Source organism: Chiloscyllium punctatum, chromosome 13 (assembly GCF_047496795.1).
Source record: "Chiloscyllium punctatum isolate Juve2018m chromosome 13, sChiPun1.3, whole genome shotgun sequence".
In the NCBI taxonomy this organism is placed as follows: Eukaryota; Metazoa; Chordata; class Chondrichthyes; order Orectolobiformes; family Hemiscylliidae; genus Chiloscyllium; species Chiloscyllium punctatum.
The window spans coordinates 97,458,429-97,746,786 of NC_092751.1; the positions used below are offsets into that span (position 1 = coordinate 97,458,429).

At 39.9% G+C, this 288,358-nt stretch overlaps 2 protein-coding genes across 6 annotated transcripts; one reads left to right on the forward strand and one right to left on the reverse strand.

Moving 5' to 3' along the window:
• Positions 1-15,580: 15,580 nt before the first annotated feature.
• parga (poly (ADP-ribose) glycohydrolase a) lies at positions 15,581-220,706 on the reverse strand. Of its 4 annotated transcripts, none has more exons than XM_072583394.1 (18): positions 220,586-220,706; positions 210,857-210,923; positions 208,917-209,954; positions 193,423-193,585; positions 192,754-192,876; positions 183,518-183,601; positions 180,770-180,844; positions 143,604-143,696; positions 133,194-133,351; positions 113,499-113,578; positions 102,310-102,370; positions 93,140-93,215; positions 84,483-84,630; positions 59,937-60,015; positions 54,379-54,487; positions 21,364-21,469; positions 19,898-20,026; positions 15,581-16,493 (listed from the first exon to the last, which is right to left on the reverse strand). In XM_072583394.1, the coding sequence occupies exons 2-18, from the start codon at positions 210,868-210,870 to the stop codon at positions 16,351-16,353; spliced, it is 2,679 nt and encodes an 892-aa protein (XP_072439495.1). In that variant the 5' UTR covers positions 210,871-210,923; positions 220,586-220,706; the 3' UTR covers positions 15,581-16,350. The 4 variants fall into 4 exon arrangements, with proteins under 4 accessions (XP_072439495.1, XP_072439496.1, XP_072439497.1 ...); XM_072583395.1 differs by lacking the exon at positions 220,586-220,706 and adding an exon at positions 220,008-220,080; XM_072583396.1 differs by lacking the exon at positions 210,857-210,923 and having other exon boundaries at positions 220,586-220,696.
• An 8,490-nt stretch (positions 220,707-229,196) lies between these two features.
• On the forward strand, positions 229,197-238,652 carry rps24 (ribosomal protein S24). Of its 2 annotated transcripts, XM_072583399.1 has the most exons (7): positions 229,197-229,276; positions 232,482-232,547; positions 234,921-235,130; positions 235,216-235,326; positions 236,194-236,213; positions 238,328-238,361; positions 238,587-238,652. In XM_072583399.1, the coding sequence occupies exons 1-5, from the start codon at positions 229,274-229,276 to the stop codon at positions 236,197-236,199; spliced, it is 396 nt and encodes a 131-aa protein (XP_072439500.1). In that variant the 5' UTR covers positions 229,197-229,273; the 3' UTR covers positions 236,200-236,213; positions 238,328-238,361; positions 238,587-238,652. The 2 variants fall into 2 exon arrangements, with proteins under 2 accessions (XP_072439500.1, XP_072439501.1); XM_072583400.1 differs by lacking the exon at positions 236,194-236,213.
• Positions 238,653-288,358: the final 49,706 nt, after the last annotated feature.

A 288,358-nucleotide genomic window follows, 5' to 3' on the forward strand; every position in this document is an offset into this window, starting at 1 on the left:
ATCTACCTGCGATTCTACTTTCAAGGAGCTATGAACCTGTACTTCAAGGTCTTTTTGTTCAGCAACACTCCCTAGGACCTTACCATTAAGTGTATAAGTCCTGCTAAGATTCGCTTTGTAATTTATTATTAACACTGCTCAACCACTCCCAAAATGGCATTGTATTTAAATGGGATACACATTCTGAAATAAATTATTACAAGTATTTATAGAAAGGAAACAAGATGAACACTTACAGACAGCTCCACATGAGGTCACACACTATCCTGACTTTGAACTATACCCCTGTTCCTTCATCAAGTCTGATTCAAAATCCAACAATGTCTTTTGTCGTGTGATTTTACGTTCATGTCTATGAGTTTGAGTTCAAGACAGACTGGTCAAGGAGAAGGTAGGTTCAAGAACTGTCTTCAGGCTTGGGATTCTTTATGACACTCTTTAATACATATTGACTAAATATCCCAATACATTTACAAGGATGTTACTGAGACTGGAGGATTTGAGTTATAAGGAGAGTCTGGATAGGCAGGTACCTTTTTCACTGAAGCGTAGGAGACTGTGGGGAAACCTTATAGGGGTTTATAAAATCATAAGGAGCATAGATAAGGTAAATATCCAAAGTCTTTTTTCCTAGGGTAGGGGAGTCCAAATCTAGAGGACATGGGTTTAAGGTGAGAAGGGAAAGATTTAAAAGTGACCAGAGGGGCAACTTTTTCACACAGAGGGTGATGCATATATGAAACAAGCTGCCAGAGGAAGTGGGAGAGGCAGGTACAGTTGTTAGCTTTTAAAAAAGTTTTTGGACAGGTAGATGGAAAAGAAAGGTTTAGAACGATAAGGGCCAAACACAGGTAAATGGGACTAATTCAGTTTAGGAAACATGGTCAGCACAGATGAGTTCAGCTAAACGGTCTGTTTCCATGTTATGGGAATCTATGTACTTGGAGATACACCAGGCTCTGATCTCACTGTTACATTATTGAAAGAGTTTTCATAAACACTGCTGCTCAATGCGACCTGCAGAAGTTTGCTTTGTGTGTTTGTCTCTTCCTCTTCCTTTTTAACTGTGCCCACACTTAATTCGAAGATGAGGGGCTTGTCTTACAAGGAGAGATTGGACATATTAGGCCTATAGTTCTCTGGAGTTTGGGAAAATGACAAGAGGTCTAATTGAGGTGTACTAGCTGCTAAAAGGGATTGAGAAAGTAGATGTAGAGAGGATGGTCCTCATGTGGCAATCTAGAACAAAACAGATCATTGTTTAGGATAATGGGTTTGAAATTTAAAGATTTAAAACAGGGAGGGGAGAAATTACTTCTCTCAAAAGGCCATGAATTTGTGGAATTCACTAACCCAGGCCGTGATGGTTGCTGGAACATTGAGTAAATTTAAAGAGGGGAGGTAGACAGATCTTTAATTAATAATGGCTTGAAGGATTATGGAGAGAAGGCAGAAAAGTGGCATTCTGATGCTATCGTTTATGGAGAAGCTCCATAATATCATCACAAGTTTGTTCCAGGGTCTCAAATTCCTTACACAACAGTACACCCTCTCTAACACCACTGCAAATATACCTTCATTACAAGCAGTTGATCCTTACCCATTGGCTGCAACATGGGGTGACCAATGCACCAAGAATGGACTGAACCCTCCAGGAATTGTAGATTAATAAAAACATAGAAAACAGGAGCAGGAGGAGGCCATTCAGCCCTTCGAGCCAGCTCCACCATTCAGTACGATCATGGTTGACCATCCAACTCAATGACCTGTTCTGCTTTCTCCCTGCATTCTTTGATCCCTTTAGCCCGAAGAACTATACTTCTTTAAGAAGGAGTTAGATATAACCGTTGGGATCCTGTCATGGAAAAGAGAATCATGGAATCCATGAAAAGGCACATTTTTCTTTTCTTTGAACACTGTGGAAGAGCAAAATATGGTGCTTATAATGATTGTCAAAAATATTCTAATTGGTGAAATGATTTGGAGAGGTTGTGATGATGAATATGTTGGGTGACCAATGGAAGAGCACGGAGAATACATGTGATGAAAGATCCAACCAACCAAAGTTGGCACCTGCAACTTTAGTCCACCTCACATCTTGCTTTCCATTCCACCAAGAGTTGGTCGCTCAGCTGTCCCTGCCCCTTCTCTTAATCCCTCCAGCCTCAGGTACTAATGCCCTTTGAACCTTTGCACTGCCTGAAATACACATCCATGGCCTAATGTTGGCTCCAAAGGTCCCATTTCACTCACTAGCAAATGGATGTCTGCTTCATCCAATTCTTTGAACGATCAACATTAATGCTGTTTGTATCAACCCCATTGCTGCTGCTAAGTGGGGTAGCATTGCCATTTATTGTGATTTAGCCATCATGATACTATTTGCAGGCTGGAGGTACAAAGTACCTGCTAGAAACCAGACTCAGTGGAGCCTGGGGGTGAGTTACTCAGCCTCCAATGTATAATTATGAACACAAAATGATATTTCTACTTCTACTTTCTACATAGTTCCAAAACCCATAAATATTTATCATGATGTTCAATAGGTTGGATGAGGGGATATCATTCTCACAGCTTCATTTTGTGGACCCACAGTAATTTCAGAAAGTAAAAGGTAATTCTTTCCTTTCAGTGAGTAATGGTCACAGCTGGCAATCTCTGTCTTGCCCTGTGTTACTATCACTTGGCTTTGGGTTCACTGGGTAATTGGCTTATCTGGAAACTGACAAGCATACTTAATATTGTGAAAAATCAAGCATGAGAAATTCAAAGCTACTTGCAGAGTTTCTCCCCTGATGCTTTCTGGTCTGCCCCAGACAGCTATACTTTAAGATTTCATTACCAGTAGGGAACACACCCTCTTCTGCTGCAGCAACGTATCTCACTCAGTATCTCACTCAGGCTTAAGCACAGCAAGTCACAGGAATTCTCAAATGCACTTGGGGCATTGCTGAAGTTTAACCAGAATAGGCCATATGGTTTCCCATTCTTCTGCTATGCACCCTGGACCACCCGACCTTTGGGCTCTTGTGGTGCAGAGGGGCTTGTCCCTACCTCGGTCTACCTTCCCAGATGCATCACAATGTATCTGAACAGGTTGATTAAAATATCAACACGTCCTTTGTCTCTTGTGTCAGAGCAGCAGTCTCCCTACCTTTGGGCTAGAAGGCCAGAGTTCACATCCCCCCTGTTCCAGAGAGCTGCCATAGCACATCTGAACCGGCCGATTAAAATTGTCCAGATAACCCAATCTTTGAGGCCCAGACTGACACAAACGGAGATGAGAAGGTATCTCGTGTCAAGTTAAAGCACTGGAAATTCTCCAGGGTTGTACTCTAGAGAGCTTGCCCAGATAATCCTGGTGCAGTAGAAACCTTTGTTCGACTTGCCACTATCCAGGCAAAAGCAGCTCACTTGGTTGACACCCCAACAGGCTCCTTCCATATTCATGCCCTACACAGCCAATGCATAGTAACAACAGTGTGAATGATCTACAAGACACGCTGCAGCAACGCACTAAGGATCCTTTGACAGCACCTTCCAAACCTGTCCCCATTACCATCGAGAAGGGTAAGGGAAGCAGGTTCATTGGAACACAATTGCCTGAAAGTTCTCTTTGAGGAAGTAACAAGCAGGTTAAACCAAGGAGAGCCAATGGATGTTATTTACCTGGACTTCAAGAAGACCTTTGACAAGGTGCTGCACAGGAAGCTACTGAGTAAGATAAGGGCCCATGGTGTCAGAGGCAAGGTGCTAGCATGGATAGAAGCTTGGCTACCTGGCAGGAAGCAGAGAGTGGGGATAAAAGGGTCCATCGCAGGATGGCAGCCGGTGACCACTGGTGTTCCGCAAGGCTCAGTGTTGGGGCCACAACCTTTCACTTTATACATTAATGATCTCGATGGAGGAATGGTGAGTAGTCTAATAAGCTACAAAGTTCGATATCACCATACAAAGATAGGTAGCATTGAGGAGGTGGGGATACTGCAGAAGAATTTGGACAGGTTAGGGGAGTGGACAAAGAAGTGGCAGATGGAGTACAATGTGGGAAAGTGGGAGGTCATGCACTTTGCTAAGAATAGAGGCATGGACGTGTGCAGTTTTGGGCCTCATATCTCAGGAAGGATGTATTTGTCCTGGAGCGTTTTCAGAGGAGGTTCACAAGAATAGTCCCAGGAATGAAAAGCTTAATATCTGAGGAACATTTGAGAACTCTGGGTTTATATTCAATGGAATTTAGAGGGATAGGGAATGGAATCTAATCAAAACATACAGAATACTGAATGGCCTGGACAAAGTGGATAGTGGGAAGTTTTTCCATTGGTCGAAGAGGCAGGGACCTGAGGGCACAGCCTTAGAATAAAGTGAAGACCTTTTATAACAGAGATAAAAAGAAACTTCTTCAGCCAGAGAGCCGTGAATCTATGGAATTCATTGTCACAGAAGGCTGTGGAGACTAGGTTATTAAGACTGCGATAGATAGATTCTTGAGTATCAAAGGGATCAAGGGTTACGGGAAGAAAATTGGAGAATGGGGTTGAGAAACTTATCAGCCATGATTGAATGGCAGAGCAGACTTGATGGGCTGAATGGCCTAATTTCTGCCCCTATGTTTTATGGTCTCAAAACTACACACCATCCTGATTTCACTGTCATTAGGTAAAATTCCTGGAAACCCCTCCCTATCAGGACTGTAGGTGTACTGACACTTCAAGCACTACAGTGGATCAAGAAAGCACAACCTTCTTGAGGGTTATTTGGGAAGGGTAATAAATACTGGCCTAGTCAGTGATACCTATACTCCAGGAACAAATAAAAAAAGCACAAGTCCCATCACCCACCAGCTCCATGCTCAGTTGTTATCCCACAATACCCTAAAGGTGGTTGTGGTAAAGAAAGAGCCTTTCATCAGGAATGAGGGCTTATGTCCGAAACATCGATTCTCCTGCTCCTCGGATGCTGCCTGACCTGCTGTGCTTTTCCAGCACCACACTTTCGACTCTGATCTCCAGCATCTGCAGTCCTCACCTTCTCCTATGCTGAAGAAAGGACTATTATGCATCTCCTTCTGAATACCTTTGCAAAGCAGATCTGGAAAGAGATGTGGGTGTCTCCAGAATTCAAGTCTCATCGCTCTGTGGGTTGGTCCTAGGGATGCACACTGAGGCGCTACTGGAGGACCATCAATTGAATGAAAGACCTTGATTGATTCACGTGGAACTTGCTGAACTTGCAGTACAAGGGGACACTCATGGTGGGGAATTGCAGATTTGTCCATCTCAGGGCTTAGGTCTATATTCTGTTGGGTGCACTTGAGTTTGGAGGAGCTGGCAGAGAGGTACAGTGGAGATAGGCCATTATCAAAGACTGTAATCAAGAATGTAAGAATTAGGGGGAGCAAGTAGGCCTACGTCCGACCTTTCACCTTCTCTCCCACCTTCCCCTCAGCCACAACCCCCCCGCCATCCCATTTATCTCTCAGCTCCCTCCGGCCCACAAGCCTCATTCCTGATGAAGGGCTTATACCCAAAATGTTGATTCTCCTGCTCCTCGGATGCTGCCTGACTGGCTGTGCTTTTCCAGCATCACACTCTTGACTCTGATCTCCAGCATCTGCTGTCCTCACTTTCTCCTCATTTGGCCTATCTAGTTGCCTCACATTCAACAAGATCATGACTGATCTGCCTCCAAATTCAGCTCTTCTCTGCTGCCAGATCATAGTCCTCAACTCCGTTCAAAACTCTACCTACCTCCCCTTTAAATACTTCTAGTGATCAAGCCTCACAACTCTCTTGGGTAAAGAATTCCAGACATTCACTATCCTTCAGGAGAAGAAATTCCTTTGCATCTCAGTTTTAAATGTGTCCCCTAATTCTAATTGTAATTCCAATGTAGATCTAGCAAAGTGCCACATTCTGTACTGAAAGAAACTTAACTGCTTTACATTTCATATAATATAAATTCTGAGCTGTTACCTGATGCACTTTTATCAAAGTTATGAACAAAATATATTTTGGGAAATAAAATCTGGCCATGCATCAGTTAACAATTCTCATCCTTCATTACAAACGCAACTACTCCAAACCACATTCCTTCTTCTTCCTGTAATCTCCTTCAGCCCTATGCATTCCTCTAATTCTATTCTTTTTTCTAATTTTCTAATTTTTACCCTCTACCATTTGCAGCTTGTCTTCAGTTGTCAATATGATCTGAACTCCTTTCTATAAAACTCAGCAACTTTTCCTTCCATTGTTAGGTCACGTTTTTTTGGAATCTACCTCCCATCAACTCTCCTCACAGCTACTGTGACTTGATGTGAAAACGTATTTGATAGGCAATTCTGAAGTGCCTTCAGATGTTTTACTAAAAGGCACTACTGAATATAAAAGCTATTCAAAGATTGACAGACGTCTATCAGGAAAGGATGCTACCATTGAGTAAGAGGTAGCTCCTTGATGAAACTAAACATGAGACTGAGTTAGTGAATGGGGTGTGGTAGGGACGGGGGTCACTCAGAGATAATGAAATTTTAATTTCAGCTGTGGAATGAAGTGGCATATTTTTATCGCTCATTGAGTTCAAGGCTTTTATTCCCCTTAATATCCTGAAGTTCTCTTACACACAACTCAACATTCTTTCCCAACATCAAATCACCAGGGCAAGGTGTAGAATCTATTGATGAATCCTGTTCAGTATTCACTGGGGAATTTTCTTTGCTACATCTTTCAATCAAATTGTGGAATTCCACATTTTGATCAGGGTTTGATACTGGCCTTATAAATGGATATGGGTAGAGAAAATGTGCTTCAAAAATATTCTACACGGAGCATTCAAAATGTTTCCTCTGATTACAAAATTTATTTTACTGACTTTCTAATTCAATTCACTGAACTGTTTACAATCCCCATGTGGGCGGCACGGTGGCACGGTGGTTAGCACTGCTGCCTCACAGCGCCAGAGACCTGGGTTCAATTCCCGCCTCAGGCGACTGACTGTGTGGAGTTTGCACGTTCTCCCCGTGTCTGCGTGGGTTTCCTCCGGGTGCTCCGGTTTCCTCCCACAGTCCAAAGATGTGCAGGTCAGGTGAATTGGCTATGCTAAATTGACCATAGTGTTAGGTAAGGGGTAGATGTAGGGGTATGGGTGGGTTACGCTTCGGCGGGGCGGTGTGGACTTGTTGGGCCGAAGGGCCTGTTTCCACACTGTAAGTAATCTAATCTAATCTAATCACTGTTTGAGTCCCTTTCACTGCCCTGATTACGCTTCCATGCCATTGCAGTCCTGGTTTCCGCCCTGATTACAGCCCTTGTCGATGCCTTGATGACAATCTGCTACAACCATTGACTTCCACACCAACGAACGATCTGTCCTGCGAGGAGAGAAATGACAAAGTACAGGAAGTATTGAAGAGTAAAACATCGAAACATGGAATTTATAGAAAATGAAATACTTGCCAATAGTACAATAAATGAATAGAACTTTTTTTTTGATAAAATTGGCAGATGTTTTATTCCCAGAAATATGGTTTTGCCTGCCCTCTGGCAGCAATCTGTCACATCATTAGTAGATCCCATTTTATTTCACCTGCAGCCAAACGCCGTTTATTATGGGCATGTCAGGAGTTCAAGTAATATCTGAAGACCGAACAGGCAACTCAATTAACTCAAAATCGCCAGCGAGCTAAAGTGATGAAGCAATCTGAAACAGTGTCTTGTCAACAGGCATTCTGTTATTCCCTAATGGTCCTTGCATTCTCTCATTCCAATATTATACACTTTACTGATTTGTTGCCCTGTACACCCTGAGCATTGAGTTTTCGACATACCATTCTGCCTGATACAACGTTGATTCCAGTTCAATGTTCAAAGGTGATTTTTCTCCCAGAAATCAATACCTCTCCAACATGCTTTTCATTCACATTTACAAGTAAAGGAATATTGAGCAATATCCTTAAATATTAATTGTACAGGGTGATTTATGTGATTGAAAATGAATCTATTTAGATCTGTCACTACATCTTCAATTGAAGTGGGCATGTTGTACTTAAATGAAACATACACTTTATCTGTAAAAGCATAAGAATGGAATTTTTTGCACAACTTTGGGTTTCTAGATTGAAACAGTATATATAAAACATTCTTCCATCTTCTTAATGCCTCAAAACACTTTGCATCTAATTAAGTATCTTTGAAATGTAGCTGCCCCTGCTGTGTGGGTAAACATGATGCTATTTATGTCACACAATGAGATAAATGACCGTTTAATTATTTTAATAGCATTATGTATGAGGCAGTACACTCATGGAAATTCTCTGTTCCTTCTCAAACAGTGTCTGATATTTTAGCCCCCCTGTACCAGCTATTCTGTTAAATATTTGAAGGCCAGAACACTTCAGACAATGCAGCACGCCATCACTATTGTATTCAACAGTCCAGATCCTGACTCAGATTTCGTTGCAGTGAAAGCGAATGTTAACAATTATCCGACCAAAATTGACAGAATTCCTGGAGTTGCCACATGCACAGAATAGCAGAAATCGAGAAGATGCAGGAGTTATTCTAGGCTTTTCCAGAGGGTGTGCTGGTAAATTCCCTTAGCCTGTAATGTTTAAGTGGTTAGTGAATTGACAAGAACGCTCCCTTTATGCTCTCAGCTCAGTTTTATAAAAAAAATGTTCTAAAAGGGAACCCTGTCAAATTAAATGTTATTGGGTTTTTAAAAACAAATTAACTTCAGTTTTTCTTTTAAACACTCTTATTGTTCCTGAAAGTCAAATTTTATGTTTATGGAATATTAATTTATCCCATTATGATTAAAAAATGCACAATTTTAAACATATGTGTGATATTCTAGCTTTTGAACACAATAAATTCTTTACTTTAATATCTGAAGAAGTAATTAGTTAATAGGTTCTGAGGAAGGGTCTATCTGAAATGTTAACTCTGATTTCTCTCCACCAATGCTGCCAGACCTACTGAGTTTATTCAGTAATTTCTGTTTTGCTTCATGTTAACAGCAAAGTGTTTTTAACTTTCTGGTTTGCTGCCTGTGAGAGTATTACCATATGATTGTTTATCTGCTTGTTACTGGACACCTAGAGTTTATATAGACCTTCGATGTCAGTGGTAAACTCTACTAGTTTCCCCTTAGCAGCAAAATAGAGCCCAATTCACTTAAATCCTTGGAGTAAGCCTTTGATGCATGGTTTTCCTGACTGAGAGCTAAGAGTGTTCACTTGGAATCAAACTGACAAGTACAAAAGGATGTGGAATCAATAACCTTACCAATTCTGAAAACTTCTGAGTTCCATCAATATTATGGAATATGTCAGATGGGTTTGTTTTGTAAAACACAAAGAGTGAAGAGCCCGTGGGCAGAGACCAAGAGATTTTATCTGTTGTACTTTTCCATGCACCAGTTAGTTGATTATTTTTTGATGCCTCTTTTGAAACACACTTCTCACATGCACAAGTCAGCAGTCAGTATCTGTATTGCCAAATGGTATCCATGTCAACATCAAGCTGACAGACAGGCAGCTAATTCACGATGTGCCTGTCCCATACTTTTATTTCTGCTTTGTGAATAAATTGATAATTTCTTGGACAATACATGTGCATAGCAGATAAACATTCATACTGCAGAATGCATTAGAATTTGTCAGTACTGGTTATGAAAAGGACAACTTAAAAATAGATGCATTCCACACAGAAGTACTTCTTAAAAAACATTTTGCACAAGGGGCCAGACTCTGATTGCTATCAAATGTCCATTTTTATAAAGCACCTGCCTCTTGGGCTAATGAAAATCTTGATTGAAGTGCTCGCTTTAGACTTTGCTGTCAATTCACTGGCAGCACTCACACAACATTTATGCGCTTCAAAATAACCCTGAAGTGGTGAGGCGATTTCGAGAGAGAAATCACTGCATAAATGCAAGCCCTATTTGTCAATTGCCCATCAGATTTACTTCTGCACTGTTGTCATTAGTTGCTCCTTGATTTAAGGATGACAGGGTCAGAAATTTTATACGACTGGGCAAACAAATTCTCTGTCCCCAGATCTGGCAATGCATGGACAGAATGTTGTTGAACCTAAAGTGCCCATATGCTACTCCTCCCATCTTTATCATCTCTGTTTCTCTGACCCATCTCCACCTATCTGCTCACCTTATTTGCCCCCACACTTCTCCCCTCCATCCTATCTTCACCACATTTTCCTCGGGGCTATCAGTTCTGAGGAGTCAGCAGATGTTAACTCCCTCTCTCCACAGATGCTGCCTGACTTGCTTAGTTTTTGTTTCTGTTTCAGATCTTCAACATTCACAGCTCTTTGCTTTTTGATACTATTTGCTTTGGCAGTCCTGCCATTAAATTTGGAAATCGCAGAGGAGAAATTGTTGATGGAATTTCTTCAGTGCTCTCTTATTACTGATACACAGTTGAAATACCACTGCAACGCACGAGTGCGGTGATCACAACTGTTCTGTTCACTGGGGCATTCATTGACTTGCAGAGACCTTAGTTCTTAAATACCTGTTGCTATAGGTTATAGAAAACTGAGCTGGAACAATTAATCTAACATTGGATTTTTCATCAGCAGTGGCGTAGTGACTGCTGAGGTGTGGGAAGTTCTCAATTTACTCCACAGTCCCTCCTTCAATGGATATGGGACACGGAACCCCTGGCTAATCAGATATGAGTTGCCATTGACAAGTGTACATGTGATTTTTTATATGTGACTGTTTAGCTAACAAATTAAATACTCATCAGGAGGTGCTTTGTGAAAAAAACAACTGGAAGTTTCATATTTTTGTAGCATTTACTTCAGCTCAGTATTTCCTATAGTGAAGCCAATGTTCAACCTATTTAAATTGCTAGAGATCTTTCCAGTTGGTCGAGAAAAGTTGCAAGTTCATTTTTGTCTGATGTAAGGAACACATTCGCATGGCTAATGATCACAAAATTGAATATGGCTGATAAATGATGCATTTTGTGCCTTTTTCCAGTAATGCTCACATTCTACAAAATGGCAAATCACAAAATTATTCAAAGAAACTTCAGAAATTTGACTACAATGTCATACATTTGAATTCGAATTCAAAATGATACAAAGACAACGCATTTGGACTCAGTTGTACCATTTCATTATTTTTAAAAAAGACATGGCTAAGGGTAATTTCTGACTACTTCAGGTGGAATTACCTCTGAAAAATACTAGACTTACAGTTTGAACACAGAAAAGTGATTAAGAAGGCAGAGTGTAATCTAGAAATGGGATGCATGTTCAATTTAACATAGGTCATAGATTAAACATTTATAAACAGGTCAATACTGTCATGGACTGAGTTAGTGTGATGAATGGTGCTCGCTACATAAAGAACGGGATGTGGAGGACCTCACAGCAAAACACTGCTCAAGAAATGAATGTATTGGCAACATAGACCCCATTTTATTTTATTTTAAGAAAGCAATTACTTTCAATGTCCAAGAGCCAAACATAAAATTACTTTGATAAAATATGAATGAAGAAATGGAGTGTGATTTGGCATGTAATTTACCAGATTTACTATGGCAGGTTGCCTTCTCAAAAGGTCACAAGCAAGCATGGGGCTGTCCTATTGAGCTTTCATTATTGACCTCACGCTGCCGCACTCTGAACATAATTTATGGACTATTCTTTTGATGTCAGTTAACTTTAAAGAGTTGTGTTTATTTAGCTCTGTGGGAAGATTTGAATGCATCTATATAAACGAGGCTTTCAAGCGTTTTCTCCAGTTACTAGGCAAGAATAGAAATGAAGCAATTAGAGAAGAAAAACAATTTTTTGAGCTGCAGATTTTGCCTATTTATGCAGGACACAAAACGTATAACTAACACTGCAGACAAAAAAGGTCGGTTTTCAGTACAACCCATGCCTTAGAGACAGTTTCCGATTTGGGCACACGTGGTAAAACAGACAAACTGCACTCACTTTGAAAAGTGTTTTTTTATGTCTGAGTTTCCACTCCGGTCAGTTGAATATCAACAAAGGCAAAATCTGCAGGCTAATTGGGCAATTGTTTAAAACATCAAACTTGTGAAATATATATTTTTTTTATAAACTGGATTTGTATCATGAAGATTAACACAAATTGGTTGATTGCAAAATATAAGCACAAAAAATGCCTCGTCATTTATTAGACAACAGCAAGTCAATGTGCATGATTCAATTGTCACAATTCATGATTCTTTATTCTTAATTTTCGTATTGGGGGTTGGGAAGGTTGTTTGGCGGGAAAAGGTCATAGAAAATTCAGACAAGTGAAACATGATTCAATGCAAAATGGATGAGTAATTACCATGAAAGTTTGTCAGTTTACAATGTTAGCAAGACTCATGACATTAACATTTTGAAAATGACCGCTTATACTTGAAATTTAATTAAAACCCCTGTTTCTGCAGATAATTAAAGACAAAATCATTTTTTCCAATTAATAGAAACCCCACAAGTTGCAAGTATTCATATTAGCTTGACAGTTATGGTAGCTTCTATCTAAAGTAATATGAGGCAACACTTAGGTGAGATACATTATAAAAAATACTTGAAATTCTCAACAGATCACACTGGATCTGTGGAAAAATAAACAATTAACTTTTCAGGTTGTGACTCTGTTCTGACGAATGGTCATAACTTGAAAACTTATCCAGTTTGTACTCCACAGATCCTGCTAAGCCTAAGTATTTCTGGCATTTTCTGTTTTCATTTCAGATTTCTAACATCCACAGTATTTTGCTTCCACATAAGACCACAAGACATAGGATCTCAGTTAGGCCAGCCAGTCCACTAAATCTACTCTGCTATTCAATCGTGGCTGATATATTTCTCAACCCTGTGCTCCTCGACTCTCCCCAGAACTATTGATCTGCTTACCAATCAAGAACCTATTTAGCTCAGTCTTAAGTACACTCAATTATTTGGCCCTCTGCAGCAGTGGATTCCACAGGTAAACCACCCTCTGGTTGAAGAAATGCCTCCAAATCTCCACTCTAAAGAGCCGTCCCTTCACTGAGGGTGTGTCCCCGGATTCTAGTGTCTCCTAATAATGGAAGATCTTCTCCACATCCACTTTATTCATACCTTTCGGCATTCTAGGTTTCAATCAGATGCTCCCTCATTCTTCTGAACTGCATAGAGTAAAAACCTATAGTCCTCCACTGCTCCTCATACAACAAGCTCTTCATCCCTAAGGTCATTGTTGAGAACCTCCTCTGGATCCCTCCAATGGCAGCACATCCTTACTTAGATACAAGGCCTAAAACTGCTCACATTATTCCAAATGTGATCTGACCAGAGCCTCATACAGCCTCAGCAGTACATCTCTGCTCTTGTATTCTAACCTTCTTGAAATTAATTCTAAGTTGCATTTGCTTTTCTAACCGTCAACTGAACCTGCATGTTAACCTCAAAAGAATCCTGAACTTGGACTCTCAGGTTCCTCTGTGTTTCAGATTTCCAAAGCCTTTCCCAGTTGAGGCAACAGTCTGTGCGTCTAGTGTTCCTAAGATACATTACCTCACACTTTGCGACATGGTATTCCACTTGCCACTTGTGTGCCCACTCTCCTAGCCTGGACAAGTCCCTCTGCAGCCTTCCCGCTTTCTCATCACTGCCTGTTCCCCCACTTGTCTTTGTGTCTTCTGTAAACTTAATAATAATGCCCTCCATTTCTTCATCCAGATCATTAATGTATAACTTGAATAGTTGTGGTCCCAACACTGACAGCTTTAGAACTCCACTGGTCACTGTCTACCATCCTGAAAAAGGCACCTTTATCCTTACCCTCCGCCCGTCTGCCAATCCTCTATCCATGCCAGTACTTTGCCCCTAACACTATGGGCTCTTAGCTTAGTTAATAGTATCCTGTCAGAGGCTTTCTGGAAATCCAAATGGATCACATCCACTGGCTCTCCTTTGTTGAACTTGCTGATACCATCTCAAAGAATTCCAATAGATTTGTCAGGCATGGCCTCCTCTTAAAGAAATTCTGCACTTCCAAGTTCACTGCAATCTCATCCTTAACCACTGACTCTAAAATCGTACCAACAACCAAATTCAGGCTAACTGGCCTATACCTTACCTGCCTCCCTCCTTCTTAAACGAAAGTGATACATTAGCCATTTTCCAGTCCTCTGGAATCCTCCCTGACTTCAGTAATTCCTGATCTATCACCACGTCTACAATCTCCTCAATTATCTCCTTTAGAGCTCTGGGGTGTAGACCATCTGGTCCAGGTGATTTCTCCACCTTTAGACCTTTCAGCTTCCCCAGCACCTTCTCCTTAGTGATAGGCACTACACTCACCTCTGCCCACCCAACTCTCTAAGTTCTGTTATGGTGCTGGTGTCTTCTACTGTGAAAACAGATGCAAAGTAGCTATTTAGTTCCTTTGCCATTTCTTTGTTCCCCATTACTGCATCCAGCATGGAGTGATGCTGTCCCAGCATGTGCTTGGCAAATTGCCTTTTTGTCAATTGTCAATTAAATTGTAATTGGAAATATTTTTAACAAAAGTCCTTATACCTATTAAACAGTTTAACATTAGCTGAGAACAGGTAGGAATGCTTGCCGTTGTTATAATATTAGAAACTTTATTGATTGAAATGGTTTCAGCCTTGAAGAAATTCTTGACATTGAAGGTAACTTTTATTATAGAGAATATGTAGAATGCATCGATGACACACTATCAGTACTGAGCACCACAATCAGTCTGATTAAGGTGCTCTGTAACTGAGAATAGTATTGATGAAAAGTTGTGAAAATTTAATTATGCTAAAATGATATTTTACCTTAACCAACTGAAACTGACAGGTAACTTTTCATTTAACTATTGAAAATGCAATATTATTGGAAAGCAATGCAGTAGCTGAAATCGTTATCCCAACACACTTACAACAAGCTATGTTTCACTGTACTGTATAGATTGAGTGGGAAATAACCAAAATGGTTGCACATTAAGCTGAATATAAAAAAAAAAGTTTGGTGAAAGCCTGAAACTGAATTATGTGAATGCCAAATTGTAATCATAAATATTATTTTCTGTAGAGATAATCTAAAACCCTGGAAATAAAATGGCATAATTTTAAACTCTATTGCTTCAGAACATTTTAAGGTTTCTGTATCACATCAGAAATATTTCAGCTGGTCTGTATTTACCCGAAAATACTGTTTTCTTTCACTGTATAATTGTAAGATCATTTATGTCTTATGGTGCTGCGAATTTTTGAAATACATTCTCTTATGATACATTGATGAATGTTCTAGCTAGTCAATCATGTTTCCCAGATTTTTGAATCCGTTAATCAGACAGTCCCCAAAGGAATTTTTAATGTGGTTGACAGAACTTTCTAGTATTTGCTACCTGAACTCCACTGAATTCACAATGCACCAGATAGGGAATGATTACGAGCCTTTTCCAATCATGTTTTAAGGGCACTGTAACACCTCTCATTTCTAGTCTGTGGGGAATCAGCAGTTTTCATTCTATTATGATCAATCAGAAGATTCAATCCAAAGGACAACCATCAAAAATAACTTCATTAAGCTTTGTACTCAACACCAATCCTTTATTAAGACAGTCAAAAAAAAACTTCTTTACATGTTAGCAAAGAATTCCCCTCATATATGTTAATGACAGGAACTATTCAGCCAACAGCCTAAGGTCCTTACTTTTTGTAGGTATCAAGAACCACAAATAAAATAATTTCAAGTCCTTAAGTAACTTTAAAAACAAAAAAAAAAATCATAATTGTTTTCCCTTCCATCATAAGCTAAAGGTTTTTTTTGCTCCTCTAAATTAAAAGTGTTTAATTTTCATTGATGACACATTAATAAAACCATGCTCAGAGCATGCTGGGGTTTCAACGGTGATTGGATTCTATTAAACAGATTACTCAAAAATCAGAAAATAACATTGGTTTAATTCTTCTAAATAACTGCAATAAGTACATGAAGACAGACAGATTTATATTGGTAATTGCCCTATTTTGATTGCATAAAGTATGGAGGATATGTATTATATATAGAGTGAATATATATATTTTCTCTGTCAGTCCTTTGCCCAAAATGGTTTTTATACCTGAAATTTCAATTTGAACTAATTTAGGCTTGATTTCTAGTACAAGCAAACACTCCTACCAAAAATATTTCAGAAGTGATTCTGTCTGAATAATGGACAATGCTTTGGGATGACTTTTACTGAAGAATGGACCTATCAGCTCAGGATCTCTTGCAAGCTGAATTCTGATATTGAGCTATAAAGCTCAGTCTCCTCATTACTTCAAAGGAAAGTCTTTAAAGGGACCTTGAAAAGCTGTCATTCATCATCCTCATCTGTTGAATCTGTGTATAAGGCTACAGAATCATAAATGAAGTTGTAGAGTTTATTGCGTGGTTTCGAAAAAGGACAGGATCGGCACTCTTCACTGTAATATCGCTCCAAAAGCTTGTAGATATTGCCTGAAAAGAAAAAATGTACAGGTCAATGCTTCATTTTAAGATTTGGGGAGCAAACGTGCACATTATCAGAATTTATTCTGAATTCTGAAGTGCTCAAAAATTATACTCAATATGCAACAGTCCAAATAAAGAGCCAAAATGGATTGATTGGGATGTGTCATGGGTGATTTCTATATGCAGGTGGACTGGGAAAATCAGGTTGGTAAAGGATTGCAAGAAAAGGAATTTGTGGAATGTCTATGAGATGGCTTTTTGGAGGAGCTTATGATGGAGAGCACTAGGGAACAGGCAATACTGGATTTATTGTTGTGCAATGAGGCAGACTTGACAAGGGAGCTTAAGGTGAAGGAACCCTTAGGAGGCAGTGATCATAATATGATTCAAGTTCCAGAGTAAATTCAGAGGGAGAAGACACAATCAGAGGTAAGGGTATTACAGTTGAATAAAGATAACTACAGAGGCATAAGGGAGGAACTGGGAAGAATTGACTGGGAGATGAACCTAGCAGGAAAGACAGTGGAACTGCAATGGCAGGAGTTTCTGGGAGTAATTCAGAAACACATCAGAGATTCATCCCAAGGAAAAAGAAACATAGTACGGAAGGATGAGGCAATCATGGCTGACTCGGGAAGTCAGGGATAGCACAAATGTAAAGAGAAAGCATATAATGTGGCAAAGGGCAATTTGAAACCAGAGGATTGGGAAGTTTACAAGATCAACAGAGGGCAACAAAAAAAGGGAGAAGATTAAATTTGAAAGTAAGCTAGCCAGTAATATAAAAGGAAAGACTATAAGAGTTTCTTTAGATCAATTCCCTACAGCGTAGAAACAGGCCCTTCAGCCCAACAAGTCCACACCGACCCTCTGAAGAGTAACCCACCCAGACCCATTCCCTCTGACTAATGCACCTAACACTATGGACAATTTAGCATGGCCAATTCACCTGACCTGCACATCTTTGGACTGTGGGAGGAAACCGGAGCACCAAGAGGAAACCTACACAGACGCAGGGAGAATGTGCAAACTCCACACAGACAGTCACCTGAGACTAGAACCTGGGACCCTGGTGCTGTGAGGCAGCTGTGCTAACCACTGAGCCACCGTGCCGCCACAATATATAAATTTAGATATATAAAGGGCAAAGGAGAGTCAAAAGTGGACATTGAGCCACTGGAAAATGGCACAGGAGATATAGTAGTGCGGAACAAGGAAATGGCCGAGGAACTGAATAATTATTTCGCATCAGTCTTTTCAGTGGAAGATACGAGTAATATCCCAGAAATTCAAGAGAGTGAGGGAGCAGAACTGAGAATGGTGGCCATCACCAAGGAGAAGGTGCTCGAAAAACTGAATGACCTGAAGGCGGATAAATCACCTGGACCAGATGGATGACACCTCCGAGTTCTAAGGGAGATAGATGAACAGATAATGGAGGCATTAGTGGTGATCTTTCAGAAATTGCTAGAATCAGGGAGGGTCCCAGAGGACTGGAAAATTGCTAACGTGACATAAGGGAATAAGCCAAAAGACTGATTTGCCTGATCTCGGTCATATGTAAAAGCCTGGTATCCATTGTGAAGGATTAGATTTCTGAATATTTGAAAGCGTATGGTAAAATAGGGCAAAGTCACCATGGTTTCATCAAGGGGAGGTCATGTCTGACAAAACTATTAGAATTCTTTGAGGAAGTAACAAGCAGGTTAGACCAAGAACAGCCAGTGGATGTTATCTACCTGGATTTCAAGAAGGTCTTTGACAAGGTGCCTCACAGGAAGCAATAAGAGTTAAGATAAGGGCCAATGGTGACAGAGGCAAGGTGCTAGCATGGATAGATACTTGGCTGTCTGGCAGAAAGCTGAGAGTGGGGATAAAATGGTGGCACAGTGGTTAGCACTGCTGCCTCACAGCACCAGAGACCTGGGTTCAATTCCCGTCTCAGGCGACTGACTGTGTGGAGTTTGCACATTCTGCGTGGGTTTCCTCTGGGTGCTCCAGTTTCCTCCCACAGTCCAAAAATGTGCAGGTCAGGTGAATTGGCCATGCTAAATTGCCCGTAGTGTTAGGTGAAGGGGTAAACGTAGGGGAATGGGTCTGAGTGGGTTGTGCTTCGGTGGGTCGGTGTGGACTTGATGGGCTGAAGGGCCTGTTTCCACACTAAGTAATCTAAAAAAAAAGAGTCCTTCTCAGGATGGCAGCCAGTGACAAGTGGTATTTCGCAAGGCTGTGTTGGGACACAACTTTTCACTGTATACATTAATGATCTAGATGAAGGATTTGAAGGCATTCTGGCTGAGCTTGCAGATGACACAAAGGTAGGTAGAGGGATAAGTGGTATTAAGGAGGTGGGAAGGCTGCAGAAGAAATTTAACAGCTTGGGAGAGTGGGCAAGGAAGTAGCAGATGGGAGTACAATGTGGGAAGTATAAGGTCATGCACTTGGTAGTTTTAGTCCAGGATTCTCTCAAGGTAAACTTGCAGGTTGACTCAGTAAGTAGGAAGACAAATGTAACAATGGCATTTACTTTGAGAGGGCTTGAATATAAAATCAGGGAAGTACGTCTGAGGCTTGAGAAGGCACTGGTCAGACAACATTTGGAATATTGTGTGCAGTTTTGAAGCTCCATAACTCAGGAAGGACGTACTGGCCTTGGAGTGTGTTCAGAGGAAGTTCATGAGAATGGTCCCAAAAACGAAAAGCTTAACTTACGAGGAACGTTTGACGACTCTGGGTTTACTTGATGGGAGTTTAAAAGGATGAGGGGGTATGTAATTGAAACATACAGAATACTGAATGGTCTGGACACACTGGATGTTGGGAAGATGTTTCCATTGGGAGGAGAGACTAGGACCAGAGGGCACAGCCTTAGAGTAAAGGAAAGATCTATTAGAACGGAGATAAGGAGAAATATCTTCACCAGAGAGTGGTGAATCTATGGAATTGCCACAGAATGCTGTGAAGCCAGGCCATTGAGTATATTTAAGACAGAGATAGATAGCTTCTTGATTATCAAAGGGATCAACAGTTAGGAGGAGAAAGGAGGAAATTGGGGTTGAGAAACTTATCAGCCATGACTGAATGGTGGAGCAGACTCAATGGGCTGAATGGCCTAATTTCTGCTCTTATGTTTTTTGGTCATGGCATTTAACAGAAATTTTGCATTTTTAACTTTATACAGAATTTAAATACTTTGGATGCAATGGATCTTTTCCTTTAAAGGAAAGAAAACTTAAGGTCATTTAATTTCTGAAGAAATGTCACTTTGGACACAAAATGTTAACTCTGTTTTTCTCTCTCCACAGATGGTGCTGACCTACTCAGTTTCTCCAGCATTCTATTTGTGTTTGCTATCATTCAATTTATTTCTGATTCTAAATGCTAACAATTCTGTAGAAAGCTTGCCTTACCAATAGTTTGCTCTTTCTCGATGAGGAATTTGTGCATCTCGTATATCTCGATCATTAATTCTCGGTCTCCAAAGGTGGAATAAACCACATCTCGCCCTGCTTCTGCTGCTGCCATCAGCTGCAATAAGGCTGAAATATATTCACGTCAGTTTGTTAGTCTATCAGAAATACATCCTCTGAAGTACTGTGCTTAAACATAACCAAATTTCTCTCAAATGCCAAACAATATTTTGTGAATTTGCAACACTTTTCTTTTGCATTTTGAAACCATCTTCAACCTGGCGTTTAGTATTACTTCGTGGTGCTCAGACTAACTGTATATTTAACAAAAATAATTTTCAAAAAGACAATAGCTTAGCAGCTAATATATCAGAGCTCCTTCTATCCAGAAATATTAGTATTTGGATCACAAATGAGGAAAATATTCTCCAAGAAACAGTCATTATTAAGCAAAGCCTGGGGTAGTAATGAGCCCTTTGGGACCAGTGATGAACTCTAAAATGACATGACTACTGTCAAACCCCACATATAATGAATATTATTTTCCACTTTAACTACTTTTTAATTGCAGGCATTTGTTGATTTTGGGTTGACTTTTGCTTGACCTTTTGATCCAAAAACACATCATTTAGCAAAGCGAAATTACTGTAGTTATTTCATAACAGTCAATTAATCGAAAGTTAGCTTTCCTCTGCATGATTTTTTAAACTAGTATTGATCAGTATCACGATTTTCAGGCAATATGGCTCATACGTTGCCTATAGTTCTGGTGTCGGATGTGATATTTTCTGATTTTCTACATGTTAACTGATGTACTTGAAGAGCCATATACAGATAAATCTGTGCAAAACATTGAGAATGTGTATACTAATTCATATTCATTTAGAGAGAACATGAAAAACCTCTCCAAACAATTTCTGAATTGCTACAGGAACAGACTGCCTGTTATGCTAAAACATTTGGACGAAGTTGAACTGTTCTTTAAGCTCAGATCCAAAAGTTTGAATATTTAAACAGTGATGAACTCACCAATAAGATTAATAAATGGAATTCAGAAATTATTTAGTGAAGCCTCCTTCATAATTTATTAACTCCTGAAAAATCACTTGATTATATGAAAGAAAATAGATGAGCTTTTTTTTTTAAGGACAGCAATTATGTTTCAAACGTTATTGAGACAAATAGCTCTCTGTTATTTTAAATGTTAACTTCTTGCATGAGAGAAAGAATGCCTACAATATCATCTCTCACAAAGAACTTGCATCAATAGATTACTGTGTGAGATCTTCATGCTGCCCGAATTACACCATAACCGAAGAGATATTTTTGAAGTACAATCAGTATTGTTTTGTCGGCAAGTTCCCATGAATGACCAAACAAGCTTCACTTCATGGCACTGTCACATGGGTATATTCAGATAAAACTGGGTAACACTCGTTAAAGTTGTGTAACACATGTTTACTTACATTTTAACCTGGCATCACCACCAAAAGCTCCACACCCCCAGTTTCCTGTAGCCACAGCTGAAAGATTCTTGGGATCTATGCCTGGTCGGACAAAACCACAGTAAGCCTGGAAAAAGGGTAAATATAAACAAAAAGATTTAATGGAAAGTGGGCAAAGGAGACAAACTAATAGTTAATAGGTCTAATTTCTTTTTTGTTACAATGCTAATGTGGGTTTGATCCAGGTCACAGAGTGATTCCATAGTAAAAGCTAATTGATTTAAAAGAGGAATTCTGTTCATCCTCATTCAATGATTTGCTCATATACTACTATTAAGTCTACAGTAACCTTTTTTTGTATTATGGATATTAACAAGATTATCTTTCCTTCTGCTTGATGTTTGTAACTGAAGCATCACCACATCATTGTACCTAGTATGCTGACTGCATATGCAACTAAATTAATGGGATACAAAAGGGAAGCTTAGCTTTTTACTGACTATCCTAGAGTCATTTAATTTTGCATTTTGTACTTTCAGGAAAAGATATTAACTTTCTGATTCTGTTTACTGAAAACCTATTGAGATCATTGGGGATTAGCAGCAATCACCAAGCGAATATTTACACAGCAGCACAGCTGTACTTACAAGACTTGAACGCACACTGGCTTTGTGTACAGATCTTAAGCTGTCTCAATGGGTTTCAGCTCAGCAGAAGTCACACTTTTGAAATATGCTATGTTCCCTTACATATTATTAAATCCTCCTCTTGCTGTTTTTCTTTAGTTGCACCTTGGTGCTTTCCTATAGTGACATGACTGTAAGATTGGCAACTTGGTGTCTTGGGGAAAATTGTCTTGTGATTCCCAAATAAGGAGTGTTTTACAATTGGGTCCAAGTAAGCTACACTACTGAGTGGTCTTTACTATTTCAGGCTACTTTTAACATGAATCACTGGAAAAATTACTCTATCTTTAGATCCATATTAAGGACAAAAGAGTAATGAGAGAGAATAGGGACTCTTAAAAGTCTGCAAGGCTGCCTTTGTGGAACAGCAGGAGATGGGGGAAGATACTAAGTGAGTATTTAGCATCAGTGTTTCAGAAGAAAGATATGGAAGATGAAGAATTTGGGGAAATAGTGACATTTTGAAAAGAGGTGGTGGTGCTGACAGTCTTAAACCTCAAAAGGGGATAAATCCTTAGGACCTGATCAAATGCATCCTAGAACTCCGTGGGAAGCTAGGGAAATGATTGCCATGACCCTTGCTGAGATAGTTGTATCAGTGATAGCCACAGGTGAAGCGCCGGAAGACTGGAGGTTGGCTAATGTGATGCCACTATTTAAGAAAGGAGGTAAGATGAGCCTGACATCAGTGATGGGCAAGTTGTTGCAAGGGATCTTGAAGGACAGGAGTTACATGTATTTGGAAAGGCAAGGACTATTAGGGATAGTTGAGATGGCTTTGTGCATCTGAAATTGTGGCTTACTAATTTGATTTTTTTGAACAGTTAACAAAGAGGATTGATGAGGGCAGAGCAGTGGGCATGATTTATATGGATTTCACTAAGGCATTCAACAAGGTTCTGCTTGGTAGACTGGTCAGCAAGGTTAGATTACATGGAATACAGGGAGAACCCTTTTAAATCTTTCCCCTCACCTTAAAGCTATGCCCTCCAGCTATGACTCCCCTTCCCTGCAAAAAAGGATCTTGGTTATTCACCCTATCCATGCCCCTCATGATTTTATGAACTTCTATAAGGTCAGCCCTTCATTTCGAACACTCCAAAGAAAATAGTTCCAGCTATTCAGCCTCTCCCGATAGATCAAACCCTCCAACCCTGGCAATATCCTCATGCTTTCTTTAATGAAGGTTATGGTCTTTCACAAATTTTTGTTATCTATTTAAACACAGGCCTAGGATGCTGTCTTGTTAGGGTCTGTAACTTTGAAAATATGAATTTATTTTACTCATATTCTTCTTCAGCTCCAGTAGGTTATCTACATCATTAGCACTGCACAAGTCCTGGTTAAGTAGTGAAGCCGATAGAGATTGAGCCAGATAAGGAGAGCACACTTGCTTCCCTGGTTTACTTTTTGAAGCAGCTGGATCTTTATGACAATCTGGCAACTGGTAGAAGCTTTTTCTTATCTTTTAAATATTTTTAAAAATCAATTTCAGTTTTTGAAATGGTATGGTGGGATTTAAACTCATGACCTCCAGTTGTGAATTCAAGCTTCTGAATTTTTAGTCCATTAACATACCATAATGCTCTTTGAAACCCCTGTAGTTCAGTTAAAAGAAAATGAAAATGAGAAATAGAACGAAGTACATTCCAAATGAGAAAAAACTGGAAGGGAATACAGTCTAGAGAAGGTTCACTAAATTGATTATGGCAATGGAGAGATTTTGAGAGAATGAGTAGATTGGGCCTGTACACATTGAAGTTTGGGTGTACGAGTGGAGACCTTACTGAAATGTACAACATTCTTACTAGCCTTCATGGGGTAAATGTGGAGAAGTTGTTTCCTCTTATGGGAGGCTCTAAGAGCAGATAGCATAATCTTGCTCATTTAAGATAAAGATGAGCAGGACTTCTTTTTACGCTGTGGAAGTAATTTATCATTCAGTACTTTGGAGCATCCTGAAGATGTTAGTAGTGTTATTTTAATAAACTGTTTTTGTTTCTTTCTGAGTTTGTGAAAGAAAGATGGGAAAGAAACATCAATTTTGTGCTGGTGGTGAGGTGTGCCAAGAAGACATTTCAGGATCAGCCAAAGTAGATTAGCTGAAATAAACTTAAAATTTCAATTTACGCAGAGACAATTACGAAATAATTTATGAAAGCTGTGAAGAATGTTATTAAAAATTATGAATTTTAAACTGAAAAGCATTACTTACAAATAAAATGAACTCAAGAAACTACCAAAGTATACAGTGTTTGTTCCCAAGCTACAGATATATAATTTATTTTTGCAGGAAGTACATTTTAAATATATTCTAAACATATATATCTGAACATGACTTAATAAAGTCAAATGCTTTTAATGTAATGTGTTCAAGGAAAGTTTTGTAACCTCAGCAAGAATTTCAATTCTTGCATTTACTTATCTTATGTACTCAACAGAAACAATAGTTCTTAAAATAATGCATTTTGTGCAGTCAAGTAAATTTAGATTTTACTCTAAAGAGTATCAGAAATAAGGTGGGTGAACTTAAGGCATGGATGGGTACCTGGGACTACGATGTTGTGGCCATCACGGAAACGTGGATAGAAGAGGGACAGGAATGGTTGTTCCCGGTTACAGATGTTTCAGTAAGATGAGGGAGGGTGGTAAAAAAGGAGAGGGGATGGTGTTGCTAATTAGAAATGGTATAACGGCTGCAGAAAGGCAGTTCAAGGGGAATCTGCCTTTGGAGATAGTATGGGCTGAAGTCAGAAATAGGAAAGGTGCAGTCACCTTGTTGGGTGTTTACTATAGGCCCCCCAATAGCAGCAGAGATGTGGAGAAACAGATTGGGAAACAGATTTTGGAAAGGTGCAGAAGCCACAGGGTAGTAGTCATGGGCGATTTCAACTTCCCAAATATTGATTGGAAGCTCTTTAGATCAAGTAGATTAGATGGGCGGTGTTTGTGCAGTGTGTCCAGGAAGCTTTTTTAACTCAGTATGTAGATTGTCTGACCTAGGGGAGGCCATATTGGATTTGGTACTTGGTAACGAACCGGGACAAGTGATGGGCTTGTTAGTGGGTGAACATTTTGGTGATGGTGACCACAATTCTGTGACTTTCACAGTGAGAGAGATAGGTGCGTGCAACAGGGTAGGTTTTACAATGGGGGGGGGGGGGGGGGGGGGGGGGGGGGGAAGAAGGGTAAATACGATGCTGCAAGACAGGATCTGAGGAGCATAAGTTAAGAGCTTAAGCTGTCAGGGAAGGATGTCGTGGAAATGTGGAACTTTTTCAAGGAACAGATACGACGTGTCCTTGATATGTATGTACCTGTCAGGCAGGAAAGAGATGGTCGTGAGAGGGAACCTTGGTTGACGAGGGAGGTTGAATGTCTTGTAAAGAGGAAGAAGGAGGCTTTCATAAGGTTGAGGAAACAAGGTTCAGACAGAGCGTTGGAGGGATACAGGATAGCCAGAAGGGAGCTGAAGAAAGGGATTAGGAGAGCTAAGAGAGGGCATGAAAAGTCTTTGGTGGGTAGGATCAAGGATAACCCCAAGGCATTTTATGCGTATGTGAGAAACAGAATGACGAGAACGAGGGTAGGTCCGATCAAGGACAGTAGTGCGAGACTGTGTATTGAATCGGAAGAGACAGGAGATGTCTTGAATGAGTACTTTTCTTCAGTATTTACAAATGATAGGGAACGTATTGTTGAAGAGGAGCGTGTGAAACGGACTGGTAAGCTAGAAGAGATACTTGTTGTTAGGAAGGAAGATGTGTTGGGCATTTTGAAAAACTTGAGGATAGACAAGTTCCCCGGGCCTGACGGGATATATCCTAGGATTATGTGGGAAGCAAGAGAGGAAATTGCAGAGCTGTTGGCAATGATATTTTCGTCTTCACTGTCAACAGGGGTGGTACCAGGGGACTGGAGAGTGGCGAATGTTGTGCCCCTGTTCAAAAAAGGGAATAGGGATAACCCCGGGAATTACAGGCCAGTTAGTCTTACTTCGGTGGTAGGCAAAGTAATGGAAAGGGTACTGAGGGATAGGACTTATGAGTATCTGGAAAGACACTGCTTGATTAGGGACAGTCAGCACAGATTTGTGAGGGTAGGTCTTGCCTTACAAGTCTTATTGAATTCTTTGAGGAGGTGACCAAGCATGTGAATGAGGGTAGAGCAGTGGATGTAGTGTACATGGATTTTAGTAAGGCATTTGATAAGGTTCCCTATGGTAGGCTTATGCGGAAAATCAGGAAGCATGGGATAGAGGGAAATTTGGCCAGTTGGATAGAAAACTGGCTAACCGGTCGAAGTCAGAGAGCGGTGGAACATGGTAAATATTCAACCTGGAGCCCAGTTACAAGTGGAGTTCCCCAGGGATCAGTTCTGGGACCTCTGCTGTTTGTAATTTTTATTAATGGCTTGGAAGAGGGAGTCGAAGGGTGGGTCAGTAAATTTGCAGATGCTACGAAGATTGGTGGAGTTGTGGATAGTGAGGAGGGCTATTGTCAGCTGCAAAGGGACTTAGATATGATGCAGAGCTGGGCTGAGGAGTGGCAGATGGAGTTCAACCCTGTCAAGTGTGAGGTTGTCCATTTTGGAAGGACAAATAAGAATGCGGAATACAGGGTTAACGGTAGGGTTCTTAGTAAGGTGGAGGAGCAGAGGGATCTTGGGGTCTATGTTCATAGCTCTTTGTAAGTTGCCACTCAGGTGGAGAGAGCTTGTAAGAAGGCCTATGGTGTATTAGCATTCATTAGCAGAGGGATTGAATTCAAGAGTCGTGAAGTGATGTTGCAACTGTACAGGAGCTTGGTTAGGCCACATTTGGAGTACTGTGTGAAGTTCTGGTCACCTCACTTTAGGAAAGATGTGGAAGCTTTGGAGAGGGTGCAGAGAAGATTTACCAGGATGTTGCCTGGAATGGAGAATAGGTCGTACGAGGATAGGTTGAGAGTACTAGGCCTTTTCTCATTGGAACGGCGAAGGATAAGGGGTGACTTGATAGAGGTTTATAAGATGATCAGAGGAATAGATAGAGTAGACAGTCAGAAACTTTTTCCCCGGGTACAACAGAGTGTTGTAAGGGGACATAAATTTAAGGTGAAGGGTGGAAAGTAGAGAGGGGATGTCAGGGGTAGGTTCTTTACCCAGGAGAGTGGTGGGGGCATGGAATGCGCTGCCTGTGGGAGTGGCAGAGTCAGAATCATTGGTGACCTTTAAGCGGCAATTGGATAGGTACATGGATAGGTGCTTAAGCTAGGACAAATGTTCGGCACAACATCGTGGGCCGAAGGGCCTGTTCTGTGCTGTATTGTTCTATGTTCTATGTACTCATTCTATGTCATTTAATTTAAATATTATGCATTTTGCATTTAAACTAGGCTTCCAAAAAATTGCCAAGAAATGGCAGGCAATAAGCTACATTGCTGGATCATAGATCAGTGCTCATTATAAACATTGACATATGTAGGTATAATATAATTTATTTTTGGATAGGCTTATCTCTCACAAACATTGGCTGTCATATTTGTTCCATGGCAAATATACAATGTTGTAATAGATTAGTCTCAGTATATGTTTCAGTCTGATTCAATTGCCAAAGATATACGCGAGAGCTTAACAGCATCGGAATGGAGACAGGTTTCTTGTGCGTTTATACATTATTCCATAGAAGTAACTCAATCCAAGCAAAATAAATTGCTCTGTGCTAGAACAGCAGCAGTCATTAAATCACAAGAGAAATGGCTTCAGACCCTCATAAATCCAAAGGCACAAATTCAATGCTTTAGATTTTGGAGGTTTTGTAGCCAGTACTGGCATTAATCGTATCATTAATAGGGAGTTACATGGACTTCTTAAAAAAAGATTTCAGCAGCAACAAATACTGACAACTCGTAATTGTCTATCACCATTCAAGTAACAGAAATTCCATGGGCATATAATACAAAACAAACAAAAAAAAATTGAAAGGTGGTAAGAACAGACAAAATCTGAAAGTATTCCAGTATCATTTCAAAGGGGAGCGATCCCTGGGATCCGTACCAATATTCAACCCTCAATTAAGATTACCAATATAGCTGCCATGTTTCCTACAACAGTAGGAATTGCTACAGAAGTCGAGGGTCCCTGTACAATGGGTTTCAAGATGCCTTCGACATAGCCAGAGGTTCTCACATAGGGTTTCATTGCCTGATATGATGGTACAAGAAAAAAGAACTGGCCTATGCCCCCAGATTTAGAAGGGGAGGGATGAAGCGTTTGTAACAAGGTTATAGGTGGACCTCATAGATTATGAGTTCCCTAATTGAGGATGTTAATACGATGCTTCAAGCGCACACGTAAGTTATGGGGTGTATTTATTTTTGCAGAATTACATTTTATTTTGCTCAAAAGCAGCATGAATCTATGTAAAACTGTAAAACTATGCAAAGAGCTTGTCAGTCTGAATCAACATTGGGACACAGACAGACTTCACAACTGTTGCTAGAAACGCTGAGCTATCTTGAGAATGTAATTTAAAAGAAGTTCTAGGATTTATATATCAAAGAACAGAAACCAACATCTTCCATGCTAAAAGATGAAAGATTTAAACTAAAATTGTTTAATGTATCACAGCTCCATGACACTGGACTCCTTTGGCTATAAATTCTGTGATCATGATCTTATTCTCCACAACCAAGGAGTGGTGTTGCGAAAGCTAGTGCTTCCAAGTAAGCCTGTTGGACGATAACCTGGCGTGTGTGATTTTTAAACTTTGTCCACCCCAGTCCAACACCATCACCTCCAATTCAGATCTGAGCTTTGTACATCACAGGACCTGATCTGTGTTGACTATGTCTCTTACTCATGCAGGACCATTTCCACACTTCAGTGTCAAATGTCATACCCGAAAGTAAACTCTCTCGCTCAGAGTAGTCTTGTGTCCAGCACTGACGTTCCTGAAGCTGTTTCACCTCCCCCTCACTCTCGCAGGTCTGGGAAGATCAGATTGAACCTGGTGTGGAGTCTTTTCCCCATTAGCAACTCTGCTGGAGCTCTCCTTGTAGTTCCATGTAGGGTGGTCCAATAATCAAAGAGGAAACGGGACAGTTTGGTATCTAGTGAAGCTGTAGGCTGTTCCTTTAAGCCTGCCTTTAAAGTTTGGACTGCTCTTTCCACCAGACCATTGAATGATGGATACTATGGAGTCGTCCTAACATGCTGAATGCCATTCGGCTTCAGGAAATACTAGAATTCCCTGCTGGTCCATGATGGCCTATTGTCTGTGACCAACACTTCGGGAGTCTGTGCATTGAAAACTATGCTTACAATTTCTGTGTTTAACCAATGACCTCTATGCACATCAACCAATTTGTACGTCCACAATGAGTAAGAGCTTTGCGCTGTTATGGACTAGGCCAGATCACTCAAAACATTCTTAAGCAGGCAGCCTACACCATAACTTTGCAATTTGTTTCAATAAGTGTACAGTGAAAATTACTTGGGAGTTAAGTTATCCAAGTTGACTACTAGATTTTAAAAAAACAGTCAAAACTTTATTCACAAAATTACACAATGAAACACAAAGAACAGAATAAAGAACCCCTGCAGAATTCAGTCTATCCAAACTAGACTTAAGTATGCTGTTCTGAATATACACAACAGTCCCAATAAGTGAACTCCCTTTAAAAACCTATAGTTAGAACACATGCTTACAAGTTGAACGAAAGACAGAATGTGAGAGAGAGAGAGAGAGAGAGAGAGAGAGAGAGAGAGAGAGAGAGAGAGAGAGAGAGAGAGAGAGAGAGAGAGAGAGAGAGAGAGATTCCCTCACCAGTTCAAGACTGAACTAAACTGCTTAGCCAGATAGCTGACCACTCCCATTTCATTATACAGGTCACTTCTAAAACATGACCACTTTGGACTGAAGACTCATCTGTTTATATATAAACAAAAGGGCTCTCAAAATCCTTTTCATTTCTGTACCAAACCAGACAGATCGAAGCCCGGCCTGGTTTATTACCCCACTGAAAAAGATCAAGAGTCTCCTTGAACCAAGAAACAGCTTTTAGAATAAAAAGGGACTAGCTTTGTGACAGCACCCATGAAAATGCTGACATAGTTAATATGTAACAAAATCCATGATTTTCCCAGTCATTCCCACAAATGGGGTGGGGGGAAGCTGCTGCCAGTAATTTCTGTCCTTGTTGGCACCCTGGTTACTGCCACACCAATTTGGCTGCATCTGTATCCAATCCTAGTCACCAGACATAACATCTCGCGAACATCTTCATTTTGGACAGCTCTGGACAACCCATTGGAGTTTTAACAAGTATGTGGTGGCGACCTTTGCTCGGGAGAATCACTCTTGCTCCCCATAATAAAACGTCGTCCTCTGGTGATCTGGTGTCTCCAGGTCTAGAGAGGTTTCAATTCAGGTTGTGATGGCCCTTTTGTTTCCCTCATCACCAGCAACTGTTTTAATTTTGCCAGGACCAGATCATTTTGCGTCTACAATCTGATATTGTCAGTAGTGACCAGAAGGGTGTCCAGAAAGTTTAAAACTTGAATGGATTCCTCCAGCAGTCTCACCACTGCCACCATAAAGATATTGGTGGAACAGTCCCAAGCAAAGATGACTGCTGAACCTGTCTTCTCTATCTGGGCGTACTTGCACTGTGCATCTGCCAAAGTCTGTGAGGCATATGCCATTGGGCTCTCCTCTCCATTGGGCCATTGGTGAGGCAACACTAGCCCAATACTATATAAGGAGGCATTTCATGTCAAGTATGAGATCTTGTTTGGGACCAGTGTGCCAACACCCGAGACAATGACAGCTTCCTTAAATGCGCCATCTCAGCTACGAGACTATTTCCAAGGTCACTCCTTTTTCAACAGCAAATGTAAGGGTGCCAGGTTACAAATTAACTTTCTGTAATAATTCACCAATCCAAAGAAAGACTGAATCTCTGGTACAGAAGTGGGAACTGGGACACCTTTGATCAGTCTCACTTTATCCTCCATTGGGTGAAATGCGCTCTTGTTGACTCTGTAGCCCTAGCAGGTCACTTGGGGTGTCTGGAAGACACATTTTTCCCTTGTCAAACATCTTCCATCATCTGCTGGAAAATGGCTGAGTTGATACCCCAAATGGCAATCTTGCGAATTGGTACAAACTCTTATAGGTAATAATTGTGGCTCAGTTGTGGGGATCTTCATCAAACACAATTGCAGGCATGTGTGGCTCAAGTCCAACTTTGTGAAGGACACCCAACTGCCAGCTTTGCGTTTAAGTCCTCTATGCAAGAGATTGGGTATTTATCCAGGTGCAAGAAGCAGTTTACCATTTGTTACAAATCTCCACAAAGCTGAACTGACCTGTCAGGCTTCACAATTGGTATGACCAGTGCTGCCCATTCCACAATCTGGGCTGGTTTAATGATTCCTTTGCTTTCCAGTCTCCTGATTTCTGCCTCCACTTTTGCATGTTAGGCAAATGGCACTGGGTGGGCCTTGTAAATCATGGAATTCTTTCCTGGTTAACATGCGAGGTGGCCTCGACTCCCTTTATAATTCCTAGATCTTCCTGAAAATCTTCTAGGTATTTAATTAGGGCTTCACTCAGTCAGTTGCTTTCTAACTGAAAAACATTGAGTCATTCAAGGTGAATCTTTCTAAACTAATTTTGCCCCAACACGTTTGGACCCAAGCTTTTTACTACATTCAACTACATTGAACCAGCTGTTTCACATACGAGAATGGTGCTGATGTTCTATGCTTAATCTGCAAAGTTTCTCGGTCTAGCCAAGGTCTTCAACAAATTCCAAGGTTGGAGTCCAGAGCATATTTTGGTTGCTTTTCATCTGTCCCATTGTCATTTGCCTGGAAAAAGTAATGCATTCTTTTCATCTTTGATGGCAGGATCAAGTGAGTCAAGCTTACCAAATAATGGCATGATGCCAGAACTGCTTACCCCAAATCAAAGATGATTGTTGCAAGTGAATTTCTTCAGGAGCGTTTCTTTTTTCTTATAGCCACTGAAATAATGCCACAAAGTCACGTGGTCTGTCACGGAGTCACCTTGCATTCACATGCGCATAGTAGTTGACACTGGTCTGGATTCCTGAGCGCCAGCTCTCGGCCTGAAGAGAATCTCTGACACTTCTGTTTGGAGCCCTAATCAGGGAACGCATATTCTGACGTCCATCTAGTTTACATGTTACCATCACTACACTGGAGAACTTGAGAGAAGAGGTCGAATAAGCAAAGTGTGAATATTTGTTGAGGCAGTCCAAGTTGGAGGGTGCCTCAGCAAATGTTAGGCTCCTAATAACTGAAAGTGCTGTAGGTCCACAAGTTCTCAGGAGAGGTTTTGAGGGTGTTCCAAGTTTATGTCTTCTAAAATGACAAATTAGAATTCCTTTGTGAATTAGCATTTTAACGTCTTTCTTGACTACATCTATACCATAAAGCTCGCCCATTAACCCATATTTACCTCAGATTAATACTGAATAGTCAAAATTGTTGCTTCTTATAAATGGCTTAGAATCATCACCTTACCTGTCCAGTACACCTATTTAGCCATTACTACATATATTTTTGCTTATTCAAGTTTGTACAATTTTTCTTTTTTAAGTGTCTCAATTTAGCCATGGGATCCTGCCATTTAATTTAAAGGTTCATTAACCATCAAGTGTCAGAGCTTGTTTACCAGGGAAGATTATGAAGTGAATGGCATAAAAGGCAATTAAGGGTGTTTCTGGATAACAAAGAGATTGTCATACATGGCAAAGATATGTTCATGATTTCTAAAAGAACAGCAAGTTTATTAAATTGAAAAGTGCTTCTCTCTTCTAACAAAATTCTTAGACGCAACTAGTACTGCAGTCTTCTATAATTGTTGGTATACCTTCTTATACAAAACAATTCCTAAGGAAGTTTGGCATAAATGTCAAAACCATGTAGTTCTGATTTAATGAAGTCATGCTGTAAGGTAATTATTCTTCCTGGACAGAGGAATAAAGAACATAGACACTATGGTTGCCTGGCATGCATACAAACTCCTATGTACACAACAAGTCATCAAAATTAAAAATGCTTTATGCCCGCAACCTTTGTTTTGGCACATATTAATTTTTTTAAATTGCTATGTACTTGTTTATTCAGTTGATCCAAGAGGTAGATTATTTTAGTTTACACCTGTGTGAAGGGTAACATGTATAGTCATACTAGCACTACATAAAGTGTAAAATAAAAAAGCATTTTCACTGTTCCATTTTTTTTTGCTTATACAATAAGACTGTCTGGCAAAAACTGAATGTGGGAGACCAATTAATTTAAACAAAAATATTTAATTGCTACCAGTTTTAAAGCTCTAGCAAAATGACTTACTGACAGTTCTGTTTCTAATAGAAACAGATGAATTCTTTAATCTGCAAGAATCTCTTCCCAGCTTGAAGAATCTTCAAATTATCATCCCATGCTTGCCTCCAATTTCAGCTACATGCATTGAAGTGCTGTTTGATTTTTTCTGAATAATCAAATGCATAAAGGAAGCCTTGCATTTATATAAAAGCACTTTACTGCAATTTGCAAACACTTTAAAATGTTGCATGCACAATTAACTATTTGGACTTTAGTGGCAGAATTTTACCAGTTTTCAACAGAGTAATAACCAATCGGTTTCTATTAGGGATGAGTGATATATTTAGTCAACATGTTTGAAGAATCTCTGATCTTATAAGGCCTTAAAGTGTACCACAAGAACCAGAAGAGATGGAAGCTCATTTCAATGCTTCCTGAAATGGTTAAGGATAGGGATCTATTTTAAGTAGTAAAGAACAATTGAAATATTTTGATGTAATAGGTTCTGTGGAGTTGCTATCAAGCATTTGGGATCAAAACAGAAAATAAAAATCTGCACGTCATCTTTTAGTAACAATATTCAACTAATTTATACAGCAGCAATGTACACACTTCTTTAAAATTTAAATTGGGTTTTATTGAGCTAACTGACAGTTATTTGATCATCGAAACATTACAGCATTTCACTACAGAGGCAATTCTGGACATTTATGCAACATTTCCTTGCTAATTCAAATTAAGCTATTAACTGATGCATAAAATTGGGTAAGGTATTCCAAAGTACATTTCAAGAGCCGACTGCTCTGGAAAGTGACAACTAACTGGTGAAGATCCACAAGTAGTACAAATTCAGCATCTGGCTATCTGAATGTTATATGAATATGGACTTTCAACAGGACAAATAATAAAACTGACACACACAGTAACAAAGAGTATCAGAGATGGTAGTTTGGGGCTACTGGGGTCAGCACTGCCTTTTCTTTATTTGGAAGAGCCACAAGTGAAACAAATTAATGATCAGTCCTATTGACACTGCCAAAAATGCTTTGAAAATTGTTTTAATTTACTACAGTTTACTAATTTACTAGTTAGTGGCATGTGAAATCTATAGACACAGCACTTTCACTAACGCAATGTATCATCGATAAACAATTTGCAGAATCATGCTCAAATTTAGATAGGAGCGTTTATCTATTCACAAGTGAAACTTAGTGATTCATAATTCTAATCCAATACAGATGCAAATACTCTTAAATGTGACTGAACAATTTGTCACTACAAAATGTGTTTGGGATGATGATTTAGTTTATCAATTAAACGGCCACTAAAGTTTACAATATTCATTTATTGCGGTTTTGGACTACAGGAATTTTCATAGATAACTTTTTGTTAAACAACTTCTTTACATGTTATCACTTTGACAACTACCAATCATCAGAGAGAATAAACTGAAAATTCAAACTGTGTTATAAATCTTATAGACTTGAACTACTTTTATGGCCGGTGATGCAAAAGATCCTCTGTAACATTTAATTATCGACATAACTCTACTACATTTCAAATTTATAATATGCACTTGTGCTTCAGAGAACTAAACATATAATGCACACAATCTGTATAAACTAAAACTCAGCACTGCTTATTAAATTGTGCTACTTGAGTGCTGACCAAATTGTACATAGTAGCAATATGCATGCAATTGTAAGAAGTTAGCAGCCTTGATTTTGATTTTGCATGCGAGAACATATGACAAGAGTTTCCATAGATATTTTAAAGAGAACACATAATAAAGTGAATCTTGGTTCTACAGAAGGGGAGTGTGGGGAAAGAAAATGGCCAATAAATTGAACAGGTACTTTACATAGATCTTCACTACATCCCAGAAATAGCTGTAGAGTGGGGGGAGAAGAGGGAGAAACTCACAGGTAGTTCTTTCCTGAGCAAATATGCAAAGAAATATTCTAAAATAATCCTTGAGAAGTCATTAACAAATCATAACAAATAGGATGATCTCATGAATAATTGACATTGAAGAAAATGAAATAACTTGATGACCATCACCCTCAAAGCCAAAGGCTAAACACAGGTTATCGATTATCACTAGACTATTAATCCAGAAATTCAGGTAATGTTCTGGGGACCTGGGTTTGATGGTAGATGATTGAATTTGAATTGAATAAATATCTGAAATCAAGGATCTGATGTTGATCATGAAACTCCTGACTGTTGGAAAAACCCATCTGATATCCCTCAAGGATTGAAATCCACCTCCCTTACGTAATCTGGTCTACAAGTCACTCTAGACCCGTGGCAATGTAGTTAACTCTCAAGTGACCTCTTAAATGGCCTATCAACCTACTCAGTAGCAACTGCTAGAAAATCTCAAAAAAGGAATGAAACCAGATGAACAATCTGGCATCAACCAAGGCACTGGAAAAGACAACAGAAAACACAGCTCTATCGACTCTGTAAAACACCTGGGCCTAGTGCCAAAATTGGGAGAACTGTCTCACAGAATAGTCCCACACATGGAATCATATGTTACACCACCATCCTTGGATATGTTCTGTGCCACTGAAGGGACTGCAAAAGTGGCGGCACAGTGATGTGCAGGCAGGAGGGAGCTGCCATGGTAGTCCTTAACATTGACTCCAGGCATGATTAAGTCTCACATCATCAGATCAAAAGATGTACAAGGAAAGCACCTGCTGATTACAACATACCATCCTCCGTCAGTTGATGATTTTGTGCTCCTCCATACTGAACTACACTGAGGGTTGCAAGGGCACAGAAGATCATTACTGAGAGATTGGGTTTGCGGCAGGTAGTGAGGGACTCAAGAGGGAGAAACATACTTGACCTCATCCTCATTAATCCATCTGTTGCAGATGCATCTGTCCAAGTAGAAAGAGTGACCACTGCACAGTCCTCGAAGAGGCTTTGTCCTGCCTTCACATTGATAATAACTTACATTAAGTGGCACTATACCATGCTAAATGGGACAGTCTTTGATCAGATCTAGCAATTCAGGACTGGGCATCCATGAAATGCTGAGCCATCAACAGAGCAGAACTATACTCCAACACAATCTGCTACCTCCTGGCCCAGCCTATCCTCCACTGTATCATTACCATCAAGCCAAGGGATCAAGACTATGTTCAATGAAGAGTGCAGGAGGGCATGTCAGGAATAGCACAAGACATACCTAAAATTGAGGTGAAGCATCATGATTGAGTGCCAAACAACATAAGTGATAGACAGGGATAAGTGATCCCGCAAACAACAATCAGACTTCGCTCCACAGTCCGCCCACATCCAGTCGTGAATGGTAGTGAACAAACAACTCACTGGAGTAGTAGGCTACACAAATATCCCCATCCCAAATCCAGGTGATCCCAGTACATCAGAACAAAAGAAGGCTAAAGGATTCGTAACAATCTTCGACCAGAAGTGCCAAATGGATGATCCATCGCAGCCACCTCTAGAGTCCCCAGTAACACAGATGCTAGTCCTCAACCAATTCACTTCATGTGATATCAAGAAATGATTGGAGGCACTGGATACTGCAAAGGCTACAGGCACTGACAACATTACGGTAACAGTCCTGAAGACTTGCACTCTGGAACATGACACATTGCTACCACACTGCTCTGGTACTGCTAGAACACAGGCATCTATCTGATAACGTGGAAAACTGCCCAAGTATGTCCTTTATACAAAAAGGAGGACATATCCAACCAGCCAACTACAGTCCGAATAGTCCACTCTTGATCATTAGTAAAGTGACAGACAGTGTCATAAATAGAATTATGTGGCAGCAACTGCTCAACAATAACCTTCTCATGAACTCCTAGTTTGGATTCCACCAGATGCTCTCAATTCCTGATCTCATTACAACCTTGGTTCAAGCATAAGAGCTGAACTCCAGAGGTGAAATGGGAGTGATAGTCTTTGACAACATACTTGGCACATAGGCAGATGATTAGTCACCTTAATTCAGACACGAGGTCAGTTGTCTCAGCTCAAGTAGGGAGTTCTTTAAGCAAGTGTCCTAGGCTCAACCATCTTCAGCTGCTTAATCGATGACCTTCTGACCATTATAAAGGTCAGCGTGGGGATGTTCACCGACGATTGCACAATATTCAGCACCGTTTGTAACTCCTCAGACACTGAAGCATCCATTACCTGGACAATATCCAAATCTGGGCTAAAACATGGCAATTAAAATCCACACCAAATGCCAAGCAATGACTATCCCTAAGAACAGCCAATCTAAACATTGTCTCTTGACATTCGCTAGCATTAACATCACTAAATGTCCGACCACTGCTGAAACTGAACTGGACTCAACAAATAAATACAGCGGCGACAAAAATGGGTCAGAGGCAAGGAATCCTGCAGTGAATAAATCACCTCCAGTCTCTTGAAAGCCCAGAGACACATAAATGCAGCAGCTACAACAGAAAGTCAGAGGCTAGGAATATTGCAGCTAGCAACTCACCTGAAAGCCTGACGACCATCTACAAGGCACAAGTCAGGAGTGTGATGGAATGCTCCCCACTTGCCTTGGTGACTGCAGCCTCATTGACACTCAAGAAGATTGACACCATCCAGGACAAAGCAGCCCGCTTGGTTGGCACCACACCCACAAGCATCCACTCTCTCCAGCATCAACACTTAGTGGTAGCAGTGTGTACTATTTGTAAGATGCACTGCAGAAATTCACCAAAGATCCTCGGACAGCACCTTCCAAACCCATGACCACTTCCATCTAGAAGGACAAGGGCAACAGATACATGGGAACAACATGACCTACAAGTTCCTTTCCATGCAACTCACTATCCTGACTTGCAAATATGGCCCATGTCTGCTTACACAAAATGGCTGACAAAAAAGGATAGACTGGCAGAATAGTGAAACACAAAATGGCTGAAAGGAGATAAATGAAACTAACCATCTATCCCAGCCTTTAAGTAAAGAAACCTTTGAAGAAAACTACTCCAAAGCCAATGTAAAGGGGGCCTTGAACAGTAACCATCCTAGACAGTTATGATAAGAACATGCCTACGAGAAAAACAAGCAAATATTCTCAGTTCGTTAATGAAAGTGTGATTATGCTACCAAAGTAATCAATACCAGCTGCAAGATATAGCATAATAACTGTGTAAATAGCTTCCAGAACAACAGTTAGCTATTTCGTAGTGAACAGTTGTTTCTTAATTACTCTGCAGTATTAGACAATCGTTTCTAGGTATTCTTCAACAAAAATAGAAGTATATATAACTAAAACATTTACGCCAGTGTGTGAAAGATAATTAGCTTTAAGTAGTACCCTCATTTGCTTTGGACAAAATAGACTGTTCACAGCCATTAATCACAAAGTACTCAGTGTAGAAACAGCTATAGCTAACCTTTAACTGCAGAACAGAAATTATTGCAAATTTTGTAGCAGTTAGTTACAATTAACTGTCTTGTGTATTATTACATACATAATTAGAACATTGGGAAATATAAGGGCAGTAACTGAAATGGAATACAGTGAATAATAGAATTCAAGCTGTCCTTAGGAGATAAGCCTAAGGATAGCTGAGGGAGTACAGCCAGTGACTTTGGAATGCAAATGAATAGGATGCATAGAAAGATCTCAAGGACTTGAGATTATAGTGCCTGGTAAACACTTTGAAGTAATGGGAACCGGAGGCTGGCCACCTCATTGATTAGGTGTTTTATTAGATTGGGTATATGGATTAGGAGGGAAGGGCTGTAATTACATTGTATGTGGTCATTGTAATACAGACATGTATAAAAATACTGCTTTTTACTGTACAAGGGAGAGTGTGTCATTGATATACCCTCTGATCTGAGCTAAACATTAAGTGAATACCAGCTGCAAGATATAGCATAATAACTGCCTAAATAGCTTCCAGAACAACAGTTAGCTATTTCGTAGTGAACAGTTGTTTCTTAATTACTCTGCAGTATTAGACAATTGTTTCTAGGTATTCTTCAACAAAAATAGTATATATAACTAAAACATTTACGCCGTGTGTGAAAGATAATTAGCTTTAAGTACCCTCATTTGCTTTGGACAAAATAGACTGTTCAAGGCCAGATTCAGGGAATATCCTTTGGCAGTCTCCTTGTTTCAATTGGTTCCTGCATGAATAAACTTCCACTTGCCTGAGTTAAGTCTGCCTCCTGAGTTTTCACACACTGTCAGGGAAAAATGCTCCAACAGTGACAGCTTATGAACCAGCATAAATTATATACTTAAAATATTGCAAAATCTAATGTATTATTCTCTCCAATTAGTGTAATTTTTAAAGTTATTTACCTCAATGTAAATATACATGTTACTCAATTGAATGACCCCACAAAATATCAACAATTGATTCAATTTAGAGTCAATTTCTCCTCAAATACTGTAATCTATTATGATGTCCAAGTAATCAGTTGTGGGTGCAAGTGACAAGGCTCTCTACTGCAAAGTTTTATTTAAGGAAATGTTGTATTATTAGTTAACTGATTTATATTGGAAATAAAGTATAACAGTGATGTCTATAACCCCGTATTACATTTCTTTGACTTATTACGTGTTTTTGCATTGATTAAGACGACTCCTTATAATCTGGAATATTTGATCAAGCGGCACACTCCTTGCCTAGATGCTGGATAGTAAAAGGTCTACTGTACTTTATAATCACAGTAAAACTTCCTAGGTTACTTCAGCAGAATGTCACTTGTTGCCCGAATGGTTAAGTCTCAAAGACGAGATATTGAATTCTGAGTTTCTACTGCAACTGAAAACTTACGAGGGTAACTGAGATGGATAGGGGATCACCTAACTGACAGGAAACAAAGTAGCCATCAATAGGCCATTTTCTGGTTGGCAAGATGAAACTAGTGGGTGCCTCAATTTTATTTTATAATTTATATAAATGATATGGATGAAGGGGCCAAATATTTGGGTGTTACACTTGATAATGGAATAAATATGACAAGGACATAAAGGAGGCTACAGAGATTATGGAGGGGTCAAGTAAGGGCAAGACCTGGGAAATGGGAGTATTGCATGAAAAATTTTTTATCATTTTGGCAGAAGGAATTAAAGAAAAATAAATAATATCTAAATGATGACAGATTGCTGAGTTGAGATTCAGATAGATCTGGCATGAATCACAAATGGTTTATATGCAGGTATAGAAGAACCAGAAAAGATAACAGAATGTTATCGTTTATTGTGAGGGGAAGAGAATAAAAAAAGGAAGTGAATCTTCAATTCTAATGGACACTAGTGAGACACCGTCTGGAGTACTCCATACAGTACGAGTCTCCTTGTTCAAGGATGAATATAAATGTATTAGAAGCAGTTCAGAGATGTGTCTTATGAGGAAATGTTAGATAAGCTAGGCTTGTATCACCTGGAGCTAAGAAGAGTAAGAAGTGATTTGATTGACACACTCCGAGAAGTCTTGGCAGAGTGGCTGTGGAAGTGATAGTTCCTCTTTTGGAAGAACCTAGACCTGTTTAAAAATCTGGTTCACCCATTTATAACAGAAGTGATAACAATTCTTTTCTCAGAAGATTGTGGGTCCTTGAAACTCTAAGTAGTTTAAGTAGAATCCTTAAGTAGAGTCTTCAACGATCAAGTGTAGGTAGAAATGTGGAGTAACGTGGGGCTGCGTGGCTTACTTCTGTTCCTAATTCATACATTAATATGCACTTAAACTGCTCCATCCTGTTTACTGTATTGCTTTCTCTTCTAGTATCCCTCTCTTCTGGCACCATTTCTGTGTCATGCATTTTGAATGTAGATTTTTGAAAGTGCTATTTGAAAAGGATTACAAAGTCCATGCTTTCCAGTCTGATTCTCAACTATAAAGGATGATTTATTCCCCCAGCTCATTCATGGGATGTGCACTTTGCTGGCTGGACCAGCATGCATTGTCTATCTCGAATAGTCCTTGAGAACACGGTGGTGAGCTGCGTTCTTGAATTGTTGCAGGCTATTTGGAGTAGATATTTGGTGGTAGGAAGAGGTTTTCAGGATTTTGACACAACAACAATGGAGGATCTGTGCCTCAGGATTTGAGGAGTCAGGTGGTGAGCTGGGCACTGCTGGATTCTTAGCCTCTGACCTGTTCTTGTAGCTACTATAGTTATATGGTTAGATTAGAGCGGTGCTGGAAAAGCAGAGCCGGTCAGGCAGCATCCGAGAAGTAGGAAAATCGACATTTCAGGCAAAAGCCCTTCATCAGGACTGAAGGCAGGGAGCCTCCAGGGTGGAGAGATAAATGGCAGGGGGGTTGGGGCTGGGGAGAAGGTAGCAGAGAGTACAATAGGTGGATGGGGGTGGGGATGAAGGTGATATGTCAGAGAGGTGGGTGGGGGAAGGTAGCAAAGAGTACAATGGGTGGATGGGGGTGGGGATGAAGGTGCTAGGTCAGAGAGGTGGGTGGAGCGGATAGGTGGGAAGGAAGATTGGCAGGTAGGACGAGTTATGAGGATGGTGCTGAGCTGGAAGGTTGGAACTGGGATAAGGTGCTGGGAGGGGAAAAATCTAGACTCTGATTTCCAGCATCTGCAATCCTCACTTTTGCCTAGCTATATAGCTAGTTCAGTTCAGTTTCTGGTTGATGAGAAACACCAGGATGTTAGTTGTGAAGGATTCAGGCAATGGTAGTGCCACTGAATGTCAAAGGGCAATGCTTAGATTCTCTCTCAAAAAACAAAATGTTTGGATTTAAAATGGTGCGAAATTATTGAATATTATTGTCTGGAAGTTATGATGATCTTATACATAAATATCAGAAAGTTAACATGATGGTACAGCCAACAATTGGGAGGACAAATTCATTTGTAAGTAGAATGAGGAAGTGGTAGATGCAGGTACAATTATAACATTTAAAATACATTTTGACAGGTTCATGAACAGGAAAGGTTTAGAGGGACATGGGCCAAACGCAAACAAACGGGACTAATTTAGTTTGGAAAACTTGGTTGGCACGGACTGAAGCATCTGTTTCTATGCTGTGAGACTCTTTGAATCTCTGACAGTCAGAAACTAAATTGGAATTCTATAATCTGTTTAGCAGGGAAAGATGTAGCTGGCTAGGAAAGACAGGAGACAATTTCTTTTGAGGGATGCGAGGGAAGGCAGCCAAAGCACACTGAACCTGAATGGCCTCATTCTATATTGATGCTGACTGCTACCTTGTGCTAAATTTCCTCATACTCTTATGAGACCATTAAATTAGCTGACAGAAAATAATATCTGGATGGCAGAATTACTCTGAAAAATAATAGCTTGTATATCAACAACAGGGGGCAGAAAGAACAATTAAAATTCCAAATGAATATTTAGTTATTTAAAAAAAGCAATTGTTTGATAGCGAGGGCAAGTGACTAATCATTATTCAGAACAGCTCAGAAACCTAGTTTTCATCCCACAATGCATAATTGTGGTATTCCGCAGATACCTTAAAATACAAAGGAATCATGGAGAATTGTAGGTTGTAGTACCAAGCCAAATCACTCAGCCTAATCGCACCACGATTATTGGTTCAAGAGCAATCTCGAAGAGAGTAGTCAGTTGCATTTTAAATATGATATAACGTAGATCAGGTAGCAACATGTCAGAATTACACCCCATATGGAATATGATAATTTTCCATTAAACCCATGTAGGCAATTAACGACTCTTGACATCTATAAAGCTTTAGAAATCAAAAAACTAAAAGTTCATAATTTCATTGTGAATTTTGTTACAAGAAAAGTTACATCACATATTTCTAAAACATACATTTAAATTCAAACAGCAATTTTTGCATTGTTGTCAAGATTTTAGAAATAATCTTGGCTGTCTGAAAACTAGTCAATGAAGTTACACACAATGTTCTACCAAAATCTTTAGTTAATTGTGATTAAATGTCCTGCGTAATGCAAACTAATTACTTCAATCAAAATTCTGACATTCATATTCTTTTCATCTAAGTTAAATGTAAAATCTGTAGTTCTTAAACCTCCTACTGAGTAAAAGCATCAATAGAAAAATCAGGGAGGCCCAATATTTATTGCACTGATGCCACAATTGGTAACAGTGGATTAGAAGTCTGTATTCGTCAGTGGGAAGAGCACCATAGTGTCACAAAATTATGTTCTTCAGTGGCGCAGAAAATGGTTTTCCAACCTGAACACTGTCAGCAAAAAAAAAAGACATCACCACAGCCCTTCCCAATAGGATGAGCAAACCTCTTTATAGAGCTGTGCAGACAAACTGCATTTCTAGCCATAGAGTTACAGCTAGTTGAATGTCTAATTGTATTTTAATTCTTAGATTTCCCTGTCTGTTACATAAAACAAATGGCAATCCAAATTCTCTTGAATACTCAGTTGTGGAACCACTGCTCTCATAAAATCAAAAAGTTTTTGTTATTGCATTTGGCTAATTTAAAACTTGGCCAATTAGTGATTGCATGGCAGCCTATAATTTCCATGTCGGGAATATGTTAATTAAACTTTCCCCAATTATTGTAAGGAAAATTTCCATCTTTCCTCATCACTGTCTTACTGTATATTTCAATATGTTGACTGCAACGATGAAATCTCGGGAAAAAAGTGAAGGGTGAATTGGCCAGTGATAGTGAAATCCAATGCAGTGAAGTGCAGTGTTTTAATATTACTTCAAGAAAAGTGGAAATGATTTAATTACCTTTATATTATTCAGGTAACCTCTTCAGAGTTGCTGTTTTGTTTTATTATTTTATGGTAGCCATCTGCTGCTTATTTCTTTGGAGTGAGAACTGGAGATAGTTCTTTGCTAAAGGAAGCACTAACACCTTGAGATTTTGAACAGGTTTCAACTTTTGCATGTAAACTAAACACAGTTAGAGATAGTATATGGTATCTCCGCTACTTGAAGTTAAAACTTATAGGTATTTTTAAATCAACCTGTTTAGGAATGTTATCAGTAGGTGAGACTTCACAGAATCACAAAATCCTTAAAGTGTGGAAGTAGACCATTCAGCCCATCGGGTTCCCTGTGAATGTTCCAAAGAGTATCCCACCAGACCAACCCCTGCACCATATCCTTTTCCCTGTATTAGCATGGCTAATTCACCTTACCTGCACAATCCTGGACACTGTGGACAATTTCTTATTCACTTAACTTGCATGTCTTTGGACAGTGGGAGGGAACTGAAGATTACCTGGAGGAACCATGGGGAAAACGTGCAAACTTTACACAGACACAGCCCAAGGCTGGAATTGAACCTGGGTCCCTGGCACTGTAAGGCAGCAGTGCTAACCATTGATCCACCATGCTACTGCTTGAACCTGGACTTCCTGGGTCAGAGGTAGGAACATTTCCAGTGCACCACAAGAGCCCTAAAATTAAATTGAAACTGGTTCTCAACCTTTTTAACTCCACATAAAATGAATAGGAACTTATGGCATCATCAGTGGGATAATTATTAGAAGAAAATCTTTATGGATTTCAAATTGCTATTTGGTCAGTTTCAAAAATATTTCATAGTAATTTACATTAGAGTGGTAAATTACCATTGGTCAAGTGCTGTTCTAAACAAAATACTAGCTGTTTGAGAACTAAATTACAATGCCCTATCAGCCAACAGGGTGCCAAATCACACTCCAAAATGAAACGGAGGCAGTAAATTTAGTTAAATTTGATCGAGGTCACGAAACATACAGGAATTAATATTTTACAAAACTTCAGATGGTCTCAGAGAGCCTGGTGAAGGGAAGCTACAAGTGTTCCCCGACCGCTGGTATCATGGACCTCTGGCTGCTGTTAGATAATAGAAATTGTCCCAAAAACAAAAAGCCTTGGCTTGCATACTACATGGGTACAAATAGAGGAAAATAAAGCACAGAAGTCAGAAGCATTCTCAATTTCCTCCCATGGTTCGACTTAGAGAAATACAGGAAAAAGCTACCTTTCAACCAACATCTATATCAAATGATTTCATTATTTATTTAATTGCGGTTTGCAGGAATTTGCTGTGTGTAAATTGGCTGTCATGTTTCTATTAAATAGTTTTGAATTGCAAACTTCATAATAAGCTCCAAAATGTTTTGGCTTGACCAGCAATCATGAAAAACATAATACAAATGCACATTGTTCCATTTTTTAAATGACCTAATGTGTATCTACACTAAGCCTATATTTATTTCAGGGCATGCTTAGTCCTATCCAGTTTAAGAAATGCAGGAATGAAGAGCTAACACAACAGGCCATTCTCTTCACATTCCACAGGCAGAAATAGAAGAAAAAAGAACCCTATAACCTTCTTTAATCTCTTTTAATCTGTTTGATAACTTTATCTTTTTAGATTTATTTCTAGAAACTCAGACATTTTTGCATTTAGAGAATCATAATGGAATGATTTTCTGGGAGTGATACTGTACAACATTTTACAGTAAAGCAACATAGCATCAAATCAGTTAAGTTAACATCAAAGCTCAATTAACATGACCCTGACATTATTACAGTAGCTGTAATATATTTATCAGAATACTGCATCTTAAAATTCCATATTTTATGGCATAGACAATTAAATTGGACAGTATCAAAGGTTTAATTTTTAACCTTCATTGCATCAATAGAACCAAGCAGGGTAATGCTGACTTTATATATTAGATAGTTGCTTCAAACAATAGCAACATTTTTACCTTTGCAATCTCAAATTGCTATTTTGCTCCTCAGTGATGCCTGAACTACTGTACTAAATGTGTACAATACATTTCATTTGCTCTAGCTATGGTGAAAATTATTGAGAGAAACTCTGAAATTAGGCAATCAGCAACTCTTCAACTCCATAAGTTGCTGTAATGGTGTGACACCTGCACCTGAAAACCTTCAGCAACTCAGGATATAGTTCTACAATGGCCATACCCTTGTTAGAATATTGCTTCAAGAATAAATACTCAACTGGTGAGAAATTGATCTTTTTCTTTCCCAATGAAGAATCTAAAGCCAGCATTGGTTATTCAATTCCTAGCATACATAAAGCTGACTGGTAAGGCACAAATAACTTTAATATTAAAGCCCTAAACTCTTTATTTTGCTCAGATGTCATCTGACATTAACAAAATTTCTCACTAATTGTCAGTATTTGTACATCAATCACAACTGCACTGAACAAAGCTGTAGTCAGAAATAACAACATGGGTCAGTTTGACTGATCTCAGTAGTCAGGGCAAAAATGCCAATTGAATGGCTCTGAACAGAGAGATAAGAGTGCAGCAGGTAGCTATGACACTTTCAAAGGTCTTGGAAAGAAAAAGAACATTCAAATTTTGGACAGTGAAGTGGCTGTGGTTATTCTTGGTGTCTGCCTTATTCAATGTCAGCACTCAAAGTTAAGTCCTACTTTAGAAACTCGAGGTGGACACTTTAATTGATACGGAACTACAATGAGAGGGCTGCACCATCAGAGGTATCATCTTTTGGGTGAGACATTCAATAAGGTGTTTTCTTCCCCCTAAGGTGGGCTATTTTAAGAACTGCAGGGTGGTTTCATTAATGCCCTGGCCAACATATATCCCTTAACATCTGCTAATCTGGTATGTGTGGCACTTTGCAGTACAATTCAAGAGTATACACACTTCAAAATACTTCATTGCTGTGAAGAATTTTAGTTTTAGTTTCACACTGTACTAGCAAATCCAACACAGTCAATTTCCATCCAACAGTAAAGTGATAGAAAGGGTCAGCAATAGTGCTATCAAGCAACAATTGCTTAGCAATAACCTAGTCGCAGCAGAGAGCGGCGGGAGCTGGGCGGAAGTTCAGACGGAGCGCAAAGCCGGTCGGGAAGGTAAGTGATTGTTATTAGAGTGGGTGTGTTCTAAACCCCAGGTCCAACAAAGTAGGGTGTCCCTCCCTCCCTCCTCCTCTAACCTTAATTAAGAGTCCACAGACTTGCCATAGGAAGAGGGTCTAAGGAAGTTTAGATGGAAGAGTGAGGCTTCAGCTCAGGAATGTTGATAAGGAGGTTGAGTAAAGAGATTACGCCACAGTTGAAGAGGGTGAAGACATGACTGCTCAGCTGGTTCAGTGCGCTACGTGTTTGATGTGGCAGGTCAACGACTCTGGTGTGTCTGGCTCGTATATGTGTGGAAAGTGTGCGCACATTCAGCAATTGACCGAGCATATTGCAGCACTGACGAAAGAACTCGAAGACCTTAGGCTCATCCGAGAGAACGAGATCTTTGTGGACAAGACCTTCAGTGATGTTATTACACCAATCATGCCAGAAGAGAGCAGAAGAGTGCAGACGATGAGGAAAGCAGAGAGGAGACAGGTGCAAGAGACGCCGGGAGAAGTACCTGTCAGGAACAAGTTGAAGCTTTTGGAAACAGTAGAGTCTGATGACACTGCCAGTTCGCAAGGCGGCCATGTTTGTCAATCAAAAGTTGCCGCAGAAGCAGAGCGGAAGAGTCAGACATCGCACAGAGCCGTGGTAATAGGGGACTCCATCGTGAGAGGAACTGACCGGGGATTTTGTGGCAGCAGACGGGATTTAAGGATGGTGTGTTGCCTTCCTGGTGCTAGAGTGAAAGACATCGCGGACAGAGTGCAGGACATCCTCAAGGACGAGGGTGAAGAGCCCGAGGTGGTGGTACACGTCGGCACAAATGATGTCGGGAAGAAGAGGAGGACTTCGGAGAACTAGGAAGAAGGCTAAAAAGCAGGACGTCCAAGGTGGTTATCTCCAGTTTGCTTCCAGTTCCTCGGGCTAGTGTGGCCAGAAACCGGGAGATAATGGACTTGAATGTGTGGTTGGGGAACTGGTGCAGGAAGCAAGGTTTCAAGTTCTTGGATCACTGGGGTATATTTTATGGTAACCATAAATTCTACGAGAGAGACGGCTTGCACCTTAATAGATCAGGGATCAGCATTCTGGCAGGCAGGTTTTCTGCTGCAACACCGCTACATTTAAACTAAGTAGCGGGGGGGAGGGGACAAGCTGGATGTTTAAAAAGGAAATTGAAGGGGTAGTTAGAACAAGAGAAGTCAAGAAAGACAACTGTATCAAGGAGGCAGAAAACTGGAAAAGGCATCATGCTGTAAAGTTGAGTGAAATAAGGGTTGAGGGGAAGGGTGACAGCAGTAACAAATTAAAAATTCTATATATGAATGCACGAAGCATTAGACACAAGGTGGATGAGCTTGAGGCTCTTTTGGAAATTGGCAGATACGATATTGTGGGGATAACTGAGACGTGGCTTCATGGGGACAGGGCCTGGGAAATGAATATTCAAGGCTACACGTGTTATCGTAAGGATAGACTGACGGGCAGAGGGGGTGGGGTGGCCTTGTTGGTAAGGGAGGATATTCAGTCCCTTGCGCGGGGGGACCTAGAGTCAGGGGATGTAGAGTCAGTATGGATAGAGTTTCAAAACACTAAGGGTAAAAAGACCCTCATGGGAGTCATCTACAGGCCCCCAAACAGTAGTCTGGATGTCAGATGTAAGTTGAATCAGGAGCTGAAATTGGCTTGTCGCAAAGATGTTACTACAGTTGTTATGGGGGATTTTAACATGCAGGTAGACTGGGAGAATCAGGATGGTATCGGGCCTCAAGAAAGAGACTTTGTGGAGTGCCTCAGAGATGGATTTTTAGAGCAGCTGGTCCTGGAGCCGACCAGGGATAAGGCGATTCTGGATCTGGTATTGTGTAACGAACCAGAATTGGTCAGTGACCTCGAAGTGAAGGAGCCATTGGGAAGTAGTGATCATTAATACAATAAGCTTCAATCTGCAATTTGAGAGGGAGTGGGTACAATCGGAAGTGACAATATTTCAGTTGAATAAAGGGAAGTATGGAGCTATGAGGGAGCAACTGGCCAAAGTTCAATGGTGCAATACCTTAACAGGGAAGACCGTGGAGGAACAATGGCGGATATTTCTGTGTATAATGCAGAAGTTGCAGGATCAGTTCATTCCTAAAAGGAAGAAAGATCCCAGGAGGAGACATGGGCGGCCGTGGCTGACGAGGGAAGTAAAGAAACATATACAGTTAAAAGAGAAAAAGTATAACTTACCAAAGATAAGTGGGAAAACTGAGGACTGAGAAGCTTTTAAAGAACAACAGAGGATTAGTAAGAAGGAAATACGCAGAGAAAAAATGAGGTACGAAGGTAAACTGGCCAAGAATATAAAAGGAGGATAGTAAAAGCTTTTTTAGGTATGTCCAAGGCAAAAAAATGGTTAGGACAAAAATTGGGCCCTTGAAGACAGAAACAGGGGAATATATTACTGGGAACAAAGAAATGGCAGAGGAATTAAATGGGTACTTCAGATCTGTGTTTACTGGGGAAGACACAAGCAATCTCCCTGAGGTAACAGTGGCTGAAGGACCTGAACTTAAGGGAATTTATATTTGCCAGGATTTGGTGTTGGAGAGACTGTTAGGTCTGAAGGTTGATAAGTCTCCGGGACCTGATGGCCTGCATCCCAGGGTACTGAAGGAGGTGGCTCGGGAAATCGTGGATGCGCTGGTGATTATTTTCCAGAGTTCAATAGAACCAGGGTCGGTTCCTGAGGATTGGAGGGCGGCTAATGTTGTGCCATTTTTTAAGAAGGGTGGGCGGGAGAAAGCAGGAAATTATAGACCAGTTAGTCTGACCTCAGTGGTGGGAAAGACGCTGGAGTCTATTATAAAGGATGAAATTACAGCACACCTGGATAATAGTAACAGGATAGGACAGAGTCAGCATGGATTTATGAAGGGGAAATCATGCTTGACTAATCTTCTTGAATTTTTTGAGGATGTAACTCGGAAGATGGGCGAGGGAGATCCAGTGGATGTAGTGTACCTGGACGTTCAGAAAGCTTTTGATAAAGTCCCACACAAGAGGTTAGTGAGTAAAATTAGGGCGCACGGTATCGGGGGCAAAGTACTAGATTGGATAGAGAATTGGTTGGCTAATAGGAAACAAAGGGTAGTGATTAACGGCTCCATTTCGGAATGGCAGGCAGTGACCAGTGGGGTACCGCAGGGACCCGTGCTGGGACCGCAGCTTTTTACAATATATGTAAATGATATAGAAGATGGTATCAGCAATAACATTAGCAAATTTGCTGATGATACAAAGCTGGGTGGTAGGGTGAAATGCGATGAGGATGTTAGGAGATTACAGGGTGACCTGGACAAGTTAGGTGAGTGGGCAGATGCATGGCAGATGCAGTTTAATGTGGATAAATGTCTGGTTATCCACTTTGGTGGCAAGAACAGGAAGGCAGATTACTACCTCAATGGTATCAAATTAGGTAAAGGGGCTGTTCAGAGAGATCTGGGTGTTCTTGTCCACCAGTCAATGAAGGCAAGCATGCAGGTACAGCAGGTCGTGAAGAAGGCTAATAGCATGCTGGCCTTCATAACAAGAGGAATTGAGTATAGAAGCAAAGAGGTGCTTCTGCAGCTGTACAGGGCCCTGGTGAGACCACACCTGGAGTACTGTGTACAGTTCTGGTCTCCAAATTTGAGGAAAGACATTCTGGCTATTGAGGGAGTGCAGCATAGGTTCACGAGGTCAATTCCTGGAATGGCAGGATTGCCTTACACGGAAAGACTGAAGCGACTGGGCTTGTATACCCTTGAGTTTAGAAGATTGAGAGGGGATCTGATTGAAACGTATAGGATTATGAAAGGATTGGACACTCTGGCAGGAGGAAACATATTTCCGTTGATGGGGGAGTGCCGAACCAGAGGACACAACTTAAAAATACGGGGTAGACCATTTATGACAGAGATGAGGAGAAACTACTTCACCCAGAGAGTGGTGGCTGTGTGGAATGCTCTGCCCCAGAGGGCAGTGGAGGCCCAGTCTCTGGATTCATTTAAGAAAGAATTGGATAGAGCTCTTAAAGATAGTGGAGTCAAGGGTTATGGAGATAAGGCTGGAACAGGATACTGATTGGGAATGATCAGCCATGATCATATTGAATGGCGGTGCAGGCTCGAAGGGCTGAATGGCCTACTCCTGCATCTATTGTCTATTGTCTAGTCACTGCTGCTCAGTTTGGGTACTTCCAGAGCCACTCAACCTCTGAACTCATTACAGAATTGGTTCAAGAACAGACAAAAGAACTGAACTCCAGAGTTGAGAAGAGAGATTGTCCTTGCCATCAAGGCTGCATTTGACTGAGAGTAGGATCAAGATGTTCTAACAGAACTACAGTCAAAGGGAATCACAAGGAAAACTCTCCATTCGCTGGAGTTTTAAATTAGCACAATGAAAGATGGCTGCGGTTATTGGAGGTTTAGTGATCTCAGCTCAGGGACATCACCACAGGAATTCCTCAGGGTGGTGTCCAAGACTCAAATGTCTTCAACTGTTTCATCAATGACTTCATCTCCTTCATAAGAAGAGAAGTGAGGATGTACACTAATAAGTGCATAATACTCAGCATCATTCAAGACTGCTCAGATACTGATGTAATTTATGTCCAATGCAGCAAAACCTGGAAAATATCCAGACCTGGGCTGATAATTAGCAAGTAATATTCTTGCCACACAAGTACAGGTAGATGATCCTTTATCTGAAATGCTCGGGACCAGCTGTTTTTCGGAATTCAGAATTTTTCGGTTTTCAGAATAAGTGACAGTTTAATGGTGAAATTTTTAAAAATCTTACCGGAGGAACAGGCTTCTAAGTGAAAATGGGCCATAGGTGCTTGGACACGCCCCCCACCCACTCCCAAACATCGTATCTGAGTGGTACGTATTGAGTGGATGTCAACTTGGGGGTGTTCATGGAGAAACCCAAGGCCTGTTGGTGCTTGGCCACATCCCTCCCTCCATGGTGCATCTGAGTGGCGTGCCTGCATGCCAAATAACCTTGTTAATGAGAAAAAAACTCACAAAAAAAACCTTTGGATTTCAGAGCTTTTCGGATGTTCAGATAAAGGACCTTTTACCTGTACCAAACATTATCACCTCCTTAAAATAAAATCTATTCATCATAGTTTAACGTTCAATGGCATTACCATCACTGAATTCCCCACTATCAACATCGTGGAGGCTATCATTAACTAGAAATTGAATAGGACTAGCCATATCAATACAGCAAGAGGCTAGGAATCTTGCAGCAAATGACTCACCTTTCCAAAATCATTCCACAAGTCTCAGATCAGGAGTGGGATGGAACAGTCTACACTTCCCTGAAGTTACAACAATATTCAAGCTCAACACCATCCAGCATAAAGCATCTTGCTTGTTGAGAACCATATCCATGAACATTCACTCCTTCCACCATTGAAACATAATATCTACAAGATGCACTACAGAGATGCACAAATACTCCTTCAAACCCACGGCCACTACTTCTTGAAGAACTCTGTCTCCTGGTGATTCTCTACATTTTCTCCACAACACTATTCATTCTGTTGTAATGCAGGACACAGCAACAAACTGGGCTGCTATGTGTGTTCAGGCTAGCCGAGTCTGGTTTAGCAGTCTGCAGATAAAAGAATGGCCCTCCCCATCACCAGTTCATTCAACAGCACGTGCAGGCCCCTGTCTGCAAAGTGGGAGCCAAGTTTTCTTTATAAGCAATTTCCTCATTCACCACCAATGTGCAGTGAATAGTTTCAGGCTTGCATTATCTGATGTGGTGTGCAGCTGACCTCACAATCTGGCACCAGCATCATGAAAGTTAAAAGGTGTGGACAGTGACTAGCATTTCAACCTCTCCAGCTGAAGAGACCAGATGAATAATTAACAAGATGAAGAGTGGAAGATTGCTTCTAAAAACTAACGGAAATGAAGAAAATTCCATCCACAGATTAAGACAATAAAAGAATGAAGGAGATTAGAGATTGTCTTTACAGGATGACCATTTGCCTTACTAAGTAAGCTCAAATACAGGAAACATAGAAGCAGGCTGAATGGGTTGGGTGACACACACACACACATACACACACACACACACACACACACACACACACACACACACACAGTAGAATTGCGTGTGAGGTAATCCATTTTACTGAATTTGCTTTTGCCAGGGATGTGTTTATAGGATGTCACTACACTGGAACAGTTACTTAAATAATCTATTATTCTGTAAAGTTTTCCACAGCATTAAGATATTCCAATTTCTTTTTTCTTTTGCTGTATGTTAACTATCGTGTATGAATAAAATGTATTTAGCTTCAAGACTGGTAGTTCAACCAATCGAATTGCATCTAGAATACAACGTCTGGCTCTTTAAAAAAAGAAAACATTAGGGTCTAAGCTATCTTATTAATATATTTCGAGGGTTTGGTCTAGTCCATAACAGGATCTATCTAGTATCAGATTCCTTATACACTCATGTATAATTCCTCTATGTGAAATTGGGGAATAATCTAAAGATTTGCTTCTGTAATGGCATTTGTGTTTTGTTTTAACACAAAGGGAGACTGATATTTTGATTAACTATTTATATTGGTAAGCTTTGTTGGGTTTTTTGTTAAATTTATTGCTATTTTATATTAATATCATAAATTTAACTTCCCAACTTGAAGTTTTTTTTTAGAATTAGGCAATTAGGTTGATATAGCCACAGAGAAAACATTTCCATAGATGTATTTTTGTTCATTTCAAAATTTCATTTTAATTATACCAGTAGAAGGCGCTGTTCAAGAGTGGACAATGTTATGATTGCAGCTAAACTGAAAACCAAACCAATGGCCTTATATTTACTTTGTTTGTCAAAAACAACGCAGAATAAACATCTTTCCATTAATGTCACAGGGGTTTTCAGTCACCTGCTTTCTACAAAACACTACATTTAATCAGGTGTCCCAAAGGATTTGACTTTCTTTTTGAAAAGAAAACCCTTCACAGAAGTACCAACACTAATCTGCATCTATTTTGAAATCCAAATTCCAAAAGTGGTTTTGATATATCTAATTATACACCTTGTGATAACCATTGCAAGGTTAAACAGAAGTAACTTACTTCAGAATATCAGAATGCAGAAAATCAAGTCAAAACACTCACCTTATTAACTTCTCGTTTTAAACTGCATGGAGAAAACTGATCTAAGTAACGTCTGAAAGGTAATGCATCGATAGCTACAATTTCTGTGTTGCACCTCTGCCAAGCATCTCTGTATAAATTTAAGCAGGAGATCCTTCTTTAATACTTCTATTTACATAACATCTTTAACATTTTGAAACATCAAAAGAGACTTCACAATAGTATTATCAAATAAAATTTAATACTGAGCCATTTACGGAGATATCGGAGCAGACCAAAGTTTGGTCAAAGAGGCAGATTTCAGCAGTGTCTTAAAAGAGTCAAAAAAAAGGTAGAATTGCAGAGTTTGGGTAGGGAGTTCTAGAACCTGGCAGTTGAAGACACAATTACCAACGTTAGAAGGATTAAAATCGCAGATATTCTGGTGGCCAGAAATGGAGAGTAGGACTGGAGATGACAGAACAATCCAAGGTTAATTTTAAGTACAAGATAAATTTGAAGTGATGAATGATAATATTCCTGAATATAATAGGAATTAATAATTAGAAGTTGTGGCTATTTTCTTTAAAGCATTGACAATCTGCTAAAAATTGTAGTTGATGATCAGCAAAACAATGAAACTAATGAAAAAATCTTGTTTTTTTTTCAAAACGCCAATGACAAAGAATTCTATTTTACAAGTACAGTGATTAATTAATTTTCGTTCATTCAACCTTTGTGTTAAATGCAAGTATGAGAAAAAGACTTCATTAAATTTGAATGATTACATGGAACTACACCTACGTTGGAGTTTTAGATATTAAAAATAATTCCCATTTTCTCTTGATCAAAAAACTAAAACAGAACAAAGAAAATGTGTTATCATTTCAGTATAAATTAAACATAATCAGCAGGGTACTGAAAGACCTTGCTTCAATTGTACCATTATCTAAGCAGTCAAAGAGTGAAGGCAGCTTAGCAACAAATTTCACAATTTGAAATAACTCTTCAACTCAAGCCTTAAATTTTGACATAAATGAAGATTTGAGCTCACTGAACCACAACATTATTGTTAACATTTTTCATTACTTTAAAATTTTATAAAATACAGGAGTTATTCGCTTCTAAAATGCAGTTTCATCCAAGGGCAGACAGACAAGCTATTTCAGGCAACTTATTAATGGTTCTCAATGAGCATGATCTTCCTGAGCCTTTTCTTCTGGAAATGCTTATTTTCTTCCATCCAGTCCAAAGCCATTAAAAAGGGCAACAAGATAATCTTGTTGAATGTCCATCCCTTTTACATGGATTCACTCAGAAACAGCGACTGGACACATGCAGATGCACGAAGTCAAACCTACTAGACCATGGAAACAAACCCTTAGGCCCAACCAGTCATGTCAACCATAATCCCAAACTAAACCAGTCCCATGTGCCTGTGTTTGGCCCATATCCCTCCAAACATTTCTTATTCACGTACTTAGGCTTTTAAACACTGTAATTGTACGCACATCCACCACCTCTTCTGGTAGTTTATTCCAGACGTGAACCACTCTGTCTAAGAAAGTTGTTTCTCATGTCCTTTTTAAATCTTTTGCCTCTTGCCATAAAAATATGCCTGCTAGTCTTGAAATCTCCCATCCTAGGGAGATTTACATACCTGCTATTCACCCTAACTATACCCCTCGTGATTTTATAAACCTCCAAATGGTCACCCCTCAGCCTCCTATGCTCCAGTGAAAAAGGTCCCAGTCTACCCTGCCTCTCCTTACAACTCAAATCTTCCATTCCCAGTAACACCCTGGTAAATCTCTTCTGAACCCTTTACAGCTTAATAATATCCTTCCTAGAACAGGGTGATCAGAACTGGTTATAGTATTCCAGAAGAGGCTTCACGAGTACCCTCTACAACCTCAACGTGACACCCATTTCCGATGTCAAAGGTCTGAGCAATGAAGGCAAGCGTGCTAAATGCCTTCTTGACCACCCGTCTACATGAGACACAAACTTCAAAATATTATGTACCTGAATCCTTGGGTCTCCCTGTTCTATAACTTTGCCCAAAGCCCTACTTTTAAGTGTATAAGTCCTGCCCTTGTTTATTGTCAAAATGCCATAACTCACATTTATCCAAATAAATTCCATCCCCATTCCTCAGCCTACTGATCCAATTGATCAAGATCACTTTGTAATCTTAGATAACCTGTCTACGATACCGCCAATTTTGGTGTCATCCACGAACTTGCTAAGCATGTCTTCCATATTCTCATCTAAATCATTTACACAAGTGACAAACAACAGTGGACACAACACCTCGGTCACAGGCCTCCAGTCTGAAAAACGAACCTTCACCACCACACTCTCTCCTGCCCAACAAGCCATTTTGCATCCAACTGGCAAGACCACTGAATCCGGTGATCTATCTTTACTATTTAGTCTACCATGCAGAACCTTGTCAAAGGCTTTACTAAACTCCAAATAAACAATGTTTACCACTCTGCTCTCATCAATCTTCTTGGCTGCTTTCTCAAAAAATTCAACCAAATTTGAGAGAAATTATTTCTTGTACAAAATCATGTGGACTATCTCTAATCATTCCTTGCCTCTCCAAACACATATAAATTCTTTTTTTTTTTTTTTTTTTTTTTTTAGATTAGATTAGATTACTTACAGTGTGGAAACAGGCCCTCCGGCCCAACAAGTCCACACCGCCCCGCCGAAGCGTAACCCACCCATACCCCTACATCTACATCTACCCCTTACCTAACACTACGGGCAATTTAGCATGGCCAATTCACCTGACCTGCACATCTTTGGACTGTGGGAGGAAACCGGAGCACCCGGAGGAAACCCACGCAGACACGGGGAGAACGTGCAAACTCCACACAGTCGGTCGCCTGAGGCGGGAATTGAACCCGGGTCTCCGGCGCTGCGAGGCAGCAGTGCTAACCACTGTGCCACCGTGCCGCCCACTATCTTTCAGAATTACCTTCTTTACCCACCACTGAAGTCAGACGCACAGGTCTATAGTTCCCAGACTTTTCCTTACATCCCTTCTTAAACAACAGTACAACACGAGCAACTCTCCAGTCATCTGGCACCTCACCCTTGTTACAGATGATACAAATATTTCTGCAACGGTCCTTGCAATTTCCTTTCTAACTTCCCACAACATCCTGGGAGACATTAGATTAGGTCCAGGAGATTTAGCCACCTTCGTATTTTCTAAGACTTTCACCACTTTCTCTTCTATAATGTGACTGGTTTTCACAACATCAATATTTATTTCCCTGAGTTGTCTAGGCTCCATTGCTTTCTCCAAAGTAAAAATTGATGCGAAACAACTCTATCTTTGGTTGCTCTCTTGCTCTTAACATACTTGTAGAATCTCTTTGGATTATCATTAACCTTATGTGCCAACCTACGTTAATAGCCCTCTTTGCCTTCAGAATGCCCCTAAACCCCTAATACTATTCAATAGATTCATTAGAACTCAGTTGTCTGTATATAATATATGATTTTTCTTTCATTCTTGACTAGAACCTCAATATCTTAACTCATCTATTCTTCTCTTACCCTACCAGCCTTACCATTCATTCTAACAGAAACATAATGACTCTGAACTCTTGTTTTCACAATTTTGAACAATCTATTCCAATCAAACTTTTTAAAGTTCTTGTCTCATATCATATCATTAAAGTTATTAATTGGAGTGAGGCAAATTTTAACTTTAATGGAAGGTTTATCCTTTTCCAAAACTATTTTAAAATTAATAGAAGTATTATCACTAGACCTAAAGTGCTCCCCTACTACCACTTCAGTCAAAGAAGGTTAAGTTTTGCTCCTTCTCTCGGATGAACATTCACACATTGTTTAAAATAAATCTTGTACACATTTCACAAATTCTTCACCAAACTTTTGACTGCAACTACCGTAGCATTAATGTTTGGAAATTTAAAAATCACTTATTACAATCTTATTATTCTTACATACATCTGAGAACTCTCTGCATATTTGTTCCTTAATTCCCTCTTGACTATTGGGAGGCCTACAGTACAATCCTATCAAAGTGATCAGTCCTTTCTTATTTCTAATTTCAACCCATATATTTTCACGGGACAAATTTTTAGAAATATCTTCTCTATTTACCACAGTAATGTTTTCCTTAATCAAAAATGACACTCCCTAAAAGAAAACTGAATGAGAGGTTCTTGGGTTGCTGTTTCAATTTCTGGTGGGAAGGGATGTTGGCATCGCTGCAGAGGGACAGGGAGAAACTACTGTTTAATCCAAAATTACATGACTTGAAAAATTCTCCTGGAATTTTCAGATTTTCAATCTCCATCGGGGGACATGTGGCCTGATCTGCAAGACTGACATCGGATCTAAGACTGAGAAGCTTCCATCAGCACTAGGCCTGGTATTGTGAACACCTAAGTTGCATTTTCAAACCAAACAGCAATTATGAATTGAAAATGATTTTCAGCTGTTAAACTTACAAACTGCAAAAGCAACTTTATTGCTGACATGAGTTGCATGGCTTATTCCAGTAAACAATATTACAAACACATCACCTGAGGACATCCTGCTGGGTGATTAGTGCTTAACTCATGCTTATTTTGATCCTGTAAGTTTGTACTAGACAGACACTCAGAATTGGTGCTATTTCTACTGATAACTCACCTTGGTAGAATGTATCCTTGTCTCTCAAACTGATCTTTATGTAAAAACAATTCTGTCCCTCTGAAACAGGCTGAATGAATGTTGACTGGAGCCATCTAGTTGTGAAAATGACCTCTTCCATTTTTTCTTTAATTAGGATACATGATGGTGGTTACCCTGTGTCATTTTTGAGAAGCCCTAAATTCTAATCCTTCTTAATAGTATCAATCCTGCTGTAGACAGCACTGTGATTGTAATGTAATTTGAATGGTATACAAACTGCTTGAAACTATTGTTGGAGCAGGCTTCTGGTTTACCAGTAGAAATGGGCCTTCTCACAAGTGTAAACTAAAGGTTGTTTGAGATTTGAATGAAAGACTTGTGTTAAGTGTTGGTTTAAAATACTCCACAACACCCTTAATTGTTAACAGCCAGTGATGGAAGATCCTGGTGTTTCTCTCAAGCATAATTAAAGGGTACCTGAGATACCTGCCCTACAAATCTGGATGGCAGAGAAGAGAGTGTCTACTAATTTATTTCAGTCTTGAAGCAACACAATTATAATAAAGAACCTATCCAAAGTAGGAATCATAGATATGAATGCTAGTCTTGTCACTCCTTTACATTAGAACAGTGAGCTTATTTGTTGACTTAGGAAAAGTTTAATTGTTTAAGTAACAAATACGAACAGATTTTCGGACTCAAAGTTAATGAAAAATGAACAGTTAACTTGTAATTATAATGGTGTTCAAAAATGGCAAGTGTATTATATATATTTGCACTGATAAATAATACAGGTCCTTTAACATCATTCCGAGTATTTTTAGACCAGTGGGCTTTGTTAACCAGCTTCATAAAGCAAGAACACAACAAAGTTACTTTATAAGAAGCTGACATAATTTGCAAAATAAAATTAAGTTGCACATTTAAACCAATACCTTAGAGTCTTGTCATTGTAGCTCTCCACCCATTTGTACGTATCTGCATAGCCTTCATAGACAGAGTATTGCTCAGTACCTAAAATATACAGACAACATGTTGTAAAATTGCAGCTTTTACCAATTAAAAGGCTTCCTTCCCTACATCAGGCATTCTGGAGATGAGAACAATACTATGCTGAAAGAAAAATACATAAATCTGGAAATATCCAGTAGGCAAGGCAGTTGACTTGATTTTCAGTCTGATGACCTTTCATCAGAACTGAAAAAAGTTACTACTGCAATAGGTTTCAAGTGAAAGGGAAGAGGATGGGAGGAACAACAAAAAAAGGGAAGGTCTATGATAGGATGGAACGCAGAAGAGATTAAATGACAGCAGGGTTAGTGATGCAAGGCCAAAGAAAATGATTTGGAATAAGAAACAAAAACAAAAGTCCTTTTGCGTCATGTCTGCTCATTAGGAAATGACCATGGTGCAAACAAACAAATCTCTCCCAATACAGTCACTTTACCTGACAGAGGAGCAGCACTCTGAAAGCTTGTGATTTGAAATAAACCTGCTGGATTATAACATTGTGTCGTGAGACTTCAGACTTAGTTCACCCAGTCCCACACCGACACCTCCACATCATTATTCATACCTGATTAAGGAACCATCTTACATACCTATGGGTACCACAAAGGCTGTAATGATTCAATAAAGTGTCACACCACCACCACCACCTTTTTGGTGGCAACTTTGGATACTGAATAAACAATTGTCTCGCCAATGACACTTATATCCCCTCAATAAATAACTACACAATCACTTCCAAAACAAACCAACTAAAATCAGGTACATCCTGTTACAAATTTAGAGAAAAATCTGACACGATTTATTATCTGCAGTGTGCGCGCTTTGGATACATTTCAGTGATTGAATTTTTCTAAATAATTATGGATACTTACATGCTCAATAAAACACCTTTGGTTTCAACAATTCGTATTTTCTGATCACAATTTATTGTTTCTGATGCATTATCTGCTTGCCACACAATGTTGGCGATAATGTGACTTAGAAGTTCAATAAGCTTTAACAAAAGTAGCATATAAACAAAGAAATGACCATTTCAGAGTCAACAAAAAAGAACTAGCTGTTACATGGTACTGAGAGTTCGTACTTAGGTACACTTCACTTTGAAGCATTTACACTGGCCACCGTCTGAGAAAATTTGATACAAGATACTCTGAATAGACATGTAATTGGACATCATGAAGGAACAGCACCAGAGGCTGAACAACAGAGAGTAGGACCAAGTGGATAGTGAAAATGAATTGAATGGCCTCTAAGAGTCTACAAAAGCAGATGTAGCTGCAGTGCACATTGAGTGATAAGAGGCAAAAGCAAGAATTGGAATACCATTAAGTGGTTATTCACAGTACAGAAGAACAATGGTCACAGTTGGGCTCAGATGGAAAAGTCACAAGCAGAATCTATATTCTTTGCTTCAAATATTGTTCTGGAGGCCAGGTGCTACAGTGGCAACTCCATGTCTATTTAGTAATTCAGTAAGCTATATGAAGTGAAGAAGGCGTTTTGTATGCTTTCCTTTATTGGTCAGAGCATTGAGTACAGGAGTTGGGAGGTCATGTTGCGGCTGTACAGGACATCAGTTAGGCCACTGTTGGAATATTACGTGCATTTCTGGTCTCCTTCCTATCGGAAAGATGTTGTGAAACTTGAAAGGGTTCAGAAAAGATTTACAAGGATGTTGCCAGGGTTGGAGGATCTGAGCTATAGGGAGAGGCTGAACAGGCTGGGGCTGTTTTCCCTGGAGCGTCGGAGGCTGAGGCTTATAGAGATTTACAGAATTATGAGGGGCACAAATAGGGTAAATAGGCAAAGTCTTTTCCCTGGGGTTGGGGAGTCCAGAACTAGAGGGCATAGGTTTAGGGTGAGAGGGGAAAGATATAAAAGAGACCTAAGGGCCAATTTTTTCACGCAGAGGGTGGTATATGTATAGAATGAGCTACCATAGGAAGTGGTGGAGGCTGGTACAATTGCAACATTTAAGAGGCATTTGGATGGGTATATGACTAGGAAGGGTTTGGAGGGATATGGGCCAGGTGCTGACAGGACTAGATTGGGTTGGGATATCTGGACTGCATGGGCGGGTTGGACCAAAGGGTCTGTTTCCATGCTGTACATCTCTATGACTCTATAAAAGATGAAAAAATGATAGCAAACTGCAGCTTGAAATTCAGTTGATTTCTGCCCTCTCTTTCACCTCACCCTCTAACAACATTAGCATCAACTACAGCAGTTTCATCATCATTTGGACTCAAAGGCTGTCTCGGTATAATAATGATGTGGAAGAGCTGGTGTGGACTGGGGTGGACAAAGTTAAAGATCACACAACACCAGGTTATAATCCAACAGGTTTATTTAGAAGCACTAACATTCGGAGCGCTGCTCCTTCATCAGGCAGCTACCTGTCACCGTGATTTTTAACTCTGTATAATCACGTTACATATCTGACACCTTGCTGTATCAAACTTATAATTGATTCAATTGAATGTCGTAGACACACCAACAAAACTAATGTGCCTTTATTCTGGTACCGTTTCTTTGAAAATGTTTCTTTATTTAAACTATTCCATACCATAAGCAAGGACCTTTTTTCAGATGCAGCAAGAACAGCCAAGAGCATTTCAGAGTTAATGCTAAGAGTATTACAACTGAAACATTTATGCTACCAAGCTTCACCTCCACCCTTAGCACTTTCCTTCCTAGTCAGAGGAGTTGTGATGCGTCATCCCTCCTGCCCATTCTCTAACCGAGCTACCTGCCCTCCTTTCACTTTCTGTTTATATTTTTCTCAAATATACAATGAAATTAAAACATTTAATGACCCTCCAAACAACCTAATTGTTCTTAACTAGACTTTATGAATAACAGATCTTGGACATCAAGTTTATACCTTAACAGAAATTGCTAATTTATTGCTAATATTGTAACTTTAAGAATAACAAGGGAATCTACTTAATATCTAAGACTAAAGCCCAATTTTCTTTGATCATAACCCCTTCGCACTCTCAGACAGACCGACGCAGATAAGAACTAAATTTAAATTGCAAGTAAAATAATTGGAATTTGCCAGTTCACTAAATAGTTTCCAATGATTAGTATCAGATCTTCACAAAATCTTTGGAAAACGTGTTGTTCACAAACAAATAGAACTGCACATTTTGCTTGAATTCCAAAGTCATCAGTTAATGCAGTTTCAACAGACTTCTCGAAATATTTACTTACTGACTGGGATTCTTTCCTCAGAACTTTGAACAATTTGGTAACTGGAGAGAAACTATAGATGGAGCAAAACCAAGCAGCACTGTCTCTGAAAGTCTCCAAGAATCACACTGCCTCCTGTCAAATCCTGGTCAAAAGTAGTTCTCCCTTGATTGATTAATTCAACATCCAACCAGCTGCCAAGCTTTTCAGCACAGCAACAGGTTGGTGATGATTTGTCTACAGTGTCCTTCGGTCACTAACTAAATTGTATTATCTTTCCAGGCCAGTTTCCAGCAGAAAACATCTATTTTTTTCTCTTTTTTAAAATAGGCTTTGAAATCACAGTTACTAACAGAATAAAACAAGATGAAACCCTTTTTAAAAAAAGAATCAGAAGAACTATTTACTATGCACAAGCCAGCAAAGCAAGCTATGAACAATACTCTATACTCTAACGCCCGGAGATAATCATGATTAACAGGCGAAGTGTGGTTGAACACACCAAAAACTGTACCTAAAAATGGAAAATATAACAAAGACAGTTCCTGTGTATTTCTCAGCAATCAAACTGGATGGCTGTGAGCACAGAATCACAAAAATGCTTTGAAGTCCTGTCCCTCTCATGTGAGATTTGGCTCTTCTCTTTCAAACATCCAACCTCCAATTTTCCTCAAAAGCCACTCCAAATAATACTGCATCGAATTCTACTAGTTCCCAGTTGTTCCAACTCTTGGGAGACTGAGTTCGATGAGATTCACGAGATTATATTCCAACAGCTAATCACCAACACAATTTGAGCTTGTTAGTTGCTCTGAGCAGAACATCTCTACTCACAAGCATTCATTTGCATCAACTGTTGTCTTCAACAACAGACAACCGCTACTTACAAGCTTTTCATTTCCTAATTGCCAGCTTGCTACCTTACAGCTTCCTTTCAGCTCCATTGAGCTGATAAATGCTAAAGGCTTACTGAAGTCCCAAATGCACAGCAGCCTGGAACCAGTGACATTCTGTCACAATCTCGACTCCCTAAGTTCATAAAACCACTGCAAAACTTCTGGGGCTTCTCTGAGCACCACAGAACTATTAACAACACTTTAGTTATACAGAATTACCCACCCCCTTTGCCACTGCTCCTGGACAACTCTGATTAACTTGCTCATTGACCCTTAAATTGATCTGAATGATCTATCACACCCTCAAAACAGGGCCTTATCCATCAGCTTAGACATATGGGAATGCATACACTTTTGGAACATTCAATCCTTGCAAGGTTATGATCTGCAGTGAACTAATTGTTACTCTCCACTGGTGCTAGAGACAAAAACATTTCTGTCATATGGACAAAATTTTACATCAGCATTAAAGGACTGCAAGTTTCTATTGCAAATATTTTTCAAATTTGTTACTAAATCTTATAATTTGACTCTGGGCCAAAATCATTAAGTAGGTTCTAATTAGAAATCATACCTGACATGACAAAAATGCAAAATAATAAATCAACAACTTTTATTTATATGAAAATTGGACATTTGAGAAAATATTCAATTCAGAATTAAATTATAAGTTACAGGTTGCACAATTTAAGAGCAACTTAAAAAATAAGTTTCATTTCTCTTATTACTGCCCTTTGTCTTTGCCATTCTTAAGGTCTTGACTTTTTGCTTGGATTCTACCTGCTATGGACCAAGGGGTTGACCTCAGAAACATCCAAGAATATTGGCCATTATCTCAGGGTGCAACTCAAGAGTAAGATTCAGAAAGCTAAAAGCAGTAAAGCCACAAGACATTACAAAATCCTGACATCACCACCTCAGAAGTCAATATCTTGTCCATTTTCTCTCAATAAAGCACTGGAATTCAAAGGTATTCTCTCCTTTTCCTTCAAACGGATTTCTCTTACTTGCATCGTACATGATCACTCAAAAAATGATCACAGCATTATAAAGCTCAAAGATTTTTGTTAATTATTTAAAATCTATTACTAGAAATAGTATCATGATGAAAAAAAGATACTTTTTCCATTTACATATTCCATTTGCTACCTATGATCGTTCATTATTTTTGCTTTCACAACATGAGATGTCCTCTGCAGAACAGAATTTAGATGATGTGAAGAAATATAGTCTAATATAATACAAAGCACATTGTGTCAATGGCTCACAATACAATCTGGAAACAGAATTTCAAAAGTATTCATCTGCAAGTAATTTGTTCTCTGATAAAAGTGAAGCAAGGTTGTACAAATGTTAATCATGCTGAATGTCAGAACCAATGAAGAATATAACAACAGATAGTAAAACTGACATAAGGGATTTGTGTATTATCTGGAGGTTCTCTCTTCTTGCCATTTGTGATGTTGCACCAAATTTGAGATTAGATTATACTTTTGTAACTCCATTAGTTTTGAGTTTTGTTAAAAACAATTATACAAGTAAACAGCATCGGCCGATCCAATAATAAGCACTGTAGCTTTGAGATTTTGCAGTTGACATCAAATTTCACTTACTGATAATGGTATTGTTGACCAGTGATTCAGCTGCACACATCAGCAAAAAAAAAGCCTGATTTGAACTGGACAAAGTATTAAAAAAAACTTGAAATTATTTCTTACATGATGGATCTCTTTGAACCAAATGATATTTAGAAAAGATGATGACTTTTTTAAAAAAAAGTCAACAATGCTCCAAACCTCCTCAGGCACTTGGAACAAAAATCAAATTGTTCATTGCTAAAAATAAAATCCACTCTTCAACTTTGCGACTAGAAAGACATTTAAGACTTTCAGGATCAACAAATGTTTGATTTCTGACAGCCCACTGAAAATACCTCAAAGTATTTGATAACTAAATGTCATAACATATTTACATTTTAAATATGGCTTATTTACTTAAATATTAGCAGCTTGGTAAAGATTAAAACACTGATCATCACCATTAACAGAGCTGTCAACATCAGCTCCTTCTACTATCTACACACAGAATTTTACCATTCACTACTGATACCCCTCCAGTTTAAAACTGCTCAAAACAACTACCAACTTGTCTCAGATCACATTCGCCAGTTAAAGAGAATAAGTTTAATTGGAGCTGTGCATTTATTTTCAGTTTACTTCCTGTAGGTCCCAATGTTTTCAGAAAAAGGCGGAAAACAATTGTTTTCAATTTTACATCTTAATGTAAAATTTTTCAATGTCACTTTTGTTGGGGACATTATTTTCTGTGTTGTCAATTGACTAATACTGATCACTATTTGCATTAAACAGTATAAGAAAAGGTCCAGATACCAGAAAGGTAATTGCAAACCTGATCACAGGTTTGGAGCTCCTTGAATAACGAAAGATAGAATGTGCATTTAAATTGAACTTTTCACAATCTTAGTATATTACAAAGTGTTCCAATGAAATATAGTCACTGCAATAATGTGTGCAGCAAACACAAGAGCAGCAAGGTCCCACAAATACCACTGACATAAGGAACCAGATAACATGTTCTGGTGTCTGTAGAATAACTTTCCTGTTCTATTTTCAACAATGAGATAGGATCATTAACCTGAGAGATAAGATGGGCCAGGTTGAACAGCTCAGCTATAAGACACCAAGTCCAAAAGTGTAGCACTAGCTTGATTCAGAAGCAAGAGAGCTATGGCGAGCCAAGACTGACAGAATGCTTTCATACTTGAAAGGAAACAATGTAAAAACATCAAATGTTGATGAGTTACTACTGATGCAGTGACAGCATGAAACAGAACAGTTAGTTCTATTTTATTTTGATTTCTATTTGTTTTATATTGCAGGTTAAGATTTTCACCATTCTTTTCACAACCTGCACTTTGTGTAACTGAGTTGCTCAGAATATTGACATTCAGATTCCTTATGTTTACTGTAAAAAGAAACATTCACAGAAAAAAAGATTTAAATTCTATTATGAAGACGTACAAAAATAGTACATGAATTATGCATATAACAGATATGCAACAGACAAGTATAAAAAGTATAGCCTAGTTAATACAAGCAGTAGAGCTCATTTCCTGCCCATGTCATTATTCTATGTTGCAACTTCTGGAACATGCAAAATTTCCAGAACAGTTCTGTAGCACGGCAGATTTAAAGCGCTGTACAAATAAAGTAATAGATTTCTACTTTGCATAAATAAGAGGGTAGAAATTGTCTGTTCTTCAGAAATTGTATTTAATATCGATAACTTCCATTTTTGTCTCTCCTTTTCATCTTCCCATTCTAATATTTTAGGTCATGATACCACACAATTACACGATGAATTGTGAGATTAGCATTCATTTGGAGTTATAACAAAAAAAGGAAGTATTTTAATGGCATTAATGGTATCTGATATTTATTTTCAATATCCAAACATTAAATGTACTTATTTAATAGCTATCGTTGCATGGGGATAGGTTGCAATAAGCAATGTCTCCTAAGGTTTGAATCGGCTCTAAGATAATATGCCTGTAAATGGAAAGTCTGAGCTAACTTAGCCAATTAAACTTTTTTTAAAATTTATCCTGGTGCTGGTGGTGAAGGTCAGCATTTGTGCCCATCCCTAATTACCATTGAGAAGGTAGTTGCCAGCTTCCTACTTGGAAGCACTACAGACCTGCATACAGTGTATGCACCTACAAAGAGTTATTTGATAAAGAGTTTCAGGATGTTGATCCAGTGATGAAGGTGGAATGGAAATATGTTTCCAAGTCAAGATTAATTGCATGGGGTACCGGAGGGGGGGTGGAAAAGAGATGTGGTGGATCTTGCAGATGGTGGCCCTTTTTAAGTACCTGTTGCCCTCACCCTTCAAGGTGATCAAGACGACAGGTTTGGAAAGTGCTGTTGAGGGAGGTTTGACTGTTGTTCCAGCTTAGCTTTTAGATGTTTTGTGCTGTTTGTAGAGGGCGAATGAGATCCCAACGAACCTGCTGTTCCAACTGCTTTTATTTGTGGAAAGGACATGCTTAATCCAACCCTGATTCCGGAGTACAATAGTTCCACTTTACTGGTGTGTACTGGTCGAGATTGACTAGCTAGTTGAGAGGGGTGACTCAAAAGAATCAACCTATCACTGGACAGACAGCAAGAAGCTTAAGTGTTCCACAGTAGAACCTCGATTATTGTCCAAACAAGATCTCAAGGTCCCGTAAAAACGGCATTAGGCAACTCAGCATTCAGTTATCAGTTAAACAGCATTATGGCGTGTATTGCCGGATAACCTAGAAATGTTTGATAACCAACACTCAAATTACCGTTCGTTTACGAAACATCAGTTATGGATAAATTGCATTATGGCATGCATTGCCGGATAACCAAGAAATGTTCAGATAACCAGCACTCAAATTACTGCTTGCTTCCGGTTACCCAAATGATCAATTATCCGAACAAAATACTCCCCGCCCATCTCATTAGGATAATCGAGGTTCTGCTATATACTGGAAAATTAAGTTGTTTTAATTATCCATAGTACAGTATTACCAAAGGCTTTTAGGCCTTGGTTCTTAGAAACTGCATTTAAACTCTGAACTTATGCGATTGATGTTAGTCGAGAAATGGATGATAAGAGACAATGCATATTTCAAATGTGACTAATAGAAATTCTGCATGCCATTTATTCAGTAGTTTGATGTGGAGACTTAAACATACAGGTAGTTCTTCTCCTATAAACCATGTTTATTAAATGCAATTTGGTTGTAATGCGATTTGTGAATTGCAGACTTTTTTTTAAGTAAAGTAAACTCCACTTCACTGTTATGTGATTCCATCCCTGGCACTAGCAGAATAGCAAAATTCAGCCTTAGGATCCTCTGTCTACGAAATGCAAAATCAGTGTGTTCAGCTAAATCAGGAATGTGATCAGCTTTGCAGGCCTTGAAACTTAGACTATAATTGCCAGTTTCAAGCTATGTTAAGAAGAACTATTTCAAACCAGTGGAGAATCCCGAGGACTTCAGAGTTGTCATCACTTGGTCAGTTGGCTCACGCACTTTCTGGCGAAGAGTTTCGTGATAGGCACAGTGCTCTAGTCAGTGATTTTAGTGTTAATTTTACTGCATCATTTCATTAAAATATAGGATTTAAAGATTTACTTAGACTGTACTATTGTTTGTGTTACGTTAATTACTACTTTTGTTTCAATTTTTACTGATATTTTTGGTGGCTTGGCCCAACCCTGTTTTTCCCATAGGCCATATTATTTACATTGCATGATCTTGTATAACAGTTTTGTAAGGGAACGCAACTACCGCATTATAGGAGAACTACCCGTAACAATGGATTTTTATGCATCATCGAAATCTGGCTGACCAAATTATCACAGTTGCATGTGCTATGAAAGAGGTAAGAAACCTCATATTTGTTAAAAATAATGTTTTAACCTGAAAAGGATGGCAATGCAACAAAAATTTCATTCTATCATTTGATGAATAGGATTAATGTTTATGTGCAGGCAATTATATTGTTTACTGAATGACTGCATTTTTGTTACTAAACCACTAAACAAATATATCACCTATCTTCCCATACATAACACCCAAAATGAATAATATTTGTTTAGGCTAGTGCCTGTTAGCTGACAACAAAAATAAGCATTTAATCATGACAGAAAAACTTGATACCAGCTTCATGTTTATTTACTGCTTTGGGCAGTGAACTTCAAATATCAGTTGCTCTCTACTGCTTAAAATTCTGACAAATTGACAAGCTGGAAAGAAATGCCTTCATTAAGTGAACAGTAACAATAGCAAAAAAAAGGAAGTACTGGTGACCTTCTCTGCTCTCCAAGGACAACCTCTAAATTAAAGCATATGGAAACATAAAAGAATTTTGAAATACTTTTAAATAATGAAACAAATTATTTCAGAGTAATGCAAAAACCTCTAAAATACACGAACTGTTAAAACACACTGTTAATGTTTAGACTTGCTACATAGTAGGATTTGTGTCGATTGAAGTCTACAATCTGTCTTTCAAAATAAGTTCCTGGGAAATCCCAATTAATCAGATAAGTCTAACCTCCAAAATTCCATTAAAAACAAAATTTAAAAAAAAATCAGTCTCTTGCCATCTGCAGCTATGTCAATTAAACTGCAGTAATTCATTAAAATTCACCTATCTGGTGCTAGCACTTACATCAGCCTCCCTAAATCCGAATGTGCCCAGAAAATAATTTGCTTCTCACTGCTATGATGCAAATTTATAATTGGACAAAGAACTATTCCTGATCTTCTCCAAACACAGCATCAAAGAGAAATTTAATTATGCCTGTTTGAAATGTTCAGTCCTTCTTCAAATATATCAACTTAGTTAGATCCATTAAGCCTTTTGTCAGAATGCATCAAATCTAAACATAATGAATAGATCACACACACAGGGCATTAAGGAATATTTGCTGAAGTCAGATACAAAAATAAATATCTGAATTAGAGTGGTGCTGGAAAAGCACAGCAGTTCAGGCAGCATCCGAGGAGCAGGAAAATTGATATTTCGGGCAAAAGCCCTTCATCAGAAATTTATTCAGGAATAGATTCCTGATGAAGGGCTTTTGCCTTAAACGTTGATTTTCCTGCTCCTCGGATGCTGCCTGAACTGCTGTGCTTTTCTGGCACCACTCTAATCCGGAATCTAGTTTCCAGCATCTGCAGTCATGGTTTTTACCCACAAAAATAAATATGCTGAACTTTGAATAATAAGCGTGATGAAATATTCTTCTCCATTAAGGTACCACAGCTTCATCTGTGGTTATGAGTATCTTAGCTGCACAATAATATTAAGTCTGTATTAATTGTAAATCTCTGAAAATGATAATAAGTCACTTCACAGAAACTGAATGAGTATAACCAGTTAAGTGTTTGACTTAGAATACAAATTGTGCTTTGAGCTCGAAGGAAGATTTCTGTGACATTCACAGTTTTAAAAAATGGATGGAATAAAATTTTCTCTAGGGTGTAATCAGAACACCATGTATTAAATTTCAATTTTTTGTACACTCATTTACACCTTCTTTACTCATGCCACAGACATGCATACATAAATTTCAAGATATAACTTTTTTGAAAGATTTTTCATGGGATGTGGGCATCCCAGAAGGTCAACATTCATTGCCTACTCCAAATCATCTCAGAAAAGATGGCACCTTCCAGAGCTGTCGCAGTCTGCATGGGTACGAATACTATGGGAGGTGAGTTCCATGATTTGAACCAGAACAAGTGAGGATCAGTAATACGGTTACAGGCCAGGTTGGTGTGAGACTTTTCCTGGAACTCGCAAGTAGTGATATTGCCATTTATATGTCGTCTTTCTCTGCAGGTTGTGGCAATGGGAGTTTTTTTAGATTAGGTTTCCGACAGTATGGAAACAGGCCCTTCAGCCCAACAAGTCCACACTGACCCGCCGAACAGCAACCCACCCAGACCCATTCCCCTACATTTACCCCTTCACCTTACACTACAGGCAATTTAGCATGGCCAATTCACCTAACCTGCACATTTTTGGATTGTGGGAGAAAACCAGAGCACCCTGAGGAAACCCACGCAGAAATGGGGAGAACGTGCAAACTCCACACAGAGAGTCGCCCAAGGCCGGAATCAAACCTGGGTTCCTGGCACTGTGAGGCAGCAGTGCTAACCACTGAGCCACCGTGCGAGTTGCTGTTGATGAATCCTTGGCGTGCACATACAATATTTAGATGGCATACTTCAGCCACCCATGCACTCGTGATGAGGCAATGAATCAATTAAGTGCCTACTTTTCCCAGAAGCTATCAAGCTTCTTAAATACAGCTGGAGCAAGACAGCATTCCATCACATTTGTGACCTTTGCTTATTAGATAGTGGATAGACCTTAGGGAGTAAAGAGATCAAGTTGCAGTATTGTGTGGCTGACACAGATGAATTTAGGGTTAATAGCAAACTGCAGAAAGTTGATAGTGGGTGATTCAGCTACAGTAATGCCATTGAATGTCAGGAGAAGATGATACTATTTAATCTTGTTGGAGATAACAATTGACGAGCACTATATGGCACAAATGCTATTACAACTGCTCTATGTCCGATTCTTACTGCACACTGAATGCATAAAGTTCAAAATCACACAACACTAGGCTATAGTCCAACAGGTTTATTTGAAAGTACAAGCTTTCAGAGAACTGTTATTTTGTCAGGTAGCTAGTGGGGCAGGATCATAGGACTCAGAATTTAAAGTAAAAGATCAAAGTGTCGTACAATTGATGCGAATTATTAAATAAACCTAGATTGCTGTTAAGTCTTTCATCACTTATAAATGAATCAAAACTTTCAACCCATTCTATGTAAATCTCAGAACTTCTTTCAAGTTACATTCCTGAGATAACTTAAGGTTGTATAAACGAAAAAGGTGAAATCTCAGCTCAGACAATGCATTAAAAGTTAAGAGTCTGTCTGTATCCTGACCTTGAGTCAGACTGGTTCTATTTCCAGAGCAGGAATTGATAAAATGTCACATGGACAGACAGCCTTCAGACTGTATGGTTTTTGAACAAAATAGAATGTATCTGCAAACACAAATCCATTCCATAGACTATATGTGTGTCTGTGTATGTGTGTGTGTGTCTGGATGGCGGGGGGGGGGGGGGGCGGACAGTGGAAGAGTGTGAGTGAGTAAGAGTGCGTGTGTGTTTGATAGAGTGTGCACATGAGTATGATGAAGTATATGCCTGTGAGAGGGTGTGCACATGGGTATGGGTGTGTGTCTCTCTGAGAGCGCATGTGTATGAGAGGGTCTGTGTGAGTGCGTGCGAGAGTGTGTGAGGCATATAGTGCAGTGTGACGTGAACCCAAGGTCTCAGTTGAGGCCATCCTCATGGATACCGAACTTGGCTATTTGCCTCTGTTCGGCAACTCTGCACTGTTGCATATCCTGAAGTCCATCTTGGAGGACAGTCGCCCAAAGATCCGAGGCCAAAAGTCTTTGACCGTTGAAAAGCTCCCTGACCAAGAGGGAACATCCATCGTGATCGCTGCATGGTGTCCATTCATCCGTTGTCGCAGCGTCTGCTTGGTTTCGCCAATATACCAGTCCTTGTCACAATAGACATGTTGGCACTCTACACATGCATCCCCCACAATGACGGCATCACTGCAGCAGCCTCAGCACTCAATTGGTACCAATTACAACTACCAATCTTCAGCCACCATCCTGCAACTCATCCACTTCATCCTTGACCAAAACGTCTTCACCTTTGACAACCAGTTCTTCATTCAGACACATAGAACAACCATGGGGATCAAACCTGCACCCTAATATGCCAACATTTTCAAGCACAAGTTCAAATAAGACTTCTTTGCTACACAAGATCTCCAACCAGCACAATACACCAGATATACTGATGATATTTTCTTCCTCAGGACCCATGGTGAGGAGTCACTGAAACAACTACACAGTGATATCAACAAGTTTCATCCCACCATTAGACCTACCACGGACTACTCTTTAGAATCAGTCTCATTCTTGGACACATACATCTCCATCAAGGCGCCTCAGTATCTGACTCTACCACAGCCAACCTAATGATGCTGCACTTCTCTAGCTTCAACCCTAAACATATTAAAATAGCTATCCCCTATGGACAAGCCCTATGCAAATACAGGATCTGTTCAGATGAGAAGGAACGTTCAACTCATTGATCGCCAGTCCTGACTTACGGCAGCGAGAAACGCAATGACCCCCTCAGGAGACAGACACGGGAACCCTTTCATTGTCCAGTACTTCCCGGGAGTGGAGAAACTATGCCATGTTCTTGACAGACTGCAACACATTATCTATGAGGTTGAACACTTGGCCAATATCGTCCCTACGCCTCCACTTCTTACCTTGAAACCACCAAATCTTAGACAGATCATTGTTCACAGCAAACTACCCAGCCTTCAGGACGACATTGACCATAACACTATGCAACCCTGTTGTGGCAACCACTGCAAGACGTGTCAGAGTGTCGACATGGATGCCACCATTACATGTGGGGACACCACCCACCACGTGCATGGCAGGTACTAATGTAACTCAGTCAATGTTTTCTGTCTCATACGCTGCAGGCAAGAATGCCCTGAGGAATGGTTCATTGGTGAGACCAAGCAGATGCTACAATAAACGGATGAATGGACACCACGCAACAATCGTCATATGGGGAAGTTCCCACCCAGTCGGTGAACACTTCAGTGGTCAAGGACATTCAGCCTTGGATCTTTGGGTGATGTCCTGCAAGGTGGACTTCGGGATACGCAAAAACGCAGTCGCCCAGCAGAGGCTGATAGCCATGTTCTGTTTCCATGGGTTCATGTCATGCTACAGGCGACTCCACTACGCTATACATTTCACACACACAAGCACACATACTTACATGCTCTTACATACTCACACAGAGTCTCTAATGCACATGCTCTCTCTCTCAGACACATATACACACTTACATTCACGCATACACTTTCTCACAGGCATGTACTCCCTCACATTCATGCACACACGCGCGCACATACGCACACTCACTTCTTCACATGCGCGCACACAAATTTATGGGGTGAATTTGCATTTGCAGATACATTCTATTTTGTTTAAAAAGCACACAATCTGTAGGTGGTTAGTTCATGTGACGTTTTATCACTTTCTACTTTGGAAATAGAATCAGTCTACGCATTGTCTGAGCCGAGATTTCACTTTTTAAAAATAAAACTTTAAGTTATCGCGGCAATGTGACTTGAAAGAAGTTCTGTGATTACATATTAATGATCAAAGTTTGAGAGAAGATTTGAAGCTCGGGTGCTCGTTGTTGTGGTTCTATATGCCAAGTTGGGAATTTGTCTGCAACACAAATTCCCAGCTCGACGAACAGAACCACAACAACACATTAATGAATCAAAACCTGCAACCGCATTCTAAGTGATTAAAGACTTAACAGCAATCTAGGTTTATTCAATACATCGTGTCAGTTGTATGACACTTTGATCTTTCATTATAAATTCTGTGTCTTATGATCCTGCCCCACTAGCTACCTGACGAAGCAACTGTGCTCAAAAACCTTTACTTCCAAATAAACCTGTTGGACTATAACCTAGTGTTGTGAGATTTTTAACTCTGTCTACCCCAGCCCCACACCAGCACCTCCACATCATCACTAAATGCATGGCACTGCTTGCTTCATTGTAGTATCCAGTTCATTACATGCTTCCACAGACAATCATTTTTAACTTGATAAAGAAGCAAAAGCCATAGATAAAACAAATGATAGAGTCATAGAGTCTTGCAGGATGGAAACAGACCCTTCAGTTCAACTAGTCCACACTGACCATGTTCCAAAGCTAAGCTAGCCCCATTTGCCTGCATTTGGCCCAGATGTCTCCAAACTTATCCTATTCACGTACTTATTCAAACATCTTTTAAATGTTGTAACTGTATGAACGATTTAAAAGGGACACAAAGGGCCAACGTTTTCACAAGAGGGTAGTGCATATTGTGGAACGAGCTGCCAGAGGAAGTGGCATAGGCAAGTACAACTACATCTAAAAGACATTTGGATAGGTATGTGGACAGGAAAGGTTTACAGGGAACCTTTTTAAAGCTTACTCCTCTTAAAAATGTCTCCTAATATGAACTCCCCCCACCCAAGGGAAAATGCATTTTATAAATCTCTATAAAAACCTCAACCTCCCATGCTTCAGTGAAAGATGTCCCAGTCTATTTTTATAACTCAAGCCCCTCTCTTCCCAGCAACATCCTGGTAAACCTTCCTTTTCTGAACCTTCTCCAATTTAGTAATATTCTTCCTGTAGCCCAATTCCTGTAGTTAATAGCTTGGGCTGAGATGATTAAACTCAATAACCACAACATATTTCTTTGTTTGAAGTATGACTCCAGCCAGTTGAAGGTTCTCCGCTATTCCAACTGATTAGATTAGATTAGAATAGATTCCCTACAGTGTGGAAACAGGTCCTTTGGCCCAACAAGTCCACACCGAGCCTCCGAAGAGTAACCTACGCAGACCCACTCCCCTCTGAATGATGCACCTAACACGGCCAATTCACCTGACCTGCACATCTTTGGACTGTGGGAGGAAACCCACTTGACTTCAATTCTACAAGGGCTCCTTGATACTACATGCAGACAAATACTGGCTTGATGTCAAAGGCAGTCACTATGATCTCATCTCCTATGTTCAGCCCTTTTGATCAGGTTTAGACCAAGGCTATTCACTGATCGCTTTAAGGTATTTTCTGTTAAAAACTCAACTTTAAGTTGTACATCAAACTGAATAATAGAAACAAATACAAACAAAATAGAACTTGAAAGCTTGATGGGCGACAACGACAACAAAAAAAATGATTTTACTATTTGCATGTAACATTCAGACTCTGAACATTGATGGGAAATCACAGAAATCACGTGGATAAATCTTTCTGAAACAAAAAACACCTCCCACCCCCCCCCCAATAGTTCATAAAATATTACCAGCGAAAGGTGTGTAGATGTGGAATTGCTATATAGCAATAGATGGATCTTTAATGGTGCACAAAGGGCTGATGCAATTAACACATTTAACATTTCTCCTTTCTAAAATGCAGCAAGAAATAATAGCTTCCGCTGTTATGTTTCTAATGACTTTTGCTTTTTGCGTCAATTATTAAGACTGCAGTTGGCTATATAACTTGATTTTATTTTAAACTAGGTTTTCAAAATTATCTGCATTGTAATAAACAACATTCTGCTTGAATGAAACGTGCTAACAACAATTAAAGGTAAAATTACTAACTTAAAACCTAATGATCAAAATACATTTAATTAAAAACCGATGGTGCTTAATGTTAGCAGAACAAAAGTAAACAGATTTAATAATAAAATGATTAATCAACACTGCTCTAAGTAAAATACAATAACTGCCAGAGTCTTACATTTTGAGCAAAATATTTAAATTAAAGCTCTTCAGTGTCCTTTTAAGCGTTCACTGTTGTATGCACCCAATTTCTTTTGACAGTGGTAGCATAAATTTTTTTGTGCAAATTTAATACAGAAAACCTTCCAGTTGCTAAGCGACTGTTGTTTATGTATGCAGTTAGGTGTATGCAGTTTTAATGTTGCTAATTGGCGACATCACTCATAAGCATAGAGGGACCAGAAGCCTGAAGTGTTAAACAGCAAGGGCTTTATTTTGGAGATGGGAACAAATTACTGCAGATGCTGGAATCAATACTGAAAACAACAAATGCTGAAGATCACAGTGGGTCAGACAACATCTATGAAGAGAGAGCAAGCTATCGTTTTGAGTCTAGATGACTCTTCATCAGAGCTGAAGTGTGGAGGGGCAGCATTTATGCCATACAGATCGTTCAGCTATAACATGCATTTTGTCAGTGCGAATTGGCTATAATATGATTGACGAAACTCGGATATTGTTTTTATAATGCACACTTTCTACTGAATGGGTATAGTGATTTTCAATTAGCGACCTTCTACAGTGTGATTTTCTATAGCATGAGGATACAGAGGAACACAACTGTTGTGTTATAGCGGAACGACCCATAGTCTGGGAGGGTAGTAGGTGTGGGATGCTGATGGAGAAAAGATGTTGTTATTTCAGATTAAGTGATCGGAATGTGAGAATGGCAGAATGATGTGTCCCGTACCAAACGTGAAACAACAGCAGCTGGAATGGCTGGTGGGGGGTGGAGAAAAAGAGATGATTATAAGCTAAAAGAAAGGTAAGAAATGGGAGTTGGTTCACAATTTAAAGGTGTTGAACTCAATATTAAGTCTAGAAGTCTGAAGATGAGATGTTGTTCCTCCAGTTTGCGCTGTGACTCACTGGAACACTGCAGCGTGCTGAGAATAGAAATGTGGGCACGTAGGCAGGATGCGGTGTTAAAATGACCAGCTATGGTGAAGGTCGGGATCCTGCATGCGCATGGATTGCAGGTGTTCTCCAATGTAGATTGGCCACATTGGGTGCAGCAAATACAATACACAAGATTGGAGGAGGTACAATGGCTATTACAACATTACTTAACCTTCCAAAATTCAACATTTTAAAACAAAGGGAGGATTACACGAAACATGGAGGTCACAATGCTCTTTGAACTAGCGTTAACAATCTAACTGGCACCAAATACACTGAAAACCACAGGCTAATAAAAAGAATTTGAAAGAATGGTAAACTAATCTTCAGATGAGGGTGGACAAGGGGACAATGATCACTTGACTCATGAGCAGCTGTCCCATTGCCACTGGCCAAAAAAGGTTCAGATAGCTGACTGACACATCAAAAATACCTATACATATGATAATAAGTCCTTGCAGCAGAGGGAAGTTCTTGTCAAGCAGACCTTGTAGGCAGCAGTTCTCATCGGGCAGTCCCCACCAAGCAAAAGGAAGATGGAACAGAAAGAGAGGAGGAAGACTGAGGGAAGAGTTACCTAACATCTTGGCAACATAGCAAGATGCCACCTTCACCATTTTAATGAGACCGAAACATTCCACACCTTATTCGTCTTCTGGTATTATTGAACAATCCCCAATTGTCAGGGTTGTATACTTTCTTTATCTAATTAAATAATGTATCATACTAAACTGTTGCTTCTTCACAAACCAATAAGCTATCATTAAATTATTTACAAATCATTGCTTGTCTATATTAAGTAACTGTGAGCACAAACTCTAAAAATCAACACTTGCCCTCCACCTGGCAGGCAGCCAATGTTTTGCAAAGATTGTAAACCAAGCTTTTAGTTAATTCATAGTACAAATTAACAATCTCAATGAGCAGATGGGTTACAAGTGATCTACTTCCCTCTGGCATTGGTCACTCTATATCTAGCTGGAGAGATTATTCTTTTTAAATAATTTGATAAAACCATCTGATATATTTACTTTAATTCACAATGGATATGCTGCATAACCTTTGAGAGAACAAAAATATTATGGATAAAAATGTCAGAAAGTTATGAATTGGCTGATGTCATCCAATTGGTACTGCCTTCATTGATTTTTAATAAAATCTGCAACTTGCCAAATAGTATTTTAGGAGTATCTGCTTTGTTGGGATTGACATTTCTTGTTTTTAATGCTTATCCACAGAGCATATTATCACAGTTTTAAGTGTTTCATTCATTGAAATGCATGGTTTTAGGTATACAACAGGTACCTTACTGATGCTTATCACCCTATTCAGTTTCTACAAACTCCAACATCTAATTGGAGTCATGTTTGAATTAATCAGATTAAGTACCAAATAAGATTCTCTAATCACGAGGATATAGCTGACTACCAGAAGCTGTATGAAAACAAGCTTACAGAGGAAAAACTGGTCACTTAACGGTGACTGATTATAGCATCAACCTCAGATACATTGCTTCACTTAGCATTGAAAGTAACAGCCAATTTTGAAGCCCCAAGGCATAACCCATAACAAATGAGCTTTAGGTACCCATCTTGTCAGCCAATGTTGCAGTGATTTATTCACAAAAATCAACTCATTACCTGCTTACACAGATAAAAGACTGGAGAGTAATTCGGCAGGGAAAGAAATTGCCTCTTATTGAAACCAACCAATGTGCCAAAATACCTCTTTTTGGTTTTCTAAGAAGCTGCTTTGGATTTTAAGGATGTGCACTCAGTTATGTAATGCCTTTCTTGGCATTCATGTCTTGTGAAAATAATTGGGATTTTTTTTCAAGAACTGACATTTTCTCAGTGTGGATTATTTTTTAAACTTCTGGATTTATGACAACTTCCAATCTTTATGACAGGTATGCTAACGTGGAGTCATTTCATTCCTATTATTTTACATCTTCTCCAAGCTGTGGCGGAGAGGTAGTGTCTATTAGAAAGAAGGTTGTCAGTTGGCAGCCCATTAGATGCCTAACAATTTAAACACAAATGTAAATCAAAAAAAAAAGTCAAATAAATACACAAGTGAATCTATTACACATATTTTTCTAAAATATATACAACTTATAGATAAACATTAATCAGAAAACCACTTGTAAACATGTAGCAAAGACTCTTGAACACCACAGAAATGTAAGAGTTAAAAAAAAATAATGCAGTAAGTAATGTGCAATAGAAAATGCCATTTTCAACATTGTTAGTATTAACTTAGCACATTCTCCCCATGTCTGTGTGGGTTTCCTCTGGGTGCTCTGGTTTCCTCCCACAATCCAAAGATGTGCAGGTCAGGTGAACTGGTTATGCTAAATTGCCCACAGTATTAGATGCATTAGTCAGAGGGAAATGGGTCTGGGTGGGTTACTCTTACTGTACGGATGACAAAAAGGACTCTGGACAGGATGAGCCAGTTGACCACGGTACCACGGTGCAGAAGGCCATACAAATAGTTGTTATAGGGGATCCTATAATTAGGCCTTTGCAAGCTGGATTGGGAGTCTCGCATGGTGTGTTGCCGGCCCGGTGACAGGGTGCGGGACATCTCCGACCAGCTTGAAAGGATATTGGAGCGGGAGGGGGAGGATCCAGTTGTTGTGGTCCATGTTGGGACGAACAACATAGGCAAAGCTAGGGTGGAGGACCTGTTTGGGGATTATCAAGCACTAAGAAGGAAATTGAAGTACAGGCCCTCAAGGGTCATAATCTCCGGATTACTGCCCGAGCCATGTGCCAATTGGCATAGGGATAAGAAAATTAGGGAAGTAAACACGTGGCTAAGGGATTGGTGTGGGAAAGAGGGATTCCACTTCATGGGGCATTGGCATTAGTTTTGGAACCGAGGGGATCTGTACTGTTGGGATGGTCTCCACCTAAACCGATCAGCTACCAATCTTCTAGTGAAGAAGATAAATAGGGTGGTCATTAGGACTTTCAACTTCTGAGTTGGGGGGGGGGGGGGGGGGAAGAGAAAGTGAAAGCGACAGGGAGTATGGAGTTAAATGGAAAGAAAAGCAGCAGGATAAGCATGCATGCAGGCGGATTTAAACGTGAGGCAGATTGTGAATGCAGCAAAAAGGAAGGATAACTTAGAACATCCTATGACTTCCAATATCTCTAATGATAAGAAAGTTAGCATTAAGGCACTTTACCTGAATGCTCGTAGCATTCGTAACAAAGCAGATGAACTAATGGCACAGATCATCGTGAATGATTATGATGTGGTAGGCATCACAGAGACATGGTTGCGGGGGCTCAGGACTGGCAGTTAAACATCCAAGGATTTTCAACTTATCGAAAAGATAGGGAGGCGGGCAGAGGGGCGGGGTTGCCTTGTTAGTTAAGAACAACATTAAATCTATGGCACTGAATGACATAGTATCGGATGATGTGGAGTCTGTGTGGGTGGAATTGAGGAACCACAAAGGCAAAAAAACCATAATGGGAGTTATGTACAGACCTCCTAACAGTGGTCAGGACCAGGGGCGCAACATGTACCGGGAAATAGAGAAGGCATGTCAGAAAGGCAAGGTCACGGAGATCATGGGAGACTTCAGTATGCAGGTGAACTGGGTAAATAATGTTGCCAGTGGAGCCAAAGAAAGGGAATTCATGGAATGCTTACAGGATGGCTGTTTGCAACAGCTTGTCACGGAGCCCACAAGGGAGCAGGCTATTCTGGAACTAATGCTATGTAATGAACCAGACTTTATAAAAATTCTTAAAGTAAGGGAACACTTAGGAAGCAGCGATCATAATATGGTAGAGTCCAGTCTGCAGTTTGAAAGAGAGAAAGCAAAATCTGATGTAATGGTGTTACAGTTAAACAAAAGTAATTATGAGGGCACGAGAGAGGAACTGACGAAAATAGACTGGAAGCAGAGCCTAGCGGGGAAGACAGTAGAACAAAAATGGCAGGAGTTTGTGGGTATAATTGAGGACACAATACAGAGGTTCATCCCCAAGAAAAGAAAGATTATCCGGGGAGGGATTAGACAGCTATGGCTGACAAAGGAAGTCAGGAAATGTATCAAAGAAAAAGAGAGATCCTAGAAAGTGGCCAAGAGCACTGGGAAATCAGAAGATTGGGAAGGCTACAAAAACAAACAGGATAACAAAGAGAGAAATAAGGAAGGAGAGGATCAAATATGAAGGTAGGCTAGCCAGTAATATTAGAAATGATAGTAAAAGTCTCTTTCAATACATAAGAAACAAATGACGGGCAAAAGTAGACATTGGACCACTTCAAACTGATGCTGGAAGCCTAGTGATGGGAGATAAAGGAAATAGCTGGAGAACTTAATAAGTACTTTGCGTCAGTCTTCACAGTGGAAGACATGAGTAATATCCCAAAAATTAAAGGGAGTCAGGGGGCTGAGTTGAGTATGGTTGCCATTACAAAAGAGAAAAAGTGCTAGAAAAGCTAAAAGATCTTAAAATTGATAAATCTCCTGGTGCCAATGGGCTACATCCTAGAGTTCTGAGGGAGGTGGCTGAGGAAATAGCAGAGGCGTTGGTTGAGATCTTTCAAAAGTTACTGGAGTCAGGGAAAGTCCTGGATGATTGGAAGATCGCTGTTGTAACCCCCTTGCTCAAGAAAGGATCAAGACAAAGATGGAAAATTATAGGCCAATTAGCCTAACCTCAGTTGTTGGTAAAATTCTAGAATCCATTGTTAAGGATGAGGTTTCTAAATTCTTGGAAGAGCAGGGTCGGATTAGAACAAATCAACATGGATTTAGTAAGGGGAAGTCGTGCCTGACAAACCTGTTGGAATTCTTTGAAGAGGTGACATGTAGGTTAGACCAGGGAAACCCAGTGGATGTGGGTTTCTAGACTTCCAAAAGGCCTTTTGATAAGGTGCCACACGGGAGGCTGCTGAGTAAGGCCCATGGTGTTCGAGGTGAGCTACTGGCATGGATTGAGGATTGGCTGTCTGACAGAAGGCAGAGAGTTGGGATAAAAGGTTCTTTTTCAGAATGGCAGCCGGTGACAAGCGGTGTCCCACAGGGTTCAGTGTTGGGCCGCAGCTGTTCACGTTATATATTAATGATCTGGATGAAGGGACTGGGGGCATTCTAGCGAAGTTTGCCGATGATACAAAGTTAGGTGGACAGGCAGGTAGTACTGAGGAAGTGGGGAGGCTGCAGAAGGATCTAGACAGTTTGGGAGAGTGGTCCAGGAAATGGTTGATAGAATTCAATGTGAGCAAATGCGAGGTCTTGCACTTTGGAAAAAAGAATACAAGCATGGACTACTTTCTAAACGGTGAGAAAATTCATAAAGCCAAAGTATGAAGGGATCTGGGAATGCGAGTCGAGGATTCTCTAAAGATAAACATGCAAGTTGAGTCTGTGTTTAAGAAATCGAAAGTAATGTTGTCATTTATCTCAAGAGGATTGGAATATAAAAGAACCGTTGTGCTACTGAGACTTTATAAAGCTCTGGTTAGGCCCCATTTGGAGTACTGTGTCCAGTTTTGGGCCTCACACCTCAGGAAGGACATACTGGCACTGGAACGTGTCCAGCGGAGATTCACACGGATGATCCCTGGAATGGTAGGTCTAACATACGAGGAACGGCTGAGGATCCTGGGATTGTATACATTGGAGTTTAGAAGATTAAGGGGAGATCTAATAGAAACTTACAAGATAATACATGGCTTGGAAAGGGTGGACGCTAGGAAATTGTTTCCGTTAGGCGAGGAGACTAGGACCTGTAGACACAGCCTTAGAATTAGAGGGGGTAAATTCAGAACAGAAATGCGGAGACATTTCTTCAGCCAGAGAGTGGTGGGCCTGTGGAATTCATTGCCGCGGTGTGTAGTGGAGGCCAGGACGCTAAATGTCTTCAAGGCAGAGATTGATAAATTCTTGATGTCACAAGGAATTAAGGGCGACGGGGAGAATGCGGATAAGTGGAGTTGAAATGCCTATCAGCCATGATTGAATGGCGGAGTGGACTCGATGGGCCGAACGGCCTTACTTTTCCACTCCTATGTCTTATGGTCTTATGGTCTTCAGAGGGTCGGTGTGGACTGGTTGGGCCAAAGGGCCTGTTTCCACACTGTAGGAAATCTAATCTAATAGTGGTCCTTAAGAATGTCCTCAGCTGGGAAAATAATCAATTTCCTTAAATCTTTAACAGTGCACAACTTTACTCAAAAAACAATGTAAAATACATTCATAGATTCTTTTTCAATAATAGTTTTCTACAATCTGGGTTATATTCAACTATAATTAACCAGAAATGAAGAATTTTCAGTAGCTTACCACTGTACTTCATCAAATGCTAGAGAGATAATCAAGGGTTGCTCATACAGTTTTCAACCTTCAAAATGTTGGGTTAAGAAAAAGCAAGAAAGAAAACAAACCTGTAATAATGAGACACTCATTATAATCCAGAGCCTCTGTAAATAGCCGTGAAACAATGAGTTCAGGGTTTATCAAAAAACGGATTTCTTCCTGCACAAGGCCAGCACGTGTGACACCACCTCCAACATATTTGTTTGCAAAGTCAACCTGAAAGCACAGTTTTTGTTTAAACTTTAGGGATTAAAACCAAGTCATGACATTTGAACGGGCATCTTGCTCTTTTATTTTTAGGCCTTCACTAGATCTATATGACCACTATAGCAATCTCTCATTTCCTACAGACCTGAGCATACATTGACTGAGTTCATACCAAGAGTGGACTACAAGTGTTAGAAAAACACAGTCTTTTAATTGTGAGATGCTGCTTGGTAGACGGACTTTTGAAAGTGAAACCATTTTCTGGGCTGCGGTGAATGCAACGACAGGAAGCATGGGAATCATCACAATGACAATAGTGTCACACTGATTGGCAACGAAATTCTATTCTTAGTTTTAAGTTCAAAATAGCAAAATTCAATCAACATGATTTTTATTCTCTATGCTCAATATTTAATTTTACTTTCTCCTGGAGAAACACTGCCCTTGTGGTAACTGGAATGGCATAGGCTAATCGAAAGTGGTCCCACTTAGAATCACCTTGCCTTTACTCATCTGTTCATCAGATAGCAGAGTCTAGTTGAAAAGCAGTTAGCTGAAAATTTGATTAACTGTTACAAATTAAAAATAAATGGTACAGGTTAACCAACAGTAGGAAACACAAATCAGCACAAAATGACAGTTAATTAATGTTAATTATATACACTGCAATGTTGATTGATCTTAATTTACTTTTTGCCCTGCCGTGTTGAATTTCTAGTTTACTGGATCCCTTTACCTCAACCTGCAGCTAACTCCAATGGATAGTTGAAAATAATTTACTAAAATCCTTCCCAATCGCAGCCCTTTCAATGGATCTTAAGATTTCGATATAAAAATTAATTGCTTTAAGTAGTGCAACCATAAATTAACATACTTAATGTTTAGAAATATTTTGTAACATCATTAATTGCTCACACAACCTACAACTCAATTGTATTAATTTTGTTTTTCATAGTCTGAACGCACATAGCATAAAAATCTAAACAAAATGCCATAAACAAAATACCAAAACAGACTGTATTACATTTTTGCAGAAAATGAAATAATTTGCACTGGCAGAATTCACATGTACTGTCAGACAGGTGCAGAACTGTTGTCGAGAAATTTTTAAAATTTTTATTTAAGAATATTTACTAATATTTATATTAATTATTAAAAATAGATTTTACCCCGTTCCTTTGTCTGAAGAAAAAGACAAGTACCCTTGTTTCATAGAATATTTCCACTTTCATAGACACAATCCTACATTTCATGTAATATGCACATTAAAACACTAATTAATTTGGTTATTTGCATGTTAACTACTCAAGGCAGCATACGTCAATTAGGCGTATATATACAGATTACTATTTAAAAAGGCTATTAAGCACAATTTATATTCAATAGGTAAATTACTGGTTCCCTTCCCTGAAACACATCAGCTTAGTTATTGTAACAAGCCAGCTACACAAATAGTCACAATTTTCTGGAGTCACCGTGACCCATTAGTTTGTCCTTCCTAAGTTTTGGGGACGTAATGGCAGAGGTTTGGGGACTGATCCATCAACTAATTATACAGAGAATCAGTAAGTGGGAAAGTAGAAAAATACTTCATGATATAGTCAAATATTGTGGAAAGATTTCAAAACCAGTAAAATTGTTCCAAAATTTCAAACAAATTACCAGCATATCTACATTGCTCCTCCAAATAATCAAACAAGTGATAGAAGGTGGTGCGTGTATGGAATGAACAGCCAGAAGAAGTGGTGGAGGCTGGTACAATTACAACATTTAAAATGTATCTGGATGGGTAGATAAATAGGAAGGGTTTAGAGAGATATTGACCAGTGAGCCCGACATTGGTGGTGGGCAAGTTGTTGGAGGGAATCCTGAGGGACAGGATGTACATGTATTTGGAAAGGCAAGGACTGATTAGGGATAGTCAACATGGCTTTGTGTATGGGAAATCATGTCTCACAAACTTGATTGAGTTTTTTGAAGGAGTAACAAAGAGGATTGATGAGGACAGAGCGGTAGATGTGATCTATATGGACTTCAGTGAGGCATTCGACAAGATTCCCCATGGGAGACTGATTAGCAACGTTAGATATCAAAGAATACAGGGAGAACCAGCCATTTTGGATACAGAACTGGCTCAAAAGTAGAAGACAGAGGGTGGTGGTGGAGGGTTGTTTTTCAGACTGGAGGCCTGTGACCAGTGGAGTGCCACAAGGATCGGTGCTGGGTCCTGTACTTTTTGTCATTTACATAAAATGATTTGGATGTGAGCATAAGAGGTACGGTTAGTAAATTTGCAGATGACACCAAAATTGGAGGTGTAGTGGACAGTGAAGAGGATTACCTCAGATTACAACAGGATCTTGACCAGATGGGCCAATGGGTTAAGAAGTGGCAGATGGAGCTTAATTCAGATAAAACAGAGGTGCTGCATTTTGGGAAAACAAATATTAGCAGGACTTATACACTTAATGGTAAGGTCCTCGGGAGTGTTGCTGAACAAAGAGACCTTGGAGTGCAGGTTCATAGCTCCTTGCAAGTGGAGTCGCAGGTAGATAGGATAGTGAAGGCACCGTTTGGTATGCAGTGAAGGCAGCGTTTGGTATGCTTTCCTTTATTGGTCAGAGTATTGAGTACAGGAGTTGGGAGGTCATGTTGCCGCTGTACAGGACATTGGTTAGGCTACTGGTGCAATTCTGGTCTCCTCCCTATTGGAAAGATGTTGTGAAACTTGAAAGGGTTCGAAAAGATTTACAAGGATGTTGCCAGGGTTGAGGATTTGAGCTATAGAGAGAGGCTGAACAGGCTGGGGTGGTTTTCCCTGGAGCGTCTGAGGCTGAGGGGTGACCTTATAGAGATTTACAAAATTATGAGGGGCATGGATAGGGTAAATAGGCAAAGTCTTTTCCCTGGGGTCGGGGAGTCCAAAACTAGAGGGCAGAGGTTTAGGGTGAGAGGGGAAAGATATAAAAGAGACCTAAGGGGCAACCTTTTCACACAGAGAGTGGAATGTGTATGGAATGAGCTGCCAGAGGAAGTGGTGGAGGCTGGTACAATTGCAACATTTAAGAGGCATCTGGATGGGTATATGAATAGGAAGGGTTTGGAGGGATATGGGCCGGGTGCTGGCAGGTGGGACTAGATTGGGTTAGGATTGGACCAAAGGGTCTGTTTCCATGCTGTACATAACCCAGAGGTCAGTGGATTGAAACCATCCTCTGCTATTTCTGAATTCCTATTATAGCTGTGAGGGTGCACCTGTGGCTACTAGAGATGTCATTCAAATCTCCCCACTATTTTGGAGGGCCCCTTGTCGGTGCAGTTGTTGTATCTCTACCACTGACCAGGAGGATTACATTCTAGCTCCACCTGCTCCAGAGATGTGTATTACCATCTCTGAACATACTGATTAAAAAAAAGATTAAATAAAACATCTAAAACTGTTTTTTTACAATAAGTACTAAAAAAAGATTCTTATGCACAAACATTTGCTGTGAACAGCATTATATATTGAACAAGATTGAAGTGCATCAAAAAACAGCAGAATTTAACTTTGCTTCCAACAAAAACATTATTTGTCTTGTTTACTTCAGGCTCACCACATATCTCTAATGTGATACTCAATAGAACTTCAGCATTGTTTTGGAAGATCAGCAAGCAAACTTACATCCAGAACCTCAACCTGAGCTACAAATCTTCTCAAAACTCGCTGTTCTAGAAGATTTCCAATTTTCATTGTTAATGACAAATTCTTTTGGAGGACCTTTAAAAGGGCGACATGACAAACATGCTAGGAAGCATCATTGCCTTCAGGGGAGCAGGAGAAACAATTTCTCAAAATGCATTTAAAAAACTGCACCATTATATAATGCAATTCAATACAGCACAGGAACGGGCCCTTTGGTACACCAAGTATGCCCCAATTTTGATCCTATTTTGACTTGCTACCTATTGTTCATGCGCAGTTTCTATACCACTGCTCACCTCCCATTCATGTGTCTGTCAAGTTATGCCTTAATGTGCCTGCATCTACCAGCTCCACTGGCAGTGCATTGCAGGCACCCACCACCCTCTGAAAAACGTTCCCACACTTCCCCGCCAACCCCCCCCCCAAACTTTCTCCCTCTCCCTTGAACCTGTGCCATCTTATAGCTGATCTTTGTACCAGAGGAAAAAGCCTCTATCCACCTCATCTGTGCCTCTCAATTTTGTAGACCTGTCAGGTTACCCAGTCTTTCCGGTGAAAGCAATCTGAGTTTATCCAAGCTCTCCTCATAACTAAAACCTTCCAGATCTGGCAACATCCTGGTAAACCTGTGCACCCTCTCCAAAGCATCCATGTCCTTCTGGTAGTGTGGCGACCAGAACTGCATGCAAAATTACAAATATGGCCTAATTAAAAGTTCTATGCAGCTGTAACATAACTTGCTAAGTTCTACATTCGATGCCCTGGCTGAGGAAGGCAAGCATGCTGCATGCCTTCTTGACCACCTTATCCACCTATGTTGTTGATTTTAGGGAATTGAAGTTCTGTACGCCCAGATTCCTCTGTATGTCAATGCTCCGAAGGGTTCTGCCATTTTTTGTATAATTTGCACCTGAGTTTGATCCTCCAAAATGCATCACCTTACATCTGTCTGAAATTAGATATTATGTTCAATGGTCTGGAAATTAACTCTGGAATTTTGCTCATTTTATTTTGCATCCTGATGCATATTTTTCTGTCTTTTCAGGCTTGAAAATCCATGTGGCATAACTAAGCTTGGGAATTTGTGGGGGTAGGAAGGACCGCACATTAAGATCAAAACTGAAGGCATTGTGACACTGTTACTGTCGTGAACAGAAGTATACCATTCTGAATAAATAACTTCAAAAAGAAATGTCTCCTCATATTGAATACCAAATCAATAAGTCTGTAATTTTTAAATTGTTAGGGTTAATTGGCTAAATCACACTTCTGAAGTTCAGATCAAATCTGAACTTTTGCAAATCAATTCTTATGTTGTCATTTTGAAAGCCACGGAGTCTTTAAAAGCTCTTTACAAATTCAATAGAGAAAGAAATGAAAGAGCCGAGATGAGGCTGTGATCCCATCAGAGCTTTGCTCTAGTGTCCGACATGCCAGATGACAGCTGCCATTGCAGCTCCTTCAAGCATGTTAAAATGGAGTGGAGAAATGATAGGAGCTGCCTCAGGGTTAAGATTTTAAGTAGACTCTTTCAATGACCACCAGCATCTTCACATACCTGTAATTCATTTCAATTTGCAACATGCAGAATGCACTCTTAAAAAACATTGCATTATTCAGATGCTAATCTAATTGTGTCCCTCGGCAACTACAGAAGTGCTTATTTTCCATTTTTAATCACAATATTAAACCAGACAGGTCAAATAGTTATTTTAAATCTTTAATTTTGTTCTTATTTATTTCCTTCACCAATTTGCATGTGCTTTGAAATAACCGCTGTTCAAGGATGATGAATCTATAATTATAACCAAACATTAAAGTAATTTCTAAAGACTTTTAAGGTAATAACCATTAAAAGCTCATCCTTTTTAATGTTGTAGAAAAGCTGCTCGTCGGAGAACTACTTGATTTGTTTTAGAAGAAGCACGTCCCCAAGGAGTATTGAGATTGTACATTCTCCCCAGTAGGGCTTTATGGTTAAGCAACCTCTATACAGCGAAGTTAGTGAACTCACTAGTGTCACATGGCTGTGCATTTTCCAACTGTTTACATCTTCTTTGCTTGCTAGAATTAGACAGCAATTTTACCAGCATTGTCCTCGATTCCATTTCTCTCTGCACTGACCCCTCCTCCTAATAAAAACATTGAGCCTTGATATGTCAACCACTTGGTGGTGGAATGACATGACTTTTTAAAAAAAAATGTCATGTTGACAACAACCTTTGATTTTTGCCTCAGCAGATAACTTTGCAGGGTAGCTCAAACAGCACACTTAGTGCATTTGCTGGTAGACCTTTAAGTTGACCACAAGCCACAGGCAACTGGACAGCATTCAGGCTGTTCTAATAATCTATCCACATGCTCTTGGAAAAGGTTATCCTGTCAATTTAAAAATTAGTCTCTCAGTGCACTGTGTTGCTGCCATGTAATAACCAGAAAAGGGTTATGAAAAAGCATCTTGGGATCCAAAGCTCGGAATTGTTAATCAATTTCAAATTCAAGGTGCATTGCTTGATGCCTTCAATCAAAAATACTGTGGAGGAGACCTGTACATGATTATTAGTGGAGCAGCACCACAAAAATTGCTAAATTTTTGCAAAGATTTATCGCTCGGGTTGTGGATGTGGATGTTGGTTTACTTACCGAGCTGGAGGGTTGTCATGCAGATCTTTCATCATTATGCTAGGTAACATCATCAACATGACTTCCATGAAGTGTTGTTGTTCTACTCCACTTGACATTTATATGATCTGTTCTGTGAAAGTGGATGTTATCATTTCTGGTTTTTCTTTGCAGTGGTTTGTCTTTGGGTTGTTGATGGCATTACAGGTTGAAAACCAGACCTCTTGGAGTTCCCATGCATCTCTCTAGTTAGCTTGTCCTTAGATGGTTACATTATCCCAGTCAAATTGATGGCTCTCCTTGTCTGTGTATGCTGAGATGAGGGAGAGTTGGTCATGCCATTTTGCTGCTAGTTGGTGTTCATGTATCTGGATAGCTAGTTTTCTGCTGGTCTGTTCAACGCAGTGTTTATGGCAGTCGTTACACGGGGATCCCACAAGGACCAAATCCTTTATAACAGCAATCACCCCAATGTCTACAAAGAGAGCTGTATCAGGACACTATTTAAACAAGCTATAACACACTGAAAAACACAAGAGCTACTCAAAAATGAGGAAGAACACTTACACAAGGTCTTCAGAAATAATGGATAACTCAACAGCTTCGTCTGTTGGTGCCTATCGAACAGACAATGCCAAGAAGACACTATATGTCCTGATTTAGTGGTCACCCTACCCTATATCAAGAACATATCAGAAATGAGGAAATTACTCTCAACTCTGATCTTCAGCATCTACAGTCCTCTCTCTCTCCAGATCAGAAATGACAACCAGACTCCTAAGACCACTGGGAATCATGGTCGTACACCAACCCATAGCCACACCATGCCAACAACTCAAGGAGGAAATACCCACAATACATAGGACCAACGTAATATACAAAATCCCGTGTAATGATTGTCATAAACACTACATCAGACAGACCGGCACAAACTAGCTGTCCGGATACATGAGCACCAATTCGCAGCAAAACAGCACTCTCCCTCATCTCAATGCATGCAGACAAGGAGGGCCATCAATTTGACTGGGACAACATAGCCATCCTAAGAGAAGGTGAGGACTACAGAGGATAGAGTCAGGACAAGCTAACCAGAGACATACACAGGAATTCCTACAGGCTTGGTTTTCAACCTGGAATGCCATCAACAAGCATGTAGAAATAGACCCCATATACTGCAGAGAAAAAACAGAAATGACAACACCCACCTTCAGATCAGATAAATATCAAGCAGAGTAAAACAACAACACTTCACGGACGTCGCACTGATGATGTTACCTAGCATGGTGATGAAACATCTACATGACAACCCACAGCTCGGCAAGCAAACGAACAACCATAAGTTGCTAAATGTTTGAGACAAAGATGTGTATTCATGCCAGGCTCTTGACAGCTGGGACAGCTATTCCTCAAAGTTCTGTATCAATGCAAAAACGTTTCAGGCAATACTAATAAAGTCTTAATAATGTGTTGCTTAACTGTGGAATTTTATCTGTTGTCGTGGGTACTTCATGCATACACTTGAATGTAGTATTTCAGCATGTCAAAATGCAAAACACCTGGATATAATTTGACAACGTAATGACTTACTTGCATACAAGAAAAATTGATCCCAAACTAAAATGCTTAAATAATATGGTATCGCAAATCTTTCTAATTGTAATCATGTATTTTAAATATCCTCTAAATTTATTAAATTACGTTGAAGTGACAATTGAACGGCATATTCTTTAACTATTTTGTTTTACCGGAATCTTTTGTGTTTTAATGATTCATGGTCTGTGAATGTCACTGGATGGGCCAGCATTTATTGCCTATTCCTGATTGCCTTGGCTAGGTAATTTCATAGGACAGTTAAAAATCAATATTGCTGAGAGTTTGGAGTCACATGTATGGCTGACCAGGTAAGGATGACAGATTTCCTCCCCTAAAGTGAATTACCTGGGTATTTACACCAATCAACAATGGTTACATGGTTGCCTTTAGACCAGCTTTTAATTCCAGATCTTTTTTGTTGATTTGAATTTCACCATCTGCTATGGTAGAATTCAAACCCATAAGCCCAGGGCATTAGTTAGGGGGCTCTGGATTATTCATTCAACAGCCTTACCACTCCTCTACCAAATCTCCTTGGTTAGATAAAGAAATACAATAATCAATTTTGGTTATCAGCAAATTTTCATGGCTTTCTTCAATTTTTTGTTCCGTTTATACCTGAAGCATGCCATGCCCATTGTCTTCAATTGTTCCTTCACATGTAATGTGCAGTCGAGTCAGCTTCTTTGTGGACCTGAAACCAAAACATTACAATTAAATAAAACTAACTTATGTGAAAGCTTGAATGGAAATTAATGTATTTTATAAATTTATAATGGATGCAGGGGAGAGGGTAGCATTATGGTAATGCCACTGGTGTGGTATTCCTGAGCCCAAGATTAATGCTCTGGGAAAATGGGCTCGAATCCCACCACAGTGGGTGGTAAAACTAAACTCTAGCACTGCAGGGTTCAAGGAGAAAGCTCATCACCATTCTGTTCCAGGACAATTAGGGAAATAATTGGTGGATATTGAGAATTTAGTCAGCGACACAAAAATCCCAAGAACAAATCTCTTAAAAATTGATTTCAGCATTCTTCTAGAATATTCAATTAATTATTTTGATCTATATTAAAACTGTTATACATCCTTGCTCATTGCTTATTGATAGTACTGCATTTTTATTTAGCAAAGAATTAACTCCCAATGGAACTATCTTTCTTTTCCTAACTTCTTAACAAAGTGATATATTGTTTATCTATTTCAAATGATATCGTTCAAAATTCATGAAGGTTACCAGTCCACATTCATGAAATTAGAAATTACTTCTTCAAGAACCTGACAAATTATATAAATTCAAAATCCTTTCGAATGATTTAACTTAATCATTATTATTGTCAAAAATGCCAGGCTAATTATAGACAGCAAATGCATTTTTGAGTAAATATGTTTGAACATGTCATAACATGTCTCTGGGCAGGCTGAGGAAGGGTCACTGGACCCGAAAATGTTAACTATGATTTCTCTCCAGACACTGCCAGACTTGCTGAGCTTTTCCAGCAATTTCTACTTTTGTCTCTGATTTACAGCATTTGCAGTTCTCTTGGTTTTCATCTAGGGCAGCCTGAACTTGAACCTGGACATTCTGGTCCTGAGGCAGAGTCACTACTAATGTGCCACACCACTCCTCTCACAACTTTAGGCTGGTGTTCTTCATTATGAGTCCAGAGGCATTACTACCCATCATCACCTGCCTCCAGTGCTGAAGAGGTGACAAAAGCATTGCCCTTAAGTTAAACACACAGGAGATTGGAAGAACACAGCAAGCCAGGCAGCATCAGGAAGTGGAGAAGTCAATGTTTCAAGTATAACCCTGCTTCAGGACTGCTGTCTGAGGGAGGTAGAGAACTTCTTCAAAGTGGGCATCCTTGGAAGAGACTTCGCATTGGTACAAACTTGGTTAGAGACAAAAAAAAACTGCAGATGCTGGAATCCAAGGTAGACAAGCAGGAGGCTGGAAGAACACAGCGAGCCGGTCAGCATCAGGAGGTGCAGAAGTCAACATTTCGGGTTAAAAACACACCATTCAGTTAATACATGCAAATCAGTTTAATCAGATTAACATTTGTCTCCATTTTCTTTTTGATAGCAAAATTTGTAAAAAAAATTAATATAGGTAAGAAAGTTTAACTGTGTAAATCTAATACTCCAAGTCTTTATACTTTGTACATTTGTCAACTGAAATGCAGGCATGAAATTCTAACTATCGAGTCAGTTTAAATCAAACATGGATAAACTATCTACCTCAAAAAATAAGGAAGCTCGTCAGAATAAGAAAAACTGAGTCCTGCAGAACCTTGAAATTCCAACTTTGAATTGTAACACACTGTCAGAGCTGTGTTATCTTAATAAATTATTAGTAAAAGTTTACATCCTACATAACAATTACATTCATGGCAATGAGCATTCTTATTGTTCAAGGTATAAATTTTCAGAGGGCAATGACCTGCAATAAACTTACTGGTGAAAAATGTGTTGCTGGAAAAGCGCAGCAGGTCAGGCAGCATCAAAGGAACAGGAGAATCGACGTTTCGGGCATAAGCCCATCTTCAGGAAGGAGGAGGGTGTGCCAAGCAGGCTAAGATAAAAGATAGGGAGGAGGGACTTGGGGGAGGGGCGCTGGGAATGCGATAGGTGGAAGGAGGTTAAGGTGAGGGTGATAGGCCGGAGAGGTCAGGAAGAAGATTGCAGGTCAAGAAGACGATGCTGAGTCCGAGGTTGGGACTGAGAAAAGGTTGGGGGGGGGGGGGGAAATGAGGAGGCTGGAGAAATGTGCATTCATCCTGTGTGGTTGGAGGGTTCCTAGGCAGGAGATGAGGCACTCTTCCTCCAGGCGTCGTGTTGCCATGGTCTGGCGATGGCAACCCTCGGACTCAGCACCGCCTTCTTGACCTGCAATCTTCTTCCCGACCTCTTGCCCCCACCCCCTCTCCAGCCTATCACCCTCACCTTAACCTCCTTCCACCTATTGCATTCCCAACGCCCCTCCCCCAAGTCCCTCCTCCCTATCTTTTATCTTAGCCTGCTTGGCACACCCTCCTCCTTCCTGAAGATGGGCTTATGCCCGAAACATCGATTCTCCTGCTCCTTTGACGCTGCCTGACCTGCTGCGCTTTTCCAGCAACACATTTTTCAGCTCTGATCTCCAGTATCTGCAGTCCTCACTTTCTCCTAATAAACTTACTGGCCAGACCAATGAAAATAAATTTGTCCTTAGGTCCCAAATTGACAGTAGAGCCTCAGTGGTAGACGTTAACCCTGACAGGAGGACCAAATTATGACTATTTGTTTTACTTCTTTCAAATGAGATAAAGGAAAATATACTATTGACAAGTAAATTTGTTGGAAACTTAAATTATTCAAAAGCTAGAATAGTGGTCAACATATTTAATAATACTGTAAAATCAATAGGTTTTAAATCACAGAAGCTATTCAGTACAATTTATTTCCAAATAATTGCTTTAATTGTTAACACAATTTACATGATCACAGCAGAACTTCAACCACACATTTTCGTGGTATATTAGAAGAGGTTTTGGTAGAGTTCACTTGAGCTCACAGTTGTATAAATGAGGAAATACAGGTTCATGGCATGTGATACACACAATCAGCTGATTCAGAGATTTATAATGGTAGACAGCATGAAATTGAGTTTTTGGGCAACTTTCAACTCCTGTTTTGAAATAAATTTAACCAGTGTATTGATTTTACAATTAAATGGACACCAGTGGGCTTTATCATTATTTTAAGTTACAGTAGTTAATTAAGTATGTTCACAAACAGTGAAAGGAATGATACTAACATAATATAAAATACAAAATAAAGTATAATTCAAGATCTGTCCAAAGAAAGCTAATATCACTTTTCATGTTAATGATCAAACATCTGTCCATACCAGTAAATAACCAGTAAACGAATGAAGTCGAGCACCAGGTTTTAAAATAAACAGCTCTGTAATCACACACCATCTCCCAGACCATGAGTGTGTTTGCATATCGTTTTAATTAGGATATTTTTCTTCTTTGCATTGAAGAGGTCATGTTGATTAGTCAAAATGTTTGGAAACTCCAAGTTAATGCGCTTTCTAAGCAATAATATACAGCTTGGAAATTATCTGTTCGATAATTTCAAATTCTTGGATAATGTTGGGATGAAAGGTCCAGTATATGTGCACTAAAGCAAATCTCTGAAACATGTAAATTACTTTCACCACAAAAGCCAAAACCCAAATTAAACAAATAAGCTACGAATAAAGAAGCTAAAAATGGGTTCTGTCTTAGTAAAATTAATTAAACAAACAGTGATTGTCATTGATTGTTGAGAAGTAGCTGCTCAGGTTGATGATGAGTTAGAGGGTTTGTTTTCAAACATTTATTTTCAGACTTGCCCGAAGATGCGTGTGTTGTCACAAAGTGACATGTAGACAAAAAAGGACAACACACACATCCTAGAACAAGCAAAGCAAAGACACGCACGAGTGTTCCTACAGGCCTGACATTCTAACCAGAACTCCATCAATAAACACATCAATTTAGACCCTATCTACCTTTCCTTGAAAAAAAGAACTGGAAATGACATCACCCACCTTAAAAAAACCAAGATCTATAAACAGAGTGGCAGGTCATACCATCAACACTTCACCGGAGACACTCACTGATGATGTTACCTAGTCATGTGACGAATGTCTGAAAACAAACCTTCCCACTCAGTGAGCTAACATACACCCAGTGATTGCTATTTCATAAGCAAGAGGAGAACTGCACCAAGGTGGCTAACATTTCATCTTCAGTGTTTGAAGAAATTAAGCTAAAAATAAACTACTAAGCATCACAAAGCACTTGTTATTCCCTGCTCCTATTCTGTAAGCTCCTTGTTATTCTGTATGCATCAAATTGTATCAATTATTTAATCCTATGCCTTTATTAATGTCATACTTAACTTGAATGCTGTAAACAAAAGAATAATATAGGATGATGCACTGATCAATTTCCATTTCTCTATAATACTACTGTGTCAATGCTTGGATCAATTGTCTTCTATTCAGTGCTGAAATTTAGATCGCAGAATCAGAGTTTAATGGCATGAAAAGATTTAGCCCATCGCATCCGTGCTGATCATCGACTCTCTAATCTTATTTCCAATAGCTGGACCTCAACCTTGTATGTTTTATATTTCAAGTGCTCCTCTAAGTATTTAAAATTTGTCAATGTTCTGACCCTGACTCCCCTTTCAGGCAATGTGTTCCAGATACCCACTGTCTTCTGGGTGAATCCTCAATTAACCTCTAAACCTTCTACCCTTATCTAAGATCTACACCTCAGTTATTGATCCCTGTCCTATAAAGAAAGGCTTCATCCTACATAGACTATATATGCCCCTCAATTTTGTTCACTTTCAACAGGAACCCCCCACAATCTCTCTGCTCCAAGGAAAATAACTCCAGCCTGTTGAGCTTCTCTTCTTAGCTGAAACGATCTAGCCCAGGCAACATTTTGGTAAATCTCTACTAGACCTTCTCTAGTACACTCATATCCTTTCTATAGTGTAGCCAACAGAACTATACATTGCTAAAATCCACGTAGACTAAATCAGATGCACAACCCTCACCAACTCATCTGGTTATCTCTCCAAGTCCAGATACATTCAGTCCCTCAGAATTCTTCCTAATAACTCAGATTTTAGCTGGAGTATTACGTATAGTTCTTGACACTCCATTATAGGAAGGATGTGAATGCACTGGAGAGAATGCAGAAGTAAATTATAAAAATATTTACAGGAATGAGAAAATTCAATTATGACAATAGATTGAAGAAGTTGAGAATATTCTCCTTGGAGAGAAGGTGGCTGATCGATGATGTGATAGAGGTTTTCAAAATCATGAGCAAGCTGGATAGAACAGATAGAGAGAAACTGTTCTGCTTGTAAAAGGAATAACAACAAGAAGGCATCATATAAAGTGATGTACAAAGGTAGCAAGCATGCTATTGAGAAGAGTCATGCCACCCTGAAGTCATGTCTACAGCTACAAAAGTACCTATCTACTCCCTTCATAAATGAATCCTCAGCTGCTATTATCTATCCTGTACCTGCACTTCCTTACGTTGCAGGGTAACCACATCCTTAAATGTGTTATCCATGAACCTCTCTGCCTCACGAATATACCATACTGTCCCAGATTTGATCAAGCTCCTAAACCCAAAGCTTGAGTTGCTCCAGTCAGAGGTATCTCCTGCATACATGGTCACCCAGACCATCAGAAGCATTCAGGGTTTCCCACATAGTACAGAATGTGCAAATCATGGGCCTGACCTTGCCAGACATATAGTAACTGAATAGAACATGAACACTTGCTTTCATTTTTCCCTCATTCCTATAAAATCATAGAATAAAAACAGCTTATTCTTTTTTGTGTCAGACAACTAATACTCTAACTTTATCAAGTGAAGAAATTCAATTTTGAAGTTCTAAACTATTAATTATCTGTTTATGGTTTTGCAGCTGTACTCAAGGCCTTAATTTAAATCAATATCTAGAACAACAGACAGGAGAGAAAAGTACCCACCAATTACCACCTGTTGTCCTGTGATGTCTCATTTTGATTTTGTTCGAACACTTCCACCACTGGTCCATCTACCTGCGGGATGCCTCTGCTCTCACTGCTCTTTTAAGATTCCACACAAGTCTGCTGCCAGTTTATCCACTTCTGGGTCCTCACTCAGCACCTGCTCTCCTTAATGTAAGGACAAACAGCAAGGGACCCAGCATCGAATCGTGTGGTACCCCACTGGACACAAGCTTCCAGTCATAAAAGCAAACTTTGACCATTACTCTTACTCTCATAAGAATAATATTTGGCATACAATTTTCTGAATTGCCCTGAATGCCATGAGTTCTTAGCTTCTAACAAAAGACTCATCAGAAGCCTTGAAGTTCATGTCGACTACAGCAACCAAAAAAACTCTCAGATAAACTAGATGTTTTCTCAAAAAAAAACTCATGCAAATTTGATAGACATGATCGCCCTGCTACCTTGATTAATCCTTGCCTCTTTAAGTGGAAATTAATTATCTCCTTCAGAATTTTTTCCTATTGCTTCCTTGCCACTGATGTTAGACTCACTGGCCTGTAGTTTCCTAGCCTAACCCTGCCACCCTTCTTGAAAAATAGCCCAACATTAACTACCCTTCAGTTCTTTGCTTCTCGATTTTTGCTAGAGAGGATTTGAAAATTAATCAGAGCCTCTGCAATCTCTTCCTTGGCCTTCCGCAGCAACTTGGAACACATTTTATCTGCATCGGGGTATTTATTCAATTTTAAGTTCACTAAAGTAGATAGTACTTCCTCTATCTCAATGCTAACTTGTTCAAGCATATCACATTCCCTCTCCCTGATCTCTATACTTACATCGCCCATCTCTATGTGAACAGAAGAATATAGCTAGTGCAAAATATTCATTTAAAACCTCATCTACATCTTCTGTTTGCACATACACATTATCACTTTGGTCATTACTCTCTCCTTATTAAGCTTACTTATTAAAATGGATTTTCCTTTATTTTAACCATCAGTGTTTCTTTGTGAGACTTCTTTGCTCTCTCAACTTCATTTTTACATAATCCCCTGAACTTTCTATACTCCTCTGGGGTTTCTGATTGATGACACTGCCATAATATTCCCTTTTTCCTTTATCCAATCCTGTACATCTCTAGATTGATTGGTTTTACCTTTCACCTTAATGAGAATATGTTCGTCCTGCACATACTATGCATTACTTTGAATGCCTCCCATTGCTGTGGTGTAGACTTGCCTACAAGTCACTGCTTCTAGTCCACTATGGCCAGATTTTACATTAAAATCAGCCTTCCTTAAATTCATAAATGTAACTTCTGGTGCATCTTTGAACTTTCCCAGAACTGTTATGATAACTATCACAGAAATGTTCCCCTCTTTGACACTTCTATCACTTGCCTAGCTATGGTCTCTTAAATTAGGGAGACTTGCCTATATGTCTTACCTTCTTTGCTCCCTGACTTGTTGGGGAGCTATTACACACTTCTAGAAATGTGACTGCTCCTTTTTTTGCTTTTAAGTCTACCCATTTGAAGAATGGTCTAAGTTTTATTCCTCCTATTGCAGTAACTAATTTCTTAATCAACATTGCGACACCATCTCCTCCAATACAGCCACTCTCCCCTTTTTGTCTGAAGGTTCTGTACCACAAATATTGAATTATCAGTCCTGCAGCCTCTATGATAACAATGATATTATATTCCCATGTGCTAATACACTATCAACTCATCTGCAATAAAACAAAGAACTGCGGATGTTGGAAATCTGAAACAAAAACAAATTGCTTTTAGTAGTCTACAGGTCTGGCAGCATCTGTAGAGAGAAAGCAAAGGTATTGTTTCGGGTCCAGTGAATCTTCTTACGGCGAAACCAAAATATTACCTTTGCTTTCCCTTTACAGATACTGCTAGACATGCAGAATTTCTTCATAAATTTCTCATCTGCCTTACTCACAAGGTTCCTTGCATTAAATCAAATGTGATACAGCCTTGCCATGCTCCCCTATGCCTTAACATGGCAATATACATTCAGCTTCTAGACTGACTTGCTTTCTCCTCAAGACTTGTCTGTGCATCACTCCTATTGTACATCCCCTTGCCAAATTAGTTTAAATCTTTATGAGTAGCACTACCAACCACTCTCCTTGAAATCAAGCATTAGCAAGCTGCCTTCAAGCTAAAAGCAGAAAAATATTTTACCAAAAGCATTAATGTGATATAATGGAAAGTATTTCAATACACCCCATGAGTATTTCTCATCTGATGCACTACAGTAATTTATGGATTTCAACTGGCTTTCCTTGCTTATTTGTTTAGCAATCTGACTCTTTGTCTGATGTTTTTGTGAAGGCCTTTCAGCTGATGTGAGTGTTTGTACTTCATACCTCCTCACATTTGCAACATAACCTTGAAGGAATCTCTCTCCTATGGACTTTACTGATTCAAACTGCACTCTGATAGTACCGGAGGCCTGGAGTGTTGTCTCTTTGGTAGCTACTTAAAGTTACATTATTCTGCAATAAACTTCAAAAATACATGCTTAGGGCTATCCATTTATCAAGCACTAAAAAGAGTCACAATACTTTGGCGAAAAACAGTTTCTTGCATCACATTAAATCCACGTGCTTGCTTTTTGGGGATCTTCAATTCTGTATTTAGGTATAGCCATTCATATATAATGGATTTTTACCTGTAGAAGCAAGGAAAATTAACTATTTTGCAGTGAGATACAGTTAATGTTTTAGGTAGATAATCCATCATCAGACCAAAGGCAGTTTAACAGAATATTTTCAGTACTTTCGTTCACATTAGTTTTCCAGCAAACACAGTATTTGCTTTTGAAATCTGAACTATTTTATCAACATTAAAACTATATTGCTACAAAAACCTATTCAACGTAAAAAATTCAGATGGATCGTAACAACTGTCAAATCTGACTCAATTTAGTTGTATACAATGTAATAGACGGAGCTAACCTTCACCTGGACAATCTGAATGCAATTTTTGGCTGCAGCCAGAAAGTCTTCCTAGACTAGATGGCAGATACTAAGTGTACAAACATTGTACAAACGTTACATGCTATTCACAACCTCAATCATTTTCAACTGAGTCACATTAAACAAAACAATGCTCAAACACGATGTGATGACTGCATAGTGGTAGCTGCACTGAAGTTCCTGCTAAATTAAACCCAAATATGGGTCAGTAGTATCCTCTTACCTTTCCCATTCAGGGAAGTTAGGTATACACTGTCGCTGAAATGTTACTAAGCCAGTGGGTTCTAAGACAAAAAGAGAAAGAAATTAATAAAAGACAAAGGCATCCAAAATAATAGACACTTATCTAAAAACATCAAATTGTCATGTATGATAGTTCTACAAATTAAAATGCTACAATTATTACAATATTGACTTTACAATCAAAAGCTCATATTGATTGCACTGTTGGACAAATTCCACTTTTAAAAAAAATACTGAACATAGGTATTTAACCAAAAACCATTGTACAGTTACAACATAGAGAGAGGCTACTTGCCCCATTCTGTCCAAGTTGGCTCACTACATGATCACAGTTAGTGCTATTCGCCATAGCTATCCAATCCTTTTTTCTCTTGCCTGCACCGAATTAGGTAACCAGAAAAGCAACTTTCAGAAGGTGCAGGATGTGACAACGTGAGCACAGCTACATATAAAGAATCGCATATCACTCAAGTAGGAGCCAAAGCAGAATTCAGTACAGCTCGTCAAAGTGTACATCCTCCATAAATCTAAAAGTTATATTTTACCCCTTGTTTGTTTTTCACAGAAAGAATTTGTGAACAAGTTAGATTAAGGAGATTTTTATTAAGGAAACAAAAATTGCTGAAAAGGTGATATTTGGAGTGTATCTCAGAAAAGTATTCCATACAGTGATATCACTTTTCCCAGACATAATAAAAATGATAAGGAAAGTCCTCACTTAGTCACGCCTGGACACTATATGCATGTAACTGGCTTTGGTTCTACATGCATAATTGGAATTATGCAACTATTCTCCACTGAATGCACGAAAGTATTCAGAGAGTTTGCTGCAGCGTTTTATCCAATTTAGTGTTCTGCAGTTTGTAGAGATGTTTTTAAAAAAGTATATTACATTTTCTTTACTACAAGTCCTATTCATTGCCAAACACAGTGATATCAAATGACACTCAGGTTCCAGTAGTGCAGTAACAATGAAATCATGACAAATACAAGGAGGATCTCTCAGAGATGGACAATTTATGAGTGACTTCTGCTTATACAGGAGAACACTTCACACCTCAGTATTTCTACCTCTTTCTCACCATGGTAGCCACTGATAGAGGCTTGTACAAAATCCCAACAGCAACACTTATACGAGGATGAACAATCGAAGTTTGCAAAGGAAACAAGCCATGACGGGACAGGGACCAGAAAAACTGTGTTTTCTTTTAATTTTAATGACTCATGATAACATGCTAGTATTTATGTTCTTTGGTTTTGAAACAGTATATCAAATATATAGAATTACTTTTCATTGCTCTACTTTACCTACAATGGATAAAGCAGCTTACAACTCACATCAAATTTCTCAGTCTATTCAGAAGGAGTATCTAAAGCATCAATTCAGAACACAAGGTAATTTTGTTGCTATATCCTTGGCTCTTTGTAATAATCATACCTGTCGATAATCAGCTTCCATAATAAGTAGACAACCAGACTACACAAGAGTGGCTGACAACAACGAACTCAGGCAGATTAACTGTGGCAGTCCCTAAATTTAATAAAGTGAAGGTGACAATATCACATCCTAAATAATAGCTTGCATACCTTTTTGAATCTGAAGCACCTTACTTTCGATCAGCAAATTGCTATAGCACATGTGGGATGAATCCCAACTGTGTCAAAGTGAGGAATCTCAAGCAGCATCAGTAACTCTTAAGCAACAGGTTTATCTGGAGTTTAATTTCCATGAAATCAGTCTCCAAGACCACTTTGTGGTGCATTAATTACTAATCCCAATATTACAGGAGACTCCAAAGGGTTCACAGTACATTTGAAGCAAATGATAATGTTCTGTTTCATTGATGAGAAGTAATTTAATTAACATGAGAGGATGTTTGGAAGTAACTGCAAAAATCTCCTGTTCACATGCCTGATGAAACAATAGCATTGGCACCATTCTGTCTTTCAAAAAGATAGAACTTTCAAAAAGATAGCACAGAAGGGGGCCATTCAGTCCACCTTGTTTGTGCCGACCCAAAGACACCCAAATGCCCCTTCTAATCCTATCTTCCTCCTCACAGTCCATAACCCGCACTTTACAGCGAATCCCAGACACCCACCACCCTCTCCATAAAAACGTTTTCCTCACATCCCCTCTAATTCTCCTTCTGTCACTTAACTTGAATCTATGAGCACTGGCTTTTGAATTCTCTGACGAGGGGAAACAGGTTCTTTCGGTCTACTCTACCTCTACCCCTTATAATTTTGCACATGTCAATCATCTCAGCCTTCTCTGTTCAAGGAAAGCAACACCAACCTCTCCGATGTCTCCTCAAAGCTGCAATATGCCAGCCCTAGTAACATTCTAGTAAAACTTCTCTTCACTTTCTCCAGAGCAATTACATCCTTCTTGTAGTGCGCTGACTAGAACTGAACACCAGTGTCTTATTCAGTTCCATCATTAAATCTGTACTTTCTCAATCTCTGTCTCTGGCAACGAAAGATAGCAATCAATATGCCTTCTTTGCCACCTTATCTACTTGTGCAGCTACCTTTAACAACCCATGCACTTGCACGCCCAGATCTCTCACTTCATTTTGATCTCCTTAAATGCATGACCACAGACATCTCAGAGTTGAACTCCATCTGCCACTTTCCTGCCCACGTCAGGAACCTATCATTATCATTTCTGAGCTTACAGCTATTCTCCACATGGCCAATTTTTGAGTCGTCTGCAAATTTCCCAATTCTGTCCCCTATATTCAGGTACAAATCATTAACATATAAAACATACAGCAGGGATCCCAATACCAAGCCCTGCTGAACACCACTTGAAACTGCTTTCCATTTGCAAGGGTAGCCATTGACCATTACTCTCTCTTTCTTGTAACTAAGCCAATATTGGATCCAATTCAACACCTTACCTTGAATCCTATGGGCTGTTTCTTTTTTGACAAGTCTGCTATGTAGTACCTCGGCAGATGCCTTACTAAAATCCATGCAGACAACATCAATTGCACTACCCTCATTGATCCTCCTCATCACTTCCTCAAAGAATACTATTAAATTTGTAAGGCTTGACCTTCCCTTAACAAAGCCATGCTGACGACCTAACAATTTACCCACCACCGAAGAAAGACTAACTGCCCTATAATTATTCAACATTTGCTTTATACCATTTTTAAACAATGGAACCATATTTGCATTCTTCCAGTACTTCACCTATATCTAGAGAAGATTGGAATATAATCCTCAGTGCATCTGCAATTTCCTCCTTGACCTCTTAACATCCTTGGTAACAATCTACCTGGCACTGGCAACTTATCCACTTTCAAGGATTCCAACTCCCCTATCACTCCCTATCTCCTTATGATTATTTTGTCACATATTTCACATTGCTGGTCTTGGATTACTGTATCCACATTTTGTGAATATGGAGACAAAAAAAAATTTAGAACTCATCCCATATCTGCTGTTTAACACAAATTCCCATCTTCATCTCGACAAATCCTACTGTTTCTTCATCTATCTTTTTGTTCCTGACATGTTTTCCTTTATCTTGCTTGCTAATATTTTTTCATGGCCTCACTTTGATTTCATTATTTCTTTCTTGAACTTGATCCTTGTACTTTCTATGTCCCTCTCGGCAATTTGCAGTGTTGAGGTTTTTGTGACTTTCATAAGCCTTCTTTTTCTATTTAATCTTCCTCTGTATTTTCTAGGTAACCAGAGAAGTCTAGATTTGCCAGTATCATTCTTATTTTTGGAGGGGACATGTCCACTTTGTGCCCCAAGGGCCTCCCACTCGTGGTTACTACTGATTTATCCTTTACCAGTTTTGACCAGCCCACCTCAGCCACATCATTTCTCAGTTTTGTAAAATTTGCCTTCTCCCAGTTTAAAACTTCTACTTCAGATCTATCTCTGTCCTTTTTCATAACATTAATAAATCTAACCGAATTGAGGTTGTTATCCTGATATGGTTACCCACTTGTGAATTTTCATTTCTCAAAACTAAATCCAGAATTGCATCTCTTCTCGTTGGACTTGTCACATACTGCTTAAGAAACCTTTCCTGGTCACAGTACATGGATTTTTCACCTTCAATACCCCTTACAGTGCTTGAAATCCAGATGGTATTGGGATAGTTAAAGTCTCCTATGATGACTGCACTCTTATTTCTACAGGCAGAAATCTTTCTGCAAATGTGTGCTTCTATCCCCCCTCACTATTTGGGAGTCTGTCATATACTCCTACCAATATGACTGCCCCTTTATTTCTAAGCTCAGACAGCCTCATTTCTTAACCCATTTAGTTTATCACTCCTTCTCACAACTGTAATTGAGTCTTTAACCAATATTGCTGAACCCCCTACATTTTTGTCACCCACTCTATCCTGCTTGAAAACTCTACATGCAGGGATAATTGAGCTGTCAATGTTTCCCTTCCTTTAACTAGGTTTCTGTTCTAACAAGAACATTATACTGCCATGTGTCTACCCGTGCCCTTAGTTCATCTGCCTTGTTGTAATACTCTTTGTATTGAGCTATAAACAGCTCAACCCTGTTAACTCCTTTGCTGGATGATTTTTGATCCTTGATTCTTTTGACATTCCGAGTTACTGACTACATCACTAACTAATGTTCTACTTCCTATTTCCTGATCTGAATCTGACCCATCTAAGCCCACAGTTTGGTTTCCATCCCTCTGCCGTACTCGTTTAAAACCTCTACAACGGCACCAGCAAAAGCACTTACAAGGATATTTGTCCCAACTCTGCTCAGGTGCAACCAGCCAGGGTTGTGCAGGTCCCATCTTCCCCAGAAATGGTCCCAATGTCACAAGAATCTAAACCCCTCCCTGGTATATCATTTCTCCAGACACATTCATCTGATGTACCCTCTTATTCCTGCTCTCGCTACCACTTAGCATTGGGAATAATCCTGAGATTATTACATTTGGGTCCTGCATTTTAATTTCTTTCAACTTCCTAAACTTAGCTTTCAGGACCTACCTATATGTACCACAACCACTGGCTGTTCACCCTTCACTCCAGAAGATCCTGCAGCTGCTCTATGATATCCCTGACACCAGGGAGGCAACTTACCATCCTGGATTCATGTCTGTGGCCACAGAAATGCCTGTCTGTACCCCATACTTTTGAATTCCCTATCACAGAATCACAGAGTCATAGAGATGTACAGCACAGAAACAGACCCTTCGGTCAAAAGCATCAATGCCAACCAGATTAATTAAATAAATCAAGTCCCATTTGCCAGAATGTGGCCTATATTCCTCTCAACCCTTCCTGTAAAGTTAATATTCTCTGGATTACAACTGAGCCATGAGCTAATTGGCACAGGGTCAACAAGATTAAGCAGGTAAATGCGTTTTTCAAAGATGGATGTGGGAGAAATGGATTTGAATTCATGGGACATTAGCGCTAGTACTGGGGAAGAAGGGATCCGTTCTGATGGGACAGTCTTCATCGAGACCAGAGTCCGAGTGAATCGGACAACTAGGGCTGTAGACAGGGCTTTAAACTCAATTGGGGAGGGGAGGGATTCAGTTGTAGGTGAAATTACAAAATTTAAATTAAAGGAGGAAGTAACAGTGTAGATTAGTGATGTGGCAGATGGTTACTAAACAATAAAACATGAGAGACAGAACAGGTGAATATCTTTATGCAACAAAGAATTATAAAAAAGTAGGCAAATTTACCAATGGAACAAATTTAAAAGTTTTGTTATTAAATGCACAAAGCATTCGAAATAAAGTGGATGAATTAATCATGTAGATAGATGCAAACTGGAACAATATAATTGGTATTACAAAGACATGGCTGCAGAATGACCAGGGATGGGAATTGAATGTTCCAAGGTTTTGGTATTAAGGAAGGACAGGCAAAAAGGAAAAATATGATGGAGTGGTAGTGCTGGTTAAAGAGGAAATTAACACAAAAGTGAGCAAGGGTATTAGATGTGACAATGTGGAGTCTGTCTGGGTTGAATTGAAAAATACCAAGGGGCAAGAAAAACATTAGTGGATGTCATATTACAGGCCCCCAAACTATCGCAGTGATGTTGGGGACGGCATTGAACAGGAAATTAGACATGCATGTGATAAGGGAATATTAGTGATCATGGGTGATTTTAATCTGCACACAGATGGGGCAAATCAATCAGAATGCCCTAGAGGAGGAATTCTTGGAGTGTATACAGGATGGTTTTGTTAACCAATATGTGGAGGAACCGACTAAAGAGCAGGCCATCATAGACTGGGTACTGTGCAATGAGAAGGGAATCATTGCCAATCTAGCTGTGAGAGACCTCTTGGGAATGAGCAACCATAACATGATTGTATTTTTTTTAATAAGATGGAGAGTAAGATAGTTGATTCGGAGACTAGGGTACTGAATTTTAATAAAGGAAACTGTGATGTTATGAGGCATGAGTTGGCCTTGATAGATTGGGGAGAATTACTTAAAGTGATTACAGTGGATAGGCAATGGCAAATATTCAAGGAATGCATGGGGGAACCACACAACTGTTTATTCCTGTCCTGAACAAAAGCAAAATGGGTAAGAGGGCCAACTCATGGATTACAAAGGAAATAAAAGATAGTATCTGATCCAAGGAAGAAGCATACAGATTTCCCAAGAAAAATAATAGGTCTGAGGATTGGGAACAGTTTAAAATTCAGTAAAGAAAGACCAAGAGATTGATTAAGAGGGGGAAACTACAGTATGAAAGTAAGCTTGCAGAGAACATAAAGACTGACACTAAGAGCTTCTATAGGTACACAAAGAGAAAGAGATTAGTGAAGGCAAATTTAGGTCCCCTACAGAAAGAAATGGGGTAATCTGTAATAGGGGACAAAGAAATGGCTGAGCAACTGAATACATACTTTGACTTGTCTTCGCAAAATAGGACACAAATCAGATTCCAGAAATGTTGGAGACTGCAAGATTTAGTCAGGGGAAGAGCTGAAGGAGATCAATATTTGTAGAGATATGGTGCTGGGAGAATTGAGAGGATTAAAAGGCAGATAAATCCCTAGGGTCTGATAATCTACATCCCAAATTGCTTAACGAAGTGGCTCTCGAAACAGGGGATGTATTGGAGGTCATCTTCAGGAATTAATATACTCTGAAATAGCCCCTGCAGATTGGAGGTTAGCTAATGTTACTCAAATATTCAAAAAAGGGAGGTAGGAGAGAAACCAAGGAATTACAGACCACTAACATTGGCAGTGGGGAAAATTCTTGAATCCATCAAGGACTTTATAGCAGAGCATTTAGAAACCAGTTGCAGAATCAGAAAGAATCAGCATGGATTTATGAGGGGGAAATCATGCTAGATAAATCTGTTGGAATTCTATGAAGATCTAACTAATAGTGTTGATAAGGGGGAGCCAGTCGATGTGCACTTGGACTTTCAGAAAGATGTTTGACAAAGTCCTGCACAAGAGATTATTGTACAAGATTAAAGCGCATGGGATTGGGGGAAGTGTATTGAGACAGACAGAAACTGGTTGGCAGAGAGGAAACAGAGTAGGAATTAATGGGTCCTTTTTAAACTGACAGGCAATAACTAATGGTATGCCACAGGGATCCGTGCTAGGACCTCAGCTATTCACAAAATGTAGTAATGATTTGGATGAGGAAACTAAACATAATTTCTCAAAACTTGCAGATAGCACCAACTTGGGTGGGAGGGTAAACTGCAATGAGGATGCAGAAATGCTTTAGCATGATTTGGACAGGTTGGGTGAGTGGGCAAATCAATGGCAGATACAGTAAAATTTGGGATAAATACAAGGTCATTCACTTTGGAAGCAAAAACAAGGCGGCAGATTACAATCTAAGTGGCTGTAAATTGGGAGAAGGGACTGTGTTTCGGGATCTGGGTGTCCTTGTGCACCGATCACTGAAGGCAGGCATGCATGCAGCAGGCAGTAAAGGCAGCAAATGGCCGTCATTGTGAGAGTTTCCAAGTACAGGAGCAGGGATGTGTTGTAGCAGTAATATAGGGCCTTGCTGGGGCCACATTTAGAATATTGCGTTCAGTTTTGGTCTCATTTTCTGCAGAAGGATGCTCTTGCTCTCTAGTGAGCGCAGCCAAGGTTTACAGGCTGTCTTAAGACAGTGTGCCTAGATAAGGATTATTTTCACTGGAGTTCAGACGAGCAAAGGGGAATTTCATAGAGACATAAAATTTTGACAGGACTAGACAGGGCAAATGCAGAGAGGATGTTCCCGATGGTGGGTGCATCCAGAACCAGGGATCACAGTCTGACAATTCAGGGTGAACTATTTAGGACAGAGATAAGGAGACACTTCTTCACCAAAGAGCTGTGGGCCTGGGGAATTCAATGCCACAGGAAGCAGTTGATATCAAAACACTGAATGTGTTCAAGGGGTGGCTAGATATAGCAACTGGGGCAAATGGGACCAAAGGTTATGGGGAGAAAGTTGGATGAGGCCGCTGAGTTGGATGATCAACCATGATCATGATGAAAGGCAGAGCAGGCTCAAAGACTGGATAGCCTCCTCTTGCTCCTGTCTTCTATGTTTCACTTCCTCTGGCAGCTCATTTCATTCATGCATCACTCTCTGCGTGAAAAAGTTGCCCCTTATATCCCTTTCAAATCTTTCCCCTCTCACCTTAAACCTATGCCCTCTAGTTTTAGACTCCCTACCCAGAGGGAAAAGATCTTGACTACTGAAAATAAAAACTGACAAGAACTGTGGATGCTGTAAATCAGAAGCAAAAATTGAAATTGCTGGAAAAGCTCAGCAGGTCTGGCAGCATCTATGAGAGAATAAGAGTTAATGTTCCAGATCGAGTGACCCTTCCTCAGACCTATCCATGCCCATCATGATTACATAAACCTCTAAATGCTCACCCCTCATCCTCTGACACTCTAGGGAAAATAGCCTCAGCCTCTCCTCACAGTTCAAACTCCAATTTTGGTGACCACCAATGTATCCCCTCCAACTTTGGCAACATCATTTTAAATCTTTTCTGAACCCTTTCAAGTTTTACAATATCTTTTCCACAGCAGGGAGGCCAGAATGGAAGTCGGTTTTATAAATGGCCTAACTAATGTCCTGGACAGCCACAACATGATCTCCTAACTCCCTATATTCACTTTACTAATGAATAAAGGCAAGCATACCAAATGCCTTCTTCACAACATCAACTCCACTTTCAAGAAACTATGAACCTGCACTCCAAGGTCTCTTTACCTGGCAACACTTCCCAGGACTTTACCATTAGTGTACAAATCTTACCTTGATTTGGCCTACCAAGATGTAGCATCTCACATTTAGCTAGATTAAACTTCATCTGCCACACTATAGTTCTGCCGCACATTTTCCTCCCCTTCTGTGCAGCAAAGCCACGTGTGATACCATGAATTTGGCTGATGCTGAGAGGTTATCCCCCTAATAGTATTAATGGTCAATCTCAAAACAAAGATCAATCATTTTTAAGTCTTTATTTCTTTCAAATGTTGTGACTTTTGTTGTTGATGTCACTTTCTTCATAAGAACTATGAGCAAGAGTATGCAATTTAGCCCCTCAAGTCTGCTCTGCCTTTTGACATGACTACAGTTGATCATACTCACACTCAATTCCATTTTTTGCCTGCTCTCCATTCCCATTCAACCCATTACTAATTAAAGATCTGTCCCAGCATCCACCACATTCTGGGATAGTGAACTCCACAGATTCATGACCAGTTGAAAGAAGTTATTTTTCCTTATCTGTTTTAAATCAACTACTGTTAACCTAAAAATATCACTTCTCATTCTAGATGGTTTAATTCATTTGTAGGATGTGAGCATTGCTGGCTTGCCAGCATTTATTGCCCATCCCTAGTTGCTCTTGAAGGTGGTGGTGAGCTGCCCTCATGAACCACTGTAGTTCACCTGCTGTGGGTTGACCCACAATGGCATGAGGGAGGGGATTCCAGGATTTTGACCTAGCGACATGAAGGAATAGTGATATATTTCAAAGTCAGTGGTGAGTGGCTTGGAGGGGTACTGGCAGGTGGTGGTGTAGCCATGTATCTGTTGCCCTGGTCTTAGATGGAAGTGGTTGTGGATTTGGAAAGTGTTGTCTGAGGATCTTTGGTGAACTTCTGCAGTGCATCTTGTAGAAAGTACACACTCCTGCCACTGAGCATCGGTGGTGGATGCATGTGGATGTGATGCCTATCAACTAGGTTGCCTGCCCTGGATAGTATCAAGCTTCTTGAGTATTGTTGGAGCTGCACCCATCCACACAAGTGGGGAGAGTTCCATTACACTTCTGACTTGTACCTTGTAGATGTGCTTTCAGGAGTCAGAAGGAACGTTATTTGCTGTGGTGTTCTTAACCTGCTCTTGCAGCCACTGTGTTTATGTGGAAAGACCAGTTGAGTTTCTGGTCAATGGTAACCTGCAGGATATTGATAGTGGGGGATTCAGTGATTGTAACATTGAATGTTAAGGAGTAATTTTAGAGAGCCCAACAAGGGAAAACGTCCTCTCTGCAGCTACTTTGTCAACCCCTTTAGCATCTTACCTATCTCAATTAGACTTCTTCTCATTCTTCTAAACCCCTGATATATGCCTAAACTGCTCAATCTCTCTTTATAAGATAAGTCACCATCTCTGGAATCAATTTAGTAAAACGCTTTGAAACTGTCTCCATATAACTAATCCATCCTCAAGTAAAGGGACCAAATTTAAATACAGTACTCCAAGTATTCAAACCATCATGCTTTTGTTTTTTGAAAAGAAAAATATCACTTCTACTGTGTCAAACTGATAAATCAAAAAGCTGTGCTTTTTAGGTAAGGATATTTTTTAATAACTTGAAAGTAACTACTTGCAGTGAGTGAGGAGAAGGAGTGAGTGTTATTTTTCCTTCCCATCGCTGGAGACAAATTTGACATCTGTTTGCAACCTTCACAATGGTCAAGAATGAAATTCAGAGGCGAGGAATCAACAGTATGAATCCATGCTACACCATGGTTGGCACCGTGCACTTGAATATCAGTCTACATTATTTGATGCCATATTAAAGTTAGATAATAAAATTTCAAATGGCCCATTCATAAATATTTTAGAGATTGTAATTTATTTTACTGTAGAAGTTCAAAGAAGAACTATTCTTATTCTAAGTAGTATGAACTTACTTTCTTTTGTGACTTTTCTGAAATAACAAAAAAGAGTTTTAAGCTTTTCAGCTTTCTTGTGTGAAGGTCCTTCAAACAATCTGAGAAAAAAATTAAAGCAATATTCAATGTAAGGAAATATGTATACAATTAACAAATGACAGAATAGAAAAACAACAAGAAAATCAAATGTATGTTAAGATCTGAAGAACTTCCTGCGTAGCCAATGTCAAATTGGTTAAATAAATGAACATGGTAAAAACAATGACTGCAGATGTTGGAAACCAGATTCTGGATTAGTGGTGCTGGAAGAGCACAGCAGTTCAGGCAGCATCCAAGGAGCAGTACTGCCCCTCGGATGCTGCCTGAACTACTGTGCTCTTCCAGCACCACTAATCCATAAATAAATGAACATGTCTGCTGCAGCTTTGAATATCGTAATAAAATTAAATGCAGATACTGGATCTGTATTCTATATTACAACAAAGGAAGCTTAATGCTGCAACAAAGAAATGCACATTAACTTTCATCTCTTTACTCTTCAATGGTCTCATTCTTTTCAAAAAGCCTTTGAAAACAAAAGAATACCTAAGGAAATGTTTAATGAATTGTGTACCTTCATACTCAATTTTGTTTTTATGATTTTAACCTTCAAGCAACATTCAAAATAATGAAATGGGTCACTCTGAAAACCCATGAATATTCTTCATTCCTTTGTTAAGTAAATGATAAGCTATTGTAGGACAAGTATTCATACACTCATCTAACTGTACAGCTTATTTAGTTGTTTTCTACATCATCGCATTGTCCCTAGATATATATCACTCTCAGGGCCTTTCAAATAACAAGACAGGGAATAAAATTGCTGAATCTATGCTGATGCAGTAAAGTCCCTTCAGGCTATACATAATATTTCTGAGAGCCAATTCCAATATACGACTGATTTCACTGCCAAAGTGAAGCGACATATATTTTTCATCAGGCAGGTGAACATGACAAACCAGTCCTTGTTTCATGAAGGATAATGAAACTACTTAGGTAATCCCAAAATTTGACCTCATAATTAGTACAGTGACAAACTATTTCAAGCTGTTCCCTAATTATCAAAATGCTGTACCCTATGATTATTTTACATTTACTTTTACACAGACGCTAAACATATTCATCGTTCTGTGTGCCTGAGGAATTCAATACACTTTGTATTAAGTATCCTGCTCTTTTAAAGAAGGCATTTTCCATTTTGCTGATTTCTAAAGTGATTTTCATCATTTATTTTTAACGAAGTTATCTAATTATGTAAGAAATTATGAATGGTTTACTTTAATTAAGTTTTAATTATAATTTTCTGTAGAGATGTTTGGAATTGGAAAATCTTTTAAAGTTACTGACTTTCATGAAAGAAAGTAGTTTAATAGCATATTCGGAATAATTTAATGTCTCAACTATACTGAAAACATTAAACCCATTCCTCAAATGAACATGTCTGTAAATGTGCACTTCATAACCATACCACTTTAGATTTAGATTACAATGATGCTTGTCATTAAAATATTTATTTGAAGGATAAAGCTTACCATAATGATTAGCTTTTTATTCATTTCAGAAAAATGCAACTCTTATTTTTCTAAACTAAATTAACATTAGGAAACACTAAAAATAATGTGATCGAACTGGAAAAAGAGATATTAAAAATACAGGAAACTCCAACAGCACAAGTTGCAGGGCCATGCATGACAGTGATTTTATGAGTCACACCAAATCAATTTGTGCAAAATAATGTATCATACTGAAACCAAGATGATCCGAAAAATCAAACTTCGTCCATAATACCATTCAGTGAAGGAAGCCTGGTTGCTTTTGCAAGTATATGCCATTATTAACATTAGTCTTATGAAAGGTCTAGCAATTTACCCAGTTATAGGTAACATAACCACATGAGTAAATTCTTACCAACTAAAAACTGCAACCTGCAGTTTAGAGTTTCAACATTACAGGAAAATACAAGTGTAGCCAAGAGATCCCTTTTTATTCTTGGCAGCAGGGTTCGTGCATATGAGGTTTCAAATAATTGGTGGTAACCCCAATAGAAGCCAACTAAACCCAACAGTAGCAAAAATAAATTTTTAACCAAGAACTAATTTTCAACCAATCACTGGTTAATATTTAAGTTATGACTTATTCACAAGACCTCTTCCTCTCATACCAGCAGGACAAATAGCCCAATAGAATTAGTACAAAAGGGCTTCCAACTGTTCCAAAAAATAAACTGATGGGTGAAATATATTCAAAGAGCATAGCTACTAAAGCCTCATGACTTGAGCAACTTTTGATTTGGTACCCACTGTTGTAAATTCTTAAGTGGCTTTAATGTTCATTTTCATTTCAGAAACAGGACACTAAAAGATCAGGCAAATTGACTTATATTCAGGTTTATATTTCTTCGGTTTACAGATTAATAATCATCTGTCCATTACATAAGTTTTGTTTTTTCCCTAAATTCCTCCCCGGCTCCTGAACATGCAGATCTATGTTGAGGTAGGTTTGAAAGGAACACAATTCTTTTCTAAGTAATTCAATTGATCAGTCTTTATGTGTGTGCTTATCCAAGCTGCAACATGTGTCTATTTGATTACAAAGATTAATCCTGGTCAATAATTTCTGACCATAGCTTGAGAACTCCAAGACTAATTCTCATGATCAGTACTAACACTGCAGGAAAGTTACCTCCCAATACACAAATCCAGACACATTTTGGCGATTTAACTAAGTAGACTACTGACTGTGCCACTCGAATAGCATACGTCAGCCAAATTCAGTGCCTTGAAATATAGGAAAGGCTATTTAATAATGTAAAGAATTAAAATACAATGTATTTTAAGGATGAAAACTCACAGATAGAATTCAAGTATTGAAAATAAATTAATTTTAGTGCTGTACTTTTTTTCCTAATAGAATCAAGAGACCTTCAGCAAAACAAAGGTGATGATGTTTACCATGTTTTCACATTCAAGATACAAAGTAAGAACATAAATGTGTGGTCACTAACTATATACACAAAATGATGCATTTAATATGGTAAACAATGGAATCAAACAGCATACAAAGAGGCACTTCAGCCCATCAGATCCACACCTGCCATCAATCATGTATCTACTCTGGTGGTACAACTCCAACATTTTATCTTTCCATGCAAACCAATTTCATTCATGGAGGTAAAACTAAATTTGTGTTAAATATAAATTGGAGGCAAAGCAATGAACAAAATCAAATGCTATAGTTTTTGTACTTATTGCAAGGCTTATTTACGAGTGTAGTTCCAATTATTGCACTGTACCACAAATAGGTCAGTTGACTTCTCTAAACTTAATCATTAGTTTCTATTCATGCATACAGTGAGGGGCAGCTGTAACGATACAACAGCAATATATTATCTAAATAATAAATAAGCAAAATCGGAGTATTGTCCTGTTATGTACATCAAATGTCACATATACATTAAGAATACAATCTCACAAGCCCAACTGATTCACAGAATACAATTTAATTCATGACTTAAAATTAAAATCACTGATTTTTGTTCCTGAAAAAAAAGGCACAAAATATTTTATAAGATAGAAATGGTTACAAAACATGCTGGAGAGTCTGCAAAAGCTGCCTATGAAACAAAAAGTTCAAACATGTAACATTTACTTGTATCACACTGTTATCTCTTCACTTAGAAAATATGCTGTTCGGAAACACCACTTGTTCAGAAATATGGGCAGACCCTTTCTTTTAGAATTGAGACATTGAAGATAGCGTATTTGGATAGGTAAACCAATGTTTCATTCTGCTTTATAATATTTTCCTGAAACATATGAGTTATAAAATATTTAGAATCACAGTATTTTCTAGTTCACACATACATGATTAGGCATTCTAACATAACTATGAAATTCAGAAAATTTTAAAATCCAGGAACGACTTTGTCCTAAATATTCCAGAGATGCTACATTGTATTTTAGTTAAGAGTTTTTCCCAATGTTAATGAATTGCACCAGCGATGTGGCAATTTCAGGTATAGCTAACAATTAAAAGACTGCATTATCAAAGAGAAATCTTGCAGAACTATTACGATGAACTTACATGAACAATATTTTCTATAAAAATGAGGCAGGATACTACAGCCATGCTACATGGAACACTCCTAAATGTGTGCAGTATTCAATATGTATCATGCTATTTTACTGGTTAACAATATATCCCACCTAAATGTTTTCCCATTTATTTACCTTTTCTATTCAATACTGACAACTTAGAAGATATTGCAGAACTAAAGATTTATGAAAATAGAAGAAGAATTTCCAATCAGGCAGAACCAATATCAAACAGTGGATATAAATATCATCTGTAAGGTTGGGGAGGTTAAAGGACAATGTTCCATGTTCTGTGCTATACCAAAATGAAACTGGCAAAATACTTAAGCTCAACTCACACAATGACAAAAGTTAGCTTAGTCACCAGTAATCAGGGGTCAATGTATTTTCTATTTATTAAAGCACAAGCCAAATATTTAAATGGGAAACTATGCACTCATCCAATTACTGGGACTATAAATCAAACAAAATATTCTGCACCACATGGAAGTTTGAATTAGAAAAACACACAAATGCAGCACTTTTGGAGGCACTAATGCCTTTTTGGCATTGACTTACATCAGAATGCTTTACATCTAATTCATTTAGCTCAAGAAGCACACCATGAAAGCCACCCACAGCTCGTCTCTGACCTTTTCACTGTCAATGTGGAGCAGTTGAATCAATGGTAATCAAATATATTCCTTCACTTTGATAATCAGAGTCTGAACTACCCAGCTGCAGACAGGACAATGACATAAAACACAGCACTGTCTGTCTTTATGGATAAAAGCAGAAGAGGAGTGAAAGAAAACAAAATCAGCAAAGATTCATTCATTAGGAACTTTTTAAAAAAAAATCATAATTTAGAACTATTTTTGAACCACAATTAAATTTGATTTTATGAACTTATTCATTAAGCGCCACAAAAGAAAGTAAACATACTTGGGTCCAATTCAAAACAAACATAAGAAAATAAAAAATACAACTGTGCATCATTTAGCCATCACAAAAACTGGGTTCAAAAGCTATCAAGACGTATTAACTTTCAATTTAAAGCCATGGCAATTACAAATTTGTCCTCTAAAAAATTGAAATAAAGGAGACCACCACTCAAGATACACGTTTAACACAAAAGAAGCATAAATCTAAAAAAAAACTTCAATGGACGGCTTTTCTTTAATGAAATTACAGCATGAAATGTCAACATCTTGACTAGTTCTTATAATTAGAGGCATTCAGCTCAGCAAATGGGGTGAAGATTATGGGATAGTCTCCATTGCTACTTGACCAGGTATTTTGTTTTCTAGATATTTCAACATTAAATTTGATTCAATTTATTCACATTTTGTGTTCCAGTTGCATTATGAACATTAGTGAGATTTATCATATGCCATGCATGACAGAGAACTGAACACAAAGTTTGTGTAGTTAAGAAGTCAAGATCCAATTAAATAAACACAATATTTCATGGGTCTTCATAATTTTTTCATCTTTTATTCACTGAACAATTAAAATCAGTCCGAGAAATATGAATGCATTTTAATTTTACTAAATAGATTGAATTTGGATACATATATTACATAATATTTACAACACAGGAAACAATCCTCCCATCTAACAGGTCCATGGCAGTTTGCATGCTGCACACCAATCTGTCTGGGCATAACCTTATCAACATATTCCTTCTATTCCTTTGTGTGTTTATCGAACTTCCCTTTCAACACCACCATGCAAGCTGTGCCAACTATTGTCAGGGTTAGCAAGTTTCATTCTTTGGTTAAAGATGTTTCGCCTGAAACCTTTACTGGATTTATTAGTGACTATCTTACACTTCTGTCTTCAGTTCTCATCTTCCTACCACCTAAGTGAAAACATATTTATTTCTACCCAAATGACTTATTTTATAATCATGAATTTTTCTATCAAATAAATCATTTGTATTTCATAGCTATGGAGCTCAATATGGGTGCTGACTTTTCATTATTTACTTATGAATATAAAATTGAATGCAATATTAGATTATTTTTACATTATGTATATCTATGCACAATTTAAAATGTGTATGGCAGCATTGTTTGCATGAATGATAGCCATTCACTGGTTCATTTCTCTGGACAATGCCCTGAGCAATCAAAGTCAACCAGTCTGTATTGAAATCTAAACAAAACCTGGCAGTTAACAGTCAATCATCATTAATTGCCTCATTCTCTATGTAATGTATCTACCAATCAGAATCCACCTGCCAACCAAACAGCATTCCATACAGTAAGACAGCACCTTCGAAAGCCATGCCAACCAGCAACTAAAAGGACAAGGCAACAGCAATTTGAGAACACCATCTGCAAGTTCCTCTCCGAGCCACTCTCACCATCCTGAAGTTGGAAATATATTACTATTCTGTCAGTGTGGCTAGGTCAAAATACTGGAAACTGCATTGTAGGTTTACCCGCACCAAATGGATTGCAGTGGTTCAAGAAGACAACAACTTTTTCCCAAAAAACTACACATGGGCAATAAATTCTGACTCAGGCAGTGAAGCCCACATCTCCGAATGATTTTTTTAAAGTAGTATTTATACTTCCTTTATTGATATTCTTGCAAATTGTCCTGATGACTGCAAGATGAAATCCTTTGACAAAATGAGTTTTTTTTCCCATCAATACTCAAGTTTCTTACCATCAAATAACTATTTACAATGTAGTTGCCAACTCTGGACAGCAGACTACATCGTGGATAGGGATGTCTCTCTCCCATCTCTCCAGATCATTGCCATCTTCTACATTTAAAAAAAAGGGGACTGACTTTATTAAGTCAACATTATGGATACAGTATTGGGACTTGCAAATTACTCTTATCAAATGCAAGGAACTTCCTTTGTCACTTCAGCGATAACTGCTGAGGAACGCTGATTAAACCTGGTTTTAAATACTTGAGATTCTATGCATCTGTGTACTTCTTGATCTTGTAATTCCTTTGTTTATTTTCCTAAAATATCACAACACCAGGTCATATTGATTTATTATCAAACTCTCATCTCTTACACTGAGACACTGAATTATGGCTGGGTAAAACATTGCTTTTTAAGAAGTGTTCTTAATATATTGACTGAAAATATATCTCTGTGTAAAGTCCGTTAAATTCAGCATTGAAATGTGTTATGAGGATGTCAGGCATCTGTTGCGTTCTGAAAATTTTATTAAACTGCACATTTTATTTCTAGAGTTAAATTTATTTCAGGTAGCTTCGTGAAGATAGTAGATTTTCACATCTTAACTCACCATTACTCAGTGACAGGAAAGAGAACTTCTGTGACAATTCCTAAAGTCTACAAAAATCACCAAATAAAATTTGAACAATTTCAAACATCGATCTCAATAAATCCACAAAATAAACTGCCAATGAATTATGGAAGATTGGTTAAAGTAGCCCAGTGTTTTGTTAAAATAATTTGGAGCCTCCTGCACATTGGGTATTAGCAGTATGCATAACACAACAAATGAGTCTGTCATGGTGCATCTATTTCTGAATCTAATTGGACCTGAAGCAATTTGACAGCATCAAACTACACAGAAATAATTCAGCATCAGGTTGTTCAGCCCAACCAATCTGTGATGCTACAAAAGTAAAATACTGCAGATACTGTAAATCTGGAATAAAGACAGAGGATGCTGGAAAAACTTGGCAGGTTATATGCATCTAGAATCATGGAATTGTTATAGTACATGAGGTTATTCAACTCATTATGTCCCTGCTGGCTCTCAACAAGAGCAATACGTCTTGACCATTTCCCTGCCTTTTAACTTTAGCCCCATAAATATTTTCTCTTCATTTAAATATCTAATTTTCTTTTGAAGACTTTAATTAATTCTGTCTTCATCACTCTTCCAGTCAGTGCATTCCAGATTTCAATCATTGTATAAACAAAATTTTTCTCATGACATCATTACTTTTGTCATTCGCTTTAAATTAATGACCTCTGTCTGGATCCTTCAACGACTGTAAACATTAACATCCTATCTCCCTTGTTCAGAACTCTCATGATTTTGAAAACTTCTACGGTACTCGGAACTGGACACAATTCTCCAGTTGAGATCAAACCAGTGTTTTGACATTTATCGTAACTTCTTCCACCTGTAGATCTATTTATAAAGCCCAGGATACTGCTTGTTTTTGGAGAGAAAACAGTTTTTTTCTCGGATGTTTGATGACATAATATTGAACTGGGTCAAGGACAAAGTTAAATTGTTAAAACAATAATAATTTCCCTCTCCACAGAAACAGCATCTTAATCCCATAATGTTTACATATCCTTTTATCCTCCTTTGAATCGAAAATCTAACCTATCCTTAAATATTGAATTGGCCACTGTTTCAATGATTAACAAATGCAACTATCAATCATGCATAAAAAATGGTTTGCATCATTGTTGCTATAATCCCAGTTCAAATTATTACTGGATAAGAAAGATCCCAGTTTTGAAACCTGTCTTTATAAATTAAACAAAAATCAGAATATGATCTAGTGAGATGGCCTTTCACTGAAACACAAGCATACAATGCTGCAAATCTGATTTTAGCAAGAAAGCATAAGATTTTTAATGCAAAGATAAAACTGAATAAAGTAAGTTACTTATAAATAACAATTTGAAAGATTTTAAAACATTTCATCTATCCCAATGACATCTCTTTACAATACTCAAACATCAGAGTTCCCTTCTCTATCACATTTGTAAAGTTGTGGCTTTCCATACTTGAGTGTTTAATAGCCTATTCCTGGAGTATTCATACAACTGAGTTTAGACCTTCTCAGCATCAAGTTCCAGCCAAGCACTTCCAATCTGGGACTTGCAAACTCAGTGAGGTACCCTTTGTCCTAGAGTGTGTCACAGAAACAGACCCTTGGTCCAACTCGTCCATGCCAACCAGATATCCTAACCTAATCTACCCCCATTTGCCAGCATTTGGTCCATATTCCTCGAAAATCTTCCTATTCGTATACCCATCAAGATGCCTTTTGCATGTTGTAGTTGTATCAGCCTCCACCACTTTCTCTAGCAGCTCATTCTATACTCGCAGCACCCTGTGCATGAAGTTGCCCCTTTGGTTCCTTTTAAATTGTTTCCCTCTCACCCAAAACCGAGCCCTTTAGTTCTGGATCCCCACCCCCACCCCAGGGAAAAGACTTTGGCTATTTACCCTATCCATGTCTCTCATGATATTATAAATGTCTATGGGGTCACCCCTCAGCCTCTGACGCTTCAGGGAGAACAGCCCCAGCCTACTCAGCCTCGCCGTATAGTTCTAAACTATCTCCTTTCTTCAAGATAAACTACTTAATGCATCTAATTTCCATCAGGACCTCTGCAAACTGAAACCAACAGCTTTCCAAGCTATGGTGTTTCATCCAAGCAAATCTAGACAAAAACAACTCCTGACCCACCTGAGAACAAACAAATGTTCTTCAATGTCTACTTTGATCACTCGTAAAACTTCCAAAGCAAAGAAATTCCCATTGCTGCACCAGAAAATCTCTTGCACATTTTTATTTAAAAAGTGGCCCTGTAAATACTCTCAAATGAATCATTGACCCCCTTCTCATATACAGACCAAAGTCCACATGCCACTATTTCAAAATCCAACACATTGATCTGAATTACATGTTTAATTTTATATATCTCTTCACAGTACACGTCAGTGAATAGCAATCTTCTATTTATTTTTAAATATATCTTCTTAATTCTAAATACCTTCATTAAAACACATTTCAATATCATCTATTGCAGTTTTCAAAGTCTGCATATTTCAATTTCTTCATTCTATGCCAAATGCTAGTAAATCTGTACAATAACTAGTTGATCCAAGATAACAATTTTTTAGGTCAAATTTTAAGCAGTTGTTGGAACTTGCTTTTAATACTGCTTCTGTTGTGTGTGCTTAGAAATTATTTTTCTACTTAAGTTTTTGGCTCTTTATACAAATTGAACATTTAATAACTTTAAAATGTGGTGCTAACTTAATTCAAGTAGATATCTGACCACCTTATGTACAAAAGAAACCAAAATGAAATGCTTCCTTGATGAGTTCTGTGCAGTCTTGTTACAAGTTTCATAAGCCACAGTTGCAAGCAAAAAAGTATATATTATGTTGTAACTTTGAGAAGGTTTGCAGCTCAGGTTGAGGTTCATGTTGTAAGTTTGCTTGCTGAGCTGGAAAGTTGGTTTTTCAGATGTTTTGTCACCATACTAGGTAACATCATCAGTGAGCCTCCATTGAAGTGCTGGTGTTATGTCCCACTTTTCTATTTATGTGTCTTGGTCTCTTAAGGTGGGGGTGGGTGGGGTGATATTTCCAGTTCTTCTTCTCAGAGATTAGTAAATGGGGTCCTAATCAATGTGTTTATTGATGGAATTCCGGTTTGAATGCCAGGCTTCTAGGAATTCCTGTGCATGCCTCTGTTTAGCCTGTTCTAGGATAGACGTGTTGTCCCAGTCGAAGTGGTGTCATTCTTTGACTGTATGTAAAGATACTAGTGATTCCTATAGTGTGGAAACAGGCCTTCGGCCCAAGTCGACACCCACCCTCTAAAGAGTATCCCACCAATACCATTTTCCATTACTCTACATTTACCCCTGACCAATGCACCTAATCTATACATCCCTGAGTACTATGGGCAATTTAGCATGGTCAATTTACCTAACCTGAACATCTCTGGACTGTGGGAAGAAACCGGAGCACCCGGAGGGAACCCACGCAGACACAGGGAGAATGGGCAAAATCCACACAGACAGTAGCCTAAGGCTGGAGTTGAACCAAGGTCCCCGGCTCTGTGAGACAACACTGCTAACCACTGAGCCACTGTGCAGCCTCTGAAATTACTACCAGACTACTCCGACCCCTTGGCATCAATGTAGCCCACAACAGATTTCCCTTCCCAGATGTCACAGTGGAATGAATAGTTAATGGAGAACTGCAGACCAGCGTCTACAGTAAAGCAACACACGCAGATAGATACTTAACTACAGAAGCAATCATCCCAACACGCACAAAAGGAGCTGCACAAGACATTATTTAAATGGACCAAAACACACTGCAGTACCCAGGAACTACGAGCGGCAGAAGAAAAATACTTATACAGGGAAACCTCGATTATCTGAATTAGATGGACGGGCAGTATTTCGTTTGGATAATCAATTATTCGGTTAATCGATTAAATGCTTTCCTCTGGGGCTTGGAGTTTTTAAAATCTGCTTCCCCATTCAGGAGACTGCAGCAGCATACAGTGCATAAGACCCTGCCCCCAACCCCACCTCCAGCCAACACCACACCCCTCCTGACATCCTGCCCCCCCCGACCCCATCCAACACTGTCCCCCTCCCCCCCAATCCCTGTCCAGCACTGCCCCCTCCCCCGTCCAATACTGCCCCCGCCCCCTCTCCAGGGCAGCCAGACTGGACACCAACAATAAGACTGCTGCTGCCTTTGTGGGGTCTGTCTCCAAATAGCGTGCGCGCGCACACACATACAACTTTCTACTGCAACATTTTGACAGGTTCCACATCTGCCCTGTTGATGTAATCTGAAACAGGCTGAGGTCCAAACACAAAACAAAACCATACTAAGATTAGAAGGGTTAATTCAAGAGACGAGTTTCGCAGAACATCTTAAAAAAGAGGGTAATGTAGAGATAGATGAATTTGCAGGGCATTTCAGATCATAGGGCATAGGAGACTGAGGCCAATGTTGGTCAGATTATCTCAGGAGGTTGGGGGGAGGGGGGGGGGAGGGGGGGGTTAGTGTGCACCCCTCTGTAGACCTCCAGGGAAAGTGTGGGGAGAGAGAGGGAGGGACATCAGTCATTTGGAGACGGTGCCTGTTTACCCACTGTAAACAAAAGACGCAATCACTGTTGGAAACACGTCATTGATGTAATGTTTCTATCCGGACTTTGAGATCTCCTTCGGATAATTGGTATTCGGATAATCGAGATTTCTCTGCATAGAATATTCAAGAACAAGTACCCAATAAATACAGTCCGCCGATTCTTAAACAGAAAACCCAAACAAGTAGACAACATGTCCAGAAACTCCAGCCACACTACTATACATCAAAGACATCTCAGAGATGACTGGCAGACTACTCCGACCCCTTGGCATTGGAGTCCGCAAACCTACCAACCCACTGAAACAGCTATGAAGAACCTAAAGGACCCTATACCAACAACCAACAAAATGAATGTCATTTATAAAATATCCCGCAAAGACTGTAACAAACACTACATCAGACAGACAGGCAGAAAATAAGCCACCAGGATACACAAACACCAACTAGCCACCAAAAGACATGACCCATTATCACTAGTATCCTTACATACAAACGAAGGAGGACACATCCTGACTGGGACAACACATCCATTCCAGGACAGGCTAAACAGAGACATGCAGGGAATTCTTAGAGGCCTGGCTTTCAAACCAGAACTCCATGAATAAACACATTGATTTGGACCCCATTTATCAACCTCTGAGAAAAAGAACCAGAAATGATATCACTCACCTTAAGAAACCAAGACACACAAACAGAAAGCAGGACAGAACACCAGTGCTTCACTGGAGGCTCACTGATGATGTTACCTAGCATGGTGACAAAACATCTGAAAACAAACCTTCCAGCTCAGTGAGCAAACTTACAATCTGATTATGTTGTAGCAACTACCATTATGCTCTAGTAACCACCATCTGTTGACAGATGCCTGTTCAGTTCATAGTATAGTTATATAGATTTAGTATGGCACCTCAGGAATACTTTCTCCATTAATCCCTTATTTGAAGCCTCAAAACTTTTCAAGATAGATTTCTCTTCCTCAGATAAAAGTTGAAAATCAACATTATTATTTACTCCCCTAAAGGTATAGTATCACTACTGGGAATAGAGTGTAATTACAATATGATAGTAAAATCTCTGTGTAAATACAAATACCATAAAAAATTCCAAAATCAGCACAAAAATTATAATATGTACTATACTGATATGCAAGTCACCAAACAGAATGAAAACACAAAGGAAAATTGAATAGTGTCTTTTGTTTTACACAGCTTATCAACTAATATTAACCAAATCCTGCTGTAGATTTATTCAAGCGATCTTACAGTCAAAAACCCTGCTTAGAACAGTTGTACATCAATAGCAAGCATGCCCTCAGTCTCCTATGCCCTATGATCTGAAATGCCCTGCAAATTCATCTATCTCTACATTACCCTCTTCTCTTTTAAGATGTTCTGCGAAACTCGTCTCTTGAATTAACCCTTCTAATCTTAGTATGGTTTTGTTTTGTGTTTGGACCTCAGCCTGTTTCAGATTTCACAACAATGCTAGTTTTGAAAATGAAAGTTTGGTCTCATTTTTAAGGACCTGAACCAGAAAGTTTTCAAATACAAATTGAAGCCAAAAAAATTTCAAGATTAGCACAAACATATATTAAATCATGCTACTTGGCATATTTCAGGGATGAAATAATGCCCTTCTCATAAATTAAACACAGAATATATTGAAGCATATAATGCCTCACAAAATGCTACTAAAAACACTGATTATTTTTGTGAAGATCCTGCGATACAGTTCTGTATATTATCACTAATTTAGTTTAATATTTATCAGGTTTAAGAGACATGGTAACACAGGGGTAAGGTCACTGGACTAGCAACTCAAGAATCCCAGGCAAATGTTCTGGGGACATGAGTTCAAATCTCACCATGGCAAATAATGAAATTTTAATTCAATAAAAAAAATTAAAATATTGGTCTAATGACGATATGAAATCATTATCGATTGGTGTAGAAACCCACCTGGTTCATTAATGTTGTTTAGGGATGGAAATCTGTCATCCTTACCTGATCTAGCCTGGATGCAACTCCAGGCCCACAAGAATGAGGGTGACTCTTAACTGTTCTCTGGGTAAATAAAGGTGAGCAATAAATACTAGCCCAATCAGCAACACGCCTATACCATGAACGAAAAAAAGAAGTGTCATACTCTCCGTTATATTCTAACCATTAACAAGGAATTTCTGCACCTGTATGTGAGTCTATATGCATGAGTGCTTTCCTGGACTGGTGAATTGCAACTGAAGTCAAACAGTGAGAATTGCATGTTGGTAGGTGAAACTGATATTAGCAGCCTTACTGACAGATTGGTTTAGTAACTGGACCTTATCTATCTAACAGACAGGGAGCATCTGTACATGAAAGCCAGGAAGCTAAGGAAACTATTTTTGAACACTTTGCTGTGCCTTCAAGAAGAATTATTTGAAGACATTATTCTGCTGTCCTCTAACAATGTTAGATTAATTGAATTGAATAATTTACTCTTAAGAATCACCAGATGATGCTCATTACTGCCATAATTTATGTTGTTTACCATAATGAATCTTTTATAATCAATTTATAATACTAAATCAAATTTTAAGTCATTCTGAACATACAATGTTTAATTACCCCATTTTTAGGTAACCATGGGCAGAAATATCTTATGAATGGAATATTCATACTCATTTCTTTCTTCCTCATTCATAACAGAATTTTTCTTGTCTCTTCTAGTAAACCATAAAGTCTTTTCTGCACAATTGAAAACTATTTACATAAAAAATGTGCTTCAACACAGATCGGGTATTTTCCTTTATAACACGTCTTTAGTAGTAGTTATTCCTTTAAAATTTAAGTAATATTGAGAGTGATGAGTACTTTTAAAAGCGTAGAAGTGTGCTGCAACACAACATGCTTATATTATTACGTATACTCTAATAGTTACTGCAACCAAAACCAACCAACCACCTTCTGAAAAACACAATAAGTTGGCTATCTTATGGTTCAACTTCGAATGAAAACAAATCATTCTAATCACTCACTCTCTCTCATACAAGAGGCTCAGTACACTTGATGCTTACGTGCCTTGAAAGACAAGTCTAAATGGTTGAACATGAATTTAAATAAAGCTTTGCATATTATTATTGCCAATTTATGCTATTTCCACTTTTTACTCCAAAACACACTTTGGAGGAATCGTAAAGATTATTACCTCAAGTTAGTTTACATATTTTATAGTTTGTGTACGATTAACATCTCTGAAAAACTCTAAATTCACTTCAATTAATCAGATTGGTCATACATAGTGCAAATGTAGGAAAACGAGTATTCTATGATTTTATCTTCACTGTTAGTGGTGCAAGAAAGAACTGACATTTATTTAATATCTCATCACACCCACCAGGCTATTTCTGAAGCACATCCAACTGAGTACTTTGAAGCACAGTCATTATTGTTACTTACAACAGTAGTTAGATCATGCAAGTACCATTAAACTTCCTACTTCAACCTTCAAGGAATTTGGAGATAATTGTCCCAAGTTATCATGCATTTCAACCGGAAAAATATACGGTAGATAAATAGGTTATTTCCATCACTATACTTCACTGCATGTATACTTGGACTTGCTGCTAAAGATCATATTGCTAAGACTATTGTCACTGGTAGTTTTTTTATTAATGATGGGATAGGAATCGATATTACCAGATGTAAAGCTGATTGCATCAAAACTTCAATGGATGGCTTTCTTTTGTGCTTTAATTTTTGTTCTTATTGATCATATGTAACCTTAAACTAAGTTTGTTTATAACAACAATATTGACAGAATATTACACTGTACCTGGGTGCATATTGAAAAATGTTTTGTAAAGATAAATATTATATTTAATTACTCACAAAACACTTCAAACATTTGAGGATGTTTTGGAACAGCACAGTGGATCACTTATGGCAAGATATTGAAAATTGGAGGATAAAATGTTCAGAAAACATCATAGCATGCATGATGCAACACACATTAATCAGACAGTATTTCTGTTTGACTATTTTCTTTTTCAAAAAAAAGACTTGTATATAAGGTATTCTAAAAAAAATGTTTTTTAAAACAAGATGCTAACTAAAAAGGGTTACCTTCTCAACTCTGCACTGTCCAGAGTTTTGCATTTGGCATGTAGTCAGATGTTACAAACAATGTAGAATGGAAAGTTGTTCATTTTTAAGACCCATGACAATGGGAAATCTCATTAGTCATGTTTGGTATTCCATAAAACATTTCGTGCCTTCATGTTAGAAGGCTCTTTTATCACTACAACAGCTTTGATTGAATCAGAATAAACATACCAAGAGCCATTGGGCAGCAGAAGTTGAAAAAGCACACAGCTGCCGTCGTGATAACAGGACAAAATATAATAATTGCCCTTTTATGATGTACAAGCTCTTACATGTTCTTCATTTTTGTAGCAGCAGAGATGGCTTCAGGAGACACTAATCAATCTCATTGTTCCAGGCTGTTTTATCTTCAGTGGAAGAAAAGCATCTTACAATGCAAACTGAATAGTGCCACACCCAGTGCCCCCTCTTCTACAGAAAAACTGAGGTAAGTACCTGTACAGATGATACAGAATTTCATTTCTGATCACAAGGAGTTTAATTATTGGATTCTGGGTCTCCTGCTAAACTGATGGATGCAGAGCACTGGAAGTCAAGTTCCAAATAAAGTAGGCAAACTAAGGAAGAAGTTGATATTATTATACTAGAGATAATAACAACAGATTCCTGCCAGATATTCAGATCTCAACAACATTTACTTAATAGTCTTAAAAGGTACAATCTTGTTTTCCAACAAATCAACAGGTTGGATTTTACCACAGACTACAGGACCCTCACATTAGACCCCCATTTGGGTTCCAGAGTCTGGTTCTCTTAGCAGCACAATTTTCTTGGAGCCAGCCTCCGAGCAGGTCGTTTTCACAATGCTATCTCTTAAGGACAGTGGTTGACTCATGAGTTCCATGCCACAGAGCCGACACTTCTGGAGCCTCAACAGTTCCCTGGGGACTGGTGAGGGAAAGGCATAACATCAAGGCTGTGGCTTGAGTGCTGATACCAGACAAAAATATGAGGGCAGAAACCACTGGGCACCTTGAGGCAGGAGAGAAACCCCAGCACAGGAAACTGTTTGAGCCATGAGTGAGGCCTGTTCATCCCTCCTGATGTCACTGGGGCATGAAGCCTTTTAACTCCAACAAATCCCAGACTGCCACAGGAAGGGTGGCTTCATTAAACTGGTGGTCACTGCTCTGTCAACGTTCTGTCAGCTGCAAAGTTCTAGCAAGGCTACAAAATCATTTCTCTTAACAACTGACAGTTGATCCCTGCCCGAGCCCATCACAATGAAGTTATCCACTGGAGGGAATGCTTTGAGGAGATGTCCTATTGTGGGTCTACCTGTTTTTCTAGCCCTCTTCCCAGCTTCTAACCATGTTCACCATGTGGCCAGGAAAATTGAGCCCAATGACTCTTGTGAGGGAACTCTACAAAGTAGCACATCTCAGGACAATTAGAGACAAATTGTTGTGACTCAGACCTGTTGAAATGAGTACAACAAAAAAAAAACACTGTTGTCCAATGAATCAGTTGCAATTGGTTTGCATTTTGTAAGTATCATTACAAAAGTCAATCCATTCCAGTTAAATCTTGCCCCCAATTATCCTACAAAATACAAAACCATGTAAAAAACATCAGTTTGTATCCTACATAAAATGCTTATCAATTGCACAGCAAATCTGCCTAGCCAACAGAGCACTGTAAAACCTGAGGTCATCTTCATGCAAGCATATGATTAGGAGTAGGACATTCAAGATGATCATGGCTAATCTGATAACATTTCAAGCCCTTGCTTAACGAGAATCTATCTACCTCCGCCTTAAATATATTCAAGGACTCTGCTTCCACCACCTTTTCAGGAAGACAGTTTGAAAGACTCACCACCCTCGGAGGGAAAAAAAATGCTTTTTCTCTATTTGAAATGGAAGATCCCGATTTCTAAGCACTGATTCCTAGTTCTGTATTTTACCAAAAGAGGAAACATCCTCATCACATCTATCCTGTCAAAACCCTCAGAATCGCATGCATTTCAATCAAGTTGCCTCTCACCTTTCTAAACTTTAGCAGATAGAAGAGTGCCTGTCCAATTTCTTCTCATAAAATAGCCATTTCACTCCCATTCTTAGTCTGGGAAATGTTTTCTGAAATGAGTCCAAGCATTTATATCCTTCCTAAATAAAGGTGATCAATCCTGTTGCATAGTACTCCAGGTGCATTCTCACCAGTGCCCTGTAAATTTAGCATAACTCCTTACATTTGAATTCAACGCCCCTTGCAATAAAGGATAACATAAGGATTACTTTATCTGCAAACTAACCTTTCATGATTAAGATACATGAGAAATTCAGATCTTTGAATCTGTCACATACTTAGATAATGCATATATTTTATTCTCCCAAAAATGGACAATTCACATTTTCACATTACACTCCAGTTGTCACATCTTTGTCTACTTGCTTGAGCTAAATCCTTTCATAGCCTCCTTATGTTATTTTCACAACTTGCTTCCCTATCTATATCTGCATTGTCAGCAAATTCGGCAACTATACATTCCAATTTAGCCAATTCATTTATAAATTGTTAACAGTTGAAGTCCCAGCGCCCAGCAATCCCTATGGTACACCATTCATTAGATCTTGCTAAGCTGATAAAAACATTCATGCTTATTCTCCACTTTGTTTGCCAAACAATCTCCTACCCATGCCAATGTGTGACCACCTACACTATGAGCTTCCTTTTTCTGCCATAAGCTTTGATCTACTATGTTAAATATCTTCTGGAAATCTCGGTATAGTACATCCACCAGTTCCCTTTTATCCATTGCATGTGTTACTTCCTCAAGGGACTCCAACAATGGTCAAACATGACTTCTCTTTCACCAAACCATACTGACTGAACTTATCAGAGTGCCTGCTATAACTTCTTTAATAATTGCTTCTTACAGTTTCCCTATAACAGACATTAAACTAACTAGTCTGCAGTCTTCTGCTTTCTGTCTCCCTTCCTTCTTCAATAAAGAAGTTACCTTATCTTTCTTATACACAAAAGGGACCACCCTCAAATCAGTGACAAGACCATTCCCAATGTAGTGGAAAAGCTGATTACTTTGACTAAAACATGCCTCCCTCCAATGAAGCGCTGGGCTTCCAAGCAGCAATGCTCTAAAATAACATGTAGATGCTGGAAATATTCTCAGCAGGTCAAGTAAATCTGTAGAGATAGCAGATGTCGTACTTTAAGTGACCAATGTTTTGTTAGCTACCTGACTTGCCGAACACTTCCAGTATTTTCTGCTTAATAAATGGATGATAGTATTTTCATACACTAGGCAATCAATTCAGTCAGACAGCATTCACATTTTACAGGCATGAAACATTGTAATAGGAAACATACAATAAAAACAAAATAACTTTGGCTTTGAGAGATGGCATTGTTATATCGATACTGTATGCAATTGAAGAACTAAAACAGAATAAAGAACTGCGATGCTGGAGATCTGAAAATCACAACCAAAGAAACTGCTGGAGAAACTCAGCAGGTCAGGCAGCATCGCTGGATATAAAACAGTTAATGTTTACAGTCCAGTGACCCTTTTTCAGAACTATTGCAGTATGCTGTAGAGGAATTTTTTGTACTTACTTCTTAAAGTTTATGTCCGGGAAGTTAGAATATTCAAGTTTTCCTTTGTTATTGCGTCGAGGAAATGTGCAAAAGAAAGCATTGGCCAGAAGGCAAGCTATTTGTTCTTGTGACATTGTGATGGAGTAATTCATCTTCTGTTTAAGCAGTGGTATCGGCTGGCATGGAAAGAGGCAAGGGAAAGGTAATCAGTTTAGCAATGTAGCGAATAGAGAAGCAAAATTACAATTACCAAATTAAAGTATATATAGTAATTTAGGAACACTGCTACGCTGTACAAGCTGCCTTGTGGCAGTAATCTCATTTACCTCAATTGATCGGAAAATGTTATTATTTGAGGCATTACAAATTCCTAATGTTTTAGAAGGACTCAACATCAAGGAAAATATAGATTGGTTCTTTCCCAATATTCTGTACAAGGGACACAAGGTAACCGAGATACTTTTATGTAGTACAAGGGAGAGGCATTTCTTGTTCTTCATAATTTCCAATAGCTCATTGTTGCTTAAAATATCAAATATTTATTTTATAATAACACATTTGATAACAAAAAATTCTTCTACTTTTATAGATGGATTTTGTGTCACAATGCTATATTGTGCATTTGCATTGAGTTTCATATTGATCCTTTGCCTTATAATCATAAATCTGAAGTAATACTTCAAAAAAGAATTTCGTTTCCATTTTAAAATTCTGAAGTGGACCTTTTTGAGATTAACCTTGGCATCAGAAGTTTTGATTTAATGAACAAAATAATCATTTAGCTTTTTATTTTGCAGATTTACAACCACAATCCAGAAGAATATTTTTAATTTTGCAAATAAATCCCATTTTTTTTAAAATCAGGATGATCTAGACCTTTTGTTTTATGGAGATTTGGCTGGATGACAAATACTACAAAAATACATTTTTTCCAGGAGAAGGCTTGTAACTTATGCAAGGCCATCCTTTCAGTTCAAATCTTGCCTTGATAATTTTTCCTGCCTATATGACCAGCCATTTGATACACTCAAACTAATTGCTAAAAGGAACTGTTTTACTGACCAGAAACAATTACCCCTACAATGACAATATTACAGTGAGAGAATTTCATTTTGATCAACTAAGGCACACAGCTAGACATAAACTGAATAGCATTTTAGTATGAATATAATACACCCAACATGTAAACTAACTGGCAAGGCTTGCACACTGAAATACTCAAAATTTACTTACTTCATTGATACACAAATTTATCCATTGAAAAATTACATTTGTACAACAGAAATCAGTAAAAGCTCAAGTCTTTACCTTTTGTATTTCATTGAGAGTTGTTGATACAAGGTGATCAAAATTGGAATATTTTGTGACAAAGGAGAAAAGCAATTCCACAAGTATAGTTCAATATAATGTGGAACAAAAGCTTAGCACAAGGAAATTAACATCTCAAGCTTTCATTGACAATTGAAAACTGCAGCACTCAAACAGCCTCGTGCACTTTTGTTTTTACTTTCTTATGAAGATGTTTCCTGGAATGTCAATTACAAATTGCTTTGCTTCCCAGCAGACTTCATTCAAAACCGCTTGGGATGTAGCGAGGATCCTTTAGGTTCCAAGTATAAATAATTATAAATGTTATTGATGCTCAAAATGTACTCATGAGGTATGGCCATTGCTGGCACGTATTGACAGGCATGTAATGTCCCTCCCTAACTGGCTTCACATGGAATCGGGGAAAATTCTTTGTTGGAGTCATGCTTTTCACAAAGGAAGATGGTTTTAATTGTTGGAAGTCAATTTCAGACTCAGGACATGACTGCAGAGGTTCCTTTGGGTAGTGTATTTGTACTAGGTTCCAGCACCTTCATTAATGAGGTCAGAAGTGGAGATGAATGGAAGGTACCAAAGAGGTCTTGGTAGTTGTTGTAGTGCATTTTGAAGATGGTGCATACTGTTTCCATTGTGTGCTGGCAATGAAGGAATGAACACAAAGTGGTGAATGGGTCAACTGAAACGCCCAGGATGTTGGTGTGTCAGCAGTGGCAGGGGTTGGTTTAGTTCAGTTGGCTGGATGGTTGGGTTGCAAGGCAGTTTGCCAACAGCTGGGTTCAATTCCCCTTCACTAGCTGAGGTTACCATGATGGACTCTCGTTCTCATCCTCTCCCTTCACCTAAGGTATGGTGGCCCTCAGGTTAAAGCACCACCAATAATCTCACTCTAATGAGACAGCAGCCGTATGGTCTAGTAATACTATGGCGACTTGACTTCATCAGCGATGGCAATACCACTGAACATCATGGGAAATGGTTATATTCTCTCGGTTAGAAATGGCACTTATGTAGTGCAAACATTACCTACCATTTATCAGCCAAAGCCTGGGTATTGTCTGGATCTTGCTGCATATAGACATGGACACCTTTGTATCGGAGGACTTGCGAATGGTGCTGAACATTGTTCCCTCAGGATTGTACATCTCCATTTCTGACTCCATAATGGAGGGAAGACCTTAAATGAAGCAGCTGAAGATGCTGGAGCCTAGTACAAATACACTACCCAAAGGAACTCCTGCAGTCAGGTCCTGGGTCTGAGATTGACTTCCAACAATCATATTCACCTTCCTTTATGAAAAGCATAATTCAACAAAGGATTTTCCCCGATTCCATGGGAAGCCAGCTTTTGACTTCAGACTCTGTTGCTATACTTGCCATTTTCTTATCATTCTTTTGCAAAATTCATTTGCATCACTAGATTTTTTTTAATAGACATGGGAGAGATTGAGAAGGAGAATTCTTCATGGAAACCTCAACTGGTGCAAGAATTCATCCCATTCTATTGACATCACTCTGCATCACATACCAGCCAACTGAGCTAAACCGACTCGCTCTAACCAGAACTAATGATATTGCAACCACACTGTTCACTTAAATACCTCAACGAATGTAAAAAAGTGAACGAAACCCAAGTAAATACAAATTATAACTAAGTGAACTTGTATTTATATTCTTTTAAGGATATTTAATGATTTCAAAGTAATTTATTTTCATGCTGTTACATTTTTTAACATTATGAATAAAATTATCAGAATGAATCAGATTACTGCTCATGAAACACTAAAATACATGCACTTTATACAATGCAGGTTATATTACAAACTAAAAGCCTTGGTGATACTAATCACTTAGTCTGTTACAATATTACTTATTCTAATAATAAGCACAGTTAACATTTCAAATCCAATGAGAACTTGTGATGAAGAATCACCAGATTCAAAGTGTTCACTCTGCTTTCTTTCCACAATGCTGCCAGACCCGCTGAATTTCTCTAGCGATTTGTTTTTGTTTCCTCGGTCAGCATGCTAGTTAGATGGAGAGCAACATTTCATAAACATCCCTGATTAATATTAATGAGAAAGTAAGACTTTAAGATCACCAGGTTTCAAAGATGTGGGTTTCTGAACCAAATTAACAGGATACTAACTGAGCCTTATTAATATTTCTCAGCTTTAAATTCCTAAAATATACCACAACCACCAGCTAAACAACAAAGCTACACTAGTTTCACTTCACTTCCAACAGTACAGAGGGAATTTAAAACATCAATATGGGAAGTAAAAATATGTTGAGAAACATGAACCAGCTAACAATAAACTGAAATCCAAGATATTTGGCAAAGCACTAACAAGTCTAAGAGGTTCGGACCAGGACAAATTTTAATCTATTAAGGATCCAGAAGAAAATCCCATATAAAGGAAGAGGACATGAAAACGTACTAAACGAGGACTTCACGTGTCTTTACCAAGGAAGCAGATGACACGAAGATTATCTGAAGAATCAATGTGATCTGCAACATTCTCCTAAATACCGCATGAGTGCGCCAGATGGGCTGTCTATTGTTGTGAGGTTTATAAAGACCTTAGTTTTTCATTTTCCTTTGATTTGGATTGTGAGCCAAAATGGAATAGGTATTGCTGCAAATTAAGGACTTTGGAAGGAACTGCTGCACTTTCAAAGCTAAATTGCTGGACTCATCTTGAGTTTTGTTTACACTATTGCTTTGTTTAAGCAGAGACAAAAGATGCGTTAGGTACTACAGCACTGTGAGACAGAGAGATTGAGCGAGTTCAGAGTAAACTTTATCCAAATCCAGAATGCCGAATGCACAAAACAATCATTGAATCCTGTGGACTAGTACTGTGGTACTTGAACCATGTTTCCTCAGTATTTCTTCCTCCATCCATAACAGCCGTTATTTCATATTTATCAGTCTACATGTGTGTACAGGGATTGAGAAAGGGGAGAAGTTATACACTGATAATTCATATTTTAGTTTGTCTGTATTCAGAATTGATTTATCATAAATGGTAGTTTATGTTCCATACAGAATTCTGGTTAGTGTTTCCTGCTAACCAGAGTCTATCAGATAGGAAAACTGGGGTCCTCAAGTGCTTTGATTAAATCTTAAACTTGAGATGATTCCAGAAGCAGTGGGGTTTGAGTACTGGTGGGCTTTCCAAAGTGATTGTGACTGGTTCAAACCCACAACTTTCTGACCAAGAACAAGAGGGCCCACTAAGTAAGCAGCACAGATGGGAAAATCTTCGAATCTTGTTAGATCATCACCAATTTGGTCTCTTCAATTTGAGAACAAGCTTTCAAGTGTTTGGCAAGGTGACCAGTAGGGTCAGCATTTTCCCTGCTTGAGGTGTCTTTACCTTTCTGCGTTCTCCTGTGTCTGAATTTTTCAAACTTATCTGTCTGCAAGGTAATATCTTAAAAACTTGATGTTACTATAATGACCATCTGTGGCCAGCTCTCCTTTCATTGCCTATCTCCATGGCAACATGAATCATAAGCACCTTGAATTCACTTATAAATGCTGATTTTCTGTCTTCAAAATTCCCAAATCTATTTTGGAAATAAACAGACAATTCAAATTATAACTAGTTATAAAAACCTGAAATTCTTAACTCATTTCCAGCATAAACTGGAGACTAGTAGACCTACAGTTGAATGCCCTTTCTTTGTCGACTTGCAAATATCCTGCCCCTTCTTCCCTGGAACACAATCTGGATCCTCCCTTAACTACCAAACTCCCCATAGGCGTTCTGGGGTAAAATTCAGAACAGGTCGATTGACCCTCTTTAATTCCTTCATTTTACATTGAAGACCCAAACTTAACAATCACATAAACTTGGTATTTTTAAACAAATTATTAATGCTCCCATTAAGATCTTGGCAATAACCAACAAGTTCCACTCAGCTCTGAAGAATTAGCAACACCTATAATTGACCTTATTAAACTGCACAAATGCTAAAGAACCACAACGGCAGTCCTTGTTATCTCAAATTTGGGTTCTGCCATTTATTTCAGAGTTTCATGATCATGTTAATCATAACAGCAATGGAAGACACTGCCCACAAAAATGATTTAGAAGTTAATCTGGCAATACTCCAATTCATAACTTATGAAATGTACTCAATCTCCAAAATATCAATGGCGAAATTTGTGTAAACTTGTGTGATAAATCATGCCAAGGGTTATGTCGGTAAGAGTGTTAATGAACAAAATGAGACACACACACTTGGGCTTCAGCATGAATGGTCGCAGTGAAATCTGCCCACCTGCTGCAGTCTTATGCATCCTCAGAGCATGACAAGGACAGCAATGCCTGTGACTGTGTGAACGTAGAAATTAACTTTTAAACACTTGACTTCTTCCAGTTTGCAGCTAGAACTATTTGCAACATCTCTCCTATGTTTTGCAAGGGATATTGCTGAGGCCATCTTCTCAATGGGAAAGAACACTTCATTTGCACTTTTATGAAAGAAGCAGGTGAAGCATGAAGATTCTTTAAAATTACAGACTTCACCAAGAAGTAAGGAATCAATGATTGCAAGCTTAGCACTTTGTGGGAGTTGCATATCTATTCTGCGATGTCCAGGAATAGAAATTCATTCCACTCTATCAATGTCTGGGTGCTGTGCAAAGCATGCAGGTCATTGCTTGATATAGTGACATATAGCAGTGTACTGTACCTAATGCATTTGGGGCACCACAGCAAACCACGAGCTGACTATGAGGCAAAGAATGACTGATAGCTTTGGTAAGCATGAGCTAATCATACATTGAAATCCACAGTCCAACTTTTGGAGCAATCAAGTTTAGCCCCAAGTAGTTTTAGTTTATTCTTTCATTGTATGAGACTATTGGGAGCGAACTTAACGTTTGTTGTTCATCTCTAAAGGCCGTGAAATGAAGCCCAATTGATATTCACAATGCTGTTTAGAAAGGTTCCAGATTTTAAACCCTGTGAGACTGAAGGACAGGCAATATATTTATAGATGAGGATCGTTTGGGGCATGGAGGGGAATATAAAGATGACTATTCTTCATGTCCTTGGGTCACAGGAGAAACTCAGCAAGTTTCTGCAATGAATTTTGTATGTGGTACAAACTGCTCTGATGATAAATGGGACGTTAATCAAGCTGCTTTGACCTAGATTGTCTTGAACATGTTAGAACTGCATTCATTTAGGGAAGTGGAGGGCATCCCATCACACTCCTGAGTTGTACCTTATAAATGGCAGACAGACCTGGGAGTCAGGTGGGGGAGTCACTGCAGTATTCATCGTGCCTTACATGTTGCCACTGTATTTATATGGTGAGTCCAGTTTAGTTTCTGGACCATGGTATCCTTCAGGATGTTGATAGTGGGGGATTAAGTGATAGTAATGCCATGTGATGTCAAAGGGGAGTGGTCAGATGTCATTGCTTGACATTTCTGAGAGTGTGAAAGTTACTTGCTATTTTTAAGCCTAGGCCTAGATACAATCAGTTCTTGCTGCATTTGAATGTGGACTATTTTAGTATCTGAGGAATGCCGAATGACATTCTGCAATCATTAGCATACACATGATGGAAGGAAGGTCATTGAGTAGCTAAAGATGGTTGGGCCGAGGACAGTACCCTGAGGAACTTCTCCAGAGATATCCTGGAACTGAAATGACTGACCTCCAACAACCACAGCCATCTTATGATGTGGCAGATTTTATTCCAACCAGTGAACCATCCTGATTCCCACTGAAACAAGTTTTACTGGGGCTCCTTGATGCTACACAGTCAAATGCAACCTTGATGTCAGGCCTGTCACTCTGGATTGATCTTGCTTTGATAAGACAGGTCATACCTAGCAATTTTCAACATTGTTAGATAGATGAGAGTACTGTAGGTGTACTAGAATAGCTTGGTTAAGAACTGGGCAAAAGTGAGGACTGGAGATGCTTGGTTAAGAACTGGTTTAGTTCCGGGAACACATTTTCAACAATATTGCCCACATGCTTTCAAAGCTCAGTCTTTGCAGTATCCAATGTTTTTAGCTATTCCTTCACATTATGCAATGTGAACTGAATTGGTTGAAGACTGGCATTGGTGATATTGGGGACCTCAGGTGGAGGCTCACTCACTGAGCACTTCTGCCTAAAGTTGGTGTGAGCACTTCAGTTTTGACTTTTGGATGTATCAAGCTCCCTCATAATTAAGAATAGAGAGGTTTTGTAGAATTTCCTCCTTCACTTAGTTATTTAATTGTCATTGCCATGTATGACTGGGTGTGATAGCACTACAGAGTTTTGATTTGGTCCATTAGTTGTTGGGTCACTTAGCTATGTCCATCATATATAACTTAGCACACACATAATTCTCAGGTGTAGCGTCTTGAGTTAACCTAATCAGTTTTAGGTATGTGTGACCCTGCTCCTGGCATGCTGTCCTGCATTGCTTATTGAACCAGCCCACTCAGCAATCTAAAGAACATCAGTAGATAGTGATAGGTCATCATTCAGGAAGATGAGAAGAGCAACTTGAGGGAGAACTGGAAACATCTCACTGCTTCACTTGGTTATCTGAAACTCTGGACAAATGATTGGTTTACATACGTAATGTGTCCAATGAACATACAGACAATGTGTTCAGAAGGTGCAAAATCATTTCATTTTTTGCATGATAGCATACATATGATTGATCACAAAAATGTATAAAAATGGGATATATAAAATATAGTCTATTGACTTATTTCAGTTGCAGATTAGATGAATACCATTTGACTTGTCCATTTCATTAACTAAGCATTTGAAATGCAATGAGGTGCTCTACAAATACAAATTTCTTCCTCCCAAGCTAAACCAAATATGAAAATGACCAGTGCATGTAAACCTGACTGGCTCCTGTTTTTTTATCCTAATAATGTGAGTACACACATTTTTGTTTCTCTTGCTGATAACAATCATCTTTATGAATAGAGTACAAATTTTATTCATAAAACTGCTGCAGAAAATGCTGACGACAAATAAGAAGCGATTTATTAGAGCTGACAGTCAGCCCGAGACACACAGCAGAAAGTAATTTTAAAAGGTAAGTGCAGTTCCATACGTCCTCTTTACATCTTCCACAAATACGTCTGAGAAAAGGTACCAATTTTACCCAACATTCCCAACTTGGGCTCTCCCAAGCAGAGAATTCCTCAATAGATTAAATTGCATCAGGTTGGTTGTAGCCACTGATTTACACTCAGCTGAAATCGGTGTCAGTGATCTAATCATTTCAAAGAAAGGAGAGTTTATCCATGAAGGAAAAGGTTGACACTCTTGAGTGAACATCAATTCTCCAAAGTACCAGCAGTCCGACATTGATTTAGGGAATTAATGCCTGCGCTAAATCTCCACTGAAGACGAACAGTGCTCTTAAACTGGTCAAAGACACAGTTTTTCACGTAGGAAAGCTTGTCTGACTTAGTATGTGAATCTCAAAAGGCTAGTAAAATTAAACATTTAATTGATTAGGCAGAAAGAGAGCACAGGCGAGAGGGGAGGAGCACAGGTGAAAGAGGAGAACATGGACGAGAGGGGTACAGGCGAGGGGTGGAGTGTGGATAAGAACGCCGGATAGGGGTGGAAAGCAGGGAGCAATGGGTGATGGAGTGGGGGGAGCACAGGCAAGAGAGGACAGTGGGGAAGAGCATAGGTGAGATGGGGATGGAATGAGCATGGACGGGGCGTGGCGGATATCGTGGACGAGAAGAGCACATGCAAGATGGGGAGCATGCACACAGGTAATGATGGACAAGGGTAGTAAATGCATGTGAACATGACGACCTATAAGTTGGTGTCCAAACCACACTTCATAACTTCTAATCGCATTGTTACTACTTCACTACCTCTGGCTAAAAGTCCTGGAACTCCCTCCTTGACAGCATTGTTTATACCCACATCAAATGAACTGCAGTGATTGAAGAAGGCAGATCACTGCCACTTTCTCAAGAGAAGGCCAATTAGGATTGGGATTAAAACTGGCCCAGCTGGCATGCTTACATCCAGTGAAAGAATGCATTTTGAAGTTAATTTGCCAAATAACTAGAAAAGCAGTTTTGTTATTTAAAGAAGAAAATAGATCAATGTGTATAACACCTTATCCCAATCATAGGATTTTCCAAAGCTCATTGTAGCCAATGAATTACTTTGGAGTCATAATTATTCTGGCAAACACAATAGCCAATATGTAAATTATATATCTCCAATTTATCTGTTGTTGAGGGAAATAATGATGTTGAGTGCATCATTTTTGTTGTTCTTTGAATTGCTCAATCAGCCTATGAACAAGGAGGCTGGAGTTTGGTTTAATATAGAAAGATTGCAGATCTTTGACATCAGCAGCACTCACACTAAAATGTCATACAAGATCTCAGTGCATTTGAAGCCACTTGTCGGACTTACTGCTAGAAACTGATAACTTCAATAAGGTTTAGAACACTATCACCAGTGCAATACCAAATTAGTTGTTGGGGTACAAACATTTGTAGTTACATCAAAAATTGATATACATTCCCATGTCTTCTGTCAGTTAATTTCCCCAATGATTTACATTAATCATTAATCACTTAAACAAATACCCTTTTTGGGATGTGTTTTGTTGCTTATTATAGGCTATAAAATGGTCCACTTGGTTTCATTGTAAATATTCACTGTAAACATGAAGTATTTCCAGATTCGATGGATACCGATGAAAGCTTCCTTTCATTTGCCTTGAGTAATATTCTTCCACCCAAGCAGAGCTGATTAGTCAGAACATTACAGTGATTTCACCAACTGGATGCAACTCAGTGTGATCTAAAATACACTATATACAATATTCACGTTTGAGAAAAACATAAATATGTTTAAAATTGTTTTATTTTCCACCCCAAAAGATTCTGATAACCACGCTGTCTCATGGGTGTGTCTTTTTCTTTTGACCTTATTGTTCTTATATGTGAAATGAGACACAAGCAATACTGGTTCACAAAGTATAACCCTGGTCCAAAAGTCTGATCTCTTCTATTACTTATTGGTTAAAAAGTTTCAAAAAATTAAACTTTTTTAAACCCAGGTTGTTGCCTACCTTGGTACAAAGAGTTGGCAATTGCAGAGCTAATTCGGCCATTTTAGGTAGAAGGAACTGAAGAAGGTGCTGTGTTTCAACGTCACTTAAATCCTAAAGAAAAATAAAAAAATTCTTAAGTTGTTTCAGGAAATGAAATTATGTCTGTACAGCAGTACTGCATTGCCTTGTGACAAATTTTAAGATTTTTCTTTTTAAATTAAAAGTACTTATTCCACAGTATAATTTATGATAAATATAATACAATAATTGCCACAGAATTATAGTAATACTAGATGATCTATTTGAAGTTTCATTAGACGGACAAAATAATTAAAAGCCCGATTGTTTATATTAATCCTGAAGTAACTCACTGTTCATGAGTTAAAAAGTGTGGTGCTGTAAAAGCACAGCCAGTCAAACAGCATCCAAAAGAGAAAGAGTCAACTTTTTGAGCAAAAGCTCTTCATCAGGAATGTGGTGGGAGCCCAAGGGGGCTGAGAGATAAATGGGGGGGGGGGGGGGGGGGGGGGGGAAGAGTGTCTACTAATAGTTTCACTATAGTTTTAAACAATATTTCACGTTTAAAAACATTACTGCTGGTAGTCATTTTAAAAAAACTTTTGTTTTGAAATGTGTGTGAAATTTCACAATCAACAGCAATTCATTTGGAAATACAACAGGATGAATTGATTACCTTATTTGCTGAACTGAATACTAAGCACGGAAGAAAAGTTTTGCATTATTTAGGACTAAGCTACAGAGAAATTTAGAGGCACAATTTTGTTAGCCCATTATCAAGTGTGTACACCCTACTTATGTATACATTTGCTATATAAACCCATCGGAAATCAAGAGTTACAGATTAGTTAACCCAAATCTGTTTTGGATTGCTTCCTCTAGGCACTGTTGAAGTTAGCTGCCACCTCAAAACATTAATAAGCTAGTAAAAACATGGTCACAAAATTGGTACAAATTTTTTAATGCCTAGCTTTCAAGCAGCTGTGTAGTCTTAATTTCAAATTTAGCTATTCACAGGATATATGTATCTGGCATGTTGAAATTATTTCCACATGGCAGTCCTGTGGTGAAAGCCAGACTAATGTCATTAACTGCTGGTTCTGGGTCCTCATATGTGGCACTATGGTAAAGACCAAACAAAATTAAATTGGCAAATGACATGAAAACCTATTAAGTAGAAATATGGGAAACAGGCAGGATAAAAAAAAATACAAGGGAAAACAACAAATTTAGAAAGAAGGCAAAAACAAACCTCTTTGGACTGAACACTGATAAAATAGCAAGACAGCACAGATCATATACAGCAAACTAATACTGTTCATCAACTCTCAAGTTATCTTTGCACTGTGGCTGCTAACACAAGACCAATCCTTATCCTTTCCTTGGTGACCCCCAAGGAGTGAGGATCAATGAGTCCTGAAGTGGTTGCTGAGTCCAACATGTGGCCTAATCGACTCTGCTACCAGGTGGTCAGAAGGGTTGCACACTTCCAATGAAAGTTGTCAGTAGTGCCCTGTTGAACAAACCCTCTCTCTTTTCTCCTCTTCAAAGCTTGTTTCACCTTGGATCCAGTGTTTCTCACCCATGCTGTAGTCCAAACTGTTCCTTAATGAAATTGAAATTCTAAAGTACAATGAAGATCCATGTACAGTTATCAATCTCAATTATGACCTGAAGAGGGGTGCTGACAAAACAGAAGCTCCATCTGAATACAGGAAGTTGGGAAGGAAAGTACAGTGAACTTAATTCATTTTCAAAGTTTTGAAACAGCCAAGTTCAAAGTAAAAGTTGATGCAAACTGTACAAGACATCTAACTTTTCCATTGCTACTTTAAAACTAGCTCACACCAGTACCGGTCTCCTTAACGCACTTCTGGTATCACTAAGAGGGACAATCAACATTTTTGTCTTTATTAACTTTAAGGAGTTAAAATGCACATTTTAGTGTGTCATTACTGACAAAGTTTCACTTAAACAGATTTCTCGAGACTACAATTGTCGAAGGGTATGGGAAAGAGAAAGTGCATGGAGTTGGGATAAAGGATTGTGTTGAATGGCAGAGTGGACTTGATGTATCATCTACTCCTGCACCTTGATTTGTGAGAGAACTTACTCAATAGCAGGGAAAGAATGTAGCTCAGTGATGAATGGGCTCTGTGTGAGAAACAATGATCAGAGATGAAAAGAAAAATCTGTTTATTTTGGAAAGAGTTGATGAGGAAAACGTCTCAGAGAAAGTAAGCTCATAGGTCACCTGGCAGAAATAAACTGAGGAGAAAGGCCAGATGATAGACAAAATGTGGAGTTTTAAGCACATCTCTAGACATCTCTTAGCATAGCTGCTAAGATTTAACATGGCGTGATCTAGGAACGGTTGAATGAGGTGATTAATCAGTGATAAAGGACTGCACTAATGATGGGAATGAAAACATCATCCTGCCCTAAAGGTTCAGCTGGAAGGAAATTTTGACTCATGAAATCAGCAGATATGGTTTCAGGACTATTATCAGCAGAATCACTGGTTTGCATTGTCTGCCTGCATAGTTGCTTGCTCACCTCTGAACTGTGAAACAATATTCCAAGTTCAAGTCCCATTGCAGAGCTCGAGCATGAAAAGTAAGGCTGAGACTCCAGAGTATTGAGGAAATACTGCACTCAGGGGGGTGTTATTTTTGGTTTGAGATTTTAAACTGAAGGCCAACCTGCTGGTTTGAGTCAAAGTATCACATAATTCAAAGAAGAACAGAGAAATTATATCCAGGACCTAGCCAATATTTGTCCCTCAATAAATATCAGAAAAAGCAAGATGCTGAAGGGAGCTTGACGCAGTAGATTGATGAGGACATTTCCTTGTGCACGAGAATGGAGAAACAGGAGTCACTGCTTTTCAAACAGGATTCAACCATTTAAGATGGAGATTAGGCATTTTTTTTTACAGAGAGAATTGAAAGTCTTCAGAACATTTGTCGTCAAAAGGACAGTGGAAGCAAAGTCTCTGAATATTTTCAAAGTCAATGGTGGATAGATTCATGCAAGTATGCAAGGGGAGAAAGGTTATCGGCTGGAGGCAAAAATGCGAAGAGGAGGTGAAATTCAGCTCAGCCCTGATCTTATTATATGGTGAAACAGGACTTTTTGGGTGGGGGAGAGTGGGGGGGAGGGGGGGGGGGAGGGGGATGATTGCAAATGGCCTTTTCTTGCTCTTAACTTGCACGTTCGTATAAACATTATTTTACTGCTTTTTGTAGGAGCTTGCCGAGTGCCATCTGACTGCTTGTTTCCTATGTTACAGCACTTCCTAGGTTGTGCAACATTGGTTTCAGAGTCGGTTTCATGGGTGGCACGGTGGCACAGTGCCAGAGACCCACAGTGCTGCCTCACAGCGCCAGAGACCCAGGTTCAATTCCCGCCTCAGGTGACTGACTGTGTGGAGTTTGCACGTCCTCCCCGTGTCTGTGTGGGTTTCCTCCGGGTGCTCCGGTTTCCTCCCACACTCCAAAGATGTGCAGGTCAGGAGAATTGGCCATGCTAAATTGCCCGTAGTGTTAGGTAAGGGGTAAATGTAGGGGTATGGGTGGGTTGCGCTTCGGCGGGGCGGTGTGGACTTGTTGGGCCGAAGGGCCTGTTTCCACACTGTAAGTAATCTAATCTATATAAATCCATGAGATATGCCCAGATTAAATCTGTACTCCATGGAATCTCCATGGTGGCTCAGTGGTTAGTACTGCTGCCTCACAGCACCAGGGTCCTGGGTTCGATGCCCACCTGTCTGTGTGGAGTTTGCACATTCTCCCTGTGTCTGCGTGGGTTTCCTCCGGATGCTCCAGTTTCCTCCCATAATCCAAAGATGTGCAAGTTAGGTGAATTGGCCATGCTAAACTGCCCACTGTGTTAGGTGTGTTAGTCAGGGGTAAATAAAGGGTGGGGAATGGGTTTCTCTTCAGAGGGGTGGTGTGGATTTGTTGGGCCGAAGGGCCTGTTTCCACACTGTAGAGAATCTAATCTAATTTAAAACACTACCAGATTTTAGCTTTTCTGCACCGAATCTAGATTGTCTTGCATTACATCTAAACAAAATGAGCATTAACATAAAACCAGAGTCTGAAACCCAGAAAGACACATCTAACAATATTAGGAGTCAGATTTTTATGCCTGGAAAGTACTCACTGTGACATCAGTGAACAGTATTTCCCCAAAACATTTCTATTATGCTGCCATAAAATGAAATCCAGGGTTAAACAAAATTCTCTCAAAATTAGTGAAGACAACCAAAATTTTCTTAAGCAGTAGTACAAAAGCAAAACAGTGATGGAAATCAGAAATAACAATCTGGTTGCTCCTGCACTATTCTCAGCCACTTGTTTCAGAGCTGGACAAATGAATAATTGGAATAAAAGTGCACATCTTAATAGTTAATGCTAGTGCATAGACTATGTAGATCCAAGGTGAGACAAAGAGAGAGAAAAGAAAGTAAAGCTCATTTTGTTTAGATGAAACCAGCTTATGGGAAAAAAAAGGGGATATTGTTTATTATTTTCAATACTGCTAAATTTTTCCCAGTGATTTCAGTCAATATCTTGTAACTTCTCAGCTAATTATTTACTTAGTTTAAATATTCTCTGATACAGTTTGGGGGCAATCACTCCTTCACAAACATAACATTTGAATATAGTTAACCTTCTCAGTACTTTTGTCAACTCCTGAGAAATGCCATTTATGAAAAGGCAATCAGCCTTGAGTCTGTGCCCAAAGACACAAGCTGTCATTGGTTAATAATTTGTGCAGAATCTAATTTCTGGTACCTGTCAGAAAGTTCTATATACTGCTTGACATAGACACTATCCTGAATAATTATTAACCTGAATACTAAATTTTTCTTCTGCTTTCCAGATGTGACAAAGTATGGTAATTGCAATAGGCTCATCAGTACAAATTTCACTCAGAATATTAAAGTTTGATCACACAGAATGTATGATACTAGTGGCATTCAATGGGCAAAAGACATTATCCTTTTGCCTTGTCCAAAATGAAAGACATTCAACATCTTCTAATGTTTGAAATAGAATCACTATAAATCTGCTTCTGTGTTGCAGACATACTATAAGCCTTGTTTCTTTTTAAAGGTAACAATCGAGATATTATAAGGTAAGTCTTCCAGTATAAAGATCTTGCAAATAGTAACAATAATTGGGTTGCGGCCAAAAAAAAAGTGGGCATTTACATATTAAATCTGGAACAAAAATATTCAGGGCTCTGACCTGCACAAGAATTGATTTAGAGATATTGGCTAGGAAGTGTCAGAGCAATCAATCACTGAGTAATTTCATCATGACTGGCTTGCAGGACGTTGATTAAATGGAAGCAAAGAAAAAATGCAAATGGCTTGATTTAGTTGGAGGATGGCAACTTCCTAGGCAGGCAGCCTTGACTAGCAATTTAGTAAAGTGAACATTTATATTGCCACAAAGAGGCTTGACTAAATACTGTCATAACTAATGACTGCTTGTCACTATAAAACTGTTCTCATGTGGCAAATGAATGAGTATCCCTGGCGGGACTAGATGAGAAGGTGCTGAGGCAGCAGGCCTAGCAGTTTTAAATCAAATCTCGACAACGCATCAAATCAAGTAAACTAAGACCTGTCACATGACCACAGACATTTCCATACATCACAAGGGAAAATCAGTAATCCAAGTAAAAAGGCAGCTTCAATACCCCTGCATACACAAAGGTGCAGATTTACAGTATTTTATTTATCCAGGCTGATAAACCGACAAGGTTGATTTACTTTGACAGACCCTGACAATGGGAAGAATGCAGCTCTTTGAATTGTTAAGTTTGACATTTTAAGTCAAATTTGTAATCAAATATGTCTAAGTAAATATCATTCCAAAGAAACGGCTCCACTGAAAATAAACTTATCCATTAGACCTTCATCTTCGAATCAATATAGTGATTTTAGCCAAATAACCTTTTCTTAGTAACCAAACTGACAGGCATATTTAATTCAAAGAAAAAATTAATTCATCCTTCTGAATTATAAGCGAAAATTATCAAGCAAGAGAGAGCACTTTGTTACAATTCCCCAGGCTGTTCAAAGTTTGTGTCATCAAAAGGCCAGTATTAAACACTACCAAAAGGAGAGAGAAAAGGAAACTATTAAATTCTATTTAATAGCTTATACATGTATTAATTTCAAGAACTTACTGACAAGTAGTTCACAGCTAACAATTCTGAATTATTTTGCACAGCACATAGATGCACTGGTTCTTATCTGTCACAGCTTCACCTGAAGATGGACATTTTGAATACTAGATTTCAGCCATACTGAAGTATAATAACTTAAAAGAAAGCTGGCACAGAAGCTTCATTTTTGTGTTTGTACTTTGATCAGAAATACTGCAATGCAGAATATGTAAAATCTATACTTACAAAGTACTGTACTATTATGAAGGAAGTTTTATCTCTTTGTATCATGTGTAATGTATCATTTCTCTACATAATAATTTCACTTTACCTAGTGGATAATGAAATGTAGTTCCATGGTTACTTAATGTCAAGAAGAAACATTGTCCACAGGCTGGCACAGTACAGTCAGCAGGTCATGATTTCCCTTAGTAAAGCAAATAATAAAGATTTATGGCATACAATGAGGTTATTTTGTGCATTGTGTTTGCTCTGGGAGAAAAAAAAATCTACTTTCCAGTCTAATCCCACTTTCTACCTCTTGGTACATTGCGTTCTATGTCTTTTGTATTTCAAATCATATCCAATATTTCTTAAATGTGATGAGGGTTTCTGCCTCTAACAACCTTTTGAACAGTGAGTTCCTGTCACCCATCTCCTCCAGGCAAGAAGATTCCTCCAGAAAACCCCCAACAATCAACTACTAGTGCACACGAACATATTAACAAAAAGATTCAAGGCAATTCAAAATCAATATTGGTGTGAAGTAGACCATTTCGCACAAATCTATTTCTAAAAACGTGAAATCAGTACAGTACTTATTCAATACAAAACCTATATGATGTAAAATTAGTGTCCTAAAGAAACTGTTTCCTTAGTTTGATTTGAACCCTGACTTTTGAAATCAGCATAAAATAAGGCTGGAAATACACATTTTACTGAATCTGCTACATAATTTTTATTTTTTCAATTTTCTCTCTCTCTCAAACACACGTGCATACACAATTCCTGAGCATTTGTTTCAAAACAAAAAGGTTGTGAACATTGCTCTTTTCATCATATCTCTGGGTCAGCTTTGACCTCCAATGCCTGTGGTGTTTGGTATTGTCATGAGCACTGTCTGAAAATCCGAGATTGCAGGTCACTGAGAACACACAGCTGGAGTTTACTTAATGCTCCTACACTCAGGATGGCAAATGTCATTAGCAACATAAGGAATAAATCTTGAACAAAACAAAAATTTTACATGTATTTTCTCTCTCTCAACATGCAATTGCATCTACTGCACCATGAAGCCACTGTCTTGAGAATCAAACTGACACTTTCCAACTTCAAGCTTGCAAGCTCATATCATCCACATTGCAATGAATATTCTAAAGCATTATGGTCACTTGCCCTCATCCTCACCTCAACTGACATGAAATCTTCACTCATGCTTTGTCACCTCCTTAAATTATCCTTGTGCTCCTGACTGGCTTTGCACACTCAGCCAACTGTATGACATTCAACTCATTCAATCATGTCAAGTTTTGCTTATCCATCAGTCCTGCTGTTGCTGGTCTGCAATGACTTTCGGTAGCAAAATGAGTCAAAGTTAATCCTTCTGAGGAATGGTCATCAGACCCGAAATGTTAATTCTACATTCTCTTCACAGATGCTAGGAGGCCTGAGAGTTCTCCAGCAATTTCTGTTTTTGTTTCAACCTTCCTGCTTGTGTCTCAGTCCCTCTTAAGTATGCCTTTTTCTATCTGTGTGTTCCATGGTGTGCCCCCATTACTTTTTCTCTCCTTACATTTCAACGTCTTGCCCTAACCACAGGGATAAATTCAATCTCTAAACTTGAAATTTTAGAAAGTCACCACTTAAGTTATACACCAGAAGATCAGTGTTGTTTTCATTCAGAGGATACAGGTAGTTCTGGGATAATGCGCATTTCGACAGCACAGTTTGGCTATAACATTACTGAAGAATTAGGGAACAGTATTTTTGAGTATATTTCCCTCTGTTGGCACTAGCGCGGTTCCAGCGGGGATCAATTCGCATGCTTGGTTCTACGAATGCGCCATGACTGTGGCAAAATTTCCACACTGGTCTGCGCATGCACCGATGACCATGTCGCTCTGCACATGCACCAGTGTCCACACCATTCCACGCACATGTGACATTGGCGCCGGTCTTTGTGCCATTCTGCAGATGCGCCAATGTCTGGGCCAATGTGCATGCACAGAACGGCGTAGAGACAATGTCACTGCCGGTATTTGTGCCGACCTGCGCATGCGTGATATTAACTGCGAGTAGACCAGCTTTCTGTGAGAGATACTGTAGAGAGCAGATTTCTTACATTTTTAAATGTACTGTGTTAAATTAATTTTTGTTTCATTAATAAATATGATTTCAAACTTCATTCAAGCCGTGCTATACGGTGTTTGACTTTTGGATGATTTTTGAGCGATCGTTTTTTTTGGCTGGTCTGTCCCTAATCCCACTTTTCCCATAGGCCCCACTGTTTATATTAAGAATTTATTTATGAAGCGAGGTTTCACTGGAACGCAACTACAGTTTTAATAGGAGAACTACCTGTACTGGAGTTCGAAGACAAAGGGTTCAATGCCTCTCCAGGAGTAAGCACCGAAGTAATTATAAAAGGCCTCTTCCAGATGCAAATGTTCACTGAGCAGAGTGAGCCTTAAAGATGGGAAAATGTGAAACCAAGTGGATCATTGGTCAAGATTAATTAATAAATAGTGGCCTGAGATAGACTTAATATGAGACAGGAGATTGCCCACGTGCAGCAGAGTGAGCTGGCTGTCTCAAAAAGGAGAATGGTGGGCATAGAGGAACAATAAAAGCTGCTCAAGGATTACCAGGTAAATTCAGAACTATCAAGAGGTTAGGGGTTAATTGAGTTCAGCTTATTTGAGAGGAGAGATTTTTTTAAAAATATTTATGAATCACTACTAAATTTCAAAGAAGCATATTTTAAAAGCTGATTTAAAGCTTTATTTAAACACTCTTCACATGCAGATTTCATAGCATATTAAAAAAAAGTAATATAATTTAACACTGGCAACCATGTTTTAACTTTATCCATATCCATTCCCCTCATTACCCGATCATGATCTACATGCTCACTGACCTACATTAGTTCCACAGGACAAGAATCCACTCAAATGCTTCCAAAGCCTCACCCCCTCCTTACTTCTGTAATTTCCTCCACCTTTACAACCTGTGAAGATATCAGTGCTCTTTAACTGTAGACTCTCTAGCATCTCCAATTTTAAGCTCTCCACCATTGAATTCAGTTAGCTTGTTACCAGGTTCTGTAATACCCTTCCCAGAACCTCATTGCACTGCTTTGCTCCTTTACAGCCCTTTTATAAACTAGGCTTTTTATTCAGACTTTCAGTCAGCCATTCTAATATGCCCTTTATTTTTCTTTATAATTTTCCTGAAGTGCATTGCAGATTTTATAAAAGATGCTTCAAAACTGTTGATGTAGTGGAAAGTCATCAGTGATTACAAACCCACCTGAAGAGTGGTTTTTCAACCCAAAAGGTTTGAGAACCACTGTGCTAAATTAGCAAGCTTAAAGCATTTTTAGCATACAAAAAAAAAGTGTCACAGACATGGTAAAATACTGTTGAAAACCACAAGAAATCATGGGATAAAAAGGTACTGCCAAAACCTTTGGCAAACTATTGATAAACGAAAGCTTTGTCAAAGAGGTGAGCCTTAAAGGAGAAATAAGTGGTAGAGAAATAGAAATGCTCAGAAAGGGATTTGTGAAGAATGAGACCTTGGGGTTGAAACACATGTGGAAGTCCCAAAGATCCTTTTGGATGTAATTTCAAAAAATTATTAAACTTGGTTATGATGCTTTTAGAGTTGAATTGGGAGGCACCCAGGGAGAGGGTTTGAAGAGGTGAAAACTTCACTTACGTTCTAGAAACCAGGTTTACCTACTTACACAAATTAGGCTTTACTTATTAGTAGGCATCAGGTGCAATATGGTTAACAAGGTAGTGCAAATCTTTTTATAGCTAGTTGACATTTAGATGAACTGTCAATCGCAACATCCCTCAGACGTGCTTCACCTCCAGGCTCAACCCTGTCAAGCTCAGCATGAAATAATTAACTGCTTCCTTCCATGCTTTATTTACTCAAGAGTAACAAACTCAACTGTATTAACGTGATACAGATATCCATATCTGTCAACTTTGCCCCTCAATTATTCTGTTATTTGGTCATTAGAATGGAAAAAGATTGCAAAACAATACCTGAAAAAAGTGCTCCACAATTCCTACTTTTAATTGTACCACCAAGTTACATAGTTCTAAACACAAGCTATAAAAGATCACATTTTTAGAACAAAACCACAACTAAACAACTTCACAAAATATAACAGCAAACATGGCAACACAAGTTACTGACCTTGAAAAATCAAGATTTCAGATTAAAACTCAGACTTACACAAAAACAGAATCACGGAATTGTAACAATGTAGCAATAGCTATGGAGCCCTCACGCCTGCACCAGTTCTCTTAATGAGCTTTTACTTAGTGTCATTCACATGCACATAACACAGTCTAATTTTTTTTTTGAATGCTTTGACTGAGTCTGCCACTAACACCCTTTCCAATCTGTGCATTCTATATTTTGCCATTTGCTGCATGCAAGTTCATTTTTCCCCAATAACCAGGTCTGTGCCTTCTCATTCTCAATCATTTCATTAATGGGAATAGTTTTTTTTGTGTCTTATCTGTTCAGTCGCTACTTTGAATACCTCTACCATGTATCCTCTTGGCCTTCTCTTCTCCAGGTGAACAGTCCTAACCTCCAAAGCTATCTTCATAGCTGAAATTCCTTTTCCCTGGAACCATTCTTCCAAATTCTTTCTGCACCATCTCCAATGTCTTTTCATTCTTTCTAAAGTGCAATGTCCAGAGCTGAATGCAAAATTCAGCCAAGGTTGAATTAGTGATTTGTATTGCATGCATTTCTGGTCACCATTCTGTAAGAAGAATGTAGAGGCTTTGGAGTGTGTGCAAAAGAAGTTTACCAGAATGCTGCTTGGATTGGAGCATATTAGTGGAAGGGGCAGGTTGGATAATTTGGATTGTTTTCGTTACAATGCCAAAGGTTGAGAGGCAATTTGAAAAAAGTGTATAAAATTGAGAGGTATGAATCTGGTTGATAGTTGGAGTCTTCTTCCCATGGTGGAAATGTCAAATACTTGGGGTATAAGTTTAAGGTGAGAAGGGGAAAATGTTTAAGAGAGATGTGCAAGGCAATAAGTTTTTTTTTAAACACAGTGAGTGGTAGATGCCTAGAACACACTGCTAGGAGAAGTAGTAGAAGCAGATACATTAACAACATTTAACAGACACATGACCAAGCAGGGAACAGAGGGATACAGAACAGTTGCAGGCAGATAGAATATGTTTATAATGGAATCGTGACCACCACAGATATGGTGGGACAAAGGGTCTCCGCCACTTGGTATTCCCAGATGAGATCCCATCCCAGTTCTAAACGGGCGTGAGTCTGCCTAGCTTCCGAGATCAGATGAGATTAGGCGTTTTCAGATTAATATGCTGTACTGTTTGAGGTGCTATTATTCATGTTCAAAATAACTTGTGTACTCTTACACTGGATACTCCCATTAATAACGTCTACAATACTGTATGCTATGTTAACTGTGCTGTCAAACTGTCACATCACATTTAATGACGTATGCAGAAGTACATCCACATCACTGTTCCAGCAGTCCCTTTACAGAGCTTCTTCATATGCTTCCAACCAAAATTAATCACATCATATTTCTCTACATTAAACTTCATTTGCCACTTGCCTGCCCATTCCACCACCTTGTTTATCTAATTTTGAAATTCCACACCATCCTCTTCATTGTTTACAATACTTGCAAGCTTCCTTTCACCTGCAAACTTTGAAACTGTGCCGTCTATAACACATTCTAGGACATTAATATACATTGACCCCTGGGAATAAACCTTCCTCCAGTCACAGAAACATCCCTTCGTCACTATTCTTGGTCCCCTATACCCGAATCAATGTTTATCGATATTGCATTGTTTGTTTCATTCCATAGGCTAGAATTTCCAATTCTGCTGTGCGCCATTATACAGATGCCTTTTGTATTTCTGAATACATCACGTTAACAGGATTGTCCTTAAATATCTTCAAACAAAATTCATTGTTAAATCAGATTTTCCTTTAATTAATCCATGCTGGCTTTCCTTAATTAACTCTCATTTGTGCATGTGACTACTAACTTTAACCAAAATTGTCTCGAAGTTTCTCCATCATTGAAGTTTCTTTTAAATAAGGATGTAACACTTATAAGTCACTATCAGCCTAAACTGGTAATATTGTGTCATGCAGAATCTTAATAACAATGAGCAGATCGACATTATTTAATTAATTCAGATCAAGATCAAGAGTTAAAAGAATGATGGCGCTGTCACTCAGCTAATGAGAAATGAATAAGTTCAAATGCAAGTAAACATTAATACAATCTTAACTTGCTTTAATGGGAGGAAGTGAAAAGAAGAAATTAGTTGGAATTGTACAGAATCAGGTCTCTCAAAAATAAGTTTCAAGTACAGATCGTAATGAAGCACGTGGTTGTGAATGGAGCAGATTTTATTGGGTCAAACAGCAATGTGTCTTTAAAACCATGATCATTCTTTCATTTAGTCCATTATTAACAAAACAGAAGTTTAAACATTCATTCAAGCCGCTGATCACAAAAGACTTTTTAAAAAAATGACATGACCCTGTCCAAATCACAACTGGCTGTAGCAATCCCAAGTTATCAAACTGCAACTGACCATACTCTCCTATGAATAATATTAGACAAATAGCTGACAACGAATAAAGTCTTCCAATCAAATTATTAAATCATCCACTTAATAAATAGAACAATGTGCTTTGCTTGTAGTTACACTTCAGTTGTTAGTATATGGATATTTGTGAAACACAACTGTGACTGGCAACCTATTATGCCTTGCCATGGGTTACACTGGTGCAGTAGCAAAGAAGCCAGGTGCATTTCTGTTCAGATGGTGAAGTTCTCATGTTAGAACAGTGATAGAAAGAACTTTTTGGGATTTCTAAAATGCATTCCTGTATGACCACAAGCATAAACAAACTGATGAAAAGCACTCCCAAAAAAGCACTCAAATCTAGTCAGTCTTTCTTTCTTTCTTACTGATGTACAAGTTCATGCATTTTGTGCAATGACATAATTTGCACTTCACTTCATGTCCTGAATCAATGCAACAGTAGCAGTACAAATGCCTATTTATACAATGGACATTGGAAATAAAATCATCAAAATACGACAGCAATTGGTGTTCATTACTTCTCCTCCATCATCCAACTGGAGATATCAGGATAACGAATGATACAAACACTGAAGGATTCTACAGTAGTAATTCATAGCAGAAGAAAAACTCGCACCAGCCCAAACTTCATTGACGTGCTTAACTAATGAGCACAAACTCCAAGCAGATTGGTGAAATCAGCTGAACCCTGCACAGGAACGTTTTTGCATGAATTACAAGGTATGTAAGAACATATTTATAGTGTAGGAGGTACCTACCTGGCTCAACTTACCCAGGCTGTTGTTTATATTCCATAAGCTTTCATCCTCCAAACTTCATCTAAACTGTTATCAATATATTTGCTTATTCCTTTCTCCCTCACATTCTTCCCTTGATTCAATTCCCTTAACGATTTCAAGTTGCACACACTAATCACTCTGGGTAAGGTGGTTTCTCATGTATTGCTAACTGGAATTATTAGTGATCTTCATATTTATGATCTGTAGTTGTCTTCCTCATATGTGGCATCATCTTGCCTATGTTTGTTGTATCATATTATTTACAATCATGAAATTTCTATCAGGACACTTTCCAGAGAAAATAGTCCCAGCCTGAATAGATGATTCCATTGCAAGGCATGCCTAATTTTATCACTCACTGAGGTAAGTATTGCACATAATTGCTTTTGCAGGGCCTCCTGCATTTTCAAATATTCCATGTTTTCTTTCACTTTGAAGTATAAAATAACAACCAGTAGCAACACAACATCCTTCCACTGCTGTGATAACTAAAACTTACTGACATTAAATTTGGCCCCAAATTGTGCTCAGTACCAACAGGAAAATGTACTACTGTCCAACCATTCATAACTAGCCATAACTACCAGATCTATTGCCAGCTCTCTGTATTTACTGTAGATAAGCATAGCCATCATTCCTCCCTTTATTCAGCTTCTGAAGATGTCCACCCACTCAGTCCTTTTGCAAACCACTCTATTTTTTTTTCCTGTTGCTTCACTTTCTATTGTCAGCAACACTAAATTCTTATACTTTACAGTTCTTTTTTGGTTCAGATAAATGTCCATGAAACATTGGGACTCACATTTTTCAGTGGACAAATTCATTGGTTCTTCTTTATCTAATTCTGGTAATGAATACTTTATACTAATGCCACATTTCAAAAGCTGTTATCCACTTTTCACTGGTCTCATTTAGGATTCAACATTTCACAGAAAGACTTCTGGAAAACTGTCCTTTTAAGTAAAAGTTGATATTAAATACCCACAGAGAATTAATTTAGGAAAGACTTTATTTGTAGCTTCTTGAAATTAGTTCAGAGCACTATTTATAATATTAACAAACCTCTCTCCACGATAAAGAAAGAAACTTTATTTGCCCAGCACTTTCAGGTCCTCAGAATATCTCAAAGTATGTGGCCAAAGAAACGATTTACCATTATCTTCTCTGAGCAACTAGGGATGGGCAATAAATAAAGTGTTTGCAGTCATACCCGCAGACCTAAAACAAATATCTTTCTCAAGGGACATTTTACAAGAGTAACTTGTAAAATGGTGTTAAGAAATTAAGGCTTAATATTTTAAGGAAAGTATTTTTAGGGAAGTAGTTATTCAATAGTCAACAGATTTGGCTAGAGTGTTATGCAGCTGAAAATTTAATTACAATTTTTAATGATTGACAGGTATCAATACACAGATGAAGATAACAGCAGTAGTGGTAGGTGATAGTTTTGGATTACAACAGTTCTGAATATGCAACTTATCTTGCAGAAACCATGACAGCTGATCCACAGAAATAAACAAGATTGTGGAACAGGACAGCAATAAATGAAAAGTTATAATTGAAGATCATTACTGGTAATAATCTGGATAGCAACTGCTGATATAAAAACAAAAAGACTTCAGATACCTGTAACAAAGTACCAGGAATTCTGTAAGATCTTGTGGTTTAAAAAACAAAATGCAAGGAATCGTGTTGCAGTACTTAGCTGTACTAAACAGGATATTCACAGATTGCATTTCAACTCATTCAGTAACTACTCAATTTGGTAAGCAGTTGATGTTCAACAGTTGTAACTCGAGCCTGAATTAGGAAGAGGTGGCAAAAACAAAATCCACTCCTATAAATTACTCCTTTCTATGCTCTGCTAACCCAGTGCGGTATGACTGTTACCCATTTATTCAACACACACACACCAACTCTGAGCTTTTACATTATATTCTATGCACATTAAGGATAGGACAGGATAGCTTCTGCTTCTTAACTTGGAGCTGTTTTCTTTGAATTCTCATGATTTTGCTCTTTGAGTAATAACAGGGTCCAAGAGGCTTGCCAAAATGCCATATTTTTCACTTAAGCCAAAGTTCTAGGATTCCGTCGAGAATCAGAGCCCATTTTGCTCACCAATGATTATACAAATCGAATTGGTTATTTTTGTTTTTAGTTTTGCACAGCTCCCACTAATTGTCTGCTATTTTAATGATTCATTATTTAAAAGTGCTTTATTTACTTGATGTCTGCTAAGGATCACAATGTTAAAGACCATTTTTATTAAAACTGAATAAAGCAGCCTTTCCTTTATGTTGGCTTTGTTTCCTGAAACAATGCATAGTGGTTAGTAGTAAATGAATACAAGGCGACTGCTGTCTGCTTGAAGATATATACAGATAACTCAATAGAGTATTTTAATTGAAGCAGAGATGAAACACAATGTTACTTCCTTTATTATTTTAGACAGTGCACGATGACTCAAAAGTTAATGAACCTTTCATGGAAATCCTTTATTCAATTTCCATTGATAAGGCAAAGCTTTACATATTACTTCCCACTAATTTAGTTACCTCTCAGCCCTCTTCATAATACTAAAGATCTGATTCAGTCCATGCAGTTTTTAGATGACAAGAATGTTTATTCCAGTGTCACTCTCAGCACTCCAAAATGAAAATTCAAAGTCACTCAAAATCAGAATCAAAGCAGTGACTCATCCAATGACATGTACAGCATTTACAACAAATCAAAATGGGGAGGATCAAAGCAAAAAAGAATTATGGCATCACCACTATGTGAGGGGCATTTAAACATGTCAAAATATATTAAAATTTTTCACAAAAAATTACTATTAAAGTTTAGCATCTTACATTTTAATTGTGTTATTCTACACAAAGCCATAAGACAAAATATTTAATCTAATAGTATCTATTGAAGGAAAATTGTGGCCTAAAAGCTCACCAGTCTTTTTTTCAAACATTATAACAGGACTGTGAGCCACCACTTTAAAAAGTAGACAGGTCCTAATTTAATTCTCAGATGATCAGCTCCTCTTATGATTGCATAATAATGTCACCAGCTCAGTTCCTGGTGAGGGATTCAACACATTAAAATTCGCACTAAAGCGCAAATCACAGCAATTATACCAGAATGAAAATATTGATGCGAATAATGAATAGCTACAAGTTGATGAATTTTAGACTTTATGCCCACTATTCAGAAATATTTCAAGATATATTTATTTTCTGAACATCATTCATATCTACTATCAAATAAAATGAACCCTTTTTGTAAAGGTCTATCACTAACATCATTAACTGCACTTGTAAAGTAATTGACTGGCAGCAAAGCAGTGAGATCTTGAGGATATGAAAAGGTTCTACATAAATGCACATACTTCTTTTTCAATACACAAAATGATTTAATAGTGCCATCTACTGGTAGGCATAAATATATTTTGCCCACCAACTCAAACAATCCAATTAGCCTGAGAAGAACAAATCTTCCAGGTTTTCATAATTATATACTGTTCATCTAATTTGGGTTCTGCACGTATTTGAATAAAACCTGACTATTAATGAATTAAACTGCAAATAATTTTGAATCATGTAAAGCTAGTTCACTAGGTTTAGGGTGAGAGGGGAAGATATAAAAGAGACCTACGGGGCAACTTTTTCACAGAGAGTTTGGTACATGTATGGAATGAGCGGCCAGAGGAAGTGGTGGAAGCTGGTGCAATTGCAACACTTAAGAGGCATTTGGATGGGTATATGAATAGGAACGGTTTGGAGGGATATCGGCCAGGGCGCTGGTAGGTGGGACTAGATTGAGTTGGGATATCTGGTTGACATGGACAGGTTGTACCGAAGGGTCTGTTTCTGTGCTGTACAACTCTGACTCTATGCATACCGAAAACGTACTGAATTGACAAACAAAAAATGTAATCTGCAATAAACATTACACATTCCAATTACCTACTATATTAAGAATTTCATAGCTCCTATTTGCTATAAATTTAAAATGCTTCAAATGTTTTCTTGCATGCTCAATTCTGCATCCTTCTGGAGATCCAAGTTTCTGCACCTCGAAAACTCAAACGTTTTCTCATCTGATACTAGAAAGATCAAAATCTTAAAACATTCACTTTGTATCTTTTTAAAAATGCTGTCACACCAGCTGAATATTGCCAACATTTTCTTCTTTTATTCCAGAAAATAACTGCATATTGCTTGAGATCAATTGGGATCCTTATTTCGACTGCATTAGTAGGAAGTAGTGACCATAATATGGTAGAGTTCAGTCTGGAGTTTGAAAGGGAGAAGGCAAAATCTGATGTAATGGTGTTACAGTTGAATAAAGGTAATTCTGAAGGCATGAGAGAGGAACTGACTAAAATAGACTGGAAGCAGAGGCTAACCGGGAAGACAGTAGAGCAAAAATGGCAGGAGTTTGTAGGTATAATTGAGGACACTGTACAGAGGTTCATTCCCAAGAAAAGAAAGATTAACCGGGGAGGGATTAGACAACCTTGGCTGACAAAGGAAGTCAGGAAATGTATTAAAGAAAAAGAGAGATCCTATAAAGTGGCTAAGAACAGTGGGAAATCAGAAGATTGGGAAGGATACAAAAGCAAACAGAGGATAACAAAGAGTGTAATGAGAAATGAGAGGATCAAATATGAAGGTAGGCTAGCCAGTAATATTAGAAATAATAGTAAAAGTTTCTTTCAGTACATAAGAAACAAACGACAGGCAAAAGTAGACATTGGGCCACTTCAAACTGATGCAGGGAGCCTAGTGATGGGAGATAAGGAAATAGCAGGAGAACTTAACAAGTACTTTGCGTCAGTTTTCACAGTGGAAGACATGAGTAATATCCCAAAAATTAAAGGGTGTCACGGGGCTGAGTTGAGTATGGTTGCCATTACGAAAGAGATAGTGCTAGAAAAGTTAAAAAGTCTTAAAATTGATAAATCTCCTGGCCCCGATGGGATACGCCCTAGAGTTCTGAGAGAGGTTGCTGAGGAAATAGCAGAGGCATTGGTTGAGATCTTTCAAGAGTCACTGGAGTCAGGAAAGGTCCCGGATGATTGGAAGATGGCTGTAGTAACCCCCTTGTTCAAGAAAGGATCAAGGCAAAAGATGGAAAATTATAGGCCAATCAGCTTAACCTCGGTTGTTGGTAAAATTCTAGAATCCATCATTAAGGATGAGGTTTCTAAATTCTTGGAAGAGCAGAGTCTGATTAGAACAAGTCAACATGGATTTAGTAAAGGGAGGTCATGCCTGACAAACCTGTTGGAATTTTTTGAAGAGGTAACAAGTAGGTTAGACCAGGGAAACCCAGTGGATGTGGTCTATCTAGACTTTCAAAAGGCCTTTGATAAGGTGCCACACGGGAGGCTGCTGAGCAAGGTGTTCGAGGTGAGCTGCTGGGATGGATTGAGGATTGGCTGTCTAACAGAAGGCAGAGAGTTGGGATAAAAGGTTCTTTTTCAGAATGGCAGCCGGTGACGAGCGGTGTCCCGCAGGGTTCGGTGCTGGGGCCACAGCTGTTCGCATTATATATTAATGATTTGGATGAGGGAACCGGGGGCATTCTAGCGAAGTTTGCCGATGATACGAAGTTAGGTGGACAGGCAGGTAGTACTGAGGAAGTGGGGAGGCTACAGAAGGATCTAGACAGGTTGGGAGAGTGGTCCAGGAAATGGCTGATGGAATTTAACGTGAGCAAGTGCGAGGTCTTGCACTTTGGCAAAAAGAATAAAAGCATGGACTACTTTCTAAATGGTGAGAAAATTAATAAAGCCAAAGCACAAAGGGATCTGGGAGTGCTAGTCGAGGATTCTCTAAAGGTAAACATGCAGGTTGATTCTGTGATTAAGAAAGCGAATGCAATGTTGTCTCTTATCTCAAGAGGGTTGGAATATAAAAGCAGAGATGTACTACTAAGACTTTATAAAGCTCTGGTTAGGCCCCATTTGGAGTACTGTGTCCAGTTTTGGTCCCCACACCTCAGGAAGGACATACTGGCACTGGAACGTGTCCAGCGGAGATTCACACGGATGATCCCTGGAATGACAGGTCTAGCATATGAGGAACGGCTGAGGATACTGGGATTGTATTCGTTGGAGTTTAGAAGATTAAGGGGAGATCTAATAGAGACGTACAAAATAATACATGGCTTGGAAAAGGTGGATGCTAGGAAATTGTTTCTGTTAGGTGAGGAGACTAGGACCCGTGGACACAGCCTTAGAATTAGAGGGGGTCATTTCAGAACAGAAATGCGGAGACATTTCTTCAGCCAGAGAGTGGTGGGCCTGTGGAATTCATTGCCACGGAGTGCAGTGGAAGCCGGGACGCTAAATGTCTTCAAGGCCGAGATTGATAGGTTCTTGTTGTCTAGAGGAATTAAGGGCTACGGGGAGAATGCTGGTAAGTGGAGCTGAAATGCGCATCAGCCATGATTGAATGGCGGAGTGGACTCGATGGGCCGAATGGCCTTACTTCCACTCCTATGTCTTATGGTCTTATAGTACTGATCAGTACCAAGTATTCGGCATTATACTGCCAATGCTGAATTTTCCCGCATCTGACCCTCATGAATAATGTGCAAACACAAAAAGGAACGAAGATGTATCCTAGGTGCCCTGAAACAACTCACTGCATTAGCAATGAAAGCTGATTTTACTTCAATAATTCTTTTGACCTTCGGGAATCTGTAGCAGGAAAAAGGATGTTTGGGTAAACAAATATAAAATCCGAGACATTCTATTCAGTTATAATTCACTGTAGAAGAGTTCTTTGCTCATTTCTTTTCCACTTTTAAACAAAAAAAAACAGGTTTTGAATCAGTGTTAAAAATTGAATTCAAACATCTTTCAAAGATATTGGCAGAATACAGTGAAGGAAACTCCAGAACAGTAATTCAAAGTAAATACTTGCAAAATGACAAAGTCACAGGTTCAACGTTGTGAGTAGTACATTTAGGAGCAATGGCAGCAAGTCCTTTTTCATGTAAAATGGGAAATAACATACAACGAATGCACCTTTAAATAAAGTATTGAATGAAAAAACCTAAAATTATTTTTAGAAGCAGACAGTGGCACTGATAATTTGAACTGTAGATTTCTTTGGCCTTCCTCATCCTCACCTATGACTTAAAATTGCATGCTCAATTCTGCATCCTTCTGGAGATCCAAGTTTCTGCACCTCGAAAACTCAAAACGTTTTCTCATCTGATACTAGAAAGATCAAAATCTTTGCAACTTTACTTTTCCACTTTGCCAGAATGCATTTATAGATTGGATTTTTGATTTTAAACACCATCTCAGATGTGTTTCCTTTGAAAAGTAACAAATCACTTGGTACTCCAGATGGATCAATGGTTTCTGCTGCTTCTTTCATTCATAGAGAATGCTGCTATTGAGAAAAGTTCCCTTGCTCTCCATTTTCACCGACCTCCCTACCAACTTGCACTTTTGCATTGTTTGCATTCTTAAGTTGGCATCAGAAGTAATTTGTAATGAAGCAGGCTGATATCTACCTGAGAAGGATGACTAAACTCAAATCATTCACTCTGTTTCTCTCTCCATAGATGTTGCCAGATCCAATGAACCTCTTCAGCTCTTTGCATTTTTAATCCACATTTGGTAGTTCTATTCAGTTTCAAGCACAATTTATTCATTCCTCCCACTAGAGGGCACAACACCTAGTCAGATTTAAGATCAAACATCAATTGCATAAAATAATTTGTTCTAAAGGATAGCAAATAAATGCACTCAAGACTATATAGATATTTTATACCCAGAGCATCTACCACTAACAGAATCAACTAAAATGTTTATATTTTAACAAGATGAGTCTATAAAAACTTCATTACTTGTTGAAATATAGTAGAAGTGCAAAGGTTAATTAACAGCAATTGCTTTAAATTTGCATGCTGCAAAATGAACAATTTTTGAACTCCACCTGCAAGTTAGGTGAATAATTCCAAGAAAAAGACGATACCTTGGGATTAATCAAAAATAAATACAAATTTCCAGTAAGTGATTGTTCTAGCTTTGAAAGTTCAATCAGTACAGAAAATTCACAGGTTGCAAGTGTGTGCTAACAAATGAAATTTCAATTCCATTGCAGATTAACTCATCCAATAACTTCAAGAGGACCATAAACTAATAGGAAACCTTAAAGCAACTGTCCAAAAAGAGAGGGAAATTAATGGAAAGAAAGGAAATAAAAACCTGGCTTCCAATTCATAAAATCCAAGAACGTACTTACTTTTCACATAGGAAAAACTACGCTCATTGGGAACCCAAGATGCCAAAATTCCAACCAGTTGGACTATAATAATGTAAGCATCCACTTTGAAATACTCTCTCTGTTCTAGTGGAGCAATCATATTCCCAGACACTACTGCACTGTTAAGTTTATTGGTTTCAGTCCACTGAACAAGTGGACACTTTGCTTAAAACCAATCAACAGTTACAGAAACTGACAGATTTAAATACATTACTGGGTCTCTTGGAATTTCTTTGCTAAATGACTTTAGCTTTATTGTTAAACTAACAGCACTTAGATATTTCACTACTGTCTATTTCACGAGAGAGTCATCTCTACTTTTAATGCAGCACATCAATAGCAGCTGTTGATTTCATGCTCCATGTCCGCAACATTCCATATCAGGTGTCAGTGACTAAAATTTTGAAGCAATATAAAATTTACACCTCTCATATTAATCAACATTACAATAAGCCCTTCAGTAACCTATGCCATTTCCTTCACTGCAAAACCATTTTTACACCCAAAAATACACAAGTAAAAAAATGTATGCAATTTACTGTTTCAACACCAACACAATACATCTGAATACATGAACATTTAAGTTCCATATTTACAAATTTAAAATGCTACATTCTGAAATTGTCATTTTGGACTCAAAACATTAGCTGTTTCTCTCTCTACCGATGCTGCCAGACCTACTGAGTTTCTCCAGCATTATGTTTTCATTTCAAATTTCCAGCATCTGCAGTATTTTATAAACCCCTCAACATTCAGCATAAGTAAAAATGTATATAAATTAAAACATGCTGTCAAAGTAGCTCTGGTTCTATGCACTTCCCTTACATAAAGCAAAATGCTTGAATCACCACTAATCTGGGAACTTGTGCCAATGTTCGATAAGCTATCCGACTGACCAGTCAAGTCACAATCCTATAGTTAAGGTGTCCCCACTCCTCTATCACTATCTTTGCATATGTACTGTCTCATGGGATATATAGTTGAGGAAGTGGCCCTTAGAATCATTGCTGAAACCCCAGAAAGTTTTGTGGTAACAGGTCAACATGTGCATTAGACTTTGTGCTGATTATCACTGTATACCTTGCCTTAGTTTATGAATCAGCACTCACCCATTTTGAGGGTGACTTAGAAGAAACACCGAGGATAGCAAGGGCACAGAATATACTCTGGTAGGAGTCTTTAAAATCCATCACAAAACTGGTTGGGCAGCAGTACTCTTAACTGAGCAAGTCGTGTTCTGAGGGATTTAGCACCAGCTTGGGCTTATGGCAGTTAGAGAGAAAACTAACAGCAGTTAGAGAGTGAGAGAACAAGAAAAGAAAAAAATTACTTGATCTCATCGTCACCAACCTACTTGCTGCAACTTCATCTTTCCATAACTATAGAAAGAAATTAGGCTATGCAGCCTATCGAGTCTGTTCCACCATTCAAATCATAGTTGATACGTTTCTCAACCCAATTCTCCCACTTTCTCCCTGTAACCCTTGATACTCAAGACCCTATCTATCTCGGTCTTAAATATACAGAATGACCTGGCCTCCAGCTTTCTGTGGCAATGAATCCCATAGATTCACCACCCTCTGGCTGAAGACATTTCGCCTTATCTCTGTTATAAAAGGTCTTCACTTTACTCAAAGGCATGTCCTTGGGTGCTAGTCTCTCCTATCAATAGAGGCATCTTTCCAACATTTACAACGCCCAGGCCATTCAGTGTTATGTTTCAAATGTTCCTCATATGTCAAGCTTTTCATTCCTCAGACCATTCTTGTGAACTTCCCTTGCACACACTCCAGAACCAGTACACCCTTTCTGAGATATGGGGCCCAAAACTGCACACAATGCTCCAAATGTGGTCTGACCAGGGCCTTAAAGAGCCTCAGAAGTACATCCCGGCTTTTACATTCAAGTCCTCTTATGTTGATATCATTTCCTGTGTTGGTGACATCATTTTCTGTTCTTTTTCTCACAGGATGATAGATGGGATCCAAATCGATGTGTTTGTTTTGTAATACCATTGCCCCTAATTTTATCTTCTCCCTCTCAAATTGCAGAATAAATTCAATCACATTATGATCACTGCCTCCTAAGGGTTCTTGCACCTTAAGTCCCTAATCAAGTCTGCCTCATTGCACAACACTAAATCCATGATCACTATAATTTGGCCTTTCCTCTACATCTTTTATATCTCCTATTGTACCTTGTGCCCCAGTGCCTGACTACTATTTGGAGGCCTGTACATAACTCTAACTATGGTTTCTTTACCTTTGTGGTCCCTCAATTCTATCCATACAGATTCAATACCTTCTGACCCTACTTTGTTGTTATTTGCTATTGATTTAATTTCACTTCGTACTAATAAAGGCAACCCCACCTCCTCTGCCTATCTTTTCGATACAATGTATATCCTTGAACATTCAGCTCTCAATCGTGATCCCCTTGCAGCCATATCTCCATGATGCCCACCAAGTAATTTTGACCTGCACCACAACCTCACTTACCTTATTCCTCATACTGCGTGCACTCAGATACAGTCCAGTATTAATCATCTGTCTTCTCATTGTCATTCGTTTGCCCAGTGTGCTTAAACTTTGATTGCCAATCCTTTCCAAACACTCAGTCCTACTTGTGTCTGTGCTGGAGATTTTAATAACCTCTCCTGGGTTCTGCACTCTTCTCTCCTCTTTTAATTCAGGTTCTTGGTTCTGCACTCTTCTCTCCTCTGTTTTCTAATTTTTTTTTTAGATTACTTACAGTGTGGAAACAGGCCCTTCGGCCCAACAAGTCCACACCGACCCGCCGAAGCGCAACCCACCCATACCCCTACATTTACCCCTTACCTAACACTACGGGCAATTTAGCATGGCCAATTCACCTGACCTGCACATCTTTGGAGTGTGGGAGGAAACCGGAGCACCCGGAGGAAACCCACGCAGACACGGGGAGAATGTGCAAACTCCACACAGTTAGTCGCCTGAGGTGGGAATTGAACCCGGGTCTCTGGCGCTGTGAGGCAGCAGTGCTAACCACTATGCCAACGTGCCGCCTGTAATTCTCCTGTAATTTGGGTTTTCTAATTTCTCTGATAACTAAGCTCTCACTCTCCCCCACCCCACCCCCATTTAGTTTAAAGCCCTGTCTACAGCCCTAGGTATGAGATTTGCTAGGACTCTGGGCCCAGCACAGTTCAGGTGAAGACCGCCCCATCAGAACAGGTACTTTCTTCCCCAGTACTGGTGCCAATGTCCCACGAATTCAACCCCATTTCTCCCCCACACATTTACCTGCTTTATCTTATTGAGCCTGTGTAATTGGCTCATGGCTCAGGGAGTAATCCAGAGATTATCATCTTTTTGGTTCTGCTTTTCAATTTAGCTCCTAGCTTTTCATACTCCCTTAGCATAACATCAGCCCTAGTTTTATCTGTCGCTGGCACCTACATGGACCATGACCACTGGATCTTTACCCTCCCACTCCAAGTTCCTCTGCAGCTCAGATGAGATATCCCAAGCCGAGCACCAGGCAGGCAACACTCTCAATCTTGGTCACAGAGAGCAGTGTCTTTGCCTCTAACTACCAGTGATGGGAGGAATGATGACTGGCCTCCAACAACCAGAACCACCATCCTTTGTATTTGGTATAATCCAATTGATGGTTAGATTTTTTCTGATATTCATTGACGTCACTTTTACTGGAGATCCTTAATGCCAAAAAGACCCTTGATAGAAGGGCCAGTTACCTCTTGAATCACAGAATCCTTCCAATATGGAAGCAGGCCATTCAGCCCACTGAGATCACACTGACCCTTCGAAGAGCATCCCACCCAAACACTCCTACACCATCCATCTAACCCTGCATTTCATCTAGCCTGCACATCCCTGGTCTCTAGGGGCAACTTAGCATGGCCAATCCACTTTACCTGCACATCTGTGGACTTTGGGAGAAAACCAAAGCACCCAGGGGAAACTCATGCATAGGGAGAATGTGCAAACTCAACATAGGCAGGTACCAGAGGGTGTAACTGAACCCAGATCCCTTGTGCTGTGAGGCAGTAGCGCTAACCACTGAGCCACTGTGCTGTTCTTTAATGAAAAGTAGTAATCTGACTTTTTCTTCTCCTCCATGTTTGGACTAAGGTTGTGGTGTCTAATGGGCTTAGCAGAAGCTAAAGAGAATGCTGATTGGGAGGTTAGTGCTAATACCTTCTACCACTTTGTTGAACTATGCTGGTGGTTGTTAGCAGGTAAATTAGTAGGATTGGATTCGCCCGGAATTCTGTGGACTACTTTACATATCAATTAGAATCTGGTGTTGTAGCTGTGTTGCGATAGCTTAACCAAGGGCACAGCTAGTTCTAGAGTGCAAGTCTTCAGTACTACAGGCATGATTCTGTCAGGGTGGCAGCTTATGCTGTATTCAGTACCATTAGCTGTTCCTTGACATTGCAAGGGGTGAATCAAACTGTACACTGGCATTTAAGAGATTGAGCAACTGAAGAAGAATCAAAAATGGGCCATTTGTTCAGCACTTCTTGATGAAGGTGGCTGCTTGAATATCTCGTGCCGAGACCATGCAATTCCTACGAGCGCCCTACAGCAGATTTACCTCTAACATTTTTTATAACCATTTTACACTTTTAAACTTAAATTCTGAATTATAAAAATTACCAATAAATGTTCTTTTAAATCTACTTACAGGTTTAAGGAATGGACTGTCTAATTTTAAATAAAACGGATCTTGGCAATGTGATCTTGTTGAGTGCATGCAATGTACGATGCAATGGATGCCACCGTCCAAGTTTTTTTTCCCCCAACCCTATGATCTGTGTGCCCGTGCTCACTATGGTCAGCCAGTACTACTCAAAAATAATGCTTTTCACTGTACTTAGGTACACGTGACAATAAATCAAAATATCTACAAAGTTAAGTGAAAAACAAAAATTCCACAATAGATTAGAAATAGATAGCACATTGCAGCAAGCTGCAGTCTAAAAATTTTATTTCACAAACATGCCACTGGGGCAAATAGTTAACATTTCTTCCACGAACAGAAAGAAATAAGTTTTGAACGTACTTGATGTGGCCTAACTGCTGGACCTAGGAAGCAATTGCAAAGGTCCTAGAACTTATCTATTTACTTCCATTCCAACTGTGACTTCATTGGCTGCAAAGCTTCTTTGGACATCACAAGGTCAGAAATGTAAGTTTTTTTTTCTTACTTTCTTGAACTTCAGCATATTTATTTGAGCTATTTTGACACATCACAGTCATATCTCAGCATATTTCTACTTTGAATTGAGCTTGGAGTATATTTTCCCTTGATTTCACTGATGAGAAATACAGTAGAAAATAATTTTTGATTGCACATTAAAAATATGATTCAGGACTACTCGAACCATTATTTTTGATTGCATAACTATTCAGACAGACAGTAACTAAAAATAAATCAAAGTACACCCTTTTTTCAAGCCACTACATATTAATAAATGGGATGAAAAGATTTGTCACAGATCATCACTGGCACCAAACATAACAGAAATTAGTATGAAAAAAAAATTAGTCTGCAGATAATAATAATAATTAGTAAAGACCATTAAAACTGCTTCATTGCCTATTTAACAACTAGACATCTTAGTTAAATTCTCTGACTTGCATTTATTGTACAAGAAAATTGGAGAAATTCAACAAATTCAAAGAAAATGGTTCTTAACTGTCACTTAACTGGGATGGTGTGATTAAAAAATTGAAGATTACGCATATGTGAAAAATTACAGCACTGCTCATAGCAAATAGTTGAGTACGAAAGCCTTTGATAAATGACCTCATTGTTCACATATTAATTAATGCACAGCCTCCTTTGCACTACCTAATGATTAGGAATGGAAGACTGATATTTGTTGTTAAAATTAAGAATAAATCTGATAGCACATGCCAAATAAAATCATCCCTCACAAAAATCCATGTTTACTGTTTTAAGTTCAAACATGCTTCATTGGTGCTTAGGCAAAATATCACTGAAATCATTATACAACATACATGCTGGAATCTTACAAGTGATCAACACTAGCCTTGATTTTTGGCCAAGAAACAAAGGGAAATTTTGGGGAAACCATCTAGTATCGGGAAAAGTTACACTTCACATCCAAAAGCAAACTACAAACTGTTATGACACGGGGTTAAATCCTCTGCTAATTTAAACCCAACACACCAAGAAGCTCACCTCGCGCCATCATCTGTTAAATTTTGAGAGGTAAAGAACTCTCTCAGATTTCACTATTTACATTAGTGAACATTAACAATTTTATTTTTTAAGTTCAACAGAGAAGATTAAAAACAACAACTATTTACAACTCATTTTTCTTAAACCTATCTTTTACCTCCTATTCTACAATACTGGTCTGATCAATTCCCTCTTAAATTTACGGCAAATCAATTTCAAACCCAGCTGTCACCTTCGGATGTCAAACCTTCTCTGTAGGTTTCTCTAGGTTGGTTTCGGTCTTCGGCTGCACAAATTTCTTATGGATAGGTACCTTTCAGAGACCTATTCAGCTGGCAGTCTTTACTTGTGGGTACTCATTACTATTCGCCCCCTAACTGTTCATAGTGTCCAGTCTTATACCCCAAAACATCAGATCATTTCATTGGTTTGATGTCATCCCAAACAGTAAAATTCAAATTTGATTGGATATTGGTATCCAATTTAGTTTAAACTGATTGGCCAAATTTGAATTTGTTTTTGTCCCAGGCAACACAACACCAGCTGTTTGTGTCAACCAAATGTTACATTTATAAATTGTTCGGCACACTGTGCTTTTAGTCCTTGCCAGCTTCCTCTCTCCCAAATGTACAGTACACCTACACCTTCATAACAAAATTCATCAATGAAAGTGAGCAAAAAACCTCATATTTAATTACCCCAATCTTGCCCAATTGACTTTTCAGTCTATAGAATGATTGGGTAGTGGTTACACTTGAATAATCTTACTCCAATTCTTTTGTGGGGTGGGGGAGATACTATTCTTGGACTCTTGTGGCACAATCCCCAGGCCCAGGTTCAAGCGTACCTAGTCCAGTCGTGTGTCAATATCTACAACAATTCTTGGCTAATTCTGAGCAATCACAGAATAGTCACAGCATAATAAGCAGCCATTTGACTTGTCATGTTTGTGCTAGCTTTCTGGAAAATTTGTCACAACCTACTCCCCAGCAGTCTAGCTGTAGTTGTGTATATTCTTCCTTTACAAACAATTCCCATCTTAAATGCCTCAACTATACCTACCTTCACCATATTCTGTGTAGTCCATTTCAGATCCTAAGTAGAGGTTGAGTTTTCCTCATGTTATCATGGCTTTATTTGCTAATTATCTTAAAATCTGTGCCTTCTGGTTCTTAATCTGTAAACTAATAAAAACACTTTCTCCCCAACCACTTGGTCCAGATCCCTCAATTTTGAATACTTTTGTCAAATCTCGTCTCAAGCTCGATTACTCTAAGGAACAAAAATAGCCCGATTAAGTCCAGGTCATCAGAACTGTAAAAGGTTCATGCAATTAGACTCAGAAATAATTCACAAAAAAATACTGTCAACAGTCTGAGGAAAAAGAAATGGAAAAGCATCAGTTGAGTAAAGATTTAAAAAGCAGAGATGAGTGTGATAGTTCTCACAGACTGAAATCTTGGTAACAGACTGATGCTTTACTTTTATGTCTCATCAAGATACTTATAATACTAATGCACATGTTTGTTTCTTTTACATAAAAGTATTGTGGTCTGACGTTAAAGAACATCTTCAGCTTTGAGTGACTATGTTCCAGTGACTAATCATAATGGCATCCAACTACAAAAATTAAATGGATGGACTATCAGATTTCGTTTTCGGATCTAATTTGTCCAGTTTTACCAACAATTGGAATCATAAAACGTTCCTGCCACTGAGGTTAACTGAGAGGTTTATTGTTGCTGGGTACACCTTTACTTTGGTTTTCTCTACATTGGGGAGACCAAACATAAACTAAGTGAACATTTCACTGAGCATCTCAGCCAGAACCGCAGGGCTGAATGATCTCCCTGTCACTGCCTATTTTAATTCCCCTTCCACTCCCTTTCTGACATGACTACCCTTGGCCTCCTCTTTTGCCACAAATGAATCAAACCACAAATTGGAGAAACAACACCTCATCTTCTGCCTGGGCAGCCTACAGCCGTAGGACTCAACATTGCGTTCTCCAATTTCAAATAACCTCCCTTCCTATCACCCGACTCCCTTCAGAGCCCTGCCCCCTCCATTCCATTCCTCTTACTGACCCCTCTTCTAGCTACCAATTGGATTCATTCCTCCCACTGACCAACCAGGTCGTTCCCTCTACCTGTGTTCACCTATCCCATCTCAACACCCTGACCACCACCCCGACCACCACCTCTTTTATCTGCAGCTTGCCTTACACCCACCTCCGGTCGCGAAGAAGGGTTACACCTGAAACACTGACTTCTTTACCTCCTGATGCTGCCTGGTGTGCTGTGCACTTCTAGTCTCCTGCTTGCATACCTTGGATTCCAGCAGCTGCAGTTTTTTTTGTCTCTTACCTTTACTTTGAGCAAGGGTGTATAAAATTGCAATTACTTAGTATTCTGCCATTGTCATAAGTCTAAGAAATATCTGAATATTATGGACAGTGTCTCCAGTGATGGTATAAAGAACACAGAACAGTGAATACATCACAAAAAAAAAGTGTACAGGAAAGCGACACACACCAACCAGGTCCTGAATGACAACAGCAACCACCCAAACACACACAAAGAAGCCGCATTAGGACCCTTTTCAAAAGGGCTACAACACACTGCAGTACTCCCGACCTATGAAGAGAAGAAGACGAACACCTCTAGAGTATTCACCAAGAACAGATATCCCTGCAACTTCATTCGCTGATGCCTACAAACAAACAACGCGATGAGGACTTGGCACAATCTAATTCACTAGACAAGCTACCTTACATAAAAAATGTCTTGGAACTGACAGCTAGACTTCTCCATCCACTCGGATTTGTGACAGCTCATAACGGACAGCCACGCTCAGACAATTTACAGAACTAAAGACCTTATACCCATCCATATAAAGACTGCACATAAAACTATATAGGGCAAACAGGCAGACAACTAGCAATCCACATCCATGAACACTAACTAGCCACCAAATACCACGAGCAGTTGTCCCTAGTAGCCACATATGGACCACATATTCGACTGGGATAACAACGATCATTGAACAAGCTAAACATAGGACAGCCAGAGAATTCCTAGAAGCATGGCACTAATCTACAGACTCCATCAACAAGCACAATGACCTAGACTCAATATATCAGCCACTGCAGCAAACAACCGGAACCAGCAATCAGAAGCAGCAGGAACGGAACCAACTGAACTCCAAAAGACACTACAGCAGCACTGCCCAGGGGGCTCCAAAGCACTAAAGATGTCACCTAGACAAAGGACAAAACATCTGCAAATCAACTTCCCAGCTCAGTAAACATTCCCACAACCATGACAACCAGCAACTGAGCTACAAATCTTTACACAAATCTTGAATTTCTTCTTTCTATCTGCAAAAAAAAAAGGGTCCTATGTATGAGGCTAGTGCATGCAATTGCGTTGCACTGCAACCCCAAATGACAATTCTAAATTGGTTGTCTTCATAATGTCATAAAGCTAGTCTTTTTTTTCCTAAAAGTGGTTCCTTGTCTCAAGGAGATTCTGTCCCTTGATATTTTTTCAGAGGGGTAATAAACCCATCAGTCTGGTTTGGTACAGAGGTGAAAAGGATTTTGAGAAGCCTTTTGTTTATATGTAAACAGATGAGACTTCAGAACAAAGTGGTCATGTTTTAGAAGTGACCTGTATAAAGAAAGGGAAGTGGTCAGCTCTCTAGCTGAGCTGAGCAGTTTTTGTTCAAACTTGAACCAGTGAGGAGTTCAACAGGGAGCTGTGTGGAAACTCATTCTCCTTTCAGCCCTTCAACTTCAACCTGTAAGCATATGTCCCACTTATATTGGTTTTTAAAGAGAGTTTCCTTATTGAGACTGTTGTGTATATTTAGAACAGCATACTTAAGCCTAGTTTGGATAGACTGGGTTCTATAGGGATGCTTTATTCTGTTCTTTGTGTTTCATTGTGTAATTTTGTGCATAAATTCTTGTCTGTCTTAAAATCAAGTAGTCAACCTAGCTATCTTACTCCAGGTCATTTTCACTGTACACTTACCAAAACAAACTGCTGCCTGCTTAAGAATGTTCTCAGTCGTCTGGCTTTGTCTATAACAATAATTCTTCAAACACTCATGAATATTTAGCAATTTTTCTTCAATTGTGAAATCACATCTTACGTTGGTACAGTAGTAACTTGCTTGTTGCAAACAGCCACAGGGATATAGTCTGATATTGATATTATCTGCAAGTCTTTTGGATGAACATTAGCATCACATTGGCTCAGAAATTCACAGACCATGTTACTCATTTGTGAGATGAGCAGAGTGTTATTTGGCTTGACAGCAGCATCCTGTTGTTGGCAAATGTCACTCAGATTGCTTAATACTAGTAGCTTGAAACTGTTGATAAATCTTTTGACATAGCTCACTCTTGCAGGAAAAATTGGAGGTAAACTGGACACTTTATATGACAACATTGTTTTGCCCTTACTTTGGTCATTCTTGCAAATTGTCCTGATGAGTACAAAATAATAAGCTTGGACAAAATTTCTTTTATCAGCCAGATTCCATACCTATTTTATTTTGCATCTATTATTAATCCTCACCACATATCGTTGACATGATTGCATTAATTTAATTTTTACACGTTGCACAACAGCTGACAGTAGTGAAACTTCCGATTATCCTAAGCCCAGCTTATACCAGCATTGTTCTCGGATTTGTCTTTTCTAATGCAGGTGTTGTTCTTTCCAATTCTCACTCACTCCCAATATGTTGAGAGGAAACACTGAATAAGTAGGCTTCTATTTTCAAAAGATTCATCACAAATCAATTAATATTAAATAAAAACAAGGGGTAAATCTTCTTGTCACTCAGTGTCTGCTTACTATATCAGATGGATTAATACAGCAACTGGAACCTTATCATTCCCAGAACTATCCTACTTCAGCAAAAACTGTATGAGAATTAGTTGCCACTTCTTGTTCAATATGCAGAATATTTGGGAACAGTCTGTACCAGGAAAGTTTAGACACATGACCAGACTTTTGTATCGCTGGGACATACAAGCTCTGGAGAATGTTTGAGGCAATTGGGATGAATTGTATTTTATCAGTTTAGTCTAAAGTGATCACTCCCATTCACTTATTTGCTGGCTTTTTCACAGAACAACACAACAGAAAGGAAAGGCAACTAGAATTTATATAGTGTCAATCATGAAACTACTGCCAAGCACCTCAGCCACTGAAGCATCATAAGGGGCTGTCACTATTACAACTGAGCAGTGAAATAAAATGAAAAGAAGTAGGGGACAGAGGGTCATGTTCATTCAATGATAAGAGGAAGGGTGGGAGGAAGCTCAGGTAGAGCACAAACATCAATAAAGACTGATTTGTTAGACTGAATAATATTCCACTGAATTCCACATAACACGGCAATCAATCAAAGCAAGGACCTTTAAGTTGTCCACTTTCCAAGATGATTCAATAGTAGTGATATTGTACAACAAAAGGAAAAATGTCAAGGATGGAGAAATGAAACAAGTATCACTTTTTTCAAAGAATAGGTATATTTAGAAGCAGAACATTTGACAACTCTCTGGGAATGGCTTCCAATGAATTTTGAAACACTGGGCCAGATTTATAGAGAGTGGCAATTTCACTCAGGTCACCACTCTGCCCCTTGTTTTTAATGACAAAAAAAAAAAGAGTGCCACACTTTTGATAGGTTATTTTGCTCAGAGTGCCCTCAGAAATGCAGAGCCTTATTTCCATTATGACATTTTCTCATCGGGTCAGGATCCAGTGCCAGGAGAAATGGATGGTAGAAGGACGTAGGAGTCGCTCAATGTGAGGGGTACGATGTAAGGGATCAGGGAGAGGTGCAATTGGTGGTTGTGTAAATTAAGTCTGGGGTCTGTTTAATAGCTAGTCATGAGTAAGGAGATGTATTTAAATAGCCTAACTTTTTCTGGAGTAGCTACTTATTTAATTTCATCAGAATTTTCCAAAGCTTCCAATACAAATGCAGTCTTTTGGAGGGTTCCAAGTGTCAAGGAACTGCACAGCAGAAAATTTAACTTCCTGAGCAATTCCTATGGAGTGCGCTACAAGCAGTTCTGTAGGGATCTATACACAGTTCCTTTCTGTGCTGTAGTAATGACTGTCTGGACTGTCTTCTCCATTACAATCTTTGGTGAAACAACGACAGAGTTCTCACAGCACTTGAGTTCATAATGTAACATCAAAGAGGCTTATTTGTTCTTCACCTAGCAGATGGAGTGTTAGATAGGAGGTAAAAGGTGACCCAAGTAAAGCAAAGTCCTGGACAACCAAATTATTTTGAAGTTGCAGCACATCTCGCCACACTGACACTGAACTGAATTAAGATTAAGAGGGCTTTGTTTGCATGGACAGAGTTCTGGGACACTAAAAACATATCAAATGAGAACAGTTCGCATGCAAAAGATGACTGATGTAATGCATTGTGCAGGATTATTTATTCAAACAATGTACCTTAAACTCCAGCCTGTCTTGATTTCATCACTCACATTAACTCATAACATTTTAGAAATTTCACTTTCCTCCTAATGCACTGCATGATGAAGGTTTACAGTAAAATATTATCTAAGAACTTGGGTTCTTACGGTTTTATTCTTTGGTTCTGCATCGCAAGTGCCTTTTTTTGAAAGATAAGAAATTCTTTTTTATAAATTAAGCATGGGTCAAAACAACTGTTCCAAGAAAAAAAGATTTACAACAGAGAGGGCACATCAGAGACAGATGACAGGCAGAGGGAGAGAGGTAGAGGCAGAGAATGGTGGGTGAGAGGCCAGGTCAGAAAGGTTAAGACCAGCAAAATAACTGTTTAATTTTGGTACTTTTCAAGTCAGGCATCCAGCGAGCTGTTGAGGTTCGGTCATTAAGCATATTCCAGGCTGACATAGCCAGATTTTTTAATCAACAAGTAAATCAAGGGTTATAGGGAAAGGCAGGACAGTGTAGCAGAGGATTACCAGATTAGCCATGATTGCCTTGATTATCATAGCTAACTCAATGGGTTGAATGCCCTACTTCTGCTCTTAGATCTTATGGTCTGGTGTTATTTCAGTAGCTCAAGCAAATAGGGATTTTGTAGGATACAGTAAGTGAACTTATGTTTGCACGTCTTGGGTGGAGATGGTAAGAGAGAGAACTATATCTGGTAAATGTGCAGAAATTCACTGTAGAAAAACTGCCCATGATCTTGTCAGCTGAGTAAGAAATCCTACAGTGAGGAACAGGTGCGATATTTCTCTGACGATAATAAACTATAAAGGATATGATTGGAAAAATGGGTTGAAACTTTATTTTTGCTGGTTAGGACAAGATTGTTCCAAATTGTGTTCTATATATAACCATTTCCTGTGTTTGATAAGCCAATGTTCAAGTGAAAAGTACATTAGACTGACCATCACATTAAGCAAACAGCAAAAATAAAAGTTAGACTATCAAACTAGGTTTCACTCTGGAATTTGGTTTTACTAATATTACAATCATCTGGGATGATAATTACTATAATCTCTTCATACTTCCTTTACTTTTATTCCCAATTCCTAGTGAAAGGCAATTGAAAGTTGAAAGGAGACTATTTTCTTCAGATATTAAAGTCTTGAAAGCACTATATTTAAATGAATCAGATGAATTTGGTGAACAAAACCGAACACAACAAAACATCATTTATATCTTTTGCAAATAGCATGCAAATTTCCAAACCACCTCATGGTACAGTGATAATGAAAATTTGCATTGGATTATCCAATAGTGATTTCATGTAATACAGCAAAGCAAGCATTTTGCATTAAATATAAATCGCAATTTGAACAGAGTAGACATAATAATATAACACTCTCAGATCTTATCTTGGTGCTTCGCAATATTTTCTCAGTGTAACTGTATTTCAAGGCTTGAAAATTGTTATGACCCCCCATAAGAACGGAGAGAGTGCAGGCCTGTTAGAGCACAAGCTTGGCTATTGTAACTTGATCAATCCTCCATGGCGGTTATTACTGCCTTGGATCTCACAAGCCCACTTGGGTCCTGATCCCCACTTAGCAAAGCTCTGCCTTAGCTATTCTTGTCCTTTGCCTACTGCTCCTTTACAACTGCCAATAGAAAACTCAACTGTGTGAAAGATCTGTTTCACAATTTCTTCAAACTACACCAAACATGCATTCCTGAGAAAAGTTGGAGGAGAGAAAATACTTCATGTTTAAAGAAAATTAATTTGCTCTGACCAATACCCCTGTCACTTGATTAGAATATTAATATTAGAAACTCATAGCACAACGGATTGTATAGACAGCTCAATGTTGTCTCAAAGGGCATGCAGAAATATAGCAGGGGTAGATGATCTCATCCCAGTTTCTACGCCCTCCACTGCCGCCAACCAATTGTCCCCCACCACCCAACAGTGTTAACTAATGAGCCCATGAAAACAATTTTAAAAATTACTGAATTTTTAAAGGCTTCCTGTTGAAACTAATTAATACAGAGTTATCTTTTAAGAATAAGCTTTTAAAGATGTGCAGAATTTAAAATGTTTTGGCAAGGTTTGCAGGTTTATCCTAATAAAGTCACTGAATTAACTGTCGTTCTCAATAATGTACTCCAGCTAGTTTTAGCTAATGTCACATTATAGGAAACAAAACTAGTTGAATTATTTAGAAATAAAACAAAAGCAGGATTTAAATAATCTTCGTAAGTCTATATACGCTATGTTGGTCAAAACTAGCCGCTTAAAAATGAGCTAAATGGATTACAAAACTGCACAGTACAGATTCACATTCTTCAAACACCATCATTAAATTTTCTTACCTCATTACAAAGGTAATTCAGGGTAGTGAAGTCCCATTTCTTGGCATAGCCTGCATTATACTTCAGTATTGCATCCTTTAAAAAAAGAAACAATTTCCAAACAGTGGTTACCTGCCTGGTTGTATTCAAACAATCCATTCTCTAAGTCAACCAATGCCACAGTTATGCCATAATTAGCCACATTGGTCTGATCAGCCAGAATAGTGAGACAAACACATAAAACAAGGCAAGGATCAGCAGTTCAGTTTATGATAGATTGGTAAAATGAAGAAGAAAGCAGTAATAGCTGAAAATAATTGAACTTTAAAACAGAATGGCCCCCAACCATCACGAAGTTCCAGAAAATAAAGAGGGGGCCAACTCAATAAAAAGATCAAGAGCAGAGAAGGAGAAAGTACAGAAGTTGCTATGTTTACAGTTTTAAAAACAGTGAAAAATAGTAATTGTAACCAACTATAAGCTGACAAAAATGAAAATACACTCATCATATGTCTGTGGTGCATTGTTGCACACTGAAAACATCATTTTCTTCTCTATTAATTGACCACCGTGACTCAGAAAGATTATGTTTTAGTTTTATTTCCATTTACCTTAAGGTCTAATATTAAGTCATGCATAAAAAACAAATCACAATTTATTCTTTCGCTAGCACTGATATCAGACAGAGGCAGCAGCAGCACTAGTTAGTCCTGCATCACTAACCCGAGCAAATGGAAAAGCAACAAAAATCATTCGTAGGTATAGGATGAATTTAATTGTGAGGCTCTCAATAGTCAAACTGTCTATCAACAACTACCCTCTTCACTGACATGGAAAGAATGGTTATTTAGAAATAACATGACCCCCATGAAAGGGTGGCAGAAGCAAGAAACATCAACATTTAAGAAATACTTAGATAATCACTTGAAGTGGCATAGCATACAAGCCAAGTGCTGGAGAATGGGAGTAGAACAGATAGGTGCTTGGCGACTGGCACAGACACAATGGGCTGAACAGCCTCTTTCTATGCTGTAAAGCTGTATGACTCTAAACCTTATTCTAAATTTCAACACCTCAATCAATAAATACTTAATCTTCTCTACAGAAAAGCAAAGAACCTGGGCTCCTCCAATCTCACCTTTTAGGTTTCTCATCCTTTACATTAATTAATTAATTTATTCCTGAGATACAGGTGACGCTGGTGAGGTAATATTTATTGCCCAAAGTTAACTACCCCAAAAGGAAGGGGAAGAGACGTTGTCTCCTTGAATCCTGATAGTCCTTCTGGTGATTTATAGTGAGTCCTTCTTATGAGTAAATGAAATTCAGGATATTGTCGATCAATGGTGAAGGAATGGTGACACAGACCCAGGTTAAAGTAGTTTGTGATATGGAGGTGGTATCTCCACAACATTACTGTTCTTCTTCTTGTAGTCAATGTCATGATATTGTTCAGCAGCACGGCTTTAAGTTGGGTAAATTTCAAAATTCCAGCCTGCAATTCATATGTATTGCAGTGACAATATGTAGTATGATAGAATGGATGAAAGGGATGAAGACTGCATTTGATATTCCAATCAAGGAAACTGCTTTGTCCTGGATGGTGGTGAGCTTTGGGGATCTTTGTTATAATTGGAACCATCCAGGCAGGTGGCAAGTATTTACACTAGTAAATCTTTTCTCTACTCTCTTCATAATATCATAGCTTCCAAAATTAAGGCTCCAAAAACTGTACAGAATTCATTAATCAATTATTTAACCATGCTTACTTAACATTATCTCCTAATATATTACCTTAAAACCCCATTTAGAAATTCTAGGATTAAACAGCTTTTCCAACAAGCATTTTGACTTGTGTTTCGGAGGACACATCAGCCATTCTAGCAACATACTATGTTGGAATCTCAAATGTAGATATGCTAGTTTGAGGTTATGTTTAAAAACTGCATATCTGTTAACTGGTTATGTAGTCCAACCTTAAAATAATGCTCTCATTATGCTTCACAAGATTTTTAAATATTACAGAAAAAACACATCCAATTGAAGCTTTTCATCTTAAGCTCATCAGGATAGTTTTGCAAGACTATCAATCATCCACATTGATCAATGTAAGATGAAAAGCTTCGACAGTATGTCTCTGTTTTCCAGCAGTAATGAAGTTCTGTACTATGAAGTGATTATTTAGATTATTTTAATACTGGGATGCAGACTGTTAACAATTTACATAACAATTCATACAATTATACTGCAGATGGAGGAAACATGACTATCCCTCCTAGTCCTGCGACCTTGAAAAACTGTTCCACTAGATTCATTTCCATACCCTGTATGCCTTTACAGCTCTTTGATGACAGTGATTCAATGTCGTTTTAATGGATGGACTGCGTTCACATGAAAAGTTAAATTATTCCCTCAGTGAAATCATAGAATGTTTCTTCACTACTTCATCAACACGAACGTATCTAGGCCACAGTAACGAAGACCATACTACTAACCTAGCAACTGCTAAAATGATGACTAGAGAACTGATATTTAAAATAAATAATTTATCATTGTGTAACATCCCAAAAATGGCTCAAAGAATGAAAATGCCACTTCTACAAGGACATAAGTGGATCTTAATGCTGATAGTGGAACAGAACTATTTAATTCAAAATGCAAACATGTTCAAAAACAATTGAATTCTGTCAATGAACTTAAAATATATTCTCAGCAAACCCTAATCCCCACAACCCATAGTTACTGATTTGATCTTATTTCACATTGTACCTTCACATCCTCTGAATTAGTAAAGGTTCTCAACAATGCTGTTCGAATTAACTCCCATCGACTGCTCACATTCTTGCTTCCATCCTGTAAAGGGAAAATACATGAATTTTTAGATGCAGTTTATGCTCACAAGCTCTACAACAAAATCTACTCAACATAAAAAGTATAATTCAAAAGTGTGACATTCCAAATTCTAGACTTCCTGAGAAAGTACAAAGATTGTTTCATAGAATAATAAGTTATAAATTAAGAAGACTGAGCAAATGCCGTAAACATGACATTACATTCAATAGCATTACTGTTGCTAGATCACTTAGAAGCAACACCCTTGATCACAAATTGAATCAAATCAGCCATCCAAATAGAGCAGCTACAAAGCTGGGAGTTCCACAAAAACCCAGCTCAGAACTCCCCAGGGCTTGTCCGCCATCAACAAGCCACAAATTAGGGATTTGGTGGATACTCTCAACTGCCTACATACATGTAGCTTCTACACCACTCAAAAAGCTCCAAGACCATAAGACATAGGAGTGGAAGTAAGGCCATTTGGCCCATCGAGTCCACTCCGCCATTTAATCATGGCTGATGGGCATTTCAACGCCACTTACCCGCATTCTCCCTGTAACCCTTAATTCCTTGTGACATCAAAATTTATCAATCTCTGCCTTGAAGACATTTAGCATCCCAGCCTCCACGGCAATGAATTCCATAGGCCCACCACTCTCTGGTTGAAGAAATGTCTCCGTATTTCTGTTCTGAATTGACCACGCTAATTCTAAGGCTGTGCCCTAGTCTCCTCGCCTAACAGAAACAATTTCTTAGCATCCACCCTTTTCCGAGCCATGTATTATCTTGTAAGTAAGTTTCTATTAGATCTCCCCTTAACCTTCTAAACTCTAATGAGCACAATCCCAGGATCCTCAGCCGTTCCTTGTATGTTAGACCTACCATTCCAGGGATCTTCTGTGTGAATCTCCGCTGGACACACTCCAGTGCCAATATGTCCCTCCTGAGTGTGGGGACCAAAACTGGACACAGTACTCCAAATGGGGCCTAACCAGAGCTTTATAAAGTCTCAGGAGCACCTCGCTGCTTTTATATTCCAAACCTCTTGAGATAAATGACAACATTGCATTCACTTTCTTAATCACGGATTCAACCTGCATGTTTACCTTTAGAGAATCCTCGACTAGCACTCCCAGATCCCTTTGTACTTTGGCTTTATGAATTTTCTCACTGTTTAGAAAGTAGTCCATGCTTGTATTTTGTTTCCATAGTGCAAGACCTCGCATTAGCTCACATTGAACTTCATCAGTCATTTCCTGGACCACTCTTCCAAACTTTGTCTATCTTTGTATCATCGGCAAACTTCGCTAGAATGCCCCCAGTCCCTTCATCGAGATCATTAATATAGATGAACAGCTGCGGCCCCAACACTGAACCCTGTGGGACACCGCTTGTCACCGGCTGCCATTCCGAAAAAGAACCTCTTATCCCAACTCTCTGCCTTCTGTCAGATAGCCAATCCTCAATCCATGCCAGTAGCTCACCTCGAACACCATGGGCCCTCACCTTACTCAGCAGCCTCCCATGTGGCACCTTATCAAAAGGCCTTTTGGAAGTCTAGATAGACCACATCCACTGGGCTTCCCTGGTCTTACCTACATGTCACCTCTTCAAAGAATTCTAACAGGTTTGTCAGGCACGACCTCCCCTTACTAAATCCATGTTGACTTGTTCTAATCCGACCCTGCTCTTCCAAGAATTTAGAAACCTCATCCTTAATGATGGATTCTAGAATTTTACCAACAACCGAGGTTAGGCTAATTGGCCTATAATTTTCCATCTTTTGTCTTGATCTTTCTTGAACAATGGAGTTACAACAGCAGTCTTCCAATCATCCGTGACTTTCCCTGACTCCAGTGACTTTTGAAAGATCTCAACCAACACCTCCACTATTTCCTCAGCCACCTCCCTCAGAACTCTAGGATGTAGCCCATCGGGGCCAGGAGATTTGTCAATTAAGACCTTTTAGCTTTTCTAGCACTTTCTCTTTTGTAATGGCAACCATACTCAACTCAGCCCCCTGACTCCCTTTAATTGTTGCGATATTACTCATGCCTTCCACTGTGAAGACTGACGCAAAGTACTTATTAAGTTCTCCAGCTATTTCCTTATCTCCCATCACAAGGCTACCAGCATCAGTTTGAAGTGGCCCAATGTCTACTTTTGCCTGTCGTTTGTTTCTTATGTATTGAAAGAGACTTTTACTATCATTTCTAATATTACTACCTTTCTTCATATTTGATCCCCTCCTTCCTTATTTCTCTCTTTGTTATCCTGTTTGTTTTTGTAGCCTTCCCAATCTTCTGATTTCCCAGTGCTCTTGGCCACTTTCTAGGATCTCTCTTTTTCTTTGATACATTTCCTGACTTCCTTTGTCAGCCATGGCTGTCTAATCCCTCCCCAGATAATCTTTCTTTTCTTGGGGATGAACCTCTGTACTGTGTCCTCAATTATATCCACAAACTCCTGCCATTTTTGCTCTCCTGTCTTCCCCGCTCGGCTCTGCTTCTAGTCTATTTTCGTCAGTTCCTCTCTCATGCCCTCATAATTACCTTTGTTTAACTGTAACACCATTACATCAGATTTTGCTTTCTCTCTTTCAAACTGCAGACTGAACTCTACCATATTATGATCGCTGCTTCCTAAGTGTTCCCTTACTTTAAGATCTTTTATAAAGTCTGGTTCATTACATAGCACTAGGTCCAAAATAGCCTGCTCTCTTGTGGGCTTCATGACAAGCTGTTGCAAAAAGCCATCCTGTAAGCATTCCAAGAATTCCCTTTCTTTGGATCCACTGGCAACATTATTTACCCAGTCCACCTGCATATTGAAGTCTCCCATGATCACCGTGACCGTGCCTTTCTGACATGCTTTTTCTATTTCCCGGTACATGTTGCGCCTCTGGTCCTGACCATTGTTAGGAGGTCTGTACATAACTCCCATTATGGTTTTTTTGCCTTTGTGGTTCCTCAATTCCACCCACACAGACTCCACATCATCCGACACTGTGTCATTCAGTGCCATAGATTTAATTTTGTTCTTAACTAACAAGGCCACCCTGCCCCCTCTGCCCACCTCACTGTCTTTTCGATAAGTTGAAAATCCTTGGATGTTTAACTGCCAGTCCTGAACCCCCTGCAACCATGTCTCCGTGATGCCTACCACATCATAATCATTCACGACGATCTGTGCCATGAGTTCATCTACTTTCTTACGAATGCTACGAGCATTCAAGTAAAGTGCCTTAATGCTAACATTCTTCTTATTAGAGATATTGGAAGTCATAAGATGTCCTAAGTTATCCTTCCTTTTTGTTGCATTCCTAATCTGCCTCAAGGTTAAATCCACCTGCATACATGCTATCCTCCTGCTTATCTTTCCATTTAACTCCATACTCCCTGTCGCTTTCACTTTCCCTTCCCCCCAACTCAGAAGTTTAAAGTCCTACTGCCCACCCTGTTTATCCTCTTCGCTAGAACATTGGTACCAGAACGGTTTAGGTGGAGACCGTCCCAATGGTACTGTCCAGATATATTACCGGCATTCCCCTGGCCGTCATTCCCGCTCTTCCTACTTATTAACTAGGTTAGAGGAGGAGGGTGGGTGGGAGACACGACAGTAGTAGAGTCTCAGGTTTAGCCGCCTTGCTGATATATATGGTCACTGCTTTCTTTCCCGGCTGCCCTCTGGTCCACGTCACTTCCTCCGCTGCTCCCGCTCCTTCTCTGCTGCTGCTCGCACTTAAAATGGCCGTTGGCGAAGGGTGAGTATTTATACCCACTGCTTACCTTCCTGGCTACCCCTCTGGTCCCTGTCACTTACTCCGCTGCTCCCGCTCCTTCTGTGAAAGAGAAAAACACCGCTGCCCGCTACCGGTAAGTAATTTTAATAAATACTGCCTTACCTTATCTTCCAAGTTCATCCTACTGCTCGCACTTAAAAGACAATGTACCTTTCTTGATCAGCTGCTAACCAAAGCCACCAGCTTTAAAATTCACTCTACCCACCGCTTACATACAACTTGCATCATCCACAAGATGCACCCCACCATGGTTCCTTCCAAATCTGCAATCTCTTTTACTTAGAAGGAAAAGGGCACCGGATGATGGAAAGCAATCACCTTCAAATTCCTTTCCAAGCCACATGCCATCCTGACTTGGAACTATAGCAACAGCAATGCACTAACAGGACTATGGGTGCACCTCTAACAGAGAGACAGTAACAGTTCAACAAAGTGATTCACCACCACCTTTTAAAGTAACAAGTAGGCAATGTGTTGTCCTGGCCAGTGCCATACACTGAGATTAAGAAATGTTGCAAATATTGAGCTGTCATTAATTGATAAATTCCAGCTAAATTATCAATTGTGCAGGACCATTATCACAACCATCAAGCTCACTTTTCAAGCAAGCACAACATACAAATATCATTATTCATGTTTCAATTGCATCAGGAACACAAATGCTGGGCATAGGTTCCACTACACAAAAGAGACAGTTTACTTCAGGGAACAAAGTTTGGTGTGGAAACCATGGGAATGGCCCTGTGTGTAAGAGGCCAGGTGGGAGAAACTGAGGACTGCAGATGTTGGACAGCAGAGTTGCGTGTGTGGTGCTTTTGGGCAAGTTGATTCTCCTGCTCCTCGGATGCTGCCTGACCTGCTGTGCTCTTCAGCACCACACTCTATGCATCACTGCACCTGACCTCATGTTGTAAGTTCCAGTAGGTACGACAGTCCTGAACAAGCACGTGGACTGTAAGAAAGCTTCAATCTCACAAACATTGTGGGAGCAAAACATGCCTGACTCCTCAATAATTTTTCCGACTGTTCCAGAACCTGTGAGTTCTTCCACTCCTGTCAAATGTTGAAGATACCTCAGAATCTGAGACAGTAACGCCGTTTGTTGCTTCCTTGGCGCCTGAAGAGGAGAACAAAATTCTTCAAAGATGCTCCAGGTACAAGAGGCGAGCTACTGCGCATTACATGCTGTCCGTATTAGAGACAGAGTTGGCAAAACCTGACCTCGTGCTAAAATGTCCCAGGAGGAGCTATGCCCTCGAACGTAGGGAAGGCTGGATGTAATGACTGTAATGAGATCAGCCAGGTTCATCTCATAGAATATGACATCCCTGGGGCTGTTTATCTGGTCCAATCAGGGAGCCCTGGCTGACAGATAAAAACAGGAATGTCGGAGGGCAGATCTGAAGATCTCCTCGTGGATTTGCTCCCAGGCCTGGCCAAACTGGCCATCAACAGGTCCAGGCAGCGGGCCGTGGAGGGGGTCGTTAGGGTCGACTGCCTGCCCCTCTTCCGCGGTTACATTAGAGCCCAGGTGCCCTTGGAAAAGGAGCACGCGGTGTCCACCAACACCCTAGAGTTGTTCAGGGAGAGGTGGGCGCGCAGGGAATGGAGTGTATTATTTCCCCCTCCAACTCTATTTTGATTTAGTCCCTACCCTCCCCTTCACTGTTTGATCACACAGCATTACCCTTTGATGTGAAGGGCACTGCTTGTCACTGGCCACCGGGTGTTTTCCTATCTTCCTGGTGGTGGAAATCGAATAAAGATTCGTGCACCTTGTGTATTTCACTGTGTCTCACACCTGCGCGCGCACACACACACACCATGGGTGCTGGGGAAAAAATAAGCACTACTGCAGTTAGGCGGTAGTGTGGGGGTTATATATATATATATAAAAAAAGAAAAAGGAAAAAAAAACATGAATATCAGAGGTTCTGTTCACTCAGAGTTGAATCAGTGTCAAGACACTCTACATGTAAGTAATGGGTGACTTGGTGATGGAATACCAGCTTCTGGGGAATTACTTCCATTCACTCCTCTTCTCTTTTTTCTCCCGTCTCCTATTCTTAGGCTGTAACTTACTAAATATAATGAACATTAAACAGATAAACGAAGAGTACTCAGTGCAAACTGTTTATTTACAGCAAGTACAAATTTCACTATTTTTACCCAAAGTATCAAAAAAGACACTTCTACACCAACAATCAATACATCTCAGACCTTTACAATACACAGTCTCTTATTTCTCAGATGGTTGTTCATTGCATGGAGTTTTGTGATTAGCCGCTCTCTGCTAAGCTCAGGCTAACCTGTCTTTGTGTACTGCCTAAGATTTAGCTCCAATTTCCTTTGAAGATACCCCAGAAAAAACATTAAAAACTGTGTCTCTCAATAGCTTAGCTCATCAATGATTACATATTATAGCACAAAAAGAGACCATTAGCCTACCATATCCGTGCCAGCTTTTCAAAACAGCTTTCTAATTAGCCCCATATCCCTGCTCTTTCCTACCTAATTACTTTCCCCTCAGGTATTCATCAAATTCCCTTTCAGAAGTCATTTTATTTTTGAATCTATTTCCACTATCCTTTTCAAGAGTATATTCCAAACCACCATAACCTCAGAAGAAATTCTAATTTGACTTCTAGTTCTCCTGTCAATTATCTTAAATATTCTTCTCCTATTTTCAATCATTTCTCATTGGAAACCAATTCTTAATATGTATGCTCCAAAACCTTTCAGGATTTTGAACTATATTATATTTGCCTTCAGTGCCTTCTGTCCTAAGGCAAACTCTTCTCTCCATGTCACTGAAGCTCTATTTCTGCTTTATGTCAACATCACAAGTTGATGTTATTCCACACCATCAATGCTGCCATTCTAGACAATCTCCTTTGCATCCGCTCCACCATCTCTATACTAAATACACCCTTCTTCGAGTATAATTTCCAGAACTGTTTTTTTAATATTTGGATCTTAAAAATGTGACCAGTAAACAAGAATTCTCAAGAAGAATTTATGACAAACAAAAAGCTTCATTTGTTTCATGCCTGTATTGGAACAACTAATGCTGTCATGTAGCAGTAATACAAACTTATTGGGAAGAGATATTTCACAAAAATACTTACATTCTATTTGAACCACAAATTATCAGATTAAATGCATAATAGTAAAGTGCAATCTGTGTGTTATTCATTTCAGGAAAATATGGAATGTGTAGGCTGCACCATGAGTTGGCTAGGCATTCTTTCTATCTGTCCCAAAAACCTCCCATGATGTGGAGGTGCTGATGTTGGACTGGGGTCGACAAGGTCAGAAGACACACGACACCAGGTTACAGTCCAACAGGTTTATTTGAAATCACAAGCTTTTGGAGCACTGCCTCTTTGTCAGGTGAAGTGACTTTTGTTTTTGTCCCAAAACCATAAATAAAGCTTTAATTACTATTTTGATCAAGTCCAATACACTTTATTCACATTGATCTTCAAATGACATTTGGTAATGAAAGTCAAGAACCGCAATTCCAAATCAAACTATTTAAATTATTTTTTCTTGTAGCAATCTTACAGCACAACAGATGTTCATTTGGTACATTGCATCCACACTGGTGGTTTGATAAAGCTGTCTAATTTGTCCCATATTCCAGCATTTTCCCTACAACCCTGAATATTAGTATGCTTGCATTTGTCTTGAGAAGGTTACTATGGAATCTGCTTCCACAACAATTACCTCCAACAACTACGTCGATAGTCATACGTTGTGGTCTGAAATTAACCAGCAAAAATAAAATTGAGAGGAAAAAGTAGAGAAATCTCTTCATGTGGAAAATTATGGCAATCTGGAACACAGGACCATACTTGAAGAGATCAAGAAAAGGTCCAACACACTAGTTGTCAGAGATAACTATTTCACTCTTGTTATGATCCCTATGGAGATCAACAACTTCTAAAAATTTTGAATTTGCAGCCAGTTGCTGAAAACGAGGAGATAAAAATACTCAAATAGTTAAACCTTGTTATCAACATAAAACAAACCTCGAGTGAACTTTATTACTTCATCTACTTAAACAAAAAACTTCCCCTTTTACTTTTAACACATACAAATACATTTTACAGGTACAAATCAAATTGTCTCTTAAGTTGGGACTCAATTCTAGAGCCAGTAGAAAGTGATATTTTAGCTCCTAAGGGTTTACATCTGTTCTTTTCATTTACCAACCTGGTAACTTTGAAACCCAGAGATTCCTATACTCTAAGAAATGCTTCTGGGTGCAGCCCTAACAACTTGACACCATCCAGAACAAAGCCTGATCAAAACCCACATGATTTTGAATACCGTTCACTCAACTGATTCTGGGATTAGCATTCAGATCTCCCTTAAACTTTCTTGGAGAACCATCTCAGTTTCTCCAATTAAGAAAACCGTTTTGAAAAGCTGGCTCAGAAACTTTTCTTAATATGCATACTTTAAAACCTTTCAGGATTTTGAACTATATTATATTTGTCTTCAGTATCTTCTGTCCTAAAGCAAACATCAGCTTTTCTCCATGTAACTGAAGCTCTATTCCTGCTTTGTTTCACCATCACAAGCTGAAGTTATTCTTCACCATCAATACTGCCATTCTAGAAAATCTCCTCTGCATCCTCTCCCCCATCTCTATACCAAATACACCCTTCCTAGAGTGTAATTTGCAGAACTGGATTTAATATTTGGATGATAAAGTTTCTTTTTTTTTGCCTGGAGAATGAATCTTTAGGCAAGTCTTTCAGCTTTGCTTCTAGTTTTCACAAATTCGGTCCTTCTAATTCAACTGCAAGGTTCTACTAGCATTCATGCATGGTAAACTATAGAGACCTTAGGCCACTTGATATCTCTCTCTGGGTTTAATAAGGTTCAACCTTATTAATCTAACTACATGTCAATTCAAGGAAACTGCAAGCTGCAGAGAAATGCACAGAAACTAAAATCAATTCAATGGGGAAGGAGGTGGTGACACTGTGGCAACGTAATAATCCAGAACCTCGGGCTAATGTTCTGGTCACATAAGTTTGAATTCCACCATACAAGATGGTGAAATTTTAATTCAATAAAAATCTGGAGTAAAAAGCTAACCTAATAATGACCATGTAATCGCTGTCAATTGTCATAAAAACCTTTCCAGTTCACTAATGTCCTTTCCGGAAGAAAATTCTGGTCGACACGCAACCTGAAGCAATTTGGTTGACTCTTTACTGCCCTCTAGGTAATTAAGTATAGACAGTAAATGCTGGCCTAGCAATAGGCTGGGCTAGAAATAAAGTATTTCTGAGTTTGTAACATCCTTAGAAAAGTGCATATCAATACTTAATTATGTAGGACCATTCTTTACCTCATTTTCAACAGGAAAAAGATTTTGAACTGAGCAGGGCATTCTCACATGCTTGTCATCCCAGGCATCATTATAATATGTGGGATAAGGTCGAGGGACTTCACCACTTTTCAAAAGGTCTGTCTGCAATATAAGCACAAAAAAGGTAACTGCAACAATTATATATTCAGTCGGAGAAATGGGTAAGGCAGCTTTTCATATCAATTAGATGAGCATGTTAAAAGAAAGTGCCTTGGCTTAAACATCCTTAAAACAACAGGAGAAAGGAACATTTGAAGCTAATTCAAAAGTTGGCTTAAAAACATTTCTTGCTGCAATTTCTAATTTATTAGGTGCTCTAATTATTTATTATAAAGTCTTTTAAACCATCTTAATAAATATGGAAATGGCAGCATGAAAATCAACAATTCATGACAACAGATTTCAACCTAGTTCAGTTGGATGACATTATATGCTTTGTACAGCAATTTATGTCTAAGGTGAAATGAAATTGGCATACTCTGGCTATTTTTACAGATCTGGTCTTAAAACTGAGAACTCAGTTGGAAGTCCATATTATAGACACGTTTCAAGTACTACTCAGTTGAATAAGTTACTGTGTAGCCAAGTTTTCCCAATTAACATTGCTCAATGAGTATACTGCTTGGAAAGAAGTTTATTTCAACTTACTCGGATAGTCACTGAGTGATTGCTAGATGGTCTTAAAGGTGGCAAAACACTGCTGCATTCTGGCATTCGGCGCATCTCAATGATTGGAGTTCCAAGCCATTTGATATCTGCAGAGTATCTCCCTTGATAAGGTCTTTTCCCTTCCACGGTAGAATGCCCTCTTCTGGAAGTCAAATATTTTTAGCATAATAATGCAATCTGCATCAGAATTCTAACAACTAATCTGTAGATCACACAGTATGACATTTCGTTAGTTTCAGAGGATAAAGAAAGAAATTAAATAATTTAAAACTTAATGCCTGAATAGTTCATTGTTTAATACTGATTAACTGCATTAAGCGAAGAATCCTAATTCTCAAGGTGAGTTAAAATCTATTTATCTGATTCAACCAATGTTCTGGTTTGACCTATGAATCAAAAGTTTTAAAACAAAATTTATTTCAGTGAGTATCTCAGATGGATAAAGTAAATCTGATGTAGCCAGAATCTGTTCCACGATTGGTTCAACAAATGCTCAAGTTATAGGTGTGGGAGAAAGCATTTAGTCTGAATAACATATTTAATGCTACACAATTATAATTTAAGCTACTAATTTGCACTTTCAAATGAGCTTAATCTGAAAATATGTATAAAACTCAAAAGTTTTGTTATATTGTAATCTCAATACAGAATCAGAATAGCTCCAATACAGCAGAGAGATATTTAGCCCACTGTGTCAATTTGACTTGCTTAAAAATCTGATATGTTGTTTTAATATTAAAACAAATTTTTACCCACTTTGTATTATGCCACTTTTGGCTCATTTAGAGGCATAGATTACTGGTTTAAATTCTAACTGGTTTAGAATAGATTCTGGCTATCTCAGATTTACATTTTCCAACTAAGATATTCAGTGAAAAATGTATTTTCTATCTCTCTCTCTCTCAAATATCTTATAGTTTCCTATTGTTTGCAACATTTATATAAAAAGAGCCAACTAGTATTACATATAAATAGAATGCATATATCAGGACTTCAAAACTCAAACTATTCATGCCATGGTCAACTCAAGATGTCCATGTACGCAAATGCTGCAGCCGTCATCATATGACTTTGTCATCAATGCTCTATTATTCTCTTAACTAACGTGGAAATGTTGCTTACTATAGCAAAGACCAAAGGAGATTCTGGCAACTCCAAAAAAAGTCTTCAAATGTCAAAGTAATTGACTAAATAACAGAGGATGGGGTGTGTGTTAACTCTCCTGCCAACATGGAGTGGCCCTCCAATAGCAGGGACAGTCAACAGCAACCACCAAAAGAATACTGCAACACAATTAGCAAGTTCCACTCTTTACATTTTTTTCATTGATTCATGGGATTTGGGCATCAGTGGCCAGACCAGTATTTATGACCCATAGGGCAGTTAAGTGTCAACCTCAATGCTGTGGGTCTGGAGTTACATGTAGGCAAGACCAGTTAAGAGATCCAGATTTTATTTCTGAAAAATAAACAATTGATTCACGATCATCACCAGATTCCTAATTCCAGATATTTGTTGAATTCAAATTCTACCAATGCCATGGCACAATTCAAATCCAGGAACCCAAAACATTACCAGGTCCCTGGATTAATCAATCTAGGCCATTACTTCCACTTATATGCAAATGTAGTGACATGGATTTTTTTTAAATCTTCTGCTCTCTTTAAGTAGACATAACATTGACTGAATATGAAGTCAGTACAAGCTTGCCCAAGTTGCAAGCTAAGCAGTTGCTGATATCCATTTCTAACTTCCACAGACAAGCACTGTCACTTCAGAAATATGGGGCCAATTGTATGATATTTTAAGGTGAACTGATTATACAATACATGCAACAGAAGTGGTTTGGTGATTTTGAAAAAAGAAACACTCAGACATTCACTTACAAACTTTTCCATTTTTGACGGCACCAGATGAGCAACCCAGAAGCAGATGATTGCTCTTGATTCCTGTCCCTTCCATTGCTGGATACACACATTACTGCAGCACTTCTGCAAATGTAGTACTTTACTGTCTGTCAATTACACAACACGCTCAGTTCAATACAATCACATCCCTAGGGGCAAAAGTAGACTGTACTATGATACCCAAAAATATTAACAAGCTAATTTTTAAAATATTAAAAAGAACAAACATTTGCTGCTACCCTTTGCTGACAGTGCAAAATGCTCTGTCTGACAAAACATTTGCAGACAAAAAAAAAGTCATTTACAGTTTTAAATGTGGTTGAGTTGAATGCTAAAAGCATAACAGTTTCGGAATATGTCAAAAGGAGCTATTGCACGTAAGGATTAAAAATTATAATTAACCCTTGAATGATTCATTCTAAAATTAGGGTTAAACACAATAAGAGTTAACCATAACAGCATAGGCATGCTGCAGCTCTATTGTCACATCTACCAAGACTGTTGGACGTGATAGGCTCATCTTGCGTCCATATCAGTGGGCAGTACCAATACAGACCATACATGACATTGACAGCTAAGCAAAGTCAATGGGGAGTCAGCACTGGCAATTGGCCCATTCCTTTTAGGATAATAACATCCAAGAATAGGGTAAGGATTTAATATAAAATATTTTATGAGGTTTGAGTACAATACTCGTTGAGTTAAGTTTTTTTTAAACTAGATTCTGAATTTTAAAAGCATGGATTGTTCAGGGTGGACTGAAGCGGAGATTTGCAACTTCAGTTCAGGAGTAAACGAAATCCAGAAATTAGAAAGCTAGCTGCCAGCATTTTTCAAGTCAGCTTCACATTCTTTATATGTGAAGTTATTAACTCCAACTCAGGTAAAACACTACGGACACTGGCAAGTCTTCAGGAATATATCCAATTTGCCATATAAGTTTAGACAATGAGCCCTGGCAGACTACTCAATAGTCAAGATCAAGCCAATAACCATACATGCACTGTCCAGCATGGGATACTGGATTGTGATCAACAAGTACAAAATTTATTTTATTAAGTGGTATTATTGTAAACTTTAAAATTTAGTTTTGTTCTTTCATATGATGTCCACATTGCTGGAATGCCCTGCATTTTTGCCCAACCCTAAGTGGCCTTGAAATACTGTAGTCCATATGGTGTGGTACATACTAATGTTGTAACAATAACTCACCAAGGAAGTGAAGGAATAAAACTGTATCAGCTATATTAACTGGATGTCACAGATTGCTTTAAGTTGCTAAACATGGTATTGTGCTCATCTTTAGTGTCCCTGCCTCAGGACCAGGAAGCCCTAGTTCAAGTCCCACCTGCTCCAGAGATTTGTATTAACATCTCTGAACAGGTTGATTAGAAAAATATAATAAATTAGAAAGAAATTCACAGAAGCTTAAAGCAACAGATACTGCCACTTAAAGAATTTAAGAATGCATGTATGGTATGTAAATATGGAATATTGTTTAAACCAAAATACATCAATTAGACCAAATATTGGAGGCTTTATAAATTACTTATTAAATAGACTTCATGCCACGTCTAAGGCTCTCTTTTAGTATTCTGTCAGATATTGAAAGCATCATGCACAAGATGTAGGCAAACTGTTTCCAAATGAAACAGACCATACACTTTATTTGCTGCTAATTAAGCTGGCCGAAGGCCAGTCATTTGAATCTTTATCAAACAAGCTCCATCCATTTAGAAAGGCGTAGAAGGGAAATGTTAATTCATTTAGTCACTCAATCTATGTCTGAACAAAGAAAACTTCACATTTATCATTTGAACTTTCAAGCAATAATAGCACCACCACCAAAGCGTCCCTAAAACATTAAATGAAAAGTATATAATTGCATATAGAAAAAGGGTTTTCCTCCGTTTGTGCTCCAATCATTTAAGACAAACATGAATGAACCTACAATAGCGCAGCATCACCATTTTTAGTGGGCAAGTTGGTGTTAACATGACTTGGCTGCCTGGTGTTATTAATTAATTATCGAAGTAGCACCTTTATAATTAAGACCATAATTAAAGGCCATTCAGCCCACTGAGTGTGCTCCATCATCCAAAGAGTTCATGGCTAATCTGATAATCCTCAACTCTACTGCCTTTTCCCCATTTCCTCGAATCCCTTACTGATTAAGGATACTATACACAATTTTTTTTAATGACACAGTCTGTAGTATTAGCAATTATTTGCTGATTGGTAATTGCTCACAACTTGAAAGAAAGGAGCAAGTGTTAAGCACTGTACAAGGAGTCATATCAATTCAAGTGAAGACCATTATACCCATAACACTTCATAACTTGTCAGTGTGCTGCATATTAAAATTAATCTAATAACCCACTGTAAATCTTGTTCATTGTTTGTAGGGCCTTTCTGTGCCATTTCAGTTGGTTACTGCATTTGCCCTGAAAAAAATGACAGCTCTTCAAAAATAGATGCTGATCAAATTGCACAATTGAACTAAATGGCAAACTATGTCCAATAATGTGCTCCTGTACTTTTCATCTATGTAAATAGTGTCCTAGCAGTTCCAACAGTGCAAATTTTCAGACCTCACCCTGTTGTGCATAATAACATAAATCATGCTGTGAAACAAAACTGAACACGACCATGTTACTTTCACTTTCATTTCCAGCTCACTGGGAGAAAAACAGATCGAATCCAAATGTAGAAAATTCTTAATCAGTTCAACGATTTTATAGTTGCTGTGGATTCACATTTCTACACAATGCTACTTTTTTTTTACAAGTTTTGAACTGGGAAAGATTACAATTTTCAGATTTTTAGCATAACTGGAAAAAAAAACTTATCCTGCAATATACCATTTTTCTTGGTGCAATTTTTCATTCAGCTCTTCACAGTATCTGATACAACTGAAGCAGCAAAACAACAACTCATGAAAAAAGTCCTTTCATATGTATGGTACAATTCCTGACAAGAAAGCACTCTGACTTAAATAAAATGATGTCACTATTCAAAAGAAATCTTATTTTTATACTTTCTGCTCAATGCTATTGGTAATTTCACAGACCCAATCATAACTATCTGACAAATCAGAAAATTCAACAAAACTACAACATGCACTGTACCAGCCAAATTAATATTCCAGCTTCACACTATTTTCTACAAACCTTCATGATCAAAACATGCAATAAGCATAAAATAGTAGCAGAACATAAACACTTTCACTCGGTTGTTTGGTGAAACTCAGCTAACTGATAGGGCATTTCATCCAGCTGCACAGCAGGTACAGGCCGTTGCACAGTCATTAACTCCTTTCAGCCAGCTGAGGAAATCAGCTCTACTCAGAGGAACCCACCCACTGTCTGCTTCCGGTTTCCAAATAAAACCAATCAAGCAAACAAGAAATCAGTTCGTATATTTTAGTGTACCGACTTCTATTGCTTCACTGTTAACTTTTAAACTACCATAAGTCTACCATATTTTCAACACAATAAAGTTACAATTAAATTACATTATTAACACAAAATTTAAGTGAAGGGAACATAAAAGTACAGTGGCTCAGTATGCTGCCTCACAGCGCCAGGGACCTGGGATCACTTTCAGTTTTGGGCAACTGTCCTTGTGGAGTTTGCACATTGTCACCGTGTCTGCATGGGTTTTCTTTGGGTACTCTGATTTCCTCCCACAATCCAAAGACGTGCAAGTTAGATTAATTGGCCATGCCAAATTGCCCATAGTGTTCAGGGATGTATAGGTTAGGTGCATTAGTGAGGGGTAAAATGTAGGTTAGGGGAATGGGTTTGAGTGGGATACCTTGAGGGTCGGTGTGATCTTGTTGGGCTGAGGGCCTGTTTCCACACCACAGGCATTCTGTGGATAAATACAACATGTGGAATGCTCATTACAAAACATTGCTGTTCCAGACACATGTGGGAGATCAGTAATAAACCTTTAGTTTATAGTTTTATACAATCATTAAATGTGATGAAAGGTGTATGATGTAAGAATACACTTTGGAATTTGGATTTCAAAACGTAGCCCGTCCTGAAATGGGTTCAGTTCCTAAATCCATTCGCAGGTCAGTTTGTATGCATGTCAGGCTAACTGCCCTATAATTTCACTTTTTCTCTACTTCCTTCTTGATATAGAGGGGTTACATTTGCTACTATGGTATCACATTCAAATAACAACCAAAATTATTGAGTGACGAAAATAGCCTCTTAATTCAGCAACCCCAAGTAGTGCAACTTCAAGGCAGCAACAGAATCCCGAAATACAGTTCTTTACACACAGTTCTTACATATACTAAAATTCCATTACTATGGTGTTACATTATGTACTATGGATAATACAAAGGTTTGAGGGGCTTCAGTCCTGAGAGACAGGAGATGGCTCTCGGGAAAGGCTGAATAGACTGGGGCTGTTTTCCATGGAGCGTCGGAGTTTGAGGGGTGACCTTATTGAGGTTTATAAAATTATGAGGGGCATGGATAGAATAAATAGACAAAGTTTTTTCCCTGGGGTGTGGGAGTCCAGAACTACAGGGCATAGGTTTAGGGTGAGAAGGGAAAGATATAAAAGGGACCTCAGGGGCAACGTTTTCACACAGAGGGTGATGCATGTATGGAATGAGCTGCCTAAGGAAGTGGTGGAGGCTGGTACAATTACAACATTTAGAAGGCATCTGGATGGGTATATGAAAAGGAAGAGTCTAGAGGGATATAGGCCAAGTGCTGGCAAATGGAATTAGATTAGGATATCTGATCGGCATGGACAAGTTAGATCGAAGGGTCGGTTTCCATGCTGTACATCTCCACGTGCTTAAGAGTGTCCGTCCGGTCTGTTTGTATAATTAAGAAGTATTAGTTCTTTTGCTTTTTAAGTGAGTAAATGTTAGGAAAACGTATTAGGCTTACATGCTCTAAATAAGTTAGAAATCATAACTGTACTTAATAAAAGAATAAAAGGATATTAAACTGATTACCGCAGCTGGATTGAGAGATTTGTTTACTATTTGTTCATGTGAGTTTCATTCATTCATGCAATTTCATGGAAGTGCTGTTTTGTCAGTTAAGAGGATAGTGGCCCTTTTAAAAGGTATTCAACAAGTACAGATTAATTGGGGAAATTGTTTGGTGTTCTGTAATCTACTCAAGTCTGAGAGAGGGTTGGTAACAGCTGATTAATATTATAATGTTTCGTGGATTAATGGGGATTATATTGTTTACAATACTACAGAACTGCAGTTGAAACAGTGTTATAGTAGGGCGTTATGAATGAATGAAACGGGAATTAGTGTTTGCTTGTGAATGGGTTAGTAAAGAAGTTATGAATGAATGCAACGAGGGGTACATCGGGTTCCAAGAGATCTATTGTGTTAGGTGATTCTCTAGTCCAAGGTACAGACAGACGCTACTGTGGCCAGCAGCGAAAAATCAGAATGGAGTGTTGTTTCCCTGGTGCCAGAATAGATGATGTCTCAGAGAGGGTGCAGAATATTCTCAAAGGGGAGAGCGGCCAGCAAGAGGTCATTGCCCACATTGGAACCAACAACATAGAAAGGAAAAAGGTTGAGATTCTGAAGGGAGATTACAGAATTAGGCAGGAATTTAAAAAGGAGGTCCTCAAGAGTAGTAATATCTGGAATACTCCCGGTGCTACGAGCTAGTGAGGGCAGGAATCGGAGGATAGAGCAGATGAATACGTGGCTGAGGAGTTGGTGTATGGGAGAAGGAATCACATTTTTGGATCACTGGAATCTCTTTTGGTGTAGAAGTGACCTCTACACGAAGGAAGGATTCCACTTAAATTGGAAGGGGACGAACATACTGGCAGGGAGATTTGCTGGAGCTGCTCAGAAGGATTTAAACTAGTAAGGTGGGGAGGTGGGACCCAGGGAGATAGCGAGGAAAGAGATCAATCTGAGACTGGTACAGTTGCGAACAGAAGAGAGTCAAACAGACAAGGCAGGCAGGGACAAGGTAGGACTAATAATTGAACTGCATTTATTTCAATGCAAGGTGCCTAACGGAGAAGGCAGGTGAAATCAGGGCATGGTTAGGAACATGGGATTGGGATATCATAGCAATTACAAAACCATGGCTCAGGGATGGGCAGGACTGGCAGCTTAATGCTCCAGGATACAAATGCTACAAGGAGGATAGAAAGGAAGGCAAGACAAGAGGAGGGGTGGTGTTTTTGATAAGGGATAGCATTACAGCTGTGCTGAGGGAGGATATTCCTGGAAATATATCCAGGGAAGTTATTTGGGTGGAACTGAGATAAAAGAAAGGGATGACCACCTTATTGGGATTGTATTATAGACCCCCCCCAACAGTCAGAGGGAAATTGAGAAACAAACTTGTAAGGAGATCTCAGCCATCCGTAAGAACAATAGGATGGATATGTTAGACGATTTTAACTTTCCAAACATAGACTGGGACTGCCATAGTGTTAAGGGTTTAGATGGAGAAGAACTTGTTAAGTGCGTACAAGAAAATTTTCTGATTCAGTATGTGGATGTACCTACTAGAGAAGGGGAAATACTTGACCTACTCTTGGGAAATAAGGCAGGGCAGGTGACTGAGGTGTCAGTGGGGAAGCACTTTGGGGCCAGCGACCATAATTCCATTAGATTTAAAATAGTGATGGAAAAGGATAGACCAGATCTAAAAGTTGAATCGGAGAAAGGCAAATTTTGACGGTATTGGGCAAGAACTTTCGAAAGCTGATGGGGGGCAGATGTTCACAGGTAAAAGGGCTGCTGCAAAACGGGAAGCCTTCAAGAATGAGATAATGAGAATCCAAAGAAAGTATATTCCTGTCAGGGTGAAAGGAAAGGCTGCTAGGTATAGGGAATGCTGGATGACTAAAGAAATTGAGGGTTTGGTTAAGAAAAAGAAGCAAGCATAAGTAAGGTATAGACAGCATAGGTTTAGGGTGAGGGGGGAAAGATATAAAACAGACCTAAGGGGCAACTTTTTCACACAGTGAGTGGTACGTGTATGGAATGAGCTGCCAGAGGAAGTGATGGAGGCTGGTACAATTGCAACATTTAAGAGGCATTTGGATGGGTATACGAATAGGAAGGGTTTGGAGGGATATGGTCCGGGTGCTGGCAGGTGGGACTAGATTGATTTGGGATATCTGGTCGGTATGATGACTCTATGACAGGATAGATCGAGTGAATCCTTAGAAAAGTATACAGGCAGTAGGAGTATACTTAAGAGGGAAATCAGGAGGGCAAAAAGGGGACATGAGATAGCTTTGGCAAATAAAATTAAGGACAATTCAAAGGGTTTTTACAAATACGTTAAGGACAAAAGGGTAACTAGGGAGAGAATAGCGCCCCTCAAAAAATCAGCAAGGCGGCCTTTGTGTGGAGCCGCAGAAAATGGGGGAGATACTAAACGAGTATTTTGCATCAGTATTTACTGTGGAAAAGAATATGGAAGATATATACTATAGGGAAATAGATGGTGACACCTTGCAAAATGTCCATATTACAAAGGAGGAAGTGCTCGATGTCTTGAAACGGTTAAAGGTGGATAAATCCCCAGGACCTGATCAGGTGTACCCTAGAACTCTGTGGGAAGCTACAGAAGTGATTGCTCGACCTCTTGCTGAGATATTTGTATCATCGATAGTCACAGGTGAGGTGCCGGAAGATTGGAGGTTGGCTACCACGGTGCCACTGTTTAAGAAGGGTGGTAAGGACAAGCCAGGGAACTATAGACCAGTGAGCCTGATGTCGGTTGTTGGAGGGAACCCTGAGGGACAGGATGTACATGTATTTGGAAAGGCAAGGACTGATCAGGAATAGTCAGCATGGCTTTGTGCATGGGAAATCATGTCTCACAAACTTGATTGAGTTTTTTGAAGGAGTAACAAAGAGGATTGATGAGGGAAGAGCAGTAGATGTGATCTATAAGGAGGCGTTCGACAAGGTTCCCCATGGGAGACTGGTGAGCAAAGTTAGATCCCATGAAATACAGAGAGAATTCGCCATTTGGATACAGAACTGGCTCAAAGGTAGAAGACAGAGGGTGGTGGTGGAGGGTTGTTTTTCAGACTGGAGGCCTGTGACCAGTGGAGTGCCACAAGGATCGGTGGTGGATCCTCTACTTTTTGTTATTTACATAAATGATTTGGATGCGAGCGTAAGAGGTACAGTTAGTAAGTTTGCAGATGACACCAAAATTGGAGGTGTATTGGACAGCGAAGGTTACCTCAGATTACAACAGGATCTTAACCAGATGGGCCAATGGGCTGAGAAGTGGCAGATGAAGTTTAATTCAGATAAATGCAAGGTGCTGCATTTTGGGAAAGCAAGTCTTAGCAGAATTTATACACTTAATGGTAAGGTCCTCGGGAGAGTTGCTGAACAAAGAGACCTTGGAGTACAGGTTCATAGCTCCTTGAAAGCGGAGTTACACGTAGATAGAATAGTGAAGGCGGTATTTGATATGCTTTCTTTTATTAGTCAGAGTATTGAGTACAGGAGTTGGGAGGCCATGTTGCGCCTCTACAGGACATTGGTTAGGCCGCTGTTGGAATATTTCGTGCAAATCTGGTCTCCTTCCTATCGGAAAGATGTTGTGAAACTTGAAAGGGTTCAGAAAAGATTTACAAGGATGTTGCCAGAGTTGAAGGATTTGAGCTATAGGGAGAGGCTGAACTGGCTGGGGCTGCTTTCCCTGGAGCTTCGGAGGCGGAGGGGTGACCTTATAGAGGTTTACAAAATCATGAGGGGCATGGATAGGATAAATAGACAAAGTCTTTTCCCTTGGGTGGGGGAGTCCAGAACTAGAGGCATAGGTTTAGGGTGAGAGGGGAAAGATATACGAGACACCCAAGGGACAACTTTGTCACACATACGTGTATGGAATGAGCCTCTGGAGGAAGTGGTTGAGGCTGGTGCAATTGCAACATTTAAAAGGCAAGTGGATGGATATATGAATAGGAAGGGTTTGGAGGGATATGGGCCAGATGCTGGTAGGTGGGACTAGATTGGGTTGCGATATCTGATTGGCATGGACGGGGTTGGACCGAAGCGTCTGTATCCATGCTATACATCTCCTTGACTCTATGACTATGAATAAACATAAAGCGCTTGTGAGTGGGTTAGTGAAGGGACCTAGAATACAATATCTTACACTACCTTCCAGTCCACAGGAACTATCCAGAGCCTACAGAAACTTGAAAGATGACCACCAATGCATCCGCTATTTATACGGCCACTTCCTTAAGTACCCGAATGTAGATTATTGGGCCCCAAGGCTTGATAGGTCCTTAATCCCATTAATTTCTGCAACATCATTTCCATACACAGCTGATTTCCTTCAGTGTTCTGCCACATTCAGTTTGTATGTACCTCAATCTTACTCTCATACTCCATTTTATCCCTTTTAATCAATACCTTTGTGCTCCTTTGGTAAAATCTAAATTATTCCCAATCCTGTTCTTTGGCCAATTCGTACATCCTTTCCTTGGAGGTGATACTCTAATTTCCCTTGCTCACCATGAACAGGTTTTAGTAGTAGCACCGCTGGGAACATAACAAAATCTGACCTAATATTGCATACAAAAACAAGTAAAACTTTTACAAGTCACTCATTTGTTCGAAGATATTTTTATGCACATCTTGTAATCACAAACGTAAGATAGGAATGTTTTAGCTGACTTAAAGTGAGAACATATACCAGTTGGTGTCTGCTAGGCCAAAGACTTCTGAAAGATCATAAACTTGATTCATGATCTGAGCCAAGTTGGCTGATCGCTCTACTTGCATAGAAGGATGGGATCATAGCCTTGTTAGTGGTTAGCCCTACTGAACTAAGGTGAAGAGAAATTTCTTCCCTACAGTTGCGAAATGTCAGAAATTTCTACCCCAGAGAGATGTGAATGCTCATTCTCTTCAATATACTCATAACAAAGATCACAAGATTTTTGGATAGGAAGGAGGAAGGAATATGGGATTAGTGCAAGAAGGTAGGATTAAGGTAGATATCAGCCATGCTCTTATCAAATGGTGAAATAGGCTCAAAGTGCTGAATGTCCTGCTCCTATTTCTTAAGTCTCGGGGCAATACAACCTTACTTCCATTTGCTTACTGACCTCACTATTGCCTGGATTGATCAAAAACAATGGCCCCAGCAAAAGTCCATGAGCCAGAATGCTGATTTACTCACAAACAGGTTGAAAATGTGCAGAAATGTGTCTGGAGACAGCATTTATAAAACAGAAAAAGACAGTCTGCAATTAACAGCTAAGCAACAACAAAAAACATTGCTTACAGCAGAGCTGACCTACAATATGTTAAAACATATGACTAACACTGTATTGACTCTGGATTTACCCTTCTTCCTAACAATGATTTCTAATCATGCTAACCTTTTAACTGTAACAGCCTTTTCTTTGTTCCAAGTGCATGTGCAGACAGTAATAATTTTCAGGCAGGTGCAAAGTTTATGATGGAGCGCCCAAGGATCAGTCTTGGGATCTTGCTTTTCATAATAGGTATTAATGATCCATATCTTGGTATGCAGTAGACAATTTCAAAGCTTACAGTGTCAGAAGTGTGATCGACTCTTAACTGCAATCTAAGGTGGGTAATAAATGCTGGCTGAGCCAGTGACACCCTCATCCCATGAATGAATTTAAAAAACCTTGAAAGAATTGTAAACTGTGAAGACTATACTGTAGAACATAGACAAGTTGGTGGAATGGAAAGATAGGTGGCAGATGAGCTTCAATGCAGAAAAAAGTGAGAGGTGATACATTTTGGGAGGAAGAACATTGAGAGACAATATAAAATAGGGAGTATGATTCAAAGGCAGGGGTGCAAAAAAAAGAGGGACCTTGTTGTATATGCACACAGATCATCAACAGCAGGACAGGCAGAGTTAGCAGTACATATGACATATAGTATCAACTGCTTTAATAATACGACAATATAGTACAAGAGCAAGGAGGTGATGTTAACCATATAAGATGCTTGTTCGATCTCAGCTGGAGTATTATGTGCAATTCTGGAGATTACATTATGAGAAAGATGTGAATGCATTTGAGACAGTGCAGAAGCAGCTTACAAGAATGATTCCAGGGATAAAGAACTTCAATTATGAAAATAAATTGAAGAAGTTGGGACAGTTCTCTTTGGAAACAGGGCTACAAAGAGGATATGTGATAAAAATTTTCAAAACTATGAGCAGGCTGGACAGAACAGACAGGGAGAAACTGTTCTCTATTGTGAAAGGAACAAGAATAAGACAGCATAGATTCAACACGATCTGCAAAAGAAAAAGGAAGGATAAAGTGAGGGAAATTTTTTTAACTCAGAAGTAGTTGCCTAGAAGTGTGATGAAGACAGGTTCAATTGAGACATTCAAGAGTACATAATATGCAAGGCTACAGAGAAAAAGAAGATTGCCAACACACAACCATTTAACTGGCTGGTACAGGCAAAGGCCTCCTTACATTCTGTAATTCTGTTCCATTTGCTTGTAGTATAAAACAATATTTTTATAGTCAGATGACACCAGGTTATTGTCCAACAGGTTTATTTGAAATCACAAGCTTTCTGAGCATTGCCCTTTCATCAGGTGAAGTGAAAGAGAAGCACAAAGGCACAGAATGTATAGGGAGAGAGATCAAAGGATCATGGTGTGAGTGAAGAGTTGACAAGCCGAATAAGAAGTCTCTGCAGGTGATCAAGAGTGGCAACAGTGTGAGTAAAGTATCAACAGCTAAATAACAAATGAAGGCATGACCTATCATCCGAATAAATAAGGTAGAGAGGTAATTATGAAAAATTAAAAATAAGATGGTGCTGGAGACAAATGACTGGAATAACATGCATACTGACAATCTAATGAAAATAATACGTAATCCTAAACTGTACAGACTAATTAAGGTAGAGAGAGATCATAACAATTTATCAAGATGATGGTGTCAAAAACAGGACAGTAAGTAAGATTTTACAGGTATAGAACACTTTGGTGGGGTCACATGAACCCAAGATCATGGTTAGGGCCATCTTCATAAGTATGGGACTTGGCTATTAGTTTTGTTTGGCGATTCTGCAGTGTGTATCTTGAAGGGTGCCATGGAGGACCACTGGTCATGATCCTTCAGTCCAAAATAACAATCTTCCACCACCATCTTGAATCTCCGACCTTCAAGCCAATTTTGTATCCAATTGGCTAGTTCTCCCCGGATTCTATGTGATCTTACTTTGCTAACCAGTCTATCATGCAGAACGTTGTCATACACCTTCCTGACATCCATATAGACAATGTCTACCGCTTTGCCTTCATCAATCTTCTTTGTCATTTCTTCAAAAAACTCAAGTCAAGTTAGTAAGATACGATACCCCACGCACTAAGCCATGCTGGCTCTCCCTAATCTGCCCTTGACTTTCCAAATGCATGTAAATCATGTCCCTCAGGATTTCTTTTCTCTTCTTGGTTTACTGAAGTCAGTGACTCCATGATGAGGTAGTTCCACTACACTCTCCAATACCTTGCCATAAAGATGTATGCTCAAATCTACCACTCCAACAAGAGGAAAATCCCAGCCTAATCAAAGTCTGTCTTTCCTTGATGTCCATATGTGAACACATAGCAAATGGTGTTTGTGCAAACAGCAATAGGAATCCTAGGAAATTTACCACTCTCTAAAAGCAGAAAAATGAAGTTAATTGCAATATCCTTATAATAACCTTAGTGGAAAGTACTTATGTCAGTATAGAGTGAAAATATGAACCATTTTTGGCTGTATGCTTCACCATACTTCCTTGAAAGTGATGTCACAGGTAGACAGTATGTGAAGGCAGCATTTGGCATGCTAGCTTCATTGGTCACTGCATTGAGTATAGGGGTTGGGATGTAATGTTGCAGCAGTATAGGACATTGGTTGGTCCACTTTTAGAATACTGCGTTCAATTCTGGTCACCCTGCTATAGGAAAGATGCTGTGAAATTTGAAAGGTTTCAGAAAAAATTAAGAGATGTTCCCAAGACTGGAGGGTGTGAGCTATATGGGAGAGACTGAGCAGGGTAGGGCCTTTTTCCCTGGAGCATCGGAGGCTGAGGGATGACCTCAAAAGAAGTTTATAAAATCATGACAGCAATGGATGGGGTGAATGACCAAGGTCTCTTTCCTGGGGTAGGGGAGTCCAAAACCAGAGGGCATAGCTTATCGTCAGAGCAAAAAGATTTAAAAGGGACCTGAGCAGAAGTTTTTTTCATGCAGAGGGTGGTGAGTGTATGTAACAAGCTGCCAGACGAGGTAGTGGAGGTGGATGCAATTACAATATTCAAAAGCATCTGGAGGGAACACGAATAGGAAAGGTTTATAGGGATACGGGCCAATTGCTGGCAAATGGGACTATATCTATTTGGGATACCTGGTCGGCATGGACGAGTCGGATCGAAGAGTATGCTTCCGTGCTGTATAACTCTACAACTGAATAGATCAGCTTGTCATTACTGGTCTTAGATCATGCAGAAAAGGTTTGGAGTCTCAGTCACTGCCAAAATACAGAAACATTAAAAGAATTTACCTGTTCAACTTCTGTGACTTTCTGCCCAAGTACTCAAAATGATCTGTGATTTTTCTCAACGGTTTTGAGGGTCCCTTCTGATTTCCCAGCTGTGAAGATGAACTAGTTGATAGGTTTATTTTTTGCTCTGGCTTCTGTGTTCCATCCTTTAAACCATTAAATGCTTTAGGTTGTGCCTTTACAAATGGATCTTCAAATCGGTAATTTGTGTCTTTATCCACTTCCATCATTTCCTCAACTATTTTATTACCAGAATGAGAGTCAAAACAGTGAACTTTCTGGGTAAGTGAACTGTCATCCAAATCTTTTGAAACTTTGGCTGATAAATAATTAAGTTCAGTCTCTAATTCAAAGGAACTATTACCTGAAGTATCTACTTGCATAGGCAAGACAGACTCAGTCTCTTTCTTAATAGAAAGAGATATTCTGGTGTCTCTCTTTCCAGTATCTTGCTTTCCAGTTCCACTTGTGCTTGGCATATATTGTTCACAGCTAGAATCAGAGATTGGACTTTCTGGAACAACATACATGTCGCCAAAGGGATTTTCAAATGACTTTGAATCCTCAAGGTCGACAATATGATGCTCCTCTTTAAGAGGTGTTACCTCACCAGTTCGAACTGGTATGGTATTTTTTGCTCCTTTTGCACTTGAAGGTTTTATTACCCATTCCTCAAGTGTCTTGCACTTTTTTTTGTCTGGGGTAATGGTCTTACTATTCTCTCCAGAACCAGAGCTTTCCACTTTGGTAGTTGGTGCTTTTTGGTTATCTGTATCACTCTCAGAAGTACATTTGACAACACTTCTGGTCATCCAATTAAATTTCTCAGCCTCTGAACTCTTGGAAGTTTTCACTTTCTGATTCTTAGTTTTCTCTTCCAGCACATGGCACCCCGGTGATATACTGTTTTTGGACTCATTTTCTGAAATATTAACAGAACTGCTGTGCTGTGTATACTGGACTGTTGGTACATCCACATTTCCACCTTGAGAAGTTCTTTCCAATTTTCCACCTTTGACTTGCAGCATTTGTTCAGGGCTGAAAAATGATACATTGAGCTAAATGAACAACTATTTCAATGCATACAAATGTGCATTTGATAAATTAGCCATGCTCTGTTAAAGTAAACTACTTTTTTTTAAAAATTCTTTCCTGTGCACACCCAAAAAACTGAATAACATCCTCGACAGCCAGAAAGTAATAGCTCAATCGAAGTATGTTTCTTACCAATTCCACGTTCTCCAAAAGGAGCTGAATTTTAGATTTTTAGAAAGAGACACATACAAAACCAAAATATTCCAGAGAAAACAAAACAAAAAGAATTTCAATTTGACCATAGGTATCCCCAAGCTAAGACTAAGATTCTGGTTGCAAATCCTCAATCCAATCTCTAGCTCTTATTAATCATGATAAACTTCCAGTTATTTTATCTGTGGCTAGTTTGAGGATATTTAGAATCAATAAATGGCAGAGGATTGATGTCATTTTATCTGGTACCAACCCACAAAATTATGAGATTTATTATTTTACAATTCTTAATATTAAACTCAATTTCTAAATACTAATCTAATGACATTAAATGACTACCATACCTACAAGTCAGTTTAAAAATTTGTCAAACTATTTCTTGCTCTCTTTTCTTTCAGTTGTATCCTCAACACACAAATGTTAACTTTTTCTGTGAAGAGGTTTACTCAAAACACTCATCTTGTGCCTATTATCACCAGAAATTACCATCAGAAGAAAAATATCAAGTGACTTAGTATTAATTGTACATTGCAAATCCGACACACTAGAGAGCAACCTGTAGCTGCTGATACATTCAGACGCAAAGGGAAGTATCTTGTTGTTCACTACACTCTTGGGGAACATGACTGCAGTCATGCAGAATAGGAATTACTACACCACGGGCAATAAATGCTATAAATTGGGGATTGTACCTGGCATGATCCATCTTTCTCCCTTTACATTTGCCTGTCGCTAAATCTTCCCACTTTTGCCTTCGGCCTGTAAAATACCAAAACACATGTTACCACACAATTCATAATTTCAAAAATTACACTTTTAAAACATAAATAATAATTCATATTTGGGTATTATGGAGACAATTGTTTAACCTATTTTCACATCCACTGCTTAATGCATTATTCCTGATGTACACTTGTCACTTGGTTTCCTCCAATTGTTTTATCTGTCTTGTTTACATCTAGAAGAGTATTTATGCAGACTGTTGCAATTTTTTAAAAACAGATCATGCCAGGTACAAGATTCTATATAAACTGACTATTCAGCTCACCTCTAAGTAGGTTTCTACTATTAATTTTAATTCATTTTCTGTTCCATTGTCTTTTTATTGACAAAACATCACCTTCAAAGGCCCTCTTGTAGCACAGTAGTAGTATCCCTAACCCGGACTGAGGGGCAGAGGTTCAAGTCCCACCTGTTCTAGAGGTGTGTAATAACATGTCTGAACAGGTAGATTAGAAGAATAGGTTGAATAAAAATACTCCAAAAATTTTGAAAACATTATCTCCTGTGCAAGCATCACATACTCAAATATTTTGTATTTTGCCCTTCAAAACCATAAGACATAAGACCAGAAGTAGGCTATTCAGCCTACAAGTCTGTTCCTACATTCAATGAGATCATGGCTGATAATTCTCAACTTTACCTCATAACACTTGATTCCCTAGTGATTAAAAATGTGCTCATCATACCTTGAATATACTTACTGACCCAGTCACAACAGTCTCTGTGTGGTAAAGAATTCCACAGATTCACTACCTTCAGAGAGTAAAATCTCACCTCCCCCCCCACACCGACCACCACCACCCCCATTATGGCTTCTGGTCCTAGACTCTCACAAGGGGAAACAACCTTTCCACATCCATCCCATCAAGTCCCCTAAGAACGTTGTATGTTTCGATATTCTCATCTCTCATTCCTCTATATTCCAACAAGTACAGCATCAATCTACTCAATTTCTCCTCATATGTAAAGGCCTGTAGTATAGATTTCCTTAAGTAAGGGGCCCAAAATTGTTCATAGTATTACAGCTGAGGTTGACTACTGCCATGTATAGGTTTCGCAAAACCTACTTATATACTCCATTCCACTGAAAGAGAGGCCAATATTCTAATCACCTTCCCTTATTAGCTGCTGAACTTAAATGCTAGCGTTTTTCACAGTCAAGGATTCCCAAATCCCTCTGAACTATAGCTTTCTGCAGTCTCTCTCCATTTAAATAATATTCTGCTCTTTTACTCTTCCTGCCAAAGTGCATAACCTCATATTTCCCCACATTGCATTCCACCTGTCAAGATTTTGCCCATTCAATAACCTGTGTATATTCTGGTGTCATCCTCACCACTTACCTTCCCACCTATTTTTGTATCATCTGCATACTTGCAATAGTACATTCACTTTCTTCATCCATATCATTAATACATATTATAAATAATTGTGACCTCAAAATTGATCCTTGTGGCACACCAGTGGTTACAAGTTATCATCCTGAAAACTTCCACCTTACTCCAACTTTCTGTCTTCTATTAGTTAGCCATACCACCTCCAACACCACAGCCTCATATTATTAAGTAGCCTGATGTGTGTTAACTATTTCTTAACTATTCCAAACTACTTTCTCTAGGAAAAATGTTTTATGGAAAAAACAATTCCAAGCTATTAGTTTTGCTCCTAAGGAAAAAAATGCAGAATCTTTGAACTGAAAGCAAGCTAATACCCTTCAATGTTTATTCTACCCACTTTGTCCCAACACAAAGATCCTCATTATCACCCAAGAGCTCTGTTGCTCATATCACTATCTTTTAAAAAAAAGACTCTAGAACTACTGCCAAGGTCATAAACACCCTCATATACAAAGACCAAAACCCATATGCCACCAGTTCAAAACCTAAACTCTAAAACAGATTACATATCTCATCAAAAGTTATATCTCACACACCTTACATCACAGAACCAAGATACTTGGTCAGTAAAGGTGCAAAATTCTCCTGAGCAACACAAAGACAGAGTGAGTTTGTCTGAGAAAAGAAATGTTTTAAGTAAGTTTTACTGCAAGTAGTAAGGTGTGTTGGATGGGAAGTTTCGTGAAGGGTGGACAGGAGTACTTTTCTCCCCCTACTCTTTTTTTTAAGTAAGTTAATTGGTTGGTAGGAAACTGCAATAGTGACTATCTTTATATTGCTGCAAATTAAAAAAGAATGTTAAGCCAAAAGCCTGCAAATGGGACTACATCAGTTTTGGATAACTAGTTGTTGTGAACAAGTTGGGCTGAAAGGTCGGTTTCCATACTGTATAACCCAATGAATTGGTGTACGTGAACTTAACTGAGAAATACCAGAAATAAAAGGCAAATCAGACCCAAAATAATCAAGTAATTTAACAAACATAATAAAGATTAACGTAAAAGCAGTAAAGTTAAGATGTGCCTTTATAGCTCAATCAAGTGGAATGTCTGGCTTATAATATGGGAAGCCATGGACACTACCAGTGTCCTCGACTACCAGATTTCAGGACTTGGCAACAACTGAAGTTAATGTGGCATATCCATGAGGTTAATAGTTACGTGAATAGTACATTCAGAGAGAGATGGTCACACAACGGTTTAAGCGTCTGGAAGCAGAAAGGTACCAGCAGTCCTTCCAAGAGAAACAGACAGGTATCACAAGAGTTCCCTGGGTCCTGCTCACAAATCATGCTAATGAGGGCCCTGGTTCCTCAAACAGTTGCAATCAGAGTAGCATGTATGGCAATTCAACTGAACAGGAGGGGACGATGTGATGAGGGAGAAAGGATGAGCAACAGTGATAAGGGATTAGTTGGTTAAGGGAACAGACAGATATTTCTGTGGCCACAGATAAGACTTCAAGTGGCCTCCCTGGTGCCAGGGTCAATGATGTCACAGAGCAACTGCAGGACATTCTTCCGGAAAGGATGAACAGCTAGAAGTTACGTTCCACATTGGTACCAATGTTTTAGGTAAAAAGAAGAATGTGGTCCTACAATCAGAATTTAGGTAGAAAATTATGAAGCAGGACCTGAAAAGTTCTAATCTTCAGTTTACTTCCAGTGCCATATACAAATGAGTACAGAAATAGAAGAATAAGGTTAGATGAACTTATGGCTGGAAACATGGTGCAGGAGATAGGGCTTTATATTTCTGGGACTGGCTCTGTAGAAGATGACACCCTTACAAGCCAGACAGATTGCAACTGAACAGAGTTGGGACAGAGTTACTTCCATGGTGTTTTGCTAGTACAGCTGAAAAGACATTAAAGTAACTTAGCAAAGGTTTGAGTAGCAAGAGAGAATATTAGAGAAGAATACCAGCGTTATATGTTTTCACGAGTTTGGTTCTGGTCTGGAAAGTACTGCCAGGACCCACATGGATGCAGGTTCAACAACAGTAATCATAAGGACATTGGATAATTATTTAAATAGAAACAATGTGAAAGGGTATGGAGAAAATGTGGGAGAATGGCACAAAGTATGATACCAGGGTCATAAAATAAACTATAGATAGCTAAGTTAAGTTCATCAGAGGGGTCAGAGTAAGGATGAAAGGAAAATAGACCTGAGTTACAGCATTGTGTACAGTTCTTGGTGAAGTTGCTACAATCCTAGTGGACTGCTCTAGAGAGGCCTGGAAGAATGCCTTTGGAGAGCCAGCAGGCATAATGAGCCAGGTAGCCTCCTTCGGCACATAATACTTCTGCAATTTGTGATATATTTTAAAGACAAAACAAACGACTTGTGAGTTGCGCTAAAACACTGCATAATTCACAGAACATTTTGCAAAGAGATTTCAATTTAAATGCCAGGTTCAGTAAAATGTTTTTTCAAGAAAAAAAAAGTGATTGCATACAGAAGGTTTTTCTTTATAATAGGTGTTCAGGTAACTGCATCAACAAATTTTCCTATAGCCACTCTGCAATCAAAGCAGAATGTCTTGAGTATATACCACACATGAACGCAAACCTGAAGGCACAAACATTTTATGAAATGAGTGAATGACTTTCATGAATATGTAATAAGCCTCATTATTGTTTTAAATCAAATGGTGTGAAATCAAACAGAATATGCAGCCTCATTTTGGAGATTCAGTACCTCTACTCTGCTTGTTTTTCAGTTAAACGGTAATTCAGTGAAATTCAAAATAATTTCTGTCCCAAAATCGCATCCATAAACAATTCAAAAGTAGTATATATTTAGTTGCTCATCAGAAGATATTTCATTGTGCTCAGAGGACATAATAACTAGTAACAACTTACACAATCACTGCCACCATCATCATAGAGAACTTCCAAAGAGCTCTCATAGAAAGAGCAGGAAACATCAAGAGAAGAAAGATGATGCCTGAATTACAGAAGTCAACTTGTAGCCTTCTCATTCAACTTTCTTAGCTGAAATTTAACACAGGCCTAGGAGCACAAACACATCAGAAACTGATGCACAGCACTTTGGTTCATACAAAAAAAACTTAAGACAGAAACAGAAATTGCTGGAGAAGCTCAGCATCTGAGGAGAGAAAGTAGAGCTAATATTTTGGGTCTTCTGACCCTTTTTCAGAACAGATGCTCTGAAGGTTCTGAAGTACTGCCACCACCAAATCCGAAACTTGAACTCTGCTTTCTCTCCAACAGATATTGCCAGACCTGCTGAGTTTCTCCAGCAACATGTGTTTGTTTCAGATTTCCAGCACCCACAGTTCTTTATTTTAAAATATCTTGGGAGTTACTTGAAAGAATTTCATTTCTATTGACTTCAAATCATAGTACAGCATTTAGAGTCAGAGATGTACAGCACAGAAACAGACCCTTCAGTCCAACTCGTCTATGCCGATCAGATATTCCAACACAATATAGTCCCACTTGCCAACACCCGACCCATATCCCTCCAAACCCTTCCTATTCATATACCCATCCAGATGCCTTTTAAATGTTACAATTATACGAGCCTCCACCATTTCCTCTCACAGCTCATTCCATATATGTACCACCCTCTGCGTGAAAAAGTTGCCCCTTAGGTCTCTTTTATATCTTTCCCCTCTCACCTTAAACCTATGCCCTCTAGTTCTGGACTTCCCCACTCCAGGGAAAAAAGATTTTGTCAATTTTTCCTATCCATACCCCTACGATTTTATAAACCTTTATAAAGGTCACACCTCAGCCTCCGACGCTCCAGGGAAAACAGCCCTAGCTCAAATCCTCCAACCCTGGCAACATCCTTGGGAGGCCAGAATTGCATGCAACATTCCAAAAGTGGCCTAACTAATGTCTTATACAGCCGCAACATGACCTCCCAACTCCAGTACTCCACATTCAGAGCAATAAAAGAAAACATACCAGACACTTTCTTCAATATCCTAACTACCTGCGACTCCACTTTCAAGGAGCTATGAACCTGCACTCCAAGGTCTCTTTTTCAGCAACACTCCCGAGGACTTTACCATTAAGTGTATAAGTCCTGCTAAGATTTGCCTTCCCAAAATGCACCACCTCGCATTCATCTGAAACTCCATCTGACACTCCTCCGCCCACTGACCCATCTGATTAAGATCCCCTTGTAATCTGAGGTAACCTTCTTCGCTGTCCACTACACATCCAATTTTGGTGTCATCTGCAAACTTACTAACTAGACCTCTTATGCTCACATCCAAATCATTTACATAAATGATGAAAAGCAGTGGACCCAGCACCCATCCTGGTCACAGGCCTGCGGTCTGAAAAACAACCCTCCACCACCACCTTCTGTCTTCTATCTTTGAGCCAGTTCTGTATCCAAATGGCTAGTTCTCCCTGTATTTCACGAGGTCTAACCTTGCTAACCAGTCTCCCATGGGGAACCTTGTCAAACACCTTATTGAGGTTCATATAGATACTTTGTTACTTCTTCAAAAAACTGAATCAAGTTTGAGTGACATGATTTCCCACGCACAAAACCATGCTCACTATCCCTAATCAGTTCTTGCCTTTCCTAATACATGTAAATCCTGTCCCTCAGGATTCCCTCCAACAACTTGCTCACCACCAATGTCAGGCTCACCAGTCTATAGTTTCCTTCTCCTTACCACCTTTCTTAACAGTGGTACCACATTAGCTAACCTCCAGTCTTTTGGCATCTCACCTGTGACCATCTCAGCAAGGGGCCCAGCAATCACTTCCCAACTTCCCACAGAGTTCTAGGTACACCTGATCAGGTCCTGGACATTGATCCACTTTTATGCATTTCAAGACATCCAGTACTTCCTCCTTTGTAATATGAACATTTTTCAAGATATCACCATCTATATCTTCCATGTCCTTTTCCACAGTAAACACTGATGTAAAATACTCATTTAGTATCCCCCCCCCCCCCCCCAATCTCCTGCGACTCCATACAAAGACCACCTTACTGATCTTTGAGGGCCCTATTCTCTACGAGAAAGTGAGGACTGCAGATGCTGGGGATCAGAGCTTAAAAATGTGTTGCCTTAACCCTATTTGCCAAAGCTATCTCATGTCCCTTTTTGCTCTACTGATTTCCTTAAGTACACTCCTACTGCCTTAATACTCTTCTCAGGATTTACTCGATCTGTCCTGTCTATACCTGACATATGCTTCCTTTTTTTCCCATAACCAAACTCAATTTCTCTCATCATCCAGCATTCCCTACACCTGCCAGCCTTTCCTTTCACTCTAATAGGAATATACTGTCTCTAGACTCTGAAGGTTTCCCACTTTCCAGCCATCCCTTTACCTGCAAACATCTGCCTCCAATCAACTTTTGAAAGTTCTTGCCTAATACCATCAAAATTAGCCTTCCTCAAATTTAGAACTTCAACTTTTAGATCCAGGCTATCCTTTTCCATCACTAATTTAAAACTAATAGAATTATGGTCACTGGTCTCAAAGTGCTCCCCCCACTGACACCTCAGTCACCTGCCCTGTCTTATTTCCTAAAGAGTAGGTCATGTTTTGCATCCTGGCAAAAAAAGTTTCGCACATCCACATACTGAATTAGAATATTTTCTTGTGCGCACTTAAATTCCTCTCCATCTAAACCCTTAACACTATGGCAGTCCCAGTCTGTTTGGAAAGTTAAAATCCCCTACCATAACTCCCCTATTGTTCTTACAATCTCCTCACAAATTTGTTTCTCAATTTCCCTCTTGACTATTAGGGTGTATAATACAATCCTAATAAAGTAATCATCCTTTTTTTTATTTCTCAGTACCACCAAAATAACTTCTTTGGATGTATTTCCAGGAATATCCTCCCTCAGTACAGCTGTAAACTGCCACACCCCCTCCTCTCTTGCCTCCCTTTCTGTCCTTCCTGTAGCATTTGTATCCTGGAACATTAAGCTGTCCATCCCAGAGTATGTTTCTGTAATTGCTATGATATCCCAGTCCCATGTTCCGAACCATGCCCTGGGTTCATCTACCTTCCCTGTTAAGCCTCTTGCATTGAAATAAATGCAATTTAATTTATCAGTCCTTCCTTGTTCTCTTTGTCCCTGACTGCCCTGACTGTTTGCATTGCTTCTTTTCTCAACTGTACCAGTCTCAGATTGATCTCTTCCCTCACTATCTCCCTGGGTCCCTCCCCCACCCCCCCCACCCTTACTAGCTTAATTCTTCCTTTGCTGCTCTCGCAAATCTCCCTACCACTATATTAGCCCCCTTGCAATTCAGGTGCAATCCGTCCTTCTTGTACAGGTCATTGCTACCAGAGAAAAGATTCCAACGATCCAAAAATGTGAATCCTTCTTCCATACACCAGCTCCTCAGCCACGCATTTATCTGCTCTATCCTCCTATTCCTATCCACACTAGCTTGTAGCACCAGGAGTAATCCAGATTCTACTATTCTCCATGACTTACTTTTTAAGTTCCTGCCTAACTCACTATATTCTCCCTTCAGATTCTCATCTTTTTCCTTTCCTATGTCATTGGTTCCAATGTGTACAATGACGTCCTGCTTGACCCTCTACCCCTTGAGAACATTCTACAACTTCTCTGAGGCATCCTTGATCCTGGCAATAGGGAGGCAACACAACATTCTGATTTTTTTGCTTCTGGCCACAGAAAGGTCTATCTGTGCCTCGGACTAGACAGTCCCCGAATACAATCAATCAATCAATCTCTTGGAACCAAACATCCCCCTCATTATATTAGAGCCAGTCTCGATACCAGAAACTTGACTGTTCATGCTACATTCCCCTGAGAATCCATCACCCTCTACATTTTTCAAAACAGCATATTTGCTTGCAACCTACCACTCTCACCTTTCCTGGAGTTAACCCACCTCTGTGACTGTATCTGCAACTGTTCTCCCTTCCTATAACTGCCTTCCATCACATTTCTTCACTACCTGTGTCACTCCAACTGATCCATTCGATCTCAAAGGATTCGCAACCAACAGCATTTATTGCTGATTAAATCCTTAGTGACATATTAACTTTTGCTGAGATAACAAAATTCTGCTTCCCACCAACTTCCCACAGATTTGTTAACTTGTGAACAAATCTACAAACTTGGTGCAGGAAATGCTAACAAGTGGGTCATTGAGAAAATAAGTAAGAGCAAAGGGCTAAATCAAGATCGAAATGTAAAACTGACTGAGTTGTATCAGGAAGTGGTTGAAATGATTTGGGCCACATTCAACATGATGGCCCTTCAGAGTCGTCTTGGTACTCCCCAGAAACTCATTGTGTGCTGCCTAGACCTTGCACCAGGACAAAATCCATGGGATTTTGTTTTCTGCCAGAACTTTGGTTTATTCCCCCTCCCCCTCCAACTGGAAATAGGAAACAGTGATTTTGTTTTGGCAGCCAAAGGGGCAACGCAATCTCCAGGCAGAGGTCCAACTAAACTGGATGGCAACCTGATCAAAGAACCGAACGCTTTCTTGAAACTTTGCTTCTAACATACGGCAGAGGTGACAAGTTGGCATGGCCCAGAGGTGAATGGGTATTCAAGCCTGGCATGGAGCCTTCCTCCAGGTGAAGTGCAGGCTGCTGTGTGTGTGTGTGTGTGTGTGCGTGTGTGGGGGGGGGGGGGGGGTTAGGCTTTTGCCTGGTTACAGACCTTTCTTGCGGACTGACAAGCCAGTGCTTCTCCCGGGTGGGCAGACGCTGGAAGGGGAGAGCTGCCGGGGGGGGGGGGGGGGGGGGGGGCAACTTCCAGCCTCAGCCTCAGCCTTTTCCTCATGGGCTCGCGGCCAGGCGCTGCACTCATGGTTCGGGAGCGAAGAATTACAACAATATTGGGGTGGGGTGGGGTGGGGTGGGGGGAGGAAACACAGTTCAAACACCACCCCTTCAAAAATAAAACGGAGCCAAAACAAACCCAAAAAAAAACGCAAAACAACCACGGAGCAGTTGGGCGGGAGAGAGGGAGGTGAGTGTTGTGCTGTCAGTGGGTGGGGGGGGGGGCAGGGGATCCCGCCGAAACTAAGATGGTGGCGGCGCGGTAGATCTCGCGATCGCCGCGGAATGTTCCAGAAGCGTCCGCACCCCCTCCTCCCCCCCGCGTCAGGGAGCGAGTGGAAAGAAAGGCTTTGTGGAGATCGACGGGGGAGGGGAAGGAAACCTCTCCTTTCCCCACACCCCCGATCCTTCCCCCCATCCCCCTTCCCTTCCTCCAGCCAAGAAATGCATTTAAACCTGTCACGTCCTCCGCCTCGCCGGCATCCTGCCCTCGATCACCGACCGCCGCCGCCGCCGCCCTCGTCTCGCTCAGCCGACCGTCAGCCGAGCGGCTGTAGTTTCCCGGTGGTAGCACGGCGCCGCGAGCGAACGCGAGAACATGGACGACGCGACTACAACTCCCGGCATGCCTCCCTGTGGCCGTTCGACATCATAATAACTGACTTGCGAATGCACCAATCGGCTCCAGGCCGGTGATCACGTCACTGTGAGGCGGGGGCATCCCATAGTGAGGGGAACTCCCGGAAGTAGCTCGTCCCAGATCAAGTTCACTGTTCAACAGGGACTTGCTAACCCTCCACCATTCAACAATTTTTAATTTAACTGACGATCAGTCGTTAAATAGCTAGGGCCAAATGCTTGAATAGTTTTTTTATTCAGCCCAGAATGAATTGCACTACTCTCGTATCCAGTTCTGAAGGGAAACTGGACTCGAAATGTTAACTATGTTTTCTCTCCAGAGATGCTGCCAAATCTGCTGAATTTCTCCAGCAGTTTCTCCTTTTATGTGTTTCAGATCTTTAGCACCTGCAGTTCTTTGCTTCACCTCACTTCCTGGTTTGCTGCAATGTCAATGTTTGATCTTTGTAAATTTGGCAGCTGAAACAAAATAAATTTTTCTGTGCTGTCTGAAAATGTATTTCTGCAGCATGTATCTATCAAGTGATACATTGAATGAATAAATGAACCTGCTTGAATATTGATATATTTGGAAAACCTTACAAAATCAAATTCTGTGCCTTCATTTGTTGGCATATGGTTTTCTTCATGCAGCTGTGAGTAATAGGAAATGAGTGTTTTTGTAAATTGTATTTCCATATAGCTGGACTGTGTAAGCAAGTGGGAGAAGAATATTAACAAAAGTTTCCCGAGTATGCATATTTTACAACAGGTCCTTTTATTTGAACAACATATCACTCCTCAGACATATGTTGTAATAGTTTGGGAACAGTGCCAGAAAATATATCACATGGTTATGCAAATGATCTTAATTATATTTTTCCAAAGGTTTTGTTTATACTGCAACTCAAGGAGGAACACTTTCTACCCATACACACTTGCAGTTTCCCTGTCAATACTTAAAATGGCAGCATTAAAATGAATATGTTGGCTTGACACAGACCAATAATAAAGTTCAGGTCATGCACCTTTTAGGACTGTGCAGTCTTTAAACAATGGTATGTTTTTGCATCTGGTTTACTTTTCACCTTGTATCTGTTTCCCCTGTAAAGCATACTTATGACAATTAAATAAACAATGAAGATATATAATTAGGATACTTCAGTAAATTCGATTCTTGAATTCCAGTATGGAGCATTGATTGTAATATTTAGTTTGAGAACACATTTTCATAAAATGTAAAAAAGATAACAAACTATTTAAGAAAATTTAATTACTTGATATGGGATTCAAAGTGATGATTGAGTGTTCCATTATACATCAATGTATTAACCTCAAATAGAATCATAGAGATGTACAGCACAGAAACAGACCTTTTGGCCCAACTCATCCATGCCAGCACTTGGTCCTTATCCCTCTAAACCCTTCCTATTCAGATACCCATACAGATGCCTTTTAAATGTTGTACCAGGCTCCACCACTTCCTCTAGCAGCTCATACCATTCACGCACCACCTGCTGCCTGAAAAAGTTACCCCTTAGGTTCCTTTTAAATTTTTCCCCTCTCATTCTAAACCTATGCCCTCTAGTTCTGGATGCACCCACCCCAGGGAAAGACCTTTTCTGTTTACCTATCCATACCCCTCATGATTTCATAAACCTCTGTAAAGTCACCTCTCAGCATCTGATGCTCCAGGGAAAACAGCCTCAGCTTATCCAGCCTCTCCCTACAGCTCAAACCCTCCAGCTCTGGCAACATCATCGTAAATGTTTTCTGAACCCTTTCATGTTTCATAACATTCCTCTGATAGAGGGAGATCAGAATTGCACACAATATTCCAAAAGTGGCCTAACCAATGTCCTGTACAGCTGCAACATGATGTTTGTTGTCCCTGCACAAAGCCTTAACTGATTGGATCCAGCTTAAGGAGGGCTTCAATTTTCATTCCAAAGTCTAAAGTGGAATGACAGTCTCCTCAAATTCTTACTTGTTGTTAGAGCAATACTCTGGATTTAACTGCAAAGTGTAGTAAGACCAGATAATGTTGCTTAAACAACAAATTTACTGACTTTAACGATGATGAAAATAATATAAATATAAACAATAATATAAACTAATAACAAGAGGAAAGAAGAAAGATAACCTAAACACAGTTTAAGAGTAGGTCAGAGGCTAAGACTCCCCAAAGCATGTCCATCATCTATAAAGGTTAAGTCAGGAATGTGATGGAATACTCCCCACTTGCCTGGATAAATGCAGTTGCAACAGTACTGATGAGTTTAGAAGATTAAGGGGAGATCTAATAGAAACTTACAAGATAATACATGGCTTGGAAAGGGTGGACGCTAGGAAATTGTTTCCATTAGGTGAGGAGACTAGGACCCGTGGACACAGCCTTAGAATTAGAGGGGGAGAATTTAGAACAGAAATGCGGAGACATTTCTTCAGCCAGAGTGTGGTGGGCCTGTGGAATTCATTGCCGTGAAGTGCAGTGGAGGCCGGGACACTAAATGTCTTCAAGGCAGAGATTGATAAATTCTTGATGTCACAAGGAATTAAGGGCTACGGGGAGAATGCGGGTAAGTGGAGTTGAAATGCCCATCAGCCATGATTGAATGGCGGAGTGGACTCAATGGGCTGAATGGCCTTACTTCCACTTCTATGTCTTATGGTCTTATAGTACTGAAGAAGCTTGACACCGTTCAAGGTCAAAGCAGCCTGCTTAATTGGCACTAAATCCACAAGTATCCACTCCCTTCATCACCAATGCTCAGTAGCAGCAGTGTGTACTATCTACAAGATGCACAGCAGAAATTCACCAAAGATCCTCATACAGCACCTTCCAAACCCACAACCACTTCCATCTAGAAGGACAAGGGCAGCAGATACATGGGAAAACCACCACCTCAAGTTCCCCTTCAAGCCACTCACCATTCTGACTTGGAAATATATTACCATTCTTAAACTATCAGTCAAAATCCTGGAATTCCCTCCCTAATGGCATTGTGGGTCAACACACAGCAAGTGGACTGCAGCAGTTCAAGAAGGCAGCTCATCACTACTTTCTCAAGGTAACTAGGAATGGGTAATAAATGCTGGCCAGCTGGCAATGCCCACATCCCACAAATTAACAAAAAAAAGTTTTTGAAAGACACTGTATATCAGCAAGACTCTCAATAACCTCATAGAGGAGCATTTCTGATGAAAGGTTCCAGCCCGAAATGTCGATTCTCCTGCTCCTCGGATGCTGCCTGACCTGCAATGCTTTTCCAGCAACACACTCTCGACTCATAGAGGAGTGACTCTATAGTTAATCATTTTATTAATGTCCTTTCCTTCTCCATTGTCTTCAGTGGCTGAGCAAACTACTCAGCTGCAATAGCTCATCCTGAGAGCAATTCCCCTTGAAGCTCAATTTATGATTTTGTTTTGTCATTTGAGGCCATGTTCACATTTTTCCAAGATAAAAGGTTTTATTAACTCTCTACCACAGATTTCACAAGCTCTACAGACTTCTCACAACTTAAGCTGGTTACACTTCCCTGTGGGGTATCTCATATCATTATGTTATTAGATAATTTCGCATCCAAATGCTTAAATTTCCACACAGTTGGTTATCTTAGCTATGAGACTGTTTTCTTGGCTTCTAGTTCAGGTGTTATTGGGGTCAATAAAGTGAGAAATGTTCTCTTTTTTTAAATCATAGGAACTCTATTTTTTGACAGTACTGATCTAAGAAAACATTAATTCAGTCAAAACAAATGCTGTGAATATAAATAATATTGTGACTGATTATCTGATTGATGAATTTTGACTTATTCAAGGAATAATCATCCTTAAGTTCAAATCAACATTTACAAAGTAATAATCCAATACTTATTTGCTAAAAATGATGCATAAATTAAATGTAAAAAATGTGCAAATGTTAGCAAGTTTTGAGAAGATTTGTAGCTCAGGTTAAGGTTCTGGATGTAGGTTTGCTCGCTGAGCTGGGAGGTTCATTTGTGATTGTAGGTTTAGGAGAATGCTGTAGGTCAGGATGCTGCCTGACCTGCTGCGCTTTTCCAGCAACACATTTTTCAGCTCTGATCTCCAGCATCTGGAGTCCTCACTTTCTCCTCCTGATTGTAGGTTTACGCTATCTGGCTAGATAAGTGGTGCACAGGGACTCAAATTAAATGATGAGTGTATTGAGCCTGTTGTAATATCACTGGATATTTTAAACAAGATTCAAACACATGCTGCCAACCAGAATGGTACTGGAGCAGTTTCATGTGTATCACTGGCCAAAGTGAGGGCCAGATGCACATGTACAATGATTCCTGATTTCCTTTCAGTCAGCAGTAGGAGTTACTGTACTCAGAAAGGTGAAGGTCCGAAGGACATTTCAGAGATGGTGAGAGACAGGGCAATGGAAACATTTGAAAACAAGGATGAAAAGTTTAATATTGAGCAATTTTTTTGGTGGAAGCCAATGCAGATTAATAAATACATTAGAATGATGAGTGAACAAGATTTGGTGTGAATATTGAATGAGTCCAAGCTAATAGAGGGTTTAAGATACGAGGCAGAGCATACCTTGGAACACGCTGAGGTGGCTCAGTGGTTAGCACTGCTGTCTCACAGCGCCAGACATAGCAAAGGCAGGAAAGCATTTACTACAAACCCACAGACACTCACAACTAGCTGGACTACAGGTCCTTCCACCTAGTACCTTGCAAGAATTCTATCCCATTCTCCCAAATCCTCTGCCTTCGATGCATCTGCTAAGACAAGGAGAGATTCCATTCCCAAGTATACCAGATGTCTACCTACTTTGAACTACATGCTTTTCCTTCCTCTGTCACCCAGACAGCCCTCCACCACACCACCTCCATTCCCCTTTCCACAGCTCTAAACCACCCCCCCCCCCCCCACCGCCACCCAAACGCAATGAAGACAGAGTTCCCATTGACCAACCTGTTGATTTAAAATTTGAATTTAGGCTGTTGTCAGGAGCAACAACTGTATGTAGGCTTTTATTAACCACAAAATGACTTTTCAATTTAAAATAATACAACAAAATTGCTTCAAGTTAGGATGTGACACTGTGAATCTGCATTTCTGCTTTGCTGAATTAGCTAAATTAGGAGATAAAGCATAAATGAATCATAAGACATTAACAGACCACTCGAACTAACCTTGAACTGCCAGTTTGAGGTGATGATGTGCGTAAGACAAAACCATTTCCCAGGAAATATGATTGGATTAACCTGCTGTCAATCCTGTTGCCTTATTACATTTGATTGGTCTTTCCTTGTAACTAAGGCCATACTGTCTCTTAAAAACACATAAAAGCTGCTTATTGTTCAAATGTAATTGCACAATTCCTCCACAGAACACAGAAACTTTTAACCTCGGTGTGGCAGGACAAATCTGCGCCAGGCAGCCTTATTTCATTAAACCGGTAACCTTGTTTTAAACAGTCCGCACTCCTGTTGATTCTTTTGATAATCAAGAAACCAAGAGGCCTCTCTTGGGGGAGTGGTCCAGACTACACACCTACCACTCCACCAGTTTCCACATCCAATGCATCATCCTTAAACACGTCTGCCAACTCCAACTAGACCCCACCATGAAGAACATCTTCCGCAAGGACTGTTCCCTTTGACAGTCCTTGGTTTGCATCACTCTCCCCACCAACCTCCCTGAACCCCCAAGGTACCTTTCTCTGCAACCAGAAAAGACTCAAAACCTGCCAGTACATCACCCCCTCACCTCCATCCAGGGTCCCAAGCTGTCCTTCCAGGTGAGACAGAGGTTCACCTGCCTGCCTTCCAATCCAGTTTACTGCATCAGGTGCTCCTGATGTGGTCTTCTGTCCGTTGGGGAGATTAAACATAAACTTAGGGAACATTTCGCCGAGCATCTCAATTGGGTCCACAGGGGCCGAACGAACTTCCCAGTCACAGACCATTTTAATTCCCCTTCCCACTCCCTTTCTGACATGACCGTGCTTGACCTCCTCCATTGCCGCAATGAACCAAACAGTAAATTGAAGGAACAATACCTCATCTTCTTCCTGGGCAGCCTACAGCCCAGACGACTTAACATTGAGCTGTCCAATTTCAAATAACCTCCCTTCCCTTCCCTTTACTCCTTTCTCAGCCCCTCCCCCTCCCTTCCACTCCTCCCAGCCACCTACTGGATTCATTCCTCCCAGCGTAACCTCTACCAGTCTTTACTTATCCCCACCACCACCCTACCCCCCCCGCCCCCGCCACCCATTCCATCCTGTCTACCCTATCAACATGATTCTAAATATTATACGTGTAAATCATGTTGCCCTTTAGTCTCTTCTGTTCTAAGGAAAACAACCCCAGTCTATCCAATCTCTCTTCATAATCAGAACTCTCCAGCCTAGGCAATACCCTGATAAATCTCCAATGATGTGGATTCCAGAAATGCTACAATAAAACAGCTGAAGACTGTTGTGCCCAGACACTACCTTAAGGAATTCTTTGTCATGGTGCACTATGACGGAGATGGCTGATCTTCAATCGCCACAAGGTTGACCTTCCTTCATTCTAGGTATAATTCCAGCCAGTACAGAGTATTTGCCCTGTTTTATTATAAATATTCATGGGATGTGGGCTTTGCTGGCCTGACCCCAGCATCAATTGCCATATTCTACTGCTCTCTGTCTGCAAGCAAGTGGTGTATTTCATTTTTATTTTTCCTTTTGTTCCTCTTGAAAATTGACTATGGTATGTTACACTCCTGCTCTACCACCAAACTTAACTGACTGCAAAGTCCCAATCCAAAATGAATGACTCACAATAAATTCTCCAGCATTGAAGCAGAAGTATGTTTCACTTATGTATCAAACTTGAGCTCACACAGCCATCCAAGGAAGAACAGTTGGAATATTGTATTCTGACTTACACAATTGCAATGAATGCAGGATCCCCTCCATACAGGAATGAACAGTTGATCACCAGTGGATCACAGAATTTGTACAGTGTGGAAGCAGGCCATTTGGCCCATCAAGCCCACACTGACCATCTGAAGAGCATCCTACTCAGATCCAGATACCCTTACCCTGTTCCTGTAAATGTGCATTTCCCATGGTTAACCAATCTAATCTGCACATATTTGGACAGTGGGAGGAAACTAGAGCACCCGGAGGAAACCCATATTGACATGGGAGGCATGGTGGCTCAGTGGTTAGCACTACTGCCTCATGGTGCCAAGGATCCAGGTTCAATTCCAGCCTTGGATGACTACCTGCATAGGGTTCCTCCCACAGTCCAAAGAAGTGCAGGTTAGGTGAATTGGGCAAGCTAAGTTGCCCATTGTGTTCAGAGATTTGTATGGTGGGTACATTAGTCAGGGGAAATGTAAAATAATTGGGTAGGAGAATGGATCTGGTTGAGATATTCTCCGGAGAATTGGTGTGGATTTATTGGGCCAACTGGCCTGTTTTTATATAGTAGGGATTCTATGAATGTGTATGGTTCCTGAATGTGAAATCAAACTCAGGTTCCTCTTTGTGAGGCAGCAGTGGTAAACACTGAGCCACCATGCCATCTGATGAAGGTCACTGAATATTCATCACAGGGATGAATGCTCAGAGGGAGACCAGGATGCACTGCATGACAGTGGTATTGAGAGACAGTACCGAGGACTTCACATCATCCAGTGTCTACAAGACCACACAGTCTGAGGACGGAATAAGAAAGAGGGGGAATAAAAAAACTTATCACGATATTAAAATTGCACTGGGCTTAATCATATCAGGAAAGTGAGATACATTCCAAGATCCCCAAGTCCAATACCCCAACAAATTCAGAAAGAGAGAGAGAGAGAGAAAGCCCCCTCCAAAGTCTCAGAGACAGTAATAGACACAGATCCACTTCCAAATACCTCCCACCCTAACAATGGCAGGGAAAAAGACAGCAACTTATCTGTATCCCACATGGGAATATGTCATAAACCATGTGTCTGACCTATCCAGGTCACAACAACAGTTTACTGATATTTGTGGAATTAATTCTTGTAATACAGCAAAATCCTTTCATAAATCAAGTATTGCAGAAGAGATACCAAGACAATTGTTATTAAGCTGCAAGTTGTTATAATTTGCTTGAAAGGACTGTGGAAGCAGATGCAACAAGTTGCACTCTGAAAAGAATTGAATACAAGTTAAAATAAAATGCAGGGCAATGAGGAGAGAGCTGGAGAGTGGTATTAATTGGAATACTGTATATCTTTCTGGAGAGCTGGCACAATGGGCAGAATGGCCTCTTCCAGCATTTTATGATCCAATACTGAAAGCGCACAGTGAAAAAATTGAAGGAAAAAAAATGTTTGCGCTTTCTACAACGGCTGTGCATTTTAAAATTTAAAAATAAACATTGTCAAAGAAATGTAGAAAAAAAATAACGTTTCCAATCAGGCAGCTGCGCGGCCCTCACGAAGGCATATGATTGACAGGCATGGGGTCCTAGTTCCTTTTCCGAGCCCTACGCTGAGGAGCCTGCCGAGATGGTGAGTGGTGAGCCGGTGAATCCGTTCAAAATCACCGCCATCCCCGGCCATCCCTCCTCAGTCCTGGGGTGGATGGCTGTCCGAGAGTTTGCTGGATCTTTTGGCAGTCTTATTGTCTCTGTACCTCCTCTATTTGTGTTACCGAATAGCCCACAAACTCCGACGGGGACCTCCAGCGGCCGCGGGCCTGCTTCATCCGAATGGCAGCTGCCCGATTTCAAATTGTAGTTGCCTGATCCAGAGCTTGGTTTTTTTTTGGGGGGTATTGACGAGGCAAGGACTCGGACTTTTTGATAGTTTGTGGTTGTGCATTGCATTTCAGCTCAGCTGCGAACAGAGAAAATGAGACCCCAGTTCAACTTATAAGAGTTAAAACAAGTCATGTAACATGTTAAAATGTGAGCTGATAAACGCTTAACAATCCTCGTTTGCAACGGGATTTAATTATTAATTGTGCAACCATACTTCAACTTCCCCTCGCTAAGTGACTGGAGAGTGCAGAACTTGAGAGGTTACAGTGAAAGTAAATGGCCTCCCAGTCTCGAAGGGGCACTTATTTAATTTAATACCCAATTGGAAAAACAACCTCAATGCCATCTACGTGGATCTAATAAAACATGCCGTGGGCTTCATGAATGAACGTGGGGGGTGGGGGGAGGTGATGGTGTTCAGGGTTGGGGAGGGGAAAGGTGCCTTCCTGATTAAACAAAGTTTTGCCATGCAAAATGGATGAGGATTTACAGAAAGTGGGATTGAGGGCTGTTGTCAGACCAAGATGTGGGATGGGGAAGGTTGGGCGGGGGGGGGGGAATGAGAGGTGACCCAGAGTGTTTGCAGATTGTGGAATTTTGGTGATCAGAAAGGGAGCCGGAAGTTAGAGAGGAAGGTAGAGTTGAGGATTATCAGGTCATTCGTTGAATGGTGGAGTAGATTTGATGGGTTCTTATGTCTTGTGTTATATAGTCGGGGGAATGAGCAGATAGATGGCAGGCAAGTTACAATGCATACAAATGAGGTGATGAATTTTGGTAGGAAGAGTGTGGAAAGGCAATGTAAAATAGGAAGTACCATTCTAATTAGGATGCAGGAGAGGGACCTGAGAGTGTATGTGCGCAGATCATTGGCAGGGCAGGTGGAGGGATTGTTATTGAATATACGCAGTATCGTCTGCATTATTAATAAGTATGTAGAGTATAAGAGCAAGATTGATGTTGAACTTGTATGTGATACTTGTAAGATATCAGCTGGAGTAATGTGTACAGTTTTGAGTGCCACATCATAGGAACAATGGGATCATTGGTGATGGTGCAGTATCAGTTTATAGGAATGATTGCTGGGATGAGAGACCTCAATTGTGAGAATAGATTAAAGAAATTAGGTGTGTTCTACTGGGAGAGAAAGCAGTGAAGAGGAGATGTGATAGAGGTTTATAAAATTAAATGGGCTACATATAGTAGATAGAGAGAAACTGTTCCCTGTAAAAAGGGGCAAAGTATAGATTTTAATTTGCAAAAGAAGCAAAGGCAAACCATTTTCACTCTGAGTAATTATGGGTTGGAATGCTCTGCCTGGAAGTATGGCGGAAGAATGTTCAATTAAGTGGACATTGGACAATCACTTGGATAAAAATAATGTGCAATGGTATGGGGGGAAAAGCAGGAGATTGGCGTGAGCCAATAATGCTCATTTAACACATTGGTACAGAAACAATGGCCGAACATCATCCTTTTGTGCCATAAGACTTGTGAAGTTCTCACTGAGCTAACATCCTAAAAAGGGATTTGTTTAGGTGAAAGGATATGTGGTTAAAGCCAGGAGTTCATATGGGAAATGTTCTGACTTCTTTTGCAGAGTCAAATTAGAGGTTTCCAGTTGAAGGCAACTTAATATAGTTTTGTTGTCATTTTGTACAGCCCCTCAATAAAGGTTTATATTTAGATAGTACTTTTCATGATATTTATTTCAAGGATCTTGATCAGATGGGCCGATGGACCTTAAGTTAGATAAATGTGTGGTGATGCATTCTGGAAAGACAAATCCGAGCAGGATCTATACACTTAATGGTAAGGTCCTGGAGAGTTTTGCTGAATAGAGACCTTTTGAGTGCAGGTTCATAGCTCCTTGAAAGTGGACTCACAGGTAGATAGGATAAGTGAAGGTGGTGTTTGGTATGCTTTCCTTTATTGGTCAGAGCATTGAGTATAGGAGTTGGGAGGTCATGTTGTGACTGTCTAGGATGTTGGTTAGGCTACTTTTGGAGTATTGCATGAAATTCTGGTCTCCCTCCTGTCGGAAGGATGTTGTGAAGCTGGAAAGGGTTCAGAAAAGATTTACAAGGATGTTGCTAGGGTTGAAGGATTTGAGCTACAGGAGAGGCTGAATAGGCTGGGGCTGTTTTCCCTGGAGTGTCAGAGGCAGAAGGGTGACCTTATAGAGGTTCATAAAATCATGAGTGGCATGGACAGGAGAAATAGCCAAAGTCTATTCCTTGAGGTGGGAGAGTCCAATACTACAGGGCATATGTCTAGGATGAGAAGGGAAAGATTTAAAAGGGATCTGAGGGGCAGTGTTTTCACACAGGGTGGTACGTGTTTGGAATGAGCTGCCAGAGGAAGTGGTGGAGGCTGGTATAATTACAACATTTTAAAAGGCATCTGCATGAGTATTTGAATAGGAAGGGTTTGGAGGGATATGGGCCAGGGGCTGGTAAATGGGACTATATTAATTTAATATCTGGTCAGCATGGGCAAGTTGGACGAAAGGGTCTGTTGCTGTACATCTGAGTCGAAGTGCTTTGGACTTTTAATAGTACTTACTGTGGTAGTTGATTTGCACACGTAGCAGTCCCATGAATGGCAGTGCAGTGCATGCCAGATATTTATCCTAATGGTTTTAGTTGAGTGATGCACAATGGTCTGAACCAAAGAATTCTCCTATTCTTCTAAATAGTCTCATAACGTCTTCTACATCCACTTAAATCGACAGACAGCTTAATGTTGTATCTGAAAGATGACATCTCCAACAGTGCCAACATTCCCTCAGTGATAGACTGGAATGTCAAGCTCTGGACTGGAACTTGAATCATTGAGGCGCGAGTGATACCCACTGAACCAAAGCTAAATGCATGATCTTGCTCGAGTTCATTGGTGTACTTGTTTATTGTTCATTGTATCTATGTCTAACTGTTTACTGTTTGTACATGTAGAATGACACTGTGACCATCAGAACCAGAAAGTTCATGACAAATCGCTTGCTTCAACGCAAGCAAATGGTGAGTTGAAATACTTTGCTCTTTTCTATTATCTATTATACTGTACAAATCCCCCCCCCCGGTTTTTGAATGTTTGCTTTATCAAATTTCGCTTTTACAAAAGACCTACTTCACTACCTGTTTTGTGAATCCAAAGAGGATTTTTGCTTTTACAAAAAATGGCTATACTTTTTTCCCATATAAATCATGCACCTTCGCTTTACGCAGTTTTCGGCTTACGAAAGGTTTCCTGGGAATGTTGTACTTTCAGGTAACGGGGGCTACCTGTATAGTTTTATTTCTATAAGAATGTAAAAGAAAACTCATCTGATAAGTAATCATTATGTTCTTTCTTGCATGCATTGACATTATTATTGTTGTTGCTGATTCTTGTGTAGTTATTTTCATTTCTCTAAAATAGCAAGTTTATGTTCTTGCATTTTCTTCCTCTGCAATCTGCACTTGTTGAAATGATGACTTTTCGGCCTGTCCTTTCTTTGACGTTTTAATTATTGAGGTTTTATGTAGAGCTCTTTCTTTTCATCACACTTCACTTTTTTTTCCTGCAGGCTTCAATAATTGAAGAAAAAATACTGTTTATGTTGCCTCAATCGATGATTTCTGCTCAATTTTGTCCCTTACTCTTGCCAAACAGGGTAGTGGTTGTCCACATGAGTTTCTCCATTTTTTTTTTAAAAAGGCATGAAAACAACTAAAGTTATTAAATTTAAACGTATTTTTGGAAACCTGAGAACAGTTGTAATCTTTCAGTGCATCGGTAAAAGGTTCAACTTTGCTAGTCTGCATAGAATCTTCAGAATTCATTCAGTCCTCCTAAGATAATTAGCAGCTATCTTTTATATCCTTTAAATAATATAATTATTTGCAATGTTGACAAACTGCTGCAGTGATCAGCCCTGGGTGGTCATGTTTAGCATTTGTTTTGTTTAATGTGTTGATCGGAGCATAAAATTGTGAAGCGGTGTTAATGGGTTAACTAAACGAGCATAACTTTGGCCAATGTGAGTTCATCCATTGCAGATCTGAAATAGGTATCTGGATGAAAATAGTGATGAGCTGGAAACAAGGTGAAAATCCAAAGATATTTGGAATGTAGACTATTTAAAAAGTTATAGACAGATATAAAAAAAATCCAAAAAGACTTATGATATCCAGATCAGAAGAACATCGTGCTTTAGTTATATAAACTCCTGGTCAGATCACATGTAGAGTACCTAGAGCAGTTCCAGGTCATACCTGGGAAGTTGTATTAGCTCAAAGATTGCAGCATAGATTTACGCGAATAATACTTGAAGACTCTCAGAGTAGGGTTGAACTCCCAAGAGTTTTGAGGATTTGAATACAAAAGCAGAGATGTACTTCTGAGGCTGTACGAGGTTCCGGTGGCGGTCATACCACATTTGGAATATTGTGCAAAGTTTTGAGCCCCATATTTCAGTAAGGATGTACTGTCCGTGGAGTGTGTTCAGAGGATGTTCACGAGAATAGTACCAGGAATAAAAAGCTTAACATATGAGGATTCTGGATTTATACTCTATGGAGTTTAGAAGGATGAGGGGGGTATCTAATTGAAACATACAGAATACTGAGTAGATGTTGGGAAGATGTTTCCCATGATAGAAGAGACTAGGATCCAAGAACATAGCCTTGAACCTTTTATAACAGAGATAAGGAGAAACTTCTTCAGCCAGAGAGTGGTGAGTTTATGGAATTCATTGTCACAGAAGACTGGAGGCCAGATCATTGAGTACATGTAAGACTGAGATAGGTGGGTTCTTGAGTAACCAGGGTTACGGGGACAAAGCCAGAGAATGGGGTTGAGAAACTTATCAGCCATGATTGGGCAGACATGATGGGCTGAATGGCCTAATTTCTGCTATGCCTTATGTTTAAGGGCTGATTTGATTGAAGTTTTTCAAGCCCTTAAGGGGAACATGTCGGGGAGTTAACAAGATCCACTAATTAAGAAATCTAAGACGGGGAGCGTATCTTAAATTTGAGCCAGAGCTTTTGAGTGTGAGAAATCATTTGGGGGTGGGGTGGAATTTGAGACAAGTAACTGTCTTATATTCCATTTGGTATTTTCTGATTTTTTTTTGATAACTGTCCCTAAAGTCTGCAAAAAGTGCTCATGCATTCAGATTGTAGAAGAATAGTCTGGCTTGAAATTAGCTTGTATTTTCCTCATGCTGCGTTTATTCTTAGTGCATTTTCTAATATTGACAGTTTGCTGGAAATGGAGAGAGCAAAGTGCTTTCTGACATTGATATTGTTTTAGTACAGCAAACTGTGCATATTGGCTTTTTAAAATAAATTTGATTGTATTTTCTGATTTATGGAATGGATCACTCAAATCTTCTTTTTCTAACCTAGGTTGTTGATGTTCTCCATCCTGGCAAACCCACAGTTCCTAAGACAGAAATTAGGGAAAAACTAGCAAAAATGTACAAAACAACACCAGATGTCGTGTTTGTCTTTGGCTTCAGGACACAATTTGGTGGTGGTAAGACAACAGGTTTTGCCATGGTCTACGATTCCTTAGATTACGCTAAGAAGAATGAACCTAAACACAGGCTGGCAAGGGTAGGAATTCAATTTGTTTTGCTTCAGTGGGTCTTACTGGGTACTCCACTTCATATTTGCTGACTTGTGCCTGTTGTGTTTTTAGCACGGTCTGTTGGAGAGAAAAAAGGTTTCCAGGAAGCAGCGAAAAGAGCGCAAGAACAGAATGAAGAAAGTTAGGGGCACAGCTAAAGCTAACGTTGGTACTGGCAAAAAGGTATGAAACCTTTCCTCAAAAGAAAAAAGTGCTTTTGTACTTTGTGATTAAGTTTTCCTTTCAGCTTTCCATTTGAATGTGTCATTTTCAGTTTTGTCCTTCTTTTCCATTCATGTTTGCTTTTTTTTCTTCTGGAGTATAGAAGGTAATTCATTCTAATTTTGTGTAGGTGCTGTAGTGTTAGTTTACTAATGAGCCTGGCTTTCCTGGTAGCTGTACTGAATCACAAGTATAAATATGTTTATAATTGATGGTTGTAACATTGCATTTGGTAAAATTTGTCATTTCTACCTCTAACACTTATTAACATAGCATGTTTAATATTAATGACCATATCAAAAAAACTTCAAGGTAATCATTTTACCCTCAACCTCAGTTAACTTGAGCTTTCTTAATTTTCTACATGTGGACTGGAACAGATTGCTTCCAGGTTTAAATAATCTTTTAAATCCAGCAGTGTGAAAGTTGAAGTTTCCAGGCCTTGTAGGTTGACAGGACTTTTGTATATGGGTCCCCACTTGTCTCCTTTTCACTCCATGCTGTTAAATGCTGTCTGTTCATAGACTTGGTTTGTTTCTGGCACAGGTTTCCAGAAGTTTGGAGACCTGAATTAAGTTCTAGTTTTGTCAACTAAACAAAAAAGTTCACAAGCAAGCTACATGTTTTTGAGAGTTTGCTGTGACCCTTTGGACCAAAACGTAGTTAGAAGTTGATTTGACAGTTTAATTTATAATTCCCTACTGTTTGTGTTTTTTCTCATTGGTTATTACTCACAAGTAAGTTCATTGTCTGATTTGTTTCTTAACCGCAATCAGTCAATAACTTTGTTTTGCCTTTCTTGTTACTCTTGTGGATTATGTTCTTCAGAAATGAAGCGACATTGACAGGTACTGGATTCTAAACATGTGTGCTGATATAAATTGCATGCCATTAAAATTTGCACTGTACTGCATATTGTTCACCTGCTTAGTACTCTGCATGTTTGCACTATTTCATAAATCTGGTGCTGCTTTATGATCAAATCAGGGTGTTTCACACTTTCATGGCATAGTTGCATAAAGTTTCTCATACCTGTGAACAAAATGGTAAATGTGATTGAAAAGTAAAAATGTGGATGCTGGAAGCCTAAAATGAAACAATTTTTGTTTATGGAAAACTTACTGATTGTTACTCATTAATAAAGACTAAAGGAAGCATATATCTTGGTAGAACAACATTATCATTATAAGAAAGCAATGCGTATCCTGCTCTTTAGCAAATTATAAGTGACTCTGTGGACAGATTCACCCTCTGAAATAAGGTAAATTGATATTTCACTGATTTGAATGCCTTCAAAGTTAGATTGCTTTATCTGAAGACATCAAGAAAGTAAAGTTTTTGTGTTTAAAAGTCTAGAAGAATGAGTATTGTTCTGTCACTGATGGGAGGAACTACTGGCATGATCTTACAATTGGAGGTGTATATAACATTCATATTAATCTGTTGTAAGTAGAATGCTGTAGGCATGTTATGGGTAGTAAAGTCCCAGCTAGCTTTTAATACTATTTACAGGGGAACCCCGATTATTCGAAGGACACAGGCAGGCAGTATTTTGTTCAGTTAATCGAATTCTGTGTAGTTGAATGTAGCTTATCATAGGTTAGCTGAGCATCAGGACCTTGCAATCTCCAGATAATCCAATATTTGGGTAATCACGGTTCCTCTGTACTCATTTTACTGTTATTTCTGAAAATGGACATGTGCTCCATCTGCTGGTCAGTCAAGTGGTACACACAAGCTTTGCAATTTAAAAGGTGTTGAACATTTTGAGTTAGTTGCTGAAGCTTAATTGATCTTCAAATAAGTGCACACCTAATTCAGTGAGATGCATACAACTGTGAGTTTCAACTGTTAAAGTAAGAATCGGAAACAAAAATTAACTCTAATGCAATATGAAGGAGGAAAATAGGATGAAAAGGGATTGGAAAAGAGCTAAACTTCATGTATCAAGCTCATTTCTGACATATCAGTCATCTCAACATTTATATTTGGGTGTATAAGAGGAGAGGGATGACTGTCCTGATTAATGATTAAATGTAGGGCCCCACGGTGATATTGGGCATGATACATGACTTGTTTGAAGTAAACTACACAATTTGTAACAATTTAGGAGCAACGTTTTGAGACTTAGATATAGTGCATGGTTTATCAGCAGTGCATGTTGAATTGGAGTTTGAACTTGGTTTAAATGAAGCACAGAAAATCAATTTCTCATGGAGTGGAACAGCTTTTGTATCTTTCTTGAAATGTAGCATTGTGTTGATCATTGAGGTACCTTAATTGTCACTCTGCATTTTGCTGCTTATGCTTGCACAGTCATTGTATTTCGGTAGCTTGCTTTAAAATTGGTTTAAAGCTGATTGGTGCTGTGAAATTTTCAGTGCACGTTTATCAAATACATGGCTGCAATTGTTAGCTTTGAACAAGACACTTTCGCATTATTTGAAATGTGGCTACTGCATCAGATCTTACTTGGACCTTTATAATTTAGATTTGATTCCTCTCATTGCTTATCTTAAAATTTAATTTAATTTTGTGTTGATCTACACTTCGTCTTGTTCTGGTGACGATTGCATCTTAAGCTGAAATTTTTATGCTAGTTGGTAGCCAAAATGAGAGTGAACTGAAGGCTAAAATGTAATACACACACTTAAAAATGGAAATGTTAAGCATACAATCGAAGTTGTTGGAGATACTTTTGGGTTCTAAAAAAAATTTGATTGTTGATAATTGGTTGTTGGGAATTCACAAAGCTTTCTGGTCACTGTGTCCCCCTGGCTTCCTCCCAATCTCTTTTCTATGAATAGCACATTTGCCTTGCCTGTGTGCGTCACCTCTCAGCACTGAGAAAAATCTTGAGTTACAAATAGATACTTGAGCTTTGCTTGAAATGATTTTTCTTAAAGGAACTTGACATGACATTTGGGAATGGGCTAATTTTGCTTTATTTTGTTTGCTGCAGTAACATGGGAAAGACATTGAAGGCTCCTTGACATGTGAGTAATCGATGATATACTTGCACTTGATTTTTGATGCAAAACTTGTGCGTAAGAAAAGCAGAAGTATAGCTCCATGTTACCTTATATTTAGTTGCTTTTTGTATTCTTTTGAGATTTTTAAATTAGTTCAGATGCTTTGTGAGGTTTAATCCTTGAAGAGACAACAATGTAATTGATGTAAAAGTGCAGACTCAAACTTATTTTTCCCTTTTTGTTTAACAGGTTAAGTTATCCATGGATCGTCACCTGTAATTATTTCACACCCAAATAAATTCTCTTTAAAACAAATTCTTGTCTCTTGTTTCTATATGTACTGAGTCTACATGCTTGGATGTGAACTTGTAAGGAGGGTCATAATAAATACTGACTTACAATCTTAAAACAAATCTTTCACTTCATGTTATTTTGGAAAGAATGCATATTATGCTGAGTGTGAATATTTTGACATTGCCGTTCACAGTGGGCCCATCCATTATCATGCAGAGTTAATGGTGGGTAGAAATTCAACTGTCAACGTGAACTAATTTTTGCACAGGGCTCTTGCAGCCACTGAAATATTGGCTCGCTGTTACCAGCTTTGGCCGAGTTTTAAGCCAAGCCCAAGAGGTTGCTTAGAATACGCAACCAAAATAGGTCCACTGATTAATTAATTATATTTGTGGCCCCTGAGAACTGTGGCCAGTTAGATATGATTTTTCTCCTACTTAAAACCAACTGTTCTGTGTATCCCTCCAACATCTAGCCTATTCTTTATGCCATGATTCACAGCAGCTTTCTTTTAAAGGGAGCAATTATATGTAATCTCGTTGCAGTAGGTTTCCCCTCTAATTGGTGTCAGGTATTCCTTGCAGTTTCTTTTCCTCTACCAGTCACCTCTGGAGACCCTGTGTGTCTGTTGATGGCCCCCTATGCTGTCTCTTCACATCAGTAACATGTCAAGTTCTGCATGCATACTGACTGATTTCATCCAATTAAATGTTGAAAAAACCCTCGTTATTGTCTTCGGTTCTTACTCCCAAGCAATTCATTCCATCCTCCTTCCTTGCTACTGACTCAGAATTCAACAGACTATTGGCAACTGGTTTTGTAAATGATTCCTCTCTAACTACAAAGCCCTAGTACAATGTGCTTGTACCTGCCCCAGGCCTTTTCCTGCCAATGCCTTCAGAGTTTTGTAAATTGCAATCTGGAAAAACTCCAGGCCTCCCACCTACAGCACTTCATAAATTTTAATTCATCCAAAATTCTTACCAGTAATCCTAACCTATAGCAAGTCCGCATCATCTTTGTGTTTATTGAAATGTTCTCTCATGTCTTGTATATCTCTTAGATTAACATTTACCCCCTTGTGTTTGATCTCCTCCATGACAATTCCTGGAGTGGAAAGGCTTGTTTTTATTTGTTTGTAATACCATAACAAATAGGAGCAGGAGTAGATTGTTAGCCCTTAAGCCTGCTCCATCATTCAGTAGGATCGTGTCTGATCAGATATTCCTCATGTTAACTTTCCTGTGTTTGCCTATAACCGTTGAATCCCCCACTGATCAAGAATCTTATCTATCTGTCTATATCTTAAATATACACAAGGACTCTGCCTCCACAAGGAGTTTCAAAGGTACTCAACCCTTCCTCTTCATCTCAGTCTTACGTTGGGAGCCCTCTTATTATGAGACTATATCTTCTGTTCCTAAGTTCAGCCGTCTCAGCATTTATCCTATCAAACCCCTTGAGAATCCTCTTTGCAGTTAGACCACCTGTCATTCTTCTAAACTCCAGTGAGAACTGTCCAACTAGTTTAACCGTTTTTTAAATAAGACAGTCCTTGCAGACTGGGGATCATTCTAGTGAGCTCTCTCTGAACTGCCTCCAATGAAATGGTGTCTCCTTAAATAAGCAGACCAGAATTGCTCCAGATGTTGTTTCACCAGCACCTTGTACAGTTGAAATAAAACTTTCCTACCTTTGTACTCTAATCCTCTTGAAATAAGGGCCTACATTCCATTAACCTACCTGCTGCACCTGTCTGTTAGCTTTCTCATAGAGATGTACAGCACGGAAACAGACCCTTTGGTTCAACTCATCCATGTCGACCAGATATCTAAATTAGTCTAGTCACACTTCCCAGCACTTGGCCCAACTCCCTCCAAACATTTCCTTTTCATATACCCATCCAGATGTTTTTAAGTGTTGTACCAACCTCCATCACTTTCTCTGCCATCTCATTCCATCCATACACACACCACCCTCTGCATGAAAATGTTGCCCCTTAGGTCCCTTTTAAACCTTTTCCCCTCTCACACTAAACCCATGCCCTCTAGTTCTGGACCCCATAACTTAGGGAAAAAGACCTTGTTTATTTAGTCTATCTATGCTCCTCATGATTTTATAAATCTCTGCAAGGTCACCCTCAGCCTCCGACACTCCAGGGAAAACAACCCTAGGCTATTCAGCCTCTCCTTATAGCTCAAACCCTCCAGTCCAGGCAACATCCTTGTAAATCTTTTCTGAACCCTTTCAAGTTTTACAACATCCTTCTGATAGGAAGGAGACCAGAATTACATGCAATATTCCAAAACTGGCCTAACCAATGTCCTGTACAGCCGCATAATGACCTCCCAGCTCCTAAACTCAATGCTGTAACCAGTAGTACCCTGAAGATCATTTTGGTTGCCACTTTCTGCAGTTTTTCTCTTATTACTCTGCTCTCCCTTCCAAAATGAAAACTTCACCTGCGTATACTCCATTTGCCAACTTACTTATTATTGTGAAATATTTCCTTTGCAACTTGCCTTTCCACATATTTTTGTGCCATCTGCAAATTTGGCTATTCACTTCCTCCTTACATGTCATGAATACATAACAAGATCTGGACCAGATGGGCCAATGGGCTGAGAAGCGGCAGATGGAGTTTAATTCAGATAAATGCGAGGTGCTGCATTTTGGGAAAGCAAATCTTAGCAGGACATATACACTTAATGGTAAGGTCCTAGGGAGTGTTGCTGAACAAAGAGACCTTGGAGTGCAGGTTCATAGCTCCTTGACAGTGGAGTTGCGGGTAGATAGGATAGTGAAGAAGGCGTTTGGTATGCTTTCCTTTATTGGTCAGAGTATTGAGTACAAGAGTTGGGAGGTCATGTTGCGATGTACAGGACATTGGCTAGGTCTCTGTTGGAATATTGCGTGCAATTCTGGTCTCCTTCCTATCGGAAAGATGTTGTGAAACTTGAAAGGATTCAGAAAAGACTTGCAAGATTGCCAGGGTTGGAAGATTTGAGTTATAAAGAGAGGCTGAACAGGCTGGGGCTGTTTACCCTGGAGCGTCAGAGGCTGAGGGGTGTCATAGAGGTTTACAAAATTATGAGGGGCATGGATAGTATAAATAGACAAAGTCTTTTCCCTAGGGTGGGCAAGTCCAGACTAGAGGGCATAGGTTTAGGGTGAGTGGGGAAGATATAAAAGAGACCTAAGGGGCAATGTTTTCATGCAGAGGGTGGTACGTGTATGGAATGAGCTGCCAGAGAATGTGGTAGAGGCTGGTACGATTGCAACATTTAAGAAGTATTTGGATGGGTATATGAATAGGAAGGGTTTGGAGGAATATGGGCTGGGTGCTGGCAGGTGAGACTAGATTGGCGTTGGGATATCTGGCCAGCATGGAAGGGTTGGACCGAAGGGCCTGTTTCCATGCTGTACATCTCTGACTCCATGACTCTTAAGTAATTGTGGCTCCAGTGCTGATCCATGTGGTGCCCCAGTATTTATACATTGCCAACCTGAGAAAAAACCCTTTGTCGTCCTCACGTGCTGTTTCCTGCCCATTAGTTAATCCTCTATCCACATCGACGTACTGCTTGCAGCTGCATGGGCTCTTACGACTTATCCTTTTGTGATGCATGCTTAGAAGATATGGCTAGGTAAAAACAAGGACTGCAGATGCTGGAAAGCAGAGTCTAGATTATAAGTGGTGCTGGAAAAGCACATCAGGTCAGTCAGCATCTGAGGAGCAGGAAACTTGATGTTTTGGGTAAAAGCCCTTCATCAGGAATAGAGGCAGGGTGCCTTGCAGAGTGGAGAGATAAATGAGAAGGGGTGGGGGTGGGGAGAAAGTAGCATAGAGTACAATAGGTGGATGGAGATGATAGGTCAAAGAGGAGGGTGGGGCAAGGTAGCAAAGAGTACAATGGGCGAATGGGGGTGGGGACATCCCGACATCCCCAACAGTGCCCTTCCACCGACACTCATTTGTTTGGCTGAACTGGTCCTCACCCTTAACAATTTCTCTTTTGATTCCTCCCACTTCCTCCAGACCAAAAGGGTAGCCATGGGAACCCCTATGGGCCCCAACTATGCCTGTCTCTTTGGTTACGTAGAACAATCCATCTTCCGTAGTTACACCGGCACCACTCCCCACCTCTTCCTCCGCTACATTGATGACTGCATTGGCGTCACCTCGTGCTCCCGTTAGGAGGTTGAGCAATTCATCAACTTCGCCAACACTTCCACCCCAACCTTCCATTCACCTGGACCATCTCTGACACCTCTCTCCCCTTCCTGGACCACTCCATTTCCATTAATGATGACCGACTTGACACTGACATTTTTTACAAACCCACAGACTCCCACAGCTACCTGGATTACAACTCTTCCCACCCTACCTCCCGCAAAAATGCGATCCTGTATTCCCAATTCCTCTGTCTCTGCTGTATCTGCTCCCAAGAGGACCAGTTCCACCACAGAACATACCAGATGGCCTCCATCTTTAGAGACCGCAGTTTCCCTTCCCACGTGGTTAAAGATGCCCTCCAATGCATCTCGTTCACATCCTGCACCTCCGCCCTCAGACCCCAGCCCTCCAACCGTAACAAGGTCAGAACCCCTCTGGTGCTCACCTTCCACCCTACCAACCTTCACATAAACCAAATCATCCGAAGATATTTCTGTCACCTCCAAGTGGACCCCACCACTAGGGATATATTTCCCTCCCCACCCATTTCCGCTTTCCGCAAAGACCGTTCCTTCCGTGACTACCTGGTCAGGTCTACGCCCCCTAACAACCCACCCTTCCATCCTGACACCCTCCCCTGCCATTGAGGAATTGCAAAACCTGTGCCCACACCTCCCTCACCTCCATCCAAGGCCCTAAAGGAGCCTTCCACATCCATCAAAGTTTCACCTGCACATCCACCAATATCATTTATTGTATCCGTTGCTCCCGATGTGGTCTCCTCTACATTGGGGAGACTGGGCGCCTCCTAGCAGAGCGCTTTAGGAAACATCTCTGGAACACCCGCACCAATCAACCCTACCGCCCTGTGGCCCAACATTTCAACTCCCCCTCCCACTCTGCTGTAGACATGCAGGTTCTGTGCCTCCTCCACCACTGCTCCCTCACCACCCGACACCTGGAGGAAGAACGCCTCACCTTCTGCCTCGGAACACTTCAACCCCAGGGCATCAATGTGGATTTCACCAAGTTTCCTCATTTCCCCTTCCCCCACCTCACCCCAGCTCCAACCTTCCAGCTCAGCACCACCCTCATGACCTGTCCTACCTGCCTAGCTTCCTTCCCACTTATCCACTCCACCCTCCTCTCTGACCGATCAACTCCATCCCCACCCCCACTCACCTATTGTACTCTAAGCAACTTTCTACCCACCCCCACCTCCCTCTCATTTATCTGTCCACTCTGCAGGCACCCTGCTTCTATTCATGATGAAGGGTTTTTGCCCCGAAACATAGATTTTCCTGCATAAGACGTGGCCGGCCGGCCAAGTGTTTATTGCCTAAACAGCAATTAAAGGCCAGCTAAGTTCCTCTGCTTTTTGAGTCATATGAAGACCAACCACACCTAGTATGGATGGCAGATTTCCTTCTGTAAAGGGCATTATTGAACTGGATGGACTTTAATTTAAACAGTGGCTACCAAATCCATATTTCAGCATTACCACGGTGGGATTCAAACCAAACTCCCCAGTGTTTTGGATTATTCGTCTATGCCATTGCCATAATATAATATTCAAAAATAAGATGCTTCTATCACAGGAAAAAAAAATTACTGTATGTACAGTTGGATGTTTTTAGACTTCTGGAGAAATTTTGTCCACATGTATAAAATGTGTCTCAATAACAATTAAAGGTGGGAGCTTCCTATATTTTTTGCCTGTGCATTTATGGGTTGAGCTTTACTTTTGTATTAGGTACATTAATCTCCAGAATTACTAAATTAATAGTTCATGTTTGTTGCTTTGGCATGATACGTTTGTTGTATCAATAGGTTGGGTAGCATATTGTTCTTTGGAATATGTTTACTGACCCTCAGCTAATTATGCTCGATTGTACAGCTTCAAATGGACGCTCTACCCCTGCTGTCTGTCTCTTCTCTCTCCCACACACGCACACAGACTATGTTATTAATGTAAATATTTCCTGTTAATATGAAAACATATTTCCAGTTGATTATGGAAATCTGAGATAGAAGTGTTGGAAATACTCAACCCTTCAGGTAGTATCTATACAGAGACCAGCAATTATTGTTTCGAATTGATTACCTTTCATCAAAATTCTAAATATTTTAACTTGTCATGTTTCTATCTTGTATTTCCTGTTAAGGGGTGATCTGATTGAAGCCTTCAAGATATTAACAGGACTGACAGGGTAGATAAAGGTAAATTATTTGGGGATTCTACAACTGGGGGTATAGTCTGAGAATTAGGGCCAGATTCCTTAGGAGAGATGAAAGGAAGCACTTCTACACACACACACAATGGTAAATATCTGGAGCTCTCTTTCACAAACTGCAGTGGATGCTGGATCAGTTGTTAATGTTAAATCTGAGATAGATACATTTTCGTTAAGCAATAATATTAGGGAAAATGGCTGAAAGGCAGGTACATGGAGTTAGGCCACAGATCAGCCACAATCTCAATGGTATTCTAATTTTTTTTACCCCCATGCTACCGCCTAACTGCGGTAGTGATTTTAATGGTGCTCTAATAACTGAATGTGTATCCCACGCATCCTTATAAACAAGGAATGGGAGCAAGCCATATGGCCCATAGAGCCTGTTTTGCCATTCAGTAGGATCACTGTTGATCTGTTTTGTGTTTCAAAGTCCAGATTCTCATCTCTCCTCAATAGCCTTTGATTTCCTTACTTAAACATCTCTCTACCTTTGCTTTGAAACATTCAGTGTCCAGAGGGAAAGTGGCACGTTCACGCTAGAGTCAGGTTTTTTTAAATCTCTCTCTTTCCTAAAAGGTGAGTTTTAATTTTAAAACCATGCCTCCTTGTGTACTGACCCAGAAAAGCAATCAAAAAGCATTCATCTTGTCAGCACCGTTCAGGATCTTGGATTTTTTTTAACCACTACCTGCAGAGGAATAAAGATTCCTTTCAAAAAATGCTGCAGTTAATTTTGTTAGTATGTTGTAATGCTTTACTTAAATCGTAGAATCCCTACAGGGCAGAAAGAAGGAATTTGGCCCTTGGGTCTGCACCAGCCCTCCGAAGAGCATCTGTCCCAGACACAACCCTTGATCCATACCCCATAACCATGCTAATCCACCCAACCTAAGCATCCCTAGACACCATGGTACAATTTAGCATAACCAGTCCACCTATTCTGCACATCTTGGGACTATGGGAGGAAACCCACGTGTACATGGAGAGAATGTGCAAACTCTGCACACAGTCGCCCATAGCAGCAATCAATCCTGCATTCATGTAAATGCAGGATATGGGATAGAGTGGGGGGGGTGTCATTCTGAGTGGGCTGTCCTTTGGAGAGTCAGTGAGGACTCAGTGGACTGAATCATCTCTTTCTACACTCTAGTGATGCGATAAAACTGGAATTGCCTACATCTATTATGGTCCTCAAACTCTTAAATGTTTGACCTCACTCCTGAGTGGCCTTTGGGACACTGGAACATTTTAATAAGGTAAAAGTACTATATTAATCCCAATTTTTAATTGTGTTAGCTTAATTTGCCTGTGTATTTCAAAGGTACTTGGGGAAAAGTAGGTTGAAAGACAATGGGAGCAATGAAGTAAACTGTAATGTTGATTAATGCATCAATTATCACTTTGTAATTCCATAATTGCATAATCTATTGGACGAGGATGGCATTGCAAATAATTAAGCGTGTCCTTTTGAGTTCTCATTGTAGAAGTTTTGAACATATGGAGTGTAATCCACTGTTCCCTGTGCAGAACTGAAGCCCCCAGGTTTCAGACCTTGTGGTTTGTTTGTGTTACTCTAAACATGTTGAGTAATTGGATTATTCAGTTGTTCTGAGACTAAACTGTTTTAAATTTGGGAAAATGACATCAAATATTTTGAATAAACAGTAGGCTGTATGCATGCATTCAATGGACAAAATAAATATTTCCTTCATTTGTTCAATTCACAAACAGTTTATTTACAGCCTTTTTATAGCCAAATTAAACATCATCAAGAGATCATTTGATCTATTGTGCCTTTTTGAATGAGTTTTCCAAGTATCTCTTTTCAGAGCAGATGTTTCCTTTTGAGTGCTTATCAAACTTGCTTTGAAATTTACTGTAGAATATGCATCCATCACCCATTCAGCCAATATCTCACTCTTCCTAAAGATTCTCTGTTCTGTTCTCTTGACTTTCCTCTTGGAAGTAGCTTGATGGCATCGAGGCTTCAGAGGCAGGATTTGTTCCCTGCGGTGGCAGATGGAGTCATATTGTATGTTGATGGCAGATTTGAGAGTGTGATGCTGGAAAAGCATAGTAGGTAAGGCAGCATCCAAGGAGCAGGAGGATCGACATATCGGGCATAAGCCCTTCATCAGGAATGAGGCGAGGGGTTGGGGGGGGAAGGTAGCTGAGAAAAGGATAGGTTGATGAAGGTGATAGTCGGGGAGGCGGGGGGGGGGGGGTGGTGGGGGGGGTGTAGTGGTTAGATGGGAAAGGTGATGGACAGGTTACGAAGGCGTTGCCATGTTGGAGGCTTGGGACTGGGATAATGTGGGGGGGTGGGGCGGGGGGAGAGCGGGCAGAGGGAAATGAGGAAGATGTTGAAATCCACTTTCATCCCATGTGGTTGCAGGGTTCCAAGGCAGAATATGAGGCGTTCTTCCTCCAGGTGGTCGGGTAATAACAGTTTGGTGGTGGAGTCTGCCCAGGATCGCAACTCCGGAGTGGGAAGAGGAGTTGAAGTGTTCAGCCACAGGGCGGTGGGTTTGGTGGGTGTGAGTGTCCCAGAGATGTTCTCTGAAACAATCCGCAAGATGATATCCTGTCTCCCCGATGAAGAGGAGACCACATAAGGTGCAACAGATACAGTAGATGACATTGATAGAGGTAGTACTAACTTTATGTCGAATGTGGAAGGATCCTTTGGGGCCTTGGACAGAGATGAGGGGAGCGGTGTGGGCACAGGTTTTGCAATTCCTGCAGTAGCAGGGGAAGGTGCTAGGAATGGGGTGTGGACCTGACGAGGGATTCGCAAAGGGAATGGTCTCCGGAATACTGGTAGGGGTGGGGAGGGAAATATTTTTGTTGGGGTCTGTTTAGAGCTGGCGGTGGATGATGAGATGTATGCAGAAGGTGGGGTGGAAGGTGAGGACCGGGGTGGGGAGGGGGTCTGTCCTTATTGTTTTGGGGGGGGGGGGAGGGCTCAAGGGTGGTGGTGCGTGAAATGGAAGAGATGCGCTGGGCAGCATTGGCAACCATGTGGGAATGAAAATTGTGATCTTGGAAGGAGGAGGCCATTCAGGACTTGGAGGTGGAATTGGTCATCCTAGGAACAGATGTGGTAGAGGTGGATAAATTGGGAATGAGAGATGGTGTTTTTACAGGAGCTGGGTGGGAGGAGGTGTAGTCTCAGTAGCTGTGGGAATCCGTGGGTTTGTAGCAGATGTCTAGGGTTAGTCGGTCACCGAAGACAGTGATGGAGAGGGGAGGGAGGTGTCTGAGATGGTCCAGGTGAATTTGAGGTCAGGGTGGAAGACAGTGGTAAAGTTGGTGAGAGCAGATGAAGGAGGCGAGTTTGGGCTCGGTGCCTGGTGCAGAACCCAGCAGCTTCAGTGATGGTTGTGTTGCTGGGATTGGCTCAGTGTGGTATCATGGCAGAGGCGTTATTGATAGAGACAAATGGTACTGAAGACAGGCAACATGGTTCAGCGGCGGCAGTGCTGAGTAATGAAAGGACCCAAGGCTGGCTGACTGCTCTGTTGATGTTGGTCTTAGTGTCAGGGTGGATGAGCCAGGATTCAGGCCCATGGCTAAGAACTGAACTTTCAACTATTCCTTTTGGTCTTCTGCCTTTATATTCTGTTTTTTCAAAGAGTGCATTGTTATGCAACGCTTTTCATTCTATTTGTAACAAATGCATGAAACAATAAATCCATCGATAAGAAAATAAACTTGAATCAAAGTGTATAATTATATTTGAACATCTCTTTAGTCTCCTTTTAACCTTTTCCAATAAGAACTTAGTCTGTAAACTAAAACCTGAATTTCTAGTTGCTTGCCACTTCATACACTGCCTTGTTCCCTGACTAACGTCTCTGTCTCAGGCTTGCCGCAGTTCTCCAGCTAACCTCAGCACTGGCTGGAAGAACAGCAACCCATTTTCTGCTTGGGTCACTCGACAGCCACCTGGGCTCAATATTGAGTTCAATTTTTGGTTTTGAGCTCTCCCATGACCTTACTCCAGCCTCCACATACCAGGCCTTGTTATCACATGGAGAAAATGAGGACTGCAGATGCTGTAGAGTCGGTTGAAAAGTGTGGTGCTGGAAAAGCACAGTGGGTCAGAGAGTGTCCGAGGAGCAGGAGAGTCAATGTTTCAGATATAAGTTCTTCTCCAGGGCCACATTTACCAACTTATTATCACATGGTCTGCTAGTACACAAAGCCCATTGTTAGCCACTAACAGTTCCCATTAACAACTATTTACCTTGCTGGCCTGATCACTATCTACTCCCCTATCCATTGTTTTTCCCTCTCTTTGGACTCTCTCCCCACCTAGCATTTACTCCTTACCCCTTCTTTCCCCTCTCTCTCTCACACACTCTCACGCGCACACACACACAATCTCCTTAATAAAAGCAAAGCTGTCTTCAATTCTGAGGAAGGATTGCTGGGGCCAAAACATTAATTCTGATTTCTCTCCACAGATGCTGCCAGACCTGCTGAGCTTTTGCAGCAGTTTCTGTTTTTGTCCCAGCTTCTTTTGTCTTAAGTTAATAAAAGTATCCCACTTGGCATCATTTTAAGGAGATACTCAGGATATGAGTTCAAATCCCACCAAGCACCATTATTATCACAGGGCTCTTAATCCAGACACCGATGTAATATGCTGAGGTCCTGGGTTTGAATCCCATCACAGCAGATGGTAGAATTTGAACTCAATAAAAATCTGGAATCACGGGTGGCACAGTGGCTCAGTGGTTAGCACTATTGCCTCACAGCGCCAGGGACCCAGGTTCGATTCCAGTCTCGGGTGACTACCTGTGTGGAGTTTGCACGTTCTTCATATTTCGCAGTGGCCTAAAGGTATTATCGCTGGATTCTTAACCCAGACACCCAGGCAATGTTCTGGGGACCCAGGTTCAAATCCTGCTATGACAGATGGTGGAATTTGAATTGAATAAATGTTGGGAAAAAAGCCATCTGGTTTACTTGTGTCCTGTTGGAGAGAAGGAGGAAGAGAGGAGACCTGATCGAGATATACAAGATAATGAATGGAATACGTAGAGTCAATATCCTGGGACTTTTCCCCAGGCCAGGATATTAGGAGGAAGATATAAAGGAGACGTCAGAGGTAGGTTCTTTACGCAGAGAGTTGTGAATGCATGGAAAGTGTTGCCAGCTGTGGTGGTGGAAGCAAAGTCATTAGGGACATTTAAGTGACTGCTGGACATGCGCATGGAAAACAGTGAGTTGAGGGGTGCGTAGGTTAAGTTATTATATTTTACATTAGGATTAAACCTCAGCACAACATCGTGAGCCAAAGGGTCTGTTCTGTGCTGTACTTTCCTATGTTCTATGTGCTAAGTGGCTGGTGGAATTTAATAAAGAATATAAAGCTAGTCTTGTTAATAGTGACCATGAAATTATCAACAATTGTTGTGAAAATCCATCTGGTTCTCAAATGTTCTTTTTGCCACCTGCCATCAGCCTGTGTGGCAGAAACGTAAATCAATTCACACCAGTATTGTCGACTCTTTGCTGCACTTAAAATCTTCTCAGTTCAAGGATAATTATTGATGTGCAATAAATGCTGGCCTTGCTAGTGATGATCTCATTCCATTGAAAAAAAATTCAATAAATCAGATCCAGTAAAGGCCTGCTGTACCTGAGCAGGAAATTCCTTGAAAGGAAGCTGTTCACTTGCCAGAGCTGATATTCTTTGATTGGATAAAAGCTGGGTAAACAAGAGCCTTGTTTTGATTTAAAGGCATATTTAGTCTCAGGGAGCCACAATTGGCCATTCTCTGTTTTCGTGAAGGCCAAGCTTAAATTTGTATGGACTGTGCAGCGTCCTGGGGTAAGGCAAAGGGTGGAGGGGTTTGCTTTTTAATCAACAACTTGTGTTGCACGGACATTGCAACCCTGGGCAGCCATTGCTCCCCAAACCTTGAATTCCTCACCATGAAATGCTGCCCCTTCTATCTACCACGGGAATCTACTGCTGCTATACTAACTGCTGTGTACATACCACCACAAGCAAAGGCTGAGGAAGCTCTGGATGTGCTGTACTCCACCACTAACGCCCTGCAGACGGAATTCCCTGAGGCCCTGTTTACTGTAACTGATGACTTCAGTCAAGCCAATCTAAGGAAGGTGTTGCCCAAGTACCACCAGAACATAACCTTCCCCACCAGGGGCCCGAACATTTTAGACCACTGCTACACCACTGTGAAAGATGCCCAACACTCCATCTCCCACCCTCATTTTGGGAACTCTGTCCACAGTGCCGTGTTTCTCGTCCCGGCCGACAGGCAAAAGCTCAAGCAGGAGAAGCCCTCGTGGACACAGGTCCAGTGCTGGTCGGAGGAGGCAGAGGATCAACTCTGGTGCTGTCTGGTATCGTCTGATTGTGCCACGTTCAAACAATCCGTAGGTATCTCGGACGAGTACACCACCACTGTCACAGACTTTATCAGCAAGTGTGTGGAGGACTGTATACTGAGGAAGTCAATCCGGGTGTTTCCCAACAGGAAACTCTGGATGAATCAGGACATACAGAACCTGCTAAAAACCAGGCGTGAGGCCTTCAGATCAGGAGACCCACTCAATTATAAGGAATCCAAGTTTGACCTTCGCAGAGCCATTAAAACAGCCAAGGACCAATACCGATCCAAACTAGAGACCCAGCCAGCCACCTGGTGACTATGGCAAGGACTGAATGACATCACAGGTTCCAAAAAGAGACGGTGCAAGATATCAGTCAATGACACATGCCTCCCAGATTGTCTGAACACCTTCTATGCTCGCTTTGAGCAGAATTTCAGCGGAGAGGTAACATTTATTCCGACAAGTCCTGATGAACTTATCCCAACAATCACTGCATCAGAGGTCATGTGAATCCAAGGAAAGCGATGGGACCAGATGGAGTACCAGGTCGTGCACTCAGAGCATGCGCCGATCAACTGGCAGAGGTCTTCTCGGACACCTTCAACCTCTCCCTGAAGCAGGCCACTGTCCCTGCCTGTTTCAAGAGGGCCAGCATCATCCGTGTGCCTAAGAAGGCTCATGCAGCATGTCTCAATGACTACTGCCCAGTGGCCCTAACTTTGGTGGTCATGAAGTGCTTTGAAAGGCTGATCATGGCATTAATCAACTCCAGCCTCCCCACTACTCTTGATCCACTCTAATTTGCCTATTGGACCAACAGATCCACGTCAGACGCCATATCACTTGCCCTTCATTCCTCCCAAGAACATCTTGACACCAAGAACAGCTACTTAAGAATCCTACTCATTGACTACAGTTCAGCCTTCAACACTGTTATCCCCTCGAGACTGATTACTAATCTTAGTGATCTCGGTCTAAGCCCCACTCTCTGCAACTGGATCCTCAGTTTCCTGACCCACACATACCACAATCAGTGAAGATTGGGGACAATATTTCATCCTCACTAACGCTCAACACTGGAGCCCTTCAGGGGTGTGTACTCAGCCCCCTACTGTACTCACCGTATACCCATGACTGTGTAGACAAATGCCCGACTAATGCCATTTACAAGTTTACTGATGACACCACCATAGTCGATCGAATCTCAGATGGCGACGAAACAGAATACAGACGGGAGGTGAAAGACCTGGAAAAATGGTGCACTGAGAACAACCTAGCTCTCAATGCTGGCAAAACCAAGGAACTCATTATTGACTTTCAGCGGGATGTTACTCATGCCCCCCTACACATTAACAACACAGAGGTGGAATGAGTGGAGAGTATCAAGCTCCTGGGAGTGGTCATCAAAAATAAGCTTTCTTGGACTCTTCATGTGGATACACTGGTTATAAGGGCCCAATGTCCCTTCTTCCTCAGGTACTGAGGAAATTTAGAATGACAGCCGAAACCCTTGCCAACTTTTACAGGTGTGCTTTCAAGAGCATTCTATTTGGATGTATCACTACCTGGTATGGTAAGATCAGAGACGGTTACAGAGAGTGGTGAACTCAGCCTAGACAATCACAAAGGCCAACCTCCCATCTATGGAATCCATCTACCAGGCCCACTGTCAAGGAAAGGCCGCCAGCATTCTCAAAGATCCATCCCACCCTGGCAATGCTTTTCTATAACCTCTACCATTGGGGAGAATGTACAGAAGCCTGAACACACACACCAGCCGGTTTTGAAACAGTTTCTACCCTACTGTTGTTGAAATACTGAATGGACTCACAAACTCTTAACACTCGCCTGTACCTGTGTTTTTGCTTTTGCCACTGTTTGCCTATTATTTACTTATCTATGCTACTTAACTCTATGATCTGCCTGTATTGCTCGCAAGACAAAGCTTTTCACTCTGCCTCGGTGCACGTGACAACAAATAACATTAGTAGCAGATCCTAAGTAAGTACTGAAGACTTCCAAAACCTGGAATTAAAAGTCTAATGATGACCATTTCCAATTGTCACTAAAAATCCAAATGATTCACTTTTAAGGAAGGAAATCTGATTAGATTACTTACAGCGTGGAAACAGGCCCTTCGGCCCAACAAGTCCACACCGACCCACAACCCGTTCCTGTACATTTACCCCTTCACCTAACACGATGGACAATTTACATGGCCAATTCACCTGACCTGCACATTTTTTGATTGTAGGAGGAAACCGGAGCATACCCACGCAGACACGGAGAATGTGCAAACTCCACACAGAGTTGCCTGAGGCGCGAATTGAACCCAGGTCTCTGGCGCTGTGAGGCAACAGTGCTAACCACTGCTGTGCATATGGTGTGGCTTACATGCAACTCTTAGCTGCCCTCTGAAATGGCCTAGCTAAAAGTCTCAAAAAAGTAGTAAAACCACTCAGACCACTTACTATCAAGTAAGAAAATAGTATGTGAAGATGGCAAACTCAACTCGCTTGATCCTGAAAAGTCTTCCTTACTAACATGGGGGTAGGGGAGGAATGGGGTGACTAGGTTGGTTAATGCCAAAATTGGCAAGCTGTCTCTCAAACTAGGTGGAGGTGGGTACTGCAGGTGCTAGAGATTAGAGTGGTGCTGGAAAAGCGCAGCAGGTCAGGCAGCATCCGAGGAGCAGGAAAATCGACATTTCGGGCAAAAGCCCTTGATCAGGAATGAGACTGGAAACCTCGGGAGTGGAGAGATAAGTGGGAGGGGGGTGGGGCTGGAGAGAAGTGGCTGAGAGTGCAATAGGTGGGGGTAAAGGTGATAGGTCGGAGAGGAGTCTGGAGCGAATAGGTGGGAAGGATGATTGACAGGTGGGACAGGTAATGAGGACGGTGCTGAGCTGGAAGGTTGGAACTGGGGTAAGGCGAGGGGAGGGGAAATGAGGAAACTGGTGAAATCCACATTGATGCCATGGGGTTGGAGGGTTCCGAGGAGGAAAATGAGGCGTTCTTCCTCCAAGCGTTGGGTGGTGAGGGAGTGGCGGTTGGAGGAGGCCCAGGACCTGCATGTCCTTGGCAGAGTGGGTGGGGGGGGAGTTGAAATGTTTGGCCACAGGGCGGTAGAGTTGATTGGTGCGGGTGTCCCGGAGATGTTCCCTAAAGCACTCTGCAAGAAGGCGTCCAGTCTCCCAAATGTAAAGGAGACCACATCGGGAGCAATGGATACAATAAATGACATTGGTGGAATTGCAGGTGAAACTTTGATGGATGTGGAAGGCTCCTTTGGGGCTTTGGCTAGAGGTGGGGGTGGGGGTGGGGTTGGGGTTGGTGGGGGGTGTTGCAGTGTGGGCGCAGGTCTTGCGGTTCCTGCAGTGGCAGGGGTAGGTGCCAGGAGGGATGTTGGGGGATGTGGATCTGACCAGTTAGTCGCGAAGGGAAAGGTCTTTGCAGAAAGTGGATGGGGAGGTGTAGGGAAATATATCCCTGGTGGTGGCATCCATTTGGAAGTGGTGGGACTGTTGGCGGATGATGCAGTTTATGCGGAGGTTGGTCGGGTGGAAGGTGAGGACCAGGGGCCTTCTGCCTTGTTGCAGTTGGAGGGGTGGAGTTGCGGGACATTGATGAGTTGAGCTGGAGGGCATCTTCAACCACGTGGGCGGGAGAAATTGCAGTCTTGAAAGAAGCAGGCCATCTGGTGTGTTCTGTGGTGGAACTGGACCCCTGAGAGTAAATGCAACAGAGCCAGAGGATTTGGGAATATAGGATGGCATTTTTGCAGGAGGCAGGGTGGGAGGAGGTGTAGTCTAGGTAGCTGTGGGAGTCAGTGGGTTTGTAAAAAGTGTCAGTGTTGAGTAGGTCATTGTTGATGGAAATGGAGAGGTCCAGGAAGGGGAGGCAGGTGTCAAAGATGGTCCAGGTCAATTTAAGGTCGGGGTGGAAGGTGGTTGTGCAGTTGATGAACTGTTCAACCTCCTCATTGGGAGCACAAGGTGGCGCCGATGCAGTCATCAATGTAGTGGAGGAAGAGGTGGGGAGTGGTGCCGGTGTAACTACGGAAGATGGACTGCTCTACGTAGCTAACAAAGAGACAGGCATAGCTAGTGCCCATGGCTACCCCTTTTGTCTGGAGGAAGTGGGAGGATTCAAAGGAGAAATTGTTGAGAGTGAGGGTCTAAGGGGCAACTTTTTCACGCAGAGGGTGGTACTTATATGGCTGGATTGGTATATGAGTAGGAAGGGCTTGAAGGGATATGGGCCGGGTGCTGGCAGGTGGGACTAGATGTTTGGCATGGACGAGTAGGACCGAAAGGTCTGTTTCTGTGCTGTACATCTCTATGACTCTATGACCAGTTCAGCCAAACGAATAAGAATGTCAGTGGAAGGGTACTGGTGGCACGTCAGGAGAGGAAGAAATGGAAGGCTTGGAGAACCTGGTCATGGCGGATGGAGATGTAGAGGGACTGGATATCCATGGTGAAGATGAGGCATTGGGGGCCGTGGAAATGGAAGTCTTGGAGGAGGTGGAGGGCGCGGGAGGGCTCGGTCCTCATGACCTGTCCCACCTGTCCTTCTCACCTTCCCACTGCTCCACCCGCCTCTCCAACCCTTCACCTTCACCTCCATCCACCTATTGCACTCCCAGGTACCTTCCCCCCAGCCCCACCCCCTCCCATTTATCTCTGAGGCTCCCAGCCTCATTCCTGATGAAGGGCTTATGCCCAAAACGTTGATTTTCCTGCTCCACGGATGCTGCCTGACCTGCTGAGCTTTTCCAGCACCACTCTAATCTTGTCTCTCAAACTAGTCCAGCAACTGCCTGAAATAGTGATATGGAATCATACCTTAGACACAGTGTCTCAGGTAATGTAATTACCAGCACAGATGGTGGTACAGTGGTATACATTTGGGAGAGAGTTGCCCAGGGAGACCTTAATGTTGAATCTGAACCATAAGAAGTCTCATTGTGTGAGGACAAACATGGGCATGAAAAGCTTGTACTGTACCTTCCTAAGCCCCCAGCTGATGAGGCAGTGCTCCTCCAGGTTGAACACCACTTGAAGGTAGCAAGTACATTGAATGTACTCTGGGTGGGTGATTCAGTGTCGCTCTCCAAGTGTGGCTCAGCACTGTTACTACTGAGCAGTTTTAAAGGACATTGCTGCTAGATTGGGTTTGCAGTAAGTGGTGAGGTATCCATTGAGAGTTAAAAACATACTTGACTTCATCCTCATTAATCTGCTTTTGCAGATGTATCTCCATGACAATATCAGCAGGAATGATTAGCACACAGTCCTTGTGGAGGTGAAGTCATGTCTTAATATTGAGGGTACTCTCAATTGTGTTGTGTGGTACTGCTACTGGGATAATCTTCAAATAGATCTGGCAACTTAGGACTGGGCCATCAGCAGCAATCCATTTATACTTCAATGCAATATGCAAACACAAGCCCAGCATATCCCCCCGCATTGATCTTGCCATAATGCAAAGTTATCAAATCTAGTTCAATGAAGAGTGCAGGAGAGCATGCCAGGAGCATACCTAAACATGAGGCGTCAACCTGATGAAGCTACAACAGCATTCTGAAGGTGCAACAACAATTTGTTGGATGTGTGAGCTACCTCGCAAAGTTTGTGTCCAATTCATCGAATCTCTACAGAGTGGAAGCAGGCCATTTGACACATTGAGTCACACTGACCCTCTGAAGAACATCCCAATCAGACCCAACTCCCAACCCTATCCCTGTAACCATGCATCTCCCATTGCCTGCACATCTCTGAATACTACGGGTAATTTCCCATGGTCAATCCACATAACCTGCACATCTTTGGACTGTGGAAGGAAACCGGAGCACCCGGAGGAAACCCACGCAGACACAGGGAAAAAATGCAAACTCCACACAGACAGTCACCTAAGGCTGGAATCTAATCCAGATTTCTTGCGCTGTGAAGGAGCAGTGCTAGCTGCTATGCCACTCTCGTGATCGTGAGTGTGTGAACCTCTAATGAAGCTTCAGTAGATATTCAGTGCTGCTGGGGCATAGAGAAAAAAACAGCTTCCACTTACATGAAGCAACTAGTGATGACAACCAAAGTGCTAAGATATAGTGTGATGAGATTAGATTCCCTACAGTGGGGAAACAGGCCCTTTGGCCCAACCAGTCCACACCAACCCTCTGAAGAGTTACCCAACCAGACCCATTTCCCTCTGACTAATGCACCGAACATTATGGGCAATTTAGCATGGCCAATTCACCTGATCTCCACATCTTTGGACTATGGGAGGAAACTGGAGCACCCGGAGGAAACCCACGCAGACACAGTGAGAATGTGCAAACTCCACACAGACACCTGAGGCTGGAATCAAAGCAGAGTCCCTGGCGCTGTGAGGCAGCAGTGCTAACCACTGAGCCACCATGAAACCAGTGTGATGTGATGTGAAGCAATTGTTATGAAAAAGGGACAAGCAATTTCAGTTTCATCCACAGCATTCACGCAAACTGCATGATCTTCGACACAGGTTGAGGAAGTATGCCTTGCTATCATATTTGCTTGTGACCACTTTAGTCAGTACCTGTTTGGGAGAGACAACATGATAGTAATGTCTGCCCACTATCCACCTCAAATTATCTTTCACAAACAGTTTCTATCTGTCCCAAAGTGCCTGCGAAGGTTGTTACTTTTTTGCAGAGATATCATTTGGAAATGAAGCGCATGTGGGACACGTGGATGTATGTTGTCGACATGCTGTCGAAAGTGGCAGTCCCAATGAAAAAAGTTGATAATACAGAGCATGGAAGTTTACAGGTTCACCAAGAAGGAGCAGCACATTGGGACTCATCAACCAGGCAGGGACACGGAGTCTGACAGACAAGCATTTTGTTTAAGTCAACTAAATGATGCAACTGTCCACGTGCAGCAGGAAATAGTAATAAAAGGATACCAGAAACACTGTGGCACACACCTATTTACATTTCATTCATGGGACATGGGTGTCATTCTTGATGAAGGGCTTATGCTCAAAACGTTAATTCTCCTGCTCCTCAGATGCTGCCTGATCTGCTGTGCTTTTCCAGCACCACGCTCTCGACATAGGTGTTACTGGCTGGGCCAGCATTTATTGACCATCCTTAGTTGCCCTGGAGAAGGCGGTAGTGAGTCATTATAAGAAGATATTGGGGCATACAGAGAAAGGTGACTTCCCAGGATTGCATCTTGTACAAAGGAACTACAGTTGTTATCGTTAAGAAGGGTGGAAGAGTAATGCTAAAGTTACATCTTCACACAGTATGTGGAATGAACTGCCAAAGGAAATTGCAGATGCAGATACAGTTACAACATTTAAAAGACATTCGGACAGGTACATGTTAGGAAAGGTTTAGAGGGATTGGGGCCAAACACAGGCAAGTGGGACTAGTTTAGTTTGGGAAACTTGGTCAGCATGGACAGGTTGGACTGAAGGGTCTGTTTCCATGCTTTATGACTCTATGACTATCCAGGCATTAGGTGTAGTCTGAGGAAGGGAACTAATGCTCTATCAATTAATCTTGAACAATGAGAAGAAAATTTGATTTCTCCAACTTATGCAAGGAACTCAATTGGCCATCAGTCTCAGGGGTCAAACTTTCCCCAACACAGGCAACTGACCAGCAGGAACAACTCCCAAAGCCACAATGCTCGCCATGGTAACAATGTTGCCTGGAGAGGGAACACCATCATGGGAATGAGTGGACACGAGATGAACAACATCACACATGAGCATTTAAAAGATTTGTTCAGTGTATGAGTAAGGATAGACAAAGTTGGACAAACTGGATTGAACAGTTTTCTGTGCATGTATTATAGGCCTTGTGTGTAAGTGACTTGCAACTGAAAATGATGTAAAAGAGAATGCTTGGAGAGGTGCCTTTGTAGGCCTGACATGGCCACGTGACTTCTGTCAACAATGTGTATGATCATGTGAGAGCAGAAGCCATTTTGTCCACCATTTGAACAACTGGTCAGCTCTGTTAAATTGCACTTCAATTTATACAGAAAAGAGATTATTCTAGAGATTTTATAAATAGGACAATGAATTTAATGATAAATTTCTGCCCAAACTCACCTCTTAGCCTTTCTGTAAAAGGGAAAAGAGTTGTGGGAGAAAGCAGAGGAGTGAGAATAATTGAATAACTCTCTCAAAGAGTCAGCACAGGTACGATGGGCTAAATAGCCTAATTATAGAATAGAATCCCTACAGTGTGGAAACCGGCCATTTGGCCCAACAAGTCCACAGCGACCCTCTGAAGAGTAACTCACCCATATCAATTCCCCTACTATTCTACATTTACCCCTGACTAATGCACCTAACCTAGACATCCCTGAACACTGGGCAATTTAGCACGGTCAATTCACCTAAACATCCACAGGCCTTAGAGTGAAAAATTCCAAAGATTCACAATCCTCTGAGCGAGGAAGCATTTTCTTTCTCCATCCAAGTCGCAAATACCTGAAGCCTAATTCGAACACAGTGCTCCCAGTAATACTCAACAATACGAACAAGACACTTGAATGTAGAGGAGCTCCCAGATCATCCCTGTGCTCACATACACAGCTGGCAGGAGTCTGTCTCTGTAGGTCAGAGATGAACCCTGGCTAATCTTCCTTTGCCACAGTCCAGGGACACTCTGACAAGTTGTGATTTATATCTACTGCCCAGACCAAGCTTCCTCGAATACACGTGGGGGCTACATACGGCAAGTACTTCACACAGAAGGTGGTGGATGTCTGGAATGCATTGCCAGCAGAGGTAGTACATGTCGGTATGGAAGATTCATTTAAGATGCATCTGGACAGATGCATGAGTAGATGGGGAGCAGAGGGACACAGATGCTTAAGAATTGGGCGACAAGTTTAGACAGTAGGTTTGGATCGGCTCAGGCTTGGAGGGCCAAAGCGCCTGTTCCTGGGCTGTAAATTTTCTTTGTTCTTTGAATGGGACACAGATCAAACCTCTGTCTTCTTAAATTACATGAACTCACAATTAATCCTTAACTGACATTCGAGAAGATTTCTCAGCTCTTTCTTTCCTGCCTTATTGTTGTCTGGTCAGAATTCTTTACCCATTTGTTAGTTTATCATCTGTCCAGTTGTGGGCTATTTTCTAATCATCCTGTTCTGCAATATTATTACATGCCTGCGATTTGTGGGTGACACGGTGGCTCAGTGGTCAGCACTGCTGCCTCACAGTGCCAGGGACCTGGGTTCAATTCCTGCCTTGGGCAACTGTCTGTGAGGAGTTTGCACATTCTCCTCGTGTCTGCGTGGGTTTCCTCCAGGTGCTCCGGTTTCCTCCTACAGTCCAAAGATGTGTGGGTTCGGTGAATTGGCCATGCTAAATTGCCCGTAGTGTTAGGTGAAGGGGTAAATGTTGGGGAATGGGTTTGGGTGGTTTGCTCTTCGGAGGGTTGGTGTGGACTTATTGGGCTGGAGGGCCTGCTTCCACACTGTAGGGAATCTAGTCTAAACCTCTAGAGCAGGTGGGAACTGAACTGGCAAAAGTGAGGACTGCAGATGCTGGAAACCAGGGTCTGATTAGAGTGGTGCTGGAAAAGCACAGGAGATCAGGCAACATCTGAGGAGCAGGAAATTCGACGTTTTGGGCAAAAACCCTTCATGGGCTTGTAGCGCAACAGTAGTGCATCTGGCTCCAGATCCAAAGGTTGCATGTTCAAATCACATCAGGCTGAATTTGTATGGAACTGAACCTGGACCTCCTGACTCAGAGATATGAATGTTGTTGTGTATTTCCAGCATTTTCTGCCTTGTGTCAGATTTATAGCAATGTTAGAGCTATCTATTTTTCATGTGCCTCATAATTTGTTTTTGTTTCCTGACCTAATGATGGTGGGAAATAGAAACTTCAAATCTACCCTTGGCGTCACTGCGATTTGAATCCCAAGCTAAGCCAGCTATTTTAACTTGTGCCAGGTACAATGACAAACAAGCTTCAATTGACTGCTTCTTGATTTAGCTACTGTTTGTCACTATCTATGGGGTATTAGTATAAACAAGCTTTTGTCTGTTCTGGAAAAGACTTCAGAGTGCTTGATGTTGTCAGTTCATATCTATTGATCAGAAGTGAATTTGATCTTCCTCAGTATTTACAGGACATCTTCTCCCTAAAGCAATACAAACAACAGGCAGTGGAGAATACATCAGTTGCATACACTATGTTACACAATGGAGCAGAAAATCAGAGGGGATTTGCAAACTGTTCACATTGCACTGATTTGCTTCACAGCTGAGTTAAAACTGGCATCATAAGGTAGATATTCAGTGAGAGCGGAACAAACACATTTGCATCATTCACACAGAGGATTTTATTTCAAAATAGCTCAACATTAGTGCAAAACTGACTTAGAGACTGCCATGAAAACAGGACATTAGGCAATCATCATTCCTGCTGTTCTAAACACTAAATCGTGGAATGTGATGTCTGTGCAGACAAAATTGATTCTGTTAAGTTAATGAAGTGAGGGAAAGTGTTGACTTAAATTTGTTGTGTAAAGGGCATTTGTCCTAGTTTAGTAGTTAACTAGGATTGTAATTCTGAGTTTCTTAAAAAATTGTCTCATTAAGAATAGATAAAAAAGACTACATGCTTTGAGTATTTAGATACACTTAGGTGCACTATTTTAAATTTACTGTGTTCCACTTGATTCAGCATTGACTTTTGATGCCCAATGAGTGGTCGAACAAGTGAGCACAGGGCATCAAAGTTTGGGGCAATAACTGAACTCAAGGTTCAGCCTCTAACTTAGTGGTTAAAAGCAACCGCTTACAGAAGTTAGTGGGAGAAGATAAGCTGCTTTCTTCAGCCCTCAGATATATTCTCCTTCAGAGAGACACATGCCCCCTCCCCCACACTTCCAAAACACCCAAAGGCTTCCATCTGCATCATTCACACCCAATACCAGTTCAGCTACTAAGGAGCCAATCACACAATTGTTGGCAAGCAGATGGCCTTTAAACATCCACAAACTAATCAGCTACTTGTTGCTGACTGAATCTCACTCTGTACACACCCCTTGTGCCAGCTGGTCTGTAACTAACCTCCAACACTTGAACACAGCAGCGCGAAGCTATATACAGCGAGCTTCAATAATTTGTTTTTAAAATGTCGAGAAATCTTTCAAAAATACTTGGTTCTTAAAAGATTCCCTTTCATACTTCAGTCTACTATTAAAACACAGAAGATTTAAAAGATACAGTCTTTACATTCACTGCCACAGAAGGAAAAATAGCCAATTGTACCTGTATTACATTGGGATTTAAAATCATTTTGTGAACTGCAAGCATTGTGGATTTCACCAGTTTCCCCATTGCCCCTCCCCCAACCATATCCCAGATACAACCTTTCAATACAGCACCATCCTCTTGAACTGTCCTACCTGTCCATTTTCCTTCCCACCTATCTGCTCCATCCTCCTCTTTGAGCTATCACTTTCAGCCCCAATTTCATTTGCCCATCACTTTCCCAGCTACCTTCCCCCCAGCCCCACCTCCCTCCCATTTATCTCTCAGCTCCCCCGGCCCAGAAGCCTCATTCCTGATGAAGGGCTTATGCACGTAATATTGATTCTCCTGTTCCTCGGATGCTGCCTGACCTGCTGTGCTTTTCCATTAGCAGAATCTTAGACTCTGATCTCCAGCATCAGCAGTCCTCACTTTCTCCTGCAAGCATTGTCAATCTGTTACATCACTTCTTTTGTGCATGATTTGACATAGTTTTGTTAACCCACTCTACCATGAATATAGTTCTGCAGAAATTCCAAATAAAATGTCTTTCTGGTGACACAGTAATTATTATAAGTGTTATTAGTCAGCAAAGGTGCAACTTGTGTCTTTTATGCACTTTTCAACTATTTTAATGCTTGCTTTAACCAACAGATTTTTCATTTGGAGCACAGGAATTAACTTTGAATTAAAGAGCTCATGCAAATATTGCAGGAGCATTTGCTTTGTTTTCAAAATTGATTTGAACAACTTGAAAGAATTTACATGATCACAGTCAATTCTTCAGTTCGCCTTTCCCACTCTTCAGTCAAGTGGGAGCCATAAATTAAATTGAGAGGGATTAAAGTTAATTAAAACAAATGTAGTAGTTGCTAATGCAGTGTTTCAATTTTGAATGTGTTTCTGAATATAAAGCTTGAATTTTCACTACTTACCTTTAAGTAATCCACTTCAGGATGTCAGCCATCATGCAATTATAGCACTCTGTCTGAGACAGATGAAATTTTAGGCCAAATATCCTGACATAGCTTATCAAGTAAATGTCAAAGGTCACATGGTTATATTTGGCAATAGTTATCCCTGATAAATTGGGAAACATTTATCCCACAAACAGCATCATTTTTGAAAAGACAGATGATCCAATCAGTATCTCACTGCTGTAGAAATTTTCTTGTGTGCAAATTTGCTGCTCCATTTCCTGTATTGAAACAACAACTACTCTTCAAAAATATTTTGTTAAGTTGCCTGAGGTAAAAGTGCATCTTTTCTTATCTTTCATTCCTCTCCTTTTTCCATTTATTATATTCCTCCCTGATATATGTATTTTTTTGTTGTTGTTGACAGAGTGACAATCTTTCTTGTGAAATGATTGGTTTGGACCTTAGGTACTTAAAGTTGTCAAGGCATTGGGAATGGATGAGATGCACCCGTGGATATTGAAGGAAATGAAGGTGGAAATCACAGGAGCATTTTTGCTCTTCCCTCGTGTCTGGGTAGGTGCCAGAGGATTGGAGAATTGCAAACTTCAGGTCCTTGTTTAATGCAGTTTGTAAGGATAAGTCCAGCAATTATAGACAAGAAAGTTCAACTTCAGTGGTGGGGAAGCTTCTAGAAATCATTATTTGAGATAGAATTTGTAGTCACAAGGGAAAAGGTGGACTGTTTAGGAACGGCCAGCATAGAGTCTTCCTAGAGATTTGAAGAGGTAGCAAATAATTAGATGAGGGTAATACCCTTAATGTTCACATGGACTTTCTCACAATAAGCTTGTGAGAAAATCTGAAGCTCATAGAATAAAAGGGACAGTAGCAACATGGATCCAAAATTAGCTGAGTGATGGGAAACAGTATTGTTGTCAATAGGGATTTTTCAGACTAGAGGAGGCTTTGTAATGAAGTTCTACAAAGCTTGTCGTTATAATCCTTGCTTTTCATGATACATAAAAGCAAAGCGTTGCAGGTGCTGATAAAAAAAAGAAAGTACTGGAGAAACTCAGCAGGTCTGGCAGCATCTGTTAGGGGAAACACAGTTAATGTTAGAAGTCCAATATGACTCTTTCTCCGAACTAAATTGGAATTAGAAGTCAAATGATGGCCAATGTCGATTGTCAGAAAAATCCATCTGGTTCACTGATGTCTTTCAGGCAGGGAAACAGCCATCCTTACCTTGTTTTGGCCTGCACATCACCCCAAGCCCACAGCAATGTGGTTAACTATTAACTGCCTCTGAAATGGCTAGAAAACTATTGAGTTGCACCTAACCTTTAAAAAAAATCAAACTTGTCGGACCACGCACCAATGACCTAGTTACCAGACGTGACAGCTGCAAACTCAGCTCTGTTGACCTTGTAAAGTCCTCTTTACTAACATCTTGGGGAGCGTAGCAAAACTGTTGGAGCTATCTCACAGACTAGTCAAGCAACAGTCTGATCTAGTTACAGTCATGGAATCATACCCTACACGCACTGTCCCAGATACCAGTATCACTAACAGGACAGTCCCAGCAGACCCAGCTGTAGAGAGATACAATTGGTCAGTTGCCCTGAGATTCCTCATCTGATGAATCAATGCTCTTCCATGTTGAACACCATGTACAGGTGACAAGGATGCAGAACACGAGGATTTCAATGTCTATTATCAAGAGTGGCTCAGTAGCACCACTACTGACCAAACTTGTCAAGTCTTAAAGGACATTGCTGTTACATTGTGTCAGTGGTGAGTTAACCAACAAAAGAGAAAACATTCTTGACTTCATCATCGCTAATCTACTCCCCACAGATGCATCTGCCCAGGGCAGAATCAGTAAGTGTGACCAACACACTGCCCTTGTGGAGACAAAATCTAATTTTAACACTGGGGCTACCTTGCGTTGTGTTGTGTGGCGCTATCACTGTGCTTATCAAGACAGACTTCAAATAGACCTAGTGACTCAGGGTTAGGCATCCATGAGACACCTTGGGCCATTTGCAGTAGTGGAACTATACTCAAAGGCAATAATTAATTTCATAGCCTAGCATATTCCCCACTCTTTCATTACCATCAAGCCAAGGGATCAGCTCTTGGTTTAATGAAGACTACAGGAGGGCAGGCCAGGAGCAACACCAGGCATAGCTAAAAATGAGGTATCAATGTGGTAAAGCTGAAACAGGATTACAAACAGCATAAGCAGCAAATGATCAAGAGAGTCAAGGACTCCACAACCAACGGACCGGATCTAAGGTCTGCCGTCCTGTCACATCCAATTGTGAATGGTGGTGGACAACTAATCAACTCACTGGAGGAGGAGATCCTACTAATATTCCCATCCTCAATAATGGGAAATCCCAGCAATTCAGTGTACCAGGTAAAGCCGAAGCATTTGTAACAGTCTTCAGCCAGAAGCGCTGAATGGAGGATCCATCTTGGCCTCCTCCTGAAATCCCTAACACATCACACAATCCAGTCTTCAACCAATTTGATTCACTCTACATGATATCAAGATATTGCTGAAGGCCCTAGATAATGGAAAGGCTATAGGGCCTGACAATATTCCAAAATAGCGCTGAAGACATGTGGTCCAGAACTTGCTGCATCCATGGCCACGCCGTTCCAGTATAGCTACAACCTGGGCTCCCAATCATCACCAAAGTGATTGAAGGAGTCATAAACAGTATTGTCAAGCAACACTTGCTTAGTAAAAGCCCTGCTCACTGACACCCACTTTGGATTCTACCAGGGTTACTCAACTTGGGATGGCACAGTGGCTCAGTGGTTAGCACTGCTGCCTCACAGCGCCAAGGACCTGGGTTAGATTCCACCTTCAAGCTACTATCTGTGTGGACTTTGCACACTCTCCCTGTGTCTATGTGGGTTTCCTCTGGGTGATCTGGTTTCCTCCCACAGGCCAAAAATGTACAGGTTAGGTGGATTGGCCATGCTAAATTGCCCCATAGTGTCCATGGATGTACCAACTAGGGAGGTGTAGCCATGGGAAATGCAGGGTTACAGGAATAGGAAAGGGAAGTGGGTCTGGGTGGGATGCTCTTCAAAGGTGTGGACTCGATGGGCCGAATGACCTGCTTCCACACTGGAGGGATTATGTGATACAAAACTACTAAACTCCTAACTTTATTTTTGCCTTGGTCCAAACATGGACAAAAGAGCTGAACTCAAGAGGTGAGGTGAGAGTGATGACCCTTGACAACAAGGCAGCATTTAGATGAGTGTGGTGTCAAGAAGCCCTATTAAATCAATGGGAACTGGGGAAAGCCACACTAATTGGAATCATATCTACCATAGAGGAGTATGGTGCGGGTGCAGGAGGTCAATTATCTCAGCTCCAGGACATCACTACTGGAGTTCCGAAAGGTAGCGTCCTAGGCCCAACCCTCTTCAGCTGCTTCATTGATGACCTACCCACCATCATAAGGTGAGAAGTGGAAATGTTCACTAATGTTCAACAGCATTCGTGACTCCTCAGGTACTGAAGCAGTCCATGTTCAAATGCAACAAGTTCTGGACATTATCCAGGTTTGGGCTGACAATAGTCGTAACCTTCATGCTACACAAGTGCCAGGCAATGACAGTCGATATAACATTACCATCATGAAATCACCTGGTTCTATCAACATCCTGGGAATTACTGTTGGTCAGAAACTGAACAAGGACAGCTACATAAATACTATGGCTATAAAAGCATGTCAGAAAACACACTTCCTGACTCTTCAAGCCCTGTCCACTATGTACATGGCACACCGTTCAGGAGCAACATTCCCCTGATTATTTTGTTTTCGATATGAACCTCTGAGGTCCATGTGCAGCAGAGGCTTCCAAAAGCAGAAGCTAAGGTGTCACAGAACACTGATCGGTGTGTATAGAATCTCTAAGTGGCCTGCATCTTGGAGGGAACATTGACCAGGAGTGTGATGAAACATTCCCTAGTTGCTTGGATGAGTGCAGCTCCAACAACACATATGAATCGTGATGCTGAGATAAAGCAGGCTGTTTGATTAACACTGCATCCTCAAACATTTAGTCCCTCCATCCCTGATGTTCAGCAGCAACAATCTACAAGCAAGCATAAGCAGTATGTGATAGAAAGAGTTAAATGATGCCACAACCAATGGATTGATTGTACCAATTGTTGTACCATCTGCAAGTTACACTACAGAAATTCATCAAGGCTCCTTAGCACCTTCCAAACCCTGGACAATTACCATCTAGAAGGACAAGGGCAGCAAATACAAGGGGAACAGCATCACCTTCAAGTACCCCTCCAAGCCATTCGCGATCCAGGTTTGGAAAGACATAAGCATTCCTTCAGTACTGCTGAGTCAAAATCCTGGAACTCCCTCCCTAATAGGTTTGTGGTTGTCCCTCCAACAATGGCCAGCAGTGGATCAAGCTTACTGCCATCTTCTGAAGAGCTACTAGGTGTAGGCATTTAATGTTAGCCCAGCCCATGAAGCTCATGTCCCAAGATGGATTTTAAAACACCCCAGAAAAATGACAATCACCTGAGATATGGTATGAGTAAATTGTTGGAACTGTGGACTGAGAAGAGCCAAAGGACTGATGGACTTCATCCTAGCCTCTCAGACGATGTAGCTAGTGAGTTAATTGATGGCTTGGTTCCCTTGGCTCAAGGACAGTCCCAATGAATTGGAAGAGAGGAAATATAAGTTCTCTATTCTAAATGGGAGTAAGACAGAAAGCATGGGATAGTTAACATCTACTATGGGGAAAACGTTAGAATGATTATTAGTCAAGTTATAGCAGGGCACTTAGACAATTGGACTGAGGCAACATCCCTTGGGAAAGAGAAATCATGTAAGACCAAATTGTTGCAGTTCTTTGATGGGAAACACACTATGGATAAAGCAGAATTGGTAAATGTGCTATATTTGGATGTCTAAAGGCACCTGATAATGTGCCACATCAAAGGTTACAGTGGAAAATAAAAGCTCATGCTGTAGATGGAAGCAGAGAGTGGGCATAAATGGGTCTTCTTCAGAATGGCAATGAGTGGTGTAATGGATTAGGTGCTGGGATTTCAACTGTTTAAGGTTGAACTATTAACTGTTCAACTATTTATAACTATATAAATAACCTGAGTAAAGGGACTGAAGGTATGATTGCTAATGTCACAAAGGTACGAAAGTAAGTTAGAAGCTTACATAAGGATAGTTTAAAAAAGGTCCTCGGCAGAGTCTTACTCTTTTTGGGTAATCGTGAGTTGTGCAATGTTTGGTGGCAAAACTCTGTGCTGGATCTCAACTAAGCACACTGCTCTTAATTGCCATTGACAATCCACTGTCGAATACCACATTATATCACCATCCCATCATACCACTCACCACTCCAGGAAGAATTTGTCACTCATTGAACATCCACCGTAAGGTCAGCATCCATTGTGCCCTTGCCATCTTTAGGAGCGTGAAATGTATCTGAGGAACTCTGGCATCTGGTAACTAGACAAAGATGGCTGACAAAGATGAGTCGACACCAGAGTTATCTGGACAGGAATTTGGAGATCTGGTTGATGGGGTGTTGCAAAAGAAGGGGTCCCCTCCTCCTCGAGAATGGACAGAGAAGACCATGTCACTGCATGATATCTGCTAGGTCAGAGATCACCACTTGGGTCAGTGCCGTCTCCAAGGTTCAGAGGACTGGACAGCAGTGCTGAAAGAAGGTCAATCTCCATTTCACCAGGATGCACACTACTGGGGTGAGTGGGGTGGGTGGTGTATGAAAGTGCCAATTATGTCATGGGAGGAGAGTTAGTGATGTGTGTCCGGAGCACTGGCTGACTCTGAAACATACACCCCCCGTAACATTGCCCACTGGTGGGCAGGCTGTGTGCATCAGATAATAAACAATACTAACCAGGAAAGGGGTTAGACCAGAAAGAGTCTCAGATCAGGACCACACAATTGCAAGTTGCTGAAATTCTGATCATTCATGACTTTGATTCGTCTTTGCACATTTGCTGCCTTGGTCACATAACTGTTCTACCAACTGCAGGTTGACAGTAGGGCTGCCAATTCTGGCTGGATGCATTATTAGAGGATTCATTACATGAATGAGCTGCTCTTGGGGATCAATGGCAATGTTGAATTTGGAACACAAATAAGTTAAGGCAAGATTTTATTGAATGGCAGAGCAGGCTTGAAGGGCCGAATGGTCTACTTCTTCTCCTATTCATATGTTTGTGTGACCTCCCAGCCTGTTCAGTGAAAAAGCCTTGCTCCAACCCCTATCACCTCCCAACACCCTTAATCATCACGTAAGAAACAATGAAAATGGTCAAAGAAAATGGAGGAGAAACACACAATTGTTTTAGGTTTGTTTCTGGCTTGCTCACTGCAGTGATAAATATTTAATTCCAGGAGGGTTGGCAGCTTTAGGATATCCTGATGATTGAATTTTCATGCCTTTGTCAACACCAGCTGCTAACATGAAGCAGCAGGAGTCCTGCTCACAGACCAGCAGATGGAGCCTGTAGCAAAGTACTGTACTTCTTTGATTGCAACAAAACCACCAGGAATCATGGCACAGCTTAGCCTGGCTGAAAACATTCAGGATCTTAATAGGGTTTTGTTTCTGCAAAAGTGTCTATTGAAGACTAAGCAGAATGGTTTGGTCACCATCAAATTTGCGAAGCTGGGAGAAAAAACTGAACAGATTAAAACATCAGCTGCCTGACAGAGTGAGTGAATACTGCAAACTGTCATGGGTTAGAAATCTTTGCATAGTATTGACCAGTAATCCAGGATGTCAGATGGCAGTTCCTTTTTGTGGCTGGATATTATTCTGTGATAAGGGAGGGAACAGCAGAAATAGCTGACAATGCCCTGAGAGTCTAGTATATGAAAGTAGGCTTGTAAGATATTGAATGTGAATCCTGGATACATGACAAAAGAAAGTGCATTTACTTAGCATTTTCCCCTGTCTCACAATTGTCCCAAAAAACTTCATGTGGAGTGTATTAACTTACACTACATAGCTGTTACATGATAAAAGATCATTGAGTCTATTCTTGATGAGCTGAAAATGTGTTGCTGGAAAAGCGCAGCAGGTCAGGCAGCATCCAAGGAGCAGGAGAATCGACATTTCGGGCATGAGCCCTTCTTCAGGAATCTATTCTTGATGATGTTGGTTAAGGGCAGACTTTTGAATGTGATTATGGGGAGAACTCTCTGCTTGTCCAATTGTGGTAAGTAATCTTTTGTGATCCCCAGAAGAGATGGACAGCATCATAATTTAACACCTTGTCCAAAGGACCTCTTCCATACTGCAATTAAGTGCCAGCTTGTATTTAGTATCCAAGTTCTGAGTTGAAACTTTTATTTGCAATGAGATTGCTACTGACCAAGTCATCTTAATACTTGTTCGCTGACCCCAGTTGTGCAGATTTGGAGATGTAAAATGCCTTCAATATCGTTCAATTGGAGCAATTCCTTGCAAATTCAGTTTGGAATTCACTCTGAGGGCTTTGATAAACAGGTGAGGAAAAGGTGATGTTTAAGAAACTGGAAGATGTGATGGAGATGACATCAATATTTGATAGTAAGCAAAGACTCAATGAGTTGTGGTGAAATTCAGAATGGGCAGAAATATATATGGAAGTATGTATGAATTATATGCTACTGGTCGTTAGAAGCATTGATATGTTAATTGGATCCCAAGATGATAAGGGTTATTTTCTTAACTGCATCCAGTGTATCAGTGGTATCAATGGTGCTGAGTCAGAAACTTGTGGGTTTGAGTTAGGACATGAGCAGAGGAAAAAGCTGGCATTTCAATATAATGCTGATTGAGTGCTGCACTGTCGGGACATGAAATATTTTGGATGATGCACTAATCTGAGACCCCATCTGATTCTTCAGGGGAATTCTCCCAATATCCTACATTTATCCCAGAAGTAATACCCAGCAACTATTCATCCAATTGCTGATCATGGTGCCTTACTGTATACAAATTGGCACCTGAATTGGCCTGTATAATAACAGTGAATATAGCATGTTCTGAGGAACTGAAAGCTGCATATCAGTGGAAGCTGTTATTCATCTCTGTTGAATCGCTAAAAGAATAAGAGAGCTCTATGCCAGTGAAGCAGTCTTTGTTAATCTTTCAATGTGAATGTAGATGGCAATTACAGCTCTAATTAATTCCTATTCAATAGCTATGTGGTGTTAACTCTAGCTTTCTAAAATGATTGGTTCCAGTAAGAAGGGGTTTGTACAGTTATTTTTAAGTTGTTATAAGTAAGAATTTGGAATTGCATGCAACACATAAAAATCATAGGTACAATGAGATAACTTTCTGAGTCCTGTGCAATTGCTTTCTCATAATATACACTTGATCAGTCAAAGCACAAAAGAAATGGGTCTGTTGCATTGTCAAAACAATTGGCCTGAAGATGCCAATGCAACAAAGAAATAATATACAGGTTGATTCATAATTATTCTTATGCACCATTAGAAATTGATTATTTTCTAATAGAATGTATCAATTTGATAGGAGCAGAACAAGGTCATTCAGCTCCTCTTAAACTAATTTCACCATTCAGTTAGATCAAAGCCACTTATCATCAATAATGACAAAAGGGATGGGCAATAAATATTGGCCCAGCCAGTGACACCCAAATACCATGAATGCATTTTAAAAACAAATCTGTACCTAAAATCCATTTGCTCACCTTTTAATGTAAATTCATTGATACCCTGTACTAATAAAGATCTGTCAATCTCAGCCCTGAACATTTCACTTCATTTGGCAGTGCAAATCTAACTTTTCCCCATCATTCATATGAACAAGTCTTCTTGAATTCACTTTTGAATAACTTAGTTCTAATTTTAGGACTATGTCACTTGGACTGGAATCCCCTATCAGAGAAAATAGTTTCTCTGTGTCTCATCAGTTGAATTCCATTCTTATTTTAAACACTTTGATGAGACTGTACCTCAATCTTTGAAACTTGAGAAAATGCGAGGCCACCTATGTTCTTAAATTGATTTTGCAATGCCAGTAAAATTTATAGTGAATCTGCATTATATTCTCTTTCTGGTCAATGTATCCTTCTTGATGTGCTGTTCCCCACTGATCTCCAGTTGGAGTTGACCGAGACTCTGAATAACTGAAACATAACTTGCTATTCTGTGTATTATAGCCCCATGGGTAAAAGGCCGTCATATAATTATTCTTTTGGATTACTTCTTATACCTGTACAGTAGCTTTTAATAGTTTTTATATTTTGACACCTCCACAGTTCCTAGTTTCTCCCTCAGAAAATTACTTTCTTTTTCTTGGATCCAGATTGGATGACCACACTCCCCAGACTGTACTCAATCTGACACTATTTTGCCCAATTTATCCTTTAATGGGATGTGGGCATTGCCAGTATGGTCATGTATTGCCCTTCCCCAATTTCCCTTGAACTGAGTGGTGTGTGAGGCCATTTCAGAGGGTGGTTAAAAGGCAAACACATTGTGGATCTGAAGGCATACATAGGGCAGATTGAGAAAGAGTAAGGTTCCTGATGAAGAGCTTATGCCCGAAACATTGACTCTGCTGCTCCTCGGATGCTGCCTGACCTGCTGTGATTTTCCAGCGCCACGAAATTTAGCAAGAATGTCAGATTCCCTGCCCAAAGTGTATATTGTGAAGTCAATGAGTTTTTTTTACAGCAATCAATGAGAGTTTCATAAATATCACTACCTGACTAGCTTTCAATTCCAGGTTTTGCTTTAACCAGCTGCTGTGGTAAGATTTGAACATGTAATCCAGAACATTATCTTGAGTTTCTGGATTACTGGCATACCTTTGGCTCTCCATCTTCCTAATTTTTGTAACTTAGTCTTCACATCTGCAGAACCTTCAGTTCTCCCTGACTTGGTGTAATCTGCAAACTTGGGCATAATACTCTACTTCTTCATTAAAGTCTTTGATAAATACAGTGAAAGGTTGACCCCTGTACATCCTGGGGGAATGTCACATTCTGCCAATCACAATACTTTCCATTTATCTTTACTTTCTGACTGCGACCTCTCAACCAATTACCAATTCGTGTTGCAATTAAAATCCAGCAAGGTTATGTCATTTATTTAAAGCTCTTCCACGATTCTTTCACTGGTATTTTTAAATGCCATAACGTGCATAAGGAAAGACAATGAGCAGCTATTAAACAGCATCATAACTAGCACGTTTTCTGGGCAAAAACACTTTCTGCTTGCCCCTAAATGACAAGGCCACAGGCTAAGTTGTTTCTGCAATGTGCAGGAGCCACTTATTGCCTCATTAACTTGGCAGTTCTAATGCATATTAGTTCGTACATCATTAAGGGTTCTATCAGTTGTGTAAATATACAGGTTATTCCAGAGCGCTGCAGAATAAGCAAAGCACAACAACTAACCCATTTGTTGTGTGACAAATGTCACCTTACATCCTATAAAGGTCAGTAGTCAAGCAGCAGGGGCAAACTGATGACCAGAGGGACAAAAATTGCATGACTTTGTTTTGAACATTGATTTTACTAGATAACATGCAAAAGAAAGTACTTTCTATTGAATTGCCCATTCTATTGATGGCACTAAACAACTATGGATTAATATGTGACCCTGTGCTTTAGCCCATATAGTTGGTAAATTTTGCAATAAAATGTGAGTCTGTTGAATTGTTCTGAAAGGTACAAGCAGTCAATGTAAACTAAATTATTTTAATTCATTAGTTTATATTCTGATTAAGGTAAGTTAGGATTGAAGAGATGTGATTTCACTAGTGACCTGCAGTGAGTAATAAAGTGGGGACTGAAAGTGGGGAGATGGGAGTGATTGACTTGGGATGGAGATGCTGGGCGATGCTGTGGGGAATGATGAAGTTCAGGGTTAGAAAGAACTGCATAATGATGGGCCCCGTTTGGGATGATTAAAAGCTTACTTATCTTGTGGCCTTAGTTATATCATTACAACAACCAGGGAACCTGACTTTCCTAACTGCTGCCTCAGGGAAAGCCAGTCTCATGGTGGGGGCTCTTGACAGGAGGAAGGCCCCTTCTATGCTCTTGGAAAGGGTTCAATGCTTGTTTCGGGACTGGCCACTGGCACACATTTGTTTTGGACTTCACCAATGCGGCAGAACATTTCTGGTTTGTAACGTAGATATGCGTCCCAGTGGAGCTCCTTTAATGGCCTAATTAAATTGGTCATGGCCAGCAGATAGCAGTGCCAGCCAATTGTGATTGTCCACTTAGCACCAAACTGGGGGATCTTCCCAAGTGGGGGAGTGGAGGAGGGGAGAAGGGCTTTCATTTATATAGCAATTTTCATAGCTGCTGGACATACCAATGCATTTTACATTGTATCTGTTCTAAATTTGATTAGCTTAGCTCCATGACCTGAGCACAAAGATCTCAGCTGCTATTCCAGTGCAGGGCTGAGGGAGTGCTACACTGTTGCAGATGTTGTTCTTTGGGTGAAAAGTCAGCCCATTCCAGTGGGTGTAAAAATTCCTATGACATTATTTTGCAAAGGAGCAGCAGATAATCCCTTGTGATTCCAGAAAATATTTATCCCAAGGTCAACATCACTAAAAAAATACTGCTGTGAGGCTTTACAGCAGTCTGCAATTTCTGGTGGTCATGAGAGGTTCCACCTAAATGCAAACACATCTTTCTTTTCTGGTTTACAGCGATAAAGGGATAATGTATGTGGGCGGATTTTTTTGAATTGGATAAATTAGGGAATTGAGGGGATATAGGTGCACAAGTTGTTGGCGGAAAGTTTTCCTTTCCACAAAGGGCCATGGACCTTTGGAATAAGTTTCTGGTTTGTGCAGTGAGAGTTAGTTTTCTGCAATCATTCATTATTCCTGATGAAGAGCTTTTGCCTGAAACATCGATTTTCTAGCTCCCCGGATGCTGCCTGACTTGCTGTGCTTTTCCAGCATCACTCCAGTCTTGATCATAGGCAAATCAGATGAGTTCTTGAAGTGGGGGTGGGGGTGGTGTGGTGGTTCAGGATAGCTGGGATATTGGTTCCTGTGTCATCGCTACCATCTCCGAGGACGTGGTTTGGTCATTTTCAAGATTGAAAAAAAAATTCTCAAAATTCTTTCCTTCCCTGAACTTCCAAGGTATTTATTGTTTTTAATCTGTTTTTCCCTTTCCCAGATGACTGCTGGGTTGCTGGATATGGGATGTGTTGCTTAGTTTAAACATGGTTAAGTAGGACCAACAATCTGATTGGAAAGGTCTTTACTGTCCATTTTTTAAAGCATGTTTTTAAGCTGGTTACTAAAATGGCCCATTATCTAAATATAAATCACATATTGCAGTTTGTAGATAGCTCGGACTAGGCAGCAATAAAACTAGGATCATCAGGGAAAAAAACAGGAGCATTGTGTGAATAGTTTTGTTAAAATGAAACTGAAAGTGTGAATGAAAGCTTGGGGGTTCTTTTGGCAATTTCAATATTCTGACCTTATCAAATGTGTGTTTAGTGTGGATTGAGGGGGTGTTTGTCCTGAGGTCCCTCTGTTTCTTATGGTCCAATCAGCTCCTTACCTGCACTTAATTCTCAGCACCATATGAGCACCTTATCTGTTGTGAAATTATAAACATGTTTTGAATGTAATTGCAATGTTGATGCTGCAACAACAGAAGCAATTATTCCTCCGGAGATGAGATTGTGCATTCTTCATAAACAATCTGGGATTTATTTTCACTGATTTCTCATTGTACATGGAGAGAAAGGCTAAATTGCAACAGTAAGGCAGCAAGTAGCAACAGCCAGATGCATATAGACAACAGAATCCATGAAGTTCTAAAAACATTTAAGATCCCAGTGTCAAACTGCAGTTATTACTTTAACCTAAATCAGACCTGTTTTAATGAGACACATAGTCTGTCTCTTACAGTCAGTATTTAATTTTTATTCTTTACACTAATAAACTTCAGATGCCTGCTTTTTTAAAAGATCTTTAATCAATACCTAGCCCTTGCACCATACAAAGAAAGCTGACTGCACAAAATTCTACTCACCCTTCAGCCAAGCCAGCCACACATCCCAATTTCTGAAACATTGCCTCTACACTTCCCTGTGGAGGCTGTTTGTGTATGTGAACCATAATAAGTTGTACATTGGATTATTAATTATGTAGACACCGTCATACATGAAACACTAAGAAAGGTTGTAGCAAGTATGTACTAATGTGAAAAACCCTAAGCAATTTTTTGCACTGAATTATGCATTTTTAAAAGTTGATCATTGCAAAATACATTAACTCAGCCAAATGAGCTGTCTTGAATTGCAATATAAAATGGCTTATTCATGTACCCGAATGATGGACAATAGACATCCTTCACTCTAGGGTAATATTTAAATAACATCTATCACAATAAGGCTATAAATCTAAATTGCTGATATCACAATGTTCCATTGCTTTCAGTAATTGCTTAATTTTATCTTTCTACTAATTAGGAATTAAAATCAGAGTCTTGGAAGTTATTAATGACACCGTTGTCTTTTATGGCTGTGCTATACACAATAAAGGGAGGGACAAGACTGAAAGAATCAGGATTAAATAATGACTTCTGTTCTCAGCAGCTTGATAAGACACAGTAAAATATATCTGATCTTAATCTGTGAAGAAATTAACTGTCATCGCCTGTAATTTTCTTGAAGATGCAAGTGGGACCAATGCGACAATTGTTCTGCTTTGGAGCAAGGGCTTTATAAAAAGAATTTTGAGCCTTTGGATGTGTTTTGTTCTCAGAATATAGGCAGAGGTGCTATTCTGCCACTAGAGGACGGTAAGGCTCCACTTATACAGAACCAGAGGTAAAGGAAAATTCCATTCGTACTTTGCAATGTGATTGTGATCGCCTGCCGAGCCTCTTAATGTACTGTCAGAGAATAAAATGCAGTTGTGTCTTTAAGTCCTGTTGAACAGTGACTTAAAATGTGTGTTGTAGAATTCTTCACAAAAAATGTTTGGTTTCTGTACAAACAAATAGCAACAACTGAATTCAATTTATGTTAACTAACACACGCCAAATGCTGCTTTTGCAGACTTTGACATGTAAGTAAAAATTGATCTCTGTTTAATGAATAATGCAAGCACATTTTCTCCTCAATGCATAATGTGCTTGTGGTCTCTGCGTGTATGTATATTAAAAATCTCTGCAATGCTTCTTGAGGAATCCTGACTAACTACAAAAATATTCTGCTGCTTCCTAAGGGATCTTAATAGGCTCTGAAAATGTCTGATGTAAAATAAAGTTCACAGCACTATTTTCCACCTGACCAGATGCCAAAAATGTGTACAGTGCAGGGATTATACACTGCTTAACAAATGGAAAATAACATCTAATCTGATGTTCACCACTGAGAATTGAAGAAAAGTGAGATCTGAGCAAAACAGAATCTACCAGATGTCCTGCTAATGCAGTATCTGAGGTGACTTGGCCTTATTAACTTTCTAACAGCCCCATTTAAATCTGTCTTCAAACACTGAAGAGCACAGGGCTGCTTTGTTTTGTGTCACTGGTATTTATGTACATGTTACAGTGTCTGGTTACTGGTTGCAAATGCACGTAATACATCTGAATTCAAAATGCTATTTTGATCCTTCTAAAATCAGTCATACTGGCACTTTTGCTTGACATTGCACTGTATGAGAGTGAATGGAAATCTGAACTAAAGTATATGAAGCTAAAAGGTAGGCTGATAATTTCAGCTTTGGCAGGGTTCCGTTTTCATTGTGGCCAAGGGAGCATTTTGATCAGCTGCAATTGCTTGGCACTGGCTCTGATTTGCTGGGTTTGGGTAATCTTGCATTGTTGGGACATGAACAATGGAAATTCATATTGTACAATCCGCAAGAAGTTCCAACCATATTGGAAAGGGAAAAGAAATACTCTTTATATGGTGTTTTCACAGCCCCAGGACAAACCCAAACCACTTTACACCCAAAACGCTGATTTTCATGGGAAGTGGCAAGGCTAGCATTTGTTGTCCATCCCTTATCGCCCTTATTTGGGCCATTTCAGAGAGCAGTTAAGACCCTTCCCACTTCGATGTGGGTCTGGAGTCACATATAGAACATGTCAGAACAGTAGATTTTCTTTCCTTGAGGGAATTAGCTTCTCCCGATGATTGATGACAGTTATCAGGGTCATTATAACTGAGACTAGCTTTTGACTCCAGATTTATTAATTGAATTTAAATTTCACCAGCTGCGAGAGTGGGATTTGAATCCAGTTCCCCAGAGCACTAACCTGTGTAACGTTACAGTAATACCACCGACTCCTTAATAATGTAGTCTAGTGTAGCAGATATAGTAGTGCATAGCAAGATCCCACAAACAGCATAGAAGGATAAATTTTGTCCAGAATGCCTGCTGGCATTCCCTCTGCACCTCTTTGAAATAGTGCCATGGGAGTCTTTTACATCCAGCCGAGACGGTAGACAAAATCTCAGTTTCATATTTTGTTTGAAAGACAATGCTTTTGAAGGTGCAGCACTCCCTTGCACTGCACCTGGTTTCACCCCAAATATTTCTGCTCCAGTCTCTGGCATGGACAGAATTCTGTTCAGGATGTAGGTGTGCTTACCTTCGGAAGTTTGTGAAAGTCCTTAAGATGGTGCAGAGGAAATTTGCCAGAATGATTCCGGGGCTGAGTGGTTTAGCAACAACATGAACAGTGGAGAACGAGAGTTGCTCTCTTTGGAGCAAACGGGGTTTGAGGTGAGACCTGACTGAGGTGTGCAATGTCACAACTGGTTTAGATATAACTAGCAGAGGAATTAAACAACAACTTTGATTCTGCCTTCACAGAATAAGATATAAATAACTTCCCAGAAATGCTTCTGAAACAACAGGCTGTTGGGAATGAGGATTTGAAGGAAATGAGTATTGATAAACAAAGAAACAAATGGGACTGAAAGCTAATATATCCCCAAGGCCTGATCTCCTCCATCCCAGGGTAGTGGCTGTGAAAGTATCGATTATCATGTTTCAAAATTCTGTTAGTTGTGGGACATTGCCAGCAAATGTGCTGGTGGCAAATGTCGCTGCACTATTTAACAAAAAAGAGCGAGAGAAAGAAAACATAATTACAGACCAGTTATCCACCATCAGTGGTGGATAAAATGCTAGAGTTTATGACAGAGAATTAAATAACAGAACACTCAACTTTTCAGTAAAGTTAGACAAAGTAGACATGGATTTATGAAACGCTTGACAAACCTGCTGGAGTTTAAGTGAGGATTCCACCAGTAGAATAGATAAGGGAGAACCAGTAGTTGTGTGTTTGATAAAGGCTAAAGTGAGGACTGCAGATGCTAGAGATTAGAGTCGAGAGTGTGGTGCTGGAAAAGCACAGCAGGTCAGGCAGCATCTGAGGAGCGGGAGAATCAAAAAATCCCACAAAGGAGGTTAGTGTGCACATGTGATTGAAGGAAATATATTGGCATAGATTGAGAATTGGTCAGCAGATAGGAAACAGAGAGTGGGAATAACAGGGTCTTTTTCAGATTGGAAGGCGATGGTTAGTGCAGCACCCACAGGGATTAAACCTTTGGCCTCGCCTATTCTCAATAATGGTTTGGATGAGGGAGTTAAAAGTAGTATTTCCAAGTTTGCTGATGACACAAATCGAGGAGGAATTGTGAGCTCTGTGGAAGGAGTAAAGAGGCTTCAGGGCAACGCAACCAAGTTCAGTGAGTGGGCAAATACATGGTAGATGCAGTGTAATGTGGATAATTGTAATGTTAAACTTAATTTAAACAACGATAGATTGGGAAACATTGATGTGCACAGGGACCTGGGTGTCTTATACTCCACTGAAAGTCACTGAAAGCAAGCACACAGGTGCAATAAGCAATTGGGAAGGCAAGTGGTATATTAGCCTTCATTGCAGGAGGATTTGAATACAGGCACATGAATGTCTTGCTGCAGCTGCACAGAGCCTTGGTGAGACCACCAGAGGTACTGTGTACAGTTTTGGCCTCCTTACCTCAGAAAATATAAACTTTCCACAGAATGAGTACAATAACTATTCACCAGACTGATTCTTGGGATGGCAGGTTTGTCCTACGAAGACAGATTGGATTGACTGAGCCTGTATTTACTGGAGCTTAAAAGAATGAGAAGGGATCACACTGAAACATATAAAGTGCTGAAGAGACGGATAGGGTTCCTATTGATTGGGTGATGGTTCTCTAGATCAAGAGGTCAACGTCTCAGGGGACTGAGACCATTTCAGACTGAGATGTAGATACATTTCTTCATTCCCTGTGGAATTCTCTACCATTAATGCAGAGTCCACATCACTGAATATATTGATGCAATAAATAGATTTGTAGGCACTATAGGTATCAAGGGGAGAGAGCAGATATGTAGCAGATGAGGAACAGCCACAATCGTATTGAATGGCAGAAATAAACTCATTTGGCTGAACGTCTTATTCTTGCTCCTGTTTTCTAATAGACAAAAGCTGATCCCATTCACTGGACCGAGGGACACAGATTTAAGGTTTTCAGCAAGAGATACCAGACAATGTGAGGTAGGACTTTTTCACACTGTGAATGACAATGACCTGGAACTTGTTGCTACAAGGCTGGGGGGTGGAATTGGAAATAATGCATGATTTAAAAAGTAAATTGGATGGGCCCTTGAGGGAAATAAATGAGAACAACGATAGCAATCATGTGAGAGAATGGGATTGATGGGACTGCTTTACAGAGAGTGTGGATATGGACTCCATGGGCTGAACAGCAACATTCCTTTTAAATTAGACAGCTGCTCTGAGTGATGATTGGCATGCTGACACTTTGATTTCCAGTTTTGGAAGCAATTGGAGGTCTGTGAAATTAAGAAATGAATTAGCGGGGAGTGTTGCTGAGGAGTTCCTCCCTTGTATTAATGAGTTAATGACTCGATGACACTTAGCCAGAGCTGAGAGCAGGACTTGGCTCTGCGTTTGCCCCCATGGCCTGCTGAAGTTGCAGTCAGGATCTGAGGGGGGATTACAACAGACGAGTCAATAGGACAGCAACGTGGAGCCTGCCACAGTCCCAAACTGAAATCCTCACCTGTTCTCTTCCAGCTGCACATAGTTTTTGGAAGCTATTTTTCTCTTTGCTAGCTCAGACTACCACTCGGTTTGAATTAACAAACTCAGCACAGGATCGCAATCAGATGAAAGTTTTTGTGCTCTCTATAGCTTTTTGCCTATTTGGCAGAAACCCACTGGAGATTTTTTTTATTTTCTAAGTTGTCTAGTGCATAAAATTGTTTCCAACTAACAACAAACTAAAACTGCAGTAATACAGGTCAATGCGACATAGTTAATGGCATGGTGGTCAGTGGTTAGCACTGCTGCCTCCCAACACTAGGGATATGGTCACCCTCAAGTGACTGTCTGTGTGGAGTTTGCATTTAGTCTGCATGGTTTCCACTGGGTACTCCAGTTTCCTGTTGCAGTTCAAAGATGTGCAGGTTATGTGGATGGGCCATGCTAAATTGTCTATGGTGTGCAAGCTAGGTGGGTCAGCTGTGGGAAGTGTGGGGTTATGAGGATTGGGTGGGATGCTCTTTGGAGGATTGGTGTGGACATGATGGGCTGAATGGCCTGTCTCTGCAGTGTAGGATTCTATGATTCACTCGGAATGACTCCTGAGTTATTCTTTTCCCTCACAAAGTTTGAATGTGCTGCACAGCATTCTTCAAACTCAACCCTAAGCAAACTCAAACCTGGAAATGTAATTACAGAGTGATATTTGACAGCACAAATAACTCAGGAGGCTGGAGGGATTATGAGAGTCCTCAAAATCGTGATCTAACTTGTAGAGTTTGTCAACACAGCAGGATCATTGAATGTAAATCATTGATTATTTCTCTAGTAGAAATGCAGTAAGTCGAGGATATACTGTAACTAATGTAGTGGTTAGAACATGAGTTCCCTGATTAGGGCTGTTAACCTGGTATGATCAGGGAGCCCTGGCTGACAGATGTAAACAGGAATGTCAGAGGATCTGTTCACTCTCAGAGCTGGCTGAGGAAACTGGCTCAGTGTCATATACTATGCATGCGTAAATAAAGGATGACTTGGTGATGGCCTTCATGGAGTTATTTCAACGATAATCCAAATTATGTGGAGAAAATGTGTCCCAGTCACTTCCAGCATCTCAGGTTGGATGTACAACAGATCTGGGAAAGACCTGCCTATCACCCATCTGGCCAGCCCTTGTGGAGTCACCAGATACATTTCAGATTATTCAGCAAGGGCAGGGAAAGCCAAGCTGGGATATTATTCTGTATCTACAATCCAGTCTCTGTCAGGCAACCAAATAACATTCACAAGCCTCACACATGTCAATCTAATGGCTTCCAATGCCTTCTGAACTCTTGGATAAGATTACAGGCCTGTCAAATACTCCAGGCTAACAATTACTCTCTATTGATTTTTACAGACGAAATATCAATCTTGTAAGTAGTCAAGTTGCTGATCACACCCACATAATAAACATCTGTTCTAAAGAAGAATTATTTTGTTAAAGAAAGGAACCATTCTAGTTTCTTTGATCTTTTGTCAAAAACATTTTTGGCTTTGTGGCCTGTGTTCATGCTCCTTTTAATATGTTTCCTTCTGATGTTTGTCATCAGCTTATTTTGATATGATATGACAGCAGCCTTATTTTATAAAGCTGGCAGTGATACAACAGCCATGTAGCAGTGTTGACTGGTGTCTTAGAGTGTAAGGTTGTGCCTGCCAACCTCCATGTGGGGGAAGCTCATCCTTGGGGAGGGAAGGTCCTTCCGTTGTGGGATGTATTGCAGAGGCAAGTCAACCCAATGATCCCTAATGGAAAGTTACAAAAAAATGGAATTCACAAAAGCTTTGGACTTGTGAGCAAAACATGCTCCATATCAGGAGTAGGCTTTTATTGAAGTTGTCCTTGGGATGTAAGTGGGAAGTCTAGCATTTACGACCTGTCCATTGAGAAGATGAGCTGCCCGCTTCAACTGCTGCATGCAGTTTGGTGTCGATACACCCAGACAGCCATTGGGATGGGAATCTGGAAGTTGGCAGACCTTGATACAGGCTGGCAGATTCACCCCTCAAAACCTCAGCGCTGCTGAGACTGGCTGTTGTATTCTTAATGTCAACATGACCGAGACCAGCTGATTTGGCTCAGACCTGAGATCCAACTTTCTAGCTTCTTGGCCCAGCTACTTACTGGAGAGGCTTACAGATCCGTCAGGGAAGTCAGTTTTGGTTCATCAGACTCAGTCATGCAGATAATGGTCAGTGAACCATCCAGACCCATAGCTGCCTTCGTAATTCATATTTGAGCATGAAATCATTTTGAAACAAAGGAGGAATAATGCATGGCCTGTCAGTTTAATCTCGCTTCTGTTAGACTCATGACAAAGACTTGGATGGCTCCTTCATGCCGGCCGTTCTTGGCAATCATCGTTGTTTCTTGTCGCGCATAAAACAAAGAGTGTATAAGGTTTATGTATATGATTTACAAACCCATCTATGTGTGAAACCCAGGAATTAGACATCACTGAAGATATCAACATGTTCCCAGGAACCCCTGTGGTTATTAATGAACTTCCAGGAGATTTGGATGCACTGGGCATCTTTTCCTAACTAATTATATGAAAGTGGACTAATAATTGCAGGTTCCAGAGGTGTCCAAAAATGTCATTTCAAAAGGTGCCACATCGAAAGTTGTTGCAGAAAATAAAAGCTCATGGTGTTGGCTCAGGTAGAAAATTAGCTGGCTAACAGGGAGCAGAGAGTAGGAATGAATGAGTCCTTTTCAGGCTGGCAGGATGTCTCACATGGTGTCTCACAGGGTCAGAGCTGAGGTCTAAACTCTTTACTATTTATATAAATCATTTGGAGTAAAGGACTGAAGATATGATTGCTGATGACACAAAGATAGGTAGGAAAGTGAGTTGTGAATTGGACATAAGAAATCTACAAATAGTTTAAGTGAATGAGCAAAGCTCTGATAAATGGAGTACAATGTGGAAAAGTGTGAATTGATCCATTTTGGCATAAAGAATTTTTAAAAAAGAAGCATATTATCTAAAAGGTGAGAGGTTACAGAGCTCTGGGATGCAGGGGGATCTGGGTGGCTGAATGCATGAATCACAGAAAGTCAATATGCAAGTGCAGCAAGTAATTAGGAACGCTGTTGGGAAGGTTATGTGTCATTGTGAGGGGAGCTGACAGCAAGAGTAGGAGATTATGCTTCAGTTGTTCAGGGCATTGGTGAAATCACATCTGGAGTACTGTGTACAGCACTGGTCACTGTACCAATGGAAGGAGGTCAGTGCATCGGAAGCAGTTCAGACAATGGCAACTCGATTAATATGACATATTAATGACACATGACTCACATATGACTCTAGACCCATAGCAATGTGGTTGACTCTCAACTGCCCTCTGAAATAGCCTGGCCAACAATTCAGTTCAAGGGCAATCAGGGACAGGTATACTGTCCTTGCCAGTGATGCCTAACTTCCATGAAAGGATTTTTAAAACGTGCATTATAGCAAGGCAGCAAATAAAGAAATCTGACCATCTTGCATATCTTTGACGATTCTGGGATCTCAGTTTAGTTTTCAATCAGAATACAGGCAGTGGGTCAGAATGCCGACCCTCAGCAGTCCCTTGACCGTACTTCACCATGCGATCAGATCATGCCTGATCTATATGTAGATTCTGCTTACTTGCATTTCCTTTTTATTCCTTGACATCCTTACTCCACAAATAAAACTACTAACTCAGTATTGGAAGCTTCAGTTGATCCCAGCAACCACAGTATTTTGTGGGGGAGATTTCCAAGCTTCAATGCACTTTTGATGGAAAAAGTAATTCCTGACTTCACTTCAAAATGCTGAGTTCTAATTCCTGTGTCCCTATTTCCTGTTTTCTCCCCAGAGGTAATTAGTCCTTCTATATCTACCTCATCAAATCCATTTATAATTTTTGAAGACCTTAATTAAATCACCCCTTAATCATCTAAACTCAAGGAAAAGCAAGCAAAATTCATTTAACCCCATCCTTGAGCCTTTGTCTCAATAGAAGTGAATTTGTACAGTTCCTTCTCCATGGCCAGTGTATCTTCAGGTAATTCAGTGTCCAAAACTTTAACCCAATGCTTGAGTTGACTGGGGATCTGACAAATTCTCTAGTTTTATATCCCAAACTCATTGAAATAAAGATCAACATTCTATTCCAGCAAATCTTTTAATGACTTTTAATACCTAAGTATTATTTTTCAATGATTTATTCTGGCCAACTTGCTTCTCTAAGCTCTGACCATTAAGACAATATTCAGATTCTTGTTTCTTATATCCAAAGCTGACCCTTCCTCACGTTGAAGTCCATTTTCCTCATGATTCACCCACTGGTTTAATCCATCAAAGTTTCTTCTTTATAATTTCCTGCTCTCCCTCCACAAATTATTGTGCTTTTTTGATTTGAGACTGCTAGCATTCTCCCCAGTTGCTACATCGGTGCAATCTAAGTTATTTCAAAGCTGTTTCCATAATTTCACCTCATAATGTCAGTGGCTACTTAAAAGACAAAGGAATTTATAGCCTCTGGGGCATGATCAAAACTAATTATATTGCAATTTGCCGCTTAATAGTTCTTTACTTAGACGGTTTCTTGTATAGATAGGCTTTTTGCAAAACGCTACCCTCCCTGTTAACCTCATTATTGAGTGCAAGTATGTTTGTTATCTGTATATCAAAGTAGGAAAATAAATGTTAAAATTGAAACATTAGTCATTGGTAACCCTTTATGTTTTCATAGTTTCTCTGTTCAGAACTCTCCTCAAAAATTATCCTTGTTTGACCAGCAATGTAAATAGTAACACATGAATAGTTTCAAATACTATTTATTGATGAAGTTATCAACCATTGCTGAGTGACGTGTCTCGCTCATCTCCAAAAAGGCTCACTTTGCCCTCCATGGATTTGAGCTGACCATCAAGGCTGACACCCCATCAAAAGAACTGCCGAAGTGGAATGAGGAACTTTATTGCGACGGGCTTGGAATACAAAAACACAAAAGTTATATTTTAAAACTAAGTCAAACTGAAATAATTGTGGATGCTGTAAATCAGAAGCAAAAACTGAAATTGCTGGAGAAGCTCAGTAGGTCTGGCAGCATCTGTGGAGAGAAATCAGAGTTAACTTCTGAGGAAGGGTCACTTGACCTCAAACGTTAACTCTGTTTTGTCTCCATAGATACTCCACAGGTGCGGCACGGTGGATCAGTGGTTAGCACTGCTGCCTCATAGCGCCAGGATCTGGGTTCGATCCCAGCCTCGGGTGACTGTCTGTGTGGAGTTTGCACATTCTCCCTGTGTCTGCGTGGGTTTCCTTTGGGTGCTCCGGTTTCCTCCCACAGTCCAAAGATGTGCAGGTTAGGTGAATTGGTCATGCTAAATTGCCTGTAGAGTTAGGGGGAATGGGTCTGGGTGGGTTACTCTTTGGAGGCCTGGTGTGGACTAGTTGGGCCGAAGGGCCTGTTTCCACACTGTAGGGAATCTAATCATGCTGCCAGATCTGCTGAGCTTTTCCAGAAATTTCTCTTTTTGTCTGTGAAAGTTATGTTGTAGTTCTACAGAGAATTTGTCAGATCCTCGACTCAAGTATTGTGATAAGTTCTGGACAGTGAACCACGGATATATATATTACCAATAGAGAGGGTACTGCATGGATTCATTTGAATGATTTTGTAATCATGTAATCCTTGCCATTGTTAAAGACATAAGACTCAACAAAACTTGACTATCTCTGAAGGGCAGGAACTTGGACCAGGGGCCTGTTGGGAGCTGATTTGACATCAGAGAGCAGAGGTTTCTGGGAAAGGAGGAACTTTTTCATTTCCATCCAGCTATATTGGTGAGTGTTTTCTAAACCAGAGACCTTTCCTTTGTAGAGCCTCCCACCCAACCACCTCCTCTAACCTTAAACACCATGGACACATCAGGTAAACATCTCCTCTTTTACATTCTGATAAGGGGACTAGCAGGGATGGCAGTGCAGGGAGAGGAATGTTCCTGCTGCATGATGTTTGAGGTGAGGGACGCCATTAGTGTCCCATCCAAATACATCTGCAGGAAGTGCACCCAACCCTCGCTCCTCCAAGACTGTGTTAGGGAACTGGAGCGGGAGCTGGATGAACTTCAGATCATTCAGGAGGCAGAGGCTGTGATAGCTAAGTTACAGGGAAGCAGTTACTCCTAGGCACGAAGAAAGCAGGGTAACTGTTCGAAGGGGGAATAGCAGTCAGTGCAGGGATCCCTTGTGGTCGTTCCCCTGAAAACAAGTATACCGTTTTGGATACTTACCAGGGGCAAGCAGTGGGGTGCAGGTCTCTGGCATAGATTCTGTCCCTGTTTCACAGAGGGAAGGAGGAAAGGAGGAGAGTGTTAGTCACTGGGGACTCAATAGCTAGAGGGTCAGACAGAAGGTTTTTTGGGAACGAAAGAGATTCATGGTTGGTGTGTTGCCTCCCAGTGCCCGGCTCCATGATGTCTCGGATTGTGTCTTTAGGATCCTGAAGGGAGAGGGTGACCATCCCCAAGTTGTGGTCCATGTAGATACCAACGACATAGGGAGAAAGAGGGATAGGGATGGAGGGCAAG

Excerpts from the sequence above, each read along its gene's own strand:
- parga (XM_072583394.1), bottom strand. Across the intron at positions 180,845-183,517 it reads CTAATTCAGAGGATGTGAAG|GATGCAATACTGAAGTATAA; the intron begins GTACAATGTGAA and ends CTTTTTTTAAAG. Across the intron at positions 84,631-93,139 it reads ATGGGCATGGCATGCTTCAG|GTTGACTTTGCAAACAAATA; the intron begins GTATAAACGGAA and ends CTGTGCTTTCAG.
- rps24 (XM_072583399.1), top strand. Across the intron at positions 232,548-234,920 it reads TGCTTCAACGCAAGCAAATG|GTTGTTGATGTTCTCCATCC; the intron begins GTGAGTTGAAAT and ends TTTCTAACCTAG. Across the intron at positions 235,131-235,215 it reads CTAAACACAGGCTGGCAAGG|CACGGTCTGTTGGAGAGAAA; the intron begins GTAGGAATTCAA and ends TTGTGTTTTTAG.